We start from the raw sequence: 288,358 nt of genomic DNA, 5'->3' as shown, positions 1-288,358 counted from the left end.
TTCCAAATGTATTTCATCATGGGACCCAAAGAACAGCTCAAGCACCATCAGGGCCCCAGGGACTCAGTCTGGGAGACCCTGGCTTCAGCCATCCTCAGATTCCAGCCAGGAACAGAGGTGCCGTTTGTGCAGAGCTTGGAGTCCAAAGCGAAGACTGGGACACTTTTTTGGAAGCACTTCTGTGTCCGCCAATCCCCTGCATAGAAAGGTGGTCCTGAGCGACCACCACCGGCACTCGCTCCCACAGTCCACCCTTTGGAGAAGCCTGGTCAAAGCTAGTCTACCGTCTGGGGGAGGCGGTGAAGTGTTCATTCAGACTCGGGGGACCCCATGCATCTCCACACAGAGTCAGGGGGTGTCGCTGGGAACGTGCCCACTTGTCGGGTGGCCAGCAACCTCGCTGTGCTCTGGGGGAGGCAGTGTGGGAACAGAGATTCCCAGGCCCTAAGGGATGCCCACCATCCTGAAGGCAGGAATGACTAAGCCCTCGCCCTGGACTTCTCTATTTCTCCTTCATCCCATCTCCATCTTCCCTTTCCCCAGGTCCCTTGGTGTTTTCTGGTTGTCTTCTCTGCCTCTCTCCCTCCCCATCCCCATTTTTATCTCCTCCTTCTCTCATTCGTGGTCCTGCTGGCCAACAGGTTCCTTCTGGTCAAACTGGGATCTGCCAGGATTTCCTCTGGACCCTGTCTCCACTCTAATAAATCTATTCCCCCACACGCCCCCTCATCCCCACCTCAAGCCATTCCAGGCTCAGTGACAGAAGGGGCCCAGCCCTAAGTTCCTCAAATGGAATGGGGGGAGGGTGGCAGAGTGTGGGGGGTGGGAGGGAGGGTGTTTGTTGTCCATTGTGTCTGAGTTGGGAGGGGGATGGTTGTTCCAAAGCAGAGTCTCCTCAGAAAGCCCCCCTCCACCGCCATGCCTCCTCCTGAGAGAGGACTGGGCCAGCGTGACATCTCCTGACGGTTCTGACAGGCCTCAAGGAGACAATTAATGCCTCCAGCTGCCTCTTCAGGAAGGGGCCTCCAGAGGAAGGGAGGGGGAGTGTGCACATTTGCAAAAAGTTTTAAAGCAATAGTGGAGAGTCGGGAGGACCCGGAAGCAACACCTGATTATACAAATTTCTCTTGGGGTCCCCTCCAGGGCAAGTCAGTGGGCACCCGCGGGGAACTCACGGAATCACATCTCAACTGTGGGAGCCCCTGGAGAGAAGGCAGAGCCTGGGCCGCTGGCCTCAATGCTGAAATGTTGGACCTTGAACCCGCCTGCCTCGTGGACAGGGATGGGGCTGTCTCGGGTTGCAGGTGCCCAGCGCCCAGGGCCAGGGAGACGAAGGGAAGCCCCTGGGGAAGAGGTTTCTGATAAGAACACAGACAGACAGACAGGAAGATGGACGGGTCTCCTTCCTTCTCAGACACCCCCACGTCTGCCGGGGCAGACAGATGGGCCTTTCCGCCGGCTTTCTAGATTAATGCCTCCTTCTTATCAATTATGGAGACAAGAAAGTGTAATTTTCTCCCCATGTTTATACTGTTCAGGATTAATCTGCCTATAAATGGATAATCTGTCAGCTTTCGGGGGTGGGGCAGGAAGCGGGGAAGAGATTTACCAGTGGGTAATGCCATCTGCTTTATTAGGTTGTTTTATAAACCTGACATTCGATTTGTTCAGGAGGCCTTGGTGACAGATTATTCTGTAAATTCCCAAATAATTACGATAACCAGAGAAAGAGGCAAAAAGCAGTGAGGGAGGTGGGCTGGGGGGGGGGGGGTGTGCAGTTGTTCCAGGGGACAGCATCCTCCCTCAGCCCGCTCGGAGGGCAGCTGTGGGCCTTAGAGGCGAAGGAGTGACAAAAAGGGCCAAGAGGCATTCAACTCGGGGTCTCGTCCATCATCCCCCATTTGCAAACCTTCGACTCCACCTTCCAGATGGAGAATTCACGTGATTGGAGGTTGTGTTGCCAATTCCCAATCACATGAGTATATTCTGTTGTATTCTTTCTCCCGGTCACCTGGGTCTGAATCCTTCCTCTCCTTATGAGCCCTGTGAACGTGAGGAAGTTACTGGGACTCTCTGTGCCTCAGTCTCTTCCCCTGTAAATGTGGACAGCAGAGTACTTGCCTCCTATGGTTGTTGCCAGAATCGAGTTCCTTCCCATAATTTTTTAAAGTGTATTTTTTTAAAAATATATTTTATTGATATTTTACAGAGAGGAAGGGAGAGAGATAGAGAGCTAGAAACATCGATGAGAGAGAAACATCGATCAGCTGCCTCCTGCACACCTCCCACTGGGGATGTGCCCGCAACCAAGGTACATGCCCTTGACTGGAATCGAACCCGGGACCCTTCAGTCCGCAGGCCGACGCTCTATCCACTGAGCCAAACCGGTTTTGGCTAAAGTGTATTTTTATTGATTTCAGAGAGGGAGGGAGAGAGAGAGAAACATCAATGATGAGAGAGAATCATTGGTCGGCTGCCTCCTGCACGCCCCACCCTGGGGATTGAGTGGGCAACCTGGGCATGTGCCCTGGCTGGGAATCAAGCCGTGACCTCCTGGTTCATGGGTCGACACTCAACCCCTGAGCCACACCAGCCGGGCAGATCCCGTCAGCACGTCCCTGAAAGCACGTAGAATACTGTTTGGTGCGGACGAAGTGCCATCTAAACTGCGGTTTGCTGCCTTTTTTAACGTATGTGTGTTTTTGTCCCAAAGCACTGAGCCCAGAGCTGAGGACACAGAACACTCTCGAGAGATACCTGATGGCTGAGTCTGAAGAGTCAGAACGTTAGAATCTGAGAGCTGACAGGCCCCTTGAGTAATCCCGGGGTGCACCCGCCCCTCCACCCCTGCTTGAACACTGCCGGGGACAAGGAGCTCGCTACCTACCACCTGGCAGCGCATGCCAGCACTGGACGCTTCCAAGGAGAGTCCTGGTGGAAAGCCAAAGCCTGCATCCCCCCAGCGGAGCCTCCGGGGGTTAAAGCTGCGGAGTTTGCCCAGGGAGGCAGGGAGCGCCCCTCTGGTAAAGCATCGTCTGGATGATGAGCTCTGAGGGCTCGTTTTTCAGCGGAACGCTATTCAATTACACCGGGCACGTTTATCATTCACGTTCCCGAACGCTGCCTTCCCTGGCCACTGTAACCTGATCTGCAGCTTGTGCTGGGGTGGGAGTGGGTGGGGGAAGGAAGGCCACACAGTGTGTGTCCTCAAGGCCCACCTACGGATGCTGTCCTTGTGTTCCTGGGGCTCCCCGCAGGGAGGAAGAAGGGGTGCGCCTGCAGTCCTTCTGGCCCGTTCTATCTGGCCATCTCTGGGCCTTTGTTTTCGAAGGACAGCTCTCTGCTACCTCAGTTGGTTACCAAGATAATGAGGCTCAGGGAGTGGGGTAACTCTTCTGTGGTTTCCCACAAAGACAACGTCTGTAGCGTGGGTGACCGCTGAATTGCACACTCCCCAGAGCTCTGACTGCATTCTTTTTTAAAGTATATATATATATATATATATATATACCAGAGGCCTGATGCACGAAATTCATGCAGGGGCTCAGCCCTCACAGCCGCGGCTTCGTCTGGAAGGACATCTATTCTAATTAGCATATTACGCTTTTATTATTATAGATATATTCCAGAGAGGAAAGGACGAGAAAGAGATAGAAACATCAAAGATGAGAGAGAATCATCCATCCACTGCCTCCTGCATGGCCCCCACTGGGGATCAAGCTGCAATCCGGACATGTGCCCTGACCGGGAATCAAACCATGACCTCTTGGTACATATTCATAAGCTGATGCTCAAGACTGATATACAAATGTTCACAGCAACTTTATTTGTAATAGCCCCAAACTGTGAACAACTTAAATGTCTATCAACAGGTGACTGGATGAACAAACTGTAGTGCATGCATACAATGAATGCTACTCAGCGATAAAGGGAAGAGTGAACTATTGGCATGTACAACTGCATGCATCAATCTCAAAGACATATGCTGAGTAAATGGAGCTAGATATGTTTAAAAGAAGTACATGTTACATATTTCCATGCATGTGAAGGTAGACAACAGGCAAATTAATCTATGGTGCTAGAAATTGGACCAAGGGTTGCCTGGGGTAGGGATGCGGGACGGGGGCGGGGGGGGGAGGTTGACTCTAAAGGAGCATAGGGGAATTTCTGTGTGATAGAAATTGTCGTTTTGTAGAGTCATGGTTTGTGTCTAGTATACTTGTTACATCTCATCAAACTGTACACTTCAGATGCGTGCATATGATGGTAGGTAAACCATTCCTCAATGAATGAAATGTTCCTCCATCAACACAAGGAATCAGGGAGGAAGGTGATGAAAGCTCTGAGCCCAGGTTGCCCCCTTCTGCTCTTCCTTCTTCCAGCAGGTCCAACAGACCCAGGTGGAGAGGAGGCCTCTAGGTCAGAGTCTAGCTTTGGACCTCACAGCCCAGGGCCCACAAAGCAGGGGGCACAGGCCAAGCTTTACTTAGAACACAGTCCCTGATGGAACCCCAAGAAAAGAGTCACTGCCCAGGGGCAGGAGACACAAGCAGACTCTCACAAACCAGAATTTCTAAAGCCTCCTTGAGGAAGAAAACAATGAGCACAGAAATGACAGACGTAAACATGCAAAGATCATGCCAAGAAGCAGGTCTTGTCCACCAGGTTGAGTGGCAAGCTTTGGAAGGTGGGACCTGCTCTTGTATGTGTGTTGCCTGTTGTCTACCTTCATATGCATGGAAATATGTAACATGTACTTCTTTTAAACATGCACCCAACACACACGGAGGCATCGGGGATATTTATTTAATGACTGAAGGTGCGAGTTAGCATCTCCTCCCAACCCCTCACGCCTTTCCCTCCAAGGACAGAGGAACCGGAGCCCAGAGCTGCATAGCACATCTGGCTCCATGGTATGGTGGGATACATGTGCTCATTTGCTTACCCACAATCTCCCCAAATACACCAGAGGATATAAGCTCCAGGCAGACACTTCATTTTATTCACAGCTGTGTGCCCAGCACCTAGCAGTGCACCTCACCATTAGTAGGTCCTCAACAGACGTGCGCAAAAAATGAATGAATTGGGCGTCAGGAGATCTGGGATCCAATTGCAGCTCGGCCAGCAGCTTGCTGAGTTACCCGGGCCCGTCACTTCCCCTCTCTGGGTCTCAGATTGCCCTCTGTGTGGCGAGGGCTTTGTGCCAGTTCTCCAAGGAGGTCACCCAGTCTGCACCTTTCTTGAAGAACATGGAACATCGGTGTCACCAAACCAAGTCCACACTGTGAACCGTCGGGACCCATGTTCTGACATCCTCCTCCACAGGAAAGCCTTATGGTAACCTCCACCATGGAGCGCTTCCATAAACTGTGCAGGGCACACGTGCTGGAGTTATACCCCCAGGGTCTGCAGCCAGGGAGAAGGGTCAGAGCCCAGAGAAAGGAAATAGCCCCCGAATGGAAGGTATGACTGCTGCAGAAGTGGGGAGACCTTTACCAGTTCATCCCTGCACCCCTGAAGTTGCTTTCTCCCCACCAAAAACCCAGGCACGGGCTTGAAAAGCAACTCTGGTGGCACCGGACGATGCCCATCAGTGGGCTGGAGTGGGAGCTGGGGTAGCATGAAACATCACTGATGTTTCTATCTCTCCCTCTCCCTTCCTCTCTGAAATCAATAATAATAATAATAATAATAATAATAATAATAATAATAATGGAAGCCACTCCCCAGCAGCAGTCCTAGAAACAGGGCGGAATTAAGCAGGGAAGAGGTGGATGACGACGTTCATGATTCATCTTTCCATCAGAGGGAGGAAACGTTCCAAAGTGACTTCTTGAGATAAGAACCGGGTGGGACCCACGGAGACCAAAGCTACTCTGCGCCAGGACTTGGGGAGGACTCAGCACACCCAGCTGGTGAGGAGGACCTGTTCCTGGTGTGGTTCCCTAATCCGCCTAGGCACATACTTTGAATTCCACTGTGGGGTCCACTCTTCTTTTCTAAATCTTTCATTGTTGGGCTTGCCCTTCAGATCCTGTTATGACTGGGTGGGTCCCCCATGACCCTTCCGCCCTCACCCCTGCCTTGCAGAGAGCTCTCCTCTCTGGAAGGGATACCAGTCCACAGGCATTCTGCTTCTGTGCGGTGGGCACAAGGGGAAGTGATGCCCCGTTTAGAGACCCTGGGGGTGGAATTGGTGGGCCGGGCAGGCCAGCTCTTACTTCAAAGTCTTGACTCCCCCGCCTCCTCCTCCCCCGAGCAGCTAAGTTGTTTGGCCTGCAGTGCCTTCCTCGCTCAAGGTCAGGGAACTGCCAAGGCCAGGAGGAGGGGGCGGGGGTTCCCGGCACCGCTATCACCTGACATTTATTTGAACGATCTGTTGACTCCTAAACAATACAGTACATGCCGATGTCCAGGGTACCTTCCGTCTAGTTTTCCAGGAATCCATTCCCATCAAGCAAACACGCAGGGTTTCCCTGGCCCTGCGCGGACCTGGAAAAACACAGAGCTTGGCTGGGCTCCCGGCTTGGGGTTGCCAGTCCCCTCCCGCCCTGTACCCGCCGGCTGCTGGGTGGAAGCGGCCGTGCCATGGCGCCCAACTTCCACCAGAGGGCAGCAGCGGGACGCAGATCCCCGGCCGCGCCCGGCTTCCCCCGCTGGCTCGGCCTGCGCCTGCGCAGACGCCAGGCGGCCCCTGGCCCGGAGCCCGGCCCGCGCTTCCGGTGGCCAGGGCGGCGGGGGCTGCTGTGGGCCTCCTCCGAGCGGTGGTGCAGCGTCCCCGGAGGGAACAATGGGCGGATTTCAGCCGCCCGGGCCAGGCAGCCTTCCTCTGAGGCCCCAAAGACGCGATAAGAAGCAGGAGCTGCGGTTTGGCCGGGGTTTGGGGAAGGATTCCCGGTCGCTGGGAGGCCGCGCGCCCCTCTCCTTGAATCCTGGGCCACCCTCGTCCTTGTGGCGCCTCTTTGATCAGGGTCGCCCCGACCTCTTATTTTCAGAAATCCGCACGGACGTGAGGCTGGGGCCTGGTTTGCAGAGCCGCACTCATGGCCGGGCCACGGGCGCTCACTGCCCACACAGTGTCGAGGTCGCAGCAGGAAACGACCTGAGGGATCAGCCAGGCGCTCAGGAGAAAACAAGGAAAGCACGTTGTCCAAGGTCACCGTTTGCCAGCCAGGAGCACGTCATGCCGTGTCACGTCTACCCAGGACCCCGCATGGCTTCCTTCCCAGCCCTGGAGAGAAAGTCAGATCCCTGATGGGCTCAGAGGCCCGCCAGCATCCCCTGCCCCTGCGGACCGTCCAGCGCGCCCACCTCTCCGCGCTGGCTCTTCTCCATCTCTTGGCTTTGCACGTTTGGCTCCATGATCCCAGCCAGCTCCAGTCTCAGCCTCTGCCAGTAACTCCTGCAGTCTTTTAGGTCTTGGCTTACACGCCATTTCCTTTGGAAAGCTTGCCAGGCCCTCCTCCCCGTGCTCCTGACATAGGGCCCTACCCAACCCGGAGTTCCAGGTAGTCCTCCCTGCTTGTTCACTGCCTGGCCCCCTTCTCCCCCAAACTGTGAAAGGGCACTCGGAGTCCTGGTTAATATTATGTCCCCAGCATCTAAACCTGCCCTGGGCCCACAGAAGGACTCCATAAATATATGATGAATGAATGAACGAATGAGTCAGAGCTAATCCATCTAGGCTCCAATTTCTGGTACTTTTCACCATATTGCCCACTAACCCTTTTCTAATTAAAATAAGCAGATTTGTGGCATAGACGAGCCTAAGCTATATGGGCAGAGGTGGGGAGATCAAGTCTCAGAATGAAAGCTAGTTCTTGGAGAATATTATGATTGATCCTTGTTTCTGCAGCAGGAGAATAATTTACCGCATGGTATCCTCCCTATTTCTGTACTCTGAATGTTAATTTCTAACTTTCTTCTTATTATTTTTTACTCAGAGAAAGAACCTCACAAAAACAGATTTCAAACTGTGTTCCTAGAATTTAACAGAAGAGCTTGAGGGCCTCCATATGCCCACTTCAATCAGAGCAGCACCATTTTTCTTTTTATTTAGGTTATTTCTGGTGGAAAAGGAGCCAAGGTTCTACTAATGCTTTAAGAATGTTTTGAAGTCTATAGCGCCAAAGGGTTGTAGAGCAGCGCAGCTGAAGAACTGTGAACAATGGTTAGCAGCTAATCATTTCAAAGGGCTACAGCCCAGTTCCCACTGAAGCACATACTGCAACCTGCCAACATCCTGAGCCTTCTCCCTTCCTTTTACGTGATTCTGTTGTTACCCATTGCTTCCTTTTCCCTGATAGTAGGGAGTTTGGTGTTTAATGGATATAGTAAGAGACTCAGAGGTACTTCTCAGAATTTGTTACATTTCTAGAAAAAGTTGCAATGCTACTTCTTAAGGAGAGAGAGAGTTGAACTTTTATATTTCTCCTTAAAAATTTATTTTTGATTGAGGCTCTAGATTTTTTTTTTTCCCTTAAGTGCCCCCCCGCCTCCAGATCTCTTTAAGTTCCTATTTCCTGGAACCTATAAATATGTCACCTTATCTGGCAAAAGGAACTTTACAGATGTGATCATGTTAAGAATTCTAAGATAAATTATCCTGGATTGTTCATGTGGGCCCAATGTAACCAGAAAGGTCCCTATAAGTGGAAGGTACGAGGGTCAGAATCGGAGAAGGAGGTGTGTCAATGTAGGCAGATTGGAATGATGCAGTATGAGAAATAACCAGTAGAACTCTGATAGCTTTGAAAATGGAAGGGGCCACAAGGCAAGGAATGCAGATTATACCTAAAGGCAGAAGGAAACATTCACCCCTAGAGCCTCCAGGAGGAATACAATTCTACTGATTCCTTGATATTAGGCCGAAGAGACACATCTGGTCTCCTGGCCTCCAGAACTGTAAGATAATAAATTAGTGTTATATTAAAACACTAAGTTTGTGGTATTCCCAATTACTATGTACAGATGTAAAAGTTGAACTGTGAGGAAGACTGCTGGGGAGCGGGGTGGGAATTGATTCATTTGAAAAACAGTGCTGAAGGAGTGCTCGCCAGATTCTCTGGACCCCTGGAAAGATCAACAAGTGGGTCCTGGGACAAATTAAGCCTGAAACATCACTGGAGGCAAAGATGACAACACCGATGTGTCCTGTTTCAGTCATGTCATGAGAATGTCTGCCTTCTTTGAAAAAGACAGGAATGCTGAGAACAACAGAAGGCTGTAGGAAAAGCGGAAGACCAACTACGAGATGATTGACTCCACAAAAGAAGCCATAGGCAGGAGTCCACGGGACACTGACAGGACATTGGGGAGATCACTCATTCCTAAGGTCTCCAGGAGTCGGAACTGACTCAACAGCACGTAACACACACACACACTTGTGGTCATTTGTTACAGCAGTACTGGGAAACTAATACACCACTGCCACCCCAGGGGGAAAAGTTCATGCTGCAGATGCACATTAATGGAAAGAAAGGGATACATTGGAGAGGGGAGACAATTAGGCTAGAGCAGTCGTCGGCAAACTGCGGCTCGCGAGCCACATGCCGCTCGCGAGCCGCAGTCTGCCGCTCTGTTGACTAATGAGTTTGCTGACCACTGGGCTAGAGCTATTATGAAGAGAAGGAGCTCCTGCAGTCGGCGTGGGAATGTTGGAGGCTGCCCAGGTAGATAGATATATTCAGGTTCTTCGTTATTCCAAAGAGTGTAATTGGCACCAGAGGGATATATTTGTGGAGCACCTGCATGCACTGTGTCTTGTACTTTAACTATTTGTATAGTCATTTTATTTCCCCGGCTAGCCTGATGGAGCCCATGCTGGCATTCATCTGTATATTCCTGTTCTTCCCAGTGGTCTGTATGAATAACACCACCTTGCATTTCTAGGGCATGTCATACTTCCCAAAGCCCCATGTAGATATTATCCATTCTGAGCCTTAGCACAGCTCTTGTGGGGGTCAGGCAAGACCAGTAGTAGTAGTAGTAGTAGTATGAATATATTTCATTTCACAAAGACTAGCACCCAAAGTTCTCTGACACCCAGGCCCTTCTCTTCTCTCTCTCTCTCTCTCTCTCTCTCTCTCTCTCTCTCTCTCTCTCTCTCTCTCTCTCTCTCTCATATTCCACCGATTTTGCCTGCAGAGTGAATGTCAGACCACAGATGAGGACCTGAGACACTGCCAGCCTCCCAAGGCCCTGAGGTGGGCTCTGGTGCTCAAGAGTCACTGGGTGGCCCTCCCAGGCTGCTTCTCCCGCTCTGGACACGAGAGAAAATCCTTTTGCCCAACTGGTGGTAGGGAGAAAACTCCACAACAGGGAAACCCATTCTGCTTCTCAAGGCCATTGATCCCTATGCACCAGAAGAATAAAAGTCCCTGCTGGTTCTGGGGGAGGGAGGGAGGCTAGGCCGACTGTCAGAAGGGCCCAGTCCTGAGCCCCTTCCTCTGGAACCTCGACTGTCCGCACACAGTGTTGCCATGGAGATAGGGAAGAAGGATGGCCATGCTCTCACCTGGACTGACCTGAGGGCTGGTTGGAAGAGAACAGCATCTACCACGGTTTTACATTTTTTAAATCCTGTCTGTCCATTTACACTCTCACTGAGGCAGCACAGTCTTGGAGTCAGAGACAGATTCAAGTCAGAGGTTCCCCCTTACACGCGGTGTCACCTTAGCAGGTCACGCTGCAGGGATGAGACCTTCCTTCATCTGCAGAATGTGGATAACACGTACCCAGCGAATCGCTGGGAAGGTAAAAACAGTATCTGTAAGCGGTATGGGAAGTCCACACTCACATGAGAGCTGCATTTATAGTCAGGAAAACAGCTGGAGCGGATTTCCCAGGACGGGACAGCTGGTCACCGGTGGGACCAAGACCCCATCCCCAACCCAAGTCCTCCGTTTCTCATCCAGAGGCCCCGCCCAGAAGCCGCGTGCAGCACAGCTACAGGCATCTGGAGCCCGCCCGGCTGGAGCCCTGAGGGGCGCGCCCCTACCCAAACCCTCTGCACGGGGGACTTCCCGGCGGCTCTGAGCGGCTCCTCCCTGCAGCCACTGCTCCCAACCCGCCCGGGCGCGGAGCGGCACTCAGCGGCGGTCAGGGCGGACCCCTGGCGGCGCCAGGCACCGTGTGGCTGGGGAGCTCCCTGTGCGCATCCACGTGGGGCGCAGGCATTTCCAGCGGGGGCAGCTCGGGGCGGCGGGGAGCCCGGGCGCGCACACGTCTGCAAAGCCTTCAGCAAAGCCCTCGCTTCGCCAGCGCTAAAGACGGGCGCGAGGGCCGGTTCCCAGGAGCCGGTGTGGACCCAGAGGCTCCGGAGAGGGGCCTGGCGCGCCGCTCTGGCCCGCAGGGTTCAGACGGGGCCGAGGGAGCCAAACCCGGAGGCTGGTGCCAGGGGCCGGAGCCAAGGCTGACGCGGGGTGCTGAATAATGTTGGGACGAGTCGACGGGGCCCCCAGGGTCCCCGGAAGACGCGCCGGAGGGGCGAGGGGGCTTCCCTGGGCCATTGTGCCAAGCGGCCTGCCAAGGGTCTGGGGGCCTGGCCACCGCGGAGCAGGCTTGAGGGCCGGAATCACGGGCTTCCTCCCCGACTTACACCTCGGGTTCTGCGATCCCGAGTGGATGGTGGAAGAAAATCCTGTCCTCCAAAACGATCCACACGCGGGGCGCAGGATAGAGGAGCGGAACTTCCGGAGAGTGGGCACCTGCTTGGAGAAGATAACAAGCACAGGGAACCCAGACACTCACCTGTGCAGAACCCCCAAAGGGGCCTTTACCCAGCCCGGACTTACTGCCTCATAGTGACCAACTAGACTGCCAATCACTACGAGCTGTGCATTTCACAGGCTCTCACCCCGTCTCTCCTTATCCCGGCAGCAACCCCGTGGCCGTGGACCGGGCTGGTACCTGCTCATTTTACAGGTCAGAAAGCACAGGGGCAGCAAAGGCCTGAGGCTCTGCGCCCATCTGCCTCGCTAAACCCTGCCACCCCGGGAATAAGTCCCTTCTGCTTTCTCTCTCTCCACAGGAGGCCAAATTCCACCCTCCAACCTTCCTCTCTTTTTCTTCAAGTTTGGCCATCCAGCCACTGCCACCTAGAGAGATAGTAACAGCAACCAGGAAGCAAGTCCTCCTTGTTGCAGGAGAAACTCGGCCTCAAGGGCTTCCCTTCCAGCTGCCCCAGAGCAGTGAGTCTCAAAGTCTTGGCGGGGACAAGAGGGAACTTCACCTGAGAAACGCACATGATCCACTCGCCCCAGACCTTCTGCTCAGACCCTCTGGGCGTGGAGCGCAGCCAGATTTGCTCTAGCAGCCCTCCAGCTGGGTCTGTGCAGCACACTGACGTTCTGAGAGCCACTGCAATAGAACAGCCTCTATGGGGGCCAGAGGCGGGCCTGCGTCCAAAAGGCGGACGGCCACACTCCTTAAGCGGCCCAAGAAGGCGAGATATAAACTGGGAACCCAGTCGTTAGCGGCAGCGTGATAGGGCCATTCTCAGCCTCTGTTAAGTGTGGGTGCCTGTGGGTGTGTAAACCTGGGGGACCCCATGAAATACTGGAATGTAAAGGAGGCTTTTAGGGCCCCATGGAATACTGCGTTTCCTTACCCCTTGACTCTCAAACACTCTCTACGCCAGTACCTGCTATGGGCCAGTCCCTTCACTTGCTAAGGACGGTCTGGATGGTAGCTGACTCTTGGAGTTAAAGAAAGAATGCAACCAGGTCATCTCATAACTAGAACTTAATTGTTAGGTCTGAGGTAGTACAGGGAACAGATACCACTGTGAGCTTCTCCCTGGCCAACAGGAAGCTGTCATGGACTGGGTTAAAGTATAGAGCCAGGCTGTGCATGGGGGTGGGATGGGGTGGGGGCTGCTTCCTCCATGCTGGCCCCAGTGATTGATTTAGGAATGGGCATCAGGTGTGATTCTGACCAATGAGAGATGGGGAGTTGATAGAGAATGTGCCTCCCCCTTTAAAAGGGACACAGGAAAAGAATTTTCCCTTCTTTGTCTCTGATGTAGTTTCCTGGAATTGCACTAGTTTTCTGGACAATGAAAGAAATGGGGCTAAAAGGACAAGCGGCATATTGAGGGTGACAGGGGAGGAAGTCGGGAAACTCATGACGTTACTGAGCCACTACATTCATCAACCTGGGTGGGGTGGGACCCTCGGGGTTTTTTGTTAAATGAGATGGGTTGTTTTTCTTATTTAAACTATTTTAAGTTGGGTTTTCTATTGCATCCCACTCTCCTAATATAATGAATGCAACTCGAATCTCTCTGAAACACACCAGCAGAAACAGTCCAGTCAGAGGGAGTCATCGGGAGGACCCTTAGGACCTCTGGCAACTCTGAGCAAACTCTGAGCGTTGGTTTAATTTGACGGGCACTCTGTCTCAGGAGTTCCCAGTTCCACCACTAATGGGCTCTGTCACTCTTGCTGTTAGCCCCTTTTCTGTGTCCACTGTTTCTCTTCCTGTCACCTGGCTGGCATTCTCAATAATTCCCAGTTCATATTTTCAAGATTGAGAACCTGGCCCGGCCGGCATGGCTCAGTGGTTGAGTGTCGACCTATGAACCAGGAGGTCACTGTTCAATTCCCGGTCAGGGCACAGGCCTGCACTGCCCAGTGGGGTGTGCAGGAGGCAGTCAATCAATGATTCTCTCTCATCATTGATGATTCTATCTCTCTCTCTCTCTCTCCCTTCTTCTCTGAAATCAATATATATAATTTTCTTTTTAAGAGTGAGAACCTGATTGACCACATCTGAGAGGGAAGAACTTCCTCCTGCCAGGCCACCTCATGGTGGCTGGTCAGCCTATAGATAGTCTGTCCTTGACCCAGAGTCCCGTTCCTGTCTAATCAGCCGCAGTCCTGGGGGTGCGCAGTATGGAGGGTGCGGTATGGAGGGTGGATACAGAGCATGGGTACAGAGCATGGCCAGCCCACTCAGCCTGAGGCACAGGATCTGAGCTGAGAAAGTTCCCTTGGGAGACAATGCTCTTGGCAGGTACTGGGCCTGCCTTGCCAGCGCGGCCTTTGTGAGGAACGCTGAAATGGCAGTGCTGAGCCAGCCAGGGTCAGAGCAAAGGAATCCACTCTCACCACATCCCCTCTCTGCCCGGAGTCAGGGGTGCCTGGCCACAGGGTTGCCTGCCGCCGAGGCCTGCCCCAAACACACCATCTCTACTGCTCAGAACCACCCCCCCCCCACTCCAGGCGCAGCCACCCATGCAGGCAGCAGACCCCCCGCTGCTATCCAAACTGCACGCGCTGCACATGATTTATCCATCTGGCACTTTGCGGCGACTGTGCTAGGAGTTGCTTGTTGTTCTGGTGGTTGTGAAACCGTTCGCGGCATCGCATGGTGTTGGGATCTGAGAGCTGCAGCAGATGGAACTGGGAGCAGAAGTGACAGCACTGACGCTGCAGAATGTTTCCTCCATCAAAGCCTGAGGAAGCAGATGGGATGCAAGCAGCCAGGAGCCGATGAGTGAGGAGGCGCCATGCTCCCACTGCTCACGGCGCTCTGGGAGTGCAGTGTGTGGTTTATCCTTTCCTTAGGAACACGCAATCACAGGGCTGGGAGAGGCGCAATCCGAGGTGTTTCTGTCACTTAGTAGTCTGTGCCTTAAGGCCAATTGTTTGAACTTTCTGAACCTCCCTGTCTCCATTGGGAAAACGTGTCTTCATTGGTAAAATCCTTCTCTTGTAGGAATGCCATTATCTTATACCAGTGGTTGGCAAACTCATTAGTCAACAGAGCGGCAAACCACAGCTTGCGAGCCACAGTTTGCCGACCACTGTCTTATACAGAGAGAGGCACCTGGGAAAATGTTATCCTATCTAATAAAAGGGTAATATGCAAATTAACCGTCACACCATCACAAAGATGGAGGCACCCATAGCCACAAGATGGCGGCACCCAGTCCTCTCAGCCCTGCTGGAGTCCCCCAGTCCTAGGGGGGGCTGCCACTGAGAGTGGGCAGCATGAGCGGCCTAGTGGAATGCTTGCTTCATCTCCATGGTGACGAGTCAAGCATTCCACGCCCCGCCACGGATGGGCCTCTGGGCCATGGAGAGCCTCTGGGCAGCGGGCACAGAGCAGCCAGGCCCCGCAGAGAGCTACTGGCACACAGATTCGTGTGCAGGGCTACTAGTAATATTATTATAACACTTTAATGCTGTAATTCTAAAATACCCCTTTCTTGGGACAAAAAGGGAATCTAATTACTTTGAGAGAATCATAGTCTGAAGCTCCAGACTACAGTATTGATTGGGTCCTGTGAGGTCTGTCACCAGCTCAACAAATGAGCTTGCAATTCAGTGTGGTCATCAGATCAGAAATGAGAAATGACTAGAAGGTGCCAAGTGGGTGGTGGGATATTGGGAAGGAGACAGACATTCATTAATGTTTATCTGACCAGGTAACGGAGAGGAGGCAAAAGCAATGCCCAGAGCTGAGCCCAGGTGTAATTCATCATTGGATGTTAAATGGGGAGTGGAAGGACCAGGCCTGATACCAGCTAGCCCTTAAGGGAGGAAGGTCAGGTTCACCACAGGGCAGAGGCCACTGTTATCAGTCAGTGAGTGAAGCCGAGGCAAGCCGTCCCGGGCACTTAGAGATGGGTCAGGAATGAGAATGGGATGTTCAGGATTTGGGAGCAAAAGGACCTTTAGAGGCGTGGTGAAGATATTTAGGAATTCTTGGAACTAAAGTCAGGAAAGGTCTATCAGACACCTGAGAGCACTCAGAAGCCTAGTATGGCTGCCTGCGGCCACACTCAGAGAGGAAATCAATAATAAGTGCTGGAGAGGTTTTAGGGATCCCGCACAGGCCTCACCACAGACTCTGGTGTTATTTCGGTGGTGGGGAGAAACTGGTCCTGTGTGCCTGAAAAACAGTATTTTCTCCAGGAGGCAAGATTCTAAGTTTTTTTATCCTCCTGTTCTACAGATTCTGCAAAATCCTTAGAACTGTGAAGAGGATAGATTTTAGTCCTGTCATTAGGTTATGGTAAATGGCACAATTGGCCTTAAGATAGGAAGATTATCCAGATGAGCCAGACCTAACCAATCGAGCCCTTTGAAAGCAGAGAGTTTCCTGTAGCTGGTGGCAGAAGAGGAAGTGAGTGCTCTGAAGTAGAGGGATTTGAGGCACCACTGCTGGATTAAAGATGAAGGGGGCCACCTGTCAAGAAATGTGGGTGGTCTAGATGGGCCAAGAGCAGCCTAGACTGATGACCAGCAAAGAAACAAAGATCTCAGTCCTATACCCACAAGGAACTGAATTCTGACAACAACAAGAATGTGTTTAGAAACAGAATCCTTCCTAATGCCGATTGAGCCCACAACCCGGGCATGTGCCCTTACTAGGAATCAAACTGTGACCGCCTGGTTCATAGATCAACACTAAACCACTGAACCACACCGGCCAGGCTTCTCTTTGTTTTCCATTAGCTTCTTGGTAATTACTTTGAAAATTCACAATCTGATTACTAAAAGCCAGAAAGAATTGGACTGTACTTGAATGCTGATAAAATATAAGAAAATATAAGAAAAATATAATGCCTGCATTCTGCTTCTGCCATTTTAATTAGTGTGGCTTTGGGAAAATTTCTTAACCTCCTGACATCCTAGTTTGTCATCTGTAAATTAGGGATTTACTGTGCTTGCTTACTTACTGCATTTAAGTCAGGCCCAAGTCACACAATGTGTTCCAATGAGCTTTATAAGCCATAAAGCTATACACAAATGTGAATTACTATTTTTATGAAGCCAGAACAACCAGCAGGATGCCTGGGGCAGCCAGCTGAACCAGAGGTAGTGGAAGTCTCTGAAAATCTAGAAAGCTACTAGAGAGGAGAAAATTAATAAAGAGAGCCCCTTGGACAAGGCATTGGGGAATAGTAGCAGGAGTTACTTCTTCTCTTTAGTGTGCTTTCATTCTGCATGTCAACAGAGCAGATTGGGGAACGTGCTAGAAGAATTCTCCGTGTCACCAAAAACAGCATTTGAAATCCTAGGTGGAAAAAAAAAAGTAATATGACCCCCCAAAATGGCCAACTAAATTGCTTAGAGGGCTAAAGAAAAAGAGGAAGCCACATTGTGTAATGAGGATATTAAACAGAACCAATGAATGAAATCAAACACCTCTAAAGCAGAGAAGCAGAAGGAAATTTCTTGGAGGAAATGTTATCATTGGCTAAAGACAGAGCCCGCCTGTGTTTAACAATGGCGTGTGAACCTACCGCCTTAGACAGGAAAGAGGGGTTTGGAAAGAAAGGCTGCAGGCACTGCATATGGAAATGCGATCAATAACAAAGAAAGCCCCACAAGAGATGGGTGATAAGCACACTCACCAAGGATAGAAAGGCAGATGTGAAAATCAGATGAGTTCTCCAACTGCTAACAGCATCCACATGAGCAGAATGTTTATTAAGGATCCGATTACAGTCGCTATACAGACAAATACATTGGAGAAGATTCAGGAGAGAAAAAAAAAAAACAGCACGTTGCTATATTTACCCAACAATAGCAACGAAGTGTTTTGTTTCCTGCCTGTTCCATTGTTCATTGACAATGAAGCCGCATTTTAAAAACTGTACCCAGGTAATATTAAAACACACACACACACACACACACACACACACACACACACACACACACACGTAAATCCAGAGACTAGAAACAGGCCTGGGTTCAAAGCTCAGCTCTAACTCTTACCTTTTGTGAGATGCTCAGCATGTTAATTAGCCTCTCTGCGCATCAGTTTCTTGACCTGTAAACTGAGATGATAAACTCTTTATAGGGTTTTGGAGGGGACCGAGTGGAATAATGTATATACAATGGCAGGCATATAGGCAATGATAAAAAATGGTAATGGATTTTTAAACTACTAAGGTCTCCCAGCTGTAACGTAAGGGCGCTAAGTGCACTCCGGGGTCCTTTCTGCCTTGAAAGTCTTTTGGTTCTACCCTTGTACATTGTTGGTGGGGTGTAAAATGGTGCAGTCATTGTGGAAAATAGTTGGGCAGATCCTCAAAAAGCCGAACACAGAATCATCAGACAAACCAGCAATTCCACTCCTACCATTGCATACACATTCTGATGCTGCTGCCTGTTTTCTCATCATCTCTCCAATAAGATAAAAGCTCCTTGGGCTAGGAACCATTTCATTCCCAGGACCTGCATAGTGCCTGCAGTGCCTGACTCAGAGAAACACATGCTAGTTGACTAGATGAACGAACTTGAATGGGTGGAAGAATAGATGGCCGGCATTGGTTTTATACATCACATGAGGTTGTAAGACAGCAACACCAGCTCCAATAAACCTTTTGCCTCTTTCAGACCTTTATCAGCCTGTTATGGAACAAACCCTTGACATTGTGCCAATATGAATGGGGTTTAGTAAGTGATAGCACAGGTCCCAAACAAGGCAGGTAAGATGACCATTAATTTTTTTAAAATATATTTTATTGATTTTTTACAGAGAGGAAGGGAGAGAGGGATAGAAAGTTAGAAACATCAATGAGAGAGAAACATCACTCAGCTGCCTCCTGCACACCCCCTACTGGGGATGTGCCCACAACCAAGGTACATGCCCTTGACCGGAATGGAACCTGGGACCCTTCAGTTCACAGGCAGACGCTCTATCCACTGAGCCAAACCGGTTAGGGCGACCATTAATTTTTTAGAATGTTCACTGGTCCCAACCATCCATCTTCAAATAGATTTCTACACATGGTCCCTGATCCTCTACCATGCAAACATATCTCGTTCTTAACTTTCCTACTTCTGAGCCATGAAGATGTAAAATCCCTGTCATCTACTCATCCCGCCAATCTCTACAGCCCCTCAGTCCACTGAGCTGGCTTCCCATTTACACTCACATTTCTATTTCTAGTATTACTGGCTAAAAGTGCTTTGCGTAAGAACAAAGCTCTATTAAAGAATAAGTTTCCCCCCGCCTTGTGACATCATTAAGGACACCCGGGCAACTCGAAGTCACTTCGGACATAACTCACACTTCAGGCCCACCTCTGTTCCTAGTGCCTCAGGAAGACAGCACCAGAGGAGCACTTGGATTCTCATGGCAGATACGGTACCAGCTTTAAAGGGTGTCCGATGGGGCAGGGAGCTAGTGCTGCTCCTTTGGAAATCTTTATAATTCTAGGAAAAGTAGGGGCATGTCCCTCTGCCTATGCAACAGGAAGGCAAGCCTTACTCCTTGAACCAGCGGCATTGTTTTATTGTCTTTGACTAGGAGAGGTCTTAAGAAGCAATTGAATTTGCAGCTTAGCTATTGCCAGAAGGAACATTAATTAATATTAATGACACCACAATTAAATCATAGACCTGAGGAAGCATTCATCAAAATTTAAAAGGGCACTTTTATACAGACTTCTCCAGCTGGTCAACATGAATCACTCTGCTATTTAAGTTGCTTTTTCACGCTGTTACTTATATGCGGCACCCAACAGACAGCTTCTTCAGTAGAAAATACTGAATAATACGGACGTTTGCTTTGACAAGGTGCAGGCTGGTGGCAGCGCCCAGCCCAATCACTTGTCAAGCTAACGGCTTCTTTCCCCCAGCAGTATGGACTCGGGTTCTGAAGTCCTTGGGATCAGTTTTCACTCTAGTCAGAGCAGGGCCTCCGCGGTCCACGCTTATATATGACTTTTGAGTTCGCTGAGCTTCCATTTCCGCACCTGAAAAACGTAGATCACAGCAATAGATCCCCCGCAGAGGTATTTAGAACTCTGGCTAGTACTAGTGAGGTACTATATTTTTTATTTTACTTAATTGTAATAATTTATATTAAAAATGAAGCAATGTAAAAAAATCTTTCCAACAGCCTGATCATTTAGTTAGGACTACATTTCATTTTCGCTGTTTCTTACAAAAGGTATTATATTATGGTGCGCATGTCCAGTGCATGTATTGTACCTCATACGTGTGAACACCTCACTGATTTAATTCATGCCCACCTAGTGGTTCAGTTTGAATAGATTTTTTTTGTTTTGCTTGTTTGTGTTTCTTTTTAAATCTTTATTGTTGAGAATATTAGAGATGTTCCCCTTTTTTCTTTTCTTTCTCCTATACACAATGCAACATGTGTTTATTTGAATATTTTAAGCAGACAGCACAAGTTACAGTGATACTTATATAAATCATAATTAACAATTAAATAAAAATATTTTAGCTGTAACACAATTAAATTGTCTAGTTTAAAAAGTAAATATGGACAATTTTTTAAATTCAAAATGAATTTCACATTCTACTGAGGCAGAATTGCATAGAGGTGCAAAAACTAGTATTATGATGGAAATACCAAAAATAAGTAAATAAATAAATAAAAGAGAGAAAAAGAGACATTGGAAAGAATATGTCATAAATTTTACAATAAATGGCAATTGCAATTTGCTGAAGTAGAGTATTATTTCAGTTACAAAAATTTTGTTATAAAATTATAAGGAAAATACTAAAGACAGATACTTCACAAAAAGAGAAATTCAATTAAGCCATCAAACAATTGCTTATAGAATACAAGACCTTTTAAACAATACCAAAGGTTAATTGATTCAAACTATAAAAAATTGCAAGGTTTTTTTGTGTTTTTGCTTTTAGCTTTAAATGAGTCACAAGATATAAAAGACACTGCCCAATTAGTCCTTTGGGTATATTTTGTCTCCAAGGACATTTTAAATTACAAAGAAATATTATCCATTCATGCCCTAAAATACCAAACTCATGGCATAGATATTTTTCAATATTTTACATCTGTCAAAGAGAATTTTTGGCTAGATACTTTAAAAATTAATTTCTAACAACATAGCTAAGCTAGTTCAAAAATCCAGATTTATTGGAATTTTTTAAAAGAAACTAATGTTTCCTTTACGTCTTTGTTTCACTGTGTGATACATCTTACAAATATTTATGCTCAGTTTCTTGCTGCCTTAGAAGTCCAGCCTCAGATCTCAACCATCACCCTCGGCTGTGCTGCCTCCCCCCAAACTCTTTTAGCTCATAATTATCAGCAATTAAATGACAGAGGGGGAAAACAAACAATTGTGTGGCTTATTATACTCCAGACATCGTGTGTTAAATGTTTTGCATGCAATATCTATTTACAATAATATTTCAGACTCCATGAAATTTGTCCTGGATTCAGTTGTTAAAATCACGCAGTGTATACATGCAAATGTAATGAATCATTAGAAAGAAATCGAAGGCAGTTGAATGTAATGGCTTCATGACTTCTTCACCAAAGCTCTTTGGTTGGATCATGGAAGAGTTTTACAAAGGTTTACTATACTGTTAACTATACTGTTTTTAAGATTTTCTTGAAAATAAAGGAATATTTGCCAAATATCCAGTAATCAAAGAAAAAAAATCACAGTGTGATTTTCTTTTTACATCACTATCACCCTGCATATCAATAAGCTAAATTTGAAGGTCCAAGGAAAGAAAAAACGTATCTGTGACTTAGCTACAGAGGCAAGATGGTTACGTTGAAATTGAAACTTCTCATAATATAATCAGTGATAAAGATTTTTACACTTTTCTTACATGAGTCAATATGTGGAAGATTTTAATTGTAATTGACTGCAGCATGAAAACCAGCTGCAAAACTACAAGAAAAATGTGAAGAACTCAATGCTGATAAAGAGTTGCTTTACAACTGGGAGATACCACTTTGAGTTTGATGTTCATAATACTTAGCTAACACAAGACTTAATAAATTTACCTAGACAGACATCGAGTTGAAACTGGTATCTTTTGCTTTAAGTCAAAGTAATTATTTAAAAAGATGAACCAATTTTATCAATGTGGATGCAAACATGAAAGGAGAATGACTTTTCAGTGACGAGAACTTTTAAGGAAGTTTGGAACACCTTGGGTATGTACATATACTGTTCCAAAGGGAAACTATAAATATCATTGAACGACTCCCCTTAAAACCGAGCATCTAAATTTGATGTGTTGTAAATGTAAAATACACTTAGTAAGAAGAAAAGAATCTAAAGTAGCCCATTAATATTTTTATATTGATTATATGTTGAAAGATAATATTGTGAGTGTACTGTGTTTTATAAAGTATTAGAGGCCCAGTGCACAAATTCGTGCATGGGTGGGGTACAGCTGGCCCCGCTCCAATTGGCAGATCAGGGCCAAGCCAGTCAGGAGGAGAAGATGGTGGGAGGTTGGCCAGCCAGACTGCCCCGATTGGAGCCTGATCAGTGCCAGGCCGGCTGGGGGAAGGGGCCACGGGTGATTGGCCAGCAGGCCCTGCCCCTGATTGGGGTGGGGGGGGCTAATTGGGGGCAGGGCTGGACATGGGGAGGCGCTGTGGGCAGGAGGCCGATTGGGAGACAGCGGCCTGGGGAATGGGCCATGGGTGCTTGGCCAGCCAGCCCTGCCCCTGATAGGAATTGGGGGGCTGATTGGGGGGGTGGAGCTGTCTGGGGGGTGGGGTGGGAGCCGATCGGGGAGGGGCCGGGGGGGGGAAGTGCCCTCGGGGGGTTGGCTGGCTGGCCCCACCCCCTGATCGGCCAGTTTGCTGGTCACAGTGGGTATCATAGCAACTGGTCATTCCAGTCATTATGGCGTTTCAGTGGCTGGCTTTTTATATATATAGATAGTATTAAAATTACCTGTTGATTTTTACTTTTTTAATGTGGCTACAAGAAGGTTTTACATAACATATGTGACTTACACTATATTTCTATCAGATAGTGCTGGCCTGGGGAAGTCTGTCCAAGCTGCCTCCCCAATAAATACTGCCCTTGGGTGCTCTAAGGGGCGAGAAGGGGAGGAAGTCAGCCTGGGTGAGTGACAGGTGCCCTGGCTACTGGGAGAACCTTTTGTTCTGTTGGGTACACAGTGCTTGTCAGGGCTTGCCATTGTCTTCTTGCTCTTTCCTCTTCTAAGCACAAGAAGAAAAGAAAGGGAAGGTCACTTTGGAGACGTAAAGCCAGACTTCCTCTGGAAGTGTGCTGGCCAGTTGAAATACGTCAGAGTCTATTCAGAGAACCAAGGAATGAAATAGAATAATTACCTTTTTCCTAGTAAGCATAAGTAAACAGTTACAAGCTCGTGACCCCTGAACTATCAGAAGCCCTGAGGCAGAGAAAGGGACTGGAAAGGGCCTGGGAACTTCATCTAAGAAAGTAAAGGTAGCTTTTGCAAAATAAGAAAAGAAGGGTTACGTGAAGAAGTAATTCGGGCTAAAAGTTGAAGTTTAACGGGCGAAGGATTTTTAATCCACCCTGTGTACTTTTCATATCTTGCTGTTTTTCTCTAAAATACACATAAATCACACACAACGATGAATGATTAGTCATGACCTAATCACTAGTGCTCTTTTTTCATAATCACAGTTTAGAGGAATATCAGTATAAATGATCAGATTGCTTTCTACATGGGCTGGCCCTGGTTGGGGAAAGATTTGGTTTGTTTGAGGAGGCGGGGCTATGGGGAAATAACCATTTTCCTACATGGAATACATGGAATCTTGACATGGAAACTGGGAGAAAACAAAGACTTTCTGGAGCAAGCGTACCAGCTTACCTGTGTCATAAGCAGCTCTTTGCCCAGCACAGTGCCTGCCACCATGTAGGCAGCCGGCATCATCTGTGGGATTGAGTTGTAAAATCAGGTCATTCCCATTCAAAAGTTTGTTGTCTAATCAGAAGACAGAATAATTGGCTGTATTTTTAGCATTTTATTTGTATTTATTTTGTTAATTATAAAAATCTTCCCTAGTTTTTTGTTTTTGTTGGTTTTAGAAAAGACAGTTGGTACAGGACACATTACAGACATTGAATTTGCTACCTGCACCGCACTCTCCAAACGTTCCCTGTAATGACTTGATGCCATGCTTGCCCCACATGCATCACCCTAACTGAAACCCTGGTATAAAGTATTTGCATGCCAGGGCCGGTGGAAACTCGTCACTTGACCACAAGTCTGGGCAAGTGCACGTGGGGGGCCCTGCTGCCTGTCTCAGCTGTTTCCCCTGCAAGATGGCTCCTCTCTTGCTTGCGTTGTTAAAACTTGTGCGCTATCGCTGTCATCTTCCCCACGTTGTTAAGAGAACATACCTTCTAAGAAAGCGGAAACGTCTATGAAAAAACTACATGAACTAAGGAGGCCTGGAAAACTCAGTCACTTAAAAGTGAGTCAAGAGGGAAAAGCATTTTGTGAGAGGAGAATGAATAAAAAGCATAAGGAGCCCTCACCGGTTTGGCTCAGTGGATAGAGCGTCGGCCTGCGGACCGAAAGGTCCCCGGTTCGATTCCAGTCAAGGGCATGTACCTTGGTTGCGGGCACATCCCCAGTAGGGGGTGTGCAGGAGGCAGCTGATCATCGATGCTTCTAACTCTCTATCCCTCTCCCTTCCTGTCTGTATAAAATCAATAAAATATATATTTTTAAAAAGCATAAGGAGTTAGAGAGGACAATATAATTTATATTGGATATTGAACAATAGGGTTGCACAGAGCCTTTATCTATACTCACTGAGTTCATTAAACGTAACTGGTGTTTTAAATTCTTTATACCTTTTATTACAGAGGTTTCTAAGAGTGTTTTAGTACTATATGGGGAGATTGGCTGGGATTTTAAGAAATACTTTTTTTTTTCACTTAAAATAACAAAATATGGGCTCAGGCTATTTGAAATTTTAAAATAAAAAATATATTTTTAGAAATATATTGGATGTGTACAATACAGGATACCTGAAGTCACAGAGTGAAAGCAGAAGTAGATGGTGTTATGAACAAATCTGTTTTAGAATTGCCATATCTAGAAAAACCCTTCAAACTACAAAGAACTAAATATTTTTATGTTACCTAGAGATATTTGGCAGAGAAATGACTCTAGGTAATGTTCAATAACAGAACTTCAAAGCAGTCCTATGATGTTGAAATAAAGTTGGAATCCTAGACCACAATTTTAAAAAATACATTTGAAAACTTTGACATCTTTATAAACTCCTCTTTCCCCCAAAAAGAAAAATATATTGCGTGGAAGTCACTGGACTGTTGTGGTTGTTCTCAGCCAGTTTCTCTATCTCTGTCATCCCGATCCTTCCCTGTCCCAGGGGTCAGCACAAAGTCCTCAGAAATTTCTGGTGAAACAGTAATCATAATAGCTTCTGGCTGAGAACGGATCAACTTCCCATTTCTTTGTGTGTCATATTGAAATATCTCTTTCCAATGAGCCAAGCCCCACTCTATTAGCAAGCCTCCTTTTTATGATCACCATCACTCTATTTAGTTGCCCTCTCATGTATGTTACTTTGCGGTTCTTTCAAACCTCCAGGTTGGCAGACCCTCTTGAGCTCAGTTAAGGACACTGCTCAAAACTGCTCTGTTCTATTCAGCTCTCTAGGCCCCTTGAGCACGTGCGTAACAGGGACACATCTCCACACAGCTTCTAGCACAGGATCATGTTTGTTGAATGAATGACTACATGAATGCATGAATATGACATTATCTGCCTAACTGACCCTGAGAGACTAAGACTCTAAAGGAGACTTCCATCTTTAATCATAGGGTGAATGACATACCCTGAAATGTCCTTCTGTAAAACAACATAAAATATAATTAGCATTCTTTTTTAAATTTTATTTTTATTTCAGAGAGGAAGGGAGAGGGAGAGAGAGGCAGAAACATCAATGATGAGCAAGAACCACTAATCAGCCATTTCCTGCACACCCCCCACCAGGGATCAAGCCTGCAACCCGGGCATGTGCCCTGACTGGGAATCGAACCATGACCTCTTGGTTCATAGGTCAACGCTCAACCATTGAGCCATCCTGCTGGGCTTTACATCCTTTTTAATGCAAAGCTGAGCTCACAAGAAAGTATGAGAAATTCCTAAAGGAACAAGAAAACAGAGTCATAAACCTGTGCTCACGACAAGCTGTCTGCAGGGATTTTTACAATTGCTCAAGTAGAGGTTTTGGTTTAAAGGACCATAAAAAGGAGAAGAAAAGACCCAGTCAATGTGGGACCTGAAACCAGATCTCTGAAGAGCACTACTAGTGGAAACACAAAGCAATTTGCTTGGTGAAGGAGGATCAGAAAAAATGTACCCTACTCCTGGATATATGTGGAGGTAAACTATATCATTTACTTCTACCATTTCTGAAGCCCCACTAACATTGGAGCAAAGAAAAAAATATTTTAAAATTAAAAGAAAAGAAAAGAAGAAAAAGAAACTATAACTCATGGACACAGACAAGTGTATGGTGGTTATCAGAGGGAATGGGGTGAGGGGTGGTAGAAAGGAGAAAGAGGTCAAATATATGGTGATGGAAGATTTGACTTTGAGAGGTGGGTACACCATGCAGATCACAGAAGATGTATCATAGAATTGTACACTTGAAACCTATATGGTCTTACTAACCAATGTTGCCCCAATAAATTATTTTAAAAACTTAAAAAAATAAAATAAAATAGCATGCATCTAAAGAGAGAATTAATGAAACTAGTTGAATGATAAAAATAAAAATGAAGAAATGATCAGATATTCAGAGAGGTAGAAAATATGAAAGAGAAATAGGTTAAGAAATTCTGATAAGTATCCATTCAGAGCTTTATAAAGAAAGGACTAAGCATATGGGGCAGAGGAAATATTTAAAGAGACAATAGCTGTAACTTTCCCAAAACTGTTAGTTAAGAACAATTACATTGGAGAACAATTGGTTAATATTTACTAAAGTGGAGCATGTTCATTTCTCAATAATCCAGCAATCTTACCCCTAGGTATGTATTTACCATAAATAATTTATTGCACATGTGTACAAGGTTATATGTAAGAATGTTCATTATGTCAGGGTTTGTAATTGGAAAATACTAGAAATATTCAGTAGGAGAAAAGATAAATAAATTATGATATAACCATGTAATGGAATACTATAAATTTAATAAACTAGAGCTACATGTATCAACACAAATAAATGTCACAAAAACATTGAGGGATAAAACCAAGTTATAGAATACATATAGTACAATGCCATTTATTTAAAATATACAAACTGAAGGTTGCCAGATTAGGGGGGAGGGGGTGTTGCTGTGTGAAAAAAGGTGAAGGGATTAAGAAGTTCAGGTTGGTGGTTACAAAATAGTCATGGGGATGTAAAGTACAGCATAGGGAATATAGTAAAAAATATAGTAATACAGAGGGGGGCACAGACCCCCACCCTCCCAACCTTGCAGGGGCCTGAACCCTCGCCCCGTCTGAGGGAGGTCTCCTGCTCCCATCGCTGCTTTGCTTCCCACGCCCAGCTCAGATCGGGACACAGGTGACAGACAGTGTGACCTGGCCCAGCTCAGATTGGGACCCAGGTAACAGACAGAGACTTGGCTGACAGCAGCTGCCCTATATCTAAATCCAGCCTAGCACCAGGAATGCTCAGGGCCTACTCAAGAATGCAAATAATCCTTTCCACTAATATTTACAGGGTAAACTAAGATTGTTGGTAGAGTATTAAATTTGACAGTAAAATAATAATCAAGTTTTCAGATTAATTTAAATAGGCTAATTCAAATAAGTGAATATTCAAGAAAATTTAATTGTACTGGACAAAAAGCTGTTCCTAAAGTGTTAACTAAAATTTCGATTGGTAGTTCATCTCATGGTAAAATTCCTGAACATGCAATGAAACTAAAGCAGTCATATTTTTGTGCAAAAAATTAAAATTTAAAGTTATCAAGACTGCATTATAAAATTTACAAAAGCCTCCATTAATCAAAAAAGGGGGGATAGTAGGGTAATATCATGTAAGGAAAAATATCCTATAAGTAAATTACATCTAGAAAATTTTTACTTTACAAAATTAATTTTTATTTGTAATGCTAACAGCAAGACACCTATGAAAAACACACATGGTGTCTAAATAAGACAAAGGAAAATCGTTTGGGCAAAAATAAAAAGGATCCCAAATCAATTATATAGAAAAGATTCCTTTATTAACTTTCGGTCGAGAATATGTTTGTATATTTTCAGAAAACAACTCCAAGACCATGTGGATTCCTGCAAGAGAGGAATTGACAGGTCTGCTCCAACCACGAAGACAAGAGGAGAAACAGTCCAGAGATGGGAGACGCTGACGACGCCTTGCCACGCTAGCAGTCAGCAGCTGTGCGTCGCAGCAGGTTGCCTAGGACCAAACCAGAGAGGGTCGGACCTGCATTGCCACCATGTGCCCACCATCCAGATATCATTGCTGACATGTACACATAAGGAACTGTTCGACATTGAAACGGGGACTCAGAACTGTTGGACATTGAAATTGGGACTCAAACATTTTTTGTTATTATATGTTTATTTCTAGTCTGCAGAGGCAAGATTTTTTAAAGGAAAGAAAAGGGGGAAAAATAGATACAGAAGCAAAGAAGCATTGAACAGACTGTCAAACTACAGTGGGAAGGCAGAGGAGGTTTTGGTGCGGGGTGGGGGGGGCTGTAAAAGATCAACCGAAGGACTTGTACGCATGCATATAAGCATAACCAATGGATACAAGACACTGGGGCTGGGGGGCAGGTAAAGGCATGTACTGGGGGGAAGGGGAGGGTGGAGGGAGGTCAATGGGGGAAAAAAAGAGACATATGTACTACTATTTGTAATACTTCAAACAATTAAAAAAATGTAAAAAAATAAAATAAAAAAAGAGTAATATTTTTTTTAAAAAAAAGAGTCAATGTTACCAAATTATATTGTTAACCTCAGATCTATTCTCTTAATAAAAGGAAACAAATGCAAAAAAATAATAATAATATAGTAATAACTATGTATGGTGTCAGATTGGTACCGGACTATTGGGGGGAATCACCTTGTAAATTATATAATTGTCTAACCACTATGCTATGCTCCTGAAACTAATATAAAATAATATTAAATGTCAACTGTAATTGAAAAAAATTTTTAAAAAATAAATTACATAAAATATACAAATGTGTAAAACAATATCTGTCAATACGAATATATTAATACAAAGAAATGCTCAGGAATTATACACACCAAACTCAGGGTGGTGATTTCCTTTGGAGGAAGTGGAGAGAGGAGGAGTTATGATTAGAAATGGGGTCCAAAGGGGTCTTCAATTATATCAATAGTGTTCTATTTCTTAAGGTGAGTAGAAGACTCACAAGTCCCTTACATTACTCTTTATAGCCCATTTAGGCCCGAAAAAAACGTATTTTAAGCAGATAAAAGGCCTTTGAGATATAACTGAGGAGATCTAATAATTGGGGTATTTTAACTGAAATGTTAATAGTTTCTGGAGACATTTAAAGATTCATAAAATACAGTTTAACCTCATGTTATTCTTGACACTTACTCTTCCTTTCTCCCCTGGAATCCGCTGAATTTCCTCTGTACTCACAATATAATATATCTTCCTGGCATGTGTGTTCTACTTTTTCCTGTCACCGTTCACAGTGTCCTCCGCTTCCAGACATGCACCAGTCTCTGCTCTCCTTAATGAATAAATAGGGAATACCTGCTGTGAATTCTTGCCTTCCCCCCAACCCAGAGATCGCGGAGCCAGCAGCCTAATACTTCCTATCTCTAATCCATCATTTCCACTTGCTCTGTAAACCACTACAGTCTGGTTCATGTCCACATGGCTGGAAGAGCTCACACTTGAATTGCAACAATCACTTGAAAGTCAAGTTCAAAGTCACTTTTCAGTTTAATGAACACCTGCTGTATTTGACACTGTTTATCTCCTCCTCCTCCCCGAAGCTTTCCTGTCCCTTGGTTCTGTGACACTCCTCACCCGTTCTCCTCACACCTCTCAGTTCTGCCTCTGTATTCTTCATAATCTCCAAGTTGTCACCTTTGTTACATATTGGGTGACCAAATGTGTGTGTGCTGCATTTCTGAACTCTCTCTTCTGTTTCGTTCATTACTTTGCCTCTCCTTGTTCCAAAACCCATGGGATCTTAAATACTCTTTCTTTATAATTTATTTTGATAGAAAATCCTATAAAATAAAAGCCTAATATGCTAAGTGTCTGGTCGTCCAGTAGGCCATTCAACCAATCAAAGTGTAATATGTTCATGATATGCTAAGGCTGCTCAATCACTCACTATGACATGCATTGACCACCAGGGGGAAGATGTTCTGACTGGTAAGTGAGCTTGCTGCTGGGGTCTGGCCAATCAAGACTGAGCAAGATGGGCCGGACAAGCCCTGGAGCTCTCCCACGATCCCTCCCCAGCTGGCCAACCTCCTGAGTCCCTCCCGGGCCCTGATCATGCACTGGTGGGGTCCCTCGGCCTGGCCTGCACCCTCTCCCAATCTGGGACCCCTCAGGGGATGTCAGAGAGCCAGTTTCAGCCCGATCCCACAGGCCAAGCTTAGGAACCCCACTGGTGCACAAATTTGTGCACCGGGCCTCTAGTAATATATAAAATAAGATCTCCAGCTCCCTTTTTCTTTAAGATTGTCTTCCCTATTATTGACTCTTTGAACTTGCACATACATTTTAGAAAATTGCTTTTTAAAAAATTTTTGAAATTCAGAAGTTTGAGAAAATCTTACCTAGTTATTCTACTCATTTTAAGGATTAACTGAGGGGGCAGCTTGTTCAGAAACCATCCTATTTCTCCCACTGCAAGCAAGTTGCTTAGGTTCCCATTATATATGCACTTATAATTCCTAGGGCACATTTTTCTCCAGAGGTCTCTTTGGGGATAATAACTATTATTTATGTGCTACAATTATTGTTATTCAGTATCTTCCACAACTCATCAGCAGTAGATCTTATTATCCCATTTAATAGATTAGACAACTAAGATATAGCAAAGTAAGCCACCTGCCTTTCACACAACTGGTAAGTTTCAAGTTTAGAATTCAAATCCAGGTCTGTCTGATTCCAAAACCTGATATTTTTTCAGTATTCACTCCTCTTCTAATGACATAATACTTTATCACAGAATTTAAATGCAATGTGTTGGAGAGGTGATGTTTACTTTAAAAAACCTAATAGATTCTTAACTTTACAGCAAATAACATTTAACATCTGTAAATAAGGGCTCGAGATAAACTTTAATTTTTAAATACCACATCTATACTTTCTTATTCTAAATAAAAAATAATGTGGCATATGTTTGAGCTCTTTATGGCTGAATAACAAATCAGCCCAGAACGAATTAGCTTAAAACAACATTTTGAGCTAATTATGATGGAGCATTTTATGATTTTGGTGAACTCTGTGGGTCAGGGCACAGCAGGAAGGCCTCATCTCTGCTCCACCCACCATGTCTGGGGCCTCAGCTGGGGACAGGAATGGCTAGAGGCCCCTTCATTTGTAGGCCTGGTGCCTGATCAGAATGACTGGAAAGCCGGGCTCAGCTGAGGCTGTCCACCACAGAGTCTAAATGGGGCCTCCATGTGGCAGCTGTGTCCACAGGAAGAGCAAGTCAGAAGAGCAGACATCCCAAGAGAAAAAGGAAAATGTTGCAGGGCGTGTTCAGAGCCGGTCTCAAAGGTCACACAAAGGCACTGCCATCATATCCGATTGGTCAAGGCAGTCACAAGCCAGCTCAGATTTACAGGGAGGGGACGTGGAGCCAACGATAGGGATGTCAATGAATTTGGGGCCATACCCAAAAACCACCAAAGATAACAAAAAACATCTAGACTTGAATTGTGTTTGATGTCTTCACCCTTGTTTCTCTTGTAAGGAGAGAAATAGAGCACAGAGCGATGCCTTCACAGTATCCCTATTCTGCAGGAGACATGTCACATCTCAACAAGAGTGCCCATCACCCTTCACCTCAGGAGAATTTGGGGATTCTTTAGACACAGATTTTAAACCTTCTATTTCTGCATGTTTGCATTGTCATGTGACTTTTCTCATCACTGTGGCCCCTGGGGGTTGCCAAGAGATGTAACAGGGAGTGAGTGGCTCCCCAGCAGATGGAATGTTAAGTTATGGTAATGAGTAATTTACAGGGAGATATTTAAATGAGGATGAGTGAACATTTTCACATTTCCTTTGAATAGTAACAGTGCCTTTATTGAGCACTTGACTTACATTTGTCAGCCTTGTGCTCAGCACTTATATTGGGCTTTCTCTGCCCTTGCTACTCAGATTGTGGTCCTCAGATCAGCAGCATTGACACCACCTGGGAGCCTGTTAAAAATGAAGAACTTTGGGCCCCAGCCCAGACATCTTGAATCAGAATCTGCATTTTAACAAGGTCCCCAGACGATTTGTGTGCATATTAAAGTTTAGATATCCTGTGATATGCTGTCGGCACTATTACTCTCTGCCTAAAGAAACTTGCTGGAGTGTACACAGTTTGTGTGTTAGCAGAACCAGAATCTGAATCCAGGTCTGACTGACTCCAAAAACCTACTCTCCTAACAAAGACTCCAAAACGCCTTAGTAAATTCATCATCATATTAGCAAGGCTTTTGCTATGTGGACAACTGTCGTCTGCTTAAAGGGAGGTTGTGCAAGTCTTCAGTGATTCTGAAATAGAAGCATGGAACAGACTGGTGAATCTCAGAGGAAGGGTCGGGGGGAGATTAACCAAAGAACTTATATGCATACTAGAGGCCCGTTGCACGAAGATTCCTGCAATAGTCCTTCCTTCCTGTGGCTGCCGGCACTGGTTTTCCTCCAGGACCCAGGCCTTCGCTCTGGCCGCTGCCTTCCGTTTTCACTCTAGCCAGAGCCTTCAGTCTTCTCCGCTCCTGTAGCTCCCTCCACCTCCTGCCCTCCCCCTCATAGCAGGCATCCCGCCCCACCGGGCTGCTCTGCACCTGCATATGCAAATTAACCCTCCATCTTTGTTGGGTTAATTTGCATACTCCTGATTGGTTGGTGTGGTGTCACGGAGGTATGCTCAACTTGCATATTTCTCTTTTATTAATGTAGATATGCATAACCCATGGACACAGACATAGTGCAGTGAAGGCCTGAGGCAGGTGCAGGGTGGAGAGGGTCAATGGGGGGAGAAGAAGAGAGAAGGGAATATCTGTAATACTTTCAACAAAACAGATAATTTAAAAAAAAAAAAAAAAAAAAGAGGCTCCAGAACAGGTTTCTCTAGTGCAGCAGCATTGGGCATCGCTCTGCCCATGACTTAGCCCTGTTTCCCCTGCCACCCTGAGAGTCCCTTAAGAGATGAGACTATTGCCCTGTGTGTTTTTGCCCCTCCAAAATTAACACAGAAGCTGGCATATAACATGGGATCTGTTCCTGATGAAATGGAATTTTTGGACTGGAACCCAGATCCTTTGTCCACTGGAATCGAAGAATGAATCCACGCACAGAAAGTGGTATAGCAAAGGTGGAGATTTATTGAAGAACAAGTACAGACTCCCACATGGGGAGAGGGAAAGAGTCCCACAGAATGGATTCCCTTGTAGGGAGGGGGGAAGGGTCCCACTGAGTTCCTTTTCCCTATGGCTTATAAAGCCTGCAGATCCTGGTGCCTTGATATCCCCTCTGATTGGTCACTATCCCCCTAGACTGGTTACTACAGTAACTCATAGGCTCAAAGGTCGAACCTCACATGGGACATGTGAAGTCTCCCCCACTTCCTTACTGTTTTCCTATTCCCTTTGGGCTTTCTTCTTCTTTTCTTCCTGGATGAAGGGTTTCCTTCCCTTTATTTTGTAAATATAGACCTTTTGCTGTTCCCAGCTCCCCCATTCTATGGAAATGTACCTGTTGCAGCTTTTCAGCTCCCCCTGTTCTATGGAAATATACCTTCTGCTGCTCTGCAACCCTGTGCTTCCTCCATGTTCCCCTTAATTTCTGAAATTTCCTAAAACCTGTCTTTTTCACCCCAAAAAATTCCTGTTTCACTGACATGCTCGTTAATGAATCAACAATGACCTGTCTGTTCTGATGGGCAGTGGACAGTTCTCTGGGAGCTGACCTTATGTTGGAATAGAAGAAGGTACAGGAATTATTTCTAAGGTTTGCTGCAAGCTCAGGATTTCAGCTGCAGAAAATCAGTGAACAAGGCTGCTCTTGGCTCATCAGTGCTGCTTATCTCTCCATCCGGGCAGCCAGCACCCAGGGCAGCCCGCACCCAGGGCAGCCCGCACCCAGGGCAGCCTGCACCCAGCCAGCAATAGAACCTCCTGAGCAAGGGCGGCCTTGCTCTCCCAGCTCTGGAGCCCAGCTCCTTGGAGGTTATTACCCTCCCCTCGGTTTATGAAAAGCGGGAGGCTTGATCCCCTGATTTCTGTGGTCCCTCAATGTCTAAAGCTCCTTTTTTATCTGTTACATCTCATCTCTTCCTGCGGAGAAATCTAGGGAGAAGGGAATATGGGCGTCCAAGCAGTTGGAGCAAGCAGACATCCTGATTTTCCCGGACAGTCTGTTTATACTCGCTGCCCCGGTGCAGTTATTAACAATGTCCTCTTTCGCTGTCACAAATGTCCCTGCTGGGATGATAAATTATATGCTCACTCGGTCACTGGGGCCTAGTAATGGTCCTAAAGTCACCTCGGGAGCCAGGCTGTGGCCAGGCCCTCACACAGCAATCCGCTTTCTGGACTGGTGGCCAGCGTGGTGGCTAGTTTCTCAGGCTGTGGAGCTGGGTGTCCTGCATGTCCAGGCGCCACCTTGGTCCACTCTGTCCAAACCAGGAGCTTCTGTCCCCTCAGGGCCTTAGCTGGACACGCTCTGCTGTTACTTAGCTCACCTGGAAGATCCCTGATGACCCTCTCTTCCCCCAAACACACATCCTCCCAACTCTTGGCACTGAGAATGGGTCGTCTGCAGTTTCAAGGCCCCCAGCTTCCCACCACCCTCCAGCGGTGGCCCGAGCATACACCCCACACTGTTACTAGGTGGCAGCATCAGACACTAGCACAGCAGTCCCTGGCGGCCCTTTGATTCCCCGCGCGGAGGAGAGAATCGCCGGAAGGGACAGCCCAGCCTGAGGTTACAGTCCAGCTCGCTTTCCTCCGGCTCCGGCTCCGGGGGACTGCAGGCCAGCAGGAAGGAGCTGAGCTATTCTTAGCCAAGGTGTGGGAGCCTGGCAGGAGCCACAGGCACTGCCCCAAGGGTCAGAGACAGGAATTGGCCACCCACTCCGGCTGCTTCCCCTCTCTCCCTTGGCTGCCACTCACACAAGGGCTCAGACCACCCCTCCCATTCCTTCAGCAGCAGACAGGGCACAGCCTCCCTCTTAGAGTCCAGTTTGTGGGTACAGTTGGGGCTGGGAGGAACCTTAGCAACCATCTCAGTTCCTTCATAGAACTCATTCTCCGGATGCCAGGACTGAGCCCCAGAGAGGGCAGGGACTTGCACAGGTCACCTGGACGTTCATGGTCAGACTCAGAACTCTAACCACTGCCACGTGGGAATAAAGGTTGTAGGAGCCACAAGACTGGCCTCAGAGCACATGGGCTCTCTGTGACAACGTTTTCATAAGTCCTCAGTAAAGTGAGAAAAATTAGGAGAAGTTCACCAATTTGCTTTTGTGGAAAGGACTTTCTTTTGAGTGTCTGCTCTTCTTCCCTTGAGGTAGTAAAAATGACCTGGTTCTTATTAAATGACTCCAGTGGAATGTGATAACCCTATGTAAGTTGCTAACATTAAAACACTTGCTTCTACTGATGTGTGAAAACAATGGAACCAATAGCGTGGAGAATACTCCAAAGGAAATGAAGACATGGTTCATTCAGTCATTCGGTAAATATGCAGTGTCTGTCATCACGGGGCACAGAATACACATGACTTCTGCTGTGGTGTGGCTCACAGTCACATGGGAATGACAAGTAACAAACAAGTAAACATATGACTGTGAAATGTGAGTGGCCCCGTGAGTGAGCTTTTACCAGGGGGAAAGGGGGCCTGTGAGACAGGGGACTAGTGCGGGGACTTATTTTTTTAAAATATATTTTTATTGAATTCAGAGAGGAAGAGAGAAGGAGAGACAGAAACATCAATGACGAGAGAATCATTGATTGGCTGCCTCCTGCACACCCCCTACTGGGGATCGAGACCGCGACCTGGGCATGTGCTCTTGACTGGAATTGAACCTGGGACCCTTCTGTCTGCAGGCTGATGCTCTATCCACTGAGCCAGACCAGCTTGGGCCGGGGACTTATTTTCAATCAGGGGGTCAGGGAAGACCACAGGATGAGGGTGCTAGTTTACAGAAAGTGAACAGGGAGGAGGAGGAGTCACGCAAAGGGACAGACAGCTTGGTGAAGAGTTGAGATTGGCAACGATTTGGGCAAGTCTGAGGAACCGAAAACTGCCAGCCGAGTAGAAAGACTGGGTAAGGCTGTGAGTCTAGAAGAGGGAGTTGCGAGTCAAGTTGGAGTTCAGTGCCTTCAGGTATCATTGGCCATGGTGAAGAGTTTGGATTTTATTTTAGAGCAAAGAGAAGTCATTGAAGGGTTTTCAGCAAGGGAATGAAATAGCCCAGTTTTCATTTTGAACACATCATCATCTCTGCCTGCTGCATGAAGAATGCAAAAGAGAAACTCAAGAATGTTCACAGGTGAGAAATGCAGAAGCAATGGAGATATAGAGAAGTGTTAGACTCAAGACTTCCCCAAAGAAGATGGTGTTCTACTTGTCAAGCAAACACACACATACACACAAGACACACACACATGCACATACACGCACACATATACATGTGCACACATACATGCATGTGCATGCTCATACACATATACACCCATACACAGATGCACACACACACTGAATAAATCATGTTATCTGGAAAATGTTGTAAAGTCAGATGTTTGGACACAGATTTTGGGAGAGAAGAGCTGAGAACACTCCAGGACCCTCCCACTCCCTCTCCAGTTCTAACCCTTGGGCTCTCCTATGGGGTCTTCAGCTGGCTCCTGTGCTTGCTCCCCTAGGTCAATACGTGCTCCGAGGCGTCTCCCAGGTCCTGTCCCCACTGTCCCCAGCCAATCCCACCGAAGTTCCTCCGTTTGGATATGACCATCTCTGGAGAAAACACACATCTGGGAAGCAGCTGCCTGGCCACTCTCACAAAATCATCTCCGTCTAATCCAGTTGAAGCTGGAATGGAGAGGAGGCGTGGAAAACTGAGGGGAAACATGAAGCCTGTCCAAGATGGGATCTGGGTAGAGTGTCAGGGCAACACCCAAATCTTTGGAGACTTGCCTCCAGGGTGGCCATTGGGATTTTAGCTGGCCTTTGTGCCTTCTTCTGATGCCTGCAGATGTGCCCACAGCTGTGTGCCATCTGCTACTCTCCACCCCAGAGGAAGCTACAGTTTGGGGGTTAAAGAAGTGAGCAGGGGGAGACTCTTCCTTGGCTCTGGAGGGCGAGGTGTGGGTATAAGGAGTCTAGACTTCCTATGAAGTAGGCCAATGGCCTGGCATCTATCTGCACAGTGAGTGGCTCCCCCCAAACTCTCCTGGCATGGAAAGAATTTTCAAAGAAAACTCAATATTCTGAAGCTTCCAAAGTCCTTCCCTACTAAATGTCTCACAGACTCTAGCTTAGAAACGTCATCTTTCCTATTTACTCCGCTCCCTGCTCCTCTCCTTCCTCCACGCCCCACACACTCACACCCTGAGTTCCCAACCTGGGTCATCGTGAGTCTGACAGCATCTAGTCAAGCTGACATCTTATCTTCCCCAAAGGAACAGAGCTGCGCTCCCATCCAACAGATGATGTTATCGGCCACCTCCCTGAGCTCAGAAGTTCGGTGCAGCCCAGACATATGGATCTTTTTAGAGACTCATGCAATTTGGCAGCCCTGTTTCACACCCTCCAAATCCTGCTGCTCTGACACTGCTTTGCTGGGAGGGCACCAGGAGGGGGAAGGAGTGGGTCCGTGTGGGCTCTTTTCTTCTTCTCTTCCCTTGTCATTTCTCCTGGCAACTCGCACTCAATCTGGCCAAAAAAAAAAAAAAAAATCATTTCTCTCCTGGCTCAGTCTTTGGCTGAAAACAGGGAGAGAGAGGGAGGAAAGGAGGGAGGGAGGGAGGGAGGGAGGGAGGGAGGGAGGGAGGGAGGGAGGGAGATTGAGAGAGATGAGAGTAAGAAAGAATAGAACTATTCTGATCAGTTTTCCAAGACAAAGACAGGAGTCCCTCAAGCAACTACACACTCCATCTTGCTCCTCCTCTTCTCCACCTCCAGTCACTGGAACGAGAGCCATTCACAAGCCCAAGGTCTTTGTGATCTGTGATCTGCTGCTGGATCTGAGCAGTGCACAGCCTGAGCGCCTTCTGCTGCAACACTGCCTCCTCCTTCAGCTAATCCATCCTGAGCCTCGATGGGCAAAGTGAGCCTTGCTTTGTGCCTCAGAAATGACGGGAAATGCTTCTGCTGAGGCCGAAAGATGTCTCAGAAACATTGCAGGCTCCCACGTGCCCCCTCTCCTCCCTGCCACACGCAAAGGAGGCTGGCATGTCTTGGAGGAAAGGATACTTTCTTCTGCCCCTGAAGAAGGAGTGACTGCTCAGAGACCAGCAGCCAGAACTGCCAAGGGAAGCATCTGGAGGAGGTTCCTTTTGTCCCCGCATGAGGCCTCTGGTGACCTGCAACTGGGGAGTGTGCAAAATTTAAACCCTAAAGGGTGGTGCCATCTTGGATGAAGACGCTAAACTAGGAGAGGTTCAAACACTTCACAGGAATTGGCTGTCCTTGAGCCATTCCCCACCCTGGGCCTCCTAGGTGGTCCCTCCCAGGCTGCAGGCCCAACTCAGAAGATAAGAAATGGGAGAAACAAAAATCAAGGAACACTGTGCCTTTTCTTTCAGAACCAGGCCCAGACCAGCCTCCTTATTTTAGTTTTGATGGTTTCAAGACAGAAAACCTCTCCATCAAGCACAAGAGTCAATAGTTTGGGACAGATGTTTCCTTTCCAGACACGTTTTCCTGCCCCAAGTTAAAAATAGCCACCCTCTTTGCTTTGACTTCCATAAAATATATGTCACAAAGCTCCACATTTGAGTTCCCAGAGACAAAGACTGATAGGTCCCTGGATTTTACAGCCTCTTGGCCCATGAGTTAGAAGCAGGATCAGATACAAGATGATCCTTGAGGTGGGATTCCTGGACCCTCTAGTGAGGGAAATTGCTTCCCAACACCTACCTTCCTTCGGGTAGCACCAGAAAGAGAGTTTTGAAGTGAGGAAGGACAGTTTGTCAAGTAGATCCACTTATGCTTCTCCGAAGAAATCCTTCATCTTGGAATTTTCTGGAATTAATTACTCCTCCCTCCCCTGGGCGGCCTGGACCCTCTTTGATACTCTGGCTCTAATGGCAATAGAAACGCTGTCTGGCAGCATCATGAGTGGTGGTGAGAAAGGCCTGCACCATCAGGAAGACGCACTGAAAGCCTGGAACAGACACAAGGGAAATGAGCAGGGACAAACCCAGAAGTATAGACACCCTCACATTCACAAACCATGAACTGCTGACCCATTCTCAGAGCTGCTTCCCGAGGCCTGAGTTCTGTACCCAAGGGGCCCTCAGGGCTGACTGCTTCACCCGTTAGCCAAGTGGCGTCAGCTATCGCTGCTCCCACAGACAACCCAGGTCCTGACAAATCCAAAGAACTACAATGACTAATCATCCCCACACGTCTTTTCAAAATGAAAATTGCATTTTTAACTTTTTTTTGTTTGTAAAAGTAATACATAGATATTGTAGAAAAAAGGAAAGAATGGAAGGAAGGAAGGAAGGAAGGAAGGAAGGAAGGAAGGAAGGAAGGAAGGAAGGAAGGAAGGAAGGGAGAAAAGGAAAGGAAAGGAAAGGAAAGGAAAGGAAAGGAAAGGAAAGGAAAGGAAAGGAAAGGAAAGGAAAGGAAAGGAAAGGAAAGGAGAGGACATGACGATTACAGAAGTGAAGAAGGAAAGGAAATCTACCCATAACTCCACCACCCGGAGATGATCATTGTGAGCGTATGTGATGCTTATTATCACATCACACACTGACCGTTTCCGCCTTCCCACAACAAAACAGCATCATACTGTGATTCGCTTTTTCTCATTCATATGCCAACCAGTTCTAAAGAGCTGTAGCAACACACAGGGAAGCTGTGGATGATGTGCAAGTCTAGCTGGAATGACACGTCTTTCTCTCCTTCTCAGAAGCCTGTACCTTAGGAGGCAAAACCGGGATGGTAGATCTGGGCCAATGCTTGAGGGGAGGGGAGGGGAGGCATTGAGTGTTCTGCCTCCTTTCTGAACATCATGACGCTTTTGTCTTTAATGACATCCCAAGGGGCCTATGAAACATGCCAGCAGACTCCCTCAGACGCTGCCCTGATGATCAGCCCAAGCTCACTCCCTTCTAAGAAATAGCCCCATCTGCCCCAGGGCAAGAGAGGAATGTTACCCCAACATCAAAATAATCTCAACCCACTGGAAGTTATATACATACATATTTTAACATATACATATGTGTACATCTGTAACCTGAAAACTTTTGAAACTTAAATATTTGTGACAAATTTTTCACAAACTAGTAATGATATGGATGAAAAAGGGGACAGATTAGACAAAGTACAGATTAATGACATCAAAGGAATTTTATCAACAACAATTTTATAAACATATCACTTCCTAAGAAAATAACAAAATTTACTCAAGAGGACATTTTTTTAAAACTGAGATATCTTAGCCCTAGTAGGGTTGACTCAGTGGAGAGAGCATCAGCCCTCGGACTGAAGGGTCCAGGGCTTGATCCCAGTCAAGGGCATGTACCTTGGTTGCAGGCACTATGCCTGGCCCTGGTCGGGGTGTGTGCAGGAGCAACCAATCAATGCTATTTCTCTCTCTCGGTCTCCCTTCCACTCTCTCTAAAAATCAGTCAGAAAATATCATTGGGTGAGGATTAAAAAACACACACACACAGAAAAAAAAATTTAAGGAAGTGATCATCTCAATCTTATAAAAACTCTTCCTAAGAATACAGACAAAAAGAAAATACTCTCCAAGTCATTTTACAAGAACTTTATAACCCAATAACCAAATCGGGCAATGGCACAATGATGAAGGAAAAAATACAGACCCATTTCTTTAATGAATATAAAAGCAATGATCATAGGTAGACAATTATATTAGCAAATTAAATTCTGCAGTGTATAAAAATGATAATAAATCATGACAGAGTTGGGTTTAATGCAAAGTTGCTTTAATGTTAGCAAAACTACAAATGCAATTCACCACACTACCATATTAAAAGAGAAAAGCTGTATGTCATTTCAACAGATATAAAAAAGACTTTTAAAATCATGTTTATTACTAAAGAAAGAAATATTTCAGTAAATTAGGAGTAGAGGTGAATTTCTTTAGGATGATAAAAAGCACATATAAAAATTAAGCAAAGGTAGTCCTAAGTAAACAAACATTAGAATATTAACTTTTAAAATCTGGAATGAGGCAAGGACATATAGGGTAATCACAGTTTTATCCTTGTAGTGGATGTTCTTGCCAGTACATTAACTTTAAAAAAAATTCAGAGGGAGAAGGATTGGAAAGAAAAACTAAAATTATCACTATTTGCCGTTGCTATGATCATTTTCATAGAAAACCCCAAAGAATCTATAAATACTTAAAAATAATAGAACTTAACAAGATAGCTCAATAAGGTTAAATAAATCAATAAGCTGCATTTTCATACACCAGCAACAAAAATCATTATAAAGAAGGTATTATTTACAACAGCATTAGATGACATCAATTACCTAGAAATGAAGCTAACAAAAAGTGGATTAAAACCACTACAGGGAAAATCATAAGACCCAAATAGTGGAGACCTGTGCTAAGTTGACTGAATGAAAGAGCCAGTTATCTCCAAATTAATCTACAGAGGAAATTTTATCAAAATCTAAAAGGATATTTTTGGGAAGAACCTGATAAGCAGATTCTAACATGTGGACGAGTAGAGCCAAGAATAGCCAAGCCACTTTCCTGAAGGAAGTGAGAGCCCTCATGTGCCCTGTCCATATCAGGATTCTTTGAAGCTGCAGTAAATAAGTCAATGACAAAGACACCGGGGTACACATGGGGAGCAATGGATAGAGAGCCCAGAAATGGTCACACACAGGTACGAAAGGTTGGCATATGACAAAAATAGCATTTCAGGTCAGTAGGGAAGAGACTACTGAGTAAACAGAGCTGGGGAAGTGGTTATATCTGTATGAAAAAGATATGAAACTGGACCAGGTCTAGTTATAAGTAACGAGCGTCTCTCAGTTCCTGCCCCACACTTCTACACTCTTCACTAAATGCCGAGTATGATGTATGTCTGCTCTGTTGTGTGAGAGTATTTAATTCTGCTACAGGGGACAAGAAAAGCAAACAGCATGCGTGAAATTCATCAGGTGTACTAACTGTAAATAGTAAGCAAGCAAGTCGTTTGTGAGACACAGGCAGAATTCAGATGTGCTGAAAATAAGCAGTAAGTTTGTAATCTGTGAGACCTGTCAGAATAGAGTAAGTGGAATCCTATATAATAAAAGCATAATATGCAAATCGACCAAACGCCAAACAGCTGAACGACCATCCAGGACCACACTATGACACCCACTGGTGCCAGGCCAGCCAAGGTGGGTGTGATGCAATTGGTCGGGAGCTGGCCATCGCCCCATGATGGCCCTGCAGAGGGAGGCCCAGGCCACCGACCAGCAGGCTGCGGCAGATGATGGGGCCTCCCTCGGTGAGGGATGCCCGGTCCCGGGTGCCGGCGGCTGGGGGGAAGCTGGTGCCAGCAGCTGGGGGAAGGAAGGCCTACTCTTGCAGAATTTTGTGCATCGGGCCTCTAGCATATTATAAAAAGAATGGAGTAAACAAGAGTGTTCCTTACAGGTAGAAAAGAATGGGAAAATCAAGTCATAAGGAACAGTGCATGCCACTCAGGGCTGACAGCCAGATCATTTCTAAGCTTTCTATGTAGCGGTGATGCCGTTCTAGCCTTTGTTTGTTCTGTCCCAGCAATGCTGATCAAAAGGGATGGCTGCCCAGAACACTGATGAGCTGTCTGAGCTGACCTGTGGCCAGGCCGCTTGCCCTCATGCCTCCCAATAGAGCAGCAGTCGCCAAACAGAAAGGTTGGCAGACGCTGCTCCAAAGGTTTCCTTAAACCAGCACTTGCCAACCTTTCGGACCTCAGGGACCACCCATGGTCCGCGGACCACTGGTTGGTGACCGCTGCAATTGAGCAAGTATATGATGGTTCCAAGCATCTTCCATCTACTGATCCTTATTTAACCTCAGTTCTGTCCTCATGACTACACTGTGGGAGCCTAGCATGATTCAGATAGTGTGGTCCTTTCACCTTGCTTGCACCTTTCTCAAGTAGGTTAACCTACTGCAACTCTTTCCTCTTGGTTCTGACTGTGTGTTTTACAAAGACCCAATAGCCCAGCTGGCATGGCTCAGTGGTTGAGTGGGGACCTATGAACCAGGAGGTCACACTTCAATTCCCGGTGGGGGCACATGCCCAGGTTGTGAGCTTAATCCCCTAGGGCCAGGTGTGCAGGGAGCAGCCAATCAATGATTCTCTCTCATCACGATGTTTCTCTCTCTCTTTCCCACTCCCTTCCTCTCTGAAATCAATAAAAATATATTTTAAAAAAAATAAAAAGAAGCAATAACCTTTGTGATCTGATCAGTGTGTTTTTGTCTGGGCCTTCTTGGTGTGTGGCCTCTATAGCCTGCCTATAGTGTACTTGGAGACTACCACTGCATGGAGCTCATTTCCCACAGGACACTGGTACTGGGAACCTGCATGCCGTATTTCCCAGACTCTTTTGTCAGCTGGTTCTGGCAAGAGGAGGCACTGGAGAGAAATTGGAAGGCAGGAAGTGGAAAGAAGGGACTCACTTCTAACTTCAAGTTCTCCATGACTCCCTCTAGCATCTGAACATCTCTGCCACCAAAGACCCCTCCCTGCCAAACTGGGATCCAAATCCTGAGAGCTTTCAAAGACCCAAAACAAGTTTGCAACATGGGAAAAAGGTGTTGGTTCCAAAACATGAACTTGAAAAATCAGAATGAACAAAAGTTTTATTAAATGCTTACAAAAGGTAAACTTAGCCAACTTGTAAACTGCACTTCAACTCTTTAACAGTTTTATATAAATGCAATAAAGTCTGAATTATAAGAACAAAATGAAAAAATATATTTTAAAGCTCAAAAAATTTTAAAATCATTTCCCTTAATGTGTTTTACATCAAAGAAGTTATATTTCACATGGGGTGGGGTCTATTTGAAATTGATCCATATGACGTGTGTGTATGCTGAAGTTGGGGTAGAGTGATGTTCAATGGTAAGGGTGGTCATGACCTGGAGGTCTCTAAGGAGCCCAAAAGAGCCTCTTACTCTATATATTCCCGTTGTACCATCCACTATGTGCAGTGTAGTTAACATCTTATTCTGGCAACAGCTTATGTAATGAAGTAGGAAAGCAGAGACTTTGAGGATCAGCCAAGAAAGGCTAGAGCTTTGAAGAGACTTGCTAATTCCACTCTATATGGCCTGTGAGGAAACATAAGGCTGGAGTCCCAGGGTGGACTTAGGTCCATTGGCCAAAACCTGAGTTCGTGGGTGGTTGTGTTACCAGCACTGTTGGCTCTCAGTTCTTGAGTTCAGTAAGGAAAGAATTCAGAGCCAGGAATTCTAGCACTAAGGAAGTTTATTTAGCATGCAAAACAAAAGTACACTCAAAAGAGAAGAGTCGAGTGGGCTGCTCAGAGAGCTGCCTTGCCCTTTTAGAGAGAGTCACAGAGGCAGAAGAAGTGAGCCAGCTGGGCTGCGTGAACCCAGGAAACAACTTTACAGAGTCAAAAGAAGGACCATTAGAGATTAGAAGAAAGCAAGCAAAGATACACAACTGAGGAAGGAAGGTGTGGGCATGCTCTAGAGAGAGAGTACCCACTGGTCCTTTGTCTAAAGAGTTTTTAACCTGTTTTCTAAAGGCAGGAATTTTAGGAGGTCTGGGGAGGGGGGTGGTTCTCAATAGGATATTTATCAGCTTCCCAGATATGTCCTTTTAGGGTCATGGTCTCTACTAATTGGTCGGTGCTAGGGCAGGGGGTCATTGGTCATTGCATCTGGTCCTGATGTCAGCCATGGCATCACTTTGTCTGATTTTGCTGCTTTTCTGGGCCTGGTGCTGAAACACAACTGAGGACTAGATGTTATCTCTAGTTTGACCAAAACTCTGTCTCCGTGGTCAACAGAATCAAGGCTTTGTTCCTCAGATTATTTGATGCTGGTCAGAACCTCATTGTCCTGAGGGCTTAATGCTTAGGGGAGTGGCTGTGCAAGGAAGAAGGAGGCAGGTGAGTGAGGGTGCTGAATAAGGTCAGTTTGAATCAGCCATCTATCTCAGTTTCCCCATTCCACTGGCCAAGGAATTTTCCTGGCTTCTTACTATCCTGACTCAGCTGCTGATAGGTTGTATGTGCTTACAGTGAGGAGTCTCAGGGACCCTAGAAAGTAGGCAGCGTAGCCAGCTATCACCCAGGGTCCTCGTTCAGGTGTCACCCATCGCCTGGCAGGCCAGAGAAGAACAGCTCTAGTTCTTAGAGGAAGGGATTTGTCAGCCTTCCATCCCCCACTGCTATTTTCCCTCCCAGAAGTCTGATCTCCACTTTGTACCTTGCATGTCTTCTTTCTGCGCCAGGGCTTCTGAAACGTCAGTGTGCATAGGAATCACAGAGCGTGCCTATTAAACGTGCACATTCTGGAATGTCCCCTTGATTCTGTGCCTGCCATGCTCTGAGGAGTGCCGCTCAGTAGGATCATTCTCTCTGCCCTTTGCTCCCAAAGCTAGTTCAGAAATTCGGGAGCTAGAGACAAGTCCATTCCTGCTTCCCTTGGTCCAGCTAGGGAGACAAATGGCATTTGAAGCGTAAGAAATGACTGAGAATGACGGAAGAGCCAAGTGGGCCGAACTGGTTTTCATTGTGAAGCAGGCCCAGCTCCTGGAGCTGAGAGGTGGTGTGTGTGTGTGTGTGTGTGTGTGTGTGTGTGTGTGTGTGTGTGTGTGTGTGTTGGGAGGAGGGCTAAATTGGGAGTACCCAATTACAAAGGCCTGATTTAAACATGTATTTTGCAGCTCTTTCTGCCCCGCAGCTGCAGGCCCTTGAGATCACAATGTGGTCAGATTGGAATCGCCATTTGCACCCTGAAACAGATTCAGACCATACCATTGTGTTCTCTCCAATTTGCATCGTAAGCCGTTGGTTTTATTGTGTGATTAAAGTCTTTGTTTCCTATTTAAAGGAAAATTGGGGAATCAGAGTAGAAGAGGGAGCTTGGGGTTTGTTTTGGGACCTGGACACCCTTCTCCTGTGCAAACACCAAATTTATCGTAGGCCAGAGAAGGACCATAAAGATAAACCGACTTTCATACTGCGAGGGGGTCTGCAGAGAAGTAAATCAGAAAGGATCAGAGGGTGCTGGCCTGGCTTCCTTCGCGCCCCCCCCCCCCCCCCCCCCCCCGCTTCAGGCTCCGTGGTGCAGACAACATGAAAGAGACTAGACTGGGTGTTTCTAATCCTGTGATTCCACCCAGGATCTCAGAGCATGTTCTCCAAGACTGCGCCTTATCTTGTCCCCTCCCTGCTGGCGTCATCTACTCCTCCTGGCTCCTCTCTGCTCCAGTCTCTACCTCCCAGTCCAATCTGTGACTAGGCTGCCTGCCCAGCTCAGTTTCTGCAATTCAGTTTACCAACATCCTGGACGACTAGTGAGGCATAGGGAGCTCCAGGACCAACCAGATAATAGAGGAGGGAGTCCGGGAAAGTGCTATTTCTGACGGGAGATCAGGATGAGGCCCCTGAGTCTGGGAGCCAGGGCCGGACAGGGGATGCCTGGGGGAGGCATCCATGTCCCTAAGGGAGTCCTTTGTCTTAGTGATGATGGTGACAGGATCTAACCATGTGGGAAAATAGGGCTGGTCCCAGGGAAAAAACCTTTAAATGAACACAAATAGATCTTGCAGGAAAAAAAGAAAAAAAGAAAAATGGATAAGGATGGTTTGGGCGGGTAAAATGCATAACGGCAGCCATTTGTGTGCCCTTCTCACTCATTATGCTTCATTAACATGCAGCACCGTCTCCGGCCAACTATCATTAAATGCACCCGCCAGCACGTGGGAAGTTTTACCTGATTAGCAAAACATTCACACTTGTAAACTCAGGTCCTCCCAGAAGATTCCTTCTGCAAGATTGTTCTCGGTTTAAAACTTTAACATAGAGAAAAGCAAAAAAGAATAGAAAGCCAAAAAAAAAAAAAAAAAAAAAAAGGAAATTTACTCCTACCCGGGCCACCGGCAAGGCTGACACAAAGGGGTTAAAAGTTAAGTGGAAGTGAGCTTGAAGATGGGGCCTCTACATAAACTTGAACAAGGCATCTGGGGCCCGCACAGACCTCCACCTTTTTTGGCCTCGAAGGCGGCAACCCCAGCCTCCCTCCCAACGTCCTCCGCCTTTGGGACTGTGCAGGGAAGCTCACGTTAGTGGCAGCCAAGGAGAGGGGCCGGCCCTGCCAGGACTAAAGAGGGAGGGGAAGGGAAAAGCAAGAATCGCCCACCCCGCTCCCGGGAGGAGGGGCGGGCGTCCGAGCGAGCGAGCAGTGTCTCGGGCTCTGTGCATCTCTCGGGAGCCGCGCGGGAAGGATGCTGGGCCGCAGGGGCGCGCGCGCGGAGCGCGGGATGCCGCGGGGCTGGACCGCGCTCTGCCTGCTGAGTCTGCTGCGTGAGTACCCGCCGCGCGCGGCCCGCCAGGCTGGACAGGGAGGGCCGAGCGCGCTCAGCCAGCTGCACGGAGGGAAGGGACCCTTGCCTCCATCCAAGCTCCCACGCCCATGGCCGCTCCCGGTTTTGGGGAGCGAGGGCCGTGTGAACCGGGCCCAGCCCCTCACCTGGGAATCGGCGGGGCTGGGACGGGGAGGAAAGGCGACCACGCCGCGAGTGGGAACTCGCCCAGGTGTTCACCCGCGGCGAGCCCTAGGCGTCCCGGAGTGGGACAGCGCGACTCGCTGGAGTTGCCTCTGATATAAAGCCCCTTGAAGGTGCTGGTGTCTCTCCATGTTACCAAAGGTGCGGAGCGCAAAGTTGGAGAGAAGGGAGGAGAGAGGGGAGGAGAGAAGCAGTTTTGCGGCTGATGAGTGATTCAGGAAACCGGGCCTGAGCGTGTCGCGGGCAAGGGGGCCAGGCGCCCACCCTGCACTGGGTCAGGGGGAGCCAGAATTAGACATTTAAGGAGAGGGAGCTAAGCCACCTGGCACGAGGCCGCGGGTGCAGGGCAGGAGGCCCAGGACGCAGGCGGAGTTAGGTAAGGAGGGGAGTTTGGAATGGAGAACAATCCGTGCAAAAATACTTGCATTGGATCGCAAAGTTAAGTTACAACTCGCTCTTCCGACACCCACACCCATTCCATTGCAGAGAAGGTGGTGGTGGATGGAGTTTGTTCTCCACGCTGCCTCCCTCTCCCAACACAACTCCTCTCTCAGGCACCAGCTCAGGATTGCTAGGTTTGGGGATTTTCCTTCCCTGTCCCCCTCTCCAACTTCTAAAACTAGTGGACAGGTCAGAAGACTAGTGGACGCTTCTCCTCATCCATAATGCTCTTATTTCTTAAGTTCTTGCTCTCAATTTCCTTAACACACACACACACACACACACACACACACACACACACACACACACACAATAGGGCACTCAATAAATATTCCTTTCATCTGGGGATAACATTTTGTCTCTCACTTCATTGCACTTAGAAGGTTTTAAACATTGTAACTTGTTCTCCCTTTTGCTCAGGATTCTGCTCCCGGGGCTCCCAATTCCCGACTCTTCCTAAAGGCCAGCCAGCAGGGCCCCACAGAGCGGTCTGGGCCAGCCAGCTGGGGCCCCCCTCTCAGCCTCCTTTGCTGTCCCTCTTTGGGTCCACCCGGTTGGAGAGTGACTCCTTCTGGGCTGGAGATAGCTCTCCGTTAAGCTCTGGGTTGAACTGTTTGGCAGCCCCAGACTTGCCCTTTGGGGCAGGGAAAAAGCTGTCACTGAGGTGTACAAGCCCTGGCGAGGGGATCCCCCTGGGTGAGCTGATCAGAGGCTCTGATTCAGATCAGATGCTCCTCTGCTTTGACTCCACAGCTTGTGATGATGACCTGGTCCTGGGCCCACCCTTTGCTTATTTCCTCAGCTGGCCGGTCTCAGCCTCGCCTGCAGCAGTGGAGGTGGGGGGAGCAACTTAACCTCTTCAAAACCTCAGGGTGACCTATCGAGAATTTCAGTCTGGGGGTGAGGGGTGGGGCATGGGTCCTGATCCTCAATCTTGCCAGATTTTGTGGACCAGTTTGGCACCTCTATGCCTTTCTTGAGAACTTTCTAGGGTGTGTTGTTGTTTTAAGAGTAGGAGTCATTTTCTGTCCTGGGTATATTGTGGAGTCCATGACATGAGTGACTGTACCTCGAAATGCTAACAAAGGGACGTTGCAGACATTCTGTGCTATAATTACTGTGAAATTTAGAGCAGAAAGGGGTGCTGTGGCTTTCTCATCACCTGGACACAGAGCTTTGTTCTGAGAAGTTCTTTTTCCTGGCCTTGTAAGAAGTAGGCAGACATGGGGATGGGCACAGCAGCCAACCTAAAGTAGACTTTCTTTGTTGGAAATGGAGGGGCTCTGGGTCGCGGTGAGAGGCCACCAGGAAACATTGCCACACCACCAGCTGGGAAGAGGAGCCCCGTTTGTCAGACTCAGGGTTTCCCTCAAGCCCTCCGTGGCCAGTCCCACCCCTTCACATTCCTCTTCTTCCTTTGGGTCCTTCTGTGCCTGCAGACCCCACACCCATATCCTGTCTGGGGCCACATGTAAGGGGGGGGGGAAGAAAAGGGAAAAGAATTTTATCAGATATTTTCTAGAAGAGAGGGGACTCCACCCTTTGAGTCTCTGCCACATGGTGACTGAGGAGGAGCAGCCTGGGGGACCTCTGACTAACTCAGTGGCCCCCAGTGCTCTTCCTGTAGGGCCAACCCTGCTGCCACAACCTCTGCAAACGCAAGTCTTCCGCAGCATTCCTGTTTGACAGATAAAAACGGCCACCGGGGCCTCTTTTTCTTATCCCTTTGGCTCCACCTCCTGGGAGCCTCGTTCACTTATCCTCATCTCCTTCATTCTCTCTTTGTCTTCAAAAGCTCCGGGCAAAGGGTGCCAAGCTGCAGCTGATAAACTCCTGCCAGTCTTACAAAAACAAATAAAAAGGAGGAACAAATTCCACTTCTTATGGTCTCACGGCCCGATTTCCTTTAGATCCTGGGCAGGCAAGCCTGGGCTGACGTTCAGGGCTGGATGGTTACCCAGCTCCACCCTGAGGGTGCCTGGGCCTCCCTCTCTCATTGACTTTGCTTGACCTAACTAAATGGCCTGAGTGTGGAGCACTGAAAATGTGAAGGTAGGGGAACAGGACAAAAACACCACCCTCCAGAAGAAAAAGCTCAGAGTTGCTAGGACAGAATTTCCATATTTTTTCTGGGCTTTGACTTCTCTAATGAGAACATTTTCTTGCCTCCGCAGCAAAGAAATAAAAGCATGTTATCTATGACTTTTAGTCCCAGAGCCCCCGACTTTGCTAAAGGGAAAGATGTGTGCATCTTGGGGGGTGCATCCTGGGACCTACACACCAGAGCCCACCTGGGAATGAGTCACTCCCCTTCAGGTGTAAATAAAGGAAAAGGCCTTTTGGCCTAACTGGAAAGTCTGCTATTTGTTGATTGGGGAGTGTTGGGGGTGGACAGAGAACCTATCGCTGACACCCGCAGGGGAGCAGCATCTCTAGGTAGCCAGTTCCATTGTTCAAGAAAATTCCTTAAATAGTCTTTGGATGAGACAACCTAGGCCCCCTGGACAAATTTAGGATGTGCAATTCCACAAGAGGTTGACTCGCTGAGCACGATAAAAGAAAGTGGAACTTTGTATTTGATGAGCCTGAGACAAAAGGCTGAAATACTCCAGAGTCCAAGTAGAGAGAGAGAGAGAGCGAGAGCGCGAGTGAGAGCGAGAGCAAGAGAGAGAGAGAGAGAGAGAGAGAGAGAGAGAGAGAGAGAGAGAGGAGGGGAGTGCCTGGAACAGTGGAGGGTGGAAAAGACCTGGCTAAGAGACCTTAGGGTGCGATATGGATGTTTAGCACAGTCGTGTCTAGAATTTCAGTTATGTCATCTGTTTTGGACGGTGCTGAAATCTGGCTCCAGGCTCTCAAGCCTTCAGTAAGCACAGGCTAGTCTGTGTTAGCAGTCTTCTGGGGAGAATAAGGAGTGGGTGCTTGGCTAGCCCAGTGTGAAGCAGTGTAAACCAAGAACTGCTGCGGCCTGAGGATGGGGAGGTGCAGATCTTCCATCCAGGAGTCAGTAGCACCCAGGAAAAGGCAGGAAGAGGTGACTGGGAGAAATGTAGGCCCCAGAGAAAGCTCAGGATATTGGGGTTCCACAGAAAGTGGATGGGGTCCAAGACACATCATTTAAATAGTATAGGGAAGTCTCAGTACACGGGGCACACTCAGGCCACAGACACTTGGTTTAAATTCAAACGTTAGCTTGGCCTCTGATGGATAGGAAGGCATCAGCCCAGCTCTTTGTTCTGATCCAACGAGGCCCAAACTTCTGGAGACCATAACAAGGATGCTTCCTGAATGCTTCCAGGAAAGGCAGGAGGCTCACTGTCCTGCAGTTCATTCCATCTTTTTAAAACTAACCTCCTTATTTTAAGTTTTTCTTTGTATTGCAGTGAAATTAGCCTTCCTGCAAATTCTAGTCATTAATTCTAGTTCTATTTTTTCTAATAATTCACAGAATCATTCTGATCTTTCTTCATGACAGCGCTTACCGACCTTTCTAAATCACCCCACTAGATTATAAACTCCTTGAGGACAAGGATATATTTAAATTCTAATGACACTCACGCCTAATAGTGGAAAGGAATCTTCTCTTATTTTGTGCTTCCCACAGCACTGAGCATGGTCCCTTGTACATCACTGTGCTTATGAAAAACAGGAATGAATACATAAGTGAAATGTACCTTGAAGAAAGTTATTTACTCTCCCTCCCAAATTCTGCTTTTCTACATCAGAGGTTATAGTAAAGGGCCAGATAGTAAATATTTTAGACTCTCAAGGCATGGTGCTCTCCGCTGCATATTGTATTTATTTTATTTTACAACACTTTAAACACAGGAACGCCATTTTTAGTGTACTGGCCATGGTATAACAGCCCATGGGCGGGATTTGGTCCACCATCTGCAGTTGCCATCCACTGATCTAGATGAAATAACAGTAGGCCCTCAACCACAGGCCTTGGTTTCTAGAACTCTCCTAATTCTGGTTAATCTCCCATGGACACTCCTTAAATTAATAAACTTCCCCTTAAAATATAGTCTCAAATGAGACCCCTCTACCTAGTGGTGGTTGGTGTGACTGCACCTGACACAGTGGCCATTCAGTCCAAGTGTTTATTCTGAACTCAGGACTGTGCTAAGCGCTCTGAGTAAAACAAATGAGTGGAAGAGATAGTCTGGCACTTGAGAAATGTATAATGGAACTGAAGTAGCAAGACCTCTACTCAGGAAACATCGTACATGATTTGTGCTCAGTAAGTGATGGAGATACATGTCCTAAGGTCTTGGAGAAGCAGAGGAAAGGGGCCTACACTGGTGATAACCACTATTTCTTGATGCTTACCAGATAGACTAACGGCTTTACACCCCTTTCCTCCTTGGTTCCACAAAACAACTAGGAAGCAGGGACTATTTTTATCCTCATTTTACAGGTGAGGTTTAAAGAGGGGAAGAGGCCGGGCTGGTGTGGTTCAGTGGTTGAGTGTTGACCCAGGAACTAGGGGAACACGGTTCGATTCCAGGTCAGGGCACATGCCCGGGTTGTGGGCTCTATCCCCAGTCGGAGGTGTGGAGGAGGCAGCCGATTGATGATTCTCTCTCATCATTGATGTGTCTACCTTTCTCTCCCTCTCCCGTCCTCTCTCTGAAATCAATAAAAACATATTAAAAATAAAAACATAAAGAGGGAAAGAGGCTTCCCAAGGCCCCACTGCCGAGCGTGGTGTAGAAGCCTGCCTGCTTCCATCAGGGCTTGAGAGCGGAGCCTGAGCTCTTTGCTTCCAGGCTCTGCCGTCTTCTTGCCAGCACAGGAGTGGGCTCCCAGAAGAGACCCTGTCCTCCTCCTTCCTAGGACTGCATCTCTCTGAGCTGAGACACCCAGGAACTCCTCCAAGAAACTACTGGTGGGCTGGGTGCTAAAATTTGAAAGGTTGGGCAGAATGGGGCTGACTGGCTAGGAGAGTGGTCGGCAAACTGTGGCTCACGAGCCGCGGTTTGCCGCTCTGTTGACTAATGAGTTTGCCGACCACTGGGCTAGGAGGTCCAAAAACAACACCAGCAAAAACAATAAAACCAAGGGTCTAAGAAAAGTAAGACCAAGGACAGGAAAACCCAGTCTCCTAAGGTGTGGAAATGGAGTTATTTAGGTAGCAGACCTTTCTGAACTGCTGAGGATTTATAACCCCACCCCAGCCCCCTTTAAAGAGTAACAATATCTTCAATTTACTAGTTATAGGTAGAAATCTTATAAAAATGTATTTCAGACTCCTCTGCTTCCTTAAGTGTACCAAACAATAGGACTTTAACCTTCGTGCTTCAGATATATCATGCAAACAATTTGGTCAAGGTACAACTCAGTGACATTCTAATGCTTATTGAAGTGCACATATTTATTTACTCCTCCCATAAATGATTCCAGCTAGTGTGGGTTTTGATAATCATGTCTCTATTTTTCATTTATTTCTGTTTCTTCATTTTTAGCTGCTGCTTCTCCTTATTTCTTGTTTGTTTCTAAGAGTCTCTTTTTAATTTTTAGCTTTAGCTAGTATATCAAATAACCAATTTGATAGTATTGTGTGTAAAACAAGAATAGTTGCCTCTGAATAAGTGCCTGTAAAATAAATGGGTGACTTTCACTACCTCAATTTTGTGACATCTAACTTGGCTTCTGAGAATCCTCGTATTGCCAACTCCCTGAGACCTTGTCTTCTTCTCTTGCTCCATGTTCAAGAGTTGAGATCAAATAGCAGTGTAGGCCCCTTTCCTTCTGCTTCTCTAAGATCTTAGGACTTGCATCTCCATCACTTATAGAGGACAAATCATGTATACTGTTTCCTGAGTAGAGGTCTTACCATGTTAGTTCCATTATAAATTTCTTGAGTGCCAGTTAATAAAGATGGACTGAGAAGTAAACAAGAGAAGATAGCGTTTTCTACTATTTTAAGTTGTACTCTCATATGGTCTGGTGGAGGGCTATGCCTCCTGTCTAGAGTGGAATGGATGGAGTGCAGGTTTTACCCATCGCTTTTAAGAATCTGACTGGTAGGCTGCTGTTCCTCCCTGCAGAGTAAGGGAACAGAAGTTCAGATAAAGAAAGGTCAGATTCAAAGGCTTAATGCCATGGGTGTGTGGGGGAAGTAGGACTCAAAGAGGTCTGTAGTCCGTCTTAATTCTTATATTCTTAATGCCATGGGTGTGTGGGGGAAGTAGGACTCAAAGAGGTCTGTAGTCCGTCACTTCTTCAAGACCCCAGTCTCTTCATGGGAACGAACTCTATAAAAGGGTCCCTGCAGACTGTGAAACCAAGAGACTCCCTCACTGATGTCCCTGTATTGCAGCACCAGGCCAGGATAGTCCCCCATGGCCCTGCCTAAGTGTCCCCTGGCCCTACACCAGCTTATGTGTACCCCACGTTCAGTCTCGCCTTTCTGTTCTCCATCTCTGTTCAGTTTCCCCAGCGTCTCTGAGGCTTCCCTGCTCACCCTAGGCTCAGAGACATGAATGTGAGGCTGGGGTCCCATTGCCATTTGCAGATGGATCCTGCTAGAGTTCCTCAGTGCTCGGCTGAGGCTGAGGGGTGGGTGTGAGGAGGCTGCGGCAGCCGGGAGCCCGACCCTAGTGGATTGGTAGCTAAGCCAAGGGTTGCTTCACTCATCTGGCACAGGCACCTCTATCCTCAGAACTAGCAGCAGGTCTCTCGACACATCTGGAAAAGTTCAAAACTGTTTGTCTGGGTGAAGGAGGCCCTGGGGAGGGGGTTCAAAAGCATGACATCACCTCAGCCAGGCCCAGCTTCCTTTGGGAAGAGAAAAGGGCTGGGCCTGGCTGGTCCAGATGGGATTCCCAGGAATTGATGTATTGGAGGGGAAGAAGAGGAAAGGGTGGGCAGGAAGAGTGACGTCAAGGGGGATTCCAGTGGTGCCTTGCAATGTACCTTGAGAGGATGACTTCAGTTTTTATCACCTGCCCCCTACAGTGAATCCAAACCTTGGGGTCAGATTGCTGAGATGGCCCTACTTAAGGACAGAAGAAGACAGAATCTGCTTCCCCATCTATTTTATTTTGTTAAATTCACTCCCTACCTAAGCCAGACAGGAGCCACTCCTTTTCTTTTCAGAGCTTGGAGGGTGCCTGCTGGTCCTGAGAAGTTTGGCCCCCTGAGTCAGCTAAACCTCTACGGCCCCATTGCTCCTCACCCCACGTGAACTATGCTTTTCTTCTCTGCCCAAACCCTGGTGATGTGAGTTCTCATCTCCAAAGTGGAGAGAGCGGTATTACTTTGTCTGCCTGCTCACCTGCCACATAGTATGAAGATGATTGTTGTCCTTGCCCTTAATAGCAGTCATCTTGGTGGCAGGTTGGGGAGGGAGGCAGATATGGGGCAAGAGAGACTTGTCACCATCTCTAGGGACGCATTCTTGGGCCCAGGTTAACTGCCTTAAAACTGAAGACGAACTTCCCTCCTGTTGCTGAGGGAAGGAAAAGGTGTCATTCTATGTTGCTTTTTCCTGGAAACCTCGGAAAAAGGCTCACCTAGCTCTCAATTGGGAACATTCAGAGACAAGCTTTGGGGACCCTCAGGAGCCTTTCCTTGAGGATGGTACTGCTGGGCGTGAGCTCTGGATCCCCAGTCCACCGCGAACATGTACAGGGTCCAAGAGTACAGTGGAGGCCCACATACTACATGTCTAAGTTCTTCAAAGTTATAAACCAAGCCAGTGGTCGGCAAACTCATTAGTCAACAGAGCCAAATATCAACAGTACAACGATTGAAATTTCTTTTGAGAGCCAAATTTTTTAAACTTCTTCTAATGCCACTTCTTCAAAATAGACTCGCCCAGGCCGTGGTATTTTGTGGAAGAGCCACAATCAAGGGGCCAAAGAGCCGCATGTGGCTCGTGAGCCGCGGTTTGCCGACCACTGAACCAAGCCAACCGACTAATAAATAAAATATCGTCTGTTCTACCTTGCGAAACATACCTTCGTGGCCACCTGAAAGGCCAGGTTTGAATGTGAGACTCTCACAGTCCTGGAATTCAGTCCCACAATGTGGCTGAGCAAGAAGAGTTAGCCCTTGGTCCTAGCCCACCCCTCTCTTCTTCTTAACCATGGCGCTGGCCCACACCGTAGTGGATCTTATATGCATGGAAGGGACACTCCAACCACACGCTTATGTTCTAAGCCTTCTTCCTGCAAAGAGCCACCCCTCAGCTGCCTCTGGGCCTTGCAGGCGCACACCCTGGTGCTGCAGCTCACCCTCCGAAGGATGGGCTGGGACAAAAGGCCCGTGCAGGTCCTCCAGTGAGGAACACGTTCTTTGACTTCTGGCCCCCAATGTATATTCTGAAAGGGAGGCTCCATCTCTGTTGGCACCATGGTTTGAGGGCAGCGCAGGAGGAGGAACAGAGTGTGAGCTCTAAAGCTCAGGATCCAGGCAAGAAGCTTCTCCTCCCTGGGTCTAAAGATGGCACTGCTGGCTGGGAACTAGGAAACATGGAAGTGCAAGGACCCTCGCGAAGATCTTCAGAGAATGACTAGATCCAGGAACATTATACTGTAACAAGTTAACATTCATCTCATTGATTCTCCCAAGGATCCATGTAAGGAAAAACCCTCCCTTTAGAGATTTGTAAACTGAGACACACGCACATGCATGCGCACACACATTAAATTGCAGAGTTACTGGGAGGGTCTGATGAGAAATCAGGCCTGATGTTCTCCAGTTCACCAGCTAGAATTCTAGGGCAGAGATTCCTGAAGGAAACCTTAGGGTTGCTTGATGCAGTTCTTCAACCAAAGGAAAGCAGAATCGGTTTAAAGGCCACGAGGGAGAGAACGAGGGGAGTTTGGGAATGGGAAAGTTAGGAAGAAGAGCAGAAATGTAAAGCAACTGCATAGAGCAGTGGCTCTCAACCTTTCTAATGCCGCGACCCTTTAATACAGTTCCTCATGTTGTGGTGACCCCCAACCATAAAATTATTTTCGTTGCTACTTCATAACTGTAATTTTGCTACTGTTAATGGATCGTAATGTAAATATCTGTGTTTTCCGATGGTCTTAGGCTCTACAGCAGCGGTTCTAATGTCGCGACCCACAGGTTGAGAACCACTAGCAGCGTCGTCTAAGACCATCGGAAAACACAGATATTTACATTACAATTCATAACAGTGCAAAATTACAGTTATGAAGTAGCAACGAAAATAATTTTATGGTTGGCAGTCACCACAACATGAGGAACTGTATTAAAGGGTCGCGGCATTAGAAAGGTTGAGAACCACTGGCATAGAGGATGGTATGATTGTAGTGATTGTTCCAAGAATTAATATGGTGGTGGATGGAGAGTGAGAAAAAGAGGATATGTTAAGAAAGGAATAAAGATATATCCTCCCCACATTTTAGATCTCTGTCATATTTATTCAGGTATACTTTGATATTTTAATATTTTACTTAATATGTTATGAACATAGCCTCACATCCTCATGTTGCTATAGTTATTCCTTATCTGTTTATGGTAATGATTATGGTATCTTAGGTGCATATGCCATTTATCTGATTGTAATTCATTTTAGTTGCTTGCAACTTTGCCTTCCTGTAGATAATCCTCCTATAGATAATACTCTACTAGCCACTTGGTGCATACAAGCTTTTCCTTCCCTATTTCTTTAGGAAAAACCTAGTCGTGGGAAATTAGTTGCCTATCCAGGAGGATGTTCTTGTTGCTGTTGCCTTGCCAGGGGTGGCAGGAGATATTCTAACGCTTCACTAATTTGCATGTCATCCTTGCGTGCAGGGCCCATGCTAATCTTCTAGGTATCATTCCAATTTGGTATATGTGCTGCTGAAGTGAGCACAGGATATTCTGGATGGAAATTGAATCATACCCTGGCCAGTTTTCTCAGTGGTTAGAGCATTGGTTGAAGGACCAAAGGTTTGCTGGTTTGATCCCCGGGTTGGGCATGTTTGGGAGGCAACCAATCAATGTGTCTCTGTCACATCAATGTTTTTCTCTCACTCTCTGTCCTACTCCCTCCTCCCTCTTCCCCCCACCAACTCCCTCTAAAAATCAATGAGGAAAATATCCTTGAGTAAGGATTAACAAAACAAAACAAACTATATATATATATATATATATATATATATATATATATATATGTATATATATATATATATGAAGAAGGAGGAGGAGGAGGAGGAGGAGAAGAAGAAATAGAAATTAAATCAGGTGATATCATGAGGCTCCAAGACAATTTAGGTTCTGACTTTTCCTCCTTGTTTCCCTACAGCCTCTGCATTCACAAATACAGATAACTTGACTACTGTTGCCACAGAGCCATCTACTACAGGAATGTTTTCAACTGTTCCTACAAATGTATCCAACCAGGAACCCATAACACAAAGTACTCATGAAAGTACCACCCTCCACACCATCTCTCAGAACAGCAGTGGGACCACAGCAGCCATCTCAGGTAAAAAAAAGTGTTTGTCTTGGGTCCCAGAGGGATGCTGCTGGTGCTTGGGTAAAGCATTAGGACATTTGCAGACCACTCCTACTGACCCCCATAGAGGGAAATACAGGCTTCTATAATAATGGCGTGGACATCTTGTTTAGGGTACCCTGAAGCAGCTGATCTTGATCAGTAATGCTCCTTGTAACTCTTCTCTCATGCTGAGTCTGGTTTAGTGATAAAACAGGACTAGATGAGAACTCCCTAGAGATCTCTGATCTCTCCTAAGTGAAGGAAGTTGTTTACAGGTTCAAATTGGGGGTCTTTGACCTCACTAGGGTGGACCAGCATCCAGTTAAGTTTCAGAATCCTGAGGGAATTCTAATACATCTAGATTATAGCTATGGTTCCAACAGCTGGCTGGAAATGAGTTTGGTAAGGGTTAGGCCATAAAGTAACTCTTAAATCCCCAAATTACCTCTTCTGGGTTGAAGACCATGCCAATGTCATTATCTATAAGGTCTTCACTCATGAAAGTGAACTGAGAGGTGTGTGTGTTTATGTTTATGCAAATGTGCTCAAATGCACACTTGTGTTTTGGTCTTTTCCAGAGCCTACAGTCAACTTTGCATCTACTTCTGGGATCACCCCAGTTCCTGGAACCATGAACTCTTCTGCCCAGGCACAGACCTCTTTAGCCACCATAGTGTCTTCCACTCTAACCAACTTTTCAACTTCAGAGATGACCTTGGAGCCCAGCATGTCACCTGGAAATATTTCAGACCCGACATTCAATAGCACCAGTCCTGTGGCATTTACCACTGAACCCAATACATCCTTTTCTTCTACCCCAAGTACCATCAAGGTGGGTGGATTAGACCAAAAATGGCAGATTTCCCCCTCATTTCATATGTATACCAGCCCTATACTCCCCTTAACTTCTCCTCATGCCAACCAATAAGATTTGGGTCATTAAGAATTGGCATGGGCCCTGGCCAGTGTTGCTTAGTGGTTGAATCCCATGCACTGAAAGGTTGACAGTTGGATTTCCAGTCAGGGCACATACCCAGGTTGTGGGTTCGATCCCTGATCAGGGTGTGTGTGGGAGGCAACCGATGTTTCTCACATCGATGTTTCTCTCTCTCTCTTTCTCTTTCCCACCCTCCCTCCCTACCTTAAAATCAATCAAAAGAATTAACATGAAAAATACGCAGCCTAAATATTGCTGGAAGGGGTAGAAGGGGGGGAGAGGGGTGGAGTCAGGTGGCAAGGCTGCTCTGTGCCATGGGAATTGCATTTCTAAGGAGTCGAGATTAAAGAGGATTCTCTGCGATCCATCCAATCCCCATGGGTTTTTTCTAGTACCTCTTGGTCTGGGCTTTGATTAGGGCCCCATCCCCCTTTGTACACATTTAGAAACCATCTTTCATTTAATGGGGCTGTTTTTCCCAAAATGCTTAGGGCAAATACCATTTCCTCTGTGTGAGAGGGTTTGGTGGAAATGCCAGGCATAGAGAGGCAGTGAGGAATGGAGCAACTAGGGATGGTGAGATCACTGGCCCTTCTCAGCCCTGGCTAGAGCTTTCAGCACAGAGGATAGAAGATATGAGGCCGGGGGACCTGGGAGCGGGCTCTGGGGGGACCTGCCTGGTTTCTTTTTTAAAGCAGCTAGAAAAAAGTCTGGACAGTCCTAGGGGCCAGGAGGAAACTGAGCCTCGCCAGGTTCTGCCCGGCCCCCCATTATCTGTTTGCCTATACACAATGAGGCAAAAGTAGGTTTACACTTGTGAGTACGCAAAACATATAATTTATTCTTTTATTATGATTTATTGTATTTTTCATATAACAACGGTAAACCTATTTTTGCCCCACCCACTGTGAGTAAATAATACACTGGGGGAAAAACAGCCTGCCCTGCCCTCTTCTATCTCGGCACCGTGCGTGCCAGTATTTACCAAGTTTGCCAATAGCTGGTATCTTCTGGGACCGTCGGTGAGATGGAGGAAGAGAGTGAGACTCTTATAAAGCTCTAGTCCTCTAACATTTTTTTATTTATTTTATTTTATTTATTAAATTTATTGGGGTGACATTGGTCAACATAAACACATAGGTTTCAGGTATGTGTCTCTATGTTACATGATCTGTATATTGCACCATGTGCTCATCACCCAAAGTCACATATTCTCCTGTCACCTTACTTTAGGACGCCCTACTCACCCCCACCTCTTCCCTCCCCTAACGACTTTTTAAAATGCTTTTCTCTGAAAATCTCTTAAGAGTGTACTTCACAGAATCAAACTGGAAAAGAGGTGGGGAAGAAATGAGAGGCAAAGATGCTGGCTTATTTACTTTGTTTTAATACAGGGAGAAATCAAATGTTCCGGAGTCAAAGAAGTGAAATTGACCGATGCTATCTGCCTGGAGCTAAATGAGACCTCCAGCTGTGTAAGTCAGACTCCCCACCCCTATGCCTTCTTCCTCCTCTCCTCCCACAATTCCTTCTCAACCCCCTTAAACCATTTGTTCTAGATGGACTTTGGTGGGGTCTAAGCAAGGTCAGGCGACTTGCAAAACAAGCTTTGCGTTTAGGGAGTAAGAGGCCCCATCTGGTGGACAAAGAAGGCAAAGATGATTCTATTTAAGTGTAGTTGTTACCTTTTACCTCCTCTGGTATAGTCTCTGTAGTACATTTAATATATATAGTCAGATTTAAGTTCAATTTTATATTAAGAAAGTCCTTCATGAAATATAAAAGTCACCTAAAATATTAATTTCTTTATTATATTTATTTAGATATAACTTTAGTCCATATAGAATTTCTCTTTCTGTAATGCTGTGTTTTTCATATATCCATTTTTCCAACATTATTTCTTTCTTTGTTGATCAGAATGCTTCTTTTAGCTTATATTAAGTTTTTATATGTCACAGGGCATATTCTTGACAGATATTTTATTTGTTCAGTTTGTCTTTTTTTTTTTGCCTTTTACAAAAAATTTTTAATTATTATACTTAGACATTACAGGATTTTTAATATTTAGCCAGGAAGGTCCTTGCTCTATAAAAAATGAAAAGTAATTTTATTCTATTAGAAAAACTTTAGGAACATCTTGTCAAGATTTTTTTAATTAAAATTTTAATTGGAACTGCTCTAAAATTCATCCATACTTTTTCTGTTCTTCTCTTATACTATTCAGCATCTTGTTTTTTTTAGTTTTTAAATTTTTTCTATAGGTTTTATAGATTTCTTAAATTTATCTATAATATAGACTTATTAGGTATTACAATTGGTTATTGTTGGGATATTGGAGTTAATTGAGTTTGGAATATTTATCTTTAGTTTAGCCATTCTGGTTAACTTGCTTATTAATTCCAGGAGCTTTTTAGTTTATTCTTTTCTGTTTTTAAGGTAAGTTATTATGTTACCTTCCACAATCTGTTGTTTTTCTCCTCATTTTTAGTAGTTATGCCTCTTATTTGAGTTTCATGTCTTAGTGCATTGGTAAGATCGTACAGCGTGGTGTTCACTTTTAATGATAATAGTAGACCTCCTTACTTTGTTTCAATAAACCTAGTTTCCTGATAGTAACAAGGCTCTGGGTGAAGGGTGGGATGACAGGAAGAGTGGTATTCACTTACCAAAAAAAAAAAAACAACAAAAAAAAACACCCACAAGAAAAGTTTCCTTACAAGTTAAGAATTCATTTAAAGGAACCATATATGTGACATGAGGCATACACGACCTGAAAAGGGGCTAGGAAAAGACTGTGCTGTCGAGCGCATTAAATTACTTATTTTGTCTATTCTAACTACTGACATCTACCTGTGCTTATTAGGTGGGTGGTTCTGACTCACAGGTCTTTTAAAATTATACCTTAGAGAATTGCCTTAGAACTTTTAAAAACAAAATACATTGTGAAGACTTAAGTTCACAAAATGAAATAACTAAGTGCAATTTGCAAAATAAGCTAACTTAGACACGAATGTAAAATGCTCTGTGTGTTCCTGATGCTGACTTTCAACTCTACCCATTAAAAAAGTGCCAAATCCTTTGCTAATTCTAGCTCAGGAAAATAACCATCTTCTCTCCCCTCCCCCCTCTCCCACCCCCACCTCCTCTCTTTCCCTATCATCTTGGTTGAGTGCTTGTGTTCCTGTGTATCACCAGTCTGTGCCAGAATGCTCATTCTCTGTACCAACAATTTAGAGCTGATTGCATAACCTTCTACATGTCTGTCCATTGCTCTTCAAAGTTCACATTTAACTGGGATCGCCATATAAGACAAGTGCCAGGAACTTACTGCTACTCCAGAAATAATTCCTCTTACGTTGCTATGACCTCTTTCAACCTGTGGTCTTGACTGTCTAGTCTATTTTCTGGCACAGCTGAGAAGATCTGCACTCTCCTCTGAGATTTGGGGAGGATTCATGAGTATCAATGTGGAAAGAGAGCGGCTATCCCAATTTTCTAAAGAAGGCTTCTGCTCTGCTTGCCGTGAATCAACTCTACCGTAGCAACAGTGGAGTGCTATCGCTTCCCTGGTGGGTCTACCACTATCGACCCCCTTCCTTGCTGAGGTCCCCTCTTCCCCAGACCTCAAGCAGCAATGCCTCCTATGATTCCCCAAGGTCATTTTCCTCAGTCAGCCATCCTTGTTCAAATTTTTAGCCACAGCTCCTAATTGTGTCCCAGATTCCTTTTCCTTGAGTCCTGCATGATTGTCTGATCATCAGTTAGTTCCCAATGCTGAGCGGTGTGGTATCATTTTCCTTAGGATGCTTTGTACTTTAGGTGTCAGAAGGCCTTAAGGTGCTGGTTCTAACCATGAGAAATATAGGTCCTACTCACAGCCTAATGAGAAGCATGAGAGTTTGGATTCCCCTAACATCACGTCCTTGAATACTTAGGTAATGTTGGCATGCTCCTGCATCTGTATTCCCAGGAGAGAAATGCACAAGCATTGTTCTCAGCCATTCAGATTCTCATTCTGTACCAATACTTACTGAGTATCCAGCGTGTTAGCTCTTGCTATGTGGATTCTTTCGACTTGTCTTCCATACATGCATTCGGTAGACATTTGTATCCCAACCACTCTTCTTTCACTCCCCATCCTTCATCTCTAGGCAACATATTATCTGTATCATCCAGGGAGAGGAAGGGCAATCCCACGCTCTTCTCAAGCACCTGGTACCACAGCTCAGAACCCTCATTAGCAGAACGTGTCACTCCAAGTCTGACTTTCATTTTCTCTGCTGCAACATCAGGTTAATTAAGTTTTTGTGGTTGTGGTTTCTCAAATTGTTTCCAAAAGGTGAGGTTACTTTATTCTCTTATGCCATACCCATTTTTTTCCAGGAGAATCCACCAAAAATATTTTTTTAATGGCAGTAAAATACACATGACATAACCATATTTAAGAGTGCAGTTCAGTAGTGTTAAGTAGAGTCACCTTATTGGGAAGCCAATCTTCAGAACTCTTTTCATCTTCCAGAACTAAAACTCCACACCCAATAAACAATGTCCCATTCTCCCCTCCTCCTAGCCTGGCAACCACTATTCTACTTTCTATTGCTCTGAATTTGATTACTCTAGGTCTGTCATATGAGTGGAATTATACAGTATTTGTCTTTTTATGACTGGCTTATAACACTTAGCATAATGCCCTCAAGTTTCATCCATACTGGAGCCCGTGTCAGAATTTCCTTACTTTTTAAGACTGGATATCTTTTTCCATTGCATGTATATACTACATTTTGTTTATACATTCATCCCTGACGGACACTTGGGTTGCTTTCATATTTTGGCTATTGTGGATAATGCTGCTATGAGCATGGGTATACAAGTATCTCTTCAATGCCCTGATTTTATTTCTTTTGGTTATATAGCCAGAAGTGAAATGGCGGATCATATGGTAACTATATTTTTAAATAGAATTTATGTTTTCCATAACAGCTACACCATTTTACACCCCATCAACAGTGCAAAAGGGTTCCAATTTCTCCACATCATTGCCAACACATGTTATTTCCTGTGTTGTTGTTTTTTTGGTTTGTTTGTTTAATAGTAGCCATACTAATGGGCATGGCTATTATCTCATTGTGGTTTGGGTTGGCATTTATTTTTTTTTAATGTATTTTTATTGATTTTTTACAGAGAGGAAGGGAGAGGGAGAGAGAGTTAGAAACATCGATGAGAGAGAAACATTAATCAGCTGCCTCCTGCACACCCCCTACTGGGGATGTGCCCGCAACCAAGGTACATGCCTTTGACCGGAATCGAACCTGGGACCCTTGAGTCCACAGGCCAACGCTCTATCCACTGAGCCAAACCAGTTAGGGCTGGGCTGGCATTTCTTCTTTTTTTTTTTTTTTTAATATATTTTATTGATTTTTTACAGGGAGGAAGGGAGAGGGACAGAGAGTTAGAAACATTGATGAGAGAGAAACATCAATCAGCTGCCTCCTGCACACCTCCTACTGGGGATGTGGCTGCAACCAAGGTACATGACCTTGACCAGAATCGAACCTGGGACCTTTCAGTCCACAGGCCGACGCTCTATCCACTGAGCCAAACCGGTTAGGGCTGGGCTGGCATTTCTTAATAATTAATGATGTTGATCATCTTTTAATGTGTTTATTGGCCATTTGTACATCTTATTGGAGAAATCTCTATTTAAGTCCTTTACCTGCCAATTTGGCTTTTAGACCTACCTTTCTTTAGAATCAGATCTGTTTGTACAGAGATTTTATTTATTCAGCTAGCTCACATCACCCTTATTCTGGCCCATTGACTTCATCTGAGGCAGACTGTCTCCCGCCTGCAATCATATCCCCAGCCCACGCCTTCCTTGCCCTCTGCCCAAACGCTAAAGGTCAGTTTCCATGCAGAAAAACAACGTACAGATGGAGGGCTGATGAAGACAGTGTGTTTCTTGGAAAGAGCCTGGAATCGGGAGGCAGCCTAACTTCGTGCCCTTGGTCAGCTGCCCACTTGTTGTGTGACTTGTAGCAGGTCCTTTAATTAGTCCAGAACCCATATGAGCATAGAGGTTTTTGCCTGCATTGTCAAACTCACACCAAAGTACATAAAATTAGAGAGAGAGAGAGAGAGAGAGAGAGAGAGAGAGAGAGAGAGAGAGAGGGAGAGAGATACAGCACTGGGAAATATCTTAAAGGTCATTTAGAAAAATCCATGTCCTTCTCTCTCTACGTTAATGCTTAGCATGCTTCCTTGACAAGCTAAGAATCCTTGCAAAGTTTGAGGGTGCTACTCTAGAAAGGTTGGATGGTTTTATTATTGTGGTTATTATTTTTGAAAAAAAATTGTGCAAGCCGATGTAGTTGGGGGCTCACAAATCGGATTCTCATGAGCGAAATGGCGAGGCTGTGGCTTCCTCCTGCCCACTCTCCCATGATGTCTGCCCACAGCCTCTCTTGGGGAAGGATGTTTATTTCAAGCATCCGGAGAAGCATTGTGCTTTGTTCAGGATCCACCTGCTCGTCTCCAGGCTCAAACACAATTCACTGATGCCGAGTGGGAGGCTGGCCGCTGTTATTCCCTTGAATTTAATCCAAGAAACCAAGCAAGGGGTGGAGGGACTCGGTGTGAAGGCCAAACCAGTTGGAATGCTGGGTTTTACAACAATGCACTTTTGTTTATTTGGTGCTATGCTTAGTTCAGTCTGGGTTCCACATTATGTAATATACACCTGCTCCCACACTCAGGGGTCTTACAGTCTAGTCAGAGAAATGGCAAAAACAGTAAGGCAGAATATGATTAAACATCAAAATGGGGATTCTAGATGGCAGAGTACATAAGGTATTGCTAATATTAATAGTAATAGCTGCCATTTTTCCAGTGCCCGTTGGGGTTTCAAAAGCCTGCTGGGCACTCTTCATACAACAACTCCCTACTCACCTCAGTCTTCAGCTAAGGACCCTGACACTCAGGCAAACTGCATGACATGAAAGAATCTAGTCACTAGCAGAGCAAAAGTTGGTGTCCATTCTGATGGGAGGTAGGACCGGCTTGAGGGAGGAAGTGGGATTTGGAAAGATGGAGAATCCAAGGAAGACGATAGTGTTCTTCATTCTCCTGCAACTAGGGTTGTGACAGTCACAGGCTCTCATGCCCCTGAGCTTCCTCATGGTGGTGCCCCCAACCAAAGGCCTCCCCCACCAGCTTCTCCTGTACACTTTCTACCTGTCCTTCAAGGCCTACATTGAGATGCTCTGATAGCCCCACGCCAGATGTGTGCTCACCTTCCTCTGAATGCCCATACATCTTAATTGTACCTTTCTTTGCTAAACTAGACCTGTGACCTCTTGGTCTCTTTTTGCTTCAGTTTCTTCATCTCTAAAATGGGCAGAATGATAGTACCCCATTTCCTAGGGTGATGTGAGGCTAAATTAATCAATATATGTAAAACACTTGAAACAGTGCCTGGGACATAGTAAACTTCATTTATGTTCATTGCCATGCACACAAACCTGGAGCTTGGACATGTAGAATTCATGCTACACCCCTCCCCCCATGCACATACATACCATGTGACCCACACACCACATGACACATGCACCACGTGACACAGGTTTTCACACAGCATCGTCTATTCAGGGCTTGGTAAATGTCAGGATCTGACTGAGGTGCAGCTTCTTGGACTCAGCTGCCTTATGATGGTGCCACCTCGCTTGGCTTGTTTTAACCATGCAAGAGCCTGTCCCTCTGCCCCTGTCAGGAAGGAGACATATTCCAACCAGAGACACGTCAGCAGCCCAGCCATCCAGCAGCACTTCGCTGCTTTTCATCCAGAAGGCATGGCGCTAGGGAGGGTGTGGTGCTCAGGGAAGCCATGTGCGACTCTCAGAAGGGAAATGGGCCTCAAGAGGAAGGAGACGGCTGAGTATGTCCAGTGTGGTGTCTGGGCTACCCATAGCAAAGAGCCAGATTTTTCCAGAAGCAGAGCCTCTACCCAGGACTTCACAAGGGAGACCTGCAGCATTTAGCCTTTTCCCGAGGGGTGAAGCAGCCCTGGCCTGAGAATCCGTTTCTCGGAGACCTCACTCGCAGAGGCCTTCCAAGGCCGCCGATGGATCATCTCTCTGTGGCGTGGAGGTCAGCTAGGCCTGCTCTGCCAGCCTCATCCAAGCCCAGTGAGTTTCACTCAGCTCCCTAAAGCTCCAACTGATGGAAGCAAGCTGGGGCCTGAGGCCAGTCTTGACCTTGCCTTGTGCAAGAGCAAAGGAGCCTGGGTTTTCCTGTCTTGGGTCACGGCAGTAGGAAAATACCCAGGCCGCCTTCCAAGCTGGGAGGGCCCTCTGGCCTTGCCACAGGAGCAGTCCTGCCTACAAACAGGAAGCTTTCTCCTCCACGTAGGCTCCGTTCTGATGGCCCTCACATGCCCCAGCAGTTTTCCCCTAACAGGAAGGCGGTCAGAGCTGCTCAGGCGTTTCCTCCTCCGCCGCCATCTGCCATCCGGGCAGAGGAGAGTCTTGGTTTCCACTCCTTTCCTGTGCAGGGGAGGCCACTCTGATCGGAGGCTGCCGGCATAACCCTGGGCACTCGAGAACGGGGCGTTGGAAGGCACAGCCAGGGCCGGGTCCTGGGCTCACTGTTGAAGAATTATCCGAGTTTATCTGCTGAGCCTGAGTTCCTGACTAGGACTCAGTTCCTCAGTACGGGCCAGTCAACAGCCTCGAGGAAGACCTCTGAACCTGGAAAGCACGGGCCCCATACTTACGTTTTAACAGATATTTTCATTGATTTCAGAGAGGAAGGGAGAGGGAGCAGGAGAGAGAGAGTGAATCATTGATCGGCTGCCTCCTGCATGTCCCACACTAGGGATTGAGCCCCCAAAGCAGGCATGTGCCCTGACTGGGAATCGAGCCATGACCTCCGGGTTCATAGGTTGATGCTCAACCACTGAGCCACGCTGACTGGGAAAGGGTTCCATACTGTTAATGGGAAAGGGGGATAGAAGACTTGACAGAAAGACCATTTCCCTTTGCACCATGACCTTTGTGAGACCCCTTGGAGAGTAAGAGGGAAGGGACCCAGGATCCTGCCAAGTCTGTAGTCATAGAATTTGTCTCCCCTCCTCACCCCTCTTTGCCTTTTCCTAACATTTGGAGCTATTCTAGCCTTGAAACAAAAGATTTTCTCCTCAGTATTGCTTAATATTTTTTGTTATTGGCAATTTCTTTTGAATTTACTTTGAATAGTATATGTGGGCAGGGGCAGTCCTTTAATAAATTTGTTCTCTGGCATCTTACACCTACGACACTAATAGATATAGGTTTTGGTACTGAGAAGTTTGTTTAGTGTTTTTTCTTATTGTGTTTTTATACACACATAGTTCGAGGCATTTTTTTCTTTCTCTCTCTCTCTCTCTCTCTCTCTCTCTCTCTCTCTCTCTCTCTCTCTCTCTCTCTCTCTTTTTTCAGTTGGGATTTTAGAAAAAAGGGATCCTTCCTGTGGAGGATTTAACCAGAATTATTGTCGTGACTCTGGATGCAGTTCAGGGCATAAGAATAATTTCATCTCTTGCTCGTCATTTTTCTTGGTCTTCCCAGGAGGACTTTAAGAAGGACAATGGAGAGGAACTGACCCAAGTCCTGTGTAAGAAGGATCCGGCTGAGGCTGGGGCCAGTGTGTGCTCTTTGCTCCTGGCCCAGTCTGAGGTGAAGCCTCATTGCCTGCTTCTGGTCTTGCCCAACAGAACAGGTAAGGGGCACATCTGTCTCAGGGGCAAGGGAGGGCGTGGGGCTGCGGTTAGAGGATGCTGGGTAGAAATCAGGCATCGTAACTCAGAGAGTGCAGGGGCTGGGGAGCCGGGCCAGGCTGACTTTGGGAGAGGCCGTCCTGAGATGAACCACCCTGGCCATCAGAGCATCTTCTAAAATAGCTTAGGAGGACAGAGCAGGATGAGCTGGCTCAGCTTCTAGAGTCAGCAACCCCTGTTTCTAATTCTAGAACTTTCCAGCAAGATCGAACTTCTGAAAAATCACCGGTCTGACTTGAAAAAGGTAAGTTCTCTAAGATGATAGGTTTGGGGTGTTTGCTGTAGTAGGGGAGAGAATAATGACCTTCTCTAGACTTCCCTTTCCTCCCTCTCCATCCTTCTCCAACAATCTTCACCTTCCCATGCTGAACCAAAATCTCACAGTGCAGCTTGATTAAGAGATGTCCGTCTGAAATCCTATTTAGAAAATTCCTGAGGTCAATGTCTTCTTGTGTCTACTCACTGCTGGGTCACACACATGGGTCTAGTATGGGTTGGACTCCTTTCTAGAAGCCACATTCCACAAGTGACTAGGCCATCTTCTCTGTGCCTTCTCTCCAAGCTGGGGATCCAAGACTTCAAAGAACAGAGTGTTGGAAGCCACCAGAGCTATTCCCGCAAGACCCTGATTGCGCTGGTCACCTCGGGGATCCTGCTGGCTGTCTTGGGTATCACTGGCTACTTCCTGATGAACCGCCGCAGTTGGAGCCCCACGGGAGAAAGGCTGGTTAGTTCTGGGGTTCGGGCCACAGGAAATGAGGAAGATCGTGGTCTTCTGGGGCAGTCCATGAATGTCACGTCAGGGGAGGAGACATACCGGAAAAGACACTTTTTGTGCCCTTAACACAGGGATGGCCAGGCCTACACATACTGTGTCCTTGGACGAGTCCAAACAGCATGCAGGGTGGGCCAAAGGTAGGCTTCCAGTTGTTTGTATATTAAATAGTACAACCATTAAGAAATAATAATACAAGAATGAACTCTGTGTTTCGTGTACTCACAACTGTAAACCTACTTTTGCTGATTGGGAAAGGGGACTAACTGGGACCAGCCCACCTCCCTGTGGTCGCAGATGGTCCCTGCCACCGACTTACCGTTTTCACTGGGACAGTTCATCTGGGCATGACCGGAGCAGGCTGCTGAGTCAGCCGCTTGCGAACATGTTACGTGGCCACGGGTGCCGCTTGGCTCACAAGGGGGCATGTGGCAGGAAAACATACTTAAAAAGAATTTCTTTTTTTGGGGAAAAGCTATTGTTGACGTGTTCTGGATGAGGAAGGAGAGGCTGGGGTTTGGCTGGTGGCCTCCGGCCAGGGGGTTGTTCACACCGGGGAGCCGGGTGTCTGGGGAGCCTGTGGTGCTCTCCTCTGTCCTCTCTCCTCTAGGAGCTGGAACCCTGATGGCTCTCCCGGAAGAAAGGAGTCTGCACATGCAGCCGCCCCCCCTCCTTCCCCCGCCGGGTCTCCCTCCCCTGCTTTCAGATAATGCTCCTTTATTTATGCACCGTCTAGGGGGAAGACCCTTATTACACGGAGAACGGTGGCGGCCAGGGCTATAGCTCAGGCCCGGGGCCCTCCCCTGAGGCTCAGGGAAAGGCCAGTGTGAACCGAGGGGCTCAGGAGAACGGGACCGGCCAGGCCACATCCAGAAACGGCCATTCGTCGAGACAACACACGGTGGCTGATACCGAATTGTGACTCGGCGGGGTGGGGCAAGGCTGGGCGATGCCTGGGGAAGGGGGCCCGCCCTGCGTCTGGCCGCCTGCTGCCTCCCTGCCGGATGGAGGTGCCATCCCTCGCCTTCTACCCTTCGCCACTGCACACACCTTTCAAAGCCATTCCTGGGGCCCTGCCCTGCACCAGAGGGGGGTTCTCCCCACCTCGGGGAGAGGCAAGTAACCCTTTATGCATTCAGCTCCCTGAACCCAGACTCTGGTCTCCCTCGAGGAAGGGTGTGATGGGGAAAAGCCAAAGCTCAGAGAAGCTTCCAGTCGGGGTGGATGATTTTGCAGCCTTCACACGTGGCCCCTTCCCTCTCCCGCATCCTGCCTCGTTATGGGAACTCCGGGAGAAAGCGGGGGCTTTTCTGGCCTACACTTTCCTCCCAGGAGGCTTTGCCTTCTACTGTTTCTTCCTTATATTTTCTTTCTTTGCTTTAGAGAAACCAAAGCGGCTCACTACACCTGCTCTTTGTTATGATATAGCCAGACACCTTGTCGTCTTACACCATGTACCTTACGCCCCCTCCAAGTCACTGTGGATCCAGTCGCCTGCTTCCCTCTTGCTCTCCAAGGCTCCCTCGAGCTCCGCGGTCCCTCCATCCCCTCCCTCCCCCCCCCCCCTCCCCCCCCCCCCCCCCCCGCCGCCGCCTCTGTGTGCAGAGGCCTGCACAGCTTTCTGGCTGAGCCTGGACCTGGGCTCTGAGTTGTAGAACAATGTCTCTGTTTGGGAGACAGGATGGAGGTGCGTGGACATGTGTTCCCACCCGTGGGGGCGAATGGAGGAGAGCAAAGAGCTCAGTGCTGGTCCTGGAACCTCCCAGAGCCTCTGCCCGGGCTCCTCTCCTCCCAATGATCAGAGTGGGCAGGAGCGCGCGACCACATCGTTGAGCCAAACCCCTTGACCTCTGTGCGCATCTCAGGAAGCCTCTTGCTCTCAGCGAGGCCCTGGCCTTATCCTCCAATCTCGGTGGCTTCCTCCTTCCCCCCTCCCTGATTCCTGGGGTGAGCTGTGTCCTCAGGCCCCCAGCAGACTCCCTCTGTCCCTGCCTCCCCCACCCTGACCCCCTTCACTGCTCTGCATCCCCTTGTGGTCAGGGCCCCACGACATCTCCAGAGGACCCTCACCAGTTACCTCCTCTGTGGGTGACCCAGGTCCTCATTTTTGTGGGTTTTTTTTTCCAGAGGGGTGAGCAGGGATCCTGATTTCAATGACGGTTGGAAATAGAACTTTCCAGAGATAGGAAGATTGGGTAGATTTTGTTTTTTCTGAATAAAGAATGGTGTGTAAATACTGTGATTAAAGTAATAGTGGAACACATTTTTCTGTGGCTCTGACCCAGCTGGGTGTGTCTGAGTGCCAGAGCGGCCGTCTGTCCGTCAGATCCGCTGGACTGTGCAGTGATGTGTGGGGAGGACCATCTCGGGGGACACAGGTACCCACCAGGATGTGGCCCCTTGGGATAAGTCTACCAACCACTCCCCTCTCTCGGGGGGAGACCGGGAAGGCTCACAGGGACGCTGGGCCTCTCTAGTCATGGAAAGAAAGACTGACCGGAATGCAGGGGGCTTCAAGATGGGGTGCTGACATCTGAGGGGCCATGCCTTTCACGAATATCTTTCTGAGAAGAGGCGCATTTGGGTGACTGTATACAAAACACAGGGAAGAAGCCATGCCCTGTGCACCCTCTGTTAACACACCATCCCCCGCCCCTGGCTGGGAGAGGGCAGGGAGATCTGGCTGCCAGGTCCCGGAGGGTGGTCTCCACCCTCAGCGTTGAGACAGCAGCCTAACTGTAACACCTTCTGTAAGCACGCCCCCGCCCCCGCCCAGACCTTCCCCTCCCCCCTCAGACCATAGGAAGCGGAGGAGGGGGAGCACCGGACACCGCTGAGGAGCTTCAGGAAATGCTCCCCAAGTGTGTCAACAGTGGCGGAGGCCGTTGGGCTCAAACAAAGGATCCTTCCATTCTTATCTGACCAAAGCCAGTCCTTTCCCTTCAGCGCGGCCCCACCCCACTTCCTCCTTGCTTTCTCCAACTGCTCTAACCAGAGGTTCCCCCCCAGGAGACGAAAGGGGGAGATCTAGAGCCAGAAGGTGACAGCTGGTTGTGGGGGGTTGGAGAAAGGAGAGGAGGTGGTCATCTGAAAAAAGAAGTCAGGTTGGCCTTCATCGGTCTGGTCACACGTCCTCCCATGAGAGTGACCAGATGAGGGTCTGGCCAGTTAGAGTGGCAGGAGCAGGGGTGCAGGGGTGCAGGGGTGCAGTGGTGGGTGCAGGGTACAGGCTCCCAGGAAACATGGGAGGAGGGGCAAAGGCAACTGAGCCTTGGAAAGGCCTCCAGCCTCAGGCCCAGCAACCTAAGTAGTATTTTACCCCGAGTTTGTCAGGGTGTGCAGCTTTAGGAGGAAGGGGTGCGTGTATGTGTATTTAAGGGGTGCGTGTGTGTATTTAAGGGGTGGCGGCTAGTTCTGATGGCTGGACTACTTGCGCTGAAGGGTCTCAGCTTTCTAGACAAACTTTCCCCTTTGGCCTAAGCCTCCTGGTGCAGCAATGGCTCCACCTGCTGGCCATGCTGGGATCTCACCGCTCAGCCCCAGCTCCATTGCCTCCATGTTGGGTTTCTCTCCCCTGCTGCCTCACCCTTGAACACCCTAGTCCAATTGATCTGCTACGTGAAGCTCATACTAGTGGACCTACAGAAAGTCACTGCTGGTGAGGCCTTCAAAGATACGTTCAACTCAACTCCCTTATGGCAAAGACAAAGTAAGGCCCACAGAAGGCATATGGCTTCCCCAGCTCACCCTAGTTCAGGTGACCCGAACCCAGAGCTCTCCCCTTCATCCTTTACCCCACTCTTCTGCTGGGGCCTCGGGGTTCCTCCCGGTGGATGTCATGAAGCTGGTGAGGGCAGTGTCAGAGACTTTGGGGGCTTCGCCTCTAGAATATGCTGTCAACGTGCTCTCGCAGGCCTGGCCAGCCTAGCAGGGCCGAGGCCCTGGGACCAGGGAGAACCTGAAGATGCTGGGAGGCTCGGCTGCCTCTGCTGCGCCTGTAGCCAGCCCCAGATAGTTAGCACTGGAGGGCTCCACAGTTCATTATGGAATGCAGACCTGGAAGTATCTTCTGCCAGATTTTCATCTAAGCAGATAAAGAGGAATGTCCTCTAAGTCTAGATCCATGGGTCTTCCCCATCTCCCATCCCCTTTAGGAAGATCGACCCCCTGTTCTTCTTCACAGAGACCCAGAGCTGGTAAGCAACTGTGTGCGGCAGGATGCTGCTTCTGGCCCCAAAGTCCCCCTCCGAGGAGTTCACAGCCAGCATTTAGACAGTCTTAGAGAACACCTACTATGTGCCAGACACTGTTCTAGATGCTGGGGACAGAGCCGTGGACAAATCCTCCTGGAGCTTACAATTCCAGTGAAGAGAAAGACAGTAAAGCAACCCATTTCTCTAAGTAAATATACACATATGTTTTCGGGTTGGATTAAGACCTTTGAAAAATATGAAATAGGTTGAGAGTAATGGTTGGTATTTTACACATGTGGTTATTCTCAAGGAGGTAAGAACCGAGAGCATAGTTCACGTGAATGAAGTGGGGAAGAGATTACACGACGCAAAGAACATGGCAAGTTCAAAGCCCTGTGATGCAAAGCCTGGCAAGTGCAGGCAGCACAGCTGATGAAGGTGGACAAGAAGGCCATTGCGGCTGCACCAGCGTGCGGAGGGCGACCATGACGCAGGCCAGAACCATTAGGCCTTTCAGGCCTCGGTAAGGAGATTTGGTTTTCTTCGTAGACCGGGAAACCATCGGAGGGTTTTGATCAGGGAAATAATATGATCCGCTTTATTGTTTTAAAAGATCACGCTGGCTTGTCGGGTGGAGAATAGAGGTTGGGAGGCAAGAGCGTGAAAGGAAGCGAGCAGGTGGACTGCTGTGATAATATCGAGAGCAATGTTCATGGCTGGGGACAGAGTGATGATAATGGAGGTGGTGAGATGAAGCAGGGTTTAAAAGATGTTTTGAAGGTAGAGCTTAAAGGGACTTGCTCTGTCCATTTATTTCTTCAAATAATCATCATCATCATCACATAGAAATAGCTCATAGTTATTGAGTACTTACTGTATCCAAATGGAGATGCTATACCAAGATTGAAATAGTGTGTTTTAGTTAATATTCATTGAAACCTTCTGCAATAGGTACTGTTATCTCAGAATAAGAAACCAACTCAGACAGTAACATGGGGCTGTGCTAGAGGCTCAGTAGCAGAGGCAAAGCTGAGTAAGATATACGTTTATTTGGACCCAGAATTACTACAAGCGCATCAATACAAACAAACAAAACCAACTACAAAAACATGAGGCAGAAAGTGAGAAATAACACAGAAAAAAACTAAATGTGCTGTATATCCAGAGGCGGGCAGGACTCCTAGCTGGGAAGATCGGGGCTGAATCCTAGTGAAGTATCTGAGTGGGGCTGTCAACATGGATAAGATTTGGATGATGAAAATGGGTGAGAGCCTGATCATGGTGGCTCAGTGGTTGAGAACTGACCTATGAACCTGGAGGTCACGGTTCGATTCCAGGTCAAGGCACATGCCCGGGTTGCAAGCTCAATCACCAGTAGGGGGCATGCAGGAGGCAGCCCATCAATGATTCTCATCATTGATGTTTCTACTTTTCTCTCCCTCTCTCTTCCTCTCTGAAATCAATACAAGTATACATTTTTTAAAAAATGGGTGAGGACATTTAGGCTGAGAGAAGAGCATACATGGTGTATGTTGAGATGGGAAGTATAAGGTACTTGATAAAAACAATGTGTTTCCAGTATGGCAGAGGAGGATGTGTGAAGGACACCTGAGTACCAAACATACGTGTGTCAGTTTGTGCAGGGCATTTCATGGCAGACCACAGAGTTTAATTTTATTCAACAGGAAAGAAAGAGCCACTGAAGAGTTTCCGCTTATTCATCGGTTTATTCACTTATTCCACAAGTATTTTTTTTGAGTGCTTATTATAAGCCAGGTGCCTGGGATCAGACACAGTCCTCTCTGTCAAGTCTTCACACCGGTGGTGGGAGGGACTGATGACAGAACAATTAGCATTGAGTGTAAGTGCTATGGTTTCAGGAGCTTTAAGTGGGAGGGGCATGGGAACCATGGACGGCTTCCCAGAAGAGGTGACTTCTTGGCTGACCCTAAGGATCAAGCAGGATTTAAAAGGGAGAAGAGGACAGAGATGGATATTCCAAGGGGAGAAAGGAGCCTTGGCCCAGGTGCAAAGTGAGGGTGGTCATTCCAGAAATGTGAGTGATTCTTTTAAGGCCCAAGCAAAGAACATGATTTTTCTTTATGTCTTCTATTTTTGTGCTGAGGGTTTCTGTTTGTTCTTTTATTTCAGGCATGCTATAATTGCTCACTGAAGCATTTTTATGATCGCTGTTTTAAAGTCCTTGTCAGGTGATTTCAAAATATATGTCATCTCAGTTAATTATATTTCCTCATCCAAGTTAAGATTTTCCTGGGTCTTGTTATTATGGGCGATTTCAAATTGTATCTTGGTCATTTGGGGTATGATGTTATGAGACTCTGGAGCTCATGTCAATCTCCTGCTTTAGCAGTCCCTCTTTGAGACTACATTGGAGGGTGCCTCCTGGGTGGGTACCACCAGGTTGGGGTAGAAGTCCAGGCTCCATTCAGCTGTTATACCTGTTGGGGGAGGGGCGCCTCATAATTTCCTGGCTAGAGTGGGAATTCAGGCTCCCATCAGGTCTCTGATGATGCCACCCTGGTGACATGTCATTCCTTGAGTCCTGAGGTCCCGAACTGCCTTCTCTTTACCTTTTAGTGTCTACTTACCCTAGTATATTTGTTTTATGTGTAATATTCAGAGGTTTTAGAGGTATTTAGGCAGACAAATAGGGAGAAATGCATCTACTTCATCTTGTCTGAAACTGGGAGTTTATGCAAAAAAATATGAGGTTGGAGCCCTGGCTGGTTTGGCTCAGTGGATAGAGTGTTGGCCTGTGGACTGAAGGGTCCCAGGTTTGATTCCAGTCAAGGACACATGCCCGAGTTGTGGGCTTGATCCCAAGTGGGGAGCGTGCAGGAGGCAGCTGATCGGTGACTCTCTCTCATCCACGATATTTCTATCTCTTTCTTCCTTTCCCTTCCTCTCTGAAATCAATAAAAATATGTTTTTAAAAAATGAGGTCGGGGAGGAATTATTAGCTATGAGGCTAGAGTTAGGCAGCTGTTCTCGAAGCCCTCTCACACTGTTAAAAGACTTCAGAGAGCTTTTGGTTTTGAGAGTTCTAGCTATTAATAATTACTCTCAGAAATTAAAACCAAGAAAAATGTAAATGATTCATGAAAACTAATATTCATTAAAAAGAATATTATCTCATTATGTGAGTGTATAAGTAACACATATTTAAATTTGAGATGGTCTTTTCCAAAGCAAAATCGATTCGGGAGAAGAGAGGCATTGTTGAACATTTTGGCAAATCTCTACGATATCTGGCTCAGTAGTAGACTGCTGATTCTCTGACATGTGTCTGTGTTCGGTTGTTGTCATATTACATGTCATGTAGAGAGTGACAGTGAAAAAAGCAAATAACGTCCTAGTATTATTATGGGGGTTGTTTTGACCTTACAGACCCCTTGGAAACATCTCGGGGAACCCCGGGAGACCCCGGGTCACACGTTGAGAAGTGCCGCTCTGGAGTTGACCTCTTTCAGGAGCCACGAGTCACATGTGACCACTGAGCACTTGAAACGTGGCTGGTGTGCATGAGAAACCGAACTTTCCATTTGGTTTCATTTTAATTAATTCAAAATTTAAAATTGGAGCAGTATAGAAAATTTTTGTTGTTAAATACAACCTTGTTGTTTTGGTAAACATATATTTCACTGGAGCCCTTGAAAATGTAGCATCTGAATTCATATGTGCTGTACATGTTAACTATAGATCATATTTTGAGGACTTAGAAAAGAGAATGTAACCAATAATTTTTTACATTTGGCTTATGTTGCTATGATACTATTTAAAATATATTGGGTTAAATAAGATGTATTTTTAAAATTAATTTCACCTATATTTTTTTCTACTTTTTAAAATGGGCTACTAGCAATTTAAAGTTACATGTACAGCTCATAATATAGTTTTACTGGGCAGTGCTGTTCTAGATGGATCTAGCTGAGGCAAGCTTTATAGACCATGTGAAGTATGGGGTTTGTTTGCTTTTGTTTTGTTTCTAATATGTTTTTATTGATTTCAGTAAGGAAAAGAGAGGGAGAGACAGAGAAACGTCAATGATGAGAGAGAATCAACAATCAGCTTCCTCCCACATGACTCAAACTGGGGATCAAGCCCACAACTGGGGCATGTACCCTGACCGGGAATTGAACTGTGACCTTCTGGTTCATGGGTCGATGCTCAACCACTGAGCCACACTGGCTGGGCTGAATTCTGTTTTTTATTTTGAAGGTAATAAATTCTAATGTGGAGCCTCTGAACAGTCTGATGTAGGGGAGTGACATAGTCAGATATGCAGAATGTTCGCTGTGGCAGAGTGTGGAGCAGGGATTGCAGGAGCAGCCAGTTACTAGTAGAAGGTGACTGCACTGTGGCAGCAAAGGGAAACTTGTGGTTGGGAGAAAAATGGCTAATTGGAGGCACAGTGGGAAGATATAATCAACTGGCTTTGTAATCAAGTCGGTGTGATAATGGCAGTGTGGTTCTACAGAGGAATGTCATTCTCAGGAGATGCATGTGGAAATATTCAGGAATGAAGTATCATAAAATCCACAACTACCTTTTATTATTATTATTTTTTAAATCTTCACTGAGGATATTTTTCCAATGATTTTTAGAGAGACTGGGAAAGACAGAGAGAAATATCGATGCAAGAAAAAGACATTGATCGGCATATGCCTTGGTTAGAGCCTGGGCTGGAGAGGAGCCTACATTGAAGTAGGTGCCCTTGACTGGAATTGAACCCGGGACCCTTTGGTCCGCAGGCCAATACTCAATCCACTGAGCCAAATTGGCTAGGGCCACAACTTCCTTTTAAATACAGCATGTTCACATAGAAACTTTAAACACACACATTGCACATCCGTGAGACAGAGAGAGTAAAAAGGCAGGTAGCAGCTTAGTATTAGCATGAAAAAAATATGTATTTAGAGAGAGGAGGAGGGGAGAGAAAGCAAATGTGACACAAAAAATCAGCACCTGTGGATCTAGATGAAGTGATCTAGTAAACGGGACCATTTCACGCTTCTTTTACCTTTTCTGTAGGTTTGAAACTTTTCAAAAGAAAAAGATGGGGAAAATAATGAACAAAGAACCTTAGCACACTGATTGGGTCTGAGAGAAAGCAGGAAGGGCAGCGAGGAATGGACTCCTGGCTCTTGCTTGGCAACAGAGTGGACAGTGTTGTTTTTCGTGAGATGGAAACACAGGAGGAGAAACGGGATCATGGGGAGGAGGATACGCTCAGTATGGAATGGGTGGGCTTCGAGGGGCCTTTGGGGTACAATAGGCATGTGCAAGCTGAAGTTTCCAGAAGGGAACTGTGCCTGAGATGCAGACTGGGTGTCTTTAGAATCTAGGAATAGTCATTGAAGGTCTTTTCCTATTACTGTGGCATCGAGGGTGTGTGTGACAAAGGAGGAGAGAGGCGGTGTGAGGATGGAGCCCCAGGGAACAGCAGAGGAGGAGCTGCGGTAGACAGCCTCCAGGATGGCCCCAGTACTGCCCGCCTTGTGTTCATTCGCACCTGGCTGAGCCCTCTCCCACATGGTACCAGCGTTGGTCTGTGTGACCAGGGCAGAAGTGATACTATGTCACTGCTGAGATTAGGTTATAAAAGACACTGAGGCTTCCATCACAGCCACATACACTCACTTCTCCTGGGTCACTCCTTTGGGGGAAACCATCTGTCATGTCCTGAGCAGCCCTGTGGAGAGGTCCACGTGGGGACGAACTGCCATCGCCTGCCAACAGCCATGTGAGGGAGCTCGAAAGAGCTTGGCCAGAGCACTTCGTGAATGAGTGAATGAATGAATGAATGAATGAATGAATATAAGACTGCAGTCTCATGAGAGATTCAGAGCAGAACAACCCAGCTCAAATGCTCCACCCAGCTAAACTGCTCCCAAATACCTGACCCTAAGAAACTAGGTGAGGTAGTCAATACTGGTTCAAGCTGCTAAAGTCGGGGGCAACTTGTTACGCAGCAGCAGATAACTAATAAAGATGCCTCAGCCCTCGCCAGTTTGGCTCAGTGGATAGAGCGTTGGCCTGCGGACTGAAGAGTCCCAGGTTCGATTCTGGCCAAGGGCACATGCCTGGGTTGCGGGCTTGATCCCCAGTGGGGGGCGTGCAGGAGGCAGCCAATCAATGATTCTCTCTCATCATTGATGTTTCTATCTCTCTCTACCTCTTCCTTCCTCTCTGATATCAATAAAGAAATATATTAAAAAAAAAAAAAAGATGCCTCAGTGGAGACTTAGAACAGGGGTCAAGGAGACATGAAAACATTGAGACTGAGGTCATGAGAAACCTGGGAAGGGAATGTGTCACGGAGGAAGGCCTGGTACACAGTGTGAAAAGCTACCAAGCAGTAGAGGGAAGGCATTTAAAAAAAAGGGGGGGGGGTGGCTGGTAATCTCGGTGAAAACAACCAGTGGCGTGTGAGAGGGCAGAAACCAGATTACAGGAGACTGAAGAATAAGTAATAAAAAAGCTATAGTCTTCCCCTTACCACCCTCCATGGGAGGAAACAAGTCCTGTGGTGAGTATCATAATCCCCATCTTCGAGATGAGGAAACCGAGGTCACACTGCTACTTTGTGGCCAAATGCCCCCCGCCCGCTATTTTGGTGACCTCCGTGAGGTTCTCGCATGCCTTAGTATTTTGGAGCCTTGGCCGGCTGACCAGCTGGGATGGATTCGCCGTCATCTGGTTCTGCCTAACTCACTCCTCCTGCTTTAGGGTCTGGGAAGAAAACTGACAAAAGGAGTGCAGAGCCATTCTTTCATTCATTCCCCGGCTGTTTACTGAGCTCTTTGTAAGAGCCTCAGCTACCAGGCCAGCCTTCTTAATGAAACACGGGTGGGCTACCAACGTGATGTTTCACATATGAAGTCGGCCCTCTACAAGCACAAGAAAATCAGCCTTGTCCTTCTAGAGAGGGGACCCCTGCCCAAGGTTGAATAAAGGACAGCAGACATCAGCAGCTGCAGCACCAACAGAGGAGCCAATCAGAGCAGTCCCTGAGTGCTGATTAATAGCAACAGCTCCTCTGGAGTCTCGTTCATGAAGCTGTAGATACGTACCTATTCCTAGCTCTAACTCCGCCTTAATGTCTTTGGTCTTCAATCAATTCACTTTCCCGTGGCCCACACCACAGCGCTCCCCCCACCCCGCCCACACCTGGGGAAGGTTCGCCCTGTGAGTGGCACCTACCTCAGAGCTAACTTGAGCTGCATTGAGTGACCACGTGGTGTGGTGGTCAAGCTCTCTGGCTCTGGGATCGGAGGCCTGTACTGAGAATCCAGCTCTGAGATGAGCTATGTGACTCTGAACAGCTTACTTTTTAAAAATCCTTTTCAATTCTTAGTCTCCTCATCTGGAAAAGATGGGGATAGTAACATACCTCATAGTGTTACCACAAGTCTCAGGACGAAAAAAATTGTGTAAACATGACTGCCACATTCCCTCATTCTAGGGGGGGACAGGATTCATCTTGGAGGTGTGTGGCTCCTTCGTGGAGGAAAACACATGGGTAAACTTTTGTGGCTAAGAAAAGCAGCGAGCACCCCCACACTCATCCAGCTCTGTAGCGCCTTCTCTGCCCCTAGATTGAGAAGAGCCCAGAAGAGAGATGTTAGAGCTACATTTATTCGTGCCATAGAGTAATAGCAACCTGATGTTTTCAGGGAGAGGTGGGGGGCAGGAGAGAGATGGAGGAGAAGAACGTTGGCAGGGGAAATAGCTATAGGCAGGGCTCTAAGTAGCAGCACAGCCAGGAGAGAGGACACGGGGCGAGGGAGGTGGGGAGCTACCATTGGTGACTCCTAAGTGGTGCCATGACCATTCTTTTTTATTTTTTCAGTTTTTTTTTTTTATTGTTTAAAGTATTACATGTAGTAGTACATATATCTCCTTTTTTCCCCCATTGAACTTCTCCCAGTCTCCCCTACCCCCCGTCGCATGCCCTCATCCCGCCCTCCCACCCAGTGTCTTGTGTCCATTGGTGTGCTTATGTGCATGCATACAAGTCCTTTGGTTGATCTATTTCCCCGCCCTCCCCAACAGTCCCCAGCCTTCCCACTGTAGTTTGACAGTCTGTTCGGTGATTTACTGCCTCTGTATCTATCTTTTTGTTCATCAGGTTATAATGTTCTTTATTTTCCATAAATGAGTGAGATCATGTGGTATTTTTCTTTCATTGCCTGGCTTATTACACTTAACATAATGCTCTCCAGGTCCATCCATGTTGCTGCAAATGGTAAGAACTCCTTTTTTACCGCAGTGTAGTATTCCTTTGTATAGATGTACCATAGTTTTCTAATCCACTCATTTGCTGATGGGCATTTAGGCTGTTTCCAAATCTTAGCTATGGTGAATTGTGCTGCTATGAACATAGGGGTGCATATATCCTTTCTGATCGGTGTCTCTAGTTTCTTGGGATATATTCCTAGAAGTGGGATCTCAGGGTCAAATGGGAGTTCCATTTTTAGTTTTTTGAGGAAACTCCATACTGTTCTCCACAGTGGCTGCACCAGTCTGCATTCCCACCAGCAGTGCACGAGGGTTCCTTTTTCTCCGCATCCTCGCCAGCACTTGGCCATGACCGTTCTTTTTTTTTTTTTGCAAAACATTACACAATTTTTTATTATTAAATGAGAACATCTCATCTGTTACATCATCACATTGCTAGTCAGAGAAATGCTGCAGTGATGAGTCCACGCTGGGTCCACCACAGTCCTCATTTCTACAACATCCATGTACAAAGAAGAATGTTCAGCACAGCCCAACACAACATCATGACCATTCTTTATAGCCTCAGACCTTCGGTAAAAGTCTTCCACAAAACATGGCCCTATGTTCTGGGGGCTTCAGGGTTGGAAGGAAAGGCAAAGGAAGGGACTCAGCTTGCTGTGCGTGACAGTGAGGGGACGGGAGGGTGGCCTTGGCAGGAGGCAGGTGAAAGAGCTGGAACTCAGCCGGAGCAGGAATTTATAAGGGAAGGCGGTCATGCCAATGTCAGCCTTTCCCCAGAGTCGTGGGGGGTGGGGGTGGGGAGACAGACATCCCTCAAAATTTGGTGTGGGGACTGGTGCTATTTAAGGGAAACATGATCTAAGACACCTGGTAAAAAATCAGGTTATAAAAGGATTAAATGAGAGAATAAAGCAATTAGCTCAGAGCCTCACCCAGGATAAGCACTCAACTAAAGGTAGCTTCTTAATATGATTTAGGGAGCAATTTCCTCTCTTCTTCTCCTATTTGAAGTTTAAGGGCACACCATCTACCTGAAAATTATGATATAGTCATTCATTTAGTCTACTAACATTTACCAAGTTCCTTCCATGCATTTGATGAGTTAAATAATTTCAGGCAGTAGTGATTATCATAGCTAACGTTATGAAGGGTTTAGTATGTGCTAAGCACTGTGCTAAGTGCTTTACCTGTCTTATTTAGTCCTCACAGCAATCCTAGGAAGGAACAATTATATTCCCACATTACCAATGAGGAAACTGAGGCACAAGTGAGGTTAGGTGACTTGCTCAGACCACACAGCTGGCCAGTGGGAGAGTCAAGATTTGGACCTAGGTAGTCAATCTCAGTGCTGGCTTTTAAGCTCCAGAACCAGGCTGTGTTTGAATGTAACTGACACGCATGTGAGTTATGGCACACCAAGAGGGAGGACTCAAGAGAGGAGGGTCACGGGAGGTAAGCCAACACAATGGGTAGGATTTTCTTGCCTTCTTTTGTCCAATATCTCCCATCCCCTTTCTAGCTCTGAGCTCTCAAGATGGGGTGGCATCGGAATCTCAACACTTGCCCTGGCTGGTTTGGCTCAGTGGATAGAGCATCGGCCTGTCTCCGGTTTGATTCCGGTTAAGGGCACATGCCTGGGCTGTGGGCTTGATCCCCTGTAGGGGGCGTGCAGGAAGCAGCCAATCAATGATTCTCTCTCATCATTGATGTTTCTCTCTCTCTCTCTCCCTCTCCCTTCCTCTCTGAAATCAATAAAAATATATTGGGGGCCAGGGGAAGAATCCCAACACATGTCTGTGCAGAGCTGCTTGTCACTGGTTGAATTCTCCCATTCTGCCTGTGCTGACCATTAGCCAGGGGAAGGAGAAGGAAGAGAGGAAAAGTCCCACGGAACCAACCAATATAGATCATTAGAAGCTGACTCCGTGCCATACTGCAGCACAACAGCAATAAATAAATAAGTCACTTGGGGTGGGGGGTGGGGAATGACTTTCCTATAATCAGCTATTAAAGGCTTGTACCACTAATTAGTCTATTAATTAGAACTGTTCTCATCCTTCTACATGTTATCAGCCTGCCAAGGCAAAGAAGACTCAGCCCCCAGGGCAGAAGATAAGAGAAATAAGAAGGAGCCGATTCAAACAGCCGGGCATGTGTGTGTTTTAAAAGCACAGCTCTTAGTGCCCGGGGCATATCCACCTGCTAGTAGGAAAGGAACATTTTATCAAAAACCAAACGGCTGTTGTCTTTGTTGAGCGGAAAAGGGAAAAAGTGATTTAATCTTTAAAGAGAAAAACCACCATAACCACACACAGGGGGATCTCTGAAGGGCACTTCCACTTGTGTTCCCTGGGGCACGGGCCACGGTGAGAAACAAACATGCTTTGTATAAAGGCAGCGTTAGCAGAAGACCCAGGAGCACAGAGACTCTGCGCCCTGATGCCCAAGAGTGCACATCTTAGAGAATTCACACACTTTGAGTTCCTACTATGTGCCAGGCACCACCTTCTTTCTTTAAAAAATTTTTTAAATTGATTTCAGAGAGGAAGGGAGAAGGAGAGAGAGGCAGAAACATCAATGATGAGAGAGAATCATTGACCGGCTGCCTCTTGCACACCCCACACTGGGGACTGAGCCCGAGACCAGAGCATGTGCCCTGACTGTGAATCGAACCGTGACCATAGGTTGATGTTCAACCACTGAGCCATGCCGGCCAGGCTCCACCTGCTTTCTTTAAGTTACTAACATCTTGTTTGATGATTTCATCGACATTCTTAGAATGCTCTAGAGTTATTGCTGGGAGACACCCCCCCACACACACCCCGCCAAAGGAGCCTCATATGAGCCCTCACAGCTAGAGTCTGCAAAAGGTGGCTCTTGCCCCCCTCCCTGGCTCTCAGTGGTCCAAGCCCCCTGACCACCAAGGACTTAGAAAAGCTTCTCATCACTGGGGCTGACGGTGACATACCAACTCAAATTCACAAGTCATTCTTGAACGGTGCAAACAGGCTGTGAGCCCCACAGCTTCCCATGTCCCTGGGAGGGGCTCGGTGGAGAGGACAGTGGCCTTGTTAGTCTTTTCCTCTCTTTTCTGGCCCCTCAGCTCCTCTCCACCCTCTGCAGTTACTAAACAGACCATCCCATGCACTCGGGAATGAAAACCAGCACACACAGGTGGGGTGTTGGAGGAGGAGTCTCCACTAGCCACGGCCCAGCGGCAGCCGTGAGGTTATCTCATTTCAGCCTTGTGAGGTTGATGAATATTGATCCCATTTCGCAGAAGGGAAAACGGTGGCTCAGAGGGGTTAAGTCCTTTGGCCAGGTTTCCACAGGCAGTGACAAAGCACTTAGCAAGAGCTCAGGAAATAAGTGCTGACAGGCAGCGTTGGAAATACGGAGGCAGTAAAAGATCTCCAGCTTCGGGAAACCTCAGAGCCGCAAAGGTCCAACTGTGCGGTGAAAGGGGGCTGTCAATCAAGGTAATCCCTCCAGGGTGGGAGCAGGGGCAGAGATGGGGAATATAGGGTCAGCTCAAAGGTCAATTGCTCCCGACCCTACTCCTTTCTGCCCTGATTTCTGTTGTTAATATACTTTACTTTATACCAACAACCCATCACACACACCCCACCCGCAAAAAAAAAAAAAAAAAAAACCTTTCAGAAATGGTAAGCAGTGACATTTGCAAGTTGCATGATCCCCAAATGTCAACATGCATGTGTCCCAACACTGCTTCCTACTTTGGGCATGAAGGGAGGGGCAGTGGTGATGTGTGCAAAGCGCCTGGGCTCCGGACCCAGTGACAAGCCTCTGTTCCCTGGCAACCAGCGAGGTGACCTTATGCAAATTGCTTTCCATTGTCCTCCTTCAGTTTCCTCATATGCAAAATGGGAAATGACAGTTGCCCACCTCAAAATGTTATTGTGAAGATCAAGTGAAGTCATGTAACACGACTCCTAGCGCTTCAAAATTACAAGGGCTTCCACATCTATCTCTGGCAACCTTCTGAGAAACCCTGAGTCTTATTATCCCCATTTTCCAGTTGAGGACATGGAAGACTCAGAAAAACTGAAATTCACTTGAACACAGTGGGCGGTACCTCGTTCAAAAGCAGTAGCGCTGGCCCCACCCTGGCTGACCCTCGGATCCTGCATTTGCCCCAGAGTCTCTCATCGGAGTCTGTGTCAGGTTCAAAGCTTTCATTCATTCAATAAGTACTTGTGTTCCTACCTGGCACCTGGCCTTCTGCTAGGGATTAAGGACACTTTGCAGAGCTCCTAGTCTGACAGGGAAAGCAGACATTACGTGAGGCAATACTGTGCAATGAATGTTATGTAGCAGGGATGGGCAGGGTGGTATAAGAGGAAGACAGTGGGGAAACCTGAAGGATGAGTAGGACGTAGCCTCATAAAAATTCGGGGAAGAGAGGTCTCATCTCAAGGTGGGAAAGGTCAAATATGGAAGCAAGTTCAGAGGAAGAGGGTGGGGGATTCCTGTGGGCCTCCTGTTTTCTCAACTTCCTTTGATTACTTAAGAGCTGTTTGTCAAGGGCATACCATGTAAGGCACCTTCGTAGCTGTAGGAGGGGGAAACTGACCTTAAAAGTGTTTATAACCTAGGAGAAGCCATAGACAACCAACCACAAAAATAACTAGAGGTTCTCATGTATAGCATTAATAGACATAAATGGCATAAAGAACGTGTGCCCAGAAAACACAGGTGATGGACTGCACTTCTGAATGTGACAACTGGGGAGAACAGGGCTGAGAGCTGGTCTGAAAAGAGAGTTGGGGTTTCTGTAGGCAGAAATGCAGGACTGAGGCATGGAGGAGACATCCCTGAGGAGGAGAACAGCATAAGCAAAGATGGCAGCAGATTCGCCAGTTCAGTCTCCTGCTATCTCAGGGTATCTGCCCAGAAGGAGTGCTTAAATTGGGGTCCATGGAGTTTGGGGATGTCTGAGAATTCCGACTGTGCACAGTTGTATTTATGTATGGGTGTGCACTTTCCTGGGGACAGGGCCCACGGCTCTTTTCCAAATCTCAAAAAGGGTCTACATCTGAGAAAAGGTTAAACACCAGTCCTCCAAACCTCCCAAATTAGAACAAATTAGAATACAGGTGGACTGGGGCCTTTATTTATTTATTTATTTATTTATTTATTTATTTATTTATTTATTTATTTATTTAGTGTGTGTGTGTGTGTGTGTGTGTGTGTGTGTTAAACAACAAGATAGCTCTGGAAGTGACCTGTGCACACCTCGTAGTTCTAGACAGGACCAAGGAGGCCTTGGAATGCCAGCCTCCAGAATTTCCTGCCCTTTGCCCACCCCTGATCCCCCACCCCCATTTTACAAGGCGAGTCAGCACCCTCACCACAGTCTCCATTTGTCCTGAGAGAAATATGGAAGCAAGGTCAGACGAAGGGGCTGGGGGACTCAGGGCGTCCTGCAAAGGCTTGGCATCTCCTTCAGAAACGGGGTGGTGGGAGACGTCCTGCCCTAAGGCCGGAGGGGGTCAGAATGACCTGTCAGCCTCCCACCCCGCAGCAAACCTAGGTCAAATTCTGGGAATTTCCAAAGCAGTTGGCAGCGCTGCGTCAGATTTTCCCGGACGCCAGCGTGCGGTGCCCGCCGCGGTCGCTGGGTGGCGCGGCGCGGGGCGCGGAGCGTGGGAAGCGCGGGCGCGCGGGCAGGCTGAGCTCACACGCCCGGGAAGCAGCGGCGGGGCCGGCGTCCGCAGCGGTTGCGCATCTCGCACCTCCCGCGGGGCGCTCGCGGGTCGGCCGGGCGGGTGGCGCAGTCCCCCAGGAGGAAAGCCGCCGCGGGAGGTAAGAGCAGAGCTCCGGCCAGGTGGGGGGTGGAGGGAGGGTGCACCGTGGGCCGGGCCTGCGGGCGATCTCGGAGAGCCCGGGGCAGGGGTGGGCCCCTAGGGACGATGCACCGGCCCCCGCTGCCCCACCCCCGCTGCGGTGCGGCCTCCGGGTGCAACTGCCTTCGCAGCGTGGGTGGCAGCGGTTCTGGCCTGGAGCAGCCCCGGGCGGTCCCCGGGCTCTGGGGCCAGGGCCAGCAGGGCGGGGGAGGTGGAGGATCAGCCCCCTGGGGCGTCCAGGGAGCCCAGGCCCACTCCCCACCTTGCATTTCTCCGCTCTGCAGTGGGCGTGGTGGCCCTTTGCTGCAGCGGGGGCGCCCGGAGTTGTGGAAGGCTGTGGGGGATGGAGAGCGCCGAGACAGGTGGTTGAGGGGGCGAGAGATGGTGCGCAAAGGCTCCTGATATTAATGCGTATTCCCCCCACCTCCTTCTTCAGGGGGATCGGAGGTGCATGTGGAGGAGGAGGGGGAAGGCCAGTGGCATAGCTCAGGAGAGGGCAGGCGCTGTGGGGGGATGCTATTGGGCTCTGTCTCTGTTCAGTTCCCCCCAACCCCAAATAATAAAGTGGGTGTGATGGTGAGGATGGAGGAGTTTGATGAAGACCTGGCCCAGAACTGTCCTAAATTGCCCAGGCCAGCCACCTGGCTCCTGCGTGCGTATCTGGGAGCCCCAGACTCAGAGCACTCTGCAGAGACTTGGGGGGGGGGGGGGGGGAGGACCGCAGGAATGTCAGAGATTGAAGCTTTAGCAACTGAAGCAGCCCCGGAGATAGGGGCTGGGAGGAGGGAGGTGGGTCCGGAAGCAAGGGGGTCTCCAGGCCTACAGCCCAAGTCCATAGGTGGTTGGTTGGTCAGGATGTGGTGGGAGGTGGGGGACTTAGAGAAATTGGGTAATGTCCTTAGTGTGCCCCCCCCCCCCTTAGCTTTATTCGCAGCCATAGACCAAAATTTGGGATTCATCATTTGCCAAATGTGCACAATTTTCTTTTTCTTTCCCTTTTGATTTGGTTTGTTTTTTAGAGGACCGGAGAATGACAGAACAGAGGGACAGAGGGACGCCGGCCCAGCCAATCCTGAGCTGCCGCAGCACTTTCCACCAACAAACACATTCCGTCCAAGGACCCAGAGGAGGGGGCTGCTGGCTCCCCGCCCCGCCCCTGCCTGTGGCCCCCTTGCCGCTCCCCTGTGGGAAGGGCAGCCTGGCCACCTGAGGCTGAAGGGGCAGAGGCCGGCATGGGCCAGGGTGGTGATGGTGCCGCAGCCCCTCCCTGTTGCCCAGCGTGGGAAGAAGAATGCAGAGCCAGGCAAGTCTCTCTCTGTGTCCTCTGGGGTGGAAGGAGCAGGTATAGACAGGGCCGGGGCAGCCAGGGCCTGGTGATCCTTTGGCATTGGTGGTGAGAAGGCTGTTACTTCCAGCCCCTTGGGTTTGGTTCCACCCCTGCGTGCTTATTGGTGCGACCATGTTATATAACGCTTATATAACCTCCCAGGGCAAGCGCTCTGTCTCCACTCAGGTCACGCAGACACTGTGTCTGTGGGGGAGGCAGGATCTGTGGAAGCTTGTGGGTAGAACTACTCCCCCCCGCCCCCCATCCTCAACCTGGCTCGTTCATTCTCCTGATCCCGGACATGGGAGGGGGGACGGAAAACAGGGGCCCACTCCACACCAGCTGTCTGAGGCTGAGAAGGGGGAGGGCGGGTTGGCTGGACAGTCTTCCTCACCTTCTTGCTCTCTAGTCCCTGTTGCCCAAGAGCCTGTGGTGGAGTGGATGCCACTCTAGTGCTTTGAGATCAGCTTTTTGTACGTGGGTCCCCCTGGCGTGGCAGATGGGTGTGGTGAGATGATCCCTGGCATGTTGCGGTAGAAGAATATGTGGTACATAGTGTTGGATAAAGAGAGGCAGAAATTAGCTCTGCCTTGGAGGTTTTGAGCAAGGGTGACCAGAAAGATGGTGGTGGCATTATAAAAAACTGGTGCAGGCCTGAGGGCTAGGGGATGGTCAGGGAAGGGTGTACAGAGAAGTGGATCAGAAAGCAAAGATAAACATGGTGTTCTTTTACTGTACTCTCCACTGGGCTGTCCCTGGTTACCAGGGCAACAGAAGCAGTGATGAAAATCATGCCTTTCCTTCAGTGGAAAAATTTGGCTCCTCCTCCCACCTCTTCCTTCTCTAATCGCCTGCGACCCATTGGGAGGGTGATGTCTCCAGGGATCAGAGACCTCGGCATATCTTCGTCATGCCCCCAATGCCCAGTTTTTAAAAATGATCTCCCCCCTTCCTGCATCCCCTGTCTCCCCCCAGAGCTTGGCAGTTACGTAGGAGTTGGCGTGGATGGAGGGGGAAGGGCATGGACGTCATTGCAGAACAGGGCAAGCAGAGCGTGGGCAGAGATGTGGATGCAGGAATGACTGGCACATGATGAGGGTTAGGCATCGATCAGCTGGACGGAGCCTGTTTCTGAGATGGTGGGTGAGAAGGGTGGGTGGGATGATGGAGGCCTGCAGAGCCTGGCATTCTGGGCTCACAGTAGGAATAGGAAGGCCCTGAGGTTTCCTGTGTGGTCATGGCTCCTGATGAAAGCTAGGATTCATTCATTCAGCACTGATTGGGTGGGTACCTGCCATGTTAGGTCAGGTTCTGGGAACTGGGAAGACAGGTCAAGGACTGGGCCTTGACCTTGAAGAGATTGTGGTGGATGGCAGAAGGGTGGGGATATGGGAGAAGATCAGCCTGGCCTTTTTACAAGCTTAGATTCTGGGCCCCAGGCAGAAGACTGGCAGTATTCCAGACTGGAGGTGATGGATGAGGGTGGAGCCTGTGGGAATGCAGAGGAAGAGGTAATTCAGAGAGCCATTTTGGCTTGGGGACAGGACAGGGGAAGAGAAGGTACAGACATTTTGAGCCTTAGTGATTGACAGAAATAGAAAAATCAGGGTTCAAACTCCTTTGAGGGGAGCCATGTTTGTTTAGGTTTTAGACATGTTGCGTTCCAGACGGTGGCAGGGTGCCCATCTGGATAGATATGTTTATGGTCAGGCAAATAGAGTTTGCAAGGGAAATCTGTTCTGGAAAGAGATTTGGAGGAAATTGTTGTAAAGTTTTGAAGGTGCGAGGTTGCTGAGAAAGTGTGTAGAGAGAGATCCCAGGGCCTGGGGCTTTTGCCCAGCATTGGGTGAGGCTGTATGTCTTGTTCTTGTTTATTATCCCAGGGCCCGCCCAGACTGCTGGACCAGTTTCTGCTAATGAACACCCACGTCTTGTACCAAACCACACCCTTTTTTGAAGTTCAGGTTTCTATTTAAGTTTTCTTTTCTCTAATAACTATAACCAGGAGGATATGTCAAGGAAAGATTATATATATATATATATATATATATATATATATATATATATACACACACACACACACACACACACACACACACACACACGAGGCCCAACACACAAAATTCGTGCAAGGAGCTCGGCCCTCGCAGCTCCGGCTTTGTCCAAAAGGACATCCAACCTAATTAGCATATTACGCTTTTATTATTATATATATATATCCCATATAATAAAAGCATAATATGCAAATTGACTGAACGGCCGAACAGTGGAACAACCATTCAGATGACCATCTGGACAACCATCCGGGACCAGGCTATGACATCCACTGGCGCCAGGCCAGCCAAGGCGGGTGTGATGTGATTGGTCGGGGCCTGGCCATCGCCCCATGATCACCCCGCAGAGGGAGGCCCAGGCCACCTGCCGGCAGGCTGCGATGGGTGGGCGGAGCCTCCCTCTGCGAGGTAAGCCGGGGTCCTGGGTGCCAGAGGGAAGCTGGGGGAAGGAAGGCCTACTTTGCATGAATTTCATGCATTGGGCTTCTAAAATATATATATTTTTTATTTTTACCCTCTCCAAGCTCTCTCCTTGACCTCTTAGAGGTTACTGAAAGTCCCCAGGATGTGGTATAGAGATGTGTCATAGGCCCTTAGTCTCCACCAGCAAGACTGTTGATTCTGGTTCCTTTCCAGTCATCACTCTAGAGCAGCAATTTTCAACTGGTGTGCTACAAGAAATTTTAAAACATGCAGTACCCAACTATTTAGTCAGGGTCACTGACCTCTTTTCCCTTAGATTGTCAAAAAAAATGACAACAGCCAACACAACAATAGCCATCGGGTGTGAATGCCCTGTCTTGAACCATAATATGGAGTTGTATCTTATTGGTCAAGTCACAGAATAAGATTACTTCTGATTTGTTCATTCTTGGTACCAGAAATCCTCCTATACAAGGATAGGCACCTGATGCGTTGAAAAAGTCACTTTGGAGCAAAACGGGTAGGTAATTACTTTTTAAAAAAATCAATCAATCAAAATATACCTATTTTTTTGGTCAGGTCCGCAAAACGTTTTTTTTTGGAGCGCCGCAGAATTTTAGTAATCAGTTTATGTGTGCCGTGAGATGGAAAAGGTTGAAAATCACTGCTCTGGAGGATTAAGAGCACTGGACAGTGTCAGGAAGCCTTTGCCAGTTACATGGTCTTGGGCCGGTCACTTCCTTTCCCAGACCCTAGTTCTTTTCATCTCTAAAGCCTTTGGATTTGATGTCCAAAGCTCTTACCTCTTGGCTCAGGTTTCTGATCAAGCCTGACTTTTCTTCTCGAACAAGTAACCCAGACTTCTTTAGTGTCTTGTGGGCGGGAGTAGCAGGAATGGAGGCCTGGTCCCCAGAAGAGACCCCTGTCTCCAGACTGGGTGGGAGTCCTCCTGGTGGAGGGCCTGTATGCCTCTTGGGATTTGGAAATGCTGGAAGAGCAGGAAGAGCAGGAGTTGGCAAACTACAGCCCATGGGCCAGATGCCTGCTTTTGTAAATAAAGTTTTATTGGAACACAGACATGCCCATTGTTTAATTGTCTATGGCCGCTTTCATGCTAATTGGTGTAGTTGAGGACAGCAGGTCTTCTAATAATGTTGTTTTGTTCCGTGTCGTTTTATCGTAATATTGATGAGGGGGACAAATTGATTCCTGGCTGTATGGCGTTTCCAAGTGCTCCCCATGTCTGTGTGGGTTTTCTGGGGTACTCTGGTTTCCTCTCACACCCCAAAGATGTGACTCTTAGATGAACTGATGTGTCTAAATTGTCCCCCTCTGAGTGGGTGTGGGTGTGAGTGGCCCTGTGATGGAAGGGCGCCCCGAGCAGGGTGGGTGCCTGCCTTATGCCCTGGGCTGCTGGGAGAGTCCTTGTCAGCCACGACCCTGAACTGGAATAAGGGGGTGGAAAATAATGATCTTAATTGTTCTTATTCATCTTCCTTGAATGTATCTATAGCTCACATTTATTTCAGTGTTTAATATTAGAAGTGTTTTGGGCCTTTATTTAGAAGTTTGGTGATGATTTTGTGACCAGAAATATGCCCTAGGAATTAACTCTTTTTTATATCAATTCGCCTATGGTGAAATTGGTTTTGTTATATGTCATTTTGGTGAAAGTCACAGTTTCCAAGAACTTATCCATGACCTTTAGTGAGAACTTACTGCAGTTGCAACAGAGGCCATAGGACCCATAAGCCTAAAATATTTACTGTCTTGCCCTTTAAGAAAGAGTTTGCCAACCCTGCCCTCCACCACCAGGAAAGTGCTTGGATCTCCACTGGGGATGCTTACACGGCTGGCTCAGATTCCTGGGTTCTTGAAGAGTCTGCCTTGGGCCTGCTTTTGTGATCCCAAGAGAGGATGGTGTGGCCATTGGGATAGCAGACTATCGGAGTCTGCCTAAGCCAGTATCCTGTACCTGGAAAACCCCTGTCGTTTTCAGTCCTACCTCTGGAACCTGGAGGTGTCTCCAGCCCCACTCCCATACACAATTCTTGGAGCCTGGAGGCCGGAATTTCTAAGCAGGGGTGGGGTATGGCCTTGGTGTGACAAGGTCACCTCCTTCTTATTTCCCAGGACCATACAGAGAATCGACCAACACAAAGTCAGTCTCTGGCAAAGGGGGTCTTTGGTCCCACCGAGTCCCACAGCATGTTTCTCTTGCTATCTTTGCTTTGTCACTTCCGGCCTCACTGTCCCTTTAGTGCCAAGGCCCTGGAGATGCAGCTGCAGTGAGAGCTTGCAACCCAGCCTGGTTCACCGGCCTGAACCTGGCGTGCGTCCACTCTGGGAACAAGGCCCTGCGGCTTGGAGTTGGTGGGGTGTGTGTCTCTGTTGGCTTGGGACCAGATCACGACTGGGTATCCTTGCAGCCAGCCTTTACGGAGTCCCCTCGTGTCCTGGTTTCCACCTTTTTTTTGACTTGGTCTTGGTGAAACTCCTGGCAGGAACAGGACTAATATAAAGTTCCTGCTTTTTCAAAACAGCAGCACAACAATCTGGTCATTGCTGCTCAGGGCTGGGCTGGAAGTGAGACCCTTTGGTGGCAAAGGGGGAACTGCGTGCTCGGAGCAGTGGGTGTCAGAGGGTGCCTGAGGTTTATTACCCTTGCAGCTGGAAGGGAGGAGGCTGGCAGTGGGAGGAGGGAGCAGACGACCAGAATAGCAGAGAAGACAGCAGCTAAGCACACCCGGAGCTGCTTTTAGCTGGCAATGGTGAGCTGGCGCTCGGAGCCTTACTTCACGTGAACCTTCCCTGCACGCACTTTCCCCCGAGGCCATAAAATAAAAAGGTCCTTATCAATGCTCCTCTCTAAATACCTTTCCTCCGTAGAGTTGCCGGTGACCTCCTACTACATGGGCTTACACTGATGGGGCACTGACCTGGAGGATCAGTCATTTACCTGCTATTGACTACGGATCTGGGATCTGGGACTGTGAAGTTGGGAGGATACAGGGTAAATAAAGGATTCACGGTCTGGTCTGGAGGCATAGGGACAGTTGATCCAGTTTGAATACGATCTGCACTAGAACATAAGCTTCCAGCACCCATGTCTCTGTCTGTCCTGTTCACTTCTGTCACCCAGTGTGGCCCTGGGTAGGCACACAGATGTTCAAGGGCGACCCATCCTTGTTCGGTCTGTCCTGGAAACATGCAGGAGGGATCTGAGGGGGTGGGTGGAGGAAGAGAGGAGCTCACGGTAGCATGTGACACATTTGGGGGAGGATGGGATGCACCTGGACACGCTGGGGATGTGAGTAAGGAGAAGAGGTTATAGGAAGATTGACGCCATGTGGGAATGAGACTCCTTTGTCGTTAGGACGGTGAGAAAGGAGGAGAATAGCCTGGTACAAAGAGGTGGGTGGGGTGCACTCACGTCATTGGATAACGCAGAGGGCTGGGGAAGAAAGAAAAGCCAGCCGATGTCAGGGAAGGCAGGATTGGGGCGTGAGAGTAGAAACCAGTGAGAGAGGAAACAGAGGCCGTGTCTGGTAGTTACATGGTCAACATCTTGCCCCAACCATGTTTGCCGGTAACTAATAGGCCTTAAGGCAATTGCATTATAAAAGATAAAAGAATGAAAAAGAAAAGAGGGACCTTTAAAAGGATATAATGAAACATGAACAAATCAGTAACAAAATTAAAAGGCTTTATTGTGAAAAATGAAAATATATCGTCTTCGAAGTCTCCCATTCATAATATTTTACATTTTCTTTTTTTTGCTTGTTGATTCGTCTCATTCAGAGTTTTTCACTTTTTCACTAAAATTTCTTCTTCCTTCATTAAGAGAGGTGTCAGTTTCCAACTAAAGAATCAATAATCAATGCTCTCAAAGACGGTGAAGAATTAGCAGCTGCCTCTTTTGCATTTTGAACAGCCTGGTAAACTTCTGGTTTTGATGGATGGGAGGACTCACTGGGATCACCAAAGGATTTGCAAACTGACCTGCAATCCTTTTCTAGTAGAGGATGCAGTCTGGACATACATGGAGCTTTGCAATCTGCTGTATGTGTAGTTGTTATCACCCACAATTTTAAGACCACCATGTCTACTTGTCACTGTATTTATAGATCCTTATGAGGCTGAGATTTCTATAATGTAAAAATGGGAGTAATTGTGAGAACTTTGTCCATGGAGAACTGAAACCAAAGGGACAGCTAGGTTACATGCATGAAGTCTGCCAAACGTAAACCAGCCAGCTAAGCTATTTATGGTGGCACAACCTTGAACCCATAAAGGCATCCCCAGGCCCGGAGTGAAAGCGGAGCTGAAGCAGGTAAGTCCCAGGCGATGATGACAGCAGTGATGAAGAAAAGACAGGACCCCCAGCTCTGTCTGCAGGTCTCCTTGGAAATGACCGAGTCCAGGTATGACCCTGACTACCACATTTCCCTGTATGAGGGGGGCGGGGGCAGGTGCAAGGAAATGAACTGCAGTTTGAGATTAGGGTTATTTTTCTTTTTAACAGTCTTACTATGGAGAATTTCATATGCAGGCCACCCCCAAAAATGTATACACACTTTAAGAGCTAATAGCTCAATTTTGAAAATGAAATGTACTTTACTAAACGCTGACTTTATAATTATTCAAAGTGTGTGTAAACCTTTTTTGGGACACACTGTCTATATGAAGGTAGCGTCAGTATAAGAAACTTCAGTGTTCCCGTCACTCACTTTCAACATATCACCACGTGGCCCCTCTTGCTTCATTTATAGCCCCGCCTACTTTATCCTTACTCCCTTCTTAGATTTTTTTTTTTACAGCAAATCCCAAACGTCATATTACACCATAAATACTCCACTGTGCGTCTCTATAACACAATACCTTTGAATAACTTAACTCCAGTAGTAGGCTCACCCCTTGCAAAAGCACCGTTTCCCAAATATCACCAGTATTTTCATTTTCTTGTTTGTCTCCATTTTTTTTTAATAGTTGATTTTGTTTGAATCAGGCTCTCTATAAGATTCACACGCTTCCTTTTGTTGATGATTAATCTCAAAGTCTCTGTTAATGAAAATTATGGTCATTCTTCAAAGAATTTATGTTTAACAATTCTGCCTTTTAAATTTATTTAGCTGTGTCTCTCTATCTCCAATCAGCTGCCACCACCAGTTTCCCTGAGTTTTATTGAACCATTTTGTGATTTTTGAGCATTCATTTTTTCCTCATCTTTGTGGTTTAATATAACTAGTCATTTTTTTTTCTTCCTTCAATAAATATTTTTTGAGAGCCTGCTCTGTGCCAGGCACTGGGCATACAGCTGTGAAAAGACAGGCAGGGCCCTGCTCTCACGGGGCTTACAGCCTGATCACATCAGAGCTCTTGGGGCACTACTTGTCATCTGTCTCCCCCACAGTGGGGGGCCAGGACCCTAACTTCTGTGCTGAATGATCTGCCACGTTCTAGGACTTAGTATTCACATGCTCTTGCTGTCATTTTATTTATTTGTTTAATATTTTTATTGATTTCAAAGAGGAAGGGAGAGGGAGAGAGAGCTAGAGACATCAATGATGAGAGAGATTGATCGGCTGCCCTCCTGCATGCCCCATACTGGGGATCGAGCCTGCGACCCAGGCATTTTCCCTGACCAGGAATTGAACTGTGACCTCCTGGTTCATAGGTCGACTCTCAACCACTGAGCCACACCAGCCGGGCAATGCTGTCATTTGATGTGGGATGGCCCGAGGATTGTTCGAGGCGGCTTCTGTGGCAAGCCTCTGTTTCATCACCGTGTGACTGGGATCCTAGCAGTGTTGCTGACCGCCTTTGTGTCTGTCCATTTATTCACGCCACTGTAGGGTTGAGTCTGTATAGCCAAGCAAGTTAAAATGGAATGCTTACTTCACTGGCGGAGTGTAGGGAGGCTGAATGAAAACATCTGAAAGGTGCTCTGAATGGAGAAAGGGCTCAGCCAACGCCAAGCGGTGCTGCTGTGCTGTTTGAGCAGCTGGATGTTCTGTGGCTCTGTGGACACGCCAGGTTGGTTTGGGGCTCTGCCTGTTCTGATCAGGCTACCTGCCTAATTAGGCCCGTTTTCTCCATTTGCCGTTCTTTGCCGAGCCGTATGGTATCGGGTAACCATCCTTCCTCAGGAGCAGAATCTGATGGTGCAATTGAAGCCTGCCTTGCTAATAAAACTATGAACTGATTTGCAGTTCTCTGTGTAAATAAATAATCAGACTTAAATTTGGTCCCTGTGACACTCTGATTTTGATAACGGTTCGTGATTCTTGTTGTGTTTTTCTACTTGCAGTTCAGATGCAGCTATATTGCAGTTTCTGGATTATAATGTTTGAGCCTTTGTAAAAAATCTTAATTAATAAAAACATCTATTCTCAGATACAAAGACTATTATTCTTTATACCTCTTCTAGGTATTTTTTAAATCTTTTTCCCCCCAATAATTTATTGATTTTTATTTTTATTTTTTTAATATATTTTATTGATTTTTTACAGAGAGGAAGGGAGAGGGATAGAGAGTTAGAAACATCGATGAGAGAGAAACATCTATCAGCTGCTTCCTGCATCCCCTACTGGGGATGTGCCTGCAACCAAGGTACATGCCCTTGACTGGAATCGAACCTGGGACCCTTCAGTCCACAGGCTGACGCTCTATCCACTGAGCCAAACCGATTAGGGCTAGATGTTTTATTGTATACTTAACATAACAATACAGAGCATACTAGTGTAAATTATACTGTGATATGCATGCCAGTCCCTGAAGGCTACCTAGTTTATAATTTGATAGTATGCTTTATTTTCTTCCAATTAAGTGGTCTTTAATTATTTTGATTATGCACCCATATTGGTAAAAACTTTTGAGAACTTTTTTTATGTGTGTGTATTTATAATTTGCATATAGGATTGCTGTACTGATAGGTTAGCTACATCATGAAACACAAAGTTTTAAAAACAGGTTGTGATACGTTATATTCTCAGCCTTTTCCCAGGTAAACATTGAGGTCCGGTCTGAGGATAACCCCTGTCCTTCGCACTGAATTTCATCCCTCTCCTATATCCAGGAATTGCTCCAGGACTTCCCTTGCCTCCCATTTTTTTAATAATATATTTTTATTGATTTCAGAGAGAAAGGGAGAGGGAGAGAGAAACATCAATGATAAGAGAATCATCATTGATCAGCTGCCTCCTGCACACCCTACACTGGGGATCGAGCCTGCAACCCGGGTGTGTGGCCTGACCAGGAATCGAACCCTGACTCTACCACTGAGGCACGCCGGCTGGACTCCCTGGCCTTCTTGCATCACCAGTTTCCCCCTCTCCACTGGATCATTTCCATATGCTACTGTTTTCTCATCTTCAAAAAGCTCTCATTGACTCTAGCTACTCATGTCTCTCTCCCTTACAGAGTTTTCATTCCTTGCTCTCTTCCTCTCCAGAATCCCTCCAGTCAGTCTTATCCCTACCACTCGAATGAAAGTGCTATTGTCAGGGCTGGTAGTGACCTCCGTGTTACTACCATGGAGGTCACCCCTTAAGTCTTCATCATAGGAGCTTCAGCAGTACTTGACCCAGCTGGCCATACCCTTTTCTTTGAAGCTTTTTTTTCATGAGGCTTCAGGACATATATTTCTGGTTTTCTGCTCATCATATTGGCTCTCCCTTCTCAGTATCTCATCTCCTTGACCTCTAAACATTAAAAGGCCCAGGGCACCTCCTCTTCACCTTCTCTCTTTCTCTTTGTGATCCTCTCCCACTCATGGCTTTAAATACCATCATGAACAATGTCTAGAATTTGCTTCGAAGTCATCCTGGGAGATAAACAAGCTTGACCATGAGTAGATAATGGTTGAAGCTAGGTGATGGGTACCTGGTGCTTTACTATACTGTCTCAAATTTTATTTATATTTGAAATTTTCCAGAATGAAAAGTTAGAAAAGAAAGCTACATGCTGATGACCCTCAGTTATTTGTCCCAAGCCCAGCCTCTCCCCTGAACTACGGACCTGACCTATGTCTCCATCTGCCTGCGTAACATTTCAACTTGGATATTAATAGACATTTCACACTTCACCTGCCCCAAATGGAACTCCTGATTTTCCCACACAAACATATTCTTCCCGCATTCTCCCATCTCAGTTATGGAAATGCCATCATCCAAAATACCTGTGCTCATGACTTCTCTCTCTTATGTCCATCCAATCCAGAAGCAAATCTTGGGGGCTCTCCCTGCAATATTCCTGGTGTGTGACCAGTCAGAACTACTTTCCCTGCCATCGCCCTGGTTCAAGCCAGCATCACCTCTCACCTGCTTCTCCTTTGCCCCTGACAGGCTGTCATCCTCACAGCAGCCATGTGACGTATCCCATCATGCCCTGCTATGCTCAGAAATCTGCAGGGCGTCTTTCCTCTCTCAGTGAAAGCCCTGATCCTTTGAGTGGTCCACGAGACCCTGTAGGTCATCAACACTATCCCATAGAAATACAACGCGAGTGACACACGAGAGACACATATGTAATTTAACATTTTCTGGAAGTCAAATTTAAAAAGGGAAAAGAAACATAATAATTTACTTAACCCGGTGTGTAAAAAATATGTTGAAATATACAGGGGTGGCAAAAATAGGTTTACAGTTGCTCGTGTGGAAAAAGACATGCAGGTTATGATAATTACAATAGCTTTATTATCTTAAAAGAATGGCACAGTGCACTTACCATACATGCTCAAATTGCTGGCCTTCATGTTTGACACATTCTTGTAGTCTACTTGCTATACACTTTGGCACAGAGTTCTCACCTACTTTTGCCCACCCCTGTGTTTTCATTTCTGACCTATATGACATGGTTTTTGCCATAGTAACTCACACCAAAATTTGGACTAGCTACATTTCATGTGCCTGCTAGCCTTGTGGGACTCCTGGCTGCCATATTGGAAATGCAGGCTTACACGGTCTGGCCCTGCTTTACTTCTCTGTTTTTATCTCCTGCTACTCTTCCCTTTTTTCATTGTGCTCCAGTCAGACTGGCCTCCTGGCTGTTCCTCAAATAAGCTAGGTGTTTCCTGTTTTAGGGCCTTCACACCTCCTGTTCCCTCCGTTTCGGAACACTTTCCCCCTAGATAGCCCGCAGCTGACTCTTACTTCCTTTGGGTCTGTGCTCAGATATTATCTTCTCAGCCAACTCCACACCTTTGCTGGCAGCATGTCCTGCAACCCTTCCCTACAGTGTTCTTTCTCCATGGAACATCCACCATTTAACATACTATATATTCCTATTATTTTGTATATTCCCCCGCCACCCCTCCCTCCACACACTCACACACACTGGAATGTGAGTTATTTGAGAGTGGGGATTTTTGTCACTTTTGTTCCCTGCTGTATTTTCAGAGCAAGGAATGATGCCTGACATAGGTGGGTGTTGTTGAAGAACGAAATGAAATGAATTGTTAAGAATTATTATCTTTAGTAAGAACCGAATCGAATAGAATACATATCTTTTTTTTTTTCACAGTATCTTGGTGTCATATTTTGCAATATAGTGGATTGGCTCAAGTCAGGGTATTTTGAAAGAGACCTGTTTATGAAGAGGATATTATGGGTTCAGTTTATAGTATAAAGGAGTCAGGACCCCTGCATTTTATTCATTTCATGGAGACTTTTTTTTTAAGTGTGGATATTCTGTTTTAAACTTGTGCGTAGATACAGGATTGTACAGATGACATCCTTACATTGAATTTGGAACCATGATCACATAATGGTGGAAATGGCTTCCCAATACCTGTTTCTAACATGCTCCTTCTGTGACATGTCTCTGTCAAAAAAGAAAGGTTTTCTTCCCCATTTTTAAAATGTCACCTTTATCTTAAAAGGACAGATAAGATCTTTATTTGTTTAAAATGTCCATTAAGTAGCTTTCTACTGACAAGTGCTCATCGCAGAAGAGGTCAGCGGATTTGGGGACCTTGTTTTCTGGTTTAATGCAAACCACCTTTGAGTTGAGCAGCTTGGGTAGTTCGCCATGGGATCAGCAGTGGCGGTGTGGCCTGATGATTTGCTGGCCTCACCCTCTTGTTATGACGACTGTTATTTATTGTATTGGAGATGACATCCCTAAGTTAGCTTAACTGGACATGTGCAAACTAAACACACTGTCTGTCTATGTGTTTGGGATCTCCTACTCCGACACAAGATGCCCCCTGTACCTTAAATGACGGAGACCACCCAACACGAATTGAAGGAGTGCACCAGTGTCAATTCATATATTAATAGTAAAGCTTAGTTCCTTAATTTCAAGTAAAAGTAATTCTACGTAGACATTCTCGCTCTTCTTCACCCTAATGGATCTTGTACATGCCACATCCAAGGCTGTTGCTCTCATATATTCTTCTATATTAGTCTTGCCTTCCAACCACCTTTCACTAATATTTGTTGACTGAATAGTGACTCCATTTTCTGACCTTGGCACCCTAAGATTCCATTGGCTAGACAACGAAGTCTAGTAGCTAGATTTCTGTGGTAGTTTCTAGAGCCATTTCTTTAGCAATGTCGAACGTATTGATGCCATTAGGGAAAATAGCATTGCAAGCTCAATGCCTCATTCTGGATCTGACAGGTAGCAAAGGTGGCGGCTACTTGAGGCCCCGCCACTCTGTGATTCAGGTGGTAGGTGAGGAGTGTGCTGGCAGAGGTTGCTGGGAGAGATGGCCCAGGTCGCTAGAGGAGCCAGCTCTGTTCTAAAAAGAGAGAGGTGATACGTCTTTGAAGCATTGTGGCATGTCTTCCATCCGCTCACCAATCTGCTGAAAATGCATGTGCAAATACGCTTTTCATCCACCTTGGCAGTCCAGGACATGTGCCAGCTGGATCTGTACCCTCGGGGTTATTTTCCAGCTGCCGTGGCCAGAAGCACAATTTAAAGCAGGGGTGGGGAACGTCCATTATACGGCCCACGAAATCATTTCTTCTGCCCCTGCCAAGGCATTAGGGGTGAGTTGATTAAATGTTTGACCAAATATAGCAGACTAATTTTTAAGTTGATAATTTTGTGTGGCCCGTGAGTGGTGTTATAAATACCCAAATGGCCCTTGTTAGTAATTGGGTGTTGAGAGTGGGACTTCTCCCCTCAAAAAGTGCAGGGCAGTGGCCCAGGGATGAAGGAGGAAATAGCTTGTTGGAGAAGGTGGGCCGCATTCTCTGAGGGGTGCACGTGGCGGAAAGGGGCTGTGTATTGCAAAGGGAGGGGTGGTCTCAGGAGGGCCTTGACCAACTTTCTAAGAATTTGATTTTGGTGTTTCTTAACCTCTTTTGACGCCAGTTCTCATTAGGGATTGCAAGGAAACCATAGTCTCTGTCTCCGGGGGGGGAAAAAATCACAGCAGCACGATCTGGCATCTGCCATCAGAGGACTCGCAGGTCCCGCCATAGGCTGGGCAGCCGGCAGTGCTCCAGGGCTCTGAAAACGGGATCAGACACTTTTTGGCCCTGGAGCCTTTGGAATGGACTCAGGTGAGCGTGCACCGCGCAGGCTTTCTGGGTTTCCAGGGCACTGATATCGGGCAGGCACTCTCGTGGCCCTGATGAGCCTGGGGAAGCGTTGGAGCATGGGAGTGTCTGTGCGCTGGCATGAATGGAGCGGTCCAGTGTCTGCTCTGCTTATTAGCAGACAAAAACGTTTACCTGGGAGAAGAATAAGAAAAAGGAATCCTTAAAACTCACTAATTCAGAACATGGAATGCTAACTTTTTAAATATATACTGTAAATATAGTATATTTATGGATTTCAGAGAGGGAGATAGAAACATCAATGATGAGCGAGAATCATTGGTTGGCTGTTTCCTGCATGCTCCACACTGGAGACCAAGCCCACAACCTAGGCATGTGCCCTGACCTGGAATCGAACCATGACCTCCTGGTTCATAGGTCGATGCTCAACCACAGAGCCACGCCAGCCGGGCTGGAATGCTAACTTTTTTCTGTGACATGGTTTCCAGCTCAGATACTCAGCCAAGCAGTATGTAGAGAAGCAGCGTGTTTCGCGTCTGGGAGCAGTGATTGTGTCAAGGGCTCCTTAGAGCTCCCTGTCACCGTGGTGTAGGGTTCCAAGGACTCCTTCGCTGTCCAGGCCCATGTCCTGGACTCCTTCGCTGTCCTGGAGGGCCGCCCGCAGGAGGAGGTGGCGAGATTTCACGGGCTGCTTGGAAAAGCACAATGACTAGGTTGAGGACAGTTTAAAATTGGATTGTTTTTATTCCTGTTCTCATAAAGATTTCTATAAAGGGTTCTGTGTACCTTCAGTTAAAAAATCAAGAAAGAAACCAAACGTCCCGTCCTTGAGGAGTATGTAGAGTGTCTGACATACAGATAGGCTGTTGGGAGCTTGGAAAAACCCAGTGTGGGCCGCGCAGTGTTGACATTTCTGCGTTTGTGTGTCAGAGGCAAGTTCCTTCAGTGGAGGGCCGAGGTTGCGGGCGGTGAGGCAATGCTTTTTCCCAGGGAAGGACGTTGATTGGAAGTCCGCCCTGCTCCCGGTGGTGCTCCATGCTGCCCAGCACCTGCAGGCACCCCTGGAGGTAGAAGGCAGAGCTCCTGAGCTCCTGGCCCCCGCCCCCCAGCACAGTAGGGGGGCAGCCACAGGGCGGGAGTGGGGGTGGGGGGACTCCTTGCTGCAGAGACACCCACTTTTTCTCTCTGCACTGTGGCTCTCCACTGGGGTACATAGTGAGGTTTGCTTTGTGGGGAGGATCGTCTGTGAGGGGGTTTGTAAGTTCCTTCAAGGAAGAGAGCCCCTCCTGTGTCCCCCAGACTGGGGTGTAGACGGCTAGTCCAGACACCTTAATGGATGATGAAATCAATTTAGTGGGTTGAGGCCAACATTAAAAAAAATAATAAAAGCCCCTAACCGGTTTGGTTCAATGGATAGAGCGTTGGCCTGTGGACTGAAGGGTTGCAGGTTCGATTCCGGTCAAGGGCACGTACCTTGGTTGCGGGCACATCCCCAGTAGGAGGAGTGCAGAAGGCAGCTGATCGATGTTTCTCTCTCATCGATGTTTCTAACTCTCTATCCCTCTCCCTTCCTCTCTGTAAAAATTCAATAAAATATATTTTTTAAAAAATTCTAGAAAAATAAAATAATAAAAATACTAGATTGCATAGTATGTAGTAAAGATGAATACGATTTCAGGAAACTTTGTTTCAGCTACATATAATCTACGTAAACATAAGTGCTTGTGTGTGTGTACTGGGTTACCTTGTAAACTTTCTTTTTTTCTTTTTAATATATCTTTATTGATTTCAGAGAGCAAGGGAGAGGTAGAGAGAGAGAGAAACATCAGTGATGAGAGAGAATCATCGATCGGCTGCCTCCTGTACTCCCCACACTGGGAGCAAGCCTGCAACCCGGGCATGCGCCCTGACCAGGAATCGAACTGGGACCTCCTGGTTCATAGGTCGATACTCAACCACCGAGCCACGCCGACGGGGCTAAACTTTATTTCTTACTGTGGGTCAGGGTCCAGGAAATTTGAGAAACTCTCCTGGAGGGATTTCTTCGCACTTGGCGCAGCCAGCGGATTCCAACCACTCCCCAGAGGCCCTCTCCGTGGTGACAGATGTGGTGAGAGGGCTTTTGGGAAAGAGCAGCCGAGTCAGGCTCTCACTGCGTGGCCGCGGCTCCTGCGCAGCTGCTCACCTGCTCGCTCACTCCCTGTTCCCTGTGCACGGGGGCTCCCACTGCAGAGAGCTTGCGGGGCCGGGGGGGGGGGTGGAGGCCTGGAGACCCCCACCAGGGCTGGGAGCAGAGGCCACCTCCCACTCTGTCACCAGGTATGAGTCCTGGGCTGCAGCATACCCAGCCCCTTGCCGCTTCTCTCTCGCTCTCTCTCTCTCTCTCTCTCTTTCATTTCCTGAATTTTAAAAAAATATATATATTTTATTGATTTGTTACAGAGAGAAAGGAAGAGGGATAGAGAGTTAGAAACATCGATGAGAGAGAAACATCGATCAGCTGCCTCCTGCACACCCCCTACTGGGGATGTGCCCGCAACCAAGGTACATGCCCTTGACCAGAATCGAACCGGGGACCTTTCAGTCCGCAGGCCGACGCTCTATCCACTGAACCAAACCCGTCAGGGCCATTTCCTGACTTTTTTAGCTGTTTCCACCCCAGGTCAGGACTGGGAGAGGAAGGCCCTCTCCACTTCCTGTCTCATCCTGTTGTTCTGTTTCTCGGTTCACTGGGAGGGAGGTTAGCGTTCAGACATTCGGGGAGGTTCCTGGTGGGTTGGCATGAGCTTTCTCCCCCTCAGTGATCCAACCTGGATCTCGTCCTCTGGCTCGTCCTCCCCTCAAAAGGGAGGGGTCTTTCTGGGCTCTCCGCTGCTTCTCCTTCCACCAACTGTGCCGGCCGGCCTGCGAGAGCTGACCCACTTGTCCTACCTCAAATGGAGGTTTAAATTGGGACCTTTAATCTGTAAGAGGCTTACAGCCTGTCGGCACCCAGCTGCTCTGGACATCCATGTGGGCAACCTCGGCTTTGCCTGGCTGGCTGCTGCGGTTGGGTTGAGTGAATCCTGGGGGTCGGTGGCTTCATGGCAGAAGCCACTAGTCACGTGGCCTCCCTCAGTGAGGCCTGCGAATAGCAGGTTCCCGGGGAGCAGAGTTGTTTGGCCAACATTTGTTTTGCTGCCGGCACTTACACACAGGTCCTGGGAGTGGGTGGGTGGGGTCTGTCTCTTGGGATGGAAAGAGGCGGGGTCTGTCCTAGGAATGAGGGGGTGGAGAGTCCAGAAGCCCATGACCTTCAGTACTGGTCCTGCTGCTCCCGGACAGAGCCTGGCTCCTTGCTCATGTGCAGTTAGCTCTGCTGGCTCCACATGGGTTTTCATTCCACAAATAATCTTTATTAATCAAGGGCTGTGTGTCCGGTACAGTGCTGGGGGCCATCAGGGACAAATGGAAACATGAGAATGAGGGCCTCCCCCAAACGGCTCATGGTCTCTTTGAGGAGACATAGCAAAGCATTCATTTATCCCACAGGCAGAGACTTATTTGGCTGGTAGCTGTTCCGGGTAGCAAATGACACAGTTCCTAAGTTCCAGGCACCGGGAAGTGTTATTGGAGACCTGAGAAGGACGCAGGCCTTGGGTTCCCAGAGCTGGGCCCTGATTGGTGGGGTTTAGAAGGATGGGGAGAGAGGAGGACATGGAAGGGGGAGGCACAGTGTGAACAGAGGACGGGAGAGTGGGTGGTCCTCGTAAGCACAGGGGCTGTGGAGCCTCGTCCCCTCCCACTTCTTGGAATAGCCCCACTTTCAGTCCGGGAGACGCTTCGTCCTTGGACAGCACAGAGAGAGCTCTTGGGTGCCCTCTCTCTTCTCCTCTTTATCTTATAACAACGCCGCTTATGATTCCTGACGTTTATGGAGCACTCACTGCTGTCACTGTTCCGTGGGCCTTATTGTCTGGTGAAGTCCTTGCTCTCACACAGGTGTTCTGTATGGTCATGTGCATTCTCCAGTTGATGCCACTGAGGCCGAGAAGGTTAAATAACTTGCCTCAGGTCACATAGCAAGGACCTGTTTGGGCCAGGAATCCTCCCCCTGCCCCACCCCCACCCCCACCCCCACCCCTGGCAGACTGAAGGCAGACGCCCATGGTCTTCACCTACTGCTCCCCTAACTTGTCTCAACATTGGAATACCAGAGGAGCTTTTAAAATTTTTCCAAAGCCTGGGCCAACTACACCCCAGTCCAATTTCATCACAGTTTCTAGGGGGTTGGGACTTGGGCATTCGTTGTGTGTGTGTGTGTGTGTGTGTGTGTTTAATTTTCATTACAGTTTACTCCCAGTATTGTTTTGTATTGGTGGTAGGTGTACAGCATCATGGTTAGACAAAGTGTATTCCCACTACCCACCTGGCACCATACATGGTTATTGCAATACAGCAGTTGTTTTTGAAGCTTCCGGGGTGGTTTCAGTGTGCGACCTGGTTTAGAAACCACCATCATCACCTCTGAATTTGAGCGCCTGTGAATATTTGACCGAATACATTTCGATGGGGGGCCTCCCGAGGGCGTCTTCGGGTCTCCCACCATTCCACAGGGAGTCACTCCAGCCTCTCATCAAGGGAGCGGGCAGGCCCACCCCCACAGACAGCATCTGGGACTCCTCAAGAGTGGAGCCTGGGTGGGGTGGGGTGGGGTGGGGTGGGGTGTGCTCCTGGGATCTGTGTCCCCTTTCCTGTCTGGGTGCCGCCTCGGGGCAGAGCCTGCTGGCCGGGCCTAGAGACCTCCGACTGGTTTCTCACGTCTTCTGCTCCCCGGGGCCCCTGGCTTCAGCGGGGAAGGGAGAGGTCACAGGAGGGCAGATCTCTTCTGGACAAGTCGTGCTCCTCTCCGCCTGTCCCTGCCTGAACCTGAAATGGACACGAAGAGCAGTGTCATTTCGGTGACTTGGGAACAGCACTAAATTTAGCAAAACTGTAGCTGGTGGGGGGCCGGCCCGTCGTGAGCCAAACCCAGCCCCCGGTGGACGAGATTTATAGTCAGCCACGCAGCCAGCGGCCTCGACTCTGCTGGGGCAAGTCTGTGGTGACACAGGTTCGAAAGCCCAGGAGCTTGTCAGCCTGCCCCTGGCTCTGCCCCTTCCAGACTTGGCTCCGCCCACTGCCCATTGGGTTGGGTCTTTCCACCTGTCCCTCCTTCGCGTGTCTGGAATGTCTCCTGTTTCTTCGCCTTGGCCTGCAAATTCTTCTTTTTTGACCAGGGTGCCTGCCTTGGTTTCCAAGGCCCTGCAGAATAAGACCTGAGCTTTGGTAGCTTTTTCTTAGAGCATCTGGTATCCTAGGAAACCCTCTGGTCAAGGCTGATGCGTGGAGCAAAGGGAACAGTTGGGATAGTCAGTGGAACAAGGTTTTGAGGGTCTGAGATGTCTGTTGCCTCCTCCCAGAAATGTAACCACGTACATGGTGTTTGTATACCCAGCCGTCGACATGAATTAGGATGTGGGGTGGCTGTGGTGGGGCTGTGAGACTGACTTTTGATAGTTGGGGGTTTCTCTGGTCAGCTGTCTTTTGATGTGGGCCGTATCTGGGAGGAGGTGGATTTTGCGGAATTGGAGACAGAACGTCTTTCCCTCCTGGACCTCCTCCTCCCACTTCTCGGATCTGATGGTGATGGTTTGCTTGGGGAGCTCTGTTGCTTTAATCCCCGAGGACATGATGACCAGGCTCTGCTTTCTTAGCCCTTTCCAACATGGATGATCACACGTTGGCCAGGGCTGGGGGTCTTGCCTCTGTGAGACACGATTTGTTCGTCTAAGGCAGTGGTTCTCAGCGAGGGGCAATTTTGCCCCAGGGGATGTTTGGCAACCTCCGGAGACATTTTTGGTTGTCAGACGGAGGAGTGTTATTGGTGTCTAGTGATAGAGGCCATTGATACTGCTGAATATCAGACAATTCACAGGGCGGCTCACCCCACAACGAAGAACTATCCCATTCAAAATGTCAGTGCTGAGCTGAGAAACCCTGCTACAGGGAAACAGTCTTGTAGAAAAGGCCCGGAGAGGTCATCTCATCCAGATCCCTGCTTCTGTTGGAAATGACTTACGAGCTGTCTGGCCACTGCTTTGTCCCTCCGCCCCCCTGCCTCCCCTGTCCTCAGCATGTACGGTGTCTTATGAAACTGTGTGTCGGTGGTTTTTTCCTAACCTCATATGGTACAGCTTCCCGTGTCATCCCAGTTCAGTCATGCTCGATGCAGTGGTGTCCCTGTAGCTATGAGGTTGGCATATTTAGATGTTGATGCATCTGATAGGGACTTTAAGGGCAACAGAAAGGCCATTCAAGCAAAAGTGGAAATGAGAGGAGTCTAGCCTGCAGCGGTTTCCTTCATTCTCCCTGTTGCTGAGGTGTTTGCTCTGCCTTGCAGAGCGGAGTTCCACTTGCTAAGTTCTCTGAAATGCAGGCAACACATACTCGTTGCCCTGGAGAACATGATGTTGCTTTCCAGACAAAACTTCCAACCTGTTGCCAGATACCTCAGCAGCCCAGGGCATCTCATCTGCCGGCACCATCCGCCTGCGGTTGGTGAGGCTCTTTAAGGCCAGAAATGAGAAGTCTTCCAAAGTGCGGGGCTTAGCTTACTCTAGATCAGGGGTGGGGAACGTCCGGCCCGAGGGCCATCTAAGAACTGTGAAATCATTTTGTCTGGCCCTGCCAAGGCATTAGGGGCGAGTCATTAAATGTTTGACCAAATATAGCAGGCTCATTTTTAAGTTGATAATTTTGTATGGCCTGAGAATGATGTTACAAATATGCAAATGGCCCTTGGCAGAACAAAGGGTCCCCACCCCTGCTCTAGAAGGGGGGAGCGGGGGAGGGAGTAGCTACGTATGGATTCTAGAATGCACTGGCTTTTTACATTTCAGGACCAACTTCAAGGTTCTTCCTATGTGGCCTCGCTACCTGGACTCTTCAGTTGTGATGTCACAGTGAAGGCGTGAGCAGACCTGTGTGAGGTGGGAAAGAAGAGGTGGTGGCCATGCCGTCAGAGGAGCTTGCAGGGCAGAAGGCAAGGTAAGGCCAGGCCGCCTGGGCATTTGACATCCTCACCCCCTGCCCCTGACAGTCACTCAGTTTCCATGAGTGACACCAGTACTTTTTTTTTTTTTATGAGTCGAAGGATAAATACAAATGATGTTGGGGTTACCTTTTTTGTTTTTTAAATTTTTATTTAAAATTTTGAGTTTTCTGTCTTCCTTTGTTGGTGGACATCATGGGGTTGGGGGCTGATTAGATTGGCAAATCCTGATGTTCACTGCTTCCTTTGTTCCGATGTAAAGGACTAAGATGATGGTTGTGGGCTCAGGAGCCAGGTTTTAGGTTACTGCTGTCTGAGTTGGCTACTAGGGCAGGCAAAACCAGAAGCCTCCGAAGTCCTGTTCAGTGATGGTAAACATCTGAATGGATTGGATTGTACTGATGAATGTGTGTATATTTAGCAAGTCACACCCAATAGAGAAAGAACCGGCTCGCTCATCCCGCCTGCAGGTCTGAGCCCACCCTGGGGTTACATCCTCTTACTCCATGATCGGCTGAAGTCACTTCCTTATGTACCCAGGGCTGCCCACACCCAGCCACTATTTCCTGCACTGGGTCAGGAAGTCAGATCACACCCCTCCGAACCTCTCGGTAGCTTATAGTTATCTACAAGTGTTCGGAGTTCTTTTGCCTTGGTCTCTGAGCCTCCTTAACTTAGTTACCATCTTGCTTCCAGATCCTGACTTTGAGTCCCTGGCTTCTGCTTGGACTTCCTGGCTTCCAGGCCCAGAGTCACTTCAGTGCTCTGGCAGCTACTGGAAACGTAAGCCCTGGGCTGCTGGTTTGGAGCTGTGTTTTCTGCTCCATCTTCTTGATTTTTACTCCCTCCCCTTTTGGCCCACCATTTTTTTTTTCCTCATTAAAATAAGTTGTTTCTCAAAATTACTCCATATTGCAACATGCATCTATAAAACCCAAATACATTTTCAGACTCAGCCTCCTAGAACATAAAGCTTGATAAATTAATTTCGAGTGTTGAAAATGTGTTTATTTTATATGGTTTTAAAGTTTTAGAGAGTAAGATCTCTGCTATTTATGGAAAGGCAGTAGGAAAGTGATCAGAAATGTGTCTTAGATTTCATGGAGGCACTAAAATTAAAATCTGTTGGCAACAATCCATTTGGATAAACCCATTTTTCCTCATTTAAAAAAAATCTTTTTTATTACCCCCCCCACCCCGAATATTTTTTCTTAACATATAATACATACAGAAAAAAAAGTGAACAAATCCTAAGTGTTTCGCACAAAATGTGCACAATCTGTAAGCAGCTTCCAGGTCAAGCAAAGAAATAGAACATTACCAGGCCCCCTCCTGCCCCCAAATGCCTTGCACTTCATTCTAGTTGCTAACCACCCTTCCAAGGGTAACAGCTATTTCAACTGCTAGAGTTACAGAGGTTTTGCCTGCTTCTCAACTGTGTATAATACGGATCACACAGTGTGTTCTCTTTTGTGCCTGACTTCTTTCACTTATTATTTCGTGACATTCATCCATGATGTGTGTCATTGTAGTTTCCCGTTCTTGTGGCTGTGTAGTATTCCATTTTATTAATAGACCACAGCTTATTGTTCGTTATATGGTTGATGAATGTTTGAGCTGTGTACAGATTTTTGACTATTACAAACAGTGCTACTATGAATATGTTTGAATATATCTCTTAGTGAATGAATATTTGTATTTCTGTACATACACACATATGTATAAGTGTAGATATGTTTGGCATAGGTAGATAATGCCAAAGCAGCTGTACTAATTATACTACTACTACTAGCAATGTAGAAAAGTTCTGGTTGCTCCCTGTCCTTGCTGATATTTGGTATTACCGTTTGTTTTCATTGTCCTCATCCTGGTGGGCATGAAGTAATATTGGACTTGGTCTGAACTTGCATTTTCATAATATTGGCTATTTGTGAAGTGCCTCTTCCGATGTTTTGCTCATTTTTCTATCAGGCTGCCTGTCTTTTTCTTATTGGTTTGTAGGAAGCCCTTCATATATTGTTGAATATGTGTACTGCAACTATTTAACCTCTCAAAAGCTTTTGGTAGCCATAACTTTAATGACATTCCTCAGGTTAACCCATGTGAAAGCATTAGGATTCTACGTGACCTCACACAGGTATCTTTATTCGCAATGTTGGTGTTGCAACTTCATTCTGTTTGTCAGTACTTATCTACAAAGGCACTATTGAGATATTGGTTGTGTAGGGTGGGACAAGGACTTTTTAAGTTCTTGGCATAGTTAGGTCACATAAAAATAAAAATTACTGATGTTCAAGTGCTTGCTATGTGCCATACACTGTTCTAAGCATTTTACATGGACGGTCTCATTTATTCCTCAGACAACCTTATCATTTAGTGACCGTTATTCCCCACTTTCAAGTGAGGGGACCGAGGCTCAGAGAGGTTTTGTAATTACTGAAGGTCGCGTAACAGATTCTTGCCGCAGAGCTCATGCTCTGTAACCATTGTGCTGCATAGAACATTGGCATTTTATCAGAATGCCTGAAACAGTGCCTGGCACGTAATAAGTGCTCAACAAATACCTGTGGCGTGAACGACTTTGACTTGGATGAAGTCTTCCTTGAGTGGGGAAGCCTGTTCTGGCGGCAGAGGGCCGCTGATATGAGAAGCAGTTGTGTCCCATCGCGATGAATCTCTTGCCTAGACAGTGCCTGCCATGGACTAGACATCATAGTGGACATTTGTGGAGTGAACGACTCCATCACAGGCAGATTGGAAACCCAGCTTGCAGCAGGGTGAACTCAGAGGACACTGCAAGGCCCAGGGCCAGGACTGGCACGTCAGTAGGGGCCATAGTGACAGCCCAGCGAGAAGCCAGAGTCCAGCCAGCAGCATCCTTGTTGCACAGCCACCAGGAAGCCCAGTTGGTGGTAGCAGAGCAGGGTCCACTGCCAGCAGACGGGCTGTCCCCGTTACGGGCAGTCAGGTCAGAAGAGGTCCCAGCACCAGGGCAGGGCTGGCAGAATCCAAGGGCAGGTAATGCAAAGTCACAAGGTTGCAAGCAGGACAAGTTCAGGCCGGCAGGAAAGAGAGCCAAGGAGCACTGGGAGGGAGCCGTGGCCCTGGCTGGTTCTCCTCCTGAAAGAGGCCTTGCTACTCCGGCTGCTGAGTACCTGCAAGGAGCACGCCAGCCTCAGGCCGGGCAGGGGAGGGCGAAGCAGAGACTCACCCTGTGCTAGAGCCAGAGGGAGCCTTCATGAGGGTCCCGTCAGACTCTTCCTACAGCGGGCGAGGGGATTAAAGCTCGTGTGCGAGGTCACTCGGAGCCAGGGGTGAAGCCGGCATTGGAACCCGGCACTGCTGAGTGTCTTCCCACGTCCTCGCGTTTGTCTAGCCAACATTAAGAGCTGATGGAAATGGTGATTCTGGGAAGGAGGAAGGACTGAGACAAACGCTTTAAAGAGGAAGATGGAGAGGACGTGGATATGGGGGGAGAAGAGGATGAGGTGTCCGCAGGACAAGCTGGAGAATGGCAATGCAAGGGATGGGCATTGGGGACGGAGCTTCTGGGATAGCAATCACAGTCTCGCCTCCAGCATGTAAGCTCCATGAGGACAGTGTCTTCTTCACTGTAACTGAAGCAATCAATTACATCATCACCATCCAACTCCAGAAGTCTTTAGATCTTGTAAAACGTAAGCTTTGTAGCCATTACACAGTAGCTCCCCATTCCTCTTCCCCTCCCCCTCCCAGCCCTGGTAAGCACCATTCTACTTTCTGTCTTTACGAATTTGACTACTGTAGGTACCGCATAAAGGTGGGATGATATTGTTTTTGCCTTTTTCTGAGTGATTTATTTCACTTACCACGTGCTTAGGTTTATCCATGTTGTAGGATGTGTCAGAATTCCCTTCCATTTAAAGGCTGAATAATGCTCCTTTCCGTGGCTGTCCCCCATTTTATTTACCCATGCATCCATCGATGGCACTTGGAGCGAGAACTTTTACATGGTTTACTGACCAAGGACTAGAACAGATCCTGGCTTTGTAGGTTCTCAACAAGTAACTGCTGAATGGATTTTAGTCATGTTGAGCATGAGGTGACAGTAGGATACCAAAGTGGGCTGTCCACCAGCTGTTCCAAGATGCCTGGGGACTAAAGGAGAGGTGAGGGATGAAGTTAGAGGTGTCAGCGTATCCCAGGACCCAAGGGGCCTGGAGATGGGAGCAGGGGCCAAGGCTTAGCACAGGTGGGAACAGCCATGAAAGATGTAGGAGAGGTGGTCTCAGGGTAGTGCCCTGGACTTAAAAACAGGACAGGATTTAAGAAGGGGGTGCTGGGCAGCCAAGTCAATAAGGATGTGAGGTCTGAGGAAGGAACCACTGAGACTGGCAAATAGTAATGGAGCCAAGACTTGAACTCGGCTGAGTCTGACGTCATTGTTGACCTTGGGAAAGACATTTCTGTAGAGTGGTGGTGGAAGTATGGGCCAGAACATGGGGTCAGGGAAAACATGCCTGAAACAGCGGCCTATGAAATGCTAGGTACCAGGAGTAGCAATAGGTGAAGCAGCAGCAGAGAAAGACCATGGAGCACAGATCATTCTAAGGCAGTGGTTCTCAACCATCCTAATGCCGCAACCCTTAACACAGTTCCTCATTTACAGTTCCTAACTGTAATTTTGTTTTCCGATGGTCTTAGGCGACCCTGCTAGCGGTTCTCAACCTGTGGGTTGTGACCCACACGTTGAGAACTGCTGCTGTAGAGCCTAAGACCATCGGAAAACACAGATATTTACATTACGATTCATTAACAGTAGCAACATTACAGTTATGAAGTAGCAACGAAAATAATTTTATGGTTGGGGGTCACCACAACATGAAGAACTGTATTAAAGGGTTACGGCATTAGAAAGGTTGAGAACCACTATTCTAAGGCTTTATGGAAGTCATGACCTTGAATGTGGCCTTGACATATGGTTGGGCTCTAAGCTAATGAAGAGGAGAGAGAAGGGCACCTCAGGCAGAGGAAACAGTGAGAAAATGGGCTTGGTGAAAGAATGGGGGTGTGCATGGGGACAGTAAGGAGACCAGATCACTGAGGCAGAGGATAGGTGGAGGGAGTGGGAAATATGGTTGGCACTCCTATTATTTCCTCTGGAAAGTTGGTTAGGAGAGGGTGATTGGGTCGCTTGAGTAATCTACATGTAAACACGACATCTAACATAACTCAGTAGTCATATTTATAATTACTGGACACCAAAGAATCCTCAGGGTGACCCGTTGTCCTATAAGTGTCGTAGAATATGACCTGGTTGCACGTGACAGACACAGCTGGCTCTAAGATGCCTGGCTGTTTCTGAGTTGTAATTCTAGAGAATGAGAGCCTCCATTCAGTGTAACTGGCATTCCCTGAACTCCCACTGAGAACCCTCTCAGGTGCTGGATATGAAGATGAAAAGGTTGAGATCTACAAAGTAAGAGTTGAGCCTGAATGGTCCCTCTACTTACCTGAGTCTTAAAGACTTTCTGCAGAACCTGGGGAGCGGTTGGGGAGAAGACTGAGAACATGGATGCCACGGCTGCCACCATCTCACTCTTGGCAGCTTCTACGTCAATGCCAAGCTGCCGACACTATTCCTTGGGGCCAGGCAAAAGTGTACTCTCAGACATATCCCCTTCTGAAGAAGCAGTCGGGTAAAGTCTTGTGTACACCCACCAGGTGGACCCCAGATCTCAAGGAAATATTCAGCAATGGCTTTGAAAGATAATATCCAGCCAACTCCCCCAAATCCTGGGACTGGATTTATCTCAAGGAATAAATGTCTGGAATTATTTATTTCAAGGAAAATGCCTGGAGCGTTCCCACAGGATGTCGACAAAGGATCCAAGCGTGTGGAACGTGAATCCTCCATACAGGGAACCAGTCAGATGCCGCCCCCCAGGGCAGGAACCGTGGCTGAGAGCGTGAGGCAGGAGAGGCCTTGCCTGCGTCTGAGTACCAGGGCTTCCCTGGCAGCGCCAAGCAGGTAGCATCACCGACCTGCCTCCAGCTCTCGGAGATGCTGAAAGGGAAGCCCAGGCGCTGAAGGAGGCTTTGGATCTCTATAGGCTGGTGCCTGTAGCATCTTGGGTACCACTGTTTGCTCCAGCCACACAGCCGTTACCTTAGCATCCATCCTGGCCTGGCCCGGCACCTCAGAGACCAGGTTTCAGGGCGCCTTAGGTACAAACAAAAACATCCTAGCGACAGCCACACTCATCTAGCGTTCACTGTGATCCAGGTGCTGTTCTAACTAGTCTCTATGTATTAACTCATGTAGGCCGCCTAGTAACGCTGGGATTGTGTTTGACAGGTGAGGAAACAGAGCCACAGGGAGGTAGACTGTCTTTTCCTGAGATCACTCAGCTAGTAGCAGGTGGAAGTCACAGTTGAACCCATCTGCCTCCAGAGCCCGTGCTCTTTGGGGAAGGCAGCCCCAGCGGGATGTGTAGGAGCCACCAGGGGCCAGCAGAGAGGTCAGCTGCTGACCAGGCAGCGTCCTGGATCCGGTTTCTCCCTGCTGGAGCTGGCTGCCTCCGCGGCTTCAGGGAGGGGACTGCTGCCCTTCGGCATTACCCAAGCCTGCCAGGAGGATTAGCCTCTTCCTCGTGTCAAAACAAGCCAAGCAGGAAGAAAACCAACAAACAACTCATGACTTCCATCCAGCACAGAGAGATCTGCAGCCTCTCCAGCGGGAGGAACACCGACTGCGGAGGCCCAAATGTCCCCGGTCGTGTGCTAGTCGTAGACGCTGAGAGCGTTAGCCATCAGGACACAGCGGCCTGGCCCTCGAGGCGCTCAGTCTCCGCAGCGGCCCACCTCCTCTGCCCCCTGCGGTACACCCTGTGAGATGTGAGAGGCCCCGGCTGTCTCCCCAGATCTGCCACGAGCCAGCTCTGGGACCGGGGGCAATCCCAGTTTCCCATCTGTAGGATGATGAGATTGAACTTGAGCCCAGGCTTCCAAAAAATGTATCTTTTTGCTGCTGTGAACCATTTGTTTTCCAAAGAAAGCGTTGCTGATAGGTGCCGAAGATGAAACAGTTAAAAGCAGAGGTGTACATTTTCAAAAAATAAACAAGGAAGAAAAACCTTCGGCCTGCCAGACTTCTCTGTGAATTGTTCCCTGAGCCTACACAGCTCTGCGTTCATGCTTTTCTGCACATCACTCCTTCCTCCCCTCATCCCCCCCCACCCCCCCCCCGCCAGCATGGCCTTAGCTCCTTCCATTTGGATCGAAAGTTCTGGATTCCTCAGGGCCCCCACAGCTTCTGTCTCCTTCGAGGAGCCTCTTTGCCTCCAGTGAATCTTGCACCCTCCCGGTTTCTATTGCATCTGTTAACTGTTGCAATCATCGGGCCCTCCCAGACTGTCTAGTGGTGGCTTAAAATAATTTATAGAAGATATTTGCATATATGCATGATATTTACATATATTCAAATGGCACCTATTTCCATATGCACTTATATGTATGTGTATAGACAGTGTTTATTTTTTTTTTGAAGGCCATGTCTTTGTGTTCCCCCAGCACCTGGGACATAATAGGCCCCCAGTAACGTTTTCATTGTGAGGATCACTCCCGAGCATCTTGTCCATGTCAGGTACTCGGTAAATCCTAGTGTCAGATGATGGCACGATAAGGTGTGTTTTGTACCTGGCAAGTGCTAGATCTGAACCTCAGTTCTGCCATACCAGGTGTATAGCTTTGGGAAACGTCCATGTTCTCCTATCTGTAAGGTGCATAAGATAACGCATGCCTTCTACAACTATTTACTTATTTATTATTATTTTTTGTTAATCCTCACCCGAGGATATTTTTCCATGGGTATTTCGAGAGTGGAAGGGAAGGGGAGAGACAGAGAGAAACATCGATGAGAGAGAGGACACATCGATTGGTTGCCTCCCACACACGCCCTGACCAGGGCTGGGGATTGAGCCTGCAACCGAGGTACATGCCCTTGACCAGCGTCGAACCTGGGACCCTTCAGTCCACAGGCCGATGCTCTATCCACTGCCAAACCATCTAGGGCACAAGTATGAGTGCCTGCTGTATTCTAGGCATTGTTCTAGGCCCTGCGGACTCAGCAGTTTACAAAGCAGACAGAAGCCCCTGTCCTCATGGAGCTTACATTCCAGCCAGTTTCAGGAAGACGCTGGAGGAGGAGGTGGAGGAGGAGGAGAAAGGCCCCCTGGGTTGGACTGAAGGGGCAGCGAGTCTCCATCCTCCCTCCCCACCCCAGCCACACCTCAGTTCCCTCATCTATAAAATGGGACTGGCTGGTAATAATTGCACTCATGTCATAGGGGTTGTGAGAGGATTAAATGAGCCTGTAAAGGGTTAAATTAGTAAGTGCCCTGTCACTGTTAAGCCTAGATTACCTGCCACATTAGTGTCGTGTTGATGGGCCTGTTTGATTGGTCCTGTGGCCTCCTAGGAGCTCACTGTGGGTATTAGGTATTCCTGTGGTCTCATGCCCAGCAATGCCTGGTACATGGTAGGCCTTCGGCAAATACCATATGTGTTAAGACAGTGGTTCCCAATGTGGGGCACATGCCTCACAGGGGAGCAATTTGATTTTTAAGGGGGGCGTTTCGAGAAGTAACAGTGAATTTTTTGCATTTCTTATGGTTCTAGGGCCCTCATATGCAGTATATAAATATATATTGTGCCATATTTATGCATTTTAATTCTCTGTTATATGTTTTGAAACTTTATTTGCTATTTTTTCATATTATTTTTTTAAACAATTTTTTCGTGATTTCTCCCTCAGTACTTCACCTGTCCTTTCATTCTTTTATTTTTCTCTTTCATGGATGCCATGTTCTTTGGAAGCTCGTTTAGACCAAGTTAATGGCCTTTTAGGCTTCCTCCACGTGAATAAGAGTTCGCTTTTTGAATAATAAGAATTATATGTCACGGGGGTGGGGGAGGGGATCAGGATATTAGATATACTTGGGGGGGCATGGCCAAAAAAAAGTTGGGAACCACTGTGTTAGGAGAATAGTGACATCCGGGTTTGGGCCAAGGTGGGGGAAGACTCGCCATATGTGGAGGCCTATAGGAGGGATATATACGCAGGATCAGAGGGTGCAGTGAGGGAGAAGAGGAAAGTGAGGTTGGAGGGGTAGGTTGGGACCAGGTGCTGGGGGGCCTTGAACACTAGAAGAATGCCTCAGCGAGGCATTGGGGAGCCATGGGAGGCTTCAGAGCAGGGGCAGGCCATGCATGTCCAGCATTTCTGGGAAGATGCCTGTACAGGCATCTGGACGGGACTGGAGAAGAGAGAGTCTGGAGCTAGCAAGGTGACCGGGGAGGTGGCGTGTGGCAGGCAGCATGCTATCTGCTCTCCCCTCCCTCCTCTGCACACGAGGAGCCAGGCCAGCCTGTGCGACCCTGCCGGCTCCGGGCCCTGCCGGCTCCAGGCCCTGCCCTGGTCTGTTTGCATCCTACTCATTCTGACACACCTTTCTCAGGTTGCCAGGCTACCGCGGCCCCTGCTGCAGGAGCCCTTGTGCTCGGGTGCCACTTCATTCCCCCCCAACCCCCCTCCAGCCTCTGTGTGTCTGCGCGTTATTATTTTCATCTGAAAGTGAGAAACAGGGAGGCAGCTGGAAGTAGGCCATGCGCTTTTATTTGCTCTTCTCGCCTAGGACAGGCATGCTCCCAAGCCCTGGGAGCAGAGGCTGGAGCCCCGGGGGAGGGAGGTGACAGGCGGGCGGTGGAGGAAAGGCCGCCGCCCCAGAAGGCAGGGTGCGCAGGCTGGCACAGGCCCGCCCGGCCATCTTGCTGGTGGCCACGCCTGCAGCTCGGCCATCAGGACAGCGTGCTGCTTCAGAGGCGCCGGGGTTGGGAGCCCCCCTGGCAGGAGGGACAGGTCCCGGCCCTGGTGCCCTCGTGAGCCATGGAGATTCATTGCTGCCCATGGCACTGAGCTCCTCGCTGTCTGCAGCCTGTGTGTCTGGGCAGCTGTTCGGGAGCCACGATGGCAGGAGAAAGGACGTGGCTTCTCTCTGGTCCCCACTCTACAGAGGCAGTCAGAGTCCAGGAGGCACCGTGCTTCCTGCCTGGGCAGCGGAGCTTCATAAAAACAGCTGCCATTGACCGAGTGTTTATTATGTGTTGGCCAGTGTGCTAGGCGCTTTGCATACATCATCTCATTTCATCCTCATGGTCACCACTTGTCACAGTGTTATTAGCACTGTTTTATGGATGAAGAACTGAGACGAGATGAGGTGGGTGACCTTGCGCGGGTCACACAGCCAGTCCGAGCGCTCCTGAGTCCCAGGCCACGGCCGTCCGTCCCCGAGCTCTGCCACCTGGCACCCCGTGGGCACCCAGAGCACAGGACTTAGCAGATGGAGGTCCTGGGGTCCGTTTGTTGCTCTGCTGATGACTAGCTGGGCCATCTTGGCCAGCTCCCCCTCTTCTCATTTGCTCATCTGTGAAACAGGAATCATTGTGTGTCTTTCATAGGACTTCCAGGGGGAGGACATAGGCTAATGGTCATAAAACTACTTTGTACACTAGAAGGAGTTATACATACCTCACAGCTCACTTATTTTACTTTTTTCTTTTATTTTTTTCCATCACCATTTATCCCCTCTATGCCCTCTGCCAACACCATCTATTAAATCTCATTTAAATGAGTCAATAGTAAAATCTCATTTTAAAAATATTTATTTACAACAACAGCACATGTGTGATTGCCTTTTTTTAAGGAAACATGCTTGGTCCCACCTTCATACGAGGGGTCGTCAAGTGTGAAATGGGGACGGGAGTTGGGGGAAGTCTCCTAAAGGGATGATGTTGCCAGGTTGCCCCTCACAGTGGTTGAAAGTCTAGTTACTGGATGTGTATTGTTTCGCAAGCGGCTCAGTTCCTGGCCTGTAGAGTGGAGGTGGAGATAGCACGGGCCTCACAGCACCCCCGTGAAGGTGGTGTGAGCTGTGGTCCATGGAGGGCCCTGAGCACCAGGCCTGAGGAGTGTGTGGCGCTTGCTGAATGCTGAGGTCCACATTTATGATGATGAGGATGCTGTGTGGGCAGGTAGAAGGCAAGGGGTGTTGTAGTTTGGGGGCTTGGTCGCATCTGAAGGCTGTTTCAGAAGAAGGACAAGGGGGTCATCCATGTCTAGTGGAACTGAGGGCTGAGGTCACAGGGCAACCTTGGGAGGAAGCCAGGCAGACCCCTGTTAGGGCTTTAAGCCACATGAAGGCTCTATTTCTCTCATTCCTCATCTCCCAAACCTGGGGGTCAGTGGGGTCAGTGGGTTCAGGGCAGCAGGGGAGGGCGGTAGCCTCTGTCTGAAATCCTCCTCAAAGCCCCAGGGACACGGCCGGGTCCGAGAGGCGCCTTGGCCAGAGTCCAGCTTGGGCCTGAGCAGGGGGCAGACCTGCAGGCGGAGGAGGGGTGCGTTCCACCGTGTCGCTTGCCTTCCACGTCTTGGCCAAGGAGCAAAGTTTGCTCCCCAAGGGTTCCGGCCGCTTTTTAACTTGTTACTTGTTCTGTGTGTGAGAGAGAAACGTGAGCCTGGGAGCCGGAGTGGGGGCCGCTTGCAGGGACACCTGGGTCTCTTTCCTGCGCGAAGGTGACATGATATCTCCGGGGATAGATAGCCTCGTGGTCGGTAGTGGTCAGTCAGTCTCTGGGAATTTTGTGATTCCCAAAATGAGAGGCAAACCTTGAGATTCCGGATGTGTAGACGCAGGCCCCACAGAAGCTGCCCCATGTCTCCGTTCCTGTGCTCATCTGTCCTTTCAGCCACAGCCGATCGCCGGGAAGGGAAGGGCAGGGCAGGGCCATCGCGGGGCCTAAAGGGCGGTGCGACGCGGGCCAGGCTCACACGCAGCTTCCTTGCCGTCAGGCTGTTTTGTAACTGTTCCCAAATCATGTTAGCTCCGGAAGCTATTTTAGGAACTGCTTTGGTTCTGAACCATATCTTATATTTAATTTTGATTCTCTTTCTCCTCCTGTCCTGGATTCAGGAGCCGTATCCACAAACACTGTGTGCCGGGCGTTGCCCTAGGTGTGGGAAGCGCTTCGGTGAACGGAACAGGCTTGGGAAGAGCTTGTTAAGGAACTAGAGCCCGTGCCTGGAACAGCCTCCCGGGATGGAGGGCCTTCTCCGGGCGTCACCACTCGTGTCTCAGAGCGCCTGTGGGAGCCCGTGGTACCTGTGAAATGCCTGGAGCCAGGCCCAGGGCTTTTCCTTGGTTGGGGCCTGTTCATCCTAACAGTGAGAATTCCAGCCCAGCCCCGGAGGCCCTTGAAGGCGGGCAGGCTCCGGCTCCCCTGCCTCCCCAGGGCTAGGGATGGCGCTCCTTTGCTCCCTTCTCCCCTTCGTCCGTCCGCTAGGTATCAGGTGAGGAAGGCGGACCATGCTTTCCTTAGCCCAGACCTAGGAGCCACCAGGAGCCAGGAGAGTGTCTGGCCCTGGATTCTCCGGTGGGAGTGGGTTTGGCGGTGCCTTCCCAGCTAGGAGATGAGGACAGGTGATTTCTGTCCCCTCCATTCTCAGCCTCAGTGGGGCCACACGGAACAGGAACCCGCACAACCGATCCCCAAGGTTCAGAGTTGACATTGCGCTGTTTTCATGCCACAGCCAGCAACCCTTCGCTTCCTCCAACCGGAGGGGGAGGGGGTCGCTGGTGTTTGTGAAAGCGCAGGTCACGTGTCCCTTGGATATTTGCTTGGGGACCCTTTCCGGAAGCTGGAGTAAGAGGAGGAAATATCAAACTCTAGAACAAGTTCAGGGTAGGACTGCTGACTTGTGAAGAATGGTTAAAACATGGGAATATTTACCCCCGAGAAGGGAGGATTTTGGTGGAGGGGGTTTGATGGGCACAATTTTGTGTATTTAAAGAACTGTCACGTGATGTGGGTGTCCTTCTTCCTCTGTGGCACTCCACAGGGCTGCTCTGGGGCCAGCGGGTCACAGTGACCTGGAGGCCAGTGGTGGATGCATGGAACCGGCTAATTTTCCCACCATTTGAGCCTGGGAGGATGTGAGGGAGGGAGGATGGGCGAGCCTGTGAGGTAGGGAGCTCCTTCCGTGGGGCCGTAGTGCGCACAGGCAAGCTGAGTGGCCAGCACACGGGGGTGCTAATGATAAAAACAAGAGTAATAGCCACCGCTCACTGAACACTGTGTTCTCGGCAGAGCTTTACTCGTGTGGACACATTGAATCCTTACAACACAAGGGGTATAGAGGGCGTATTTGCCCTACTTTATAGACAAGGAAATATAGGCTGAAAGATGAAGTCACCCCCCCCCCTAGGGTCCCCCACCTTGGCCGTGATCCCAAGGCCGGTCTTGTATGGAGGAAGATGAGGCCAGCTGACCTCCACAGGGGCTCGAAAGGCCCTCCCTGGCAGGTCACCCTGGCCCATTTGGATGGAGTTGGGCAGCTCTGTTGGGTTTGGGGAGAGTTTCTGCTCTCGGGTGACTTCACTGTGGGTGCTTCTGCCTGGCCTCCGGGTCAGTGGGTGGGGCTCTGCCGCAAAGGTGCTGGCTGCCACTGAAAGGCCTCTCTGGGGAGGTGGCTGGGGACTCCCAGGCTTACCTCAGCATCTCAGCTCCTCCCCTCCTGTGTCCTCTGATCCCCTGGGGGCTTGGGGCTCTCAGAAGCACCAGTGGTGCTTCTTTCATGTCAGCCTTCCCAGAGCATCTTTTTTAAAATATATATATTTTATTGATTTTTTACAGAGAGGAAGGGAGAGGGATAGAGAGTTAGAAACATCGATGAGAGAGAAACATCGATCAGCTGCCTCCTGCACACCTCCCACTGGGGATGTGCCCGCAACGAAGGTACATGCCCTTGACCGGAATCGAACCTGGGACCCTTCAGTCAGCAGGCCGACACTCTATCCACTCAGCCAAACCGGCTAGGGCCCCAGAGGCATCTTGACTGGCAGCACACTCAGCCTGCAGGTGTCCCCACCCAGCTCTGCCTCTCCAGAAGGGCAGACTGGCGTCGGGGTGCCATGACCTAGGCAGGTGGCAGGACTCGAGCTGTCTTATTTGGGGGGGCCAGGCTGGGATTAAGGAGCCCCCTGTCCTCCTTGTGGATTCCCAGGTCACCAGCCTCTGGTGACGGGGAAAGCCCTGCTGGCCAAGGGCAGGTTCTAAGAAGACCACAGACACAAGATGGTCCCCAAACACTTTTTTTAAAAAAAAAAAACCCTCACCCAAAGATATTTTTCCATTGATTTCTTAGAGTGGAAGAGAGAGGGAAAGACAGAGAGAAATATCAATGTGAGAGAACACATCAGTTAGTTGCCTCCTGCCTGCGCCCTGATCAGGGCCCGGCTGGGGTGGATTCTGCAACCAAGGTATGTGCCACTGAGCCAAACTGGCCAGGGCCCCAAACACATGTTTTTGGAGTAAATAAATACCCATTCTTGCAGGACTCACGTGTTTTCTCAGTGCTCACCTTGACCCCTGAAGATCTTGAAGTTTTCAGAGGGAGAGTGTTGGAGAATGGCGGGGTGCTCCTCTCACCCCAAACTACATGGCATTGGGGGGAAATCTTCTTTCTGTTTTTTAAGGCACAACTGTTACCATTGCTCTGGTTTTGGGGAAAGAACAGTGACCCCAGAGGCCTATGCCAGACCCTAACTTAAGAATAACGACTGCCTGCTGGTCCCAAAGGGCTTCAAAGGGCTGAACCTTCTAGGATGTTTGTCCGACACCTTCCCTCTGTAAATCAATCAGGGACTGACTGCCTCTCACCCCCACGATTTTGGTAAACAACCCCTCCCCACACTCCAGCTTTCTGTAGGTACAGGATGTTTTCATGTCATCAAAGAATTTTGTGGATCCTTATTTTCGTCAAGGTTTCAATATAAAGTGCATCGCAAATATTGCCCCAGAATCTGACATTAAATACATTAAATACGATGTTTTAGACTGCTCCCAGCCCCTCCCACCCAACAGGTGAAAGTCTCATCCCTCGAGGCCTAGTCCCTGCTCCAGCCCCTGACGAGGCTGCCCTTGCTGGAAGCCCAGATTTGCACCCTGGTGTGCCCAGTGTCCCCGGTGTCTTGCGTCTTCCCTTTTCGGCTGTGGGAATGGACAGGGGCATGCCCCTGCGTGGGGGAGAGGGCAGTATGGAAATTACAGCTCCAGTCAGAGTTGTTTGGGGAACCCCCTGTCCTGCTGGTGTTGGAGACTCTTGCTGTCTAGATGTGACTCAGCTGAGCAAAGCAAGCGTTTGTTCCAGAGCAGGAAAGAAACTCCATTTTTGAGTCACATGGTGCAACTCATGTGGTCACACAGAGGTCAGTGCAGCCCATGACTCATCAGCTGCCCAAGTTCTCTACCCTACAGACAGCTCCTCCTCCCAGAGCTTCGATCCCTGATCAAGAACAAGAACCCCAAGAGCAGTCAGTGTAATATCTAAGGGTTCCAGCCTGTGGTTGGGGGTGAATGGCAGGACCCTCATTTCCCCGCTCCCGGCCTTTGGCACAGGCCGCATCTTTCCCCGCACAGGATGGTGTAGCGCTCTCTTCAGTCCGGCTCACATGGCCCAGCCACACTCCATCTCCCTGGAAATTATTTCCACCCAGTGACAAGGCCAGGATTTCAAGAGCAGCCAGCCAAGAGGCACGCTGCCTTCCTCCCCGAGTTCCAAGAAGACTTTGTCCCCCTGTGCTGTGGGCAGCACTGGAAGCGCTGGTCCAGGGGCTTTAGTCAGTGGAATGGCCATGTCCACTCAGCCCCAGCCCATCGTCAGAATAGCAGGTGCCAGTCCCCTTGCAGCCTGGATTTTGCTCGAGGCTAACTTCCGCTGGGGCAGGAACTTGGATTTAATGACCAGTGACCTAGGACAAGATAGACGTGTCGGCCTCTTTCACTTTCTCAGGAGGTGACAGGAGCTAGCTTGGGCAGGACATTTTGGAGCCTGGATTTTTTTTTTTTTTTTTTTTTTTTGTTCTTGTTGTTAATCCTCACTCAAGGATATTTCTTCTATTGATTTTATTTTTTTTAGAGACAGTGGGAGGGAGGGAGAGAGAGAGAAACATTGATGTGAGAGAGACACATCGATTGGTTGTCTCCCGCATGCACTCTGACTGGGGCCAGGGATCGAGCCTGCAACCGAGGCATGTGCCCTTGAATGGAATCGAACCTGGGATCCTTCAGTCCAAGGGCCACCGCTCTAACCACTGAGCAACCAGCTAGGGCTGGAGCCTGGATTTTTGGCCTCCGTGGCTGACTGACTCAGTCTGCCCGAGAGAAAGCTCCTGCTTACAAATATTCCATCCCAGGCCTGACCTTACCCCCAAACAAACATGCCCCATCACTCTCCCATCTCTACACGGCCCATATTCCACGTGGAGTCTCCGTGGGTGCTGGAGTTCCCTTCCACCCGTGCTGGGAATTCAGGACTTGACGGCCTTCTCTCCTCTTCCTCCCCCTGCAGTCATGGGAGGCCCGTGTGCTCAGGGCCAGCGGCTGCCAGGCCACTTACTGTCTGCTGCCTGGCTCCAGCTCCCAGTCTGAGGCGGCCTTTCGCGTCAGCATCTGCATCTCACCTCTGCCAGGACCTCGCCTCCAGCACAGGCTGTCCCCAGCCCTTGTCTCTCGGATTTTCACTTGGCACGTGGCGCTGTATTGTGTCCTTGGAGTGTTTGCTGTCCCTGCTGGGCCTTGTTTCACTTCAGCTCAGCAGCCCGGGTGGACGTGCAGTGGTCCCTCGGGTTGGGGACTTGCTGGGAACAAGTCAGTGGCTCTGGGGTCGTTGCTCCAGGAGACGGCCGAGCTGCGGCCTTTCAGGCTGACCATAGCATGGTCATTAGTGTTGATTGGAGCTGTTGACGGCATGTTGTTCTTCAGGAACCTTCTCCCCATGGAGACCATCAGACTTTTAATCTATGAGTAACATTTCTGACCCCCTCGACCCAGCACATTTTCAGAATTTTTCTGATTATATATATTTGTGGATTCTGTGTTTTTGTTTCTTCTTTCTCGCCAAGTGTTTAACTGACCCAGCCATTTGACTTTTACTTGATGTCTCTAACCGTTTTTTTCTCCAAACTCTTTCTTCGTCTTGGGCCTACCACCTTAGTCTTGTCACTACGAAGCCAGGTGTGGCTGGGCCTGGTTAGTCCTTGGATGGAAGACAGAGAATGCCAGGTACTGTAGGTTTTTCCAGGGGTTGGTAGGCCTTTCCTTCCAGTGCATGACATGATACCAGGTACAAAATCATCATTGCCCATCACTGTTGTCATCATAGTGATAGCTGGCATCAGTTAAGCATTTACTTTGTATTGGGCATTGTGCCAAAGGCTTCCGTATCGCATAATATCCTCATCAAGAAAACTAGGAAGTTTGGAGGAAGCTGAAACTAGAAACTTAGATCAAATAAGTTATTCGAGTCTGTATAACTAGTAAAGACGCTGAATTAGAATTTAGACTCAAGCCTGTCTCATTGTAGAGTCTGAGTTTTTATACATACACATATATATAACATATATATTAATAATAAAAAATATACAAATATATGTATATATTTGTGCAGTAGCATTTACTCACTTAATGTTTGTTGAACAGCAAGATTGCTCCAATAGTCTGCCTGGTCTCCATGGTAACACTAATTCTGATGTGGATAACACCAGCACTTTTGGAATACTTACAGTGCTAGGCTCTGTGCTAGGTGGCAGACATCAATGAACCTATTTAACCTGCACAGCTCAATGGAGAAGAGTTTCCCCATTTTGCAGATTAGGAAACTGAGGCTCAGGAAGGCTGAGTTAACTTGTCCAAGGTCTCACAGCTACAGTATATATTTAGGACTTGGATGCAGTATGAGTCTATCCTCTTGATCACTGTGTTAACTACCTACAAAAACAAGACTCCTTTTTACCTCTGCCCCGTTCTTCTTGCTACCCATTCCTCAGTTGGCTTGCTTCTTCTTTGTTTGTCCCTGCTCCTTGTATTCTTTCTGAGAGGCCTTGGCTGACTATTTCCTGTCCACATTGAACTCCTTTTGCAAAACTGGCTCTTTGATTTATATTTTCTTAAACTTTACTTGCCAAATCACCTGATTGAAGATTAGTGCTCCATAATACATCTATTTATCTTATTTCTTTTTTTTATTTTTTAAAAAATTTCTATTGATTTTAGAGAGGAAGGGAGAGGGAAAGATAGAAATATCAATGATGAGAGAGAATCATCGATTGACTACCTCCTGCATATCCCCGGATTGAACCTGAAACCCGGACATGTGCCCTTACCGGGAATCGAACCATGACCTCCTCCTGGTTCATAGGTCGATGCTCAACCACTGAACCACACCAGCTAAGCATTATCTTATTTTTGACCAAAGGAACAGAACAAGGAGCTCAGAAACAGACCCATGCACATCTGGATACCTGAGCAGGGGCCACTAATGAGCAGTTCGGAATGGACAGTCACTTTAATCAACAGTGCTGCTGGGAGCGTGGATATATACAAGGAAAGAAATGAATGACCGCTCCCTCGCATCACACACAAAAATACATATCAGAGAGCTCATCAATCTAAATGCCCAAGTTAATACAAAGTGAAACTTCATCTACACGATAACATAGAATATCCTCATAACTTTGAGTGGCCATACATTTCTTAAAGAAGACACCGAAAGCACTAGCTATAAAGGGGAAGACCGATAAGTTGATTGACATTAAAATGAGGAACTTCTGATCATCAAAAGTCATGAATAAACGAGAGAAACGAAGCAGAGTGGAGATGCAGGCTGCACCTATAACTGGCAAGTGGATCTGATTCCAGAACGTATAAAGAATCCATAAAATCCATACGAAAAAAGAATCCCTTCCCTCAAAATGGGTCAAAAGAATGCCCCATCCTTACAAATTGTGGGTTGTATGTGGTGTTCTTCTCCCAGTCTCAGGTTCTAAGCAGCCGGCCCTGATCACGGCACAGCCTGGTGGCTGGCCTGGGGAACTGTCTGGTCCCGTGGTTCTTGTTCTCTTCCGGTGTGTGTGGCCCCGGGCCCTTCCTTTCCTAGTCCTGCTTCACTCAGCTGTTTATTTGGCCAAGGTGCCTCTTTCTCATGAATACATTTATACACACACACACACAGATATAGATAGATAGATCTATATATAGATATAGATATCTTCCTCTTTTCCTTGGGCTTGTTAATTTTTGATCAGCTGTTTTAAGAAGATTTCTCCCCGGCTTTCCCCAACCCCCCACCTCCTCTTTCATTTCCCTTTTTGTACCTCCTTGTTTAGCCTAAAAACGTGTGGTCGTAAAAGTTATCCTAAAATATTTGAAAGCCTTTGGGGGAGTAGGCTTGTTCTGTGGGCCCCGGAGGCAGAGGGAAGACCTGAGGCTGGTAGATAGGACCTGGAGAGGCCGTTCCCTTCAGGTTTGTTCCAGTTGTGGGACCTCCAAAGGTGGGATGGGAGTCACTGGTCAAGCAGAGGCTAGGCCAGCCTTGGGCAAACTACGGCCCGCGGGCCGGATCCGGCTGTTCTATCCGGTTCTCTTGCTCTCCCCTCCGCTCCTTTACTTTGAATTTATATTAGTTCACACAAACACTCCATCCATGCTTTTGTTCCGGCCCTCCGGTCCAGTTTAAGAACCCTTTGTGGCCCTCGAGTCAAAAAGTTTGCCCACCCCTGGGCTAGACCACACCAGGTCTAGGACATGGTGTTGTTTGTGGAGGGCCCGGTGCCGTGGACGGGCGGCTGGATTATGATAAGCCCTTCCGGTTTTATCAGCAAAGCCCTGGACGGACCCTTTGGGGATGCTCAGAGCAGCACCTCTCAAGTGGGAGACTCGTTTGTGCTCCTGCTGGGTCAGGCTGGGCACAAACACCAGACCTTTAATGAGGTAATGAATATTTAAAAGATTCTGAGGCACGCTCTACCGCAGCCCTCAACATAGAACCGGTTGACAAGCATTGAGCCGAAGGTCAAGGGTCCCTGGTTTTGGTCTGTGTCATTCTTTCCTCCAGTAGCAGCCTCTGCGAGGCAGTTTCCTATTCCGTTATACTCTTCTTTGTTTCTTTATTTTCTTTAAATCCTCACTCTGGCAGTGACTGCTCTTATTTTTCATGGCAAATGTATCGTATTTCGGACCCATTACCAGAGCAGACAGACTGGGAGGTGTGCAGGTATGTTTTGGCGTTTAAAACTTTGGACGGTGTTTAAAAAATCCAGAGTTTAGCCCAGCCGGCGTGGCTCAGTGGTTGAGCGTTGACCTATGAACAGGGAGGTCACGGTTCAATTCCTGGTCAGGGCACATGCCTGGGTTGCGGGCTTGATCCCAGTGTGGGGTGTGCAGGAGGCAGATGATCGATGATTCTCATCATTCATGTTTCTCTCTCTCTTTCCCTTTCCCTTCCTCTCTGAAATCAGTAAAAATATATATTTTTAAAAAATCAAGAGTTTAATATAGTAAATCTGGATTTCTGCCTTCTCCTGAATGGGGTGATCTGGGCTCCTGGGGTCCCATCCCCAGCTGGTCCCCCGCAGGCAGGCTGGGGAGAGGTTGCTTGTGAGGAGAGGACCCTCCTTCTACTTGGCACATCCCCCCAGCGGCTTCACCTTTCTTACCTGCCTGCCAGCCCACAGGCATTTGCGTTTGCGACATTCTGACGAGACTGAAATAGGCTTTTGTGGGCTGTCCTGGCAACGCAAACAATATTGTTTAGTATATTTCAATGGGAAAACGAATATCCGCTTTTAAAGAGCAGAAATATCAACAATGCAAATTTGGGGATGCTGACAGGGTCCTCAACTAGCATGGTATGTCTTGAGGTGATGGCCTCTGTCTTACTGCTGCGTGTGGCTTAGCACCTCATCGGAACTTAAGAAATGATGTTCTGAGCGCTCGAAGTCTGCCCTCCCAGGCGGAGCCCAGAAACACCTTGTCCCTGTGGGCCTGGGCCTGTCAGTTCCTCCCGAGACCGCATCGGCCTGATCTCTCTGTAACACCCACTCTGGCCCTAATACTGGTGTGGAGTTTGGGATCGGTCCCCTGCCCAGCTCCCCTGTCTGGAGAGAAACAGTTTCTCTCTGGATGAAAGCTCCTGTCCCTGTTGAGTGGGTCCTAATGAGGAAATGAGAGGACGTAGAGGCTGCCCCACGCCTGCACTCCTGGCTGATGCCAAACGGGAGTCTGTGGCAAGGACAGGGTGCTTGCATTCCACACCCTGGACAAGGGCTGGGTAAAAGTTCAGCTCATTCCCTTTAAAGAAGAAAAAAAAAATCCTTCGTCTTTGGCACTGCAAAGTTTTGACCCAGATCCGTCAGAGGCCACGGGGAGCTCGCGGTGTTGGGAGAGCGGGGCTGGTTTCCGAGGCCTGTAGCTGCAGAGAAGCCCAGGAGCACCAGTGGCCTGCTGGGTTGGAGTGGAAGCCCTGCCTTTGCAAGTCTGCCCCGGCCCAGCCTCCGTAGCCCCCCGAGTGTGGCGGGAGGAGCCAGCCCCTTCTCCTCACTCACAAGTTATCTCTACCCCCCGAAGTCAAACACGGCACGCAGCACCCTGTAAAGTCGCTTCCTGGTAGGCGCGAGCGTGCTTGCTAAGTAAACATCCTCCCCTGTTTTTTTGGAACCAAATTCGTTTCTGCTTCCTGATCATCCCATTTGGGTGTTTCTGTTCTCGGTGCCACGCAGAATCAAGTTAACAGAAGAAAGAGCTAGAACTGGGCAGAGGCACCTAAAACGACCGTTTCAGTCCTGGTGACATGGTAAGAACGGTGATGGGGTTGTGGGAAGAGAGAAGGAGAAGACTTGGGTGAAGAGTGAAATCTAACAAAACCTTCCCAAACACAGGACTTGCCATACTGCTTTGCACGTCAGAGTCGGTTCCGGCTGAGCCCCTGAGACGGGGACCTTTCTTTGCATTTACCCAAGCTCAGTGACTGGCACAGTGACCTGCAACCTCTGTGGCTGTGAACGGCCCTCCTCTGACCCGAACTTGCTCTTCCTCCGTCTCTCATGACTTATTTGCCTCTTCTTTCTCACTCCCACCCACCCGTGACATCCCCATCGCCATGGCAGGGAGCAGCCACGTCATTCACCGGGTTCGCCGGGTGATGGGCCAACTCTGCGCGGAGCCCTCCTTCCCTCTGGTTCTCTGTCCCAGAGCAGGAGGCTCCCTGGCAGAGCTCAAAGCCCTTTGTTTATTTGATCCTGGGCTCTTGGATAAATCAGGAATGTCCTGACATGAACTTAGGCATGTTTTTCTTCCGTGGAAAAGGAAACTCCGGCAAATGGTATTTAAGTAGGCAGAGGACCATTCCGGGGGGCTTGCTCTAGTGCCATCAAGGCCGCATTCCTTTGGTCATCAGACCAGAAGGTAACTTCTTCATTGGCATGCTCTACCCTGGAGCCCAGAAGGTGTGAATTTGAAGCACTTTGCCCCCCGCTGGGAGCCTGGCACCGATGCTCTGGGCTTCTTTGAGAACCGCGGAGTGCCATGGTCGTCTTCCAAGTGGTCTTCTTGCTGCGTGAAACCGTGGCCCAGGGTAGTTGCTTGAGGAAGGCTGCCGGGGAAGCAGGGTACGGGGTGACGTGGCTACCTGGCCTCTCTTTCTCAAGCCATCTTCTTGGGAGGGGCAGGGTTCTTGATGTGAAGTACTTTATGAGTCACCTGCACCAGGACTGAGTATCTCTCTCACTTCCAGTCAGGTCTAGCCTTGTATGGTGCAACTGGTTGTCAGGAACCTTTTTGGGTCTGGATTCTTTTGATGTGGTGGTGTGGGGCCCAAGACCCCTTGGGTCTGCCTAGGTATACAGGGTCCAGTGATAGCATCGGAATTGTTCTGGAAACATATCTGGGTCTGTGCTTTGCTGCAGTGGAGACCTGTCAGTATCCTAAAACAGTCTCAGGCCTTCTTCAGAGCCATGGTTCCCCCCCCCCCCCAAAAGAGTGTCCAGGTATGTGAACACCCAGGCATTACCATCGCAGGGGCAATGGGGGTGGGCTGGTGGCGCCTTATCTCACGTGGCTGCCCACCCCAGAGAGAAGAACCCAGTCATTGGCCACTCCAGGTCCAGGCTTGGCTGCCGCTCTGTTTTGTTGCTTTTCATGTTGTCGGAGGATCTTCTTGGGAACAAATGACTCAGCAACCTGGATCTTTGGGACTGAGTGTGGCATACGTGCCTTTTGAGAAGCGATGGGACGGATCCACCTCGTCTCTAAAATTCTGAGCTCAGGAGGAACGGAGACCCAGACAGTTTTACTCTGGATTCATCAGGCTGCCATTCAATTTGGACTCCCCAGTTCCTGCCCTGATACGAGGATCTCACTCATGGGATAAGCCAGGCAATGTTTTAATTACACTTTTTGTCTTTAGGAAATTCCAGGGAGAAAAAAGGTCCTGGTTGGTGGCCCAAAAAGCAAAATGCAGCAAAGATCAGCTACGCTGTGAATCTGGACTTGTCTGTGGCAGAAAGAGTTAACAGGACAGTGGTCTCAGGGTGAGGACCATTTTTTTCTTGTGGCTGGGAGAAGCTCACAGGGCTCAAGAAAAGATGACGCAACATTTGGTGTGGGACAGCCCTGTCTGCCTTGTGGGCGCTGTCACTCAAAGAGTTAAGCTGGTCTTGTGGCTGGGAAGCCCTCAGGGAAGGTGTGAGCCTGCAGGGACCAGGCTCTCGATGCCCCAGAGCAGTGAGGTGTGGGGTAAAAATGGGACGGGAAAGTGTGGCCAGGGAGCCGAGTGCAGGCCCAACTTTTCTTTTTTCTTTTTTTTTTTTTTTTGCCTTGTTTGACCAGCCTTGGCACTGCCCTCAGGCTCTCCAGGGGAAAAGCTGCAGTTCTGCTCTTGCAACACAAGGAGCAGACTGGAGAATTTAGATCTGCGTCACAGAGCTCAGAGAGAGAGAGGGGGAGAGGGAGAGAGAGAGAGCGCTCCGTCGATAGGTCTGCTAGCAACAGCCGTGCTGCAGCAGAGAGAGAGAAATCAAGAAACAAGTCATAGCAACACCGGGCACCAGGTTCTGCCAGCTCACTTGCCAAGGCTTTCAGAAATCTGTTGGGGGCTGGAGGCCTCTGGGTAGCCTAGGCTAAGAGGATGATACGCAAGGTGGCACGGGCGGTTCCCGTGTGGAGGAGGTGGGGAGGGGCGGGGGCAGGGGTGGGAGCAAGAGGTTGTGGGGCCACAGTGGAAGACTTAACCGGACCGATTTCTGGAACATTCGAGACTGCGGCATCTTACAGCCGGACCAAGATTTAGGTCTGCGCAGCCGACGATGGGCGGTCCGATGGGCTTCAGGACATGATGGCGTAACCCTCTTCTTCCCCCCACGTACGTATTTGCTGGGATCGGGGGCGATGTCTCTGCGTATGTGGGCGCTCTGTCTTTCTCACCTCCTTTCTCACTTTTTGCTATTTTTTTTCATGGAGGGAGGGCTTTTTTCCCCCACTTCAGTTTCTTTTCCCTTCGTGTCAGCTGCTCAAACCTGTTTGGGGTTGAGGAGAGGGGAGCAAGCTGTCCCAGGCGTCCCACCTGACCTCCTAGTCTTGATCCTCTTTTTCTTCTATTGGGCAGACATACGGACTGCTTTTCCAGGTTAAGTGTCAGCACTTGTCTCTCTGTCCGTGCAGGGCTCAGGTGGAAGAGGGGGAGTGGGGAGGAGAGGTACTGAGAGGAAGGCCAGGGCAGTTTCCCAGGGGCTGCCTTATGGAAACGTTCAGCCCTGAGAATCTGGCTGGTGAGGAGCAGGTGGGCAGGATGGGGTGTGGGCTGGGAGCCGTGGGGTGAAGCTGGTAGGTTTGTCACTGCGTAGTTGGGAAAAGTGGGGAATGGTGACGCAGTCACTGTTGCATCTTGTGAGGATCTCTAGGGGGACAGGTAGTGAGGTTCCCGGGGTGTGTGGGGCCAGCTGAGAGGGTTTAAAGATGAGCTGAGGGGGGAAGCTAGCATTTAGAGATTAAATGTCATCCCTTTGGCGTTGGAAAGTTGTTTACCTTGCGCTCTCTGTGTCTCTCCATGTTGGCACCCTTCCAGTTCACATGTGATGGCCTTCCTTGTACTGCTGCATCATTAACTAAGTGACTGAGCTGGCCTTCCATTGGCCAGGGGAGGGCTCTCACTCCAGACACTTCCTCTGATTGGTGGGTTGGCCCATGGCAGGTGAAAACCTTTTTTTCATTGGCTGAGGGCAAGGTATCAAATCTGAATTTGCATTTCCCTTGCTTGCAGGGGAGGGGGGAGAAGGCCAGCAGCTTTCTAAAATCTGTTTAGGGGTGTGCGTATGTGCTCCCGGGTGCCTGCTTTTGACTGACCCGTGGAAGCCTCTTCCTTGCCTTATTATTTCATGCACTCTGAGGAAGAGGAGCTTAGGGCACCCCAAACTTCGTCGAGGGGGAAGGGTTGGGGAGATAGACAGGTGCACAGAGGGTTGGCCAAACTGGAAGAAAATATCTGTCCTTTAGTTTGGTGTCAGAAAAGGGAATTTTCCAATCAGCCACACCTCAGTGTTGCGGCAAAATAATTCTTGGCTCCCCTGGAAACGCCCGGGCAAGGTAGGGCAGAGCTGCTGCTGCTGCTGTTGCCACCACCCCGGGCTTCCTGCTGACTCTGGGCTACTCCCAGGGGGACCAGAGATTTGCATTGACGTCTGGGGCTGCCCAGAGCTGAGCCCAGTGTGGAAAGGACCTGCCTTCTGGAAGCTGCTGCTCCCTGGTGCTTGCAAAGGTGAGGATGGGACTGACCCCCGGACGTTGCTCAGAAGCTGCGTATCAGGTGGGATTTCAGGGAGAGCCCCTGGGCCCTGAGAGGTGAGACAGGCTTGTCCTTCTGGGGAGAGACGGGAGTGAGAGCAAAACTAGGACAGCAGGCTGTTCCTCTGGTTGGGGGGCAGGGGACGTGGGAAATTCAGGGCTCCAGCTCCCCATCCCATCTGGGTGCGGGTCTCACATTTGTGGGGAGGGGGTTTCCGAGCCCTGCCGGGCACTGCGCAGTGGCCCCCGCCCATGACTGCGCATCTGGGAGCGCAATGCGCCCTGGGTCTCTGGCCTAGGGCAGCACCGCCCCGCTTCTTACATAACGGAGGGCACGGCGGCGCCTTCTCGGCCCTTCCTCGCCAGCCTGCCTCCTGGCCCCCGGGGCCCACGGAGCTGGGGAGGGTCTCACAGGGGAGCCATGAAAGGTTTCGCTCTCGTCCCATCCGAGGTAGGAGCTAGGTCTGCAGACGGAAGGGGGCTGACTGCTGTTCCTCGTGTTGGGGTGTAGAACGTAGGCTGTCCTTCTGAGTGCCCGGGGCCACCTCTGGCCCCCAGGACCTCCCCGGGGGACGGGCTGATGCCCTTCCTTCCCTCTTTCGCTTCTGGCTCTTGAAATGGCAGTTCTGATGGGAACGATGTGACAGTTGGGAGAGTGAGGAAAGGTTGGGGGGCCCCAGTGGGAGTGGTTGACCGTTGACTGCCCTTGTCGCTGGCCCTCCTTTCCCTAGGTGGGCTGATAGTACCCTTGGACTCCTTTTCTTGCAAGGCTGCCATGTTGGAGGTATGTGTGCTGGTCTCTGACACGGTGGCGTTGGTTTTTCTGGTCCTGCTGTGCCGGTTCTGCAGTGGGCGGGGGGCGGGGGCTGTGATGGGGGGGGGGCAGAGGCGGGCATCGGTGGCTGCCGCAGTGAAGGTGGCCCAGACCCAACCCCAAGCACAGCCCTGGTGGGGGTTCACCTCTGGGGCCCTGGTGTTGCCAGAGCGTGGGCCCTGCTGACCCAAGGCCTGGGTCGTCCTGCCTCAGGCTCAGGGCTGTCGGGCGAACGGCTGGATCTTGGTGGGGAGAGGAGGCAGAGCCATGGCAGCTCATCTCAGACATGTGGGACCTGTGCTTGGGGTTCCCCAAATAGGTCTGCCTCGGGCAGGCAGCCTCCCCACGGGCAGGGGTGGGGTCCCTGGCAGTTCGAGGATCTGTTCCGATGGCCCTGCCTCTTTGCCATTTTCCCCTGTTTGTGCTCGATCCCCGAGCCCAGCAGGCGCCCTGCCGTCCCCGTCCCCGTCCCCGTCCCCATGCCATCCCCGACCGGCTGCGTGCAGCGGCCATCTTGTCTTCCTGCCCAGAACGTGAAATGGTTTCTCCTCGATCCAGAGGAAAACCTTCCCCTCGCAGGCTGCCTGCCGGGGGCCGTCTGCAGCCAGCCTTACATCCTGTCCCTAGGTGGCCACAGATTCTCGCAAAACCAGGTGACTTCCTTTTGCTTGCTTTTCCCATCTCCATTTTCACCGGCGGCATTTTCCGTGGCACCCACCCACCTGCCGCAGTGCCCGCCGTCCCCCGCGGACCCGTCCTCCCCTTCACCAGCGGGGTCCTCAGAGCCACCCCCGCCCCCTTGGGCCGAGCTCCCATGGGCTTCATCCCCCCTTTCTGCTCCTTTAGTTGGTTTTCGTCTGTAAATCTCACATCACCTACTAGATTGTGAGCTCACACGTACCCAGTGGGTGCCTCCTGCCTGCTGGGTCCCCCATCCAGCTCTCGCACAGCGGTCATTTCATTTATTCCTCACCCAGTCCTGCGGGGAGCACCCGTGGCTGGTAAGTGTTCTGATCACGGTTAGAACCCTGGTCTCTCAAAGCCTTTGTGTGTTTTCTCTCTCTCCATCCTCTGTGTCTGCAAAATGCCTTTTAACGAGGTAGGTCCCCCCAACGTGACTATTTAAGGGGTTCTGTAAGTTCCTGATGCATGGTGGGACTTTGGGTGGCCGGTGTTTTTGCCCCCAAGGTCTGGGTCCCTTAGCTGGCCCATACCACCCTCATCAACTTTTTCCTCTTCCCTTGTGGCCAGTCTCACTCATTAGGCCGGCTTCCTTTTTTTTTTTGTAGCTGAAATGGATGGATTGACAAACCTCAATGATCCTGGAAGAGGAGGAGGAGGAGGTTGGGTGGGTTATGGGGTCTTCTGAGCAGAAATAAGCTCCAGAACGCAGACGTGAGTGGAGAGTGTGGGAGGCAGGGAGCAGGGACATTGATTATTCCTGGACAGACGGAGGTTTGCGTCTGGACCCTGCCTCATCTTCACCGGGCGGTTTTAGACAAATTATTTGATCTTCCTAAGTCTTCGTGTCCTCGGTCAGGGAGAGGGAGCCACGGTGACTACACAGAAATGCCTGATATCTCGCCAAGCAAATAGGTCCCCGACCGAAAGTGTGGCTCTCCTGCCCCTACCCAGGAGGTTTGCAGGGACGTGAGGCAGGAACAGCATGAGATGGCTGGGCTGGAGAAGAAATGGGGGAGAGGGGAGCTTGCCTGCCTTCGGTGACAGCAGAAGCAGAGTGGGGGTGGGGGCGGTCACCAGGCAGCAGGCACCTGAAACCTGCCAGGCCGTGTCTTCTCCACCCGGAGGAAATGCCCCTCCACCGTCTGCATGGGAGCGAGGCCACGGGACGGAGCCGGAGGACTGGTTGGTGGTGGCAGCGGGAGGGTTAACCGGGGCGCCTTCCTGGGAGCCTTTGGATGCCAGGTTAGCCTCCCTCCCCTCCTCGCAGCAGTGGCTGCCTGCTTCCTGCCACGCATCCGTGGGAGGGGAGCCGGGCACCCTGAGGCCCCTCGTCACCAATTCTGGGGCTGCAGAGCGGAGAGTGACGACAGCCACGAGTCGCCAGCCGACGGCAGTGGGGACCCTGGTGACGGCTGCTGCGTTGTTTTTTTCCTCTCTGGATGATGACTCAGTGCATTGGGAGCAGGAAGATGGAGCGCTCAGCTGAATGGCCAGGACATTCTGTCAGCATGAAAGCAGAAACAGCTTGTCGGGGCGCGGAGCTGACCCCGCGGCTAGGGTCGTTTTCAAGAGGGGCTGGGCAGCGAGAAACCCGCCGCTGCGTGTCGGGGTGGGGGGGAGCCCTGGGGACGCACCAGGGTCCTGCGGGCCCTTGCATTTTAGAATCGGAAAAGAAGATGCAGCTGTTTGTATTTTTAGATGAACTTGACAGACAGGGTCGCTTCTGGAGCTCCTCTCACGAGTCCCAAATGGGAGACATCTTACCAGGGCCCTTGGGGATGCCTCCCTGTGGCTCGTGGCCTTGGACAGAAGGTGGGGCTCTCTTCTTGGGGTGGGGGCGGGGCCAGCAGGAGCGCTCCGGGACCCCACGAACAAGTGCCCATCGCGGGGATGTGGCGTCTTAGGTTTTCTCAGCTGGCATCGGGTGAAGATGGTGGAGACACATCTCCGGCCTCAAGCTGAAGCTCAGCTCTTGGGTAGCCTGCCTGGGCCTCCCCTTTCCTGCCTTCCCCAATCAAAGCTAACCCCCACCCCCACCCCCGAACCCCCCTTCATCTGCCTCTCTTCCTTCTCAGGCAAAATTGTAGACCTTGAGTTCCTGACCTGGGTGTGTGTGTCATGGCGGCTCAGGGTTCTAGGCTTTTCTTGAATCTGCCGCATTGCGCTGCGTGCATGTGACCTTCCCCCAGGCCCCGCCCGCGCGCCGGCCCCGCCCCGCCAGGCCTGCTTGGGAGCCAGAGAGAACATGGAGCTCCATCGCCGCTGAACTGTGGCCAAACCATCATGCCCAGCCTCTGGCTTCGCTTTCTCTCTTCTCCCTTCAGTGTCACGGGGCGGAGGAGCAGACAACCTGTGGGTGGGGGTGGAGGGGCAGCTGGCCCGGAGCTCCCTGCCTCCTTTCCCCATGTCCCGTTCCTGAGTCTCACGCTTTCCCATAGATGATGCCGGCACCTCCTCCCTTCCCCAGCGACCTCCGGGCGTGACTCACTGGGGACCTCTGGAAGGAGTGGCTTTGGGGCCTTGGGAGGCTGAGGGAGCAGGGAGACCTGACCGAGGTCACAGCGGACAGTTGGTCAGAGCAATGGATGAGCCAGCCGTCCCCACCCAGAGCCCACAGGCAGCACCAGCCCCTTTGCGTCATGTCTTTTTGAGCCCGAGTACAGAGCAACTTGACCTACAAAAATCCGTATATAGTGGGTGTTGGATGCTTTGAGTCTCCTGTTTCTTTGTCCAGAAGCTGTGTTTTTATGAAGAGAGCCCCAATTCTGTACCTCAGAGAGCTCCGTTGTCCCTCAGGTTTTGTCGTTGTTTTTTTTAAATAATTTTATTTATTTCACAGAGGAAGGGAGAGGGAGAGAGAGAGAGAAAAACATCAAAGATGAGAGAGACTCATTGATTCCTTGATCAGATGCCTCCTGCACGCCCCCCACTGGGGATCGAGCCCACAACCCGGGCATGTGCCCTGACTGGGAATCCAACCATGACCCCTCTGAGCCATACCAGCCTCCGGTTTGTTTCTGAAAAAGCTGCTGGACGGGCCCTTTTTGACAAGACGCTGTGCCCAGGGGCACTGGTCTTTCTCCAGGACAATGTGTTGCTTCTGTCATTGGATTCTGAGCAGCAGCGGGGGGCCATGGTCCTAGGGCCACATCGTAACCCTAATGGGGCCTCATTGGAGCCTGCACAATGAATTGCTTGCGGCTGGCCCGGTAGCTGAGTCTTCCTTTTGCTTCTTCCCCACAGAGAACTCAAGAGGAGTTGAGATCTGTCAGTGACAACCTTGTGGAGACTCGGCCCAGCTGAGGATGGTGCTGGTGTGCAGAAGACAGCCGTCATACTGTGGGATCACGTGTGCCCGTTTGCATTTATTTGAAACCCCCCAAAAAAGAGAGATGCGTGGCAGCCTGGCTCCGTGCAGTAAGTATTTGTCTGCGTTCTCTTATTCCTTCAGACATCGGAAGCAGATAGATGTTTTTTGACCCCAGCCAGCTGCTGTGCCTTCTCCATTCTGTTCTGGCACACCCCACCCTTGGTCCCCCGGAAGAGAGGACTAGATTGCTTTTCTCGTGCTGCGGAGAGCTGTAGAGACGCTAGAACTCAATGTTCAGCCCCCACACATCCCCCTCTCATTTAGGAGACGTCGACTTTCCCTAAAATAGAGCCAAAGGCCCATGTCCCTCAGTGCAGAGTGTTAATGGGCCAAATGGAAGGACCCTGTTTGCCCTCACTGCCCCCGGCAGGGAGGTGAGGCTCTCAGTTGGCTGGCTGAGGGAGGCTGGTCCTTGCCAGCATCTAGCATGGTTCTCTGCCAAGTTCTAGCTCCAAATCTCTAGGCCGGTTGGAACCTAGACTATATATAGCCTTTGCTAAGCAATTCTTATCGGACGTGTCTGCCCTCCCCTGTGGGAGAGGAGTAGTTCTATCAGAGAACCAGAACCTAGAGAGAGAGGCATCTCTGAGGGGCCTTTCATTCTGGGAAGAGCGTGTGCACGCGTGTGCGTGTGTGTGTGTGTGTGTGTGTGCACGCGCGCGCACGCTGTGTCCGATTCAGGGCTGCCACGCTCTCTTTCCCCTAATTCAGATGCGGATAGATACCAAGGTCATGTTGATGAGGGTACTGATGTAGGAGGGGCTGACAGCCTCGATGGATTTGGGCTTTGGACGAGGAGAGACTGGGCCCTGGACGTGGCTGAAGGCACAGCGTGACCCGTGGCGAAGACCAGGCTCCGGTATGTGTTCTGGGTTTCCTGTTTGCCTTGCTTTGACCTCCCCCTTCCTTCTGTAGGACCTCTTGTCTTCCCTGCCTTTCTCCACCCCTTCCTCCTCCTTCCTTTGATTTTCTTTAGGATACATGAGGGCAAGCTCAGCTCCAGCATCCGGGAACTGCGCCTGCTCCCTGCCCTCACCCCCCTCTGGAGTTTCTGGAAATCTGCCTTTGCTAGGCAGAGGTGTCAGCCGTCCTCGGGAGAGTTGGTGGTGACGGGGGGTGTCATGCCGGGTGGTACAGGCAGAGTGGGCTGGATCTCTGCCTTCTCCCTGTTGTAGGTGCTGTTGAACCGCCACTCTGCGGGTCTGGGAGCGAAAGTGCTGATGGATGTGGCTCATCTCCCGGCTGCTTAACAGAGACCTGATGCAGCATGGAAAATCTGATTTAACTCCTTCCCTGCCTCCCAGGTAAGTCAGGTGTGGGCTGTCCCCTCTCGTTTTTCCCCAACCCCTTCTTTTCCCAGGGAGACCGTTTTCCTTATGCAGTGAGGAATCCTTCAACTTCTTCATTTCAGAATCTCCCAAACAATTTTTCCCTCCTTTCCATTCTCTTCCTCACAGCTTTTCTGTGAATGGGGTTAGTAGCCAGCAGATACTTGGGGAAGGTGGCCGGCGAAATGAGCCGGCTGCTAGGGTGTGTGGGAGATGGCTGGGAGGTTGCTGGGTGTGGCTGTTGGCAAAGCAGTTGTGTCTCCTGTGTCACTGACCGGGTACTCTCCTTAGCCCCCCATGTATCACCTCGCCTGAGATTCTGGGTGTAACCCCTCAAGGCTCTGGGAACCTGCCTGGGACTCGGGTATCCTCTTCCCAGAGTCATCTCTGGGGATGTCCTTTCTTACTCTAGACACCTTCAGCCTTGCTGGCCTCAGCCTAGAGCTCAGTCTAGAGTTTAAACTATGGTCTGGGTAGTAGATTTTGGGGCTCTTTCCCTACCTTTTTTTTAAAAAAAATATATTTTTATTGAATTCAGAGAGGAAGGGAGAGGGAGAGAGAGATAGAAACATCAATGATGAGAGAAAATCATTGATCGGCTGCCTCCTGCACGCCCCACACTGGGATGGATCATGCAACCTGGGCATGTGCCCTGATCGGGAATTGAACCGTGACCTCCTGGTTCATAGGTTGATGCTCAACCACTGAGCCACACTGCCTGGGCTGCCTATCTTTGTGTGTGTGTGTGTGTGTGTGTGTGTGTGTGTGTGTGTGTGACTTTCTTTCTTTAAGCTATTATTGCCTTGGCCTTTAAAAAAATTCCACTCCCAGTAAGCCATTGCAGAGCATCTGTAGGCAGTGGATGTAGAAATGTTTTTCTCTGCCTCACTTGATGATAATAGCAACGGTGATTAAAAACGATGACAGCTGCAGAACTGGGGAGGCCTGTCGTCTTGCAGAGACAATTCAGAAAGCCTGGCCGCGTCGCCAGGAAACCTCTCCCCTACCGAGTAGATTCCGGCAACGTCCTGGGCCAGTAGTCCTGGTTGGAATTAGCCAGAGCAGATTTGTCTGGTGTCCGAAGAGAAAAGGGGGGCTGCTGCGTAATTTGATGACACCCTCGGCTAACACCTGGAGGCCCTGTGGGGTCCCGCCTCTCCGCTCTCTTTTCCCCACCTCACTCCCTTCCATCCGCTCTCAGGGAAGGCAGGCCAGTGCTGCTACCACGTTTCATTTCTCTTCCCATCTGAGAGGCATCTGTGAATTGGCTCTGAGCAGCCTGAGAAAGGAATCCAGGGCTGTGGGGATGAGTCGGTGTCTCTTCCTTCAAGGAATTTGACCAGTCTCAGGCCCTCCAGCAGTAATGGAGCAAGGCATGGCTATGGGTGTTGGGTCTGGAACATGAATAAAAAGGAGGGATCAACTTTGGTGGCAGCTGGGGAGATGAAGAGGCGCGGGCCAAGTCCCTCAAGATGTGCAGGCGAGAGTCCGGCCAGCGCCGGCTGCGGGGCTGGAGCCAGACGGAGCTGTTGGCCATGCTCAGGGGCCTCTGCTCTCCCATGTGCGGTGCATCCCTGGCCCGGCTCTGGGTGACCACCACTCCCATTCAGAGCCCTGCCTGTCCAGATTGGGAGAACCAGGGTAGGAAGCTCAGGGGCAGTTGCCTGTCACCTCTGGCCTTTCCAGAACTCGGGTTGGTACTTCCCTGTTGATTTACCTGTGTGTGTTCCTCGCCTAATTCTTTTGTCCCTGCTCACCGGCCTGGAGCACTATGTGTTGCAAGTCAGGCCAGCAGAACAGTTGACACCTCCTGGAAGGGGCGGTTAGGACAGGCATATCTGGCACTTTTTTCTTGACCTTTGGATCCTTGTGGTCTGGAAGCCAGGAGGCAGGGTGGGGCCTTTCCATCTGAGTCCAGCAGAGGTTAACAGAGCTGGTGGCACCAGAGCTGTGGTGGTGTGGCTTGGGCAGCAGGCATTGGAGGTGGGGCCCTGCCAGGGGACCTGATTGGTCAGCACCTTCTCGGTCCCATTGAATGCCGGTCTGGTCGGGGCTGTGAACTGTTTAATGCATGCCTTGGCTCTGTCCCCTGGCACCAGTGCCCCCAAGGCTGCAGCCTCAGCTTCAGAGAGGATCTGTACCTTGTGCCGGTCACTTTTGTGGGCATGTTGCCTTCCTGGGAGATATGTAAGAGATACCGACTGCCCTTTTCCACCAGCTGGCTGTTCCAGGGAGGCCTCGCTCTGCTCTTCTGGGACTTGCAGTGTCTGTGAGGAAAGCAGAGGCTGGGGTTGGTTTCTTGCTGGCTCCCTCCACAGGAGCTGCTTGTGGGCTGATAGAGCCCGGGACCACCTGCAGGCCCCAAGGCCCGTGCAGAACCTGATGCAATCATGTTGAGCCTGGGCAGGGGAGGAGTGGGGAGAGGAGGATGGAGAACGCCACGTAGGGAGATGGCTGTGCATTGTCTGACCACAGGTTTAAGGTCAGGAGGGCGTGGGAGGGTGTATCCCGTGTTCAGCCAGGGCTGCCTGCTGTGGCCTGGAATGGATGTGTGTGTGCTTGGAGCCCAGATCGGGGTCCGTGCTGAGGCTGGAAGGCATGGGATGGGCAGCAGAGTTCTTGGTCTCAGCAGGCAGTCCTGGGAAAGGGAAACTGACCTTTGTTAAGAGTCCGCCTCTGCTTATCTGATTTCACCATCAGAACAACCGTATGAAGTAGGTGTTACTTCCCTTTTATGGTTAAAGAAACTGTGATTATGAAGTGACTTAACCAAGGTCACACACTTGGTAAGTGGGGTTGTTGAGATTTCAACCCAGGCACTTCCAACACCTGTGCTTTTTATTTTCACCCTCTGGGGCTGGTGCAGACATTTTGGGGAGCTGAGACCCTCAGTGGGTAGGCAGCCAGGAGAACTGATGTGAACCAGAGTGAAAGGCCAGGCGCCCTAGGGGGCTTCGCAGTCACCGCGTCGGCTCTGCCACGTCCAGTTTGAGGGGGAGGCAGGGCACGGGAAGGCCCTCTGGGGTATCCATGGACAGGCAGGACGGAGCAGGCAAATCCATCCCCTCCACAAATCTGGATTCGGCCTCTGCAGTGTGCCAGGGCCTGGACTAGGTGCTGGGTTGGCAGCATGCAGCCACGTGCTGGTGTGCGAGAGGTAGAAAATAATAATAAATAAAATGAAAAGGAATATAAAGTAGACGTTCCGGAAAAGGAGGACACCCACATCTAAGGCGTGGGGATCCAGATGTGGGTCAGGGAGGGAGTGTAGGGGCCTGAAGGACCTCAGCCACATGGGGAAGCCATCGTCTTCAGGCCTCCAGAGTGTTAGAGTCGATATGGAGGCCAGCCCCTCCCTTTTTCTATTACCTGAGAAAGGCATCCAGGGTCCCCACCGCTCAGAGGAACTTGCACGGACCACGGTGGCAGCAGACAGCATGCCGTAGGTCTCCAGCAGACGAGGGTGTTTCCATTGGCCGTGCCTACTCTCGGCGCTCTGCCTCCCACCCTCACCGGCGCCAGCCGGTGTCTCTGCCTCAGCCTGGTCACCGTGCCCCTTGCCCCACAGCACAGGCACATCGGGATAAGGCTTTGCCGAGTCACTGGTAAAATATGTGCCCGGGGGAGGCAGAACTCTGTGCCCAGCCTCTCCTGGCACAACACGTGCTTCTGAGATTGTCGCGATAGGGAAGGGCAGGCGGCGGGGAAGGGATGAGAAGTCACCCTGTGTTATAGATGCTTGGATGAGCATGATGTCTTGAGAGCTTGAGGCAGGTGGGTGGCTGGAGACGTGGGAGGGAGATTTCCAGTGGGGCCAGCTCCAGGGCTCAGGACTTGTTTACGTCGTACCAACGGACCAGCGGCCGGCCCACGTGACTCAGGCCACGTGATGCTCCTTCCCTCCTTGCCCCAGGGTCACACCTGCCCCCTCCCAACCACCGAGACTGCCATCTGCTGCCAGGGGTCTGGGGTTGCACAGGATGCGGTGGGGGCTCAGGGAATGTGGGCCGATGTTCCTTGGTGGAGAAGGGTCAGCAGGCCTTGGCTCCACTGGTGAAAACTCGCTCACGTCACCTCTTTGGGACTCACTTGCATTCTCGAGAGAGTGAGGGGGTTGAAAAGCCTTTTGGAGGTTCCTGCCAACTCTGGCATGGGGCTCCCTGGATGGCGGTGGAGGCATATCTTAGCCAGAAACTCCGGACAAGGGAAGCTAGACCCGAGTTAGGAAGAGGGGAGGGATCTTGAGGACCCGCCTTCAGCTGCAGCCCTGTGTTCTGAAGAGGCCCTGTTGCTATCAATCAGGGCAGTTGGGTGGGGCAACTTTCAAAGGACCCCTCCCCCAGAAGTAAGTGGGCAGGGGCTGGAGATGACCTGAAGGTAGCTGATGGGGACCCTCTGGTGACAGAGGACGTGCACTCTGCTCTCACCAAGATAGGCTTGTCTAGCGATGGGCCAGTGTGAGGGAGCTGCCGGGGCGGGCTGTGCCTGTCGGGGGGTGACTTGAGGTGCCATGTTCTAGAAAGATACACACACTGTCCTGTCCGGCCCTGAGTCCAGAGAGAAAACGGGAGCGCAGGCAGGTTCTGCGTGTCCTGTGCCTTCCCCGAGACACCTGTTCGGGGTCTGTGTCAGGAAGTTTTCTTTTATATTTAGCCTCTTTTCTCATGAGGTTGTTTACACCCTTCTATTTAAAAAGAGAGAGAAGAGAAAAAAACAAAACAAAACAAAAATATCTCAGAGCCGCCAGTTCCATTTTGGCTTTTTAGTCTTGAGTCACTAGTTCAAAGGTAGCAAAATAACACGCGTGCAGGAGAGCCCCGGTCCAGGTCCTGCCGGCTGTTGTGCAAGGCCAGCCCGAGGCCAGCAGGGCTGGGAGCCGGGCCGAGCTCCCCGGGCAGCCTCCGTCCCCAGGGCCCACTCCTTCTCCCCGGCTGCTGGCGAGGGGCCCCCGCGGCTGAGGGCTCCCATCGGGCAGCCCACTAACCAGAATGCAGAGCTTTAAAAATGGCTACGTTTCTCCAAGATACCATCTGCTTACTAGACACTTACCTGGGCTTTCAGCACTGTGAGCCCACCGCCCTCGCCCCAGAATGATGGGACTCTGGCAGGAGAGGAACTGATCAGCAACCATCCTCCCTCACGCACACCACGTGATGTGCACAGTTCTTTTCACGTTTTCCAGCTCGTTGGGTCCCCACACAAGCCTGCGAGGGTAGATGGTATTATTCCTGTAGTGGATGAAGCTGAGCCAGAGAGTCCTGCCAAGATCTGATCCCCGGTTCCTGCTGAATTTGGGTCCGGCCCAGGTGTCACTTCCTTGGGTTCCAGCTGTGTTCTGTCACTGATCAGTGGGGTGGGGCGGGGCGGGGATGGGGAGCGGGTCTCGGGTCTCGGGCAGTTGCCTTGATCTCTGCAGGCTGCAGGTCTCTTCTCAGAACATCCTGGGTCTCCCGGTCTCTGATTCTCGCAGCTCCTTGGAGCTCCTGTGACATCTGACTGGTGCTTCTCAGCTGGGAAGCAGCCAGTCCCCGTGCGTTTCTGCGAGGTCTCACGCTCCGCACCACTGACCCGGCTGGGTGGCCCCTCGCGTGTGCATGCAGGCCTGTCTCCGCCAAGTGGCTCTCAGAAACGAGGCCTGGTCGCGGGCCTTGGAGAGTCTCTCCGACAGGTGTGTGAGGTGTGCCCAGCGCTTTGCCCGGCGTGCACATGCGCTGTGCATGGGACCTGTTGGCCGGCGAATGCCCAGCGCCTGCTGGGAGAATTGGCTAATGTCCAGTGTGAAGTAAGATTCCGGACTGGAAACGGTGAATGTTCGCTTCATGGCTGACTGGAAGAGGCAGGCCTCACCCGTGGAGAGGAAGGCGGGTCAGAGGATTCTTGGGCACCAGTGTTCCCTGAATAGTGCGCCTGACCCCCACTCTTTCTAGGGGTGCTGAGGCAGAGCAGGGAACAGCCTGTCTTCTTGGCGGGGTGGCCCTCTGAGGGATCTTCAGTTGAACAGCCAGGGCTTGTAGGAAGGGGAAGAGGAGTGTTGTGTATTTTCTTCACCCGTACCCCGATGGTTCAGGCTGGAGCTGCAGGTGTTCCTTGCGGAAGGCTTAGGATTGGACGGGCCACATGCCTGTGTTTGCACAGGTCGGTCCATCTGTGCCCCCCGAATCCAGCCTCCGCTTGTAGAGAAGCCCTGTGATGGGGAACCCACAGGGGGTGGTTTTGGTGGATGAAGCCTTCTCTAAGGTCACCTGTGGTGGAGGGAGGTTTGTCCTCCTGATCCCGTTTTCTTCTGTTCACCTGGAGGACGGAAGGAGGGCTGAGCCTGCGCAGGGAGGGTGACTTAGGCTAGACTTCAGGGAGAACTGGCATCCCCTTTGCTGAGGGCTCCCCAAAAATGATGAGTCCTCTTTCTCTGGGGGGCGGGGAGGGAGGACTGGATGCCCCTCCAGCCCCGGACCCATGGACTCTGAGGCCGCCTGGAACAGCATGAGGTGTGGGTACCAGGGTCCAGAACGCACTCTGACTGCACGGTCCGTCTTTCCCTCCTGCCTTGGAGGCAAGCCCACGCTGGGTGTCGGGGGGGCATTGGGCTGGAGCTCCCCTGGTTGCCCCTCGCAGAGGCCACTTCTGGAACGGAGCCTGTAGGACGGACACGATTTGCAAGTGAAAAAAAAGGGCAAAGACATGTCGCCCTTCATCCCTGTCAGGAAAGAGCCCTGAGCTGCTCTGAGCCTGTCTTTGTACCGCCCACCCTGAGCTCCCCACAGCCCTAGGGGACCTTCGCTGGGCACTGGAGATGTGGGGGTGGGACAGGAGGCGGGGCCGGGCATGGTTTGCTGGGAAGAAGGTAGGAGGAAGAAGAGGACTGTCTCCGGCAGGTGCACAGCTCGGGGACCATGGCAGCACCTGCTCTGCTGGAGGCACAGGTGTGTGTGCACATGGGCATACTATGTAGAGGAAACCCGACGCCTGAAATAAGCCAGTTAATGGCTGAATGAGGGCTGTATTAAATAGGGAGAACCATACGTCCTTTCTTGTTATGACTCCTGCAGCTTTAGCTTCCAGCGGCCTGACAGGTCGGGGGCATTTCAGCGGGCCCGCCTTCCTGTAAGATCACGCTGGTTTTAGGCCGCCTGTTTATCTCCTTTCTCTTCTGTCTTCACTCTGACCCATTCCTTCAGGGGGTGAGTATTTGTCCACGCATACGTGCTCTGGGGAGGGCGCGGGGTGTGGGCCTTTCCGTGTCTCTGGCATCACTGGATGTATCACTGTTGTTTCGGATGCGAACAAACCACCCGCTCACTGCAGAGATGAGCCATCTCTGAGCGGGGCAGAGCCTGTAGACCAGGGGCCCTCAAACTTTTTAAACAGGGGGTCAGTTCACTGTCCCTCAGACCGTTGGAGGCGCCGGACTATAGTTTAAAAAAAAAAAAACTATGAACAAATTCCTATGCGCACTGTGGGCCCGGGACAAGTCGGCTGCTAAGCAGGACAGGCAGCGGCACCCGGCGGGCCAGATAAATGTCCTCGGCGGGCCGCATGTGGCCCGCGGGCCGTAGTGTAGACAGACCCTCCCCGCCCCTCCTGGTGCCCGGACCCCTGAGGAGGTGAGAATCAGGGGTCTTTGCTGGGACCAGCTCAGGCCACAGCAGGGCAGGCCACCTTTTGGGGTGGGGGTTGCTCACGCGGGAATCCCCCAGACACTCTAGCTGGTTCTTCTTTTCAGCATGACCCCTGAGTAAGAGCCTTGAACGTCGGAGACCACCTGCTCCCCTGCTCAGGGAGGAGGGGACAGGCCAAGAGGCAGGAAGCACAGGCTCCTGGCCACTGGCCTCTTGGGACAGGTGGACTGTGTTCAAAAAGGAACTCATTTCACCTTTTGGCCCTAATGGAAGTTGTTTGTATTTTTTCTCCCTCTCTCTTTTTCCTCCTCTCTCTCCTTCAACCCCCCTCCCCCACCCCACCCCCCAGCCTCCAAAAGAATTTAATCTGCTGGACAACAAACAATACTGTTATAAAACTTTGAAAACAAGAGGGCGAGGCCTCCCTGACAAGGAGAAGGGCATGCCGGGTAACAGCGAGGGAGCCTGCCAGGCCACGGTGGAGCCGGGCAAGAGCCCAGTTGGCTGCGTACCTGGGTGCCTGCCCCCGTCTAGCCCACCAGCCGTGCCATCCCCAGTCCAGAGGGGAAGGAACTGAAAGGAAACGGGGGAAGGGGGGGCAGAGATGCACTTGAAAAGGGGAAGTTGTATGTGTTCCCCGTTCTCTGATCTGATGGGAATGCACTAGACTGTGAAACTTCCTCCTCCACCTCCCTCCCCCCTCCCTCCCTCCCTCCGTTCCTCCCCTCCCTCCCCCCCCTCCTCCTGCCTCCTCCCACCACTCACTGTTCCAGGTTCTGAGACTGGCAGACAGAGGCCCTGATAGCAGAATGAGGCTGGCCCGGCAATGTAGGCACAGCCAGCAGCCCCGCCAGCGTCAGGGGAAGCAGGAGAGGAAGGTGCTCGGGGTTGGCTTTGGACTCTGGACCTACCCCCCGTCTGCCCAGCCTCCCTCCCTCCCGCTAGGGAAGTGGAACCATGTCACAGGGTGTGCCCCGTCCATGTGCTCAGCCAGGTGTGCGCCCAGGTACCGGGTAGACCCGCCACTCGGAGGTTAGTGGGTATGCCCGGGCTTCCAGGAGCTGGCCGAGGCCTCGCTCCGGGCGGTGCTCCGGGAGGTGTGTGACCTGGGGAGAAGCTCTGCTCTCCCTCCAAGAGCAGCGGGGCCGGGCACGCCAAGGGAGGGCCTGCCTCGTGGGGACCGGAGCATGCCTCTCCCAGCAGCAGGCCTGAGGGGCTGTGAGTGGGCGCCCACAGACGCCGTGTCTGCTGCTTACTCTGCCTGGGGAGGTGGGCGGCCGGGCCCTGCCTCTCTCCCTGGACCTGCAGAGTTAGATCCCTTCTGAGTCCACCTGGACGGAGTCAGGGACCTAATTTGGTGGTTTTCCTCTGGATCCACATTGGCTGGGCCCTGGGAACGGTGTGGTGGGCATTGTGTTTGTGTAACAGACCGTAGGCACGCTCCCTTTTCCCCCGTGGGAAGCTCCGGCTCAGGGCTGTGCCCGTCCTCCGCGGCCCTGGGCCGAGCCTTTCCCATTGCATCCCGCCTCCTTCCCTTTGCCCCCCACTGCCTCCTGCTGCCTCCCGCGCCCACTGTACCCAGGGGCAAGCAGGGGAGCCATGAGGCGTCCTCCCTTCCAGCCTGCCCGCCCGAGGGTCCCCTGCCCTGGACTGAGTGGCTTTCCAGCCCAGGTTCTTGCTGGCCGAGTCAGGAAGGGACAGGGAGCCTCGCTGTGGAAAGCCCCGCCCGGGAGCATAGGCTGCCTCCGGGGAGGCCAGAGGTGCTGATGCCGGGCCTCCCCAGGAGGAGGCTGTGACTTCTTGCCCTGATGCCTCAGCGGGCATTTCGGGGCTCTGTGGGTCTGGAGCATGTTATTCCTGCTTGGGGATCTGGGGCCTGGGAAGCATGGTGGCCCCTGGCTGCTGAGCCCCCTTTTGGGGGACAAACTGCCCCAGACAGAGAGCCATCTCCATGTTGCCCTCCACGCCAGGCCTCCGTGCCCCTGCTCTTCTTTTCACTACCCTTTCCTCTGATTCATTAACCACAGCTAGTTGGCAGAGGCCTCACCCTGACAGCTCAAGACAGAGTGTCCAGGACACTGGGCCTGGGCGGGAGCAGGGAGTGACAGGAAGCGGGGCCGGGCCTCTGGGTTCCTACAGACAATGGACTGGGGCTGTCTGGAGGGCAGAATGTTCCGCTTTTTCAGAAGGGCCTTCTGCGGGCCCCTCTCTCAGCACGACGACTCGGCCTGGCCGCCAGGAGCCCTGAAACCAGCATTCCCAGTGGCAGGAAGAAGCCTGATCTGGGCTCTGCTTCCGGCACCCCTCCCCCGCCCTGGCTGGGACTTGCGTCAGTGAGTCACGTAAGTGGCTGTGACTCAGCACCCAGCCCGGTGGGGAGGGAGAGCTGCTGCCTCCACGGAACCTCCGCACTGGCTGTGAGCTCGGCGTGGCTGCACAGAGCGCGTCCTGGGGGTGACTCTGTTTGTTCCCTGGGCTTGGTGACGGATTTCATACAGGAGAGCGCCTCTCCTTCCCACTCTCCCCGCGTGCTGTCTTTCGGGCACCTTGCTGGGCCTGCGATCGTTAGGGCTTTAAAAGACACCGCGTCCTTTATAGAATGAAGCGGGAGCTCTCTGCAGTCTCCGGACTGTTCCGTACCCCACAGCCGGGAACTGAAGTTAACCCTCGACGTTTCCGTTGGGCTTGCACAGTTGTTGCTGTTGAACGTGTCTGAGGTGCATGCCTTTAGACACCACGTGGCCTCCCGGGCACGCTGCTCCTGCCGCGCTGCGGCCGCTTCTCTGTCTTGTTCCCTGCAGGGTCCGGAGCACGGAGCATGCGGTGACCGGTCTGCACCAGCCTCCTCCGAGGAGCACTCCGAGGCCATGCCAGGGAGGTTCTCAGAGGCGCCAGCAGGAAGGCAAGGCCTGGGTTCTGATGCACTGCGTGGTGACCTATCCTCCGAGCTCGGGCCCGGCCCAGGCCGGGGAGTGTCCCGGGCGTGGGGAGTTGGGGGTGGGAGGTGGACAAACCTGCAAACAGAATGTGGGCACAGAAATGCGCTGGGGCTGCACTTGGCTCCCAGGTGGCACCTCCCAGGGTGACAAACGGCCTCCTCTGGGTGGGCACTTCCCTTCCCAGGCAGCCCACCCCGCCCTTCTCCACTGGCCGGTGTGTTTGGGGCCCTCAGGCCAATGGGAGGATCCTGCCCCCTGCAGGTGGCGGGCGGCAGAGCCCTCAGCGCAGTGGGGCTACCCTGGGCTACACAGACCTAGGTGCAGGGAGAGCAGGCCCCCACCCCCCGCAGCCCTCCCCAGATCCCACCAGGGAGCACACCAGCAGCTGGCTCAGCAGACGCCGAGGGAGAGGCCTGGTTCTGGCGGGAAAGCTGGGACCTCAGCAGACCTTGCATCCCATCGGGTCGGAAGGGCGGACGGTGTGGTACTAAGATGACTTCCTCTCCCCTCTTCTTCTTGAAGAGAGTGCCCAGGGATGCTTTGCTAATGATTTTGTATCTCTCCTTCCAGAGAACTCGGCGTATTTTAGAACTGAGAGGCTGGGAGCCCGCACCCTGCGGTGCCCCCTAGTTCCCTGTGACAGTGACAGTGCCCTGTGCTGGGCAGCCCCCCTCTGAACTCCTGGCTGGCGTTCCCTGGGCAGCAGGAGAGGCATGAATTAATCACCCTGATGATCAAATGACAACTGTGTTCTAAGGAACAGCACTAGAGGCTGAGCTGTGACTTAGCCGGAAGCTGGGCTGAGGGGTGGGGGAAGGGGGGAGCGGGGAGTTTTCCTGAGAGGGGGGTTTTCAGGGGGACCCCTGCATTGCTAGGATGGGGGGGGGGTGTTGACAGGGAGTGGCAGTGAGAGAGTGGATGGAGAATGTTCCAGAAAGCAGGGGCAGCATATGCAGAGGCAGGGTGTCTGTGTGACAACATCTTAGGAAAGGGTGGTCAGGTCCTGGCTGTTGGAAGTTGCTAAGGAGGAAGAGCTTGGCTGGAGAAAAGCTGAGAATGACCCAATGTAGATCTCTTTGTTTTACACAATCAGACCCCTCTTCCCCCTCTTCCTCCTGGTCATGGCCTCAGAGGAAACAGAGACACGTTTTCTTAGCTTCAGCCCATGGTGGTGGCTGCCATTTGGCACTCACTCCTGACCTTACAACCCCAGCAGGTACCTGGTGAACAGGCCCCGCCGTGGGCTGGAGTGTCCTGGCAGAGCCACGGGCTGCAGAGCCTGGTGCTGGGCCCCCACTCCCGCAGGCCGGCTGGGAGCCACTGCAAAGCACCAGAGGTGCGGGAGCATAGGACCAGCCGCCCAGACACGGCCCCTGGCAGAACCAGGTGTGCCCCTTCCCAGTGACCATTGTGAGGATTAAGGAGGGCAACTCCGTGTTCAGACGCGACCGCCTCCTCTTCCCCAGAGCAGGACACGCCATTACCTCCAGGAACCATAACAAATAGGAGCCTGTATCTGGAGGCCGAAAGGGTGGTAAGGAACCCGAAAGATACAGATGCTACTGCCTCCTCTTCCTCACGGTCACAGCCTCAGAGGCAATAGAGACATGTTTTCTGAGCGTCAAACAACCAGAGGAGATGGGGGGCGGGGGGCGTTAGGAGATGGGAACTCTAACTTAAACACAGTTTGCAAATCTTATTTGCAGGCAGATGTTCAAAGCAACATGAAACACAGCTCGGTGCTTGCGTTAGAGGATTACCTACTTGCTACAGGTTTAGGACGCTGGTTTTTTTGAGTCGCACCAGAGGTTAAATAAGATGGCTGGTGTGGTGACACTTACATGTGGCCCGGTGGGGCCCGCGTCCTTCCTGAGTAGGGCACAAGGAAGGGGTGCCCTGGCCCAGGTGACAGTCACCTTTGTGTAGGGCTAGAGCCTCCCAGGCAGAGGAAGTGAGATAATGTCAGAAAACATCCCGCACACGGCGTACTATTTCCCCAGTGCAGGGCGATCCTGACGCAGACATGCATCGCAATACTAGCCATGGCTCTTTTAGCCCAGCACGTGTACACTGGTTTGGAGGGACTAGTGGGATGAGACAAGTTAACATAGAGTTGATGGATTTGTGCCGCTGTGTCTGTGGGAAGCGTCGGCCGTGACTTTCACGCTCCCCGAGCATCGCTGTGGACACCCCTGTCTGCCTTCCACATGGATCTGGTGACGCCACGCGTGGAACCGCGGGAAGACGCCCTCCCCGGGACAGAGGCCGGGTCCTCCGACCGCGCCTCCCTCTTTCCTTCAGCGAGACCCTCTTCTTCTGGAAGCTGGTTTCACATGGTGGCTTAGATTTTTCCATCTTTGTATCTAGCACCATTTGAAATCAGTGTTTTAGGAGTAAGAATTGCAGCACAGCCAAGGGCCGCCCACAGGAGCTGCGGCTCTGGGGACTGGCTCCTCCTCCCGCCGCCTGAGCCGCCTCTGGACAGACGCAACTGGAAAAGCAAAGCACCCCCGGGAGTATGTTGGGTTTGGGATAACAGTGCGTGCGTCGGGGGTTTGAGCAGGGCCAGGTCGGGATACTGCCGACAGGTAGCCACAGTCCCCTGTTGGCTGGGCCTTTGAGCGGCGATGGGCAATGCGGGGTGGGTACTTGGTTGTCCAGGGAGCGGAGAGGGCCGTGCACCTGGAGAAGTTTCGGCCGTCAGCACTGCCCGCCTGCTCCCAGGCCCTGGGCCACTCGGCTGTGTTGGCAGCGCGGCTGCCGCAGACCCGCCACCTGCGCGCACGGCATAGGGGCGGGACCCCCGGAGCGCCACTGGACCCATCTCTTACACAGGCTGACCGATTTCTCCTGGTGTTCAGAGTCTGTTTTTGTCTAGCACCATTTGAAATCGGTTATGATGTAGGGGGAAAAGCAGCAGCCTCGAAGCCCCGTGCCACGTCTGCTCAGCCACAGCCTGTGCTTGCCTGGAAGACGGATGGGCAGGGAGCGGGGGCGGGAGGGCACGCTTTTTCCTGCTGACTTCTGTACCTGCACTTGTGATACTGTCCTGCAGAGGGAGGAGATGATGTGATGGATTTTTAAGAACAGATCGCTGACTTCTCTGAGGTCCTCGGTTGCCTTTTGCTGGAATGTAGTAACGCTGTAAATGCTACACATTGGTTGCTTGTTGACTTACCTTTCTGTTAAGACATAGACTGTCCGTGCATCTCAACGTAATAAATATTTTACTGTATTTGATGTGTCACGTCCTTGTTTTTTTATTGTTATTTTCCACGCACAGTTCTGCGGTGATGAGAAGCGGGGACCTGAAAAGTTAATTTCCTATGCAGATCTTACCTGCCTTATAAAGCATTCCAGTGGGTCGCAGCAGACACACAGTAAAAACGAATCCCAGCCCTAGCCGGTTTGGCTCAGTGGATAGAGCATCGACCTGTGGACTGAAGGGTCGCAGGTTCGATTCCACTCAAGGGCACATGCCTGGGTTGTGGGCTCGATCCCCAGTAGGGGGCGTGCAGGAGGCAGCTGATCCAGGATTCTTTCTCATCATTTGTGATCCTCTCTCACTCTCCCTTTCCCTTCCTCTCTGAAATCAATAAAAACATTTAAGCAAACAAAGCCCATTAAGGCAAAATGGAATTCTGGGAGCCAAGAAACAAGATGAGAGAGAGGATGACAGAGATGTGGATCACCTGGAGCTAGCTAGGGAAGCTACTCCTGATGGGGAAACCCACCTGGGTCCCAGGGGCCCCGCCTTGATCCCGGCAGGCAGCGCTCCTGCCCGTGGCCCATCAGGTGGAGCTGCCCGCTGAGCTGAGCGGTAGTGTGAGCGAGCAGGAGGTCTTAGTTTCTCTCCAGGACAGGGCAGTGAGCTCCGTGGAGGGGTTCAGAAGTTAGCAGGAGTTGACAGAACAGGGGCCGAGGCCTGTGGGGTGGGGCTTCGGGTGGTGGGGCTGTGGGCCCTTGCTGGAGCTTTCTGCACGGAAGGTGCCTGACCACCTGTGCGGGCCTGTGGTGGTTTCACTTTGAGCCAGTGGTTCTCGGTGAGTGGTGGCAACTCAACCAGGCGGGCATGGATGTGATTCACGCCGGGACGGCGGCTCCAGAGCTAGTTCACGCTGCTCATGGAAGATTCCATGTCCTGATCTCCAGGATGTGGTGGTGGGAAGAGGTAAGATCCTCAATGGTTTTATTCACTTCTCTGCGGAGGTAGTTGCTAAGCGCTTTGGGTCAGTTGTAACAAATTGAACAATGTTTGCTCCATGTACTGTGTCCCAAGCTCCAACGTAGGTATTGAAAAAAAAAAAAAAATCCAAAAACAACAACAAAAAGACATGGATTCTGCTGATAGGTTGCTCTGATTCCGGTCCCAGATGACTAAGTACTAGAAGTTAAAATTAGCAGGACGCTGCTTTTGGGCACATCATCTCGAATCTCATTTTCAAGGCCATGCACTCGAAAACACTTGGTTGGCTGGGAGTCCCGCTTAGCTAAGATGTACCACCTGGTTGGCTGTAGGTGTGTAAGTGGGAAGGCGCACTGGATGGAAGGCTCGCTCGGGCCTCGTGCAGGCTGTGCTGGCAATAGTTCCCACCTGTGGAAATAAAGGCTGAGGCGTTCCTAATAAGCCCGAGACAGCAAATCTGAACACAATGTAGGTGAAATAATGTGTTAAGCCTCCAGCCCGGTAATTCTTCACATGAGGTGTTGGCCCAGGCCTCACTGAGAAGCCGGCATATAGTTCAGGACAGAGCGGGTGGTGGGGAGGGGACCAGGAAGACTGTCCATATTTGGGGGGAGCTTAAGAGTTTTCCTTGAACACAAGAAAAGCTGTATTTTGGGTTTATTCTCATGAGACAGCTCCTCCCTACCTTCTGATCAGTTTCACCCAAGGAGCCCCTACAGCAGGGGTGGGCAAACTTTTAGACTCGAGGGCCACAGTGGGTTCTTAAACTGGACCGGCGGGCCGGAACAAAAGCATGGATGGAGTGTTTGTGTGAACTAATATAAATTCAAAGTAAAGGAGCGGAAGGGAGAGCAAGAGAACCCTCGGCTCTTTCGGCTCCGCGGGCCGGATAGAACAGCTGAACTGGCCGGATCCGGCCCGTGGGCCGTAGTTTGCCCACGGCTGCCCTACAGCAGTGGTTCTCAACCTTCCTAACGCCGCGACCCTTTAATACAGTTACCTCATGTTGTGGTGACTCCCAACCATAACATTATTTTCGTTGCTACTTCATAACTAATTTTGCTACTGTTAATGAATCGTAAATATCTGTGTTTTCCGATGGTCTTAGGCGACCCTGCTAGCCTGTGGGTTGAGAACCGCTGCTGTAGAGCCTTGGCAGTGTGGGCCCTGGCAGTGTGGGCATCTAGTGAGAGCCAGCTTTGTGGTTCATGGGCAGTGCCTTCTAGCTGTACGTTCACGTGGCAGAGGGCTGAGGGACTTCCTTAGGTTCCTAATCCCATTCAATGAAGCCCGTGCCCTCTGACCTAGTAACTTCCCAGTGGCCCCACCTCCCAATGCCATCCCCTTGGAGGTTAGGGCTTAACACAGGAATTTTGGAGGAACACAGACATTCACACAGTGTCTCAAAACAACACACGTTTATTCTTTCCGTTCTGGAGGACATAAGTCTGAAATCAGTTTCACTGGGTGGAAAGCAAGTTATTGGTAAGGACTGGGGGAGGATGTGTTTCCTTGCCTTTTCCAGCTTCTGGAGCTGCACTCTTTGTTTTTTTGGCTCCTGCCTCCATCCTCCATCCGGCAGCATTTTGCTTGAGTGGTTATACTGCCTTCTGCTGTAGTCACATCTCCCTCTGCCTTCCTCTTAGAACAGTGGTGCTCAACCTTCCTAATGCCGCAACCCTTCAATACAGATCCTCATGTTGTGGTGACCCCCAGCCATAAAATTATTTTCGTTGCTACTTCATAACTGTGATTTTGCTACTGTTATGAATCATAATGTAAATATCTGTGTTTTCCGATGGTCTTAGGCGACCCCTGTGAAAGGGTCGTTCGACCCGCAAAGGGGTCACAACCCACAGGTTGAGAACCGCTGCCTTAGGAGATTGTGATTACATCTAGGGTCCCACCTGAATAACCCAAGGTAACCTCCCCATCCAAGGTCTCATCTGAGAAAACCCTTTGCCATGCAGGTAACATCACAGGTCCCAGGAACAGCATGGCTGTAACCCGCTATCTGTGAGGCCGTGACTCAAACTACCACAAACAGCAGAATGTGGGACTCACAGGAATGCAAACACTGGGCCCCCACCCGAGACCTTTTGAATCAGAATCTGCATTTTATCAAGACGAACCTGTGATTCACCTACACACTAGAATGTTCGAAGCAGGGTTCTCTGGGACCTTATCCAAAGAGTCTCTCGTAATGGAGTCCCAAGTCAATTGCAAATGGAAGGAGTTTTTCTAGGAGCCTTTGCAGGTGGCGGTAGGTGATCAGAGACCAATCCTTTCCTTAAACACCGTCAGTAAGTGCTCACCTAAATGGCAGTACAGTCTCCAAAGCACTCAAGGAAGCAACAAGCTCAAAGTCCCAGGACAGCAGAGCTGCTGCTTGTTTCCGGTATTTGGCACAAGGCTTGCCACTGCAACGTATAATAATTCCATTTTTTTAAAGCTACATAAAAGTAACATAACCACAAGTGGCTCCTCCTGCGAATGTGGGTGTTCCTGCCCCCCGGCAGGTTTCCTGGGGCAGCTCAGGAATCGGGGTGGTAACTTCCTCAGTGTGATCTATCTATGGTAATCTGTTCCCTTTCTGCCGGTATGTAAATGAGAGGGAAGGGGAAATGCTTTACTGACCCCAAACCCCAATGTTGCACTTCCCCCATATTAAGCAATAAAGGACAGGGTATAACATTTAAAGATGTTAATTTCACAGAAGGAAAGCAGAAAAGAGCTAGTTAATACTAGACCCAAGAGGAAATTATTATAAAGGGCTTCTGGTAATTAGTGACTGAAACATCTGAATAAAGCGTTTGCAGGGCGCCCAGCTGGTGTGGCTCAGTGGTCGAGTGTAGGCCCATTCACCAGATCACAGTTCCCTTCCCGGTCAGGGCACATGCCTGGGTTGCGGTTCGATTCCCAGTGGATATATATGTGTGTTTGTGTGTGTAGGAGGCAGCCTATCAATGTTTCTTCCTCTCTCTGAAATCAAAAACATTAAAAAAAAAAAAAAAAAAAAGGAATTTGAAGGGCTAAGGAAGAGATTGTCCAATACTCTAACTGTCCACACGAGGGCAACAGTGCTATGATTTACAAAAATGGTTTTTTTACTGTAACCTTTCATGGATGAGACTGGAAATGAATGTAGGTTAGGAAAAAAAATGAGTACACTCAATTTTGCATGACTTCAGGAAGTCAGTACACTAGGTTAAGTCCTGTTCAAATACGCAAATTCTTAAAATATATTAAAAAAGTTCATTCTGAGTTACAAAATTAGCTGCCGAGAATTACATTTTAGAATACCAGTTCCTTAAACCTAACATCTCCTTTAACAATGCAAATTCAAATTCCTCCTCTCCCACTTTTTTTTAGCATTTTTGTAGACTTTTATTGTTAGTCACCTAGAATGTTCTCCCTGTGTATTTTATACCAATATACAAGTATAGAAAATAACCTCAAGTTAAAGCCAAATAAAACTTAACAAAGTGCTTTATTTATAGTCAAGCTAGATTTCCTCCAGTGTTGGTATTAGAAAGATTGCTTCTTGTATTTTTAAACCACAGATAATCTTGTTTGGTTAGCCCGGCAGCAAGAACTTGGTTCAAGTCTTAGGCATTTCTGATTTCTTTCATAGGCTGATTTAATAAAAACTCAAAACTCTCATGTAAATATAAGTCTTTACCTCCTGTGTTTGTAAGTTTCCATGTAGAAATGAACTGTGGATGAGAGTCACTAATGCAGAGGTTTTCAACCTTAGCTGCATATTAGAAGCCCTTGGGGAGCTTTAAAAAAATCCCTCTGCCCAAGGCACAGAGCAGATCAATGGCATTGGGAAACGCTGGGTGGGAGCTCTGCCAGTGATTGCAGCCATGGCTGAGTCCCACGGACCCTGATCTCAGAGGTTCAGCAATCTGATTTAATGCCAAGAGTAAGAGTTTTTGCATAAATGAGAAAACATCTTAATAGTTACACAAATCAAACTTTATAATTTCATTGTTGGACTTGGGATTGAAGTACTTAGCCATAGCCACGCATTCAGCTGATGTGGAAGGTATGTCTCCTAGCAGACAGTGTCTACAGATACTCAGATGTGGTTGCCTCAAGCTGGGTAATAGGACTCCTGGGCAGAACTCGGGAGAAGCTTTGCCCAGTGGGCATGAGGCGCTGGCCCTGGAAGATGCCCAGGATCTGACAGGACCACAGGCCTCTCAGGCACCAGTGAGCAGGAATACAGCACAGGGCAGATGGTACAGCTTGACCAACAGTATGTTACTTAGAGAAATGCAGCAGAAAGAGGAGCCTTGGGGAGAAAACTTGGGATTTAATTGTAGAAAGTCTTCGAGCTTCATGCTGAGGAACTTGGACTTCTGCTGTAGGTGTCATGAACACCTGGGAGCAGGAGAGGCACGTGATGGGCTGGGAGTGGAGAAGCCCGGATGTATGTCAGGGTGCGAGATGTGAGGAGCAGGAGTCATGACTGTGAGAGTGGAAAGGTTAGAGAGGGTGGGACCCCATTAGAAACCTACTCTGATTTGAAATCAGGCACACTGGAAATGAACACACTGACACAAAGCACACTTCATCCACCCTACTTTTTATTTTATCAGATTTGAAGACCACATTTTTCAGAAAATAAACAATAAAGACATCCATTCATGGGGCTTCCCATTTCAATGCAAATACATTCTAGTTTTAAGAAACATTTAATTCAAATATACTTCCTTCTCTGTCATTTAAACGAATCTCTACAGAAAACTGGTTTCCCCATATATTTCAGTAACAGAATTTGACAACGTAATATTTATATGTATATATCTCATATATATTAAGTTGAAAAAAGAAGAAACTTGAAGCACTATTATAAAAGTTAATTTTGAGAAGCATCACAATCTTTGGTTGAAAATGTCCCTCATGAGAAATTACAAAAGGAAGGAACACTTTATAGAGTAAAATAGTATTTATTCTGGTCCACTCTGGTTTTCCAAACATGTCCCGTTCAGGGCAATATTTCTTCAGACCAATATTTGCTACTAAAAATAAAAACATAAAAAAACCCACAAAACCCTTTAAGAATAAATGAGAGTGGCAGCCCCTCCTCTTTGCCCACTGGCTCATTTGAAAGAGACCCTGCCAGGTGAGGATTCCGAGGGAGGGATCTGGTCCACCTGAGCATGAAGTGCTACCTGAGCTCCGTGATTTTTCTTCCCTGCACAGGACCAACGTTTGGTTTCCTTTTCTGAAATATGTGGCTAATGTTTCCTCTGCCTTTTAGCAGGCGAGGTGAGACCCACACAAAGACTAATTCCGAGGCAACTTGGGATATCTGATGGATTTACTCCCTACAAAACTGCCTCCTGCCAGGTGACTTAAGTGAGACAGCCTTTAATTCAAGTCGGGAGAGAAACCCCCTAGGCCAGAATTCAGAGCGCATTCTATGCCTCTTAAAGAGGGGAGTTCTCCCCAGAAAGGCCACAGTGTTCACTTTGTTCCAAGCTGGCATTCGTGTTAGGAGTGTTAGCGCCCTCTAACTTTTCACGCAAGTAAGCAGCTGAGTCTAAATTGTTATTAATTCTTAGACTGGTTTGTTGATGTTAGAAACGGTGGAGAACAAATGCCAGACATTAACTTCAAGGCTTTTCTAAATCACCAAGAAGTTAAAACATATTTTGAAAAATAGAAATTTATCCCATCCCCTGTAAAATTACTTTCCAATAATATTCTCAGGTACGGAGGTCAAACTTACTCAGTTTTCAGTGATATTGTTTTTTATTTTTAAGGGCTGAAGTAGTATACACATATTTGTACAGACTTTTTATAATAAACTATCTACAATACACATAATAGAGTTGTTGAAAGTGTCTTAAAAGTTGGTATTGACTTTGGAAAAGAACATTGCAAAATTACATTCTTTATAGATGAAATGTCTCATTTTGAACTATACTTCTCTAAATACTCAGATTTTATAAAAAACATCATTGCCCTACCATAATCCTACCGCGGACACTGTGTTGAATTGCACTATAAATGCAAGTTTTCTTTAAGGGAAAACAGCCAGATGTTCATTCCCAAGTTCACATGCATTTCAGAGGGGTCCAAGGATAGTGACTACATTCAAGCAGCATTGAGATGTTAGCATTATGCCTTCACAGTTGCATTCACGACAGTGAAATAAACCAGAGAACGCCTTTGTAGATCTTTTCCCCCTTGTAGTTGTTTATTGAGATGTAATTGATATGTAACATTATGTAAGTTTAAGGTGTACAGCATGATTGATATGTCTATTATGAAATGAGCAAATTTTAGTTAATATCAACTCACATAGTTACAAAAAAAATCTTTTTCCTTGTGATCAGAATTTTTAAGATCTATTCTTTTAGGAACTTGCCAATATGCAATACAGTATTACTAGTTACAGTCACCATGCTGTACGTTACATTCCAATACATGCTTATAACTAAGTTTGAACCTTTTGACTACTACCTTCATCCAATTCCCTCACCCCACCACCCACCTCTGGCACCCACAAATCTGATTTCTTCTTTGATGAGTTTTTTTAAATAGATTCTACATATAAGGGAGATCATACAGTATTTGTCTCTCCATATATATGACTTATTTCACTTAGCAAAATGTCCTGAAGGCCAATACATGCTGCAAATAGCAGCACTTCCTTTTTTATGACTGAATAGTATTTCACTGTACATGCAGACATCTCCTTTATCCACTGATCGGTTACGGACACTTCAGATTGTTTCCTTGTCTTCGTTATTGTAAATAATGCTGCAACAAACAGGGAGGGGCAGGTTATCTCGCCCACACAGTGCTTTCAGTTAACTCAGATATATTCCCGTAAGATCATAGGGTGGGTCCAGGTCTGACTGTTGAGGGCCCTACATCCTGTTTTGCATAGTAGCCATACAAATTTAAATGTGGGTCTTGACATTTGAAAAGAAAAAGATGCAGTGGTAGAGCTTTTGGAAAGCCAATCAGAGTGTCTGCGGTGCTGGAGTGCTTGATTTATTCTGGTATGTGCTGTAGGCAGCAGTGCAGTCTGTTTTCCTAAAGGCAAGATAAAGAGGAAGCATCAGAGACAAACCTAATTTAAGTATAGAAGTTAAATTCAGAGGCCTACTTAGAAAATGGACGATTCAACTGCAGAACCCCCTCTTCTATCCCTGTATTGTATCATTTACTCCATGCAAACAAGAATTAGAGCAGCTGCATATAAAGTACTGGGGAAGTATCTCATAAATTATATTTAGGGCCAATGGGAAAGACTGGGGCGAAACGTAGACCTAATACAGCAGTTTTTAGGTCTACCTCTGAGATGAAACTTTTAAAAAGGTGACGATTCCAACAGCGTTCCTGTTCAATAATGCCTTCTACCCATATTGTCAAGGAAACCACGGGTTCCCCTAAGAGATGCTGCTACAGAACTGAAGTTGCCATCACACTATTATTGTAGCAATAGACATATGCCTAAAAGCTATTATTCTAGTCCAGCGCTGTCCAAAAAATATGAGTCATAGGGGTAATTTTAAATTTTCTAGAAGCCACATTAAAAATGTAAAAGAAACAGGAAAATTAATTTTAATATATATTTACTTGACCCAATACAATGAAAATATTAACGTTTGCCACGAGTTTACATTTTGTGTGCTAACTCTGAAATCTGGTGTGTATTTGACACTTCCAGCACATCTTGCTTTGGATTAACCACTTTTGAAGTCCACAGTAGGATTATTAACTATTAAAATGGAACTGCTAACTATTAACAACCATTACATTGGAAAATGCAGCCGTAGTCGCTGCCTCAGTGAATGCACCATAGCAGACAGACTAAAGCTAAAATGGCCCAGCCAGTGAGTCACAGTTTGCGCCTCACAGCAGGCACTTCAGGGACGCCTACCAGGGCAAGAGCTCCAGGTTGGTTTGCATACTTGAGTATTTCTCTTGCTGGGAGGCCACCTCTGTGAACCACCACTGTCACAGGACTGTCCTTGGGACAGAGCAAGGGCCTGAGGACTGTTGTGGGGCGGGAGGCAATGGGTAGGCCTGTCACTGAACTCTCCAACACCACTTCATTTTTCTGTTTCAAAGTCAATTCATTTTATTTTCTGTAAACTTCTTTAAAAAGAATTTGAAATGTAATTGCAGTATGTGAAAAAGACAAAAAGAATTCACAAATATCTAAAAACACTTGATATAACAAGTAAAGCTACTTGAAGATGATAAAAATCTGAAACCCAATTACTAATTAGTTATTTTGTATTAACCTTGCCCTTCATTCAATTAATTTCAACTGTTTACAGACGCCATGAAGCTCAAGACAGTCTGAAACCACCAGTCCTAGTTGGCTTTAGCCTCAAAGGAATCCTGAGACCAGGAAGACAGGAGGGCTGGGAGGCCCAGCTGCCTGTCTAACTGGGATGTGACTTCCCTTGGTCCCGTGATCAAAGACACCGCTTTGCTTTTACCAAGTTGCCCTCCCACTGGGCTTTGCAGAATCTGCCTCAAGCTCCTGGTTGTGACCTCAGTAGGGCCTCACATTACAGGTGTTGGATACACATCTGCCTCTTTCCCTGCTAGGTAGAGACACATTCTGCCACAAACAGGGGGACACCTGCAGTTCATGTCATTCAGACAGAAGGTGGAGGGGGTCATAGGGCTTAAGGCAATGCAATTCAAAAAATTTCAAAATCTGATTTTTTTCATCGCCTTCTCTTTCATATACTAAAACTATTCTGGTCGAGAGAGACAAATGCCTTCAGGGAGTCAATATTTCTAAGTTAAAATTGAACACATTCGCAAAATTAAGTAAGTGTATTTTGATTTCTGTAAAAGGAAACTTTCCCTCCCTGCACTTAACATGAACAAATTCTATGATTATTTCCCATTGGGCTAAAAAAGTCCTCAATGATGGATGTACAGCTGCTAGAGGGGAGAGGAAGCAGGTTGTCTGATAAAGGACAAGGGAACATCACTCTATTGAGCCCACCTCAAACCAAAGCCTGCCAGTCTACACTACTTTACATTAAAACTGGAATGGCATTAAATCGGTAATTTAGCAACCGAGACTGGAGTCTCAGAGTCCGCATTAATGTTTACTGTCCTCACATCTTAGCTGAGGTTATTGACATCTACATATTCACTCAACATTTTTCAAAAGAAAGGACATCTGAAAACAAACACACAGGAAGCAGATACCTTATGATGATAAAAGCAAACCTTTCTCTCATCTCTTCTTCTCATAGAGAAATAAATTTTACTTCTTTGTGGCTCTCACCAGTTAGGTAGGTGCTGAACAGAGGAAGGGAAAAGGGCTGAATAAAATAGTGGTAACAAATCAAAAGGAAGAGTGGCATAACAACGGGGATAAAATCAATGACAGGGCAGAACAGAAGGAAAGCTGTCAATTAGCTCCAGACATTATGACTTTTCTGATTCTTAGGAACTGGAAAGAGGAACGTGGTGCCAGGAGCTACTTTAAGTTAGAACCTTACAGATCCTGAAGTGAATAATGCAAACTCTTTCACAGGGTAACACAGTGGAGAGGAGAAACGGCCCTGGGCTCTAGCACCTTAGACTCTGAGGGAACACGCAGTGTATATGTTAACTGCATGCAGTACTGACTCAGAAACCTGTGTTATGACAAGCTGCACATCTGCAGATGCATCCTGACTTCTGCACGGAGGGAAGATCTCTGTAAAACTGGTTGTAAGACCTCTCCCATTTTCCTGGGATGGGTCTAAATCTCAAAAGTGTGCTCTCTCCACTAACTACAAAATCTTTGTTTCTTCTTAGTTTTCTTTTTACAATATTTGAAGAGTTTGTTGAATGCTCCAGAATTTGAGACCCAACTAGAAAAATGTTCATGTTCATTTGATCCTTCTGTTGTTGTGTTGTCTCAGGTCACTATTCTGCCAACCACCTGCCCTGGCCACTATATACAGTTAATCCCCCAAACCCTGTGACATTCATTTACGCAGGCAGCTTAAAAATCACACAAGTTCCTGCATCAGGCATTATTAACCTAATATTAAAAACAGGTTTACGTTATAACAAGTCATTAAATATCTTTAATGTAAGAAAGCAAAACGATTTAGTCACATTAATTAAAATACATAAATTATGCAGAGAATTCTAATGAACATGGCAAACTCATACTTATCCTGGAATGATATAACTGGAATAAAGAAAACCATGCATCAGTGAGAAAAGTATTCACTGCAAATAAGGGAAAAAATGAATGTAAACGAAAGGCAGCTGGTTTCTGGAAGCGCACAGTCAAGACACACACAACGGGACGGCAGCAGTAGCGAAGGACAGGTCAAGGGCTGTGCACTCCCAGACTGGAAAGTGCGGAGAATCAGCTGAGAACGGAAACTGGACGGATAAGGAAGTAGCATGTAGATGGGGCCCATTTCTGACCACTTTGGGATCCTATTGTTAGTATTCTTAGCCGAGAGCTAAGAAATAGAAAAATGTACCAGAGTACTTAAATTTTGTGGCCTTTTTTTAAATCACAATTAAAATTTTTTTAAAAAAATATATTTTTCTTGATTTCACAGAGAAAGGGAGATGGAATGATAGAAACATCAATGATGAGAGAGAATCATTGATTGGTTGTCTCCTGCATGCCCCCTAGTGGGGACTGAGCCGGAAACTGGGGCATGTGCCCTGACTGGGCATGGAACCATGACCTCCCGATTCATAGGTTGACAATCACCTACTGAGCCAAACTGGCTGGGCTTCACCATAATTTAAATGATGCTTAATGCTCTTAAAAGGACTACTTACTCTATTTTGTACTTTGGTTTTTGTTTTGTCCTCTTTATTTAGCCAATAGGTGAGGGACAGTTTTTTTTTTTTGATAGTTTCCTTGTATGTAATAATTTTTGGTGACATTATCCCAAACAGACTCCCAATCATATGCTTTTTAGAAAATGATACAAGGACCTCTAATGTATTCTCCTGCCTTCACATACCCTCTACTGCATGTCGCCTTGTACATGCTAGCAGTAATGTCTCCCAAGAAGTCTAGGGTATAGTCAAATCTTACCTGTATATGGACATTTTGTGTTGCTATGCTGTGTCTCATTCTTTCCAACTGCATGTTTCACTTCATTTCTTCATTTCAATGCACCTATCATCCCAAATCCCTCTCCTTCTGGCAACCTCAGCTTATTCCCTGTATCTGTGGGTTTGTGTCTGTTTAATTTTCTTTATTCATTTGTTTTGTATTTTTCAGATTCCATATATAAATGGAATCACATGGTATTTTGACTTGGACATATTTCACTTAGCATAATACCCTCTCACCCACATTATTGCAAATGACAGAATGTCACTTTCTATTTTTCTTCATTGCTGAGTAACATTCTATTGTATATATTAACCATATCTTCTTTATTCATTCATCTATCAATGGACACCTAGGTTGCTTCCATATCTTGGCCACTATAAATAATAATGCAATGAACATAAGGCTGCATATATCTTTAAAACTTAGTAATTTTGTTTTCTCTGGACAAACATCCAGAAGTGGAATTGCTGGGTCATATAATAACTCTATTTTGAATCTTTTGAGGAATGTCCATACTGTTTTCCATAGTGGTTGTGCCAGTTTACAATCCCACCAACATTGCCAGCATCCATATCCTTGCCAGCACTGACTTGATAGCCACTGTAACAGGTGTGAGGTGATTATCTCATTGTGGTTCTAATTTGCATTTCCCTGATGACTACTGTTGAGCATCTTTTCATATGCCTGTTGGTCATCTGTATGTCCTCCTTAGAGTAATGTCTGCTCAAGCTCCCTGCTCATTTTTAAATTGGGTTGTTGAATGTTAAGTTGTATGAGTTCCCTACATATTTTGGATATTAACCCCTTATTGAATATTGGTAAATATTTTCTCCCATTCAGTAGGCTGGCTGCTTTCTTGACCATTTCCTTACTGTGCAAAAACTTATTTGTTTACTTTTGCTATTGTTTCCCTTTCCTGAGACATATCCAAACAGATATTGCTAAGGCTGATGTCAAAGAGTTTACTACTTATGTTTTCTTCTAGGAATTTCAGGGAATCAGATCTTATATTTAAGTCTTTAATCCATTTTGAGCTTATTTTTGTATGTGGTATAAGAAATTGGTCCAATTTTACTTTTTTGCATGCAACTTTCAAGTTTTTCCAACACCTTCTTTGAAGAGATGGTCATTATGCCCATTGTATTGGCTCCTTTGTCATAGATTAACTGACCATGTAAGTCAGTTATTTTATTCTATGGTTTAGATATGTTATGCCAGTACCATACTGTTTATTACTGCTTTGTAGTCTAGTTTGAAATAAGGAAGTGTGATACCTCCCACTTGGTTCTTTCTCAAGGTTTCATTTGCTTTCAAGGCCTTTTTTATAACTACTAAGCATGTATCTTTCTATTTTTTTGTATCCTCTTCAATTTCTTTCAGGGTACAGGTTTTTTACCTCTTTGGTTTAATTCCAAGGTATTTTATGCTGTCTGATCCTTCTGATTGTTCATTAGTGTGTAAGAATGCCATGGATTTCTGTATATTTGGTATCCTGCTACTTTACTAAATTCTTTTATTCTATTAATTTTGGTGGATTATTTAGGGTTTTCTATAGATAGTATCATGTCATCTGTAAATTGTGAGAGTTTTACTTCTTCCTAATTTGGATGCTTTTAATTTTTTTTCCTTGTCTGACTGCTGTGGCTAGGACTTCCGATACTATGCTGAATATAAATGATGATTGCAGATATCCTGTTCTTGTTCCTGATTTTAGAGGAAAAGCTTTTAGCTTTTCATCATTAAATATATTAGCTGTGGGTTTGTCATATGTGGCCTTTATTACATTGAGGTATTTTCCTTCTATACCCACCTTGTTGAGAGATTTTTTAAAAAATAAAAGGATGTTGAATTTTGTCAAATGCTTTATCTGCATCTATTGAGATGATCATTTTGTTAACATGGTGCATCATGTCAATTTACAAATGTTGAACCATTCTTATACCCCTGAGATAAATCCTTTCAATGTATTATTTAATCCAGTTTGCTGATATTTTGTTGAGAATTTTGCCATCTATGTTCCAGGATATTGGTCTATAGTTTTTTTATAATGTCTTTATCTAGCTTTGTCTAGATATCAGGGTAATGCTGGCTTTGTAGAATAAGTTTGCAAGTGCTTTTTCCTCTTCAAATTTTTGAAATAGTTTAAGAACAAGTATTACTCATTTTTTAAAAATATATTTTTTAATTTCAGAGAGGAACGGAGAGGGAAAGAGATAGAAACATCAATGATGACAGAATCAGAAACATCAATGATGACAGAATCATTGATCAGCTGTCTCTTGCACACCCCCTATTGGGGATCAAGCCCACAACCCAGGCATGTGCCATTAACCGGAATCGAGCCCAGGACCCTTTAATCCACAGGCCAATGCTCTATCCACTGAGCAAAACTGGCTAGGGTGCAGGTATTACTTCTTTAAATGTTTAGTAGAATTCACCTGTGAAGCCCTCTGATCCTGCAATTTTGAGAGGTCCACCCCTACCCCCCACCCCATTTCAATTTCATTGCTAGTAACTTAGCTGTTTAGATTTTCTGTTATCTTCCCGGTTCTGTCTTGGAAGGTTGTATGTGTGCTTTTAGAAATGCATCAATTTCTTCCAGACCGTGGCATTTTTTTTGCATATTTTTTTTCACAATATTCCTTAATTATTCGGTGTATTTCTTTGGTGTCACTTGTAACTTCTTTTTGTTTATGTATGTATTTCAATGGGTTCTCTTTTTTGCTTGATGAATTTAGCTAAAGGTTTGTCTATTTTGATTCAAAGAACTAGTTCTTACATTATTTTCTATTTTTTTTTTCCTATTTCGCTTATTTCTGCCCTGATCTTAATTTCTTTCCTTTGCTTAACTTTAGGTTTTGTTTGTTCTTTTTTCTAGTTCCTGTAGGTGTAAAGTTAGATTATTTGCAATTTTTCTTGTTTCATGATGTAGGCCTGTATAGCTATTAACTTCCCACCCAGAACTGCTTTGCTGCATTCCATAAATTTTAGTTATGTCTTCAATTTCATTCTCAAGACAGCTTTTCATTTTAATTTTCCCTTTAATCCATTGATTGTATAGAAGCTGGTGTTTTGTCTCCACATATTTGTATTTTTCCAGCTTTCTTCCCGTGAGTGATTTCTAGTTTTATGCCACTGTGTTTCAAAAAGTTACTTGACATGATTCAATCTTTGAATTTATTGCGCTTTGTTTGGGGGGCATAATATATGATCTATCTTGGAGAGTATTCTATCTGCACTTGAAAAAATGTGTACTCTGCAGTTTTGGATGAAATGTTCTATAAATGTCTATTAACTCAATTGGGTTAATGTGAGACTGAAGGGCATTATTTCCTTAATAATTTTCTGTCTGGATGGTCTGTTCATTGATGTGAATGCAGGTATTAAAATCCCTTACTATTATTGTATTACTGTGAATTTCTCCCTTTGAAGACAGTTAATATTTGCTTTATATGTTTAGGCACTCCTATATCGGGAACTCTGTGCATACTAGACCTGGATGTCTGTTTCCTTTCCCATGTTAGGAACGTTTTCAGCTATTACTTGTTCAAATAAAGTTTCTGTACCATTCCCTTTTTTTTTCTTCTGAGATCCTTATAATGCAAATGTTGTTACACTTGATGTCCTAGAGATCCCTTAAGGCTTAAGCTATCCTCATTTTTAAAAATATTTATCTTTTTGCTGTTCTTATTAGTTGATTTCCACTAGTCTGTCTTACAGGTCACTGATTCTTTCTTCTGTTTCAGCTAAACTGCTGTTGATCCCTTCATTTATTTTTTGTTTCAGTAGTTGCATTCTTCAGCATACTTTCTCTTTGTTGGAAGTTCTCCCTAAGTTCCTCTACTCCACTCTTAAGTTTGATAAGCTTCTGTCTCTTTAAATTTTTTATCAGGCAAAATACTTCTCTCCATTTCATTAGAATTTTTTCTGAGACTTTTTGTCTCTTCATTTGAGAGGTATTCTTTTATGTTTTCATTGTGTCATTTCCTATGCTCGTTAATATTAGACAAAATAGCTCTCTCCCCATCTTTACAAAGTGGCCTGTGTAGAAGTGACCTCTGTGTAGGCTGTGTCAGGTGGCTGTTGGCAGGGTACTTGGAATCATGCAGATGCCTACAGTGCCTGAGGCATGGGCCTACAAAGATGGAGCGGCTCCAGGTGGAGAGGGCAGGTGTGTGCCCTAGTGATCCGCCCTTTGGTTCAGATAATTCTGAAAATGAGATGCAGTAAACTTGAAAGTAGGCCCAAGCACCTAGACAGAACTCCCGCCCACTCTTTCAAGGTGTAGAAGATATACAATGGTGCTCACTGGCAACTCCAACCTCAGAGATTCCCATCCTGCTCTTGCAGCTCATCTTCTCTACTAGGTCTCACTCCCTTTTGTTATATAAAAAATGGTCTTGTGTAGAAGTGAGTAGCTTGTGAGTGCTGGGTAGTGTTGGCAGGCTCGTTGGAGCCAGGCAGGCACATAGGGCTCTAGACTGTCAGAATGGAAGAGCTCCGGTCAGGGATACCTTGTTCATACTGCTTACTCCTTTTATTCGGACCCAAAGTGGGTTACAGGGAGCATGGTTGAGCACACACTGCAGCCATCTTACTGGTGGGCCAAAGCACCCAGAGAGAGCTCCCACTCGCCTTATCAAGGTGGAGGGCGATGTATACAATGGAGCTTACCTGCACCTCCTCTCTCAAAGATTTCCTGCAGATTCAGGAGAGCCCCTGTGGTTTCCCATTCTCTACTTGGTCTCCTCCTTTTGTTTGTTCTATGAGCCCTCAGGTGCCTATTAGAAGTTACTGCTCTCTATATAGGTGCATATTTTGATGTGCTCGTGGGAAGAAGGGAGTTCAGTGTCCACCTATGCCACATAGTAAGTCCGTAGAAGGGCAATTGTATTCCTAAATCATCATAAATACAAGTTTACATCAAATCCATTTTGTGCCAAGTTTAAATAGCAATTTGGGATTATCTGTGCCTGGTGTCCTGCTTCCAGAGTTACCCCTACAAATGGGGAAGAAACTGCATGCATTTTACAGTTCTGAAAAGGAGTTTCTAAGGCAACCACAACCAGTTTGCAGGAAGGGGGGAACACAAAGACTATGATCACTGAACAGCGCTACGAATATAATATAAATCTTTAATTTTAAGATAGCAAGGCAAAACTAAGTATTATACCAAATACCTTTAAGAAATCTTTAGGAGTCTTTAAAAATCTATCTTAAGCAAGAGAAAAATTTGCCTATAAACTTCATTGTATTTCCTCAAATTGGAAGTATATTGGCACATCAATAATAGTCTTCACCCTGGTTACTCGAACTGTAGTCCAGGCCCAATAGCATCACCACTTTGGGCTCATCAGAAATGGAATCTCAGATCAGTTATGGTACTGAACATTGAATCCGGGGCTATAGTGCTCAGATACTTCTTCAGCTTTAAAAGAACCTTTAATTGATAGCTAGAGTGGTTGATTCAAACTTGTTTAAGAATCTTTAAGTATTATGATGTAGTGATGTTTTAAACAAAGAAGTGAGGGACACAATGCTATATTACTTTGCTTTCGAAATTATTTCTACATGAACCTTTTGGAATTGTAAAAGTACTTCCTACTCAGGCTGATGTGTATGGGTAATTAAAAAAATACTACTGAAAGGGAAACAGCATGTGTTCTACAAATATAAGATTGAAGATTCAAATGAAGGCATTGCAAGTACTTAAACCCAATAATATACAGGAAGTTTGAGTTCTTAATGAGTGTAGAACATACTTTTACTACATAGTCTAAACCCAATGATTAATAAAAGAAAAAATATATCATTAAATCATGAATACCAAAAGTCTGAAAATTATTGGTTTGAGCATCATTCTGTACACCAAAAGATTGTGGGTTTGATTCCCAGTCAGGGCACATATGAGAGGCAAATGATCGATGTTTTTCTCTAAAAATCAATAAACAGGTGAGGATTAAAAAAAAGTATTGGTTTGATTTCAAAGCTGTTTCCAAAGTAATTGGGAAGAATGAATAATTAAAAATCAAATTTCAAAGTACCTAATCTTGGTCTGTGCTCCAGAATTTATTCTTTCATTAAATTATAAATTATTTCATTAGAAATTAAGTTTAATGTTTAAAAACCCTGTGAGCTTAGATGGATTTATACGTTTTTATTTTCTAAGTTTCCCATCTTTTTTCATTTTTTATAAATAAAAAGACAGATATAAAGTTAATGAGGTGCCTTATAAATCTTACCCCTCTCAGCAAGTTTAACCCCATCAGTTTTTCTGCAACCTAGTAAATTAAGAGAACATAAGAGGGAAATCAAATAGTGTTGCTTTTAATTCCTAAGTTTAACTTGTATAAATAGTAGTTCTAAATGAAAAAAAAAATCAAATTGAATATTTGATTGATGGCATCTACATAGCTTCTTACAACTACTTAATAAAAACAAATGGAATGTTACATAAAAAAGTTCCAGTGAATATACTTGTCAAAATTTCCACAGTGAACAATTTTAAATTTAATCCTGGCCACCAGCCTAATTTGGAATGTAGGGTTTATCTACTGTAGGGAAGGTCCCATCATGGTCCATGATTCGCTGCAGAACTGAAACCCCAAATCACACAGAAATTTTTCTTACATATAGCTGAAGCAGCTCTACACAGATTTCTCTTGTTACAATGGTAGTAAAAGTCGCTGTAAATATTTTTAGTAAAGAAATGCAATTCTGATGGCACAGTCACGAAGGCACATTGAAAAAAAAGCATGCAATCCAGAGTGTAAACACAAGCTGCACAAAAGTCAAGAGTGAGAGGCACCAACATGTTCAAGAAACGTGCGTTACGTTACCCTTTCCTCTTCTTGTGACGGTACACAATGCAGCAAATAATGAGTGCCAAGAAAGCACCTACAATAAAGCAGAGAACAAATGTAACTGAAAACTAATCACCAAGATTCAAAACCTAGCAGAAGAAATTAATGTTCAGTGGGCAGAAAATGCTATTTTATTTAAGCACATTGCCCTGGCCATTCATTTGTTCCATCTGGACTCTTCACTGTCTAAGTGCAAATCTCTGGAATTATTTAGTCCTCAGTAAGCCAGAGAAGAGTCCTTTCCTAATTTACACAGATACCCAAAGCATATTTGGGATGCAAACTCGTATGACTAATCTTGAAAAAACATGTATTATTTAGGATTTGTGGCTAAGTGGACATATAGAATATAAATGAATATATAATCAGCAGCACAAGGCAGTACCTATATTATAAAAAGCCAGTAACTGGAACGCCGTAACCAGAAGGTGCATTGATGGGTCTCGCGGTGCAGCGAGTCTCTAGTATCATATAAAAGGTGAGGTGTTTCTGACTGGTTTACTTAATTTCAAGCTATAAAAACTGTAGAAATTGAAAAACTGTTACACAAATAATGCTCTTCACATTAATACTTTGATTTAAGTCGGATCCAAGTTGGGACACTTACCAATAGCAAGAACAATCGCAACAATGACTCCAGCACCTGAGAAAAATAAAACCAGTTTGAAGATAACTGAGCACATGTGGGTCTCCAGGCAATTACATGTTAGTTAACCAAATCATCTATAAACTACAGCAAAAAAAGAAAGTTTATCAGTCTAGTTTAGTGTGACCGTGCATCCAGCTCACTTGATCACAGAGCCCCTCTAATCAGATTCCAGGCTTAGGGCCCAATACTGTTTTGTGCTGTAGCTAGCACACTAGGTTATTAGTAAATATTATTAGAACAATTAGAATTCACTAGATTAGTGGGAAAATCATTTTAAAAATGTATTATTCCATCTTAGTTGATATAGTTCAGTATTCAGTCTACCATTTCTTAAGACTATTATAAACATATTTTTTCACCAACAGTGGTGGGTCTGGGGAATAAGTCATAATAAAGTTCTATTAATTTATTACAGAAATGCAGTGTGTTGAATCTTCACAAATAATACATTATCTTATCATCAATCCTTCCTCATGCACGCCCACTTCAAATTAAGACATAACAAGGAGATTCTAAGAATGCAAAAGAAATAGCAGGGCACATGGATAAAATTATGCTTACAAACTTAATTATTTTTGACTATCAAGAGAGCAATAAACAATTCTACAAAATCTTAATTATATCTTAATTAAATTTCTATGAGTCAAAGCATACAATTTCTTTTTTTTACCTCTACGCTTTTTACTTCATTAAAAAAAATTATCAAGTGTTTAATGAATGAAGGTGTTTTGGATTTACTGGCACAGTGACAGTTTGACCACAGTGTTCAGAGGGGAAACTTAACGAGCCTAAGATGCATTTTATAAAAAGACGAGCCTTACTAAACTAGTCTAATGTAAAGAAAAGTAATACACATTTTTCTTCATTTATTCATCAAAAATCCTTATACTTCATTTAAATGACAACTATACTATGTGAGTCTACATAAAGTGTGATACACCAGCTTTGTTATGAAAAAAAAAAAATTAACCCAACTTACAGTATGTTAAGGCTTATATATACAAGGTATGAATAGAAAGAAAACTTACCTACCAATTGCCATCACAAAATGACACTATCACATGGAAAGAAAGTTATAGCCTACAAATTTTAACCTATAAATAAATACAGCATTTGAGAAAGTTACCTCACCTCACAAGGAATCCTTTTAAAAACTGTATTAATTACATGTGTCTACACATACTACTATTTAGGTTTGTCATGGTATCTACACTATTACTAGTAAAATTACCAAATGTTAATTCTCACACATTAGTGATAGATTATACCTTCTCAAACTATAGATAATCAAAATATATTTCCATGTAGGACTTTAAAATCCCATACTGCAGAGCATTACTAAAATAATACCTAATGTTTTAGATGGTGTCTCATCAGGAGTGGGATGTCCTAGAAAAAAGAAAAAAAGGAAATAAGTAAAAAGAGAAAGAAGACAATAACAAAGTTTAAGACCTCTAAATTGTAAGTTTAGAATTTTTACCTTTGAATAAAAACTCTTACAATTTTATTTTCTTCACATAAATTATATTAGTTTCTTTTCCAAATTATCATAAAATACTATCAATTTATATTCAATGTCATCAGAATTCTTCCTGTCCAGTAACATCTCCTATGATAATATTCTATAATACAGTAATTAAATTTATCATTAGATTAACATCAAAATTAGCCTATGGATTGATGTGATTCTACATAAAATTAAAAGACATAGGGCCTGGCTGGCATGGCTCAGTGATTGAGCTTCGACCTAAGCACCAGGAGGTCATGATTCCATTCCTAGTCGGGGAATATGCCCGGCAGTGTGGGGCATGCAGGAGGCAGCCAATCAAGGATTCTATCTCATCACTGGTGCTTCTATCTCTCTCGCCCATCCTTTCTAAAATCAATTAAAAACAAACAAACAAACAAACAAACATACAAACAGGAAGGCTTAAAAGGATTTAGAAGTTAATCTTTAGGAGAAGGAAACTTCTACATAATAAAGGCCATTTATGAAAAACCAATAGCTAATATCATATTCAATGGTAAAGGATGAAAAATTTTCCCTTAAGATCAGGAACAAGACAGGATGCCTGCATTTCCTACTTCTACTAAACATCATATTGGAAGTTTTGGTCAGAGAAGGCAAAAAAATATAAATAACCAGCACCCAAATTGGGAAGGAAGAACTAAAATTATCTCTTTGCAGATGACATGATCTTTTACATAGAAAACTCTAAAGATTACACACACAAACATAAACCTGTTGAAATGAAAATATAAATTCAGCAAAAGTTGCAGGCTACATAATGTACACCCCAAAATCAGTTGCATTTCTAGACACTAAAAATGAACAATCCAAAAGGGAAATTATGAAAACAATTCCATTTACAAAAGCATCAAAAATAAAATACTTAGGAAAAAACTTAATCAAGCAGGAGAAAGACTCCTACACTGGAAACTATGAAGCACTGCTGAAAGAAATAGAAGATGACATGAATAAATAGACATCCTATGTTATTACAAAAAGTAACCCACAGGTTACATGCATCCCCTATCACCACCTTGAATATGGATTCTTCAGTATTACAAAATCCAACTTATAATCGAACCCAGGACTCCTCAGTCCGTGGGCCGACACTCCATCCACTGAGCCAAACCAGGTAGAGTCTAATTTATAATTCTTGAAATCCAAGGATCTAAAAATTGCCAAGACAATCCTGAAACAACAAAAAACACAGCATAGTTGAGAGGACTCAAACTTACTGATTTTAAAACTTACTAAAAAGCTACAAAAATCCAAAAACAGTGGTACAGGCATAAAGACAGAAACTAAATGAACAGAAGCCCAGAGATGAACCCTCACATATATGGTCAAATGTGCACAAGGATGCTAAGAATATCTAAAGGGAAAAAAACAGTCTGTCAACAAGTGGTTCTTGGAAAACTGGATATCTTACACACAAAAGAATGGAGTTGGTCTCCTGCCTTTTACCATACACAAAAATTCATGCAAAACGGATCAAAGAACGAAACATAAGAGCTAAAACTATAAAACTCTGAGAACAAAACATAGAGGGCACGCTTCAAGATGTTGGCTCTGGCAACATGACACCAAAAATCCAGGCAACAAAAGAAAAAGAATGGATATATGGGACTTCACCAAAATAAAAAACTTTTGTTTATCAAAAGACGCTTATCAATAAAGTGAAAAGGCAATCCAAGAATGGGAGGAAACATCGGCAAATCATTCAACTGACAAGGGGTTAATATCCAAAATACATAATGAACTCCAAAAACTCAACAACAAAAAAACACCCAATCAAAAAATGAACAAAGGACTTGAACAGACATTTCCCCAAAGAAGCTATACCAAACATCAATAAGCACATAAAAATATGATCACTGCCCGACCAGTATGGTTCAGTGGTTGAGCATCGACCTCTGAACCAGGAGGCCAGGGTTCAATTCCCGTCAGGGCACATGCCCGGGTTGCAGACTCCATCCCCAGTGGAGGGCATGCAGGAGGCAGCCAATCAATGATTCCCTCTCATCATTGATGTTTCTCTCTCTCTCTCTTCTCCTCCTTTCGTCTCTGAAATCAATAAAAATATATTTTAAAAAATATGAACACTAATCATTAGGAAAGCTAACAAAAATGACGAGATACCACTTCATATACATTAAAATGGCTAGTATAAAGAAAGAAAACAGAAAATAAGGTTGGTAAAGAGTGGAAAAATTGGAACCTTTGGGTATTGACAGTGGTAATGTAAGATTTATGATAAAAATTGGCATTTCAAAACAGTTGGAGAGAAGACAACTTATCAACAAATAGGGGTTGGTGCAGTGGAAAGGAACTGTATCTCATTCCATATAACAAGTATTTCAGGTGTACCAACAATTTAAATGCAAAGAATGTAACCAGAACATATGGTTGAAATGTTTATATAATTTGAGTACAGAGATCTAAAGCTTTTATAAGACAGACACAACAACTCATAGCCATTAGGGAAGTGATGGATATAGCTAGCTACCTATTAACGTAAAGCTTCTGCACATATCAATGACCACTGATAGAGCAAAATATGGCATATATTGAAGTCATCATTAAAAGGATGGGAATAACTCTAAATACAAACCCCAATCTTTTTTTTTAAATATATCTTAATTTTTGAACATTTTTATTGATTTCAAAGAGGAAGGGAGGAAAGAGAGAGTGAGAGAAACATCAATGATGAGAGAGAACTATTGATCGGCCACTCCCTGCTTGCCCTACACTGGGGATGGAGCCCGAAACCCAGGCATGTGTCCCGACCTGGAATTGAACCGTGACCTCCAGGTTCATTGGTCGATGCTCAACCGCTAACCCTAACCAAATCTAAGATGGTAAGTGTAAAAAATGCTTGAAAAATATGAACAGCATGATGCCATTTTTGTGTAAGATAAAAGAAAAATTGCCAAAATATGTAGAGATCTACACATACAAGATATTGATGTATAGGAACAGATACAATGGACTAAGAGAAGGAGACTCTTTATAATGTTTGAAACTTATATTCATATACTGCACTACTTATGTAATTGAAAGTAGTAATATAAAGTAATCTATATCCAATAGTGCAAAAATCTTAAAAAGGAAACTGGTAAAAACAACGGGGTGGGGGGGCGACTAGAAAAAAAATGTTCCCTTCAGGTAAAAGGGGCTTTAATTTATAAAAAGTTCTGATAAATCAACACAAATAATTCAGAAACCTAACAGAACAAAGGACATGATTAAGTAATTTAGACAAAAAAAGCTTATCTGATAAAGGGATGCAAATTAATACATAACATGAAAATGTTCCACCCATCATATTATAAACTTAACAATAGAAGTAGAACAAAGAGTTTTTGAACCTGGACTACTTGAAACTGGAGGCTTGGTTGGTGGACTAGGCTTGACACCTGGAAAAATAAATTTGATTCCATTCACCAGCCTTATCAATATATTATTGATTTAATTTCTATTTATAACAAATGTTAATTAGTCATTAACATAAAAAATATACTTTCTGAACTTTGCAATTCTACTTCTGGGCATTTAACATAAATACATATTTAAAAAATACATAACAATGTATGCATAACAATCTTCACTACAGCTTTGTATTTTGCAATGGAATCACAGTGGTTATTTAATAGTAAAAATAGTAAAAAAAAAAGTATTCAGATTAACATTTGTATCTTATTATTTTTTTAAATGTTTTTATTGATTTTTAGAGAGAGAGGAAGGAAGGAGAGAAAGAAACATCGATATGAGAGAAACATTGATCAGTTGTCTCCTGAACACATCCCGACAGTGGATTGAGCTCGCAACCTGGACATGTGCCCTGACCAGGAATCAAACTAGCAACGCTTTAGGTGCTTGGGAGGACGCTCAACCAACCCGCCACACCAGCCAGGGCTACATCTGTATCTTTTAAAAAATACCATCCAAACAGCATTAGGCTACAGTACATCATTTAATCCTTTTCTTTTCCCTCAGCATTTCTTGGATATTTTTCCATATGAGCAGAATTAGAGCTACCTTATCACTATTACATGTTACTAATGATTCTTTAATAAAATATATTTTACAGGCACATGAAGAATTTTGATTTTTGATATTTAAATTGATGAACTGAGTGGACCCAGAGACATGGAAGCATGGAACAGAATCTCAGAGGGAAGGCGGGAGAGGGTGAGTGGGTGAGAAGTAATCAACCAAAGACCTTGCATGCATATACAGTATGCATAACCCATGGACAAAGACAATAGGGTGCTGAAGGCCTGGGGCGGGAGCGACAGGAGGGGGTCAATGGGAGGAAAAAGTGGACATATGTAATACTTTCAACAATAAAAATTAATATTAAAAAAACCTCTAGTTTAGAAACTTCTTACAATCAATTTGCTCCTCTTCTTTCAAATGCTAAATTGTAAAGGTATTTTATAAACCCTTTATGAATTCTCATGGTCAACTCATTCAAAAGAGCATATCAACAAACAGTATCCCACAGTGCATATACCCACTAGGACACGTGAGTAAACACGGTGGTCAATGAGTATAAACTTCACACGCAAAAACCATCTCTTCTCACCCCACCCCCTAAACCTCACAGCACTCAGCTGAGCTACTCAAGGAGGCTACCAGGGGACAGATATACAGGAATTATAAAAAGGTGTGCTAATTACCATGTTAACATGCATAACTTCCCTCAATTTTTAAAGTCTTAGGAAAACAAAATATACAAGCAAATTGAAAGCCAATGATTGAGATTTGAGTTCAACACCCTCCTTACCCAACAGGAAATTAAAGCCCACAGAAATGATGTTCCATGAGTAAGCAGAACCAATCGAGGGCCCTGAGTGAGGTCAGCCCAGATAAAGCTCTTCCCACTACTGCTCCTGCCTCTTGTTTCTGCTGAAACCAAAGAGAAGCCAGAGAAAGCAGCACTGAAATCAGGAAGACATCTCCTTCCACCGCATGAAAATAATCTCTCAAGTCTTAGGCTGAGCCATTGATGAGCAGTCCATGCAACAAGTCCTCCATTTCATTTCAATAAGTAAGTTTTTTCCCTGTATTTCAGTTGCTATAAAATTTAGTTTCTATTCCCAAGTGAAAATGCTAGTGAAGGCCTGGCCAGGTGGTTACAACATGTTCCCATATACCAGTGGTCGGCAAACTGTGGCTCGCGAGCCACATGCGGCTCTTTGGCCCCTTGAGTATGGCTCTTCCACAAAATACCACGTGTGGGCGCGCACATACAGTGCGATTGAAACTTCGTGGCCCATGCGCAGAAGTTGGTTTTCGGCTCTCAAAAGAAATTTCAATCGTTGTACTGTTGATATTTGGCTCTGTTGACTAATGAGCTTGCTGACCACTGCCATATACCAAAAGATTGCAGGTTCACTTCCCAGTCAGGGCACATACCTAGGTTGTGGGATTGATCCACGGTTGGCTTGCACATGGGAGGCAACCAATTCATATCTCTCTCTCTCTCTCTCTCTCTCTCTCTCTCTCTCTCTCTCTCAAATCAATAAACATATCCTCAGGTGAGGATTAAAAGAAAAGGGGGGGGGGCAATAAAGGCAAAAAGAATAACTGTATGAGATGGGAGTGGAGGGTAGTAGTAATACGGGTCTTGTTCTAGCACAGTAGTTCTCAACCTTAAGAATACCGCGACCCTTTAATACAGTTCCTCATGTTGTGGTGAGCCCCAACCATAAAATTATTTTCGTTGCTACTTCATAACTGTAATTTTGCTACCGTTATGAATCGTAATGTAAATATCTGTTTTCCGATGGTCTCAGGCGACCCCTGTGAAAGGGTCATTCAACCCCCAAAGGGGTCACGACCAACAGGTTGAGAACCGCTGTTCTAGAGACACTGCCCAAAAGTACCAGTTGAAATTGCACTAGAAAAGGAATGAAACTGTTTGCAGTCCAGGAAATGAAACTTAGTCCTGAATCAGGAAGATACCCTGTAAAGGTGTCACCAGATAGATCACTTTTAAAATGGATGAAATAGCAACGTTGATAATAGAAAACAAACATATTAAAAAAAAAAAAAGCCATGGATCTTCTTGTTCACTAACTTACTGGAGTGATGCTGTTAAGGCATATAGCTTCCTTTAAGTACTTCCTATATGCCAGATACTGTGCTAAAAGCTTTAATGGATTCCACTTAAAGGTTCCTACCATCCAGTGAGGAAGATATTGAACAATTTTACATATAAATAAACACATTTAAAGTTTACATAACTTGCCAAGTTAACAGCTGTTTCTATCTGAGGACCATGGCAAATAAGTTTAGAATCATTACGTAAAACAACTAGAATGGCTGTAAACATGTGCTTCCTCCTTTCATTACTAAAAATGATGAATGAGTGTAAATCATCAGATAGTTAAAGGATTATGAAAAAATATCTGGGAATTGAAATGATTTCTAAAAATCACCAGGAATTTAAAAGGTTTTGAAAAATATAAATAGGAAGTTACTAAACCTGTGACACTGGAAATTGGAGGTTTTGTGCTGGGAGGAGTTGACACTGGAAAACAAAATAATGTAGAGTGGATCAAATTACTTGGGCGTTATCGCTGCCACTAGCACCAAGAATTCAAAAGAGTTTTGAAAAAGTAAGCAGGATGTTACTAAACCTGAAGGACTCAAAATCGGAGGTGTGGTACTGGGAGGAGAAGTCACCACTGGAAAAGAAAATAATTTCAACTGAATTAACCACTTAGGAATTATGGTCTTTTCATTCTTAACTTATTTAGATGAAAATACCCATGCTTCAATTTTCTTAGAGATGGCTGCTATACAGTTTTACACATAAAGTCGAAGAAGACAAATTTATAACCTGTGTGATATACATAACGTGCCAACCCTATGAAAATACACAAGTAACAAAAGCAGAATTCTTTGTGACTTTGTGTCTTTGTGTAATGTTAAGGCATAAATACTAAAACTGCTTCACTTCCATTACTCTGTCATTTATATTTCAAAGAAATAAAATCCAAACGGGAAAGGAAGTAGAAGAAACTCTCTGTACCTTTAACACAGCGAGGCTTCTCGGGTACCCAGGTGCTATTAGCTTCACAGACAATTTTGCGGCTGCCTTCAAGGGAATAACCCTGGTTGCATGCAAATTCAACCTCTGCTTTGTAGTAATATTTTTTTCCAAATCCTGACACAAGGCTTCCATCAGGGACTGATGGATATTCACATTTGACCACTGAAACGTGAAGAAATTTCAGAATTAATGGAAAGCTGTTTTAGCTTAGGAGAGAAAACCTAGTGCAAGGTAGTCATTTCCACTGTGAACAAACAGGCAAGGAATGGGAGGCGGGATGTTCATCTTCTTTTAAAAAACTTTATTTGTGCATTTTAATCCCAGGTAAATAGATTTCACACAATCCAACCATCTTTCCCCACCTAGAAGAGACTGTCATTAGGTTTACTGGCTTTCCTACATCTTCCCCCGATTACTGACAAGTTCTGAGAAAGGCCTGCCTGCCAGATACAATTTCCTAGTAAGTTCAAACACAGCCTTGATGCTCTTTAGCCCTAGGGCCATGTTAAAATTTCATGCTGACACTGAGTACAGTGCCCTACTTTTGTACAAAGGCAGGAGAGACTCTTGTGATGAGAAAATGCTTCAGCTCAAATGTAAAAGTTGGAAAGAAGCTGGCTCTGCAAAGATGCAGAGAGAACGTTCTCAGGTACTGACAACATACAAGAACTGGGATGTTCAAGAAACGGAAAGGCCAATGGAATCAGGGCAGCGTTTCCATACATTTCTTTTAATCCAACCCAGGAACCAAAAACTCCATTTTCCATTGCAAACCAGTATATAATCCTACAGACTTGAGATAAAGTTAAAAGTTAACCGTTACCCTTCATATTAGTGTACCCTGGTATTTCCCATTGTACTTTACTTCTCAAGAAGAAAAATGCTGGTCCTGACCTGCTAGATTGATTTCAGGATCCAGTAATGGGTTTGGCAGAATTTGGAAAAAAACAAAACACTGGCTGGCAGTAAGTACAGAGAGCATCTTATGAGAATAAACCAGAAGCTGGCTTTTCCTCCTTGCATGTGGACCTGAGTTTCCATCAGGTATCTTTTCCCTTCAGCCTAAAGAACTTCCTGTAGCAATTCTTATAGTGCAGGTAGGGTGGTGACAATTCTCTTAGCTTTAGTTTATCTTAACATGTTTTTATCTCACCTTCAGTTTTAAAAGATTTCTCTTTAAAAGATGAAGGGATTAAGAAGTACCAATGGCAGTTACAAAACAGTCACAGGGATGTCAAGTACAGCATAGGGAATATAGTCAGCAATCCTATCCTATATAATAAAAGTGTAATATGCTAATTGTCCGACCCATAGATTGACCATTCAGTCTACCGCTCCACCCGTCGCTATGGTGCGCACTAACCACCAGGGGGCAGATGCTCAGACCAGTAAGTTAGCAATATTTTTCCTTGACAGAAATTTCTAGGAGTCCTGTTTTATTTTTCTTTCAGCACTTTAGTAGATGTTATTGTCTTCTAGTTACAAGTTCCTTAAGAGAAGTCAGCTGTCATTCTTACTTAGAGGGGTGAGGTGTTGTTTCCGCCCCCCGCCTCATTGGCTGCTTTTTCTGTTTTCAGAAGTTTTACCATGATTGGTTACTTCAGTGGGGGTTTTTGGTAAGATTTCAAAACTTATTTATCCTGCCAGGGTCATTGAATTTTCCAGACTTCTGGTGTGCTTGTTGGATCAAATGTGGATAATTATTCAAATAATCATCAATAGTATGATTCTTTGAATAATCATCTATAGCAGTTCTCAACCTGTGGGTCGCGCCCTTTGGGGGTCCAACAACCCTTTCACAGGGGTCGCCTAAGACCATCGGAAAACAGATATTTACATTACGATTCATAACAGTAGCAAAATTACAGTTATGAAGTAGCAACGAAAATAATTTTATGGTTGGGGCTCACCACAACATGAGGAACTGTATTAAAGGGTCGCGGCATTAGGAAGGTTGAGAACCACTATACTCTCTTTCTGACCTACAATAACATGCACATTTGACTCCTATTCTCCATGCATATTTGACTGCTAGTTGTTCCCCAGGTTGTAAGTCTTTCTCTCTATACATATTAAAAAATATTTCTTTCAAATCATCTGGTAGGTTTCTATTGTTCTCACTTGAGGTCCATTGATCTATTCTCTGCTGTGCTGAGCTGATATTAATCACAGAAATTATTTCTGTAAGTTAGAATTACTGGATATAACTTACATACGTTAAAACTCATCCTTATAAGTGCACAGCTGAATGAGGTTTCATCAATACAAATACAAACCATGTACCTATCACCACAGTAAAGACATAGAAAAGTTCCAATACCTCCAACATTCCCTCATGCCACTTTGTAATCAACTCTTCCCGTTCCCATACCCCAACCACCTCCCACCAGCTAACCATTGATCTGTTTTCTATTCCTATAATGTTTCTTTTCCAGAATGTCATAATGGGATCACAGCCTCTGAGTACAGCTTATTTCACCTAGCATAATGCATCTGAGATTAACTTCTGTACTTGCAAAATCAGATGCTCAATCCTTTATATTGCGGAGCATTCTCCCATTATATGGATGCACCATGGGTGTTCGGTCATTCACCAACTGAAAAAGATGGGCTGTTTCCAATGTGAGACGATTATGAGTAAGGCTGCTATGAATATTCTCATAATAGGGTTCTATGTGAACATTGAAAGATTTACTTGGATTGCTGAGTTGTATGGTGAGTGCATGTTTAACTTTATAACAAATCATCAAATGCTTTCTTAAGTACACATACCACTTTGCAGTCTTCACTTGCACAGTATGAGAGTTCTAATTACTCCATATCTTTGTAATGGTATGGTATTGTTACTTTTAGTTTTATCACTGTGTTTTTAAATTACATTTCTGTGACTAATGCTATTGAGTAATTTTCATTACTTTTTTGCCACCAGTATAACTTCTTTGGTGGAAAAAGTCTATTCAAACATTTTGCCCATTTTTAAAAAACTGGATGTTTTCAGAGATCTATATACATGTGCTTTGCAAATATCTTCTTCAAGTCTATGGTTCATATTTATATTCTTATAACTTTTATGAGAGCAGAATTTTTGAGTTTTTAAGAATTTTTTTCTTTTAAAAGATTATACTTTTAGGCTTGTATTTAAGAAATGTTTGTCTAGGTCACAAATTCTGTATTTTCTTGTAAACATCTTTTTTTAACTTTTTTTTAAAATTTAAGTCTATGATGATTTAAGTATATGTATATGGTGTAAAACTGGGCTGAGATTTTTTTTTTTTTTTTCATATGGGTATCAAATTGTGCCTGTGCTTTTACCATTTTTCCACTGAATTATTTGTGTATCTGTGGTAAACCAACTGGATATAGTTCAAAGGGTCTATTCTGGACTATATTCCATTCCATACTGTCTTAATATATTTTATAGTATCCTATGTAATAATCCTATATAATAAAGAGATAATATGCAATTTGACCATCACTCCAACACACAAGATGGCCACCCCCATGTGGACACAAGATGGCTGCCACAAGATGGCCTGCAGTTGTAGGCAATCAGGCCATCAGGGGAGGGCAGTTGGGAGGAACCAGACCTGCAAGGGAAGGCAGTAGGGGGCAATCAGGCCTGCAGGGGAGGGCAGTTAGGGGTGACTGGGCTGGCAGAGGAGGGCAGTGGGGGAGAATCAGGCCTGCAGGGAAGGGCAGCTGGGGGGGACCAGGCCGGCAGGGGAGGGCAGTTGGGGGGCACCAGGCTTGCAGGGGAGGGCAGTTGGGGGCGACCATGCCAGCAGTTAGGGGCGACCAGCTGGCAAGGCAGGGCAGTTAGGGGTGACTGGGCCAGCAGGGGAGGGCAGTTAGGGGCAATCAGGCTGGCAGGGGAGCAGTTAGGTGTCGAGCAGGCTGACAGGGGAGTACTTAGGAGGTGATCAGGCTGGCAGGCAGAAGCGGTTAGGGGCAATCAGGCAGGCAGGGAGGTGAGTGGTTGGGAGCCAACAGTCCTGGATTGTGAGAGGGATGTCCGACTGCCCTTGAGGGGTCCCAGATTGAAGAGGGTGCAGGCTGGGCTGAGGGACACACACACACACACACACACACACACACACACACACACACCCCTGCCCCCATGCATGAATTTCTTGCACCGGGTTTCTAGTGTTTTATAATAAGGTTTGACAATAGGTAGAATGAGTCCTCTAACTTTTTCCAATTTTTTACTATTATACCTCTGCTGTATTTTCATATAAATTTTAGAATCAGTTTGTCTATTTATACAAAAAGTTCTATTGAGATTTTTAATGGGACTATGCCATAATTATAGATTATGGAAAACTGATACCTTTACTATGATTTACCCTTCTAATCCACAACCACTGTATTTCTATTAATTTATTCTGTGAAAGTGTTTAGTTGTTTTTACCATTCAAATCTTGCACGTGTTATACATTTTCAAATATTATATGTAGTTCAAAACTGCTGTAAATATTATGTTAAAAAATTTCAATTTCTTACAAGTATATAGACATACAATTGATTTCTGTACATTGATCTTATTATGCTTGCAACCTGGCTAAACTTCAGGCTTTCGAAATTTCTACATGGACAATGATGTATAGTAAATATATCTACTTTATTTCTTTCTCCTCAACATGTATGTCTATTTCTATTTCTTGCCTTACTGTACTGGGCAGGACCATCCTAGTCTTGTTTCTACCTAACGGGGAAATAAATCATTCAGGTACCAGTTAGTGAAATGTCAGCTATGGGATTTTTGTAAGAGCCATTTTTCAGGGACAGATAGTTCTATTCTTAGTTTACTGAGAAGATGCATAATGAAAAGATGATGAATTCTGTCAAATGCTTTTTTTCACATTAAGATAATCATGTATAGTTTTCTTCTTTATATGTCCTGATATGGTAAATTTAATTTTTAAATTTAAATTAACATTGTATGCATGGAATAAATTGTATTTGATTATGATGTATTACTTTTATTTATTATAGGATTTGATCTGTTACTATTTTGTTGAGGACTTTTGGTTCTGTGTTCATTATGGATATTGGTTTTAATGATCCTGAAAAGTTTCTATCTGGTTTTAGTATGGGAGCAATGCAATCCTCCTGCAATGAGGTGAGATGTATTCCCCCACATCCCCTTTTGGATTTTCCTGAAGAGGTTGTGTAGACCTGCTATTATTTACTCCTGAAATGTCTGATAGATTCCCCAGGGAGAACAGTTCTCCTTGTGAGAAGGTACGTTGTCAAATCTATAGGCATTAAGTCATTTGTTTTACTTTCTTATTATCCTTTAAATAACTGTCGGATATGTTTAGTGATGTCTTCTTTTTCATTCTTAATATTTGAAATTTGTATTTTCTTTCTTTTTTGTCAGAATGGTTATATGTTGAAACATTTGATTGATCTTCTCTAATAACTAGGTGATTGCATTAATTCTACTTTTTTCTCTTAAATTTCATTGCTTTCTATCTTTATTCTTTCCCTTTTGTTTCCTTAGTTGGAGTACAATTTGCTCTTCTTTTTTTAGGTTCAATCAGAAGTGTATATTCCTGATTTGAGATGTTTCCCCTTTTCTAATAGAAGAATTTCATGCTATTCGTAGTCTACTAATGCTTTTTGCTGTATCCCACAAATGTTGTGTGGCATTTTCATTTTTATTCATTTCACAATACTTTCTTGTAGGGAGCGGCTATAGAGTTAAGCCTCAAATTGACCTGTGGCAGAGACACAAACAAGTCCCAGCTTAGAGGGCAGAGCCCTCTTAGCATAATTAAGCTTGACCTTATGGCTGCCACCTCATTCCTTCCTGGGTAGCTAATGGGCTATGGGAGGCGCAGCAAGTGCTGTCCCAACAATGAAACTCACAAGAACATTGTAACTATGGTGACCACTACTTTGTTTTTCTCTGGCTATAAAATAAAGCTCAGCCTGCTGGCTGGATCCTTCTCTGTGGCCTCAGCCAGGCACAGAAGATCACGGAGCCCCAGCTATATTCTCTTTTGTCTGTCTTTTCTTTAATCCTTTACCACCTCCGCTCAGGCTCAATGAACCCTTGGCTGTGCTGGCCCGGCACACTTTCTAATTTTGACTGTGAAGTCTTCTTTGTATCATGAGTTAGAAGTGCCTTGCATAACTTTCATATATTTGGGGGTTTTATAGATATATTTATTTTGATATCTACATTCACTCCACTGTCATCTGATAATGTACAGCAAATGATTTCAGTATTTTAAAATCTGTTAAAAATTACCTTAATGCCTAGAATATGTAATTAGAGAATGGGATATTCCATTTGCCCTTGACAAGAGTAATTATTTTGGTATTATTTGGTGGTTCCTTTCTTTCAAGAGTCAAATACCATCCATTGCCTCCCTGTTTTAAGTCATGCTCTAAGGCCTTCAACATTGTTTTTAAAGTACAAGCATATGTCAAAGATACAGCAGGTTTGGTATCAAACCACAGCAATAAAATGAGTATCATCATAATGCAAGGCATAATCTATTTGCTGTTGAGGGTCTTGCCTTCAATTTTTAAAAATAAAGTATTTGTGAAATGCAATAAAGCAAAGTGCTATTAAACAAGGTATGTTTGATGTTTTGTCCAGAGTTTATCAATTGTACTGGTGAGAAGCGTAAGTCTCTTATAATTTACCATTTTTTCCTAGTCTGTACTCTTAGACTTCTTGCAATACAAAATAAATCTGTTATTTTTAAACCAATGTGTGTTGAGTTTTTTGATCCTTGGAAGAAAAAAAAAAAAATCCCAACTCATGCATCTACATAGTAATTCACAATGCAGTATAAGTTGGAATGCCAAGAATATGTATGGTGAAGAGTGGGGAACGCTACAAGTAAAATTAGTTTTTATTCAACTTTACCTTTTTTAAATTAAATTAGAAAACAATTTAACAGGGTGAGGGAACATATGTGGCTATTCTGTTTACTTGTTAGTCAAGTACTTACAAAGTATTTCCATACTATTTACAAATGAAGAAATAAATAAAAATGTTATTACCTTTACACTCAGGAGGGTCACTACTCCATTTGTTTGGCCCAGAACAAATCAGTCTGCTCTCTCCAACAAGGGAATATTCATCTGGTCCACCGGAAGGCTTACAACTGTAAGTGACTACTTCATTATATTCAAATGTATCCCTGTGGCTATTGGTGAATTCTCCATTTGGTATTTGTTGAGGTGGTTGACACAAAATCTCTTAAAAAGAGAAAAAAAGAGGACAGGAAAGGCAAAAGAAAAGATTAAGACAGCATTAGTAATGCCTTATGAACTGCCTTCAATAAATTTATTAACATATGATTTCTATAATCAAGGCTTCTATGAAAAAAAATGTATGATCTTTTTCATCCTTAAGAGTATGTAGTGCAATTTGCCAAAGGTACAAATGGTGTGTCAATGCAACAGCCCAAATCCTGAGGTCTATATTGAAGCCACATATTGATGAGTTTGCAAACACGTAAAAACAATACCACTATTCTCACTTTTTTGAAAATCTTGGTTTTCCTTAAAAAATATGTTGTATATATTAATATGTATTGTGCTTACTGTTCTTAATAAATAATTATTTTTAAAACTTTTCAAGGATAATTCCAATATAATGGAATAGCAATAGCTATATCCCACCTGAAGAAAAGCTATGAACTACTGATCTAAATTCTAAAGACACAGTATACTTACTTTCACACTGTGGGGGGTCACCATCCCAAGCCACATCATTTCCAGAAAGTTCACAACGTAGAACTGGTTTTCCAACTAAGTAATAACTAAGCAAGAAGAAAAAAAGATTACTGTTGTGCTGTTTGTTTAATCAGTTAACAATGCATACAATAATGAAGAAAAATTTTATATGGTTGTTTTTCTGCACTATAGTAGCTTGAGGAAAAAGTTTCTTAAATAGCCTATAATGAAAGTACTAACTAAATCTATAATTTAATGAAGAGAGAGTTGCTGCATTTGAGCACACACTGACCTACAGCAAATTACACACTAGAGGCCCGGTGCATGAAATCCATGCATAGGGGTGAGGGGTGGGGGGTCCTTCAGCCCGGCCTACACCCTCTCCAATCTGGGACCCCTCGGGGGATGTCCGACTGCCGGTTTATTAAAGCCTAATATGCTAAGTGTCTGGTCGACCTTTTGGCTGTTCAACCAATCCAAGCTTAATATGCTAATTATATGCTAAGGCTGCTCAACCGCTCAGTATGACATGCACTGACCACCAAGGGGCAGTCAACTGGTCGACCAGTCTCTATGATGTGCACTGACCACCAGGGGGCAGACGCTCCAACTGGTATGTTAGCTTGCTGCTGGGATCCGGCCAATCGGGACTGAGCGAGATGGGCCGGACACATCCTGGAGCCCTCCCGTGGCCCCTCCCCGGCTAGCCAACCTCCTGCCTCCTTCCCCAGACCCGATCGTGCACTGGTGGGGTCCCTCGGCCTGGCCTGCACCCTCTCACAATCCGGGACCCCTGTGGGATGTCGGAGAGCTGATTTCAGCCCGATCACAAGGCCAGGCCGAGGGACCCCACTGGTGCATGAATTCATGCACTGAGCCTCTAGTCTCAACATAAGATTATTTTTGGCTGGCAATTCTACCTACCATTCTTATAAGCCCTCCATCAACTCTGAAGATTGGCCATTTACATAGGGTGCACTTTGTTGTCATCACGATTACTACATTTTTAATGCTAATGGTAGGCTTATTATTATATACTAGAGGCCCTGTGCACGACATTTGTGCACTGAGGGGGGAGGGGGTCCCTCAGCCTGGCCTGCACCCTTTCCCAGTCCCGGAGCCTTTGAGGGATGTCCCACTGATGGCTCCCTAGGGGGAGCGGGCCTAAGCTAGCAGTCGGACAACCTTAGCACTGATGCGGAGGCGGGAAAGGCTCCCACCACCACCACTGTGCTCACCAGCCATCAGCCCGGCTTCTGGCTGAGCAGCGCTCTCCCAGCTTCCTGCGTTGAGCGTCTGTTCCCTGGTGGTCAGTGCGCATCACAGCGACCAGTCATTCCGCTGTTTGGTCAATTTGCATATTAACCTTTTGTTATATAGGACTAGAGGCCCAGTACACGGATTCATGCAATAGTGGGGTCCTTCAGCCTGGCCTGTGGGGGCCCGATCAGGGCTGGCTGCCCGGGGAGGGGCTGTGGGAGGGCTCCAGGGCGTGTCCAGCCCATCTCGCCCAGTCCCAATTGGTCAGACCCCAGCAGGAAGCTAACCTACCGGTCAGAGTGTCTGCCCCCTAGTGGTCAGTGGGCATCATAGCAACTGGTCAAACGAAGGGTCGGGCACTTAGCACATTAGGCTTTTATTATATAGAATAGCATTATACAGTTCTGCTTTACTTCAATGGAAATTCCTTTCCATTCATTACACATCTTTTCAGTCTCTATAAGAAGCTGAAGAGGTGATTGGCTATAAGTACAACTTCTGACACACAAAGCAAAATTAAATCAACGTTATGGGAATACTTAGAAGAGAAGCAAAACAAAAATAGAAGTAGTAACATTTACCTATTCCCTCTACTTACCCCTCGTTACAAGAATAGGTAGCTTCTGAACCAAACTGAAAATTTCCATCTACTCGGCCATTTACGGGCTCTGTTAGTTGTGGACATGACTTTCCTGAAAGAAATTTTTAAAATTCGTTGTTTATACAAACTCCAAAACAGATCTGAATCAAAACCAAAATTCTACATTGCTCTACTGTGGAATACTACTTTTCTTTCTTTAACTATTAAAAGGCCAAACTTAAGATTCACATTTACCCAGACAACTAACAAGAAAAAGATTCCCTGGAAATTTTTCAAAGCTTGAAAAAATACATGATTATCTAAAACCTACATCCACATAAGAATACCATCATTGTACTAGCAGAATATGCAGTCGAAAAGGCATGAGAATCTTTAGAATAAAAATAAGAAGTTTTGGTTACTTACTTGTACAAGCCTCCTGGAGAGGAGGTGCCCATGTGCCATCAGGCTGACAAACAGTAGCCGTGGGACGAACAAGAGGAAGAATAAGCCTGTATCCTAGGCGACACTCATAGTCTGCTGTGAACCCAGCACTTACAGGGGGCACAGGATTACCCTTGGCTTTCATAGATTCATATCTTGGTATCTCATCACAGGCATCTGGGCATGAGAGAATAAGACACGAAAGTCAAGTATTTTCTCTTTTTCAACAGCCACGGATTCTGGCAGGTCCTTGGAGAGCTTATGGTTTCTCAGGCAATAAGGTGAATATTCATTCAACAGTAAATTAAAGAGACAGCAGCAATATTTTTGGTTTTAAAATATACTGATAGGTGTGCGTCCTTCCCCAGTGTTTCTCAGTTCATTGCACACTCACCTCTCCACTTCTACAGTATATAGATCAGAGTCCTCTTGCACAGTTTGAAATGCAAACTGATGGTGACTTGTCACATCAGGCTCAGTCTCCTCTCAGGAGGCAAGTTCCTAGAGGTCAGGGTCATAGGCCTTCTTTTCCTACTACACTCTGTACCCAGTGGGTGCTCAAGAAATGCTATGGGTAGAGGTAATCATTATTTAAGTATTGTGGATTTCATAGACAGAAATAAATATGGACTAAACTATTTCAAAATATAAGACTTCATTTCATATTAGTGAAATGAGCATTTTTACAAGTGAGTAAACACCATTTAAAATCAAACTGTAGCCTGAACCAGTTTGGCTCAGTGGAATAGAGTATCAGCCTGCAGACTGAAGGGTCCCAGGTTCGATTCCGGTCAAGGGCATGTACCTTGGTTGCGGGCACATCCCCAGTAGGGAGTGTGCAGGAGGCAGCTGATCGATGTTTCTCTCTCATCGATGTTTCTAACTCTCTACCCCTCTCCCCGCCTCTCTGTAAAAAATCAATAAAATATATTAAAAAAATAATAAATAAATAAAATTGTATAACTTTGAATAGCCTCACATGAAAATAATTCTGCTTTCTTAACATAACTTTAACTACACAATGGACTCTTGAACAATGCGACCGTTCGGTTCAGGAGTTCCCACACAGTTGAAAATCCACAGGTGACTTTTGAATTCCCCAAAACTTAAATAGAGTATTTCCTCTGTATCAGTGGGGGATGGGTTCCAGGACACCCCATGGATACAAAAACCCCTGCATGCTGGTCACTTATATAAAGTGGTGAACAATGCCTACAGTGTGTCCCTCTGCATTGTCGGATTCCCAATTGCAGATGGATAATACTGTTGGTTGTTTCCACGGACGTGAAACCTAGATACCAGCAGATTCTATATATTTATAGAAACCAATGCAGGCATAAGTGAATTCGGGTAGTGCAAACCAATGTTGTCCAAGGGTCAACAGTACATTAACCTTCCTTCACAGATCAATGGATCATACATGACCTCAGAAGTTCCCTGAGGTAGCTGTATGGGCTGTGTATCCGATATATTCCTATTCTTTTAGAACTTTTTACCTCTGATATTTTTGAAGGGAGGTAGTTTTCACTCCCGTGTCATTTCTACTTACAATTTGCCTTCCTGTAAATTATCTGTGGGCTTGAAAACCTAACAAATCTCTTAGAACAATTACATACAATAATGTGATGGAGACACATCAAGTAAAGCCCTAAAAGGCTAAAAGAATGTAGAGGCCTCTCCTATAAAGGTTAAGGGCCTAAAGTAGATCTATTTTGCTCCCTAAGGAATCTTTCCTCTTTTACTCCCCAAATCTTGGTCTTATTTCAGATTGAGAGACCAGTAAAGAGAACTCTAAACACGTGAAATTTTACTCTTCTTTCTTATCATATTCTAAATTCTAAAACTCTATATATACCCAGTCCAACATTTAATTTCCATCATCTACCTACTGGCAAATGTTTTCAACATTTCCACTATGCTGCCCTTGATATCCGAATGTTCCTCACTCAAGGGCTCAAAACAAAACAAATGCAAAAAGCAAACCGAAGTCCCTAGTAATTAAAAGCATTGTTTAAGATAACAATGCTTTTTTATGGATAAACTAGAGGCCCAATGCATGAAATTCTTGCAAGAGTAAGCCTTCCTTCCCCCGGCTTCCCTCTGGCACCTGGGACCCGGGCTTCCCTTACAGCTCTGGCTTCGTCTGGAAGGTCGTCTGGAAGGACGTCTGGTCTAATTAGCATATTATGCTTTTATTATAATAGATAACATTACATTTACTGAATACCCTGAGCTAGATATTGTCATTTTCAATAGGAAAACAAACATGGGCTAGAAATTCTATACAATTCTGTTCAGAAACAAATGCACAACATCATTCTAGAATTTCCTGGAACCACCACGAAAGAAATCATGTAACAGCATTCCCACAATTAAATTATATAAGTGTCCTTTGTTTTATGCATTCAATCTCAGTAACTATCTTGAAAGCAGATAAAGGAGAGAGGATTCCTAATGTGACTTTCACATGTAGTGTCTATACGGAAAAGTCAATAAGATAGTTTAATCCATTCAACTAATTTGAAGTATTTCTTCCCACTAACATACACCATGAAACACATGCTTCCACCAATGTGCATGTCAATGTTTGGCAACCAGTTGATCACAAGCTATATAAACTGTAATAATTGAATGCAATACTACATCTTTTACTAAGCAAATTTCTTCCCTTGCTCAGAACACTGAATTTTTTTCCTATGGGAATATTTAAACTAAACATTCCAGGACCCAGAAAAATAGCACCTTGCCTTAGTTTTTCCTAGGTACTTTAAATGTAATTATTATTTGGCTGCAATGCTACACTTTAACATAGATAACATTAAGGAAGATGATGAGCTGCATTCAGAAAACTCGGCAATGTCCCAGACGGGTTTCGGGAAAATGAAATCGTTTTCTGCTATGGATCAAGAGAACTGCTCGCCTTGTCTACACTTGCCAAAATTGGGTAAGCACTCTCTCCCTGCTTGCAAAAATTAAAATCACTTTCTGACTTGAGTATACACACCCCTGCCCAGATTGGTGCCTTCAGAAAATCATGGTGTCTCACCAAACGGGAACCCCAGTGAAACCTGACAATCCTGCTCCTCTTCCCACTGTCTACACAGCACCCTATCTTTAAACTTTCGTTGCTTCCCAAAATGTAGACACTGGCATCTACACCTGCCAATTTTATTTCTCAAGGCCTCACTTGTAGGCCTACGAAAATCACTAAATTACTTTCAAAGTCATTAAGTGGCCTCCCTGTTTTTCAGTGACTCCTAACCCCTTCGTCCTCAGTAGTTTTAGTCGCCCTGTCTGGAACATCTGGAGCTACTGGTCACTCTAACTGAAAAGTTCTCTTTGGTTCCCAGGACAGCATGACCACCTGGTTTTCAGCTTGTCCTCTGACTGCTCTCCCTTCTCTGCCTGACTGAATAATGTGACGTTTCCAATAGGCAGTTCTAGGAACTCTTGTTATTTCATTCTGCAGACTCCCCGGGGCGGGTAGATATACTCCCATGACTTCATTACCCCTAAAAAGAGCTACCTCTCAAATACCTCTCCATCCTAGATCTCTGGCTGGGGTGCCAAACCTATATATCAAATTGCTACCCCACACAGCTCCCTTTGGAAAGTGTCATGCTGTCTCAAATAACATAACGAAAGTGCTCTATTGATTCTTCACAGACATACCAAGCAAACTAGTTAAATTGTTTCCACAACTGAATGCCTGTTCATCTTCTAGCTCTATCCTTACTTCCACAGCCACTATCATTTATCTGGATTGTGACCAGAGTTTCTGGATTGGTCTCCTTACCTACCTTGGCACTATTCACTCAATTCATTTTTCATATTGTTACCAGAATAATATTGATATGACACAGTGACCAAGGACCTTCCAAGTCAGGTACTTTGCAATGGATCCCCAACGCCCTCAGGATAATGTCTAAGGCTCCGTGGCATGGCTAACAGACTTAAAATCTGCCACTATGTCAATCCTGCTTTCTCTTGCACACTATTGTCAAGCTATAGTCAATCCCTTGTGGTGTCCATTAAATTACTTAAATTACTTTAGCACTGCAGGCCTCCATGCATTATTTTACTTCAGTTTTGACCAGAGACCCTGTCATTCTTCCCACCCCTCATCCTTCAGTAGCATCTTAGATGCCAATTCTTCTTTGAGGCTCTTGACATCTGTCACTCAAAATACTGGGATGTCATCATGATATCCCAATATACTTTTCATATTGTAATTCTTTATTTTTCTCATTCCCCTCAAGACTGTCTCATTTATCACTGCATTTCTGGTACCTAGAACCAGAGCTGAATGAGCATAGTTATCAGATCTATACACTCTTAGACCAAAATTAAATTCTTTATCGTTCAGCCAGCTTATTCCAGAGTTATCTGCAAGGCATAATTTTTTCTTCAGCCTAATTTTTTTCCTTCAGGTTTTGCCTTTATTCAAAGTTTTTTTTCCTATTGGTTTAGTTATATTTATTTCCCTTTACTAGAGTTTTCAATTTCTTTCATGTCAAAATATTTATGCTTAGATAAGCCCATTTCCCATTACTGCTATTAGTAGCAATAGTATTTTAACATTATCGAAGGTGGACTGTAGGCCAGCAAGTTTCAGTAGAAGCAGCCTGGCTCCAAAAGGAATCAGCCTGAAGAGCATCATCACAGTTGCAGTCAAACAGCCTGATTTGAAGAGTCAGGCAAGTGCCAACCAAAGCCACTCAGATAAAGCAAAGCCTTGACCAGAAAAGGATGAAACCTTAAATTAGATCTGGAGGACACTCCTCCGGGTAAGGCTGACGTCTCATGTTTCAGTAATAATTCTTATTTAAATGGCAAATATTTTACTCAGTAATAATTCTTATTTAAATGGCAAATATTTTACTGTATATGCAATATCTTCACTGTTTGATGTAATTGAAGTGGAACCTTTGCCTTTGGCTACTACAGCCCCCCAAGCTCATTCTGGCCTGCACTTTAGCCAAGGGCCTAACTGCTGGTATTTCTACTGATAGGAGAGATGCCTTTGGAATAGGTCATGATTTGGAATGTTGCAGAAGCAACATGGCTATCTTACTTCCAGCTGAAATTTAAAAATGGCCTGTATGTTCAGAAATTATTGGATGCTATACTTTTAGCTATTATTAAGATCCCCAGGTCATTCTAAACCTGACTCCACAAGGAATGAAGTCCTTAAAAAGGAACCTACAACAGTCAAACCTCTGGTATGGCCAAAGGGATATTTCCCCAAATGATAAAGTCAAAAAACTGGTTAGCGATGTCCAACAGTTAGCCTCAGGAAAAGAAAAAACAAAATTGGAAATCTGACAACTGTTGGTTTGATAAAAAGAAGCAGCTCCGGTTCAGGCCAAATAACAGCCCAGTCCAACCAGAGGCTCTAAAACTCCCACTCCTAACTAGTGTACACGCATTAAACCATTGGCCCACTGACAAAATGCATCAATGTTGGTGGGCACCTATTAATAAGGCCACAAAAAGTACCTATTTGTCCCACTTGTCTAACGTACGAGCCAGAAAAGCCTGATCCAACTGCTGCCAGACATTTTAAGTTGCCTAATGGACCACTCTATGTCTGGCAAATGGATTTCGTACAGCTTTTCCATCTCGTGGATATGCATATATTTTAGTCGTGGTCTGTATGTTTTCTCACTAGACTGAAGCTTTCCCAGCAGACAGGCTACTGCTTCTGCTGTGGCTAAAGGCCCTGTGAAAAGATCACCCTCACCTAGAGAAGCCCTCCAGAGCTCATAGGGGTCAGGGAACCCATCTTACCAGTCAGGTGCTTTGACAGTTTTGTACTGTATGGCCAGTTTGACAACACTTTCACTGCACTGACCATGCTCAAACCTCAGGTTTAGTCAAATGCACTAACAGCATTAAGACTCATTGACAAAATTTGCAGAAACCTTCCAAATACCTTGGCCAAAAGCACTGCAGTTGGTTTGATAAAAAGAAGCAGCCCTGCTCCAGGCCAAATAAACCAGTCCAACCACTGTACATGCATTAAACCATTCGCCCACTGACAAAATGACAGCATCTATGCATCAATATGGGTGGGCACCTATTAATAACAACCCAGATCGTCCTCCTTTAGAACTCAAACTCTCACTCTTGGAGATAGTCACAGAGAGCCCAGTGCACCCAGCCCCTGCCTCTTTTGATGGACAACAGGTCAAAGGAGATATACTTCAATATTATAATGACTAAGTTCTTCTATCAAAATTAACCATTTTCTGCCCTGGCTGGGTAGCTCAGTCAGTTAGAGCATTGTCCTGATAGGCCAAGATTGCAGGTTCAATCCCTGATCAAGTCTCATACAAGAATCAACCAATGAATGCATAAATAAGTGGAACAACAAATCAATGTTTCTCTCTCTCTCAATAAATAAAAAATTTTTTAAAAGAAATCTTTAAGAGAATTAACCATGCTTTAAGCAATCTTTTCACAGTGAACTCCAGGGAGATGAAGACCTTAAACAACATACTGTGCACCCTGGACACTTCATCTATTGGAAAAGGCTTTTTGCAACCTCGCTACAAAGGCCCCTACCAGGTCCTGCTAACCAACCCTTCTGGGGCCAAACTCCATGCAATAGATTCCTGGATTCATGTGACACATCTGAATAAAGCACCTAATCCTGACTGAACCTGCACCCCATCTGGTGACCTAAGGGTACAAATTTCCCAAAATTGATGCAGAGTACACCTGATGAGACAGCTACCCCAAGATGTTCAGACCAAGCCAATTAGAAGGTTTAAAACTCACTGAAGCCTCTCCTTTATAGACTATTAACTGATCGTGGATTCTTATCCAATTCATAGTCTCTGAATTTGCAACCTACAGGCTGTCTATTGATAAGACATTTTGTTCAGTTTCTTTTGAGAGAGCAATACTGCTTAATTGCTTCATGTTTTATACCTGCAGTACGTCTTCCCAACGCTCTTACTTCTTTCCATTCTGAGTATGCCTTTGGCGATTCACTACTCTAAGAGGCAAACTGGAGAAGGGTAATTCCTAGGAGATCTCACTGCCCCTCCCCATCCCTCATTACTCAAATGATAGGTTTACAACCTGTACATTTTCCTCTGACATGGAACATGACACTCAGCAACGGTCCTTCCTGGCATCAAGGAACAAAAGGCCACTGAATCCAAAAAGACCTGACTCATAATCAGCAATGATTCTGGAGAAAAATCATTCAAAGGGGGGCATGTGAAAATTAAAAAATAGAAATCTCATTTAAAATGGAGTCAGGAGGCTAAATGAGAAAACTCACACACAAGCAACACATATAGATGGTCCCAAATGTTAAGAGACCTACTATCCATTTCCCACAGGAAGTGATACTATTTTGCTGCCTCAACAGGAGGAAGAGAAAGATTCCTCCTTGCCTATTCAAGCCAATGAGACTGCCAGAACTCGGCCAATGAAAAGTCACTATACCTCAAACTTTCAGTTCCTCCTCTTTCTTTCTCTGGGCTTGTTCTTGGTTCACCTGTAGACCACAGGTCCTGAAATACAATTCTTTGTTGTTCCCGAATAAACGCATTTGTTGGAGAACTATGTGGCTACCTATTTGTTCAAGGAAACAGATAACAGAACCTTCCTCCTAGAGGCTAGAGGAGTTTTGTTCCTGAGCTTTTAAGAGCCAGCTGAATATTATATTTAACTTCCTGCTACTTAATAGTTATACAAGAGTGTTGATATTGAGGCAAAACAGTGAGCATTTGTAATCACAAGTGTGACAAGACACACAGATCTCTGTATTCTAGTGGGAAGAGAACCGAAAACATCGTTTTGGACGGGTAATTACAAGTTAGGATGAGTGTGTATGAGTATGAGTGTGTGTGTGTCTACCTGAGATAGAATGGTCACAGAAGGTCCCTCTGATGGGGTAACACCACCAATGAGCTGGAAGGATAAGGAGGAGCCAGTTATGCAAGAGGCAGGAGGACAATGCTCCTAGACTGGGAGACAGCAAGTGCAGAAGCCCCTAGGTGGCAGAGTTCGGCCTGTCTCAAGAGCAGAAGAGCCTTTCCTTCCACCAGCCATTTGTTAAATGCTGTCAGAGAAACACGATCCTTCCCTCCAGAGCACCTGTCTGGGGTTATAACACTAGTATCAAGCCCAGCTGGTGTGGCTCGGTGGTTGAGCATCGACCTATGAATCAGGAAGTCAAGGTTCGATTCCCTGGTCAAGGCATATGCCATCCCCGTGTGGTGTGTGTGTGTGTGTGTGTGTGTGTGTGTGTGTGTGTGTGTGTGCAGGGCACAGTTGATCAATGATTCTCCTTCATCACTGATGTTTCTATCTCTCTCTCCCCCTCCCTTCCTGTCTGAAATCAATAAAAATATATATATTTTTAAAAAGACAAGTATTGGCCCTGGCCAGTGTGTCTCAGTGGGCTGAGTGTCATCAAAAGCATGGAAAGGTTACCAGTTCGATTCCCAGTCAGGGCACATGCCCAGGTTGTGGGTTCAGGAGGCAACCCATCAATGTCTGTCTGTCTCTGTCTGTCTCTCCCCTCCCTCCCTCACTTCCTCCTCCCACCCTTCCCTCCCTCCCTCTTCCTTCTTCTCTCTTTAAAATCAATTAAAACATTAAAAAAGAAATAGACTTGTATTATGGTTTGGTTAGTCAGTCCCAATAAATTTTAGCAAATATTTTACTTACTGATTGCCTACTATGTGTCTGGCACTGGGGATCTAACAGTGAGAAAAACACAGTTCCTGTGTGTGGGTGTGCAAACAGACAAAGAGTGCAATAAGGATCATGAAAGTAGGAATGGTTTGTTATTGGTCACCAGTGTGTCCCCAGAACCAGCACAGGGCCTGGCACATACAAGGCAAATAATTTATTGAATGAATTCTCCTAAGGAGAGAATGCAGCATGCAAACTGTATACTATGTAGTAGGATACTAAAAATCACTGGGTATATAAACACACATGTATATAACAACAGTTGGAAATACACTAAAGTATTCAATGGTTGTCCTTTGTGTATATTTTATACAATAAGCATGTTGTTTTTTAGCATATTAAGTACTTAATTTAGTCAACGAAAAACGCAACTTATTTCGTGAATAAGTCCCAGCTTTAGTTTATGACCTGTAGGGGGAAACCATATTAACATTATTGTCCATTTCTCGGTATACTAATTTCTCACTGGGTTTGCCTACCAACGTACTTAGGTTACTTTGGATAGCCCCTCAAATATGACTCAACCTTATGAAAAAAAAACACACACCACACAACAACGCCAAAAATACTTTTAGTAATTGAATAGGATACTGCGTCTATTTCATGGAACAAGAAGACCACACTGGGCGCAACAGTCAGCAAATCAATGTTAATACGAATTTGGGCAACAAGGAGCCTGTTAACTTTAATTACAAAAGCACTGAGCGCCCTTCCAAAACCACACCTCTCACTCAAGGGCTCAGCATGCGCTCCCCAGCCCCCACACAGAGGAAGCAGTGCGCTTCCTTGCCCCACACTCCGCACCCCTGCCCAGGCCACTTCCCTTAAGCACACACCCGATAACACCCGGCCAAACACCCAGTGGGGCACAAACACCAAGGCATCACACCGCGCAGGAAACGCAGCGCAAACACCCACCACGGGCGCGGCGCGGACCCTGGCAACATCCCCACGCACTGGGGCACTCAAGAGCAAGCCCTCACCTGGAGCGCCGGGCCTGCGCTTCCCATCCTGCTGGGCTCAGTCCCTAAACACCTGCCAGCTTTCGCTGTGGACAGGCTTTTGCAAACCCCGGCCGCGCTCAGCGCCCTGCGAGGCTCAGAACAAACCGCTGGCACTTCAGGGTCCTCCCTCCCCTGGAGCCGCGCACAGCACAACCCGGGGCAGCTCTGCCCAAGCCCCGTCCCCCTTAACCCGACCCACCAACCCAACCTCTCCCCGCCCTCGGCTGCGGTCGGCCGGCTCCCCAACCCGCTCCAGCTCGCTCCGGGAGCGAACCTTCTCTCCAGGCCCCTACCGGTGGATGCGGGTGACCAGAGCACTAGCGTCACCAAAAGATTCCCAACGAAGCTCCAAGAAGAGAAGGGACGGCGAGGAGGTGCCCTTCGAGGCCCCCGAGAAGCCGTCATGTTCCGAGAGAAGAGCGGGAATCCCTTGGCCAGCACCCGACCCAGCAACCCTCAGACTCAAGAAACCTTGAAGGCGGTCCAAGTGGGCATGGCTTGGACCACGCCCGAGCGGAAGTGACGCTAGGGGGCGGGCCCGAATAGCTGGGCGATGGGCGGGGCCTCAGGGTGGGTCGGGCAGGAGGGAAAGGGGCGTGGCCTGGCCTGGCTATAACCCGGCGGGTTATTGGCAGCTCAGGCTCCGCCCGCGCCGGCGGGAGGCTGACGGTTCTTCACCTGACAAGGTTTGCGGGAAATGGTGGTTCACCACCGTGTCCTTAAACAGGCAGTTACCACCCCACTCAGGAAGGGTGGAAAGGAAACAAGAGCTGGCCCAGTCATCATTGCGCCCTTTCCGGAGCCGGGGATGGAAAAATAAAGCTCATGGACTTGAAAATAGAAACCCAGAGCCCAGACCCGGGTCGCCTAGGGACCAGCACCCCCAGGGCTTCACTTTTTTTTTTTTTTTTAAATATATTTTATTGATTTTTTTTACAGAGAGGAAGGAAGAGGGATAGATAGTCAGAAACATCGATGAGAGAGAAACATCGATCAGCTGCCTCCTGCACACCCCCTACTGGGGAGGTGCCCGCAACCAAGTTACATGCCCTTGACCGGAATCGAACCTGGGACCCCTCAGTTCGCAGGCCGACGCTCTATCCACTGAGCCAAACCGGTTTTGGCTCAGGGCTTCACTTTTGTCCTGGGGCCACCAGACTGTCAGTAGTGCCAGGGCCCTTGCTCAACATTTGGCATTAACTCAGCATAATTAGGGACGACACTTGAGATTTCCGTGGTTGAAGGTCTGCTACTGAATCCTCTCAATGCCTGCTAGATTTCAACATCACCAAGATGGCTTGGCCACTGCATTCCCAACCCCTAATGTAAATGACTCTGCCCCTTACTCCCTTGAGAGAATCCCTGGGAAGGTAAATGAATACCTGGCCATAGACATATGGGGCCCTTGCTCTTGATCAATTAACTGTTTTATTGAAGAGGAAATATACATGAATGAAAAAGTTAAGGACAAGGATGTATTCATGGCAAATTCTTGGAAGTGATGAATACCGTTATTGTTTGGATATATAGGAATTAATAATACGGAGAATTTTTTGATGAAACAGTCTCTCAATGCTAGAAATCTAAGAATGAGCAAGATTTATTTGTAGAATTGTGAGTAAACCTGTATTAATTAAACAAAAACCGGGAATATGACCAATATTAAAAGAACAAACAAAAGAATTGACATTTTCTTTCTATTAGTTGCAAAGGATAAAAATGTCAAACAATGTGAGTAAACATTGGGGGGAGGGGGACCAGGACCCACAAAACAAAATTTTTGTGTGTTTTTGAAGTTTTTAAATGGACTTGACTTTTAAAGCAAATAGTCACATTTAGAGTTTATCCCACAGAGACCATCAGACCTGTGAGCCAAAATGTATAATTTGGGAAAAAAATATAAGCTCTTAAGTGTCTAGCGAAAGTATAAGGAATTTTTGCCAGATGGCTAATGGGATGGAATTCTATGCAGTAAGCAGTGTAAAAAAAATATTAATGTGAGAAACTATCCTCTATTCTTTAGTAGAAAAAAAGCAGACTCCAAATCAGTATGTGCCTTTTGGTATTCCTTTTATTAAACAAAAGTAGTTTATTGATACGCATAAGGAGAGATTAGATGGAAATATACCCCCCCAAAAAAAAACTAACAGTTGACAGGATTGTGCATATTTCATTTTTTGTGCTGTTCAGTTTTCTATTTTGACTCAGGTTATGTTTGGAATCAGGAAGAGAAAAAATTTTTTTAATAACCCAACTTATATATCAACATCTACTTTGTTCATAGAATGGTGATAGAAACTATCACAGAAGGTTAAGGAATGAGAGGATGATGAGGAAATGGAAGCTCTCAATACAAACCTCAAACACACCTCCTGGAATGATAAAACTGTATATATATTTAAACAGTTCAGCATCTGAGATGTACTAACAACTTTCAGGGTTCAACAAATCATGGAATTTCCTCTTCCTCTCAGACCAACACAATGTTAGTGGAGCTGTAAAACAGTGTGTGTGGAGGTGATGTATAAAACAAAGGTCTTAGAATCTTGGATTATTAAGTGTAGACACTCCATGATGACACTTAAATTGAAGGAGGTATAAGTAAGGCAACAAATAGGAAACTCAATGAGGGGGGATTAGACTGTCTTCATTTTTTCAGTTGTAAAGGTGTGATATAACAGAAATGTTCTGGGGCTCAATGTTGGCACTTGTGCAAACAGAGAATCTATTCTCTATAATCATCTATCTGTACACTATGTTACATGTCAATTATATCTCAGTAAAGCTGGGGGGAAAAACTTTCCCATTTATTTCTAGGCTTGGAAGTAAGGTGTACGTTTTGGTTTGTTGTTGTTGTTGTGTGTGTGTGTGTGTTTATGAGAAGATTTAACAGGGAAAAATATATAACTAGTGTTTGGTTTCCTAGTTATAGGTATTAGATTAGATTTCACAATTGGGATTTACTTGAACTTTCTTCCTCTCAGTGAAATTTCTATACCTCGGAATCATCAAACCATTTTTTAAAATCCTCACCCAAGGATATTTTTTCCATCGATTTCTAGAGAAAGTGGAAGGAGGAGAGGGAGGAAGGCGGAGAGAGACAGAGAAACATTGACTTGAGAGGGACACATCAATTGGTTGCCTCCTGCACGTGCCCCTCCAGGGGCTGGGGAACCTGCAACCAAGGTACCTGCCATTGGAATCCAATCCACAACCCTTCCGTCCAACGGCCGACATTCTAACCACTGAGAAAAACCGGCCAAGGCATCAAACCATATTTAGCATCATAAATGGTATCCTTGTTGGTTTCTTTAACTCATTTGGAGTTGACTCACCTGAGGCTCCAACTGATATGTTCTGAACCTTGTTCCTTGTTTTTCTGGACAAGATCCATGAAGGAGGGATAGAGTTTTCTTGCTTTTTCTCAAGTGCTCAGATAGTTCTAGGCCTGTAGTAGGTACATAATAAATACGTATTACTTACTAAATGAAATAAACAGGTGCTGCTGTCAAATGATTTAACATCTTTCTGCCCATTCTCCATGAGCATGGGAGATGTCTGAGAGATTTTAATTGTAATAATAATTAGACACAGAGAACAAAGCTGGATTTGACTCTAAAAGGAATGAACTACAACTGTCTGCCCAGAAAACCCTCCTAAATCAGGCAAGGAAGCTAATCCTTGAGGTGGAGCTAATGCCCACCCCTTAGACTGGAGATCACTTGAGATGGAATTCACAGGAGAGTACTGACCCAAGAGAGTCAAGGCCTTGAGGGAAGTAGGGGCATAAACACTAGTGGTTCCTCTAGTTCCCCTCAAGATGTTGTCAAACTGCCAAAAGAAAACGAGGAGAGAATGGAAACTATGCATGTTCGCAGACCAGGTTTTAAGCTGTGTGTTAGATCTCCTTTAAGGCTTTATGAATGGAGGTAAGGATGTGTGTGGATGTCTCTAAACAGAGGCCAACTTCTTTAAAATAAAACAATGTTAGATGATTCTTTACCACCTACATTAATATATTTACATGGTGCTTTTCCGAGGTGGGGTAGCAGCATAAGTGCACCTGTGAATGCTCTCAGAAAAGGCCTCCTACTGTCCTGGTGAATTACACCGTAGGTGTTTGTGGAAACCTGAAAGAGAGTGGCTACAGGGAAGAAAACCATCTTTTTTGATGTTGGCCCTGGGAGCGATACCACCTCTATTTGCACCTGGTAAAACCTGCCAGTCAATAGCTGTTACCAGAAGTCAATAGCTGTTGCCACACCCACAGCAGCTATTCTGAAGCCAGTCAAATACAGAAAGAAGGGCATTTCTCAGAAGGGATGTATTTTCATTTTGTTTCCTGTTGGCTTTGGATGGCTTGAAACGGTAAACATATTACAAAGCATATTCCATAAGTAGATTTGCAAAGATAAAACCTTTTATTCCTTTCTCATTATAATGGTGCAGATAGACTATTTCATTTACTGTAAGCTTCACAGACTTAAATGGACTTACATCTCCCAAGTGTAAACAAAGGCAAACAAAACAGAGTTTGAATTCTAGCTCTAGAAAGAGCTTTTGGCAGCAATTGGCCCAGCCCCGCGGTTCATATCTTACTCCTGCATTTTCCAAATTCTCTTTAATGAGCCCAATTCCATATTACAAACATTTGAAAATAAGGAAAACGACAAACATGTTAACAGAAATCTTAGGCAACACTTTCTTCCTTTAAGTAACTGAGACTAGTTACATGTCCTCAGTGTAGTCTTTCCCCTGACTAGACAGCGTGTTCATTTCAGCACAAAGAAGGTGCAGTGACAGCATCCAGACTCCGACCGAAGAGGGAGCTTCCTTAGGAATTGGGAGAGCTTCAGCATCTTTGCCTGCACATGTTGGCAGCTCTGTGAAGTCACTTCAAGGATTTTGAGTCTCATGCCCTAGCCCCGTGGTCGGCAAACCGCGGCTCGCGAGCCACATGCAGCTCTTTGGCCCCTTGAGTGTGGCTCTTGCACAAAATACCACGGCCTGGGCGAGTCTATTTTGAAGAAGTGGCGTTAGAAGTTTAAAAAATTTGGCTCTCAAAAGAAATTTCAATCTTTGTACTGTTGATATTTGGCTCTGTTGACTAATGAGTTTGCCGACCACTGCCCTAGCCGGTTTGGCTCAGTGGATAGAGTGTTGGCCTGTGGACTAAAGGGTCCCAGGTTCGATTCCGGCCAAGGGCACATGCCCGGGTTGTGGACTCCATCCCCCCCAAGTAGGGGATGTGCAGGAGGCAGCCAATCATTGATTCTCTCTCATCATTGATGTTTCTATCTCTCTAGCTCTCTCCTTTCCTCTCTGAAATGAATAAAAAAAGAAAAAGAATTTTGAGTCTCAGATCTTATTCTGTTGAAATGAATCGGCTCCTTTCCGAAGAGCATTTTAATCCGAGGTGTTCTCATGCTTTATAGTTTTTTTGTCAAGGAAGGACACTGAAGTAACAGGAATTTTTATTTAGATGGCAGCAGGGTCGACAATTGAACCACCCAGAATGTATATGTTGATCATCACTGCTAGCGTTACACATAAGTTATAAGTTCAGAATAATGTGGGGGGTTATTGCCCTCTGTTGTGGTAGCTATGTAGGGCACAAGACAGTATGGCATGAACTAAGTAGATAAGAGAGATTAATTATTAACTGACCTTTCCTCGTTGCTTCTTTTGTCAAAAGTGTTCTCAGAGGTGAGCAAATGAATAAAAAGAGCCCTATTCCAGAAAACCTACAGGTCCATTGTAACACACGGATTCTTTCCTTCAGCCCTATTTCTGAACCATGGCTGTGGCAGGGGGAAGTACACAGGACCCAGTAGTTTGGAGGAGGCATGTCCTCCTGCACTTAACACAGTCAAGACTGAAAGGAGGTATTGCATAGTCTAAGGTGTCCAAATGCTTCCTTGGCCAGGATGAAGCCTCTCCTCTTTCTTAAGGCGGGAAACACTGTCCTTCCACCAAGGGACAGACCCTGATGAGCCCCATCAGTTCACCTAATACCTCCAGTAATTACTGCCACCTGGTCCCTCTTTCTAGCTCATAAATTATCCCCACATCATCTGTTACATACACCATCGTTGAGCATTCTCATGTCCTTCAACACCTGTCTTTGGAGTGTGCCTTTTTACCAGTATCACCCCCACTACTCCTATACCTGTCCTGAGCTCACAGGTGTTCAGCATGGTACAGATTCTAAGTCACACCTGTCTCTGAGATATTGCCACAAATGACTAACCGTCTACTGTAGAACACCTGTGGTCAAAACTCCACCATTCAAAGAGCACTCTGAGATAAAGTCATTAAGTCATTCCTACCTTTTTATTAAAAGGTGGCCAACCGCCCTAGCTGGTCTGGCTCAGCGGATAGAGCGTCGGCCTGTGGACTGGGGGGTCCTGGGTTCAATTCCGGCCAAGGGCACTTGCCTGAGTCGTGGGCTCGATCCCCAGTAGGGGGTGTGCAGGAGGCAGCCGATGAATGATTCTCTCTCATCATTGATGTTTCTATCTCTCTATCCCTCTCCATTCCTCTCTAAAATCAATAAAAATATATTAAAAAAAAAAGGTGGCCAACCATCGATGTACGAAATTTGAGATTCAGATTGATGTAAAAGAATGTGTTCAAAAAGTTGACAATAAAATTAAATTTTGATAAATTCATTCTCAAATATTCCTCATTTGATTAAGTCTATACTCAGAAATTTTGGTAACTTTAAAAAGTGGTCTTTACTCTTGAGTTAATTTAGCATGGGAAAGAAAACACATAAGCACAATTTATGTTATTTTATAAGTGACTAATCATTGCTTGAAGAATGAACAAATGATCAAGTAAATGAATGTCATAGAGTTAATAGGCAAAAAACAACAAATGAAATGTCAAGTACAATGGGATGTTTATATACAGTTTTTAATGAGGAGGAAATGATTGTCATTTGGCGAGGATAAAAAATACAGATTCAATATTATACAGTGAACATAATCTCAAGGTGAGATCCTATAAGTGTAAAATATAAAGAAGCTTAAAAAATACTAACCAGTGGGTGGAGGTTATTATAGGTAAATTTTATATTCTTTATGTTTTTCTACATTTTCCCTGTTTTCAATAATAAGCACAGATTACTTTAAAAGAAAATTGTTTATTTAAAAATTGGAATAGACAGGGAGTTCTGCGAGCCCCAAAGAGAGACGTCACTTTGGACTGGAGTTATTTGGAAATTTGTAAGAGCTTCTTGGGTCAGTGAATCCTGAGCTGGGTTCGTGTAACTTAGGTCGGAAGAAAGGTGGCAATGTGTTTTAGGCAGGTAACCTGGCAGGAATAGGGTAAATCAAATGATATTTTAAGCAGTCTTCTGGAATATTTTTAAATAAAATCTTTTCAAGACAAACATTGCCCTCACAGTCTGGTTATATAGTCTTTTATATTTGGCGGCGACAGCATAGCTGGCTATGGATTAGTTTTGCACAACTTTTCCATAAAAGTACCCTGATAAAAGAGGAAAACAAATGCATCACCCCAAGAGCGTTGGAGGCTAACTGAAAGCATCCGGAAAACACAACACTTTGTGCCTTATTTTATCTTAAAATCTCCTACATTACTTGCCTTCTTCTCCCTTATAATGCATTTGTGTTAATATAGAAGTAATGTTATTTTTCCTCCAAACTATTGGAAAAACATTAGGAAAAAAAGTATTTCCCTATGCCATTTTCCCTCATGACTTCCGTGTCTCCTTGGTATGCTAGCCACACATTCCCCAGGCATATGCAAATGCCTTGAACCCATTTGAGAAGGATCAAGGTCAATGATTATTAAATCTTCAAAAAGTTAATTACCAATTCTGAATTTTAAAAACTCAATACACATTTTGTTTGCTTCCATAAACAGTCATGAAAAACAAGCTCTCAAACAAAAGCAAAGGGAGTATAAACCCAATAATAAACATAGGGCTTTGCAAATTCATTTCTACTTTTTTGGTTGGCTGGTTTAGAGAAAAAGGAATTGGCTATGTCTTAGTTAACTAGAAATGCCTCTCCCATTCCCTTCCCTTTTCATGTGGCCACTTGCACTGTCCTCTGCTCAATATAAATCTCACATGCCAGGTGTACATTGATATGAAAAGAGGTAGAACAGAAAGAAGGAAAATTTACCCAAAAATGTGGCATTTTTAAAAATTCTGCTTTCTACAAGAGGGGCTGAATCCCTCCCTTTGTAAGGCTTGTGGTGCTGCTGTTGCTGAAAATGGCCTCAGGATCTTATGGATAGGAAATGTTAGGACTCCAAGGCATAGCCAGAGTGAGGAAGGACCAAGTAAATTGCTCTCTGTGTGATTGATTAAGAAAGATGAGAATATTTTGGTTGTGTGTGCCTTGAAGCCTCTGGACCTCGGTTCTTCTATTTAATTCTGCTGTTGTAGTGTGAACGCAGCCACAGGCAACAGGTAAATGAAGGGGTGTGGCTCCTCTGTTCCAGTAAAACTTTATTTACAAAAACAGTCACTTTTTAGCTCAGTGATTTTTAATATCCCCTTCTCTATAGGGTGCCACTTTGGATCGCAGTGTATTTTTCTTTTTTACTCCAAACCTTGAGCAAGCAGCTGAAAATTTACTAAACTACAGCTTGGGGGAGGGCTGCTTGAGTAGGGGGAATGAAGGGATAAGACATAGCAACAAGCCCAAATGGAAGAAGACAGAAAGGAGAGAGCAGTCACGGGAGTTCAGGTGAGGGACAGAATTCAGATAAAGTGGGAAAGCAGGGGAAAGTGAAAAGTGAACGTCTCCACTGGATCCTTAAAAGATTGATCCTGCACCTTAACGGGGAGCTGGAGGACTTGGAGGCCCACCCACGTGGCAAATGCTTGGGTTCCACAAGGAAAAGAAAAGCTTGCTATTTCTCAAAGGTTCTTAGCATAAACGCACAAACATATAGGAATGCTACGAAAAACAGTGCCTGTGCACAGCACTGACGGAGTCCTCATCCCAAATCACTGGAAACAATAATTATCCAAGCAAAGACATCACCAGCAACGGCGTTTCCAGCTACTGAAGTACTTCCTAACATCTTTGGAGTCAGTGATCTGCCTGGTGCAATAGCATATTTAAATCCTGTTTCCATTTTCGATACTTGAGTTGTTGAAAAGCTTTTGAATTCCATTTGTGTGTTAGGTACCTGCTATGTTCCTGATTTGTTTGCAGACTTTGCGCATGATCACAGCGGCCTTCTTGGGATGTGAATGGATATTTACTTCTTTAAGTTTTTTTGCATCTGTATTACTGCTAATTGGCAGGGGAGAAAGAGATGGGAAAAATAATTATACACATTTTAGTTTTGAAAGAAATGAATCAGTGTTCATTTTGAAATTCAGGGCATAATTTGCTTTATGTTTCTGAAATATTTGTAAAGATATCTAAAAAAAAAAATCAAATTCTACTTTTTAAGATTAAGTGAAGGCTTGGATTAGGAAATAATACTAAAACCATCCTACATGTTGTGTTGGAACTCTAAACTGCTTATAGACAAGTGCCCATGCCTTAGAACAACACATTTCCCTGTTTTCAAACTAATTTTGATTAGTAAATCTTGTTACAATGTAGGGAGCGGCTATAGGGTCAAGCCTGAGATTGACCTATGGCAAGGCCACAAACAAGTCCCAGCTTGGAGGGCAGAGCCCTCTTAGTTTAATTAAGCTTAACCTTATAGGCCTCCCTAGATCCTTCCTAGGTAGCTAATGGGCTGTGGGAGGACAGCAAGTGCTGCCAAAACAAGTGAAACTCAGAAGAACATTGTAAACATGTTGACCACTACCCTTGTTTTGATCTGCCTATAAAATAAAGCCTCAGCTTTAAGGTTTGGTTTTTCCCTGTTCTTATCCAGGCACGGGAGATCCACCAAGCCTCAGCTATATTCTCTTGTCTGTCTTTTCTTTAATCCTTCACCACCACTCCCTCCTCAGGCTCACCGAACCTGCCCGTGCTGGATGCGGCACATTACAACACTGTGACATTTGAGCTTCACAATGTAAATCACTTTGTTCTGCAATCTTACACAAGGCTTCCTTCCCCCCTATAGTGAAGATATCAATTCTGTTTTCTGTACAATTAGTACCCACAGTTAAGAGAGCATAGTTTTCATAAAGGTATATGAGAACAGCTAAAAGAAGTATTTAATCTCTTTTAAATGTTAATAACAGTCATGTGTAAATAACAATAGCTAACATTTTTTTAATTTTCATCACAAGTGAGACTCTGTTAAGTGAGGTTGAAGCTATTATTATCCCTATTTTTCAGGCAAGGAAAATTAACTTTAGAGAGATTAAGCATCTTAATCAGGGTATTAAAGCTAATAAGTGAGTATGAACACAGGTCTTAGTGACTGCAAAGCCCATGGTCTCATGTGATATGCTACACTGCCCCTTTGGGGATTAATGAGCACTTCATTTTACACAAATGAAATGATAAATGTAATACCAGTACCTTTAGGTTTCTATGCATTGGTATTAGGGATTTAAGAACGGAAGCCCAAAATGTAAATCACTCTACCACGTTCTATTGCTTCCTCATTACCCAGTCTTTACCCTCTCATGGAAAATAAATGAGGACAACACTTGAGACAAAGAAGATGACTGTGATTCAGGAGTAAAATTTGTCACAGGATGAGGAAGGGCAAACTTGAGATCCGTGTATGAAGGGGTCGTGAGTTGTACAGCTCTGTGGGATGGGCCTCCTAGGAACAATGACTAAGTGGTTATATGAATAATGGCCTGAAAGTCATCTTGGATGATGCATGTTACATGGGGTGTGAGAGAATACAACCTCAGGGAGTATATATTGAATGAATGGCTACCCAGTTAGTTAATAATGGTGGTTAATGTGAATACAGGGTAATGCAAGGAGGTTTTACAGATTTGGCCTTGATAGATTTGTCACTCTAAGCTTCATACCAAGGAAAACTTTAAAGCTTTATCTGACTATGCACAAGAAGGCTGTTTTGTAGATAAATGGGAATGCATAGGAGGCAGGAATAAGAGGCAAGGACAAATAGGCTCTGAATGGAACAGTCTACCAGTATTATTCCTCAAATATTGGTGCATGACTTATCTTGTTTAACATTTGTCACATATTATTGATATAATAAATACCAGTGAAATATCAAATGTGCAGATAAAAGCATTTTTTTCATTAGTAAAATGTCAAGCCAGTGATGTTAAACCACAGAAAGAACTTGCAAGTCTGTGTGAACAGAGAGGGAAGTTTTCATTAAGCCTTAATATGGACAGAGGCCCTTACAGAAATATTATAATTTCCCCATAGGCTAATAACTCAGAATAGTGTATACAAGGAGACATCACATACTCTTCTACAGAAGGATACTGGCTCAAGATGCCCACGTAGCTAAAATAAATTAAACAAAATAGAGGTGGGGGGAGGGGAGATATGAGAAAAAAGGAAATACTTCAGTTTTGTGCTATACACTGTTCTGGACATTGAATTTCAATGATGCAGAATCAGCTTCAGAAATGGGCAACTAAAATTATCAATGGAATAGCAGAATGGTTTCAAGATTTTGAGTCAGATAATTGGGAGTAAAGCCCTAACTCTTACAACTTCCTACTGGTATGATTTTAAGTCAGTCACTGAATGTCTCTGAACCTCAGAGTCTTCTGTGCTTTGGGATAACAACACTATTGGGCCTTCCGACCTCTCAGAGTTGCTTTGAGGACCAAAGAAGACAATAAATAGTAAAGCATTTTGTAAACAAATCTATTCGCTGTTGCTATTCTTATTATTTATCTTGACTACTGTACAACTGGAGGTCAAAAATCATTAGATAATTATTTTTGCGTGCCTGTACTTGGTCTCTGCTCACAAGGACCTGTCAGGGTGGATGGCGAAGAGTGCAGTGGAAACCAAGAAGACAGAGATAAGTAAATGGAATGTGGGAAAGCCCAATGCTGGGGCAAGGGAGGAAATACACAGAGTAATTAGACGTGTGAATCTGGGAAGGCTGACAATTGAGGAGACATACAAAGTCATCAAAAATGTGGTATGAGATTAAAACAACCGCCAATGGTGCCCCCTTACCAAGGTGGGCCTCCTCGACCTCCGATGGGAATGAGACCTCCTGTAATGTTGCAGGGTGGCCATTACTGATCTCGCTTCATCCAATCTAATAGGTTTGGAGATTAAACCTTTTCTCAACTTGTGCTTTTTATACAGCCAAGCTTCCGTCAATAAGGCTTCATTGTGACTTTAACATTATCTTCCCACATACCAGGAACTACTGGACATTTATTTTACATGGGAAAAATTATTTGGAATAATAAAGCAGGAACTTTTACTGAAGTTGCAATTTATACTGTATGGCTTCTTTTTCATGTTTCATCTAGGTTTTTAGAAGTGAAGTATAGTAAATTTGGTTCGTTACATTGTGAAGGCGCTGGAATTTCATGAACATACCACCTTAATAAAGGCAAGTTCTGTAAGCTTACATTGCTATTTGTAAAGTTAAGCCTTCACAGCATTTCAGATGCTGTTGGACTTCATGTCCCCAACCTAGCTTGGTGAGGGCTGTAACTATTTCCAAGTACCTGTACATTGGAAGTCTGAATGTGTAACAATATTTAATGTGTTTAGAGTTCCTCATGTTGCAGGGTTTACGAAATCTGACCCACTAAGGTCATGTGACTTTTTCTGTACTGTTAAACTTCATTGTAATAAAATGAGAGAGAGAAAAAAAGGATTAAAACAGAGTTGCTCACCAAGTTCAGTGTTAGTCTATCAAAACAATGAGCATCCTAAAACCCTGAGGTAAGTTTAGAACAGGTTAAAGATGTACTATTTCACTTGGTAGAGAGTTGTAGCAGAATTCTCTGATGGAGAAGAGAGGCAGTTATATGGATCACAACACAACTCTTGGAAGATACCACTAATTGTCATAACACCGCTTTTTGATGTGGACTCTCTATGTACTACTTCAGCCCATTACTCATATTTTTTTCTTATCACTTCATTCTCGCACCCTTCTCTAAACAAAGCATACAAAACTTACCTATTTAAAAAAACATAAGCAGTTTGAACATTTATTAACAAATTAAAATGAAACCAAAGCAGAAATACACACAGTTATGATCTCACTTTAGAATACTACTCAATGAGGCCTTCTCTAACCATCATATTAAAATGCCATCTCCCCTATGCCCGTGCTCCTGATCTCTCTTACTCCGCTCTATTTGTTCATTGCCCTTATCCCACTGTTTTTGGTGGTGGTGGGGTGAATATTTTTAAAAAATCTTTATTGTTGAGAGTATTACAATGTCACTCCCCCCGCCCCATTGTCCTCCTCCACCTGGTTCCCACTCTACACCAGGTCTTCACCACCCTTTTGTCTATGTCCATAGGTAATGCACACAGGCATATACGTTCTTTGGTTAATCTCTTCCCACCCATCTCTTCCCCCTTCCCTGTGAGATTCCTCAGTCTGTTCCATGTTTCCATGCCTCTGGTTCTATTTTATTCATCAGTTTATTTTGTTCATTAGATTCCTTGTTCATTTATTTTGACTTTTTTGATTCAATTGTTGATAGATATATATTTATTTCCATTTTATTGTTCATATTTTTTTATTTCTTCTTCATCTTCTTCTCCTTCTCCTCCTCCTCCTTCTTCAAATACTAGTATACCCTTCAACATTTCATGTAATGTTGGTTTGGTGGTGATGAACTCCTTTAGCTTTTTCTTGTCTGTGAAGCTCTTTTTTTTTTTTTTAAATATATTTTATTGATTTTTTACAGAGAGGAAGGAAGATGGATAGAGAGTTAGAAACATCGATCAGCTGCCTCTTGCACACCTCCTACTGGGGATGTGCCCGCAACCAAGTTACATGCCCTTGACCGGAATCGAACCTGGGACCCTTCAGCCCGCAGGCCGACGCTCTTATCCACTGAGCCAAACCGGTTTTGGTGTCTGTGAAGCTCTTGATCTGACCTTCAATTCTAAAGGATAGCTGGGTAGAGTAATCTTGGTTATAGGTCCTTGCTATTTATCACTTTGAATATTTCTTGCCACTCCCTTCTGTTCTGCAAAGTTTCTGTTCAGCTGACAGTTATATGGGCGCTCTCTTATAGGTAATTGACGGCTTTTCTCTTGCTGCTTTTAAGATTCTCTCTTTGTATTTAATCTTTGGAATTTTCATTATGATGTGTGTTGGTGTAGGCCTCTTTTGGTTCATCAGTTTGGGAATCTCTCCACTTCCTGGATTTGTATCAAAGACAAGATAAAGGACCATTCAGAAATGAAGGATACAATAATGGAAATAAAGAATAATTTACAGGGAATCAACAGAATAGTAGAGGATGCTGAGAAACAGATCAGTGATTTGGAATACGAGGAAGCAAAAAACACCCAACCAGAAGAGAAAATAGTAAACAGAATCCAAAAATAGAAAGATAGTGTTAAGGAGCTCTGGGACAACTTCACACATATCAACATTTGCATCGTGGGGGTGCCAGAAGCAGAACAAACAGAGCAAGATATTGAAAACCTATTTGAAGAAATAATGACAGAAAACGTCCCCTACCTGGTGAAAGAAATAGACTTCCAAGTCCAGGAAGCACAGAGAGCCACCTTTATCCCCTTTAATAGAAATGATTTAGTGTCTTGTTTACAGTCTCTCTCCCTCCACTAGAGTGCAAAGTCCATAAAAGGCAGAGATTTTTGCCTGACTTCACTGATACAGAACAAGCCTTAGGCCTTTCCTGCTCAGAGCGGTGCTCAGGAAATCTTCACTCAACCCAATGAGTGTGCTAACCACCCCCACCAAATGAATCCTGGGTGGTTTCTGAACTGTCTCCTGTGTCAGAGGTAGACTTCACCCTGCACGCTTCTCTTCCAGGCCTGGTTGGATCCTGTGTCTCCCACAAAGCAGGCCATCTTGTTCTATACTATTCCATCCCTGTCTGGTTTTCTTTGGCTCTGAAATAAACTCCTCTTCTGGCTAGACAACTACGGAGGTCCTCTCCACTCCTATTGTGTCTCTCACCGGGCTTCCTTCTTCTTTACTGTGAGGCCCTTTATGCCCTTCCCTTCCTCCAAGGAAAGCTTGAGCCCCAGATAATAATAATCAATCCTCCCAACGTAGCCCCACCTCTCAGCTTATCAGCCTGGACCTATGACAGGATGATTAATCAGCTCAATTGCCTCCAAGAGAAGGGACTTCTGCATTCTGATTATTGAAGCTTAATACCTCTTCCCCCTAATCTTAGGTATCATGAATTCTAACAAGAAAATAAGTGGCATTTTATTAAAGTGAAGCAGGCCAAAAATAAGAGTTTAGAAATGTTTTGAAATGTACTTGGATTACACACATAGGGTAGGTTTTATGGGAGGTGACTTAGCTGTTTCGGAGCTTTGCTCCCTGACCTTTCCGGTTAAAGAGGGCCTCGATGTTTACCCTGACACATCCCAGGTTGCCACTGGTCAGAGAGAGAATGGCTGTGTCATAATCACTTGTAAATAAATAATTTTTATGGAACAATTATTCAATCATTTTTATACCTGAGGATGACTAATAGGAGGAAATTATCTTAAATTATGTAAGTGAAATAAATCAACGGTCAGACTTGGGAATTGGATCCTCTGGTTCATTAACAAGGAAGAGGCATAGAGGTGAGGAATGAAGTAGTTGGAAGAGAGGAGATGGGAGGTCATCTTGACTATCTCATTTGTCCTGGGTGGTTTCCACTGGAGACTGGTACAGAAAAAGAAAATTAGAAGCCCCAACTTGAATCCAGTCTTAATTTTTAGAAGCCTTGAACTTAAAAAAAAAAAATGAACTCCTAAGTTTCAGTGGTACTAAGTGAAAAATGTAAGGGGAAAAGGTTATTGACACAGGACATTTGCTCATGTAAGTCAGCAGGCGATGTCCATTTTCGTTTTTGGGATGAAGAAAGGCGAAGTCTATTGACATGTCAAGCCAAACACACAGAGAGCATTAGGAAGGATGAAGAGTTACCTTCAATTGACATCTCTACTAATTATTTTATCATGAAATTGTGTCCTGACTAGATGGTTCATAGGAAGCTCTGCTGTGATATTGTTTTTAAAGTTTATTCTGGTATCCTCTGAGAAATATTAAAACGTCAATTGCTGTAAAGCTTCTTGTAGGAAGATACATTTGTTTAGACTGTGCTGTAGGAAATTGCTCACTTAAAGTGATAAATGGTTTTTCAGGGGGATACAATTTGCTCATCGAGCTTATAACATGGATCTCATTGGCTGTGATCTGTATTTTGCTCAAATTAAATTGAATACAAAAGCTGCATATATTCTCTTCTCAGTTAAAATGTCTCTTTATTTTAGATCTTAATCCTTGCAAAATGTTTATAAGTTTAAAAAGTAAATGGCGTTACCCTGGCCTGTGTAGCTAAGTTGTTTGGAGCATTGTTCCATGCGCCAAAAAGTCTGTGGGATCGATTCCTGGTTAGGGCAGATACATAGGTTGCCCGTTCAATCCCCGATGTTCCTTACATTGATGTCTCTCTCTCTCTCTCTCTCTCTCTCTCTCTCTCTCAAATCCATAAAACATATCCTCCAGTGAGGATTTTTTAAAAAAGTAAATGGTGTTTGTAAGAGATTTATTAAAAAGTATTTTTTAAACAGTAGTTTTTTAATCCTCACCCGAGGATATGTTTCCATTGATTTCAGAGAGAGGACTATCAATGTGAGAGAGAAACATCAATCTGTTGCCTCCCACACGCTCCCCGACCAGGGATGAAACCGGCAACCCAGGTATGTGCACTCACAGGGGATGGAACTTGCAACCTTTTGGTGTATGGGACCACACTCCAATGAACTGAGCTGCCCAGGCAGGGCTGAAAATATTACTTTCATGTCCAAGGCAGAGCCTCAATTCTTCCGCATTGACAGCTTCCACCAGTGGGGCACACTATCGAACTTCACTGACACTCAGCTTTCTCACTTCAGTCTCAATACTGTTTGGTTTTGAGGTTGAGGCCTAGGTAAGAGTCTCTGTTCATTAGGGACCAGAATTCAGTAGCTGACAGGAACTTGTTGCCAAATTATTCTAAATCACTGTATCTGCCCTAACCAGTTTGGCTCAGTGGATAGAGCGTCGGTCTGCGGACTCAAGGGTCCCAGGTTTGATTCCGGTCAAGGGCATGTACCTTGGTTTTGGGCACATCCCCAGTAGGGGGTGTACAGGAGGCAGCTGATTGATGTTTCTCTCTCATCAATGTTTCTAACTCTCTATCCCTCTCCCTTCTTCTCTAAAAATCAATAAATTATTAAAAAAAAAAAAAAAAAGATGCCCTAACCGGTTTGGCTCAGTGGATAGAGTGTCGGCCTGCGGACTGAAGGGTCCCGGGTTTGATTCCGGTCAAGGGCATGTGCCTTGGTTGCGGGCGCATCCCCAGTGGGGGCTGTGCAGGAGGCAGCTGATCGATGTCTCTCTCTCATCGATGTTTCTAACTCTCTATCCCTCTCCCTTCCTGTTAAAATATATTAAAAAAAAAAAAAAAAAAAGAATCACTGTATCCTGTGATGGGCAATCAGGGGTGGGCAAACTTTTTGACTCGAGGGCCACAATGGGTTCGTAAACTGGACCGGAGGGCCGGAACAAAAGCATGGATGGAGTGTTTGTGTGAACTAATATAAATTCAAAGTAAAGGAGCAGAGGGGAGAGCAAGAGAACCCTCCGCTCTTTTGGCTCCACGGGCCGGATCCGGCCCGCAGGCCGTAGTTTGCCCATGGCTGGAAGTCATCAGAGATGGTAACTCAGTGGTCCTACAGACATCATAGCCGTGTCACCTATAGAAGTCGCTGAACACAGATCTGGGCCCCTCCCTGTGCCCTAAACTCAAACCCCATCTCAGACAGCCCTGTGACATCCCACTTACTCTCACCAGTGAGTCACCAGGAAAAACAGCTCTCCATCTGGGTGAGCAAAGCAGAGAACGTCTACAGAGACCTGCCCCCGTCCTTCTTGCCACTACATTTGTAATGGCCATAAAGAGGCTCACAGAAGCACACTGAGCAAATGTTCAGGAACAAAAGGATGAGGGGAGGAGGCTTTTCCTCCTTAAATGCCCAGATTATTCTACTGAAATCTGCTGATCATTATATAGATCTTGTAAATGTCAAAGATTCCTTGGAAATTACTATATTTTTATTACCTCCCACGGACAGTGCATCCCACGGTGAGTACTAGATCATAAACAACTACTACAACCGCCTGAAACAGTAACTGGTCATTATAAAGTCAAAGATATTACTGATGCAAGGATGCATGATTAGATTAAAAGTGATTATCCATACACTATTACAAATTCCACTATGGGTTGATTTTAAATTTCCTGAAACAGCCCTCATGTAACATCATTATCTTGAGAAAATAATAGCAAGAGGATGTCATAGGTTACAGGAAAGATTAAAACATGGGAGATTTCAAAGGAGAAATACCACTAATATGTGCAAATTAGTCCTTTGTTTCTAAGGTGCTGCTCAAATTCTTATCTCTTTAATCCATCTCTTTTCCTAGTCCCTCACAACTCAACCCAGTAATTCCACTCATCATAGAACATTTTGGTACTTGTCCTTAGGGAACCTCACAGAGTCATGTTATCCATGTGTACTTACATCAAGGAAATGAAATGTTTCATGATTAGCAGGGAAGAGGTCTTAATGACATATGTACCCACTCTAGCTCTAAGTTAGAGACTTTCAAACATGGGGCCCTCTAAAGTATGTGTTCACTGAAGGAAAGAATGATGACTTTACCATGAAGATTTGGTACAGGAAAGAATGGTGGCTTTACCCTGAAAATTCAGAGAAAATAGTGAATCATCTTTGCACTTTAACTGTGAAAGGCAGGGGGTTCACCCACAGTGCCATAAAACCATTCAAAGTAGGCCACGGATTTGGAATATTTCATCATTGTTTATTTTTTATTATGTCCCTATACTGTCACTGCAAGAAATGTCACAAAGGATACTTGCTAAGCTAGTCAAGTGTTCCAAAGTACAGCAGGACTAACCTTGATTAAGTGAAAGGTAAGGAGTCTAATGCAATGTCATGTAACAGTGAGATAGTTTCAGGACCAGCTAAGAATTTGCCTCTTGATTATTTAAGATACATGATCAGGACAGTTAACCATCTGTAGCAGAAACTATAAGGGTCTCCAGTATCCACTTTCCTCTTCCTCATCAGTTACAGAATCCTGTGTTTTTAACTGGCCCATGCCCACCTTCAATAAAGGCTTCATTTCTCAGCTTCCCCTCCTGCCTGTGTAGCCATCTGCCTGCTTTCTTGCTAGGAGTATGTAAGTGGAGTGTCTGAAAGTGTCTCTAACGGAATGGGTGTTACACTCTTCTATTCTTCTTTTGCTGGCTGGAGTTCAGACCAGGAGATGAGATGGAATCTCAAATGGAAAAAATCCCAGGTTTCTGTGGATTGTGGGGACACCATATGAGGTACCTGCACTGCTCATGGTTCTTAACCTGAGAGAGAAATACACTACTATCTTGTTTAGGTTCCTGTCATTTGGTTTATTTTTTCTGTCTTTTATAGTTTATTCTAATCTCAAGAGATAAATGATCTCATCCAAAACAGTGACAAAGATGATGGGAACCAGGTAGGCATAACAAAGACAGTGAATACATTTGTAGACATATCGAGTCACTTTTATAGTTAGGTAGTGACTGTATTTACTTATTATTAACTTTTTTATTGGCTATGTTGTAAAATCTCTTCAACTGTTCCAACAAGTATTTAATCATCAAAATTTCTGCAAACTAGCAATTTAAGAGCCAGTAGAGTAAGGAAAGAAGATAAGCATACCTGCACTAATGTGTTTGCTCTGCCTGTCTCCTATCATCCATTTAAAAGTTACCTTAAGCCCTAACGGGTTTGGCTCAGTGGATAGAGTGTCGGCCTGCGGACTCAAGGGTCCCAGGTTCGATTCCGGTCAAGGGCATGTACCTTGGTTGCGGGCACATACCCAGTAGGGAGTGTGCAGGAGGCAGCTGATTGATGTTTCTCTCTCATCAATTTTTCTAACTCTCTATCCCTCTCCCTTCCTCCCTGTAAAAAAGCAATAAAATATATTTTTAAAAAAATGTCACCTTAGGATCATGATTTTTGACCTTATAAATGTTTATCTTAATCTGTTCATTATGATTAAGCTAGAGCACTGGAGTAACCATGTGAAGCAGGATCCAGCCTATGTATGGCTGTAAAAACAGCGAATGCTTTGAAGGTTTTGTAAGACACTAATATGCTGTAGTAGCCACGACGTTGTAAATTTTCCTGAGCTGATTTCTACCACTCTGAAGTTTTTTTATTAGAGCCTAATTGTTAGCTCTCCTGGCATTAGAGATTTGGTTAGCCATGAAGTTAACCTTTGTCCAAGAAGAGTGATAAGATTCCTTTCCCTAGAATCATATAAACACTGTGGAGGAGTGTGCAGAGGCGTTGGAGAGCCCAATAAGTGACATCAGGGATGAGGGGACTAAAGGCTGGGATAGGGTGCCATTCCTATCTTTTCCTATCCATGTACTTTCAACTATTTAGCAGTAGATGGAATCTGTGAAGATGCAATAGGCTGTCAACTATTAAAACTAGCTCACAGATTTAACTCTGCAGCAGGCCTCCTTTTATTTAAGAAGCCTATATTGAATTTTATATCGGACTAGAGGCCCGATACACAAAATTCGTGCATGGGTAGGGTCCCTAGGCCTGTCCAGTGATAAGGGCCGATCGGGGCCTTCTGGCTGCCAGCCAGGACCTTCTCTCCCCAGCTGCCAGCCAGGGCCTTCATTCTGCGCTGCCCCTGGTGGTCAGCGCACATCATAGCAAGAGATCAAACTCCTAATCTCGGTCAAACTCCCGAGGGGACACTTTGCATATTAGTCTTTTATATATATATATATATGTATATAGACTAGAGGCCCAGTGCATGAAAATTCATGCACTGGAGGGGGGCTCCCTCAGCCCGGCCTGCCTCCTCTCACAGTCCGGGAGCCCTCAGGGGCGGGAGGCAACCGGCGATCAGGGGAAGGCAACACCCCATCACAACTCTGCTGCTGCTACTGCCAGCAGCGCAAGCCTCGGGCAGCCTTGGGCGGCTGTGGGGCTGAGGGGACTGGGGGATTCCGGAGGCGGGCGGGCCCGGCCTTGCCACATGCCTGCCACCCCAGCGGGGCTGAGGAGACTGGGTGCCACCATCTTGTGGCTGTGGGCGCTGCCATCTTTGAGAGGGTGGCAGTCAATTAGCATATTCCCTCCTTATTGGCTGTGGGTGCCGCCATATTTGCGATGGAGGGTCAATTAGCATATTCCCTCTTTATTAGATAGGATTATGAAAATTAACATATATTTATTATAGACAGATTGAGAAGTTATAAATTACCCAAAGAAAAAAGTACCACCATTCATAATTCTACCACTCATCATAGTTAATATTTTGCTATGGATCCATCTAGCTTTTCATCTAAAAATATACATGTAACCCAAATGCCAACTGGGCTCACTTACCTTTAGAAGACAGAGCTGGTTGAATTGGAGCACAAATTTCATAACTGTTTAGTATACATTCCCATCTGCCCTCACCACCACCTGCCCAATGGCCAGGAGTTCTCAGATTTCTTAGGGCTTACTTCCTCATGTTTCTCTGTCTCTATGGCTCAGGGTTCTATAGACAATATTCAGCTACAAAGCCCAAGTCCTTTGGGAATTTCAGGAAAAGTTCTACTCACACCCAAATATTTTATGACTTTATTACGTTTACTAAATATTTGAAGAGGGTTACATTTTGAAGAGCATCTCTGGCCATCTTTTTGGCTCCTCTTTCCCAAAGCCTCCCTCTCTGGAATAAAAAATATATTGCACAGATATAATAATAATAATAATAATCTCTAACAGAATTGTCCTACCCATATTTAATCTCCACTTTTTCTCAAAGTAGTTTCTCAAACAAATGCAGTTTCTTTTCTAAGAGGATGGGTAAAATTTTAACCTCTTCAAATCTTCAACTATAGTTTAAACCAAATGTTTAAACTTCTATGCACTTGTTTTATAACCTTTATTTTAAATTCAGTTTTCATTTTCAATTTTTAAATTAAATTTATTGGGGTGACATTGGTTAATAAAATTATATAGGTTTCAAGTGTATAGTTCTTTGGTGCATTATATATATATATTGCATTATGTGCCCAACATCCAAAGTCAAGTCTCCTTCCATCACCATACAATTGACCCCCTCTACTCTGCACTACCCCCTCTGCCTCCCTTTTCCTCTGGTAATCACCATACTGTTGTCTGTGTCTATGAGTTTTTGTTTGTCGCGATTCTTCATTGTTGTTTGTCTTATAGTCCACTTGAGTGAAATCATATGGTTCCTGACTTTTTCTGTGTGATTTATTTCGCTTAGCATTACCTTCTTTGATAATTATGAACTACATTGTGAAATATTTTCCTCATTACCCTATAGTATTCCCCACATCATTTTTAGTGGCTGTTTATTGGTTATTACTGGAATGGACTATAATCTATCTGCTTCCTATTGTTGGAAACTGAAGTTGTTACTCATCTTCATTGTTAGAAAAAAATGAAACACGCTAGAAAAACATGAAAAGAAACAGATAGAAACTTCACTGACTTCAAAGACTTCGAAGAAAGCTTGATGATTCAGATCGTAATGACTACCCAAAAGGAAGATTTGTAGATTTAGCAAAGGCTATGCATAGTTTTGAGTCTTTTGCTATATATTTCCAAATTGCCTTCCAGAAAAGTTTCACTATGATCTACCAGTAAGTCTAAGCAGAGCATTTTCTTTTCTGAGCCTCCATTACCTCTAAGTTTTGTCAGTTTTCCTATCATTTTTTAAAAATATATTTGTATTGATTTCAGAGAGGAAGGAAGAGGGAGAGATAGAATTATTAATGATAAGAGAATCATTGATCAGCTGCCTCCTGCATGCCCCCTACTGGGGATCGAGCCCACAACCCGGGCATGTGCCATTGGCTGGAATCAAACCTGTGACCCTTCAGTCCACAGGCTGACACTCTATCCACTGAGCCAAACCAGCTAGGGCAGTTTTCCTATCTGATAGGCAAATATGGCATTCCATTTTTTTGAAGTATATTTTTCATATTACAAGTGAAGCTAAATTGCTTCATGTTTTTTTACTATTTTTAAAATAAATTTTTTTAAATAAATCTTTATTCAGATTATTACAATTATTTCTCCTTTTTCCCCCCATAGCTCCCCTCCACCCATTTCCCATCCCACCTTCTGCCCTTACCTCCCCCCCACTGTCCTCATCCATATGTGTATGATTTTTGTCCATTCTCTTCATGAACCCCCCATACCCCTTTTAAAATAAATTTTTTGATAGTAACTACCATTTTTCAACTTCAGTGTTTAGTTTTTCTTTATATATATACATATTTTTTTTAATTTTTAAGTTTTAAATTGTCAGTGCGTGTCATATGTACTGGCCAGTCGGTCAGTGTATGGTGGGTCACTTAGCCTTTTATGTATATAGAAGATAATTATTAATGAAGGCCAGTAATTTCAGCACGTATGAGATTGTACCTAAGTCCACTGTGCCATTGTGACATTCTCTTGATTTAATAGAGCTATTGTAATAATCATAACCTGCATGTCTTTTTACATATGAACTGAAAACCTACTTTTGCTCACCCCTGTATTTACTATATGTCTCTTAAAAAAAAAACAACATATGGGTAACAGTGGTTAATAGCATATAAATTTCAGGTGTACAACTTTATAATATGACTTCTTGTATACTCTATTGTGTGATCACCACCTGAAGCCTATAGTAAGACAAGAAATAACAAATGTTAGAGAAGATGTGGAGAAAATGGAACCCTTGGACACTGCTGATGGGAATGGAAGTTGGTGCAGCCACTATGGAAAAACAGTACAAAGGTTCCTCAAAGAATTAAGAATAGAACTACCATATGACCCAGCAATCCTTCTTCAGATTATCTACCAGAAAAATTTGAAAACATGTATGTGTAAAGGTACATGTACCCCTATGTTCATTATTATCTGTCTCTTGACAGAAAAAGTTTACTATGTTTTGCTCAAAATAATCTATGCTTTATTTGTCCAAGTAACACCCACTCCTTGTCTATATAATTACTAGAGGCCCAGTGCACGAAATTTGTACATGGGTAGGATTCCTAGCGGCTGCTGGCTGCCAGCCGGGGCCTCCCTTCCCCAGCTGCCAGCTGACAGCTGGGGCCTTCCTTCATTCCGCACTGCCCCCTGGTGGTCAGTACACGTCATAGTGAGCGATTGATCTCCTAGTCGGTCAAACTACCAAGGGGACACTTTGCATATTAGGCTTTTATATATATATAGATTTCAGTTTATTTGTTTTCAGTAATTTAACATCATTTTAGAATATATGTATTCACTTAGAATACCATCTATTTTTTCTCACTTTCAGCCCATCTCAGGTAACTCCGCCTTTTCCAAGTACATTCAAACAAATATGCATATAGAACACCTCATCCAAATTTATTATTTTTCCAGTTGAGAACAAACTCTACATGCTTCTCTGTAAATTGTTTTCTCAATTTCACATCCATCTCGGAGACTAAATATAGGATTTAATTAAGTTGTTTTGATTGTTGCAAAATAGTTTATAATGCAGGTATCTTACCATTTCTGCAGTGGCTGCACAATTTTACATTTGCACCTGCAATGTACAAGAGTTCCAATTTCTCTACATTCTCACTTAAAACATTATTAAAGCCATCCTAGGAGGTGCAAAGTGAGTTTGATTTGCATTTCCCAATGAATAAAGATATTTAGCATCTTTTCATGTGTTTATTGGCCACTTGTATATCTTTTTTTTTTGAGAAATGTCTATTTACGTCCTTTGCCCATTTTTAAATTGGGTGATTTGTCTTTCTATTGTTGAATTGCAAGTGTCTTTATATGGTGCATATATTTGCACCTTATCAGATATATGGTTTGCAAATATTTTTCCTTATTCTGTGAGTTGTCTTTTCACTCTCTTCATAGTGTCTTCAATAGTCTAAATGTTTATGCCCACCCCACCCCACCCCGCTTCCATTCATATTGAATCCTCATCTCCAAAGGTGGTGGTATCAGTAGATGAGGCCTGTCCTTAGGGGGATTGGTCATGAGGATGGAGCCCTCATGGACAGGATTAGTGCTCTTCTGGAATAAACCCAACAGTAGGCCCTCCACCACGTTGGACACAACCAGATGTGTGCAACCTGGAAGAGGGCTGGAACTGGGCATGGACGAGACTAACTCCATTCTTACCTGCTGATGCTGCTTCTAGCGAGAGATAGAAAGCTTCCTCGCTCTTTCTTCTCTTTCATTATATGGGCCACGTAGTTTTCCTCTTTTGATTGTCCCTGTAATTTTGAAGTTACCTATTTCAATTTTATACTAGTGTGGAATAGCATGTCCTCTTGATTCGTTATATCAAGAACATGTATTATATACTTATGTCATATACGTTATAAACTTCGTGGTTTTTTTTTACTTCATCCCCAACTTCCTAGTTGTACTGGTAAAATCAATTATTTTATATCAAGGTTATTATCCTCTTTTCATATTCCATCAGTCCTCTTTCAAGAATTAGTCCTGTCATTAGACTTAGTTTCAGACCTATATTAAGAACAATGTTGGTGACTCTATTTAACTTGTTTTGTGCCACTTAATATTTTCTTTGATTTCTTCTTTAAAAATTTACTGTTTGTAGAAATCATTCTTTTTTCAGAAAGTATATCTAATTGGTATGTGTTTGGGTTCCTGCTTGGATGAGACTCCTGTGGTTTGTAGATAAATGATAGCTTGGTTGAGTACAGGCATTTTATGGTACAATATTTCCTCTCAATTTCTGGTATTTAGTGTATGGAGGAGACTTTTAATGCCACTGTAGATTTTTTCCCCTTTTCTGTTTACCTCTGGATAGTTGCTGTATTTTTTAATATCTGGATTTCATAAATTTTCTCCATGTAGGATAAGAACATATTTTTAATAAGCTTTTAAGATTCAAACAAGCTAGTCTTTTTCATTAGATCTGAGAAAATATCTTCCATTATATGCTAATTAATTCTTTGCCTCTTTCTTCTTTCGTTTTCTCACTTTGAGATGTGTGTGTGTGTAAATGCGTGTATATATAATTTCCAGTTTTACCATAGGTAATTCTGGAGTATTTAATCCTGGTCATGTGTTTTTTGTGTTGTTTTGTTTTTCAGGATTCAATCTCCTGATTATTGTTGCATTTTTAGACTCCTGTTTTTTCATATATAAACTTTACTGCTATCAGATGGTTAAATCTTACAAATGCCTCCTACTGTTTCATAGATTCTATGTCAACACACACATATCAAATTTTTAATATCCTGTTTATTCCCTGGTTCATTGGAGTACAGTGATTTGTAGAGGAATATTTTCTCTGATTTCTCAGAATGGTCGCTTTTACTTTCAATTGCTGTGTCTTCTTTCCCTTGTATGTCCTGATGTTTTGTTTGCTCATGAAAGAAAAAGTTCTGGGCTTATTCACAATGGGAGGTGAGAAGAGATTGGAGAAAGAAGGGATTGTATGGAAATGTGTTAAAATCTCCAGGCTCAGACAAAGTGAGCAGGGGTGAATGTTGATTTATCGTAGTTTATTAAACTTGCCAAGTCATGGGTATCATCCGTTGGGGCCGGTCACCAAGGGCAGTTTTGCAGGAAGATTTAATATACAGAGCTACCTTTTATTTCTCTGAATTTATTATGGTGACTAAAAATTAGTATACATTCTTTAATTGCTCCAATTTGAGACAATGGCTTCTGCTCAGTTGCTGTCCCAAGGAAAAGTCAAGAGCAAGAACTCCATTGCAGTTCCCTCTCTGTGCATTTTAATGCTTACATTTCCCAAGCTGCTGTTACATAAGATTTCTCTCCTAACCACTGCAGGGTCCTCCAACTCAGCTACCATACTCACCAACCTCAGTTAAGGATGATTGCATGGTTCAACTAGTATTTTTCCTTCTACTGACTTGGCAGGCTGGTCCTTTTTTTTTATTTTTTATTTTTTTTAATATATTTCATTGATTTTTTACAGAGAGGAAGGGAGAGGGATAGAGACTTAGAAACATCGATGAGAGAGAGACATCGATCAGCTGCCTCCTGCACACCCCCCACTGGGGATGTGCCCGCAACCAAGGTACATGCCCCTGACCGGAATCAAACCTGGGACCCTTCAGTCCGCAGGCCGACGCTCCATCCACCGAGCCAACCCGGTTGGGGCCAGGCTGGTCCTTTTTATCCAGTGGCTATCTTACCAGGTTTCACATGGACTACGTTTGGCAAGGGCATGCGTGCCCTCCCGGGTTTATAATACAGATACAGATTCCTCCTCCTTTTTTAGATCCCTTTGGTCACGTGCCCATGTTCAAGTTACCATCTCTGTCCAGAACTCCTATTGTTTACTTTTTTTCAAGTACAGGGGGCAGTCGTCTAGTTTGTGTCTCTAAGACTGGGACAGAGATTGACACTGCTGTTCTGGGGCTCATATTTCAGAGACAGTGCTCCCAACTCACCCTTCATTACAAGAATAATTAACTATTGATCCAAACTGGCTTTCTCTGTTTACATGCACGATGTCATTGATAGGTTCTGGTGGAGTTCCACATGATTTTCCTAAGGGAAAGAGGCAAAATTTGGGACTAGGTGTAAAGCAGGCATCCTCAAACTACGGCCCGCGGGCCACATACAGCCCGCCGAGGACATTTATCCAGACCGCCAGGTGCCGCTGCCTGTCCTGCTTAGCAGCCGACTCGTCCCGGGCCCGCAGTGCACATAGGAATTTGTTCATAGTTTTTTTTTTTAACTATAGTCCGGCCCTCCAACAGACTGAGGGACAGGGAACTGGCCCCCTGTTTAAAAAGTTTGAGGACCCCTGGAGAGTTTTATCTTTGTTTTTAAGATCCGACTGGAGTGTAGCACATTGAACAGCCTGTATACTTCAGATTATTCCTGAGAATTGACCGCGTAGAGGAAACACCCTCCAACCTTAGCATCGAGCAGCTACAAAGCACTTGCTTTAAAAAGACTACACTGTACTTCCCAGTAAAGGTCATTTGCCTGCTAAAAAGTTGTTTCCTCATTCACGGACATATACCAGTCCTGAGTCATCACAGAAATATGGGAGGTGCATCTCCAGCGGTCCCCACTCCCCACTCATGCAAAGATGCCAGAGGTGCAGGGGAACAGAGCCAGCTGCCCAACCACCCGATTCCTTGCAGAACCAGTTGCGCTCCTGCCTCCACCTGAGTTTCACACGTAGTCAGTGACATCCCACTTCCATGCAGAAATAGTGCCTTGAACCCCCTTCTGCGCCCTAATCTTGCTCATATTGAAGTTCAAGGACAGAAGGAGATGATATGCCGCTATGGAGCAGGCAGCAGTAGGGAACCTAAAAGATACAGATTCCACTATGTCTCCTTCTTCTCTTAGTTATAGTCTCAGGGAAATACAACCAAAGATGATGCATTTAGGACATAAGAAATCTCATACGAGCACAATTTGCAAATCTTAATTTTAGGCAAATTTTTAAAACAACAGAAAACAAAACTCAATTCCTATTAGAGTGTTATCTACATAATACAATTTTAGAACACCAGTTTTTTGTGTCACACGAGAGTGCAGGACACCAGTGAGCAGGAGAGGCATGTGATGTGCTGGTAATGGAGAAGCCTGGATGTACTTCAGGCTCTGGGATGTGAGAGGCACCAGTGATGAATGAGCGAATGGAATGATTAGAGAAAATGGGCCCAGATTAGAAACATATTCTGAGCTGAGATAAAACACACTGGAAATAAACACATCATCACAAAGGAAACTTCTCCAATCCTCCATTTCATTTTTACCAGATTTAAAGATCCAATTTTCAAAAAATGAACAAAAAAGACCTCCAAATGTGGGACTTCACATTTCTTCCAGCTTTGAGAAACTTTTAACTCAAATATACATTTCCCCTGTCATTTAAACAAACTTTTTATAGAAAACTGGTTTTCCCATATATTTAAGTAATTGACAAAATACACTGAGTGGCCAGATTATTATGATCTCTGAACGCATAATAATCTGGCCACTCAGTGTATATCCTATATAATAAAAGGCTAATATGCAAATTGCCCCCTTGACCAGGAGTTCGACCAGCAGGCAGGCTAGCCAACCGCCCATGTCCCCTCCCCCTAGCCAGGCTGGCCGGACCCCACCCATGCACGAATTCATGCACCAGGCCTCTAAAATATATATATACATATATACATACACATACACACACACACACACACACACACACATACTGAGTGGCCAGATTATTATGGGTTCAGAGATCACAATAATCTGGCCACTCAGTTATGTGACAACAGAACATAAGTGATATTGACACATATATTTCAATCTCACATATAAATATATTCATATAAAAACTAAATTTGAAGCAGAACCTACTATAAAATCAACTTATGTTTGTTAGCAAAATAAACTTTGGCTGAAAAATACTTCAATTAGACTTTGAAAAAAAAAATCCTCACCCAAGGATATTTTTTCCATTGATTTTTAGAGAGAAGGGAGGGAAGAAAGGGGAAAGAGAGAGAGAAACATTGATGTGAGAGAAACACATTGATTGGTTGCCTCCTTCAGGCATGCCTACTGCGGCAGGGATCAAACATGTAACCCAGGTACATTCCCTTGACCAGGAATCGAACCTGAGACCCTTCGGTATGTGGGCTGACACCCTAACCACTGAGAGACTCCGGCCAAGGTTCAATTAGGTTTTAAGAAAATAAGTAGTGCAGCTGTCCTTGCTTCTAAGCCAGTGCTACATTCTTGACACTAAATACGTGAAAACAAATGCATTATAACTTCACCTCTATATTTAACTCAGAATTCCAGATTATTCTTGCTCAAATTCATCCTCCTAATGTCCCTCACCAGAGATTATAAAGGGAAGGAACAGAACGCTTTATAGAGTAAAATAGTATTTACTCTGGTCCACTCTGATTTCCCAAACATGTCCCTCTCAGGGCAACATTTCTTCAGCCCAATTTGTGCTACTAAAAATAAAAATGTTTTTTAAAAATGCCCTTTAAGAATAAATGAGAGTGGCAGCCCCTCCTCTTTGCCCACTGGCTCATTTGAAAGAGACCCTGCCAGGTGAGGACTCCGAGGGAGGGATCTGGTCCACCTGAGCATGAAGTGCTACCTGAGCTCCGTGATTTTTCTTCCCTGCACAGGACCAACCACAAACACCCGATGTTTAGTTTCCTTTTCTGAAATACCTGGCTTAATGTTTACTCTGCCTTTAAGCAGGCGAGGTGAGACCCACACAAAGACTAATTCTGATGCAACTGGGGATATCTGATGGATTTACTCCCTACAAAACTGCCTCCTGCCAGGTGACTTGTTTAAGTGAGACAGCCTTTAATTCAAGTCGGGAGAGAAACCCCCTAGGCCAGAATTCAGAGCACATTCTATGCCTCTTAAAGAGGGGAGTTCTCCCCAGAAAGGCCACAGTGTTCACTTTGTTCCAAGCTGGCATTCGTGTTAGGAGTGTTAGCGCCCTCTAACTTTTCACGGAAGTAAGCAGCTGAGTCTAAATTATTAATTCTTAGACTGGTTTGTTGATGTTAGAAAAGGTGGAGAACAAATGCCAGGCATTAACTTTATGGCTTCTCTAAATCACCAAGAAGTTACGAAAATATTTTTCAAAGCAGAATTTTACCCTATTTACTATGATTATTTTTCAATAATATTTTTAGTTAAGGAAGGGAAATTTGTTCAAATTCTCAGTGCTCTTGTTTTAAGTTTGATGGCTGAGATGACACATAGTATAGAGACTTTATAGAATATACAATATATAAAACACATCTGGAGTTGTTGAAAGAGTCAACCTTGAGAGTTGGCATCAATCTTTGAAACAAGATTTCAAAGCAACTTTCTATACAAACAAAATGTACTTTCATTTTGTATTACATTTTTCTAAATTTGAAGATTTTATTAAAACATCACTTACCCATCTCAATATTCCCAGGAATACTGTGTTAACTTGCCCTATAAAATGCAAATAAAGAAAAACAGACATGTTCAGACCCAAATCCATAACCATTTCAAAGAGGCATGACAGGAGGGTGACTACATTCAAGCTCCATTGCAATGCTGGCATTAAGTCTTAACATCTGCATTCATGATAGGAAAGGAAATTGGAGATTCCCTTAGTAAATCCTTTCTTCTTCCAATTTTTATTGAGCTATAATTGCCATATTGTATAAATTTAAAATATACAGCATAATGATTTGATAATGTGTATATTGTGAAATAACTACCACAATAAATTTAATTAACATTCATCACCTCACAGTTACCAAAAATATTTTTCTTCCTTGTGATCAGAGTATTTAATATCTATTTTCTTAACATCTTGCCAATACACAATACTCTGTTACCAACTATAGTCACCATGCTGTACTTTACATTCCAGTACTTGCTTAATTTATAACTGTTGACCAACTTCATCCAATTTCCCCGGTCCCCTAATCCCTGGCTCTAGCAACTACAAATATGATTTCTTTTTGTAGGAGTTTGGTTTTTGGATTCCTACATGTGAGGTCAACAGTATTTGTCCTTCTCTGTATGACTCAGTTCACTTAACATAATGCCCCCAAGGTCCAGCCATGTTGTTGCAAATGGCAGGACATACAGAAATAACCTTTTCTTTATCTAGTCACACATCAATGGACACAGGTTGTACCATGTCTTGGTTATTGTAAATAATGCTACACTAGGGTGGTGCAGATATCTATTCTTCCACATAGTGACTTCATTTCCTTTGTATATATGCCAGGAAGTTGAATTACTGGATCAACTGGTAATTCTATTTTTAACTTTATGAGTAACCTCCATACTTTTTCCCATTTAGCTAAACAAATTGTTGCTCTTGCCCTAGCCGGTTTGACTCAGTGGACAGAGCGTTGGCCTGTGAACCAACGGGTCCTGGGTTCCATTCCATTCCGGTAAAGGGCACATAGCTTGGTTACAGGCTCCACCCTGGCCTGGGCCCTGGTTGAGGCTTCTGCAGGAGGCAACCAATGGATGTGTTTCTCTAATATTAATCTGTTTTGTATCACTAGTGTTTCTTTTCCAGAGTGTCATAATGGGATCACAGCCTCTGTGTATGGCTTTTAGTTAAACTTAGTATAATGCATTTGAGATTCGTTTCCGCCATGGTGTGGATTAGAAGCTTATTCTTTTTTATTGCAGAGTATTATCCCATTATATAGATGCACCATGATTGTTCACTTATTCATCAACTGAAAAATACGTGGATATTTCCAATGTGGGGTGATTATAACTAAGGCTGCTATGAATATTCCCATATAGGTTCCTATGTGAACATGTTTTAATTTACTTGGATTGCTGAGTTATATGGAAGTATATGTTCAACTTTATAAGAAATTGCAAAACTGTTCAAAAATAGGCATAACACTGCATTCTTAACAGCTATATATGAGAGTTTCAATTACTCCATATCCATGCCAGTATATAGTATTGTTAAGTTTTTTTCTTCCCGGCCATCCTGCTGGGTGTTCAGTGGTATCGCATTGTGCCTCATCTGAGGACATGCTTAGATACAGGAAAAGAGAGAGAGAGACATCATTGAGAGAGAGAAACATTGATCAGTTGCCTTCAGTACTTTTCCTGAACCCAAAACCAAGGTATGTGCCCTGACCTAGAATAGAACCGGCAACCCTATGGTGCACAAGACGAAGCTCCAACCAACAGAACCTTAATGGCCAGGAGTTTGGCTCATTTTTAAAAATTCTTATAACAATGTCTTTTGAGAGCAGAAGCTTTGATTACTAAGAAGTCAAATTTACTAACATCTTTTTTTTTCTGTAAAGGATCATGCTTTCTTATTTAAGAAATCTTTGGCCAAGTCATGAATATATCCTATGTTTTAAAGTAAAAGTGTTACAATTTTGAATTTAAATTAAGTCTATCATCTATTTTTAGTAAATGTTTGAATATGGCACAGTTCCCTTTTATGGCATATTGATGTCCCATTGTGCCTGTACTTTTACCATTTTCCACTGAATTGTTTGTACCTGTGTGCTAGAATAAATTGGACACATTTGAAAGGCTCTACCTTAGACTCTATTCTGTTTCACTGTGTTCTACAGCCATCCTTTTATCCATACCACATTCTTGATTATATATTTCATAGTATGTTTTCATAATAAGTCTTGACACCAAAAAGAATGAGTCTGCTAATTTTTTTCCAATATTATTTTGACTATTCTTATTCTTTTGTCTTTCCATAAAAATTTTAAAAACAATTTGTCAATTTCTAGAAAACTTCTGGTGGAATTTTTATTGGGATTATACTCAGTTTATAGATCAGTGATAGGGAATTGATATCTTTATTATATTGAGTCTTGCAATCCATGAACAATATATTTATTAACGCCTTCTTTAATAAAGGCACTACTAAAAGGCATTATTAATAAAAAATTAAAACACTTTATTTTTTTAATGTTGTTTTCACCTTTCAAATATTATACATATGTTGTTAGACTCATTTGCAAATGTTTTACAGAGTACTGAGTTGTAAATAGTACTTTGAAAATTTAAATTTCTCATTTTTTACTGCTAATGTACATACATACATACCGTCTCCCCGAAAATAAGACATCCTCTGAAAATAAGACCTACTTACAGGTTTCCTTCTGAGTGAAATATAAGGCACCCCCCGAAAATAAGGCCCCCAGGCTCTGTCTCAGAATGAAAATTAATTTGCCGTAAACTGGTCGCTAGGGCCGCCCCAACTGGCGTCTAGCAACCAGTGACGTTACGCGGAGTCCTGACGTCACTGCTGTATGGAGGCGGAGTGGAGGTTGGAGTGAGTGGTGAGCGCGGAGCGGGAGAGAGGAGGAGACTTTCGCAGATGCGTGTAGAACAGGAGGATTAGAGCGGACGGGACGCGGCGAAGGTGGTGAGTGCTGGTCTGTCTCTGGTGACACTACCTGATGCTCGCGGCCGCCTTCATGATGACTGAAGGTTCTCAGTCAGTGGCAGACCCTGCTCCAGCCCAGATCCAGGCCCCAGCAAGCCCAGTGACAGTCCCCAGGCAGGCCCCAGGGGGTAAATGTCTGATAAAGGGGTAGGGGGGATGTCTGGTGAAGGTGTTCAGTGGCACAGGGGTGGTGGGAGGGGGATCACTTAAAATGACACAGGAGGATCAGAGGGGGCAATCAAAATGACACAGGAGGATCAGAGGGGACAATCAAAATGACACAGGAGGATCAAAAGGGGTTACTAAAATGGTAATCCCCCCTCTGATTCTCCTGTGCCATTTTGATTCCCCCCTCTAATCCCCCTGTGTCATTTTGAGTGATCCCCCTCCCCCCACCTTGATACCCAATTCCTTTTTTTTTACCCCTAGAAATGAGCGCAAAAAGAAAAAGCTACTCCGTGGAGTACAAGAAAGGAATCGTGGAAGACTCTTGGGGCCAAAATCTTACTGCTTTCTGCAAAGAGAAGATGTTGAGTATCCGAATGGTCCGAAAATGGCAAGCAGAGTATAGTAACCTCATTGAACAAGTGGACAAGGGAAATGCTAAAAAGCGCAAGTGTGGATCAGGTCGGCAACCATTACTTTCCGAGCTGGAAGACCTGATCTGTGAATGGGTTGTTGACAGGAGAGCAAAGGCTTTGGTTGTGAATAGGGCTCAGATTCAAGAATTTGCCCTTGCAATGGCACCACAGTTTGACATAGCCCCCGAAGACTTCAAAGCATCACAACACTGGCTGGATAATTTCCTTCAGCGAAGTGAACTGTCTTTAAGAAGATCTACAACATTGTTTAGGTTGGAAGATACTCAAGTTATTAAGCGAGCACTTGCATTCAAGTCCTTTATTGATGATGCTGACTTCTCTAAATACAATCTTTCCAACATGATTGCTATGGATGAAACTGCAGTGTTTATGGGCCAATCATCTCAAACAACAATTGAACAGCGGGGTGCCTCCTTAGCGTACATTCCCTCCACTGCTTACGAAAGTGCACGTGTTTCCTGTATTTTGGCAATTCGTCTGGATGGCACTAAAATCCCACCTTTAATCATTTCTAAGGGCAAGAAGGAAAAGATTGAACGTGTTTTGGGCGTTTTTGTTCTTGAAATTGAAAAAGCCTGGGCCACACAAGCAGTTATAAGGAAGTGGGTCGATTTAATGCTGCCGCTTGTTATGCGAGGGAGCCAAAGAGGTCTGCTAGTCTGGGATGCAGCCAGCACTCACTGCGCTAAAGACATGAAGACATTTCTTCACGAAAGAAAAATAGATCAGATAATGATTTCCGCAGGAATGACGGCCTATCTCCAGACTCTTGATATTGCAATAAACAAGCCATTCAAAGACAATTTGCGCATGGAAATTAATGACTACATTGAAAATAGAATGGAGAGAAATCAGCGTGGAAACTTTGTGAAACCTAAACTGCAACAAGTTGTGACTTGGGTGAAGAATTCATGGGAGAAAATCACTGATAGTTGCATTGCAAATGCACTGCGAGCAGGCTACCTTGACAAGAGGTACTCATTTAAAGACAGTGCTATTGCTAAACATGAGAGATTTGGTCCACTGATTCTGAAAGAAATGGAGTCACAAGAAATTCACCAGGAAATTCAGGAATTGGATTGTTATGATGATGTTCCAGAAGATGATGACATGATTGTCATTGAATAAATGAGTAAATTCTTGATACTGTAGGATTCACAGTTTGTCTGGTTTGTGTTGACAACTACTGTACTACCGTACTTCCTTTATTTTCATTTAACAATAAATGTGTACTGTATTCTTCTTCATGGAAAAATAAGACATCCCCTGAAAATAAGACCTAGTGTGTCTTTGGGGCAAAAATTAATATAAGACACTGTCTTATTTTCAAGAAAACAGGGTATAAGCCCTCCATCAACTCTGAAGATTGGCCATTTTACGTAGGGTGCACTTTGTTGTCAAGGATAAAGTCACCATGATTACTACATTTTTAATGCTAATGGTAGGCTTATTATTATATACTAGAAGCCCCGTGCACGACATTTGTGCACTGAGTGGGGAGGGGGTCCCTCAGCCCGGCCTGCACCCTTTCCCAATCCAGGAGCCTTTGAGGGATGTCCCACTGATGGCTCCCTAGGGGGAGCGGGCCTAAGCTAGCAGTCGGACAACCTTAGCACTGATGCGGAGGCGGGAAAGGCTCCCACCACCACCACTGTGCTCGCCAGCCATCAGCCCGGCTTCTGGCAGAGCAGCTCTCTCCCAGCTTCCTGCGTTGAGCGTCTGTTCCCTGGTGGTCGGTGCACATCACAGCAACCAGTCATTCTGCTGTTTGGTCGATTTGCATATTAACCTTTTGTTATATAGGACTAGAGGCCTGGTACATGGATTCATGCAACAGTGGGGTCCTTCAGCCTGGCCTGTGGGGGCCCGATCAGGGCTGGCTGCCCGGGGAGGGACTGTGAGAGAGCTCCAGGGTGTGTCCAGCCCATCTCGCCCAGTCCCAATGGGTCAGACCCCAGCAGAAAGCTAACCTACCAGTCAGAGTGTCTGCCCCCTAGTGGTCAGTGGGCATCATAGCAACTGGTCAAACGAAGGGTCAGGCACTTAGCACATTAGGCTTTTATTATATAGAATAGCATTATACAGTTCTGCTTTACTTCAATGGAAATTCCTTTCCATTCATTACACATCTTTTCAGTCTCTATAAGAAGCTGAAGAGGTGATTGGCTATAAGTACAACTTCTGACACACAAAGCAAAATTAAATCAACATTATGGGAATACTTAGAAGAGAAGCAAAACAAAAATAGAAGTAGTAACATTTACCTATTCCCTCTACTTACCCCTCGTTACAAGAATAGGTAGCCTCTGAACCAAACTGAAAATTTCCATCTACTCGGCCATTTACGGGCTCTGTTAGTTGTGGACATGACTTTCCTGAAAGAAATTTTTAAAATTCGTTGTTTATACAAACTCCAAAACAGATCTGAATCAAAACCAAAATTCTACATTGCTCTACTGTGGAATACTACTTTTCTTTCTTTAACTATTAAAAGGCCAAACTTAAGATTCACATTTACCCAGACAACTAACAAGAAAAAGATTCCCTGGAAATTTTTCAAAGCTTGAAAAAATACGTAACTATCTAAAACCTACATCTACATGAGAAAACCATCATTGTAGTAGCAGAATATGCAGTCGAAAAGGTATGAGAATCTTTAGAATAAAAATAAGAAGTTTTGTTTACTTACTTGTACAAGCCTCCTGGAGAGGAGGTGCCCATGTGCCATCAGGCTGACAAACAGTAGCGGTGGGACGAACAAGAGGAAGAATAAGCCTGTATCCTAGGCGACACTCATAGTCTGCTGTGAACCCAGCACTTACAGGGGGCACAGGATTACCCTTGGCTTTCATAGATTCATATCTTGGTATCTCATCACAGGCATCTGGGCATGAGAGAATAAGACACGAAAGTCAAGTATTTTCTCTTTTTCAACAGCCACGGATTCTGGCAGGTCCTTGGAGAGCTTATGGTTTCTCAGGCAATAAGGTGAATATTCATTCAACAGTAAATTAAAGAGACAGCAGCAATATTTTTGGTTTTAAAATATACTGATAGGTGTGCGTCCTTCCCCAGTGTTTCTCAGTTCATTGCACACTCACCTCTCCACTTCTACAGTATATAGATCAGAGTCCTCTTGCACAGTTTGAAATGCAAACTGATGGTGACTTGTCACATCAGGCTCAGTCTCCTCTCAGGAGGCAAGTTCCTAGAGGTCAGGGTCATAGGCCTTCTTTTCCTACTACACTCTGTACCCAGTGGGTGCTCAAGAAATGCTATGGGTAGGAGTAATCATTATTTAAGTATTGTGGATTTCATAGACAGAAATAAATATGGACTAAACCATTTCAAAGTATAAGACTTCATATTAGTGAAATGAGCATTTTTACAAGTTAGTAAACGCCATTTAAAATCAAATAGTATTACTTTGAATACCCTTACATGAAAAAAATTCTGCTTTCGTAACATTACTTTAACTACGCAATTGACCCTTGAACAATGTGGCGGTTCGGTTCAGGGCCCGTTCCCCCCGCCCCGCCCCCCTCAGTTGAAAGTCCGCAGATGACTGAATTCCCCAAAACTTAAAGTGCTTCCAGGCGGCCGGCTCCCCAACCCGCTCCAGCTCGCTCCCGGAGCGGTGCACCCCCTCTCCAGGCCCCTACCGGTGGACGCGGGTAACCGGAGCACTAGGGTCACCAAAAGGATCCCAACGAAGCTCCGAGAAGAAAAGGGACGGCGAGGAGGCGCCGTTCGCGGCCGGCGAGAAGCCGTCATTTTTCGGGAGATGAGTGGGAGCCTGAGGGCCAGCAACCCTCAGACTTAGAAAACCTCGAAGGCGGAAACGCAGCTGGGCCCGGCCTGGGCCACGCCTGAACGGAAGTGACGCTACAGGCGGGCGGGCCAATCGCTAGCCGCAAGGCGGGGCCAGGAGATGGGGCGTGGCCTGGCCGCGCTCTGACCCAGAGGATCTGCTGACAGCTGGGCTCCGATCGCGCTGACCATTCTTCACCTGCGGAGGTTTGAAGGAAATGCTGGTGCACTGCTTATATGTTTATTGAGGTCTCTAATCAGAAATGTTTGTCTACATATTCACCTCGTTCTTTTATGGTTTTATTTTTAACATTAACCTTTAGTCCATATGGACTTGGCTTTGGTGAATGACATGAGGCAGGGATCTAATTTCCTTTTTCAGATAGTTGCCTTCTTATTACATAATTCCAGTTTTCCATGACTTGAAATGTCATGTTTATTGCTGCCAAAATCTTACCCAAACTTGTGCTTTTTCTTGGGCTCTGTGTTTTGTTCTGTGGATCTATATCTCTATTCGTGCATCGTGTCAATTATTTTATTCTTTTAAATAAATATTAACAGCACTTCTGTTTTGTAATTACATAACATTTACAATTATGTTATTAAATTTAAAAACAATGCCATTGGACCTCTGATTGAAATGGCATTAAATTTGCATACTAATTCAGAGATAACTAATATCTGTTGAAAAAAATTAACCTTGAGAGTTGGCACCAATCTTTGAACAAAAAAGATTTGAAAATAACTTTCTATACTAGTAAAATGTACTTTCATTTCATACATTTCTCTAAATTTGGAGATTTTATTTTAAAAATCACTTATCCACCTCAATATTGCCAGGAATACTGTTGAGTTGCCCTATAAATGCAAATGTTATTTAAAGAAAAACAGACAAGATGATCAGAGCCAAATTCATACCCATTTCAAAGAAGCATCACAGGTTGGTGACTACATTCAAGCTACATTGCAATGTTAGCTTTATGTCTTAAAAGTTGCATTCATGATAGGAAACTAGACGTTCCCTTCCTAAATCTTTTCTTCTTCCAATTTTTATTGAGATATAATTGCCATCTTGTATAAATTTAAGATATACAACATAATGATTTGATGTGTATATTGTGAAATAACTACCACAATTAACGTTCATCACCTCACATAGTTATATTTTTTCTTCCCTAAGAATTTTTAATATCTATTTTCTTAACTTCTTGCCAATACACAAATACAGTATTACCAACTATAGTCACCATGCTGTACATTACATTCCAGTACTTGCTTAATTTATAACTGTTGACCAACTTCACCCAGTTTTCCCAACCCCTGGCTCTGGCAACTACAAATATGATTTCTTTTTGTAGGAGTTTGGTTTTCGGATTCCTACATGTGAGGTCAACAGTATTTGTCCTTCTCTGTAGACTCAGTTCACTTACCATAATGCCCCCAAGGTCCAGCCATGTTGTTGCAAATGCAGGACATACATAAATAACCTTTTCTTTATCTAGTCACACATCAATGGACACAGGTTGTACCATTTCTTGGTTATTGTAAATAATGCTGCACTAACCAGGGAGGTGCAGATATCTATTCTTCCACATAGTGACTTCATTTCCTTCATTTCCAGACGTGGAATTGCTGGATCATACAGTAGTTCTATTTTTATGAGCAACCTCCGCTTCATTTTTCTGTGTTTCAAAGTCAATTCATCTTATTTTCTGCAGTAAAATCTTTTTAAAAAAAGATTTTTATTGATTTTAGAGAAAGAGGAAGGGAGAGGGTAAGAGAGAGAGAAACATCCATGTGAGAGAAATATCAACCAGCTGCATCCTGCATGCCCCGTACTGGGGATCACCCCTACAACCCAGGCATGTGCCCTGACCTGGAATCGAACTGTGACCTTTTGGTTCATAGGTCAATGCTTAACCACTGAGCACCACTGGCCAAGGGTAGAATATTATTATTCAAATACCTTTTAAAATAAAAGTCCAATATATGAGAGATAAAGAAGCATTAATATAAATTTGAGAAACATTTGATAAAAACAATGAAGCTATTTGCAGACAATGAAAATCTAAAGCTGCGTTTTTCTTTTTTTATTCCTCACCTGAGGATATTTTTCCATTGATTACTAGAGAGAGTGGAAGAGAGAGGGAAAGACAGAGAAAAACATCAATGTGAAAGAAACACATCAAGCACCCTGACCAGGGCCAGGGCCGGGGAGGAACCTACAACCAAGGTATGTGTCCTTGACTGGAATTGAACCTGGGACCCTTTGGTCTGCAGGCCAACGCTCTATCCACTGAGCCAAACCAGCTAGAGCTAAAACTGAATTTCTAATTACAGCTATTTTTTATTAACTTCAGCATTCATTAGATTAACTGTGAATACTTCTGACACCTTGAAGCCCACAACAGTCTGGAAACTGGTTGGTTTTAGCCTCAAGGAATCCTAAGAAATCAAGCAGATCAAGAGGACTGGGAGACCCAGACTGCCCTTCTAGTAGGAAAGTTTGGCTTCACCTTCGTTCCTGGGATTAAAGACACCACTTTGCTTTTACCAAGAAATTGCCTTTCCCATTGGCCTGTGTAGACTCTGCTCCCAAACTCTTGATTGTAACTTAGAGTAAGTAGCTCCCCACATTATATACACGGTAGGATATGTATCTTCTTACCTCATGGACATTTTTCACCAAGTGATTGAAATATGTTTAATAATCTTAAAAATGAGTACTTATGGTATTTTTCTACTTTAGTACTAATACTAAGGCTGTAGAAAGGTAATTGTATTCCAAACCTTCATAAGTACAAGTTCACATCAAGGCATATGGTACCAGGTGTTTATTTTTAAATGATTTGTCTGTCTGTCCGTCTTTATTTATTTACTTATTTATTCATTCATTCATTCATTCATTCATTTTAGTCCTCACCCGGGGATATTTTTCCATTGATTTTTAGAGAAAGTGAAATAGAGAAAGACAGAGAAATATCGATGTGAGAGAAACACATCGATTGGTTGCCTCCTGTACACGTCCTGTCCAGGGCCCAGCCAGGGAGGAGCCTGCAAATGAGGTACATGCCTTTGACTGGAATTGAACCTGGGATCCTTCAGTCCACAGGTTCCGACACTCTATTCACTGGGCCAAACCAGCTAGGGCTGGTACCAAGTTTTAACAGCAACGTTTGCTTATCTATGCTTAGTACCCAGCTTCCAGAGTTACCCTTAGGAATAAAGAAATATCTCTAGAGTCTCATAAATTAGTTTCTAAGGCGATGGCAGCCATTTTTTTATTTTTTATTTTTGGAGGGAAGATTATGGACACTAAACAGTGCCGAGAATATAATGGAAGTCTTTACTTTCCCTAAAGGAAAGGAGGTAAAGCTAAGTATTACCCCGCATCCTTTCTAGAGCATGTACACAGGATGAAGAATCTTTAAAAAACCCAATTACCTAAAACAGGAGAAACATTTGCTCATAAACTTGAAGGTGCTTATTCATATTTCAAGAACCCAGGCTCATCAATGGCAGTCTTCACCCTGGTTACTCACAGTAGTCCAGGCCCCGCAGCAGCATCCCTTGGAGCTCAGCAGACATGGAACCTCAGGTCCGTTGTGGGACTGAACCTTGAATCCAGGGCTACAGTGCTCAGATACCTCTTCACCTTTAATAGAGCCCTTGACTGGTAGCTAGAGAGTTTGATTCATGTTTAACAATCTTTAAGTATTTTGATGCAGTGATGTTTTAAAGACAGAAAGTGAGGAACAGAAACCTGTTTTTGCTATCTTCAGAACTTATTTCTACATCAATCATTTGGAATTGTAAAAATATTCCACCGAGAGCATTTCCTACTCAGACTATACTGTGTGTGTGTAGTGTTAAAAATACACTACAAACAGAAAAATCAAATATGCCTATCATGAGTTCTACAATCCTATCTAATAAAGAGGGAATATGCTAATTGACCATTACTCCATCACAAAGATGGCTGCACCCACAGCTGAGGCCAAGTTCCCATAAGGAGCCTTAACAAGCAATCAGCAGGGACCTGAGGCTATGCCCTCCCCCGCCCCTGTGGGGCTTGACAGGGGACCTCAGGCCACGCCCCCTGCCCTGGCGTCAGGCTGGGGGACCTCAAGGTGCACCCCAGTGCTGGGTTGGGGGAACTCAGGCCATGCCCCCCAGCCAGCAGGGCTTGACAGGGGATCTCAGACCGTGTCCCCCACCTGGTGGGGCTTGATGGAGGATCTCAAGGCACGCCCCCCACCCCAGTCTGGGCTGGGGGACCTCAGGCCATGCCCTCTGTCCTGATGCCAGGCCAGGGGACCTAAGGCTACCCATCCTGCCTGGCAGAGCTTAACAAGGGTGGGACTGGCGGGGTCTGGATCTAGCCCAAGAGTGGGACTGGCTGGGTCTGGGTCTTGATTTTGAGGTGCATGTGGGTGGGCAGGGACTTGACTCTGGGTCCTGTGGTGTGCCCCAGACTCTGACAGGAGGAAGGTTTTCATATACATTTTACTAATTTTTTTTCATCTCTGACACTTCTATTATAGAGAAAGGGCAAATAGCAATATTAAATTATTTCCTTTAATTAATCCCTTTTTAATGTGCACAAATTTCATGCACCAGGTCACTAGTATGATATAAGATTCAAATGAAGGCACTGTGGGCATTTAAAAAAGATAACCAATATTATAAAAAGAGTTTAAGCTTTTTATGAATGAAGAATATACTCTTATTACATAGCCCAAACCCAATGATTAATATAAAAGACATATTATTAAAGCACAAATACAAAAGGTCTTAAAAAAGATTAGTTTGATTTCAAAACTATCTCCAAAATGACAAGGGAAAACAAATGGCTGAAAGTCAAATATTTCAGTCTTTGTCTTGTGCTCCAGGTGTTATTCTAAATCTTTCATTACTTTGTAAATGATTTCATTAAAATTTAAGTGTGATCCTTACAATTCCCATTCTCCTTAGGAGATACATATTGGTACTTTTTTTTCTATTTTAAATTTCCCTCTTTTCCATTTTTTATAGATGAAAAGGCAGATAAAGTTAATGAGGTGCCTTGGTAATTTACCCCTCTCAGCAACTTTAGGTTTAACCTTGAGCTTTATTACAACCTAGTTAAGTAGGAGAACATAAGAGGAAAGTCCAACAATGTTGCTTTTAATTCCCCAGTTTAACAGGTATAAATAACAGCTCTAAATGAAAAGAAATCAAGTTGGGTATTTGAATAAGACACCTACATGCCTTTGTACAACTACTTCAGATATACAGACACATGGAAGCTTTCCTCCTACAAATACAGTGAATAGAATTGTCAACGTTTTCACAGTGAACTATTTATTTTTAATTTTTTGTTTTATTTTTTAAATATATTTTATTTCAGAGATAAAAGGAGAAAGGTAAAGAGCTAGAAACATCAATGATGAGAGAGAATCATTGATTGGCTGCCTCCCATATGCCCCACACAAGCCTGCAACCTGGGGATGTGCCCTGACCAGGAATTGTACCAGGTTCATAGATCAAAACTCAATCACTGAGCCTCGCCAGCCAGGCACAGTGAACTATTCTAAGTTTAGTCCTGGCTCCCAATCCACCGTAGGAATAGGGTAAACCTAGGGTAGGGGAGGCACTAAAATGAGCCATGATTTTCTGCAGAACTTAAACCTCAAACCCCCACAAGTTTTTGTGATGGTCATAATACCTAAAACAACTCTGCACAGATTAGCCTTGTTACAACAATATTAAATGGAGGTGAAAATATTTTAGCAGGAAATGCAATTCTGACAGTACACTCTCACAAGAACACTTTAAAACAAGGCAGCACGCAATACAGAGTGCAAGCAAAAGCTGCCCAAGTACATCAAGATGAGAAGCAATAACAGGTTCAAGAAACATGTTTTATTTACTGTCTTTTCCTGATGCGAAGAAATTTATACATACAGGTGCCAATCACTGCAATAGCAAGAACTGCAAGAAACCAGAAAACAAATGACATGTAACTAAAAACTAATGCCAAGTTTCAAAGTCCAGCAGAAGAATTTCATGTTGGTTATACTTCAGTGGGCAGAAATATTACTTTATTTAAGCCCATATTCATTCATATTCTATCTGGACTCTTCACTGTCTAAATGCAATTCCCTTGTATCACTCAGGGTCTGCAGTAAGCCAGAGAAGAGTCCTTGCTTAATTTAGAATATTACCCAAAGCATATTTGGGATATTTAGGATTTGTTTGTTACTACAGGGACATGTAGAATACAAAAGAATATACAGTACCAGCACAGGGTAGAATCATATGAAAGGTCAGGTATTTATAGACTGGTTTACGCAATTTCAATCTATGAAAACTATAGACACTAAAACATCATTAAAAATGCACTTGTTCACATTAATATTTTGATTTAAGTGGCATCCAAATTTGGGACACTTACGTACAGTCAGAACAATCACAGCAATTAGCCCTCCATCTGAGAAAAAAATAAAGCCAGTTTGAAGGTAATTGAGCACATGTGGGTCTCCACATAGTTGACACATTTTAATTTTGATGAGATCATCTGTAAACTACAGCAAAGAAAATGTTCATCGATCTAGTTTAGTGTGACTGCTGGTGCATTCAACTCATTTTGATTACAGAGCCCTTCTAATCTGATTCCAGGCGTAGGGTCCAACTTGTGAAACTCTTAATAGGCCCTTACTTGTCATTGTTTAGTGCTGTAGTAACCCCACCAGGTTATAAAAATTGGAATCATAAAAATTAGGAGAAAGTATTATAAAAATTAGAATTTACTAGGTTAGAGGAAAATCATTTTAAGAAGGTATTACCCCATTCTCACTTTTTAAAAATATATTTTTATTTATTTCAGAGAGGAAGGGAGAGGGAGAAAGAGTTAGAAACATCAATAATGAGAGAGAATCATTGATTGGCTGCCTCCTGCACACCCCCCACTGGGGATGAAGCCTGTAATCTGGGCATTTGCCCTGACCAGGAATTGAACCTGGGATCCTTCAGTCTGCAGGCTGATGCTCTATCCACTGAGCCAAACTGGCCAGGGCTCATTGGTTTAATTCAGTATTCAGTCTATCATTCTTATTATTTTGTTAGAAATTTCATTTACATTGTTCCCCAAAAGTGAGTCTGTGGAATAAGACATTAATGAATTTCTATTATTTGATTATATAGTCCTATTTTACAGTCTTCACAAGCCCCCACCCGCAAGTTAAGACACAACTTAATTACTAAGAACATTCTAAGAATCCAAATGAAACTCCAGGGCACATGGATAAATTATGCATAGAAACTTAAACGTGCATTCTTGACGGTGCAGAGAGCAATAAGCAATACTACAAGATCTTAAATCTTAGAAATGCTGTTCAGTAGTACCTCTGCTTCCACACTGCCATTATTTTCATTAAATGTTTGTATGTAAAAGTATACAATGTCATGTTTACCTCTTCTCTTTTTACTTCATAAGAAGTTGTGAAGTTATTAATGAATGAAGGTGGCTTTGGATTTACTGGCACAGTGACAGTTTGACCACAGCGCTCAGAGGGAAAGTTTAACAGTCTAAGGTGCATTTTATAAAAAGATTAACCTTACTAAACTAGTGTAATGACAAGAAAAGTAATACATACTTTTCTTCATTCATTCATCAAAAATCCTTATATTTCATGTAACTGCCACAACCATACTTGATCCTTTCCTTTAACATATATTGTGTGAACTATGTGAGCCTACATAAAGTGTGATACACCAGCCTGTTGTAGAAAATCTAACCTAACTTACAGTACGTTAAGGCTTGTATATGCAAGGTATGTAAAGACAGAACATTTATTTACAAATTGCCATTACAAAATAACACCATCACATGGAAAGCAAGTTAGGTTTTATAAATTTTAACCTACAAATAAACACAGCAATTGAGAAAGTTACCTCACCCCACTAGGAATTCGATTTGAGGGACCTCTTAAAAACTGCATTATCTCCAGGGGTGGGAGGGGCAGGGGGGAGGGTTAACCGGGGGGGGGGGGGGGGAAGGAGACATGTAATACTTTAAACAATAAAAAAAAACCTGTATTATCTCCATGTGTCTACACATACTACTGCTTCCATTTGTCATGGTATCTGCACTATTGAAATTATTAATGTCAATTATCACATGACAGGTTGTTTCTTCTCAAACCATAGATAATTGAAATATAATATTTCTATGGAGAACTCTAAGATCTCATAATGGAGGATTATTAATAACCAAAATAATACCTAAATCACTGCCTTTAACTGCTGTTTCATCATCGTAAGTGACATGTCCTAAGAAAAAAGGGAAAAATATTTTAAAAGAAGTAAAAAATAGTAAATCAAAGAAGACTCCTAAATTCATAGGTTTGGATTTTTTGCCTTTGTTCAAAATCTCTTATTTTATTTTCCTTCTATAAATTATATTAATGTTTTTCATTTAAAGTAGTGTCATAATTATAAATTTATATTCAATCATCAGCATTCTTCTTCCTCTCCAGTAACATTTCCTGTGACAATATTCTGTGGTACAGAATGCAAATTTGTCATTAGTGTATTGTCAGTATTAGCCTATGGATTCAATGTGATTCTACTTACAATTAAAAGATACAGGAGAGCTTAATAAATAATTTAGAGGTTATTCTGTAATTCAGAGAAACTGCAACATAATAAGGCCCATTTATGAAATACCCATAGCTAACATCATACTCGATGGTGAAAGACTGAAAGTTTTCTCCTTAAGATCAGGAACAAAGCAGGCTGCTCCTGTTTGACATTTCTATTTAACATAATATCAAAACTTATCATCAGAGTAATTAGGCAAGAAAGGAAAGCATCCATATTGGGAAGGAAGAGATGAAATTACGTCTGTTCTAGCTGACACGATTTTTTTTAAAGTAGAAACCGGTAAAGATCACACACATTGGTACACGCACATACATTCACCTGTTGGAACTAAAAAATAAATTTGGCAAAGTTGCAGTCTAGGAAATCAACCAGTAAAAATCAGTTGCTTTTGTATGCACTAACAATGAGCAAAGCAAACAGGAAATTAAGAAAACAATTCTATTTACAATAACATCAAAAAAAAGAGTAAAACACTGCCCTGGCCAGGTGGCTCGGTTGGTTGGAAAGTTGTCCTGTACACCAGAACCCTGCTCAGGGCACATACAGGAGGCAGCCAATCCATGTTTCTCTGTTTCTCTGTCTCTTCTCTCCTTCCTCTCTCTCTAACATCAATAAACATATCTTTGTTTAAGGATTTTTAAAAAAAGATACTTAAAAAGAAATTTAACCAAAGAGCTGAAAGACTCCTACACTGGAAACTACAAAACATTGCTGAAAGAAAGAGACAGTATAAATAAATGAAAAGACATCCTATGTTCATGCATTGGAAGACTTGATGTGGTTAAGATGTTAACATTGCACAAAGCAACCTACAGACTGAATGCAATCCCCATCCCCATCTTGAATATGCATTTAGCGGAAATGGAGAAATCCAACATATAATTCATATGGAACCTCAAGGGATTAGGGAGAGCCAAGACAATCTTGAAATGGAAGGGAAAAGTTGAGAGAACTCCCATTTTCTGATTTTAAAACTTACTCAAAAGCTACAATAATCAAAATAGAATGGTGCAGACGTAAATACAGAGAGACCTATGGAATAGAATACAGAGCCCACAGATAAACCTGTGCATATATGGTCAAAAGATTGTATGGAAGGGTGCTCAGAACATTTAATGGGGGAAGGGCAATCTTTCAACAAATGGTTTTTGGAAAGCTGGATATCTACATATAAAAGAATGAAGGTGGATCCTTATCTTACATCATATAAAAATAAATTAAAAGTGGATCAAAGAACTAAATATAAGAGCTAAAACTGTAAAACTCATTAAAAAACCCCCACAAAATAACATGTATTGGTAAAGAGGTGGATAAACTGGAACCTTCATGTGTCACTGGTGGGAACGCAAAGTGGTGCAGCTGCCATGGAAGACAGTATGGCTGCTCCTCAAAAAGTAAACATATTGCTACATAACCATAACTCCTGGGTGTATACTCCCCAAATTGAAAACACGCCTCAAGCAGTTACTCAAATGCCAATTATCAGAGAAGCATATTCAGAATAGCCAAAGTTGGAAACAACCCAAGTGAATGAATAAAAAAAATAAATAAATAAAGGTGGTAACTACAATGGGACATTACTCAATCATAAAAAGGAATAAAGTTCTGATACAGGCTACAAAGTAGATGAAACTTGAAACTGTTTTGCTAAGTGAAATAAGCCAGAACACATTTTACTAAGTGAAATAATCCAGAAGTGATTCCACTTCTATGAGGTACCTACAATACCTAGTGGAGGAAAACATTAATACATCCAACTACCTGTTAAGGTAAAACTTCTGCACATATAAATGACCACTGATAAGATAATAGTTAAATAAATATGGTATATATTAAAGTCATCATTAAAAGCATGGGAATACATCCAAATACAACCCCAACTGACAGTAAATTGTAAATGTGAGAATTTTTATTTTTATTTTATTTTATTTTTTTTTAAATATATTTTATTGATATTTCACAGAGAGGAAGGGAGAGGGATAGAGAGCTAGAAACATCGATCAGCTGCCTCCTGAACACCTCCCACTGAGGATGTGCCCGCAACCAAGGTACATGCCCTTGACCGGAATCGAACCCAGGACCTTTCAGTCCGCAGGCCGACGCTCTATCCACTGAGCCAAACCGGTTTCGGCTGTGAGAATTTTTAAAAAAAAATGAATAGCATGATTCCAATTCTGTTTAACAAAAACACACTAAAGTATGTATATCTATGCATATAAGGATAGCAATGTACATGAACGGATTTAAAAAAGACTATTAAACGATTAAGTGATTAACTCAGGAAATGAAGTAGAGAAACAGGAGACTAATCTTTTACTCCGTATACTTTTTTGTAATATTTGAAATTTTACAAATTTATATTTATATACTATTAATATAATTAAAAGTTATAAAAGGTAATCTATATCTAACCATATAAAATCTTAAAAGAAAATGGATTAGTAAAAATAAGACAAAGGAAAAAAAAACTAGAAAATGGTCACTTCATGTTAAAAGGGTGTTAATTTACAATGAGTTCTGACAAATCAACAAAGAAATTTTAGAAACCTAATAGAAAAATGAGCAAAGAACATGAATAAATCGATGTGGGCCAAAAAAAGTTTAGCTTTATTTACAACTAGAGGCCCTGCATATGAAATTTGTGCACTGGGGCAGGAGGCGCCCTTCAGCCCCAATTGCGAGAGGGTGCAGGCCAGGCCGAGGGACCTCACCAGTGCATAATTGGGGCTGGGGAGGGATGTAGGAGGTTGGCCAGCTAGGGAGGGACCATGGGAGGGCTCCAGGGCATGTCCGGAAGGTCTTGCTCAGTCCTGATTGGCCGGACCCCAGCAGTAAGCTAACCTACCAGTCAACTGTCTGCCCCCTGGTGGTCAGTGCATGTCATAGCGAGCAGTTGAGCACTTAGCACAGGGGTCCTCAAACTTTTTAAACAGGGGGCCAGTTCACTGTCCCTCAGACCGTTGGAGGGCCGGACTATAGTTTTTAAAAAAACAACTATGGAGAGAGAAACCAAGATGGCGGCATAGGTAAGCACCTAAACTGCTGCCTCGCACAACAATTTCAAAAGTACAACTAAAAGACAGAATGGAAACCATCCAGAACCACAGGAAACCTGGCTGAGTGAAAATTCTACAACTAGAAGGAAAGAGAAAAGCTCACAGAGAACTGGAGGTACGGCAAAGGGTCTTTGTGTGCACAGAGGGAAGGGCAGCTGAGAGCCTGGCTGACTTTCTCTGGCGGAAGGGGGAAGGAAGCCCCCGACCGCACTGAACCCCAGTTCTCACTGCACTGAACACCAGTCCCGGGCAAAACCCCGTGGACCCAGGCTCATATAGGGGAGTCTGGACTGTCAGGTAGAGAGAAAGGCACCCGGAGACTTGGAGACCCGGGGGAGACCCGGGGGAGCCCTGGCAGGCAGGGTTCTGGAGGCGTGCGCACCAGTGCGCACAAAGGCTGCGGAGGTTGCCACAGGCTTTCCCTAGCAGAAGGGAGTCCGAAGCTCCTGACTGCACTGAACCCCAATTCTGACTGCACTGAACCCCAGTTCCAGGCGAGCCCCTGGGGACCCACGCTCTTACGAAGGGGGGGGGGTAATCTGGACTCTCGGGCGGAGACTCGGGAGCCGGGAAAGGCAGAGGTCTGAAGGTGCGCAGGCGCGCAAGGGCAAGGCTGACTGGAAGCCAAGACTGTCTGCTCCGCCCTGAGACTCCACCCCATCCAAGCTGAGCACAGAGGCTATTGCAATTTGGCAAGTCTAATCCTATAAGGCTGTCTCCAACACCGAACTTCTCCCAGCGTAGACACAGCTGATCCTTACAGCCAACTGGCCTGGAGGTCAATTCCTCCCAGTGATACCAACAACAATCAAGACTTAACTACAACAAGGCTGTACACACAGTCCACAAAGGGGTGCACCAAGAGTGTCCACCTCAGGTTAACTGGGGAGGCCGACCCACTGGGCCATATAGGAAACCTAGCACACAAATCTACCCTACCAACTCAGGGAAGCTGTGAAAATGCAGTGTCAAAGAAACAGATCACAAACGAAAGAAATGGAGGAAAACAAACGACTGGATATAGAATTCAAAACCACGGTTATAAGGCTTTTCAAGAATATCCTAGAAAAGGCCGATAAATATAACGAGACCCTCAAAGATATGAAAAAGGACCAACTAGAAATTAAACATACACTGACTGAAATAAAAAATATTATACAGAGACCCAAAAACAGACTAAAGGAACACAAGAATCAAGTCAAAAAATTGAAATACAAAGAAGCAAAAAACACTCAACTGAAAAAGCAAAAAGAAAAAAAAAATCCAAAAAGTTGAAGATAGTGTAAGAAGACTCTGGGACAACTTCAAGCGTACCAACATCAGAATTATGGGGGTGCCAGAAGAAGAGAGAGAGCAAGATACTGAAAACCTATTTGAAGAAATAATGACCGAAAACTTCCCCCACCTGGTGAAAGAAATAGACTTACAAGTCCAGGAAGCGCACAGAACCCCAAACAAAAGGAATCCAAAGAGGACCACACCAACACACATCATAATTAAAATGCCAAGAGCAAAAGACAAAGAGAGAATATTAAAAGCAGCAAGAGAAAAACAGTTAGTTACCTACAAGGGAGTACCCATATGGTTGTCAGCTGATTTCTCAACAGAAACTATGCAGGCCAGACGGGAGTGTCAAGAAATTTTCAAAGTGATGAATAGCAAGAACCTACAACCAAGATTACTCTACCCAGCAAAGCTATCATTCAGAATTGAAGGGCAGATAAAGAGCTTCACAGATAAGAAAAAGCTGAAGGAGTTCATCACCACCAAACCAGTATTATATGAAATGCTGAAAGGTATTCTTAAAGAAGAGGAAGAAGAAAAAAGTAAAGAGAAAAATTATGAACAACAAATACATATCTGTCAACAAGCGAACCTAAAAATCAAGTGAATTAAAAACCTGAGGAACAGAATAATCTGGTGAATATAATAGAATCAGGGGCATAGAAAGGGAGCGGACTGATAATTCTCAGGGGGAAAGGGGTATGGGGGGGTTCAGGAAGAGACTGGACAAAAATCATACACCCATGGATGAGGACAGTGCCGGGGAGGTAAGGGCAAAAGGTGGGGTGGGAACCGGGTGGAGGGGAGCTATGGGGGGAAAAAGGAGAAACAATTGTAATAATCTGAATAAAGATTTATTTAAAACAAACAAAAAAACAACAACTATGAACAAATTCCTATGTGCACTGCAGGCCTGGGACAAGTCGGCTGCTAAGCAGGACAGGCAGCGGCACCCGCAGGCTGGATAAATGTCCTCTGCAGGCCGCATGTGGCCCGCGGGCCATAGTTTGAGGATGCCTGACTTAGCATATCATTAGCATATTATGTTCTGATTGGTTGAACAGACAACTAGACAACCAGACACTTAGCATATTAGGCTTTTATTATAGAGGATTAAAGAAATGCAAATTAACACATAACATTATTTTTTACTCGTCACCTTATAAAGTTCTTAACAATGTAAGTAGAATAAAGAGTTACTGAACCTGGTTTACTTGTAGTTGTACTAGTAGATGTGGTTGAAACAGTAGGCTTGACACCTGGAAAAATAAATTTGATTACATTCAACCAGCTTTATTTATACAAAATCAGGGATTTAATTTGATTTTTGATTTTTTAAAAGAGATTATTTCTCTAAATGAAAAATACACATACTTTCCTATCTTTACAATTTTACTTCTGGGATGTTACCTAAATACATATAGATCTAAGTACATATGAATTTTGCATAAGAATACTCACTATAGCTTTGTATTTTAGAATGGACATCTTAAAAATTAACTAATAAAAATAATACATTCAAAATAAATGTATCTTTTAAAAAATTACCATCCAATTAGTATCAGACCACAGAATTCTTATCCTTTTGCTTTTCACTTAGTATTTTTTTTATTAGAACAATTATCCTCAGTCTACCTTATCATTATTACATGTTGCTATTGATCCTTTTTATATAGTTTTCTCCAATTATATAAAATGGTAGTCCTGTGAGGAATTTTGATTTTTAAGAAAAGATCCCTGTAGTTTATCTTCTTTATAAACATTTCCTCACAATCCTCACTTCTTTGAAACACTAAACAGTATTACTATTTTATAAAGCCTTTCTGAAATACTTATGGCCAAATCTTTTAAAAGAGCATATCAACAAACACAGTATCCCACAGTGCATATACTGACTAGGACCATGTGAGCAAACACGGATGGGCTCATGAGTATAAAATTCACAACAACCTTAATGTATCAGTCCATCAAAAAACGATCTCTTTTCCCTCAAAACCTTGTAACACTCAAGTAAGTTACTCAAGGAAGCTACCAGGTTCCAGGTACAGAAGAATTTTAAAAAGATGTTCTAATTGTTAACATGTTAACATGCATAATTCCCCACAATCTTTTCAAAAGATTAGGACAACAGGAAATATACAAACACATTAGAAGCCAGTAATTGAAATTTTCTCCAGTTCAACACCCTCATGTTTAACAGGAAACTGAGCCCACAGAAATGATGTTATTGGAATAAGTTGAGCCACATTAGGACACTGTGTGAGGTCTTCCCAGGCTAAAGCTCCTCCCACTACAGTAGTTCCCCATTTGTCTACATGGGGTACATTACAAGATCCCCACTGATCCTGGAAACCTGGATACTACTGACTCTTATATATGTTATATGTATATCTATAATAAAGTTTAATTTATAAATTAGGCAAGGTAAGAGACTAACAACAACTACTCATAAGATGGAACAAGTATAACAATATCCTATAATAAAAATGTGAATGTGTTCTCTCCCTCTCAAAATATGTTATTGCTCTGCATTATCCCTTCTTCTAGTGATGATGTGAGATGATGCAATGCCAAGGTGATGAGAAAAAGTGAGGTGAAGACACTGAACCAAGGGCTGATTTTCTTGGCCTGAGTGAGAAATAATGGGACAGTGTGACATTTCATCATGCTATTCAGAATGGCAAGTAATTTAAAAGTTATGAATTACTTATTCCTAGAATTCCCACTTAATCTTTTCAGGCCATGGTTGTGGGTAACTGAAACCACAGCAAGTGAAGTCGTGGGTAAGTGGTGACTACTGTGTTTCTCTTGTCTCTCGTTTCTGCTGAAAACGAAGAGAAGCCAGAGACAGCAGCACTAAAATCAGGAAGACAATTTCTTCCATCATAGCAAAATTATCTCCTAAGTCTTAAGGAGAGCCGTTGACCAGCAGTCTATACAAGAAGTCCTCCATTTCATTTCAGTACTTAAGGACTTCTCCTGCCTTTCCGTTGCTATGAAATTTGCCTCTATTGCCAAATAAAAATGCCCATAAAGAGAAAAAGAATAATTCTAGGAGGCAGTAAGAGGTAGGGTTGTTCTAGAGACAGCAGAAATTTCCCAGTTCATGAAACGAATGAAACCAGGAGTGGTCTGGGAAATACAACATCATCCTAGGTCACAAAGACACCTTGTAAAAGCGTCAACAGGTCGTTTTAAAAATAATAAAATGGCTAAGTTGATGACATAGAAAACATATGTGCTAAGAACAAAAGCCACGGACCTTCCTTTTCACTAACATTAATTGGAGTGATGCTGTAAGTCATAAATAAGTTTCCTTTAAGAGCTTCCTATATGCCGGGCCTTGTGCTAACTGCTTTAAATACATCCCATTTTAACTCTACTATCCACCAGTGAGGAAGGCATTCAATCATCTTATATATTAGTAAACACTTTCAAGGTTTACATAATATGCCCAAGCTGGTTCCAATGTCTGCAGACTGTGGCAGATAGTTTTAGGATCATGAAGTATATGTTTTTCCTCCTTTCATTACTAAAAACGATTTTTAAAGGATAGTAAAAAAAAAAAATTGCCAGGTATTAAATAATATAAGCAGAAAGTTCTTAAACCTGAGGAACTGGAAGTTGTGGGTTTTGTACTGGAAGTTGTGGGTGCTGTCCCTATTAAAAAAATAACAACAAGATTAATCACTTTGAAATTATTACATTTTAAAATTTATATGAATTATGCCTGTAGGTTCTTTTTTAGGTAGAAATTCCCATGCTTAAATTTACTCTGAAAAATGGTTGCTATACATTTTTACACATAAGAAATGCCAGAAATGTAGACACCTGTGTGATATACATAATGTATTAAGACCCTATGATAACATACATTTGATGTCATACCTCTGTCATGGAAATGAATGTGAGATGGAGTTAATTCAAAAAACTGTTTCTTTTCAATTATTCCATATCATTGCTATTTAATGTCAAAGAAATAAAATCTAAACAAAAAAAGACCAAAAGACCCCCTTTGTACCTTTAATACATTTTGGGATCTTAGGCTTCCAAGTACTGTCAGCTCCACAGACAATAGTGTTGCTGCCTTCAAGGTGAAATCCCGCAAGGCATTCGAATTTAACCTCTGCTTTGTACAGAAATTTTTTTCTAAATCCGGATACCACTCTTCCATTCTGGAGTAGTGGATGGTCACATTTGACCACTGAAAAGTGAAGAAAGTCCAGAATTAATGGAAAGCTGTTTCAACAGGGGAAAGAAAAACCAGTGCAAATTAGTAACTTCCCCTGGGAACAAACAGGCAAGGAATGGAAGGCAGAATGTTAATTCAAAAAATAGTTTATTTGTGTATTAAATAAGTGTTTTAATTGATTTTTTTTTTCCCAGAGAGAACACAGGAGAGAGACATAGAAACATTCATGAGAGTGAAACATTGATCAGTTGCCTCTTGTACACCCCCTACTGGGGATCAAGCTCAAAACCCAGGCATGTACCCAGACCCGGAATGGAACCATGACTTCCTGATTCATAAGTCAACATTCAGCCACTGAGCCACACAGTCAGGCCTATTTGTGCATTTTAATTCCAGGTGAGCAGATATAGAGATATCCAACAACCCTTTCCCACCTAGAACAAACTGTTATTATAGATGATTGCGTTCCTATATGTTTTCCCATTACTGACAAGTTTTGAGAAAGGTCTGATTACTACATACAATTTTCAGGTAAGTTCAAAAGCAACTTTTGATGCTTTTTAGCTCTAGGAATTAATTTTCTTTCTAAATTTCATGCTGACACTGACTTAGTACCCTGATCTTCTAGAAAGGCAGGAAAGGCTCTTGTATCAAGGTAATGCTTGAGCTCAAACGTAAAAAGTTGAAAAGAAGCTAGTCATGCAAACATATGCAGAGAGAAAGTTATCAGGTATCAACAACAGGCAAGAACTGGGATGTGCAAGAAACAGAAAGGCCAGTGAAATATTTTGGACTGGGACTCAGAGATCAAACCCCACATTTAATACTGTAATCTCACAGGTCTGTGATAAAGTTAACACTTCATAATTACATTTGTACCCAGGTGCTCAGGTATTCCCCATTCTGTTCTCCTTCTTACAAAGTAAAGTGCTGGGCAGGACCCTCTAGATTGATTTCAGGATCCAGCAATGGGTTTCACAGAACTTGGAAAAATCAAAAACAAAACAAAACACTGGGCTGGGCAGTACATACAGGGAATCACCTTCTGAGATTAAATCTGAGCAATACATAGGGTCCATAATGCACTGCTTTTAAACCAGAAGAGTGCTTCCTCCTCGCATGGGGACCTGAATTTCCATCAGGATCTTTTCCCTTCAGCCTGAGGAACTTCCTTCAGCAATTCTTGTAGTGCAGGTAGCGTGGTGACAATCCTCTTAGCTTTTATCTCAAAAATCTTTATTTTTAATCCTCAGCTGAGGACATGTTTTTATTGATTTTAGACAGAGAAGGAAGAGAGAGGGGGAGGGAAAGAGAGAGAGAGAGCGAGACAGACAGACGGGGGGAGGGGGGCATCGATGTGACAGAGAAACATGGATCAGATGCATCCATATGTGCCTCTACAGGGGATGGAACCTGCAACCTGTGTATGTGCCCTGACCAGAAATCAAACCTGCCACCTTCTGGTGTATGGGACAATGTTCAATCCAACTGAGCCACACAGGCCAGGGCTTTAAATCATATTTCTTTTTTTCTAATTTTACCATCAGTTTTAAAAGACTTCTTCTTGATAGAGATTTCTGTTTTATTTTTCTTTCAGCACATTATCAGATATTCTTGTCTTCTAGTCTCAACAGTTCCTTAAGAGAAGTCAGCTGTCATTCTTACTTCGAGGGGCGGGGCCATGTCATGTGCTTCTTTTGTCTCTCTGGCTGCTTTCCTTTCTATCTTTTGCTTTTAGAAGTGTAACCATGATGTGTTCGGCTTCTTGGTAAATTTAAAAAATTTATTTATCCTGCAAGGGTCACTGCATCTACTGGTCTTGTGGGTGGTTGTTTTGGATCAAATGTGGATAATATTTGTGGACATTCATGTAAAATCTATGTTGTTGTTTCCCCTCTTTCTGAAACGCCATTCACATGCACATTTGACTTCTTGCTACTCTTCCGAGGTTGTAAGTCTTTCTCTCTTAAAACATTTTTTCTTTCAAATCATGTTGGATTTCTATTGTTTTGACTTCAGGTTTACTGATCTTTTCTGTTGTACTAAACTGCTGTCAATCACAGTAATGATTTTAAGTTAGGTTTACTGGATATAGTTTACATACAGTAAAACTCACCATTTTAAGTGTATAGCTTGTATGGGGTTTAATAAACGTAAACACTAATCATGTAATCACCACCACTATAGAAATAGAAGAGTTGCATTATTCTCCAACATTTCCTGTAATCAACTCTCCCCACAACCACCTTCAACCACCTTCCCCAACCAGCCAATCGATCATCTGTTTTGTATCACTCTAGCATTTCTTTTCTAGAGTGTCATAATGGGACCACAGCCTCTGGTATGGCTCATTTCACTTAGCATAATGCATTTGAGATTCATTTCCATCACTGTGTGGAATAGAAGCTTATTCTTTTTTATTGGGGAGTATTATCCCATCATATGGATGCCTCATGGTTGTTCATTAACCAACTGAAAAATATGTGAATATTTCCAATGTGGGGTGATTGTAACTAAGGCTGCTCTGAATATTCTCATATAGGTTTCTAGGTGAACATGTTTTGATTTACTTGGATTGCTGAGTTGTATGGAAGTATATGTTTACCTTTATTAAGAAATTGCCAAATAGTGTTTCAAAATGGACATACCACTTTGCATTCTTAACAGTTATATCTGAGGGTTTCAATTGCTCCATATCATTGCCAGTATATGGTATTCTTAGGTTTTTTTTTTTCTTGTTTTTATTTCCAGCCATTCTTTTAGGTGTTTTAGTGGTATCTCATTGTGGGCTTTTTTTTTCAATCTTCACCTGAGGACATGCTTAGAGACAGGATGAGAGAGAGAGAGAGAGAGAGAGAGAGAGAGAGAGAGAGAGAGAGAGAGAAGAAGAAGAAGAAGAAGAAGAAGAAGAAGAAGGAGGAGGAGGAGGAGGAGGAGGAGGAGGAGGAGGAGGAGGAGGAGAAGAAGGCAAATTTATTGCCTTTTTTTTCCTTTAAAGGATCATACTTTTTTATGTAAGAAATCTTTGGCCAAGTCATGAATATGTTCTGTTTTAAAGTAAAAGTATTATAATTTTGAATTTAAGTCTAAGATCTATTTTTAGTAAACGTTTGAATATGCTAGCATGGGTTGTGGTTCCCTTTTATGGCATATTGATGTTCGATTGTGCCTGTACGTTTACCATTTCCACTGAATTGTTTGTACATGTGTGCTAAAATCAATTGGAGACATTTGAAAGGCTCTACCCTAGACCCTCTATTTTGGTCCATTGTTTTCTATGGCCATCCTTTACCCATACCACACAGTCTTGATATACATCCATAGTATGTTTTCTAATAAGTCTTTACATCAGATAACATGAGTCCTCTTTTCCAAAATTATTTTGACTGTTCTTATTCTTTTGTCTTTCCATATAAAGTTTAGAAACATTTTGTCAATTCCTAGACAACTTTTGGTGGGATTTTTATTGGGATTACACTCAGTCTTTAGATAAGTTATAGAGAATTGACATATTATATCGAGTCTTACAATCCATGAACAATGAATTTCTCTATATTAATTAATCCCTTCTTTACTTATGAAAAGTGCTTAGTTGTTTTAACCAAATATTGCACATGTACTTTGAAAATTTAAAACTTTAATTGTTTATTGCAAGTAGATATACCATTGATTTCTGTACATTGAGCTTGTGTCTTGCAACCTTGGTAAGACTTCAGTCTTTCGTATTTTCCACACAGACAATCATGTTGTAATTAAACAAAGTCTATGCTATTTCTGCCTTCCCAAAATGTATGCTTATTTCTATATTTTGCCTTATTGTACTGAAAGGACCTTCAAGAGGAACAGAGTGGGAGGAGTACACATCCCTAGCTCATTTCTATCTCAATGAGAAATAAAGGGTAATGTTAGCTGTGTGATTCTTGTAGGTCCCTTTCATCAGGTAGAGTGAGGTTCCTTCTGTTCCTAGTTGACTCAGTGTTCTGTCAAATGCCTTTTTTGCATCTATTAAGATGGTCATGTGTTTTTTCTTCTTTATATTCTCTTCATATGGTAAACTGCAATGATTAATTCTTGAATTTGAAACAATCTTGCCTTCATGGAATAAGTCCTACTTGATTATGATATAGTACTCTTATTTTTATAATATGACAGGATTTCACTTGCTAATATTTTAATAGTTTTGTTAGACTAGGCAGCTAGAAACATATGAGCTGGAAAAGGCAGTTGGGGCGTAGAGAGGAAACAAGTGAGAGGTGACAAATCAAAAATAGACACTGGAGGCATCAGGCGCCTATGTGAGGAGAGAAAATTTAGAGCCCCTCCAGGATGTGGTGTAAGTGGTGGCATACACCTGGGTGAAGGAGCCTTATAGTTTGAAGATGCTTTTTCTTGAGTCATGAGGGAGGGGGTGACTTGCTCCTCGCAAGGGGCATTCCAGCCTAGGGGTATAAATCCTCTGAACCCCCAAATATCAGGGCACTCGTTTTGGTGTCAGCCTGCTGAGTTGCCCGCTCAGGTTCTGAGTGTCCTCCTATTTCTGCAAATGAATTCTCACCTGCTTTTGCTGCTATTTGTTGTCTCTTTTCTGAATTCATTCCTTCAAGCAAGATAAGAACTGGGGGTGCAGAGTGCTGTCTCTGGCCAGAGGTTATCTCAGGCAGAGATGACCTTGACCATTGCTGACAGTTTTGGTTCTATGTTCACAGTGGATATGGTTTTTCATTTTCCTACAATTTGTATGCCTATTTGTATATTTTGTCTGGTTTTGGTAATGCCAATCAGGGTAATGCTGTCCTCATGGGATGAGGTGAGAAGTATTCCCTCCTGTTGTATTTACTTGGAGAGTTTGTGTAGAGCTGCTATTGTTAATACTTAAATGTTGGTACAATCCCTAGTGATGGCTGGGGCCTGCAGTTCTCTTTGTGAGGTTTAAGTGTCAAATTTCTTGGCATAAAGTTGTGCATGTTATTCGCTTATTGTCGTTTAAATATCTGTAGGATAGTTAGTGATGTTCTCTTTAAAAAAATTTTTTTTTAAATCTTTACCCGAGGATATTTTTTAAATTGGTTTTTAGAGAGAATGAAAGGGGAGGAGGAGGGGGAAGAGAGAGTTAGAGAAACATTGATGGGACAATGATGCATCAATTGGTTGCCTCCAGCAGGTGCCCCAACCAGGTGGGAGATCAAGTCTGCAACCAAAGTACATGCCTTTGATCAGGAATTGAAGCAGAGACCCTTTAGCACTTGGGTTGATGCTCTAACCACTAAACCAGCCGTGGGCAAACTACGGCCCGCGGGCGGATCCGGCTGTTCTATCCGGTTCTCTTGCTCTCCCCTCCGCTCCTTTACTTTGAATTTATATTAGTTCACACAAACACTCCATCCATGCTTTTGTTCCGGCCCTCCGGTCCAATTTAAGAACCCATTGTGGCCCTCGAGTCAAAAAGTTTGCCCACCCCTGCACTAAACCAAAGCAGCCACACACTCTTTTTCATTCTTGATATTGGTATTTGTGTCTTCTAGTTTTTTGTCAGACTTGCTATAGCTTTATTCATTTTATTGATCCTCCCCAAGAACCACGTGTTGGTTTCAAAATTTTATATTTTTCAATTTTATTGATTTCTATCTTTATTATTTCTGTTTTCTTCTTCTGTATCCAACTTGCTCTTCCTTTTTAATTCCTTAAAGTGAAAGCTTAGATTCTTGAGCTGAAACTTTTCTCTTGTTCCAATATATGTATTTGCTATGAATATTCTTCTAAGCAATGCTTTTGCCGTATTCCACAAATTTTGATATTTCAATATATTGTATTTTCATTCAATTCAAAACACATTCTAATTTCCCTTGTGACTCCTTTTATCCATGGTTAGTTAGAAATGTCTTCATAATTTTTAAATATTTAGGGATTTTACAGATATCTTTACTTCTATTTCTATATTCATTCCATTGTAAAGATACTGTACTGTAAATAATTTCAATTTTTGAAATTAAAAAAACTTTTTAAACATATTGCCTAGTATATGGTACTAAAAAATGTTACATATGCGCATAAAAAGAAGACATAGTTTACTGTTTTTCAGTGGTTAATTTTGTTCAAGTGTTAAATACCTCCCAGTGTGTCCTGCTTTTGGTCATGCTCAAATGCCTTAGATCTTGTTTTTTTAAGTATAGGTAAACCTCTGAGATACTTCAGGTTTGCTTCAGACTACAGCAATAGGTGAGTATGGAAGTAGAGCAGGTTATTGTTGTTTTGCTGGTTATGGTATTCATTTTGTAGTGTGTGTGTGTGTGTGTGTGTGTGTGTGTGTGTGTGTGTGTGTGTGTGTGTGTGAAGTGCAATAAAGCAAAGCACAATTGAAAAAGATATGCCTGCATGTTTTGCCTGGACTTTATCAATCTTATTGGTGACAGGGTTAGTCTTTTACAATTTGTTCTACCATTTAGTTGAGCCAGAACTGTCATACTTCTTGTATTATAGGATAAAACTTTCTTAAAACTAGTGTGTTTTTTGATGCTTTCAAGCCAAAAAATTTAACTCATGCATATACATAGCTATTAACAACGTACAAATGGGAATGCCAAGAACATGGGGGTGAAGAGTGGGAAACTCTACAAGTAGAATTGGTTTTTTTATTCTATTTGGCACATAAAATTAGATTAGAAACAAATTTAATAGGAGGAGCAAGCAAATATGGCTGTTTTTGTTTTATTTTTACTTGTAGGTTGGCCAAAGTATTTAAAAGTTGGTAAAAGTCTCCACAATATTTATAATAGAGAGGGAAAGCAATGGAAATGTTATTACCTTTACACTCAGGAGGGTTACCACTCCATTGGTCATGCCCAACACAAACAAGCCTGCTTTCTCCAACAAGTGAATATTCATCTGGTCCACCGGAAGGCTTACAACTGTAAGTGACTATTTCATTATATTCAAATGTAACCTTGTGGCTATTGCTGAATTCTCCATTTGGTATTTTTGGAGGTGGTTTACACAAAACCTCTTAAAAAGAGAAAAAAAGAGAACAGAAAGGCAAAATAAATAGTAAAAGATTAAGACAGCATTATGCCTTCAATAAGTTCATTAACATATGATTTCTACACCTATTTGCAAATTCAATATCCATTTGAAACAAGTTTCTATTAAAAAATGTTATTATCCCAATTCAAACCATCAATAGAGAAATGCAATTTTAGAAGAAAACCCATTTGCTTAAGTACCCATAGAAGATAACTGTATGAAAGACTTGTGTTATCTGTAAGGCCATGCTGTTTTTTCTAATCATAAGAGATGCTGGCAATTTAATGAGGAAATATGACTTAGGAAAACTCAGTGCTAGTTGAGAAATGCTACATCCTTTCCTGAATCAGTGGTTCACAGGTATACCACGATTTTGTCTTTTCTGTCATCCTTAGAGTGTACAGTGAAATTTTCCAGTGGCTTCAGACTGTCTGATAATGCCGCAGAATGAATCTGGAGGTCTTCCTTTAAGTCAGATACTGAAGCGATTAGAAAAAATGTAAAGCAATGACACTCTTCCCACTGTTTTGGAAATGTTTGATCTTAGGACAAAAATATGTTGCATTTGTTAACATATATTGAGCTTATTGTTCTTAAAAATGAATTAACAAGTAATTATTTAAAAACTTCTCTGCTTTAATCTCAATATAAAGAATATCGATAGCACTTACCCACATGCATAAAATCCCTTTGGGGGTCTTAATTGTAAAGCATGATGGGGTCCCCAGGCCATAAAGTTTGAGAACTGCTGCTGTAAATTCTAAAGAGAGAATGTACTTACTTTCACAAGCTGGTGCGTTATCACTCCATTCCACGTTATTTCCAGAGAGTTCACAATATAGAATTTTTGGTCCAAGTAAGTAATAACTAAATGAGAAAAGAAATGATTATTGTTTATCAGTTAACAAGAACACATAATAATGAAGAAGCTTTTCTATGTTGTTTTTCTGCACTACTGTAGCTTCAGGGAGAAGTTTCTGAAATGACAGGTATTAAATGTGTTAACTAAATCTGCAATGTAATGAAACGGAGAGATTCTTCATAAGAACACACATTAGCCTAGAGCAAAGTGTCTAAATAAACCTGTCATGCCTGACAACTGTAGCGAGAAATACACATTTCTATGCAACAGGCATTTCTTCAGTAATAGTTGGAGACTTCAATATCCTACTCACAACAACTAGATTGAAAATAAGTAAGACTGAAAATAGAGGACTTTCAGAACACAATCAACTAGATCTCACAGACAGAGCACCACAGAACACACATTCTCCTAAGTGCACATGGGACATCCTCTAGGCTAGACCATACTTTGAGCCACAATTTAATATGAACTAATCAATAGGTTTTAAAAAGACAGATATCATACAATGTCTCTTCTCTGACCACAACGGGATAAAGATGTGAAACAAAACCTTCGCAGACTGAAGTTTTCCTGAAGGAACAGGTTTACTGACTAGCCATGTGCTCCCCAGAAAAAAGGACCAGGTCCTGGGGCATGCAGTCTAAACCACCAGCCGCAGGGACAGATGAAGGCAAACATTTCCGCCATTCTGGTTTAATGGGGTTCTTTTACAGCTTTTGAGTAGAAAGATGTAAGTTATTTTGAAGGAATTTACATGGGCTATAGATAAGAGGGCAGAAGAAGGGTAAGTGGGGCTAGTTCTGGGATAGGTGCATAGATGGTCGGAAGAAGTGTTGGCTGTTTTTGAATTGTTTGCTGGCAGCAATCTGAAAAGTTCCTGTGTAAGTAGGATGCAGTGAAATCTGGTGGTCAGCTAGCCCTTACTGAATAGGAGCTATACGAGCTCTTATTTTAACACTATTCTGAAGTAGCTCTGGAAGTTCATTCAAAGTTTCAACACACATTTCATTAGTTCCTGCCATTTCTTCTGTTAACTAATGAACTCCCTGTCTCTCTTTCCACCCTCCAGCCTACTATATAGTTTAATTTAGGATCATGTCATCACGATTAATATGTTTTTAATGACTATGATAGGCTTATTATTACTTATAGTCTGACACAATTTTGTTTTCCTTCAATTTAAATTTCTTTCTATTTATTGCACATCTTTTCAGTCTCCATAAAAAGCCCAAGGGTTGAGTGGCTGTAAGTATAACTTGTTCCACAGACAGCAAGATGAAGTCAACATAATGGAAATGCTTGAGAAGAGAACCAAACCAAAAATGCGGCCAGCAAGGTTTACCTTCTTCCTCCAAGGAGCAGCTTACTTACCCCTGATTACATGTAAAGTGAGCCTGTGAGCCAAACTGCATAGTTCCATTCGCGTAGACTACGTTGCCATTTATGGGTTCTCCTAGCTGTTGACATGTCTTTTCTAAAAGGAAATTTTTCAAATTTGTTGTTTTATACCAATGTCAAAACAGGTTTGAATCAAAATAAAAATTCTACATTGTGCTATTAAATCAGTGGAAATATTTTGTCTTATTTATCTTTATTACATTTTATTTTATTTATTGGGGTGACATTGGTTAATAAGTTTACATAGGTTTCAAGTATACACTTTTATGTTACACTAGAGGCCCAGTGCATGAAAACCGTGCATGGGTAGGGTCCCTAGCGGCTGGCGGGGGGAGGGTCGGGGGGGGGTGCCTTCCAGGCAGGGGGGGCCTCCCTTCCCCAGGCTGCCTGCCCTGTTGCCGATGCCTGCCATGTTCCGCACCTTCCCCTGGTGGTCAGCGCACGTATAACTCCTGGTCAGTTGAATTCCCACCCATAGGGACAATTTGCATATTAGCCTTTTATTATATAGGATGATCTGTATATTGCACCGTGTGCCCAGCACCCAAAGTCAAACCATCCTCCATCACATATATTTGGTCCCCTTTACCCTTCCTCCCCCATACCCTCCAACTCTTCCCTCTGATAACCACCAAACTGTGGTCTGTGTCTATGAGTATTCAGTTTTATATCTCACATATGAGTGAAATCATAGGTTCTTAGCTTTTTCTGACTGACTTATTTCGCTTAGCATAATATTCTTGAGGTCCATCCATGTTGCCACTAATGGCCAAACTTAAGATTCACATTTACCCAGAGCATTAATGGCCAAATTAAAAATTTCCTGGAGATTTTCAAAGCCTGAAAAAGTACATTGATACCTAAAATTTACATCCACATGAGAAAGCCATCATGGTAATATTGGAATATGCAGTCTACAATGTGTGAAAATCTTTAGAGCAATAAAAATAAAAATGTTGTATACTTACTTGTACAAGCCTCCTGGAGAGGTGTCCAGGTGTCATCAGGCTGACAAACAGCAGAGATGGGAAGAACAGGAATAATACGCTTGTATCCTAGGCGACACTCATATTCTATTTTGTGCCCAGCATTATAAGGGGGGTTAGGATTACCCTTAGTTTTCATCGATTGGTATCTTGGTGGGTCACCACAGGCATCTGGACATGAGAGAAGAAGAACATGAAAGTAAAGTATTTTCTTTTCCAACAGCCACAGATTATGGCCTGGCAGCAGGCAGGTTGTACAGAATAAATGGAAAGTCCTTGGTGATATTTTAAGTGATGGTGCCAGGCTTTTACCAGATGATGAGCTGTGCTTGCTTTATTAACATCCTATTAGCTTTGGTTTCTTTGGAAATAACCTGGATATTCTGTCAACAGTAAATTGAAGAGACAGCAGCAATATTTTTGGTTTAAGATATATTTATAGATATGCACCCTTCCCATTTTTTTCTGAGTTCATTTCACACTCAACTCTCCCCTAAGAAGACTTACTTCTATAGTATATAGCCCTAGTTCAGAGTACTCTCCCACAGTTTGAAACACAAACTGATAACTTGTTACTTCAGGCTCAGTCTCCTCTCAGGAGGCAAGTTCCTAAAGGTCAGGGTCAGGCAAGTTCCTACAGGTCTCCCCTCAGGCAAGTTCCTAAAGGTCAGGGTCAGGCAAGTTCCTAAAGGTCAAGTTCCTAAAGGTCAGGGATCTCCTACTACATTCTGAGCCGAGTGCGTGCTCAAGAAATGCTATGGTAGGTGCTGATTATTAAATAAGGATTGTGGATTTTATAGAGCAAAATAAATATGGACTAAATATTTTAAAATATATGATGTTGTGTTGTATGTTTCATATCAGTGAACTGAGTAAACAAAGGTCAATTAAATGTCAAAATTTATAACTTTCACATTATTTTAAGTATAATTTATTCTTCCTTCACTAATCAATGGATCATGCTCGGCCTCAAAAGTTCTCTGAGGTAGCTGTTTAAACTGTATTACAATATTGCTATGCCATTAGAATTTTTTATTTCTGGTAGTTTTTTTTCTTCCTAGAATAGTAACTTTTTTACTTCAGCCATTCCTCTTCCTTTAAATTGTCTGTGGGCTTGACAAACTAACAAAGCTGACAGAATTAGTGTGTAAGATAATGTGATGGAGACACATCAAGCAAAGTCCTGAAGGGCTAAAAGAATGCAGAGGTCCTTCCTGTAAGAGTAAGGATCTAAGAAAGGAGCTAGATCTATGCTGATCCCTGAGAAACCTCTTTTCTTATTCCCTGGATTGGTCTTATGTCAGATTGATGTAAACTTTAAAAATATATATTTGTACTTCCATCAAACAACAAAAATTACGTGACTGTTTTTAAATTAAAGAGTTAATATTGGTTAATAACATTATGTAAATTTCAGATGTACAAAGTTGTAACAGGCCATCTGGAGACTCTTAACGGTGAAGTTTAGTCTCTTTCCCTCACCTCCCTTCAACCTCCTCATCACTTCCCTTCAGGTAACCACCATTTTGTTCTCTGTAACTGTGAATTGTGTTGTTTGCTTTTTTTCATTTGTTGCTTTTTGTTTTATATCCCACACGAGTGAAATCATAGTTTTGCTGTTTTCCTGATGAAGGCCGCTATAGCTATAAACTTTCATCTTATGACTGCTTTTGTTGTATCCCAAACCTTTTGTAAGGTTTTGGTTTTATTTTCATTTTCCTCAAGGTAGTTTTTGTTTTTCTGTTGGATGTGAATGTTTACTGGCCAGTTAGCTCCTACTGAATATTATACTTCATTTTTCTGGAACTCACTAATTATAAAAGAGTGGTGGTACCATGGAAAAAACATGGGGCATTTGCAAACACCAGTGTGACAAGCCAGAAAGGATCTCTGCATTCTAGTAGAGCTAGGACAGAAAGGGTGGTTTGGGAAGAGGGACAACAAGTCAGGGGAATTGGAGCTGGAGTGTGTGGGTCTCCATGAGATACTTTGCTCAGAGAGGGTGTCTGAGGGCATATCATCACACCTGAGCCTGAAGGACAAGGAGCCAATTATGCAAGAGAAAGGAGGAGCCTGGGACAGCAAGTGCAGAGGCCCCAAAGTGGCAGAGTGTGGCCTCTGAGCAGAAAAGCCTCCCTCCCAACAGTCATTGGTTAAAGGCTCTCAGAGAGTCATGCTCCTTCCTCCAGGGCACCTGACTGGGGTTGTAACACTAGCATTGTGGTTTGCTTACTGTCCGCCAGTCCCAGCAAATTTCAGCAAATCTTTATTGAATGCCTACTGTGCGCCTGGCTCTGGGGATCTAACAGGGAGCAAAACACAGTCGCTGTTTATGTTCATGGTGTGTGCATGTGCAAACTGACAAAGAGTGAAATAAGGATCATGAAAGTAGGAATGGCTTGCTATTGGTCACCAGTGTGTCCCCAGAACCAGCACAGGGCCTGGCACATACAAGGCAAACCTTTATTGAATGAATTCTCCTAAGGAGAGGATGCAGCATACAAACTATCTATGTAATAGGATCCTAAAAATCGCTTGGGCATAGAAATACAGGCATATAACAACAGTTGGAAATACACCAAAGTATTCATTCCTTGTCCTTCGATGGTATATGTTTTGTAATATGCATATATATGTATACATATTGATTGCATTCAATGAAACAGGAATCAAACTTCGTGGATGGCCTTCAGCTTTAATTTATCAGCTATAAGGGAAAAACCTATTGATATACTTTATTGTTCATTTCTTATGACTCATTTTTCACTAGATTTGGCTACGAGTACTTTTTAGGTTGCTTCTAATCTCCCCTCAAATGGGTCCCAACCTAATGAAAAAAAGAAAAAACACTGCCCAAAGACATTCGGGAGTAGCATAGGTTATTATCCATATTGGATGGGAATAAAAAGGTGACTCAATATTTAAAAAAAAAAAAAAGGCAACAGCCTGCAAACCAATACCAGTATGATTTGGGGGCAACAAGCCGCCTGTTACCTTTCTGTATAAAAAGCACTGCGTGTCCTTCCCAGTCCTTCTAAATCCCAGGCCCTGCAGTAGCTCTCACTCACTAAGGGCTCTGTGGGTAACACGCGCCCCAAACCCCATACAAAGCAAGCAGTGAGCTCCTTACCCACACCCTGCACCTCTGGCCTGGACCCTTCTGTAAAGCATACACCTGGTACACCTGGCCTGGGATCCCCCAGCCCAACCCAGTGGGGCACAGCACCCCACTCACCAAGGCGTCACTAAGCCCAGGGAACACAGGGCAAAGCCTCCCCATGGGCCCAGCACTCCCCCAAGCAACACCCACACACACAGCTGGTCACTGAAGAGCAAGCCCTCACCTTCAGCACCTGGTCAGGGCTTCCCATCTCCTTTTGTTCATTGTGGACAGTATTACAATGTCCCCCATTTCCCCACCCTTTTCTCCTCATCCACTCAGCCTCGGCCCTACTCCAGGCCTTCCCCACACTATTGTCTGTGTCCATGGGTTATGCATATATGTATATATGTTCTTTGGCTAATCTCTAACCATCTTGATCAGCTCAGTCCTCAAATAGCTGCAAGCTTTCGCTAGGGGCAAACACTACACCCGGGGCTCCCCAAGATTCACTGCCTACCACCGAACAACCCACCCTGGGGCCCTTTGAGGTCCCCACCCTCCTGAATCCGCCACAGCACTACCTGGAGAATCTGTGGTTAAGGCTTCTACCCTAACCCCGCATCACCTGGGTCCACCAAGCCCTGAGCCTCCTACCCCACACACCAAGCAAACTTCCCTTCGCCCTGGGCTCTGGTCGGCCAGCTCTCCAACCCTCTTTTTATTTCGTCTCCAGGGCTGACACCCTTCCCCTTCCCCTACCTGAGCATATGGGTAGCAGGAGCTCTAGGGCCACCAAAAGAATCCCAAGGAAGCCCCAAGAAAAGGGACTCTCCAGGCGGCGGGAAGATGCCCTGCGCGGCTGGAAAGACACCTTCATTTTCCCGACCTCAGAGGGAAACCCCAGGGATAGTGAGTAATCTGCCTTTTTGAGGGCCGCTACCAGACGCAACAATCCCCAAAAGGTGTCACGTGCATTGTGGCATGTGGGCGTGGTCTGAGCTTTAACAGCGGAGCGGGGCGGGACCAATGGCAATCTGCAGGGCGGAGCCTCCGCCCCTGGCTGTGCTTTAGTCCCGGAGTGAATGGAGCAAAGCGTGGTCCACGTCTCACCCACGCGGCCTCGTGCAGGCTGTTCTGGCAATAGTTCCCACCTGTGGAAATAAAGGCTGAGGCGTTCCTAATAAGCCCGAGACAGCAAATCTGAACACAATGTAGGTGAAATAATGTGTTAGGTCTCCAGCCCGATAATTCTTGCCCTAGCTGGTTTGGCTCAGTGGATAGAGTGTGGGCTTGCGGACTGAGGGGTCCCCGGTTCCATTCCGGTCAGGGCCACATGCCCAAGTTGCGGGGTGATCCCCAGTGGGGGGCGTGCAGGGGGCGGCCAATCGATGGTTCCCTCTCATCATTGATGTTTCGATCTCTCCCTCTCCCTTCCTTTCTGAAATAATATATATATATATATATATATATATATATATATATATATATATATAACTTTTCCTTGGGAAAAAAAGCTGTATTTTGGGTTTATTCTCTTGAGACAGCTCCTCCCTACCTTCTAATCAGTTTCACCCAAGGAGCCTGTACAGAGTGATGCTTAGACGCCACCCTTACAGGTTCTGCCTTAACTCTTCCAGTAATGAGACCTGGGCATTGCTTTTTGCTGTTTGTTTTAAAATCATCCCAGGTGATGCTAATGCGTAGCCAGGGTTGACAACCACTCGTCTGTGGCTTTGCTTCTACACGGCTTGGCTCCTCACTGTGTGTTGTGAGGACCCATAGCATTGGTGGCTCATTTCCTGTGGCTGCGGTAACAAGTCACAGCAGATTGGGAGCCTTAGTGTCTTCTGGCCTCTAGAAAAAATGCTACAGACTGGGTAACTGGTAAATAACAGAAATGTGTTCCTCACAGTTCTGGAGGCTGGGAAGCCCAAGATCCAGGCCCTGGCAGTGTCAGCATCCAGTGACAGCCAGCTTTGTGGTTCATGGGCAGTGCCTTCTAGCTGTAAGTTCACATGGCAGAGGGCTGAGGGACTTTCTTGGGATTCTTTTATAGGGACACTAATCCCATTCATGAAGCCTGTGCCCTCTGACCTAGTAACTTCCCAGTGGCCCCACCTCCTAATGCCATCACCTTGGAGGTTAGGATTTAAAAATATATATATATATATTATTGATTTTTTACAGAGAGGAAGGGAGAGGGATAGTTCGAAACATCGATGAGAGAGAAACATCCATCAGCTGCCTCCTGCACACTCCCTACTGGGTATGTGCCCACAACCAAGGTACATGCCCTTGACAGGAATCGAACCTGGAACCCTTGAGTTCAAAGGCCTAGGCTCTATCCACTGAGCCAAACCGGTTAGAGCAGAGGTTAGGATTTAACACAGGAATTTTGGAGGAACACAAACATGCACAGTGTCTCAAAACACGTTTATTCTTTTGTTCTGGAGGTCATAGTCTGAAATCAGTTTCACTGGGTGGAAATCAAGGTATTGGTTCCGCCACGCTCTCACCACAGGGACTAGGAGAGCATCTGTTTCCTTGCCTTTTCCAGCTTCTGGAGCTGCATTCTTTGGTTTTTGCCGCTGCCTCCATCCTCCATCCAGCAGCATTTTGCTGGAGTGGTCACATTGCTCTGTGCTGTAGTCCTCTGCCTTACTCTTAGCGATTGTGATTACATTTAGGGCCCCATCCGGATAAGCCAGGGTAACCTCCCCATCCAAGGTCTCATCTGAGAAAACCCTTTGCCATGAGGTAACATCACAGGTCTCAGGAATAGCATGGACTCAACCCGCTATCTGTGAGGTCACGATTCAAGCTACCACAAACAGCGGACCTGTTGAATCAGAATCTGCATTTTATCAAGATCACCTTCTGACTCACCTATACACTAAAATGTGAGAAGCAGGTTCTATGGGATCTTATCCAAAGATTCTCTCATAATTGAGTCCCATGTCATTGGCAACTTGAAGGAATATTTTCCTAGGAGCCTTTTCAGGTGGCGATAAGATGTTCAATGACCAATCATTTTCCCAAACACCATAAATAAGTGCTCAGCTAAACATCAGTAGATTACAGAATTGAAGCCACATGCCCTAACCTAGATCCCAGGAGAGCAGAGATGTTGCTTGTTGTTTGTTTCTGATATTTGGTATAAGGCTTTCCACTGCAACATACGATAATGCATTTTTTAAAAAAAGATACATAAAATAACCACACGTGGTTCCTCCTGCTCACATGGGTGTTTACTACCCCGCTGCAGGTTTTCCTGGGCTAGCAGATCAGGAATCAGGGTGGGTAACTTTCTCAATGTGATCTGTACTTATTTCAATTTATTTTCTCTGGTATGTAAATGAGAGGGAAGGAAAAGAGTTTACAGACAACAACCCCGGTATTCATAAGAGACAAAGTTTAGCCTTTTATAATGTTAATTTCACAAGAGGAAACCGGATAAGAGTTTGTTAATACCACATTCAAAGTGACATCATAAAGGTCTTCTGGTAATGAAAGCAGTGACAAACCTCTGAATGACAATTTGAAAGGCTACAGAAAGGATTGTCAAATGCTCTAACTTTCCACATGATTTTCAGAAACCACAGCTTCATTTTAAACTTTCATGGATGAGACTGGAAATGGTGAAAGCCATGTAGGTTAGAACAAAAGTGGGTGCATTCACTCAAATTTGCATGCTTTCAGGAAGTCAGTACACCGGGTTAAATAATTCTCTTGAGTACAAGTATGCAAATTCTTAAAGTATGTTAAAAAGTTCATTCTGAGTTACAATATCAGCTGGTCAAACATTACTAAATTTTAGAAAACCAGAGTTGCTTACTTTCCTTAAATCTCCTTTAACAATGCAAATTCAAATTCCTCACCTTAAAATCACTCCCTATATATTTTATATCAATATAGATATTTAAAAAGTATCTTCAAGTTAAAGTTAAATAAATGTTGATAAAATGCTTTATTTATAGTCAAATTTGTGCTGTGCCAGCACAGCCAAGGGTTCAGTGAGCCTGAGTGGGGGCGGGGGGTTGGGGGTAGGTGGCGAAGGATTAAAGAAAAGGCAGACAAAGAGAATATAGCTGGGGCTCCGTGGATCTCCTGTGCCTGGATGAGGCCACAGAGAAGGATCCAGCCAGCAGGCTGAGGCTTTATTTTATAGTCAGAGAAAAACAAAGTAGTGGTCACCATAGTTACAGTGTTCTTGTGAGTTTCACTTGTTTTGGCAGCACTTGCTGCACCTCACACAGCCCATAAGCTACCCAGGAAGGATCTAGGGAGCACTATAAGGTCAAGCTTAATTATGCTAAGAGGGCTCTGCCCTCTAAGCTGGGACTTGTTTGTGGCTCTGCCTCAGGTCAATCCGAGGCTTAACTCTAGAGCCGCTCCCTACAAAGCTGATTTTTCATCCAGTGTTGGTATTAGAAAGATTGCTTCCTGTATTTTTAAACCACGGATAATCTTGTTTGCTTAGGCTTGGTCTTAGGCATTTTCTGATTTCTTTTATAGACGGATTTAATAAAAACTCAAAATTTCTTATGTAAATATAAGCCTTTACCTTCTATGTTTATAAGTTACCATATAGAAATGGACTATGGATTGAGAATCACTAATGCAGAGGTTTTCAACCTTAGCTGCATATTAGAAGCACTTGGGGACCTTTAAAAAAAATCCCTCTGCCCAGGGCACAGAGCAGATCAATGGCATTGGGAAACGCTGGGTGGGAGCTCTGCCAGTGATTGCAGCCATGGCTGAGTCCCACGGAGCCTGATCTCAGAGGTCCAGCAATCTGATTTAATGCCAAGAGTAAGAGTTTTTTGCATAAATAAGAAATAGTTACACAAATCAAACTTTATAATTTCATTGTTGGACTTGGGATTGAAGTACTTAGCCATAGCCACACATTCAGCTGATGTGGAAGGTATGTCTCCTAGCAGACAGTGTCTACAGATACTCAGATGTGGTTGCCTCAAGCTGGGTAACAGGACACCTGGGCAGAAATCGGAAGAAGCTTCGCCCAATGGGCATGAGGCGCTGGCCCTGGAAGATGCCCAGGATCTGACAGGGCCACAGGCCTCTCAGGCACCAGTGAGCACGAATACAGCACAGGGCAGATGGTACAGCTTGACCAACAGTATGTTACTTAGAGAAATGCAGCAGAAAGAGGAGCCTTGGGGAGAAAACTTGGGATTTAATTGTAGAAAGTCTTCGAGCTTCATGCTGAGGAACTTGGACTTCTGCTGTAGGTGTCATGAACACTGGGAGCAGGAGAGGCACGCGATGGGCTGGGAGTGGAGAAGCCCGGATGTATGTCAGGGTGCGAGATGTGAGGAGCAGGAGTCATGACTGTGAGAGTGGAAAGGTTAGAGAGGGTGGGACCCCATTAGAAACCTACTCTGATTGAAATCAGGCACACTGGAAATGAACACACTGACACAAAGCACACTTCATCCACCCTACTTTTTATTTTGTCAGATTTGAAGACCACATTTTTCAGAAAATAAACAATAGACATCCATTCATGGGGCTTCCCATTTCACTGCAAATACGTTCTTCCAGTTTTAAGAAACTTGTAATTGAAATATCCTTCCATCTCTGTCATTTAAACAACCTTTTCCACAGTAAACTGGTTTCTCTCTCTATTTCAGTAATTGAGAAACTATTTGACAACAGAACATAAATGGTAGTTATACTTATATCAATCTCACATGTAAACATATTCACATATGAAAATAATCTGAAGTAGAACCTATCTTAAAAATCAATTTATGTAGGTAAGCATAACAATCTTTGGTTGAAAAATACCTGAGACTTTAAAAAATAAATAGTACAGCCAACCATGTTTCTAAGTAAACACTACATTCTTGAAAATAAGTATGTGAAAACCAGTGCAGTAATACTATATTTAATTCAGATTTCCTGAATATTTCTGCTCAATCTTCCTAATGTCCCTCACCAGAGATTAGAAAGAGAAGGAACACTTAAGGTGTAATAAAATGTCTTTATAGAGTAAAACAGAATTATATATTCTAGTCCATTCTGATTCCTCAATAATTTCCTTCGCACAGCAAAGATTTTTTGGCCCAAATTGTTCTACTAAATTTTATAAACTGCAAACAAAACTTGTAAAAATGTAATTGCATTTAGAGTGGCAGCCCCTCCTCTTTGCCCATTGCTCATTTGAAAGAGATCCTGCCAGGTGTGAGGACTCAGAGATGGGGGGTAGGAGGGATCTATTCTACCTGAGCATAAAGTGCTACCTGAGCTCCATGATTTTTCTTCCCTGCATAGGACCAACATCCAACACACAAAGTTTAGTTGTTGTTGTTTTCTGAAATACGGGGCTTAATGTTTACTCTGCCTTTTAGCAGGCGAGGTGAGACCCACACAAAGACTAATTCCGAGGCAACTTGGGATATCTGATGGATTTACTCCCTACAAAACTGCTTCCTGCCAGGTGACTTGTTTAAGTGAGATAGTTTTTTATTCAAGTCGGGAGAGCAAACCCCGTAGGCCAGAATTCAGAGCGCATTCTATGCCTCTTAAAGAGGGGAATTCTCCCCAAGGAGATTACAAGGCCACAGTGTTCACTTTGTACCAAGCTGGCATTCGTGTTAGGAGTGTTAGTTAGCGCCCTCTAACTTTTCACAGAAGTAAGCAGCTGATTCTAAATTGTTAATAGTTCTTAGACTGGTTTGTTGATGTTAGAAAAGGTGGAGAACAAATGCCAGACATTAACTTCATGGCTTCTCTAAATCACTGAAATGGGATTTTTGGATTGGAACACTCGGTGTTCCCCTGGGCAGGATTGTTCCCCGGATTCTTTGTCTGGAGGAGTCGAAGAATGAATCCACGGACGAAAGGTAGTAAATAGCAAAGCTGGAAATTTATTGAAGAACAAGTACAGACTCCCACGTGAGGAAGGGGAAAGAATCTTACAGCACAGACTCCCATGTAGGGAGAGGGGAAGGGTCCCACTGAGTTCCTTTTCCCTATGGCTTATAAAGGCTGCAGATCATGGTGCCTTCATATCCCCTCTGATTGGTCACTATTCCCTGGGACTGGTTACTATAGTAACTTCCCAGCTCAAAGATCGAACCTCACATGGGACATGTGAGGTTTTCTTCCCCTTCTTTATTGTTTTCCTATTCCCTTTGGGGTTTCTTCTTCTGGATGAAGGGCTTCCTTCCCTTTATTTTGTAAATATAGACCTTTTATATTTTCAGCTCCCTCAGTCTATGGAAATGTACCTGTTGCAGCTTTCCAGCTTCCCTATTCTATGGAAATATACCTTCTGCTGCTCTGCAGCACTGTGCTTCTTCCATGGTCCTCTTAATTTCTAAAATTTCCTAAACCTGTCTTTTTCACACCTAAAAATTCCTCTTTCAGTACCAAGAAGTTACAAAAATATTTTTCAAAATAGAATTTTACCTAATTTACTGTAAGGTTATTTTTTAATAATGTTTTAGTTAAGGAAGTGAAATTTTTTCAAATTCTCAATTTTCAGTGTTCTTGTTTTTAAATTTGATGGCTGAGGTGGTAGAGACATATGTGTAAAGACTTTATACAATAGATTTTTGAAAAATAATGGTGGAGTATGTGGAAGCTACTCTGACACTCTCCTGGGACAAAACTGAATTACAACTAAAATACAGAAAAACCACCCTGAATAATCAACTGAAATTAGCTGGAGAGAACCCTGATAACCAAGGATGGAAAGAGGAGGTGGCTTAGAGGCTGGTAGGAACTGCAGAGGTGCAAGAGGGCTGCTGGCTGGGCTCTCATAGACAGTAGCTGCACTTCTAGAGGGGTATTTCAGCTGTGTGGGTTCCTACTGAGAACTCTGAGGCCTAAACCACAAACTGGGCTCCCCAGTCCAGAGCACTAGAACTGAGAAAGGTGCCCATATAACATCTGCCAGTGAAAAACAGTGGGGTTGCTGTCTGCCAGGCAAAGATGTCTGGAAATGCAGGCACACTTTTAAAGGGCCAACAGTGTGTAGCCACTGACCTTGAGTCCCAGCAGAGGGAGGGCAGACTGGACTAGAGCTCTGTGAAGAGAATCCAGGGTTGGGGGCCCTGGGGTTAGAGCTCAGAAGAAAACCACCCCGGTTTCCTGTACTGAATCATTTCCTCATGCTGCAGAGGGCATCTTTCTCCAGCAAATCATTAACATCCAGGTAGCTTTTGCCTGGGGGGATGGGGGAAGCAATTGTCCCACCCTGTTGTAAAACCTCTTGCCCTACCCTGTGGAATCTATGCTTTGCTGTGGTCAATAGTTTGAGGCTTATTAAGGCTGTGAATAACAATCAAACTGCAGGTAGAGGCCAATCTCTGGAGGTTTTGAGTATTTGCCTGATCTCCCTGTGGGCCTGTGGCTAGGAAAATGCACCCCTTTGGGACACAATGGCAGACTCTATGGAGCTGCCTGGAGATAGCCTTCAACAACTCACCATTCCACCACCTAACCTTATTATCCTGTCAGCCATGACTGTACTAGAAAGCCCAGCATGAGTTATTCAGTGGACTTTAGGTGGCGTTGCATTAGCTACACTATCAATGCTGCTTGCAACCTTCCCACAGCTGTATGATGTCACACCTAAGATTTGTGAATTTATCATGGAAACTTGAGGTCTTCCAAGTCGGGATGGGACTTTGCACCTTGGTTGCTTAATGACATTGAAGTCACAGATGATGGAAGGCGCTAGACCATTAAAGCTGCTTTATCCCTGGTTTCTTACTTGGTCAGAAAACCTCAACAAAATCCTGTCGAACAAATCAAGCGATGGTTCAACACAATGTTTGCTACAGTTCACTCAGGAGTCACTACACCCATCATCAACCTGGATACCTCACTAGATTTCAGGGAAGTTGCTTCTATTCTGTCTGGTAGAGGACTAGACGTGGACATACTACAAGGATTGTTGAAAATCCAAAACCATCCAAAAGTTGGAGCCACGGGATGTGCATTCATTGCTCAGGTTAAGCTGGTCGTATCGTTTGCTGGGAAGACTCCTTATCTATATCATAAAAGGCCTGTGGTGGTGACGCCATCACGGTGTCACGACCAACTACTGGACTCACCAGGAGGTGCATTAATGGGTCCTGCGGCAGCCGCAGCGGGCGGGACTTCTGGGTCCTGTGGTGGCTATGACTTCTGAAGCCTCGTGGGGCAATGGCAGTGTCCACGGAGCATGCAAAGCTTCATGGGGCGGTGGACATGGCCCTGATGGCAGGTTAGGCCTAGGCGACCCTACACACACATGATTTAATCGTGCACTGGGCCTCTAGTATTACCAAGAAATCCTTTGTTCATAAAGAGTATCTCATGTAAGCTTCCTGCCAGGGGTTGGACTAGAGATTAAGAGAATTACGGACATTGAAGATGAGTTGTCCACCAAATACGGTCTTGAAAAATTTCCTTATTTGAAGGCCCTAGAGCTTGAAACTTGCACCTGCATGTTTTCCGAATTTATGCAAGGTTGCTAACACCCAGAAAAGAAAGGCAGATCCTACTTTCCAAGATTACAGATCCAACAAAGAACAACTCTCACAACTACCTGAGTATGAGATCGATGCCACCGATAGAGAAGCGCATCTTGGATAATAAAGATATTGACAGAATGCAGGAAGCTTATTGCATGACAGACCAAGACACTGACAATGCGCTGGAGTGATCAGAGCCTCAAACAACTACCAACATTCTTCAACAACTGATTGCTTTGGGTGCAAGTAGTTCTCAATCCAAATTTAGAGAAAAAGGAATAAAGAAAGAAAAAGAAAGAAAGAAAGAGCACCACTTCCTAGAAGCCACATTTAAAAAGTATAGGAAATTGAATTTCAATATATTTTACCTAACCCAATAAACATGCAGTTTACATTTTTCCTACTAACTCTTTGAAATCTGGTGTGTATTTTACACTTCCAGCACATCTTGCTTTGGACTAGCCAATTTTGAAGCCCTCAATAGGATTATTAACTACTAAATTGGAATATTAACTATTAATAACTAAGTATTAAATTGGAAAATGCAGCCGTAGTCCCTGCCTCAGTGAATGCACCATAGCAGACAGACTAAAGCTAAAATGGCCCAGCCAGTGAGTCACAGTTTGCTCCTCACAGCAGGCACTTCAGGGACGCCTACCCAATGCAAGAGCTACAGGTTAGTTTGCATATTTAAATATTTCTCTTGGTGGGAGGCCACCTCTGTGAACCACCACTGTCACAGGACTGCCCTTGGGACAGAGCAAGGTCCTGAGGACTGTTGTGGGGAGGGAGGAAATGGGTAGGCCTGTCACTGAACTCTCCAACACCACTTCTTTTTTTCTGTTTCTAAGTCAATTCATTTGTTTTCCTGCAGTAGTAGAATCTTTTTATTCAAATGCATTTTAAAATAGAAATCCAATATATAAGATAAATAAGCTCTAATATAAATTTAAAATATATTTATTTGATAAAACAATGAAGCAATTTAAAGATAATGACTTACCTAAAACTGAATTTCTAACTACAGTGATTTTATATTGCCCTTAGCACTCATTAAAATAACCTTCAGATACGTGAAGCTCACAACAGTCAGAAAACTGGTTGGTTTTAGCCTCAAGGAATCCAAAGAGATCAAGCAGATAGGGAGGACTGGGAGGCCCTGACTGCCCTTCTAGTAAGAATGTTTGTCTTCCCCTTTGCCCCGGGGATTAAATTAAAGACACCACTTGCTTTTACCAAAAATTGCCTTTTCCATTGGCCTGTGAGAATCTGCTCCCAAACTCTTGATTGTAACTTAGAGTAAGTACCTCCCCACATTATATACATGGTAGGATATATATCTCTTACCTCCTGGCCGTTTTTTATCAAGCCACTTAAATATGTTTAATATTCTTAAAAATTAGTACTTATCACCCACCAGTGTTGCTCAGGGGTTGAGCATAGACCTATGAGCCAGGAGTTCATGATTTGATTCCTGGTCAGGGCACATGCCAGGGTTGCTTGAAAGATTATTGGTAGGGAGTGTATGGGAGGCAGCCAATCAATGATTCTTTCTCATCACTGATGTCTCTCTCTCTCTCTCTCCCCTTCTCCCTTCTTTTATAAAATCAATAAAAATGAATATAATAATACTAAATGAATATTTATGCTATTTTCTACTTTAGTATGAAGGCTGTAGAAGGGTAATTGTATCCCAAATCATAATAAGTACAACTTTACATCAATGCATTTGGTGTGAAGTTTTAACAATAACATTTGATTATCTATGTCTAGTACCCTGCTTCCATGGTGAAACAGGAATTTTGGGGGGGTGAAAAAGATAGGTTTTAGGAAATTTTAGAAATTAAGAGGACCATGGAAGAAGCACAGGGCTGCAGAGCAGCAGGAGGTATATTTCCATAGAATGGGGAAGCTGAAAAGCTGCAACAGGTACATTCCCATAGAGTGAGGGAGCTGAAAATAGCAAAAGGTCTATATTTACAAAATAAAGGGAAGGAAGCCCTTCATCCAGAAGAAGTTACTGTAGTAACCAGTCTAAGGGAATAGTGACCAATCAGAGGGGATATGAAGGCACCAGGATCTGCAGGCTTTATAAGCCATAGGGAAAGGAACTCAGTGGGACCCTTTCCCCCTCCCCACGTGGGAGTCCATTCTGTGAGACTCTTTCCCTCTCCCCACATGGGAGTCCGTACTTGTTCTTCAATAAATTGCCACCTTTGCTATACCACCTTTGTCCGTAAATTCATTCTTTGACACCTATGGACAAAGAATCCCGGTTCCAGTCCAAAAATTCCGTATCAACAGTTACCCCTAGAAAAGGAGAAGAATCAGCATACTTCTCATAAGTTAGTTTCTAAGGTGATGGCAGCCAACCTTTTTTTTTTTTTTTTCCCCGAGGGGAAATTATGGACTTTAAGCGGTGCAAAGAATATAATGGAAGTCTTTACTTTCCCTAAAGGAAAGGAGGTAAAGCTAAGTATTACCCCACAACCTTTCTGGAGCATGTACACAAGATGAGGAGTCTTTAAAAAACCCAATTACCTAAAACAGGAGAAACATTTGCTCATAAACTTGAAGGTGCTTATTCATATTTCAAGAACCCAGGCTCATCAATGGCAGTCTTCACCCTGGTTACTCACAGTAGTCCAGGCCCCGCAGCAGCATCCCTTGGAGCTCAGCAGACATGGAACCTCAGGTCCGTTGTGGTACTGAACCTTGAATCCAGGGCTACTGCGCTCAGATACCTCTCCACCTTTAATAGAGCCCTTGACTGGTAGGTAGAGGGTTTTCTTCATATTAGTTTAAGAACCTTTAAATAGTTTGATGCATTAATGTTTTAAACAAAGAGAGAATATGAGAAACACAAAGCTGTTTTTTCTTTCTTTAGAAATTATTTCTATGTGAAACATTTGAAATTGTAAAAATATTCCACTGAGAGCATTTTCTACTCCTACTGCTGTGTGTATGTGATGTTAAAAATATACTACAAAGAGAGAAATAAAATGTGTATATCATGAGTCCTACAGTATGAAATATGATTCAAATGAAGGCACTGTGGGTATTTTAAAAAGATAACCAGGATCTGGCTCCCAATCCACCGTAGGAATAGGGTAAACCTAGGGCAGGGGAGGCACTATAATGAGCCATAATTTTCTGCAGAACTTAAACCTCAAACCCCCACAGGAATTTTTCTGACGGTCATAAAAGCTAAAACAACTCTGCACAGATTAGCTTTGTTACAATAAGATTAAAAGGAGGTGAAAATATTTTAGCAGGAAAAGCAATCCTGACAGCACACTCACGCAAGAACATTTTTAAAAAAGGCAACACGCAATACAGAGTGCAAGCAAAAGCTGCACAAGTACATCAAGATGAGAAGGACTGAAAAGTTCAAGAAACGTGTTTAATTTACTGTCTCTTCCTGCTGTGAAGACACTTATACACACAGGTGCCAACTACTGCAACACCAAGATCTATAAGAAACCAGAAAACAAATGACCTGTAACTCTAAAAACGAATACCAAGTTTCAAACCTAGCAGAAGAAATTAATGATGGCTACATTTCAGTGGGCAGAAATATTATTTTATTTAAGCCCATATACATTCATATTCTATCTGGACTCTTCACTGTCTAAATGCAGTTCCCCAGAATCACTTAGGGTCTGCAGTAAGCCAGAGAAGAGTCCTTGCTTAATTTAGAATATTACTCAAAGGATACTTGGGATATTTAGTGGACATATAGACTACAAAGGAAAATACAATCACCAACATAAGGTAGAATATCATATAAAGGGTAAGGTATTTGTAGACTGGTTTATTTAATTTCAAGCTATAAAAACTGTAGAAACTAAAAAAATAATTATAAATGCACTTGTACACATTAATATTTTGATATAAATGGCATCCAAGTTTGGGACACGTACCTAGTATAAGAACAATCGCAGCAATGAGCCCTCCATCTGAGAAAAAATAAAGCCAGTTTGAAGGTAATTGAGCACATGTGGGTCTCCACGTAGTTGACACACTTTAATTTTGATGAGATCATCTATAAACTACAGCAAAGAAAATATTCATTGATCTAGTTTAGTGTGACTGCTGGTGCATTCAACTCATTTTGATCACAGAATCGTTCTCATATCAATACTAGCTTAGGGTCCAACTTGTGAAACTTTTAATAGGACCTCAGTTGTCATTGTTTTGTCTGTAGTAACCCCACCACGTTATAAAAATTTGTAATATTATTAAAATTAGGAAAAATTATTATAAAAACAAGAATTTACTACATTAGAGAAAAATTATTTTAAGAAGGTATTTTTCCAATCCAGTTGGTTTAATTCAGTATTCCGTCTATCATTCCATGATTTTGTTAGAAATTTCATTTACATTGTTCCCCAAAAGTGAGTCTGTGGAATAAGTCATTAATAAAGTTCTATTAATTGATTACATAGCCCTATTTTGCAGTTTTCACAAACAATACATTATTTTATCAATCCTTCCTCATGCAACCCCACCCCCAGATAAGACACAATTTTAATTACCAAGAGTATTTTAAGAATGCAAATGAAACAGCAGGGCACATGAATAAATTATGCAAAGAAACTTAAACATGCATTTTTACTGTCCAGAAAGCAATAAATAATACTACAAAATCTTAAATCTTAGTAATGTTCTGTAGTACCTCTGCTCTGAAACTGCCATTATTTTTATTAAATTTATAGATCACATCATATGTTGGTATGTTTACCTCTGCTCTTTTTATTTCATCAAAAAATTATCACGTGCTTAATGAATGAAGGTGCTTTGGATTTACTGGCACAGTGACAGTTTGACCACAGTGTTCAGAGGGGAAACTTAATCGGCCTAACATGCATTTTATAAAAAGACTAACCTTACCAAACTAGTCTAATGTAAAGGAAAGCAATACATATTTTTCCTCACTCATTTATCAAAAATCCTTATATTTCACGTAACTGCCACAACCATACTTGATCCTTTCCTTCAACATATATTGTGTGAACTATGTGAGCCTACATAAAGTGTGATACACCAGCCTATTATAGAAAAAAACTAACCAAACTTATTTTAATGCTTGTGTATACAAGGTATGAATAGATAGAAAAGTTATTTACAAATTGCCATTACAAAATAAGACTATCACATGGAAAGCAAGGTAGGTTTTCTATATTTTAACCTACAAATAAATACAGCCATTGAGAAAGTTCCCTCACCC

At 45.1% G+C, this 288,358-nt stretch overlaps 2 protein-coding genes and 1 long non-coding RNA gene across 25 annotated transcripts; 2 read left to right on the top strand and 1 right to left on the bottom strand.

The window, feature by feature from the left end:
* Positions 1-47,528: 47,528 nt before the first annotated feature.
* On the top strand, positions 47,529-72,606 carry CD34 (CD34 molecule). The gene is made up of 8 exons (XM_080648062.1): positions 47,529-47,718; positions 58,630-58,812; positions 59,403-59,656; positions 61,156-61,236; positions 69,361-69,511; positions 69,761-69,813; positions 70,132-70,296; positions 71,081-72,606. Exons 1-8 carry the CDS (start codon positions 47,640-47,642, stop codon positions 71,264-71,266), a joined length of 1,152 nt encoding a protein of 383 aa, XP_080504188.1. The 5' UTR covers positions 47,529-47,639; the 3' UTR covers positions 71,267-72,606.
* A 15,879-nt stretch (positions 72,607-88,485) lies between these two features.
* Positions 88,486-147,668, top strand: LOC308237679. Its single transcript, XR_013959452.1, has 6 exons — positions 88,486-88,628; positions 89,689-89,972; positions 110,907-111,054; positions 141,507-141,680; positions 142,345-142,492; positions 142,809-147,668. It is a non-coding gene; the product is annotated as an uncharacterized lncRNA (long non-coding RNA).
* Positions 147,669-162,279: 14,611 nt separating this feature from the next.
* LOC308237676 (membrane cofactor protein-like) lies at positions 162,280-243,119 on the bottom strand. 23 transcript variants are annotated; one of them, XM_080648570.1, is made up of 16 exons: positions 241,970-242,013; positions 241,562-241,655; positions 235,682-235,719; positions 207,916-208,028; positions 194,841-195,035; positions 194,433-194,526; positions 192,575-192,660; positions 191,897-192,094; positions 184,853-185,035; positions 184,458-184,505; positions 184,304-184,348; positions 181,179-181,226; positions 177,651-177,689; positions 176,259-176,294; positions 175,628-175,685; positions 162,280-164,761 (listed from the first exon to the last, which is right to left on the bottom strand). In XM_080648570.1, the coding sequence occupies exons 5-16, from the start codon at positions 195,001-195,003 to the stop codon at positions 164,689-164,691; spliced, it is 1,071 nt and encodes a 356-aa protein (XP_080504696.1). In that variant the 5' UTR covers positions 195,004-195,035; positions 207,916-208,028; positions 235,682-235,719; positions 241,562-241,655; positions 241,970-242,013; the 3' UTR covers positions 162,280-164,688. The 23 variants fall into 23 exon arrangements, with proteins under 23 accessions (XP_080504696.1, XP_080504702.1, XP_080504706.1 ...); XM_080648576.1 differs by lacking the exons at positions 184,304-184,348; positions 184,458-184,505 and adding an exon at positions 242,943-243,111 and having other exon boundaries at positions 241,970-242,164; XM_080648580.1 differs by lacking the exons at positions 207,916-208,028; positions 235,682-235,719; positions 241,562-241,655; positions 241,970-242,013 and adding exons at positions 175,031-175,069; positions 204,874-205,095.
* Between the last annotated feature and the right edge of the window lie 45,239 nt (positions 243,120-288,358).

This window comes from Plecotus auritus (assembly GCF_963455305.1).
Source record: "Plecotus auritus genome assembly, chromosome: 12".
Taxonomy (NCBI): Eukaryota; Metazoa; Chordata; class Mammalia; order Chiroptera; family Vespertilionidae; genus Plecotus; species Plecotus auritus.
The sequence above is the reverse complement of the archived record's forward strand: the minus strand, read 5'-3'. Positions and strand labels throughout refer to the sequence as shown.

What these genes read in the sequence shown, in the direction of transcription:
- CD34 (XM_080648062.1), top strand. Translation starts at nt 47,640, where the DNA reads ATGCTGGGCCGCAGGGGCGCGCGCGCGGAGCGCGGGATGCCGCGGGGC. An exon ending in CTGCCTGCTGAGTCTGCTGC is followed by an intron (nt 47,719 to 58,629) that starts GTGAGTACCCGC and finishes GTTTCCCTACAG; the next exon opens with CCTCTGCATTCACAAATACA. An exon ending in GCCCCACGGGAGAAAGGCTG is followed by an intron (nt 70,297 to 71,080) that starts GTTAGTTCTGGG and finishes TGCACCGTCTAG; the next exon opens with GGGGAAGACCCTTATTACAC.
- LOC308237676 (XM_080648572.1), bottom strand. Translation starts at nt 243,054, where the DNA reads ATGACGGCTTCTCGCCGGCCGCGAACGGCGCCTCCTCGCCGTCCCTTT. An exon ending in TCCAATTTCCAGTGTCACAG is followed by an intron (nt 181,227 to 184,303) that starts GTTTAGTAACTT and finishes TTATTTTTCCAG; the next exon opens with GTGTCAAGCCTAGTCCACCA. An exon ending in CGTCACAAGAAGAGGAAAGG is followed by an intron (nt 164,762 to 175,627) that starts GTAACGTAACGC and finishes TCTTGCCTTTAG; the next exon opens with GAAAACAGACTGCACTGCTG.